Here is a 209,838-nt window from a genome sequence, read left to right on the forward strand (position 1 = left end):
TGTTGTTCTCAGGTACACTACATGAAATTGCTGGCCTGTGAATTTTAGGATCCCAGGAGTATGACTCTTAAAGAACTGGCTGAAAAACAAAAGTCCTCATCACCTCAATTCTCCTCTCAAAATGAACAAATCAACACAACGAACCAAAAAATTAAACTAAAAACTTTTAATAACAAATAATACTATATTAAAACTCTTCCGTTAGAGATATTTAAAAGTGAATCATCTGTGAGCAGTGGGGAAATACCCCTAATATATCTCCCTGGAAACCAGTCCTTGATGACAGGGTAAGTCTCCTGTCAATTTCTTTAACAGAAGCCCAGGCATCGACATGGTGTCATTCCTGCATTTTCAGCTATAGAGTTATCGTGATGCAACTTTCCAGAGTCCATGTCTTAAGCACAAAAATACATACAAGCCGCTGAAGATTCTGCAGAGGGGAGGTAAAGGCAGAATAATTCTGTAAATGTTTCCCTTCTCTCCAACCTTTTGGATCCCAGGAGGCCTCTCTTGGGGCCTGAGGTATGGAGAGCAGACTAGACCCTACTCTCAGAGCCCGCTTATGAAGGTCACACCAGATAAAGGCCCTCTCTACAAAGAGACACATCAGCTGGGTAAGGAGGTAAACAGAGCAGCCTGTGGCAAGCTCCAATGGGTGGTCTATGCATCTATGATAAAAATAAGAGAAGTCTTTAGGAATCAGAGTCGGACACGACTGAGCGAATTCACTTTCACTTCACTTTCACTTAGGAATCAGAGAGGAAAACATTTTTATAAAGAAATTTTATTGAATAATTTCCATATACAATAAACATAGGAAAATGGTTTTTAATGAAAATTTCATGTCATTTTTCAAAAGTTTTGAATTGCTTAGAGAAATATTATTACAAAGCTGTCTAAGGCAAAAGTAGTATTTGACTCTCAGAAAAAATGCTAATCCCTTTCATCATATTCTGTATTTTAAAGCAAGGCATATTCAATTCAATGAACATGGAGACTTTCAAATTGCTATGTCATTTGCATTTAGTTTAAATTTATCTATAAAGTGAAAAGTTTGAACACATAGAAATGTCCCCTAGTACAATATGAATTTTTGCCTTCTTCAGATCCATTCTACCTAAGTGTATGGACATAACTTTTTTGCACATCAGCAAAGAAACCTGCATCTCCTAATGGTATAGGGAGGGTCTGAGTGCAGAGAGGGAAAGTCCCATGCATTTCCTATGTTAAATGGTATAACTCCTGCAGATCACATACACCTCACCATATTGACTCAGTTCATTGCACTCCATATCCTGCAAAAATAAATCTAGTGCTCGACAGCTGACATTATTGCTCACTTACATTTTAGTAATATATTTCTTTAACATAAGACAGAAATATACTGAAATTCGATACCACTTAAACTCAAAAGCAACCTGAAATTAAACCACAGGCATACACCCCACTTTCTTTTTGCAATGGAGGTTGCATTTTTCTTAAAGTTGATGCTGGAAAATGTGGTAGAAGAAAACTGGCTTTTCTTGAAACAAAGACCAAGCATTAGAAGATGAGCTTTTTGAGGGGAATGTTAAGCCCTACAATAAAACTGGAGGAACAATGAAAATCCAGAGTCTCTGTGGAGAGGGAGAAGCCCCTCGTTTATCTTCCTTGTCTACCCCAACACTGTGGCTTGTGTCCAGCAGACCCCAGGGCAGGCCACCACATAAGGCAGGGAGCCAGTCAAGAAGTGCTGTGTGAGCCTCCAAAGGATGGACCACATGAGGGACAGACATCTCCTGGGAGACCTGTTTCTTTAGGGGTCCTTGGGTTGCTGGGAAATGCTGGGACTCTTCCTGTGAGGTCAGAAAAGACTTCTAGGATAGTCTAGACGCTGAGGCTTCAAGGGTTTTAAATTCAGTGTCTCAGGGGAGTGAAACCTGTGAACTCCAGAGTGACCCCAGGACCTGAGGTGCCACATCTGGGAGCCGAGGGAGGAAGAGCACGATGGGCCTGGAATGGCAAAGGTGTGGCCCGAGTGATAGTGAAGATCACAGGAGGTCAGGGCCTCACCAGGTGGCATGTGGAGACACAGAAGGATGTGGGCATGACCACACTGACACTTGGATTGATCACAACTTTTCATTTTAGTTTCTCTTCATTTCTTTAAGATTGTCACGTGTTTCTGTTTCTTATTTTTGGTCTTGGTGCTGATAAGGAAAGATGTCAGTTTTCATAAGCTTTCAAAAATTTACACAATATTATTTTTTAAAAGCTATACTTTGGGCTTAGCACTAAGGCTACAAACACAATATATATCAGTCATATACTGTACCTTCACACCTGGCGGCAATACCAGTGCATATCACCATTGCTCAGAGCCATAAAAACCTTACTGTGCTCAATGACATCCATCCCACCAGACTCAATGTTATACAGCAACCAAGCCGAGCCAAGCTTCTTAGAGTAAAACCAGCCATCTTGCTACAAAGAAAAATTTCTGGCTCTTGGCCCAACTGTTTCCATACCAATCAGCTAAGTCAACCCCCTCTCTGCTTCTTTCCATTTCAAATGCCTGGGCTTCGGCCTTTGAGGCAATTAGAACCAGATCAGTTTAATTTTACAACACTGATCTTAACTGTACAGCAATACAGTAATTTTCCCCTGAGAGTGTCAATTATTTTACAAATATTCTAAGTCCGCATTTATACATAAAGAATAGACATGGAGAGGCTGAACAAATAGCTTGTCCCTTGTCACACAGCAGATTAGTGTCAAGGGTGGGACGTGAGCTCCCGGCTGTTTCTGTTTTAAGCCCCAACATCCTCTAGGAGGTCACCTGGCCCTGTGCACAAGGTCCCCACCCCCGCCCCTGCCAGGCTCTGCTGGTGACCTGTGGTCAGCTCTTCTGCAGGGCTCTGGACATCTAGCCCCCAGGCTTCCTCCTCAGCCTTCTCTGCTTTCGCTCTTATTCTGTTGCCTTAATGAAGTGTGTTGTTCCCAATATTTTATTTTACATGGGGAATTCACCAAAATGCCCTTCCAGCTGCAGCTGGTATTAGGTGTGGAGGAACAGACTTACAAAAGGCAATGGCAGGCATTCTTCTTTTGTGAACTTTGGACAAAATGGGGCTCAACATTTTACAGTTATCTTACATTCTGATGTTTTCAAGGAAAAAATAAAAATAAAGGCCTAACCATGAGGTAATGTTTACTTCTCTGCCACAACACTCAGGGCGCCCCCTCAGATCTGGCAACAATTTAACATAAGGAAAGACTTTAGACCTTCACACCCTTTTAGTGAGAATAAACGACCTTAGCTCAAACTTTCCACAAAGCTGAAAAGTCTCCTAAGACATCACTCCATCCTTATCTTAGGTGGATCTGCACAAATGCCTCCAGGCCATGTGTCTCGCAGGTCTCAACATCCCCATCACCCCTCAGCCCTGGTCTCAGCTTTGCAGAGCAGACCTTGATTTTCTTGTCTGAAGACCGAGTACCTTCTGCCTCTTAAGCAAGAGGGAGGCGGAAATAAAAGAAAGCAAAGGAAGCTATGTGGGCGAAGAAAATAATGCCAAATGCTACCCAAGTGGCTTGTAAAGAAGGTTCACGAAGCTATCTCTGAGTTCACTCAAGATCTGCAGTTCCCCATCTAGTCAACAGCAAAATGCATGGATGGCCAGGGCCTCTGTTTAAGCAAGAAGAAAAATACCAATAGCATAAAACTGCCCTTCTAGTTTTGAAAAAATAGATCTGAGAGAAACGCTATGGGATTCGCTTTAATAAGCTGTGCATTAAGTACACTTGTTTCTTCTGTCGCCGCCTCCGGCTGCGTCTCTACAGCTCCGTCTTGTCACCGGGGGCCGGGCTGCCCCCCGCGCTGTCCCCCTGGGCGCCACTGCTCTCTGCAGGGCTGAAAGACAAGGATGCCGAGTTTATGCAGTATCTTTTGCCGGTTGGACGAGGTCCGTCGTCGAAAATGTGCCCAAGGTGAGCACCGCACTGCAACAGAAGAGCAAACTGTAGGTCAGCAGTGTGTACAACGCAGGCTTTGAGGGAACTCGCAGTCAGCGGTTTAAATGGATGACCGGCCTGTAGAGAAATGATGGAAACCATCGTGGATGATTTCTAATCTGCCTGTCAATAGCTACAAAGATGGTTTCTGGCAGGCTTTGCACCACATGCTGAGAATAAAAAACACTAGAATTGTGCATATCAGAAATCATTTAGGAGCCACTGTATTTTTTGATCTGTGAAGCTGCTCAGCCAGCTGAAAAATGACTGCAGTAATTTTATGAATTGAGTTGACCCTTGATCTTCCCTTGTAAGAAACATGGCAGAATAAAATCTCCACCCCCTCCCACCCACCCACTCCACCTGCCCCCCGCCCCCGGCATTGCTTTTGGCTTTGGATGGGTGGGTTTCAGGTATGCAGAAGTCCACTGTAAAAGATACTGTGTAACTGGCCATGACGGAGGTGTTGTTTGCTTTCATGGGCAGTAAAACTTAACATCAGAAAAGCATTGGATGTTCTTGGAACCCAGTAAAGCAATGGCAGGGCACAACAGATTTATGTTATGGTCGCCAGGACTGCAGAGTGGCGAATGGAAATGTCACTAGTCCTCGAAATCCTTTTTTCTGGCCTCGGATAGGTGGGTACCAGGCGGGTTGCTTTCCTGCACGAACTGGATCATGTGGAGAAGAAACAAGCTGTCGAGCTCAATCCATGCTACTGACTATCCCCAGAGGGGAAGGAGAAGAGGCGGAGAGTCCAGACAGAGGCAAAAGGAGGGATGGTTGGTTATGATGGCGCTTAGGAGAAATCCAGCCCAGAGAAAGTGTCTCCAAATAGGCTGGCTCACCAGTCTGCTGCTGAGTGCAGCTCCAGGAGACAAGTGCACAGGCCACACTAACTACCTCCCATCCTTCTCAGCAGGGACAGGGTAAAGGGTATGGAGATATTGGTGTTGCTGCTGCTAAGCTGCTTCAGTCGTGTCCGACTCTGTGTGACCCCATAGACGGCAGCCCACCAGGACGTTAGCACGCCACATTTAAAGAGGCTACAAAAACATATCGTTTGTCATGTAACAAAGAAATCAAAGCCTGGGGCAAGTGATCCCCATTTATTCATTCCACAAATATTTATGGAGCACCCACTCTATGTCAGGTACTGTCCCAGACTCCAGAGGTACAGGCAGTGGCCTCATGGAACTTACATTCCACTGGTAGAGACAGAAAACACAAAGGTAATAAGGAGCTGTAAGCATAGTAGGTGGAAATAAACACTAAGGAGCAAACAAACAGCAAACCAACCAACCCACAGAAACTAAGACAGAGAGAAAGTGATTCAGACTGTCAGACTGGGAGCTGGCGCTCCAGGTGAGGTGGTCAACGGCAGTTCTCCCAGGGCAACTCTGGGATAAGAACCTGGAGGAAGTGAAGAAGCAGATCTGGGGGAGAACATTTCCAGCAGATGGAGGAGTCAAGATTTAGGGAAGAATATGCGAGAAGAGGCATAGAGACGATTTATTAATTCTTTTCACTGTGCTCATTTGGTGTATAAAACACTTATAAACTGCAGGGAAAGAAAGAAGGGCTTGACAAGGGAATGGGGTTTTCTGTCCCTCCATACCAAATGGAGACGATGAGAGAGAAGTGAAGGACGGTGCTTATTACAACGGAAAGGACTAGAATCTCAGTTTCCCCACTGAAAGCACTAAGCTCCATTCTCGAGGGCTCGCTATTATTAATAAATAGCACAAATAGCAACTTCGACTCTATGGCACTTCCATGTTAAAAGTGCATTCTTATTTTACTGCCAACATACTGTGTCAGCTTATTAAAGAACTAAAAATGAACCCTGAACTGATTTGATCTATTGCCTGGAAAATATGAAACAGGCCTAAAAAACAAATCTTGCATTATTTTTCCACATTTTATGCAGGTTTAGGTAATATCAAGGCTGACAGCTCAGATTGCTTTTCCTTTCTATAAACAATTGAGGCCAAATTTTCAGGCATCAGCAGCTAAGATGCACCAGTGAAAATACATATGCTTACCCAATGGACACAGGAAAGCACCTATTTCTGCCTGCCAGAACAGTCAGCGTGCAGGCCAACAGGAACCGGTGCTCTCGGCGACCAGTATGTGTGCACAATTAGTGATCTCACGTGCAGCTCCAGCACTTTGATCACTTGGCATCTGAGAGGTGGAGTTTTCACATAAAAGCCTCAGATAGATTTTTTTTTTTTTAATGAGAGAATACAGTTATCTGGGCAAAAATAAATGATAGCACCTTTATTAATCATCTCAAGCATATTTAGCGAATGGTTCTATTTATCTTACTTCAAAAATAAAGCATAGCAACGGTATACTTAAAGCCATTTTGTAGTATTTAGTGCCCAGGTCATTCATTCCCCAAATTAGAGTAATTTAATCTATTGGATTTGAGTTCGTTATCAGCCTGCAGTTTCAGTTGCTAAATCTGACACTAGTCTTTTGGTTAAACAGTAAGAAAAATACAGATTCTAGATGTCCCTAATCCAGGCAAGAGAAAACGGGAGGGAGATGAGGAGGAGAAATTATAATTGGGAAAAGGCAACAAAAATCATTCGCAAACAACTGTATGGGTTGGCGATGGGATGGGGTAGGGAAATCCTCAGAAAAGATGTGGGTCCCCTAAAAACAAGAGTGATTGCTTCATCATGCTTGCACAAGATGTTCTGGAAGATTCACTCCAGGCTCACATAAGTGAGGGAGGAGCAGTACAGTGTGGTGTTAGTCGCTCAGTCGTGTCCAACTATTGGGAACCCATGGACTGTAGCCCACCAGGCTCCTCTAGCCATGGGATTCTCTAGGCAAGAATACTGGAGTGGGTCACCATTTTCTTCTCCAGAGGATCTTTCCAGCCCAGGGGTTGAACCCAGGTCTCCTGTACTCCAGGCAGATTTTTTACGGTTTGAGCCAGCTGGAGGGAAGAGCAAGGTGTTCATTTATATCTGTGCGACCACATACATGAGCCTTCCTGGTGGCTGAGTTTGTAAAGACTCTGCCTGCAATGCAGGAAACCTGGGTTAGATCCCTGGGTAGAGAAGATCCCCTGGAGAAGGAAATGGCAACCCACTCCAGTGTTCTTGCCTAGGAAAATCCCACAGACAGAGGAGCTTGGCGGGCTACAGTCCATGGGGTCATAAGAGTTGGACATGACTTAGAAACTGAACTACCACTGACCACACACGTGCCCATCTGGCTGCCTGTAAAGTTGTAAGACCACTTGTCTGGAAGAAGCCTAACCACACGGTACCATTTCTGCTTCCTCCCAGGAACACCCAGTCTCCCATAAACGTTCAGCTCAATTCAGTTGCTCAGTCGTGTCTGACTCTTTGTGACCCCATGGACTGCAGCATGCCAGGCCTCCCTGTCCATCACCTACTCCCGGAGCTTATTCAAACTCATGTCCATTGAGTCAGTGATGCCATCCAAACATCTTCATCCTCTGTCATCCCCTTTTCATTCTGCCTTCAATCTTTCCCAGCATCAGGGTTTTTTCCAATGAGTTGGATCTTCTCATCAGGTGGCCAAAGTATTGGCGCTTCAGCATCAGTCCTTCCAATGAATATTCAGGACTGATTTCCTTTAGGATTGATTGGTTTGATCTCCTTGCAGTCCAAAAGACTAGTACTCAATTTCTTTTAAAAGTGCACAAACCCTGAAGGCTCCTCCCTGAGGGGAACGCACATGGAGCCCATTCTTTCCACCTTCTACCCCTGGCGGAAGGCTGGGATGATGAATGAAAGTTGTCAGTGACGCACTGTTTCTTTAGCCGCCTGCGAGCTCTGCCTCCCCTGCCCCAGCCAACTGGCAATGTGTTGGGCTCTCTCAGCACACCTGGTTGTAACTGAAACAAACTGGTTGCCCGATGAAGAAATCTCTGAAACCTGCTGTTAATGATTTATTTCAGGGTAGAATCTTCGGCGTGCATTTTGAAAGTTGTTTTAAGGTAGTTATGTATTTCTTTCATTTATAGGTAAAATACAAACTATGACAGAATATTCTAGCTCTCATTCTGAGGAAGCATGAGATAAGCATTGTTCAAAAGAAAAATTTTAAATTCCCACAGGAATCCTTTATCACCTAAGCCTCTCACTCAGAAAAACTGGCAACTAAAGAACCTGCAGAGAACAAAAGGAAAGGACGCCCACCCCACCCCCCACATCCAAAAAAAGTGATTGGGCATCAAATTTAACATAATTCCTTAAAATCTGACTGCAATTCTCAATTGTGTGCATAAGAAACACAAATAGTACATTGAACCCAGTTACATATTTCTGCACTGATGTATTTCCAACTGTCTTAGAGGGTTTTCTCCCAGCTATTCCTAGGATGTTTTAGGCTTTATTGTTGTCATTTTCTCTTAAGTGTTTGATCTACAAGATGAAGTGGTTTCAAAGCCGGGCTTTTACACTTGGGTGCATGGGGCAGGATGGGAAGGAGAAAAGAGTTTTAAGAAGAAAAGCAATTGACTTTGCCAGTAGTATCCTGTTTTCTCCCACCGTTATTGAAGACACTTGTGCGTAAGTAGGGCTCTTTTCTTCTGTGCTTGTGATATTAATCTTTTGCCAAGGAAAGGATTGTGAAGTCACCAGTTTAGCATTATGATTTTACTGAAAGATCAAGAAAAAGAGAGGGGGCTGTGAGTCTGAAACCCTATTGTAACACATGGGTATCTTTAATCATCAGCAATATATGAGTTGTCATCTGCAAAAGTTTAATAAGGTTTGGAGTTTTACCCAAAACTGCTCAACTCTTGAAAAATACTTTGTGTTGGTGGATATTTACCTTTCTGTTGATTTGGCTGACTTAGAACAAATTAATAATGATCTAAAACAAACTAAGGGACTCTACTATAGATTCAAACAGTAATAGCTACAGTCATAAACAGAGTCCAGCTTGGGTAAACTCAGGGTTCTGGTGGTTTCCTCAAAGATTATTACAAAATGTTCAGTGATTTATTGGTCTCCCATTTGCTGCAGATGTAGAAATTCGATCTAAAGAAGGAAGAATTCCCCAAGTATTTCCAGGAGGGACTTATCTTGCTGAACTACAGTTTATATCATGCAAATCTTACCTCTTTCCACTGAATTTAAATTCCTGACAATGTTGCTAAACAGGCTGGGGTTGGAGGTTTAGGGAGAAGCTGTCAAGCAATTATTGATAGTCATCAGTGAAACTGGATTAGAAGCAACATTTTTATCACTAGCTAAAAATGTAAGTTATATAAAATTGAGGAAAATTCTTTATAACTGAGAATTGTTAGGAAATTGTTACAGCCAGGGGGGAGATACCTACCTATGCCCACCCCAAAGTGGGCAGATTTAAGATAAAGTTCCACTTTGGAAGAGATAAGTGGAGTATAATTCCTTAACTTAGAAGATAGAACGGTGAAACAGAACAGGTATAGTTGCAATGAACATCAGAATATAAAGGATAACCAGTTTCCTTCAGAAGCAGGAATCCTGATGAAGGAAATAAAGAAGCTCTACTACCCTTGCTTATTTTCTGTGTTGTTAACTTAAAGATCAGGTCCTTCTAAAAAATCACTGAGAAGCACAGAGATTCTTTTAGAAGGACCTGACTGTATTATTTCTCTGGAAAGTGGTTACTGTACTGAATAAATCTTAATTTTCTCAATAAAAATTTTACTAAAATATCACAACCTAAGATGTCACTGGACACATGGAAAAGCCACAATGTAGTATAAAGAGGCGGGAGGCATGGCTCCCAATGTGTCTGTCATTTCTACCCAAATAGGGGGCTTTAGGGGAGCCTGGTGGGCTGCCGTCTATGGGGTGGCACAGAGTTGGACATGACTGAAACGACTTAGCAGCAGCACCAGCAGCTGCTGGCTCAGACGGTAAAGAATCTACCTGTAATTCAGGAGACCCAGGTTCAATCCCTGGGTCAGGAAGACTCCCCTGGAGAAGGGCACAGCAACCCACTCTAGTTTTCTTGGTTGGAGAATCCCAAGGACAGAGGGACCTGGCGGGCTACAGTCTATAAGGTCGCCAAGAGTCAGACACTACTGAAGCAACTTAACATGCATGCATGCACCCAAATATGAGGCTTAACTGCATGGTGTGATTCATATAACAATGAAGAAGGGAGAGGGGAGGAAGAGTAAGGAGGATGGGGGAGGGGAGAAAAAGGAGAAGAGGAAGAAGAATTCTAAGTACTAAAGCAAGAATTAGAGACCCATAGACCAAAAAAATCACCATACTGCCTTGCAGGCAAGTTGAATCTACTGGTTTTATCCACAGAAGCTCAGTTTATTGGTGTTAAGTTGGCAGTAAAAGGGTCTTCTTGTTTAGATGCTCCATCTTTACCATAAAGAAAGAAGCATTCCACATAACATGTCCAACTGAAAATGTCTCTAAGCTACTGAAAACAACTAACAGATTTGTCATAACACAAACTCCTTTGATGCAATTCAGTCCAGAGAAATGACAAGCCATGTAAACTCAAAACACAAGAGTTTTATTAAGAGGAGAAGCAAATTAGATAAGTTACCATGTCAACATCCAAAAGTTAAAAAAAAAAAAAAATGGGATAAGTTGCAAGTAGAAGACTACATAAACTGAAAGAATAAAAGATAAAAGAAGATAAACCGATAGTGAAAAACAGTATTAAGGATGAGAAACCAGGAAGTAAAATACAAGCAGTTTCTCTAGTATGCTGCTGCTGCTGCTAAGTCGCTTCAGTCGTGTCCGACTTTGTGCGACCCCATAGACAGCAGCCCACCAGGCTCCGCCGTCCCTGGGATTCTCCAGGCAAGAACACTGGAGTAGGTTGCCATTTCCTTCTCCAATGCATGAAAGTGAAAAGTGAAAGTGAAGTCGCTCAGTCGTGTCCGACCCTTAGCGATCCCATGGACTGCAGCCTACCAGGCACCTCCGTCCATGGGAGTTTCCAGGCAAGAGTACTGGAGTGGGTTGCCATTGCCTTCTCCATTCTCTAGTATGGAAACCATTAAATCAGTTCCCCCCACCCCTCCCCACCATGTCAAGATAAAAAGGATGAATGAGAAAATAGAAAAGAGAAAACTAAAGAAAAATGTAAAACAAAAGAAAAATAAATTTATGTGTCAAGCACAAATTAAAAGACAAAGAAACTGAAAGGAAAGATACACACTTTTGGCTTAGTGAGCTATTAGCCCAAAGTGGGGCAGACAGGCCCACTCTGTCCACATGGGGAAGATTCCAGCAAACATGTTCTTTGGGGCTGGAACCTGATTATTTTCTATGTGGCACTTACTTCCCAAAGCATGCACTTTTGCACATGCATTAATGGAACAAATTTCCCTCCCTTTCTCTCCACATTTAAGAAAGAAACGGAACAAATATCCCTTGCTCTTTTCTGTAAATTTAAGACTTTTATTTAAGAAAGGGTCAAGCACTTTCTGGGCTTTCCAGGTGGCTCAGTGGTAAAGAATCCCCTTGCCAATGCAGGAAGCAAAAGAAACATGAGTTCGATCCCTGGGTCTGGAAGATCCCCAGGAGGAGGAAATAGTAACCCACTCCAGTATTCTTGCCTGGGACAATCCCATGGACAGAGGAGCCTGGCTACCATCTATGGGGTCATAAAGAGTTGGACACGACTGACCACACACACATCACGCATCGTCAGCAAGATGCACTTTCTTACGTGAGAAATAAAGGTGGTGGAAAAAGAGGCTGAAAAGGAGTATCAGTGCTTTACCCAACTGCACCCAAAGAACAGTAACAGTCACTAGGCCTTTAACCAAGGGCTGAGAGCTATGCCCGGGTTAGTGTGGTGTCTGTTATGAGTGTTGCCTAATTGGGGCACAGTTTGTGGTTTCATTCCTCTTTGGTCCCTGCAAGACACCTTCCTAAGGGTCTTATCTTGACTCCTACTGATGTCACCTCAGTGGCTGGCACAGAGAAATGAGGAAGTGTATTCCAACTGTGAATTTTAAGAATTAGTCACAAAGACTTCAGAGAGTAGGCCCTGAAGGAAAGTTACTATCTTATGCCCCACTTTTTCTGTCCCTTTTCATATAATTTTCATAGAACTCAATGTTTGAAAATAGGTTCTGAGTGAAAAGAAAAGGAGCAGTCATACAACAGCCTTTAAGGCAGCTTAAAAATCTAAAGGGAAAAAAAAAAAAACACCCACAACCATTAGCCTTAAGGGAGGTTTACTAAATACTATGTACCTAAGTTATAAATGACTATGTACCATCCCATCTCACTTTTTTGTCAAATGTTTTAGATTCCTGGGTAGATATTTGCAATTTGCTTTTGTGGAAGTTATGAAAATAAACATTCAATTGAATCCAGAACTGAATTGAACTAACTGCTGGGGGATCATCGGATTTGTTTTTTTCTTATTTCAACATGACTTTTTATGGTGCTTGTATCTATCTACTTATCTATCCATTTGAGCACCATAAAAAGCTCTGGAGCTAAATGCCCACACTCAAATCTCAGTTCAATCTATGAATATTTATACAAGTGTAACTGCACTTCTTGTACCTCAGTTTCCTCCACTGTAAGAGAGACAGAAACATTATCTACTCAGAAGGTTACTGTGAGCATTTACCTGGGGAGCTTTTAAGAAGGTTGATGTTCAGACCTCACCCAGATCAATTAAATTAGAAATCTCTGAGGGTGAGACCCAGAATCAAAAAGTACCACTTTCTCACTTACACTCAGATCTGAGAAATGAGGGTGAATTGAAAATGTGACTTAGATAAGATATAAAGCCTACTTTTTCAAGGGAGAGAGTGGTCCTCATACTTAGAATACAGTTCACTTGCCAGCTTTACTTAAAAAATAAAATAGAAATTCATCAGATGGTTAGGTTCAAACCAATCTTCCTCCCTACTTGGTAGTAAATATGCCACCTCCTCCCTAAACCTCCTGTGGCTGAAGAACAGGGTTAAAGGGCAGGTGGAAGAATGCTGAGGGAGGCTCACGTGGCAATCCCTCTGCCCTCACAGCTGCCTGACGGTGCCCCTCCACCTCTAATTTGTACAAGAGACAGCCCCCAGCAACGCACTCTAGCATCAGTGCGCTTCGGTACCACAGCACTCAGACTTTCCATTTCACTTATGTAAAGCAAAGTAGAGCAGGATGACCTACTCTGGACTAGAATGTGCAGTTGCTCTAGTTCTATGTACAAGAAGGTTCTGGCCATGTCTTTGGGTTTAAGTTCAAGTTTCTTGATGACAGATTAACTATATTTTTCCCTCCTCCTCAACACATGTTCATTTCCCCCTTAGATCCGGCACTGATTCAGTCAGAGGAGAGTGAAAGGAACATCCTTAGAAATGAGGATAGGAGACTTATAGAAGGAATTATTTTCTCGCACGTTCTCTCTCTGCCCTCGCACAGCCTGCCACTAAACTTCCTCTTCCTACTGCTGTTCTCCAACTTCCCTCCTCACATCCATCCAAGGAGAGACGTTTTTGGGGTCTTTGTTGACCATGTTCGGATCGTTACCATTAGAGGTATGATGACTGAACAATGAGCACACATAGAGAGAAAATGTCAGGTCACGAGAAGTCACGTAATGAAATCTTCATTCAATTCCCCACTGTATTGAGTCGATGAGAAGAATTTTTCCTACCAATGATTTTGTTTACTAGTGTTGAAGCCAATGACTGACATTTAATAGGACTTGCTAAACTCCTCAAGACTGAGATATCATTAGGACTTGATAGAGACCTCATTGTGCTTGTCTGTCGCTTTTGTGATGGGTCAATTGGCCTTAGTTACTACATTTAGCACAACCAGGAGTCTTGGCAGTGTTTGCAAAGCAGAATGAGCAACATTTGGGGTTTTTAGGTGGGGTACACTGACCTGAGAGCAGCTGGTCTCCACCCTGTGCATCCCATAGGAAAAGTCGTCTGTGAATGTGATCGCATCAGAATTGATCACGTCGTGGAATGAAGGCCAACCTGGGGCAGAGCACACACAAGAACCGAAACAGAGAGAGATACAACCATGGGTTAGAATGCCATTCTAAAAGGAATACTAAGCACAGAAAGGAAATCTTTAGTATATGAATCATGCTTAATTTTTTCAACCTGAGAAAAGAAAGGCCGAAGACTGAAGGTTAAAGTATTTTGCAAAAATGCAACTATTTTTTAAGAATAACCTTTTCCTCACATCCAGATTACAGTTGCATTGAGATTTATGTTTCGTGAGACTCTCTTAGAACACCCAGTAGTTTTGAGCACATCCCCAAACTTACAAAGCTCTCTTTCACCACTTCCACTTCTTGTTCTTTTCTTCAGAGTCACTGGGCATAGCTCGGAAGCACTATGAGTTTTACAGTGTGATTTTTTAAATTTTTTTTCCAAAACACAATCCAACTGGTCTGGCTGTTAACTTTAACTATTCCATATTTCTTTAGGAACCGTACTTTTTTAGTACTTAGTTTGGATAGTTAAGGGCTTCCGTGGTGACTCAGATGGTAAAGAATCTGCCTGCAATACAGGAGACCTAGATTTGATCCCTAGGTCAGGAAGATCCCCTGGAGAAGTGAATGACTTAACCACTCCAGTATTCTTGCCTGGAGAATTTCATGAACAGGAGTCTGGTGGGCTACAATCCATGGGGTCACAAAGAGTTGGACACAACTGAGCAACTAACACTTGGATAGTTAAAATATATGTTTTTTAAATTCTGTTGTTTCCATCTTAATATAATTTCTCAGGAGAAGACTCTTGAGAGTCCCTTGGACAGCAAGATGAAACCAGTCAATCCAAAAGGAAATCAACCCTGAATAATCACTGGAAGGACTGATGTTGAAGCTGAAGCTTTGAAGCCAATCCTTTGACTACCTGATTCGAAGAGCTAACTCATTGGAAAAGACCCTAATCCTGGGAAATACTGAGGGCAGTAGGAGAAGGGGGCGACAGAGGATGAGATGGTTGGATGGCATCACCAACTCAACGGACATGAGTTTCAGCAAATTCCAGGAGGATAGTGAAGGACAGGGAAGCCTGGCATCCTGCAGTCCATGGGTTCAAAAAGAGTCAGGCATGACTTAGCGACTGAATAACAGGAAGTAGTCTGGAAAGCACAGGTGCTATCTATTGATGGGCAAGAGGCATGCTCACTTCATAGGACAGTTACAGAGCAGTATTCCTCAGGAATCTCCAGGTAGCACCTTCTCTCAAACAGCATCTTGTTCCAATTTTCATTTATTCTAGTGATTTTTAAAATATGCACACAGCTTTAAAAAACTCAGTGGTAAGTAGACCTTAAGACTGTACACATGTTTATGGGTGTACCCAGGTTTTACGTTCAGTACTTATGGGCTTGTTTTTACATGTTTCCAGAAAATATGTCTGGAGTTACTGAGCTGAAGTCTGTATTCCTCAAATGATGAAAGAGGTGCAATGTTGCTGAATTGCTTGTGCAATTCTTTTCTAGAAGCGAAATTTTTCCTGTAGAAAGGAGGAAGCCCTTTGAAAGCAGAGTACTTTGTGTTAATACACCTATTTAAAGAAAACAGAATGCAAGTTTCAACAATATGATTTCCAGTCTCAAACAAAACAAATTAGCTCAGACCAGGTTTTTATACTAAATTCCCCCAAGCTCCCCACCCCGCACTCCCCTCATGCAACAGTACAGCTTTCATAGTGCTAGATTTAACACCTGGAGTTTAAACACTTTCCAATTCCTTGATTTTAATTCAAGATTGCTACAAATCACAAAGAAAACCTTAACTTAGTAGATACAGGCTAATAATCCATAAAACCTAATTATGCTAAGAAACATCAGTATCCTTAAGAAAACTCATTTCTCCCCATTTTCTAAATTCCAGAGAGACTCTCAACATATTCTGGGCTACACTATTTGGTTTTTAATGATTACTTGACGCATTTCAGTGCTCTTCTTTGTTTAACGACAGAAGCACCAATCAGTTCAGTTCAGTCGCTCAGTCATGACCGACTCTTTGCGACCCCATGTCTGCAGCACGCCAGGCTACCAATACTAAAGAGAAACTTAGTGGTAATGTTTTAAAGTGAAAGTGAAGTCGTGCCCAACTCTTTGCAACTCTATGGACTGTAGCCTGCCAGGCTCCTCCATCCATGGGATTTTCCAGGCAAGAATACTGGAGTGGCTTGCCATTTCCTTCTCCAGGGGATCTTCCCAACCCAGGGATTGAACTCGGGTCTCCTGCATTGCAGGCAGACTCAACCATCTTAACCACCAGGGAATCCCAAAGTTTTAAGACATTGAAAAATAATTTATCTATGAAAAGAAAGAGAACATTCTGGTTTTTGTTGAAAACCTTCCATGTCTTAACTTGTTTGATTCCAGTTTATAGCAAATAATATTATGAGGAGACATATTTGATTCAGCAGTAAACAGGTAAAGATTCAGGAGGTTTTGTTTTTTTTAAAGAATTTACCATAAAGCTACCACCCTCCCCCACTGCACACATTTTCCTATTTCTAGAATTTAAAATAGATCCAGGGAAATATACATGTATTTCCCACGCTTACCCCTGCGTTTTGTGTATCCTTATCTTGTTCTACTCATCACACTAGATTTGTGATTTGTTTTCATGCTTTCTCCCTGCTTAGGTGGTGAGCATCTTGAAGGTAATTGACTTCAGTATATTCAGAGCTTCCCATGATATACAGTACAGAGGTACAGGTGAGATGTATATTAAACTGATTTTCAATTTGGCTTATAGAAGAAAGTGGAATGAATATTAATAGAACATCATAGAGTCCACAAGAGGAGAGAACATAATCATACTCCTTTACAAAAGCAGATTAAGGAATATCAGTTCTAATTTCTCACTGGACTATCCAATTTGGCTCAATTTCTATAATTAAGCCTCTCCATCCAGGTGAAATATCCTTATTATTTATTTAAGGTGGTAAAAACACATAACGATCATCTAGGTTACTTACTTTACTGGGTTGTGCAGGGAGAGGGTTGGGGAGCAGAAGGAATAGTTATTTGCCAACCTTACTCAGGCAGGAAGTGGCAAAGCCAAAACTAGAATCTGTCTTAATCTACAGCTGATTTAGTCTAGGCGCTCTACTTAAGCTCCACTTTCTTCCTCAGTGAAGGGCTGAGAGGTCAATCATTTAAACACTCTAGCAGGAAGGAAGTTGTAGGTTTTAAGAATTATGTTTACTACCAGTCTGGATTAGTTGATAGATACACTGTTGCACTTAAGAGCTGCTAGGTGGAAGGGAATAGTGAATGGGTACCCTGCTGCTGCTGCTGCTAAGTCACTTCAGTGGTGTCCGACTCTGTGTGACCCCATAGACGGCAGCCCACAAGGCTCCCCCATCCCTGGGATTCTCCAGGCAAGAACACTGGAGTGGGTTGCCATTTCCTTCTCCAATGCATGAAAGGGAAAAGTGAAAGTGAAGTCGCTCAGTCCTGTCCGACTCTTATCGACCCCATGGACTGTGGCTCACCAGGCTCCTCCGTCCATGGGATTTTCCAGGCAAGAGTGCTGGAGTGGGGTGCCATTGCCTTCTCCGGGGTACCCTGCTAGACAATACCAATTCCCGCACCTTCTAAAGACCAAACTGTTTAAAGGGAAAGTCCAAGAGTAATGATGTAAATGATCTCATCTAGTTTGGGATATAGGTAAGATTTTTATTCATTTATCTAAAACAGCCAGGAAGACTTAAAAACTCACCTTTAGGCAATAATATGGAGAAAACGATATGCTTTATTTGGGGTTTATTCACTCCAATTTTTCTCTAATAATTGTGAATCACTGCCTACTAAAGATTTTGGGGAGGGGAGAGAACTGCTTTCAAATGAGCTATGAAACCATACAGCTATACATTTTGCTTTCATGAATTAAATATTTATAGAATTTTCCAAAAGACTATTTAAGAGTTGAGCAGGGTGATCTGGAGTGACATGGAGTACAGGTTCTCAAAAGACTTCAATGTTTCTGGGAACACTGTTGACACTTGAATAGTCTTTGTTATTTACCATGGTGCTTTCTAAACATTGGAAGAGACACTAGACATCCCCAAACTCACAGTGTCCCTTTGCACTGTAGAAGAAATATAGCTTTCAAACAGGAATACTGGACATGTCACCCACATCTTAATTGGTGGAGACTGACAAAGAGAGGCACGTTGAAGTCTGTAACTGTATATGATGGAACATATTTCAAAAGAGAATCACCGGTCAACTTCATCAGTAAGGTGAACAGAAGAGCACGTTGAGCCCTTTTGCTGCGTCTCTCAGAACAAGCAAGCTCTATAGAAAGAGAATCCATTAGAAAGGTAAGTCCTATTGACAATCAAACTAAGAAGGACCTTCACCCAAGAATAAATCGTCTTATGGCAGAGAAGCCACAGTGATGACAGCACTTTGAAAGCAGAATTCCCTCATCATGTGAAAGTATTTAAAGGAGGAACTCTTCACTGCTGTAAAAATCCTCAAAGGAAACCCTGCCCCCACTCCTAATAATAAGGAAAGTGCTTCAAAGGGTGATAGGCAAAGACTGAAGCAATCTGGGTCTTGTTGAGAAAATTATCTTGAGCAAAAGAGGGGGGGATGTGTTTTTGTCAGTTTTGACATTAAAGACAGATCATCCATCCTCCTTTCTCTAGGATTTCCCTTTTGGTCTTCTCATCTAACAAAACAGTATTTGTTTTGGATGCATTCCATATACTTTTTAAAAGAAAAGTCATGTGAAAACCTGTATAAACAGAGTTGACTCACCCTATCCCCAGTACATCCTTTTGTTTCTATTCAAAGCATTTGGATATGGGCTGATTATCATTTTATTTCCAAGACCATAAACTGTACCTTTTAGATATTAGCCTGTTAATATCAAGAACAACTTATATTCAATAAATAATGCTCCTTTCTAAGAATTCTCCTTTCTTAATAGCAAGTAACTACAAGTACTACACTTTATACCGACAAATTGGAATATGACAGTTCTGCTTCGATTTTACCCAAACATCAGGCCAAATTAATCTGCAGACATAACTTGGTGTCTATGGTATATGCTGGTATAATGTGATGCAAATCCAGGATATGTTCATTTACATCTCGAATGTAAGAGTAAGTGATCTAGTTTATTAACAGTAGGTCATTGGTGCTTGCTATCACCTACACTAGAGTGGATTTATTTTAGATTGCAGTAGGAAGAATAATTCCTGCTGACTCGTAATGTAACTTAACAAAGCTGCTTTAAGTCTACTTGAACCTGGAATTTTATAGTGATACAGCTCTCCAAAAGTAGTGTACTGTTCACAGATTTAAAATGTTTCATTCCAACTGCCCCCTGAGAAAAACTTCCTTAGCTCTCTCTTCCAACCTTTTCCTCCTTCCTCTCAAATATCTTCAAAACAAGTTGTTAAAACTAGCAACAGATTATAAACAAGCTGAAGCCAATTCCATCTGTACCATGTCTAGAAAAAGTGGCCCTCATTCCTTTACTCTTAATTTAACAAGGATAGCTATACAGCTTCCTCTTCCCCTACCCCCTCCCTCAACCCCCAGATAAGATTAGAAACCTCAGTAAATTAGCTACATGACCCATCAGTAGAACACAGCAGAAACTATCCATGACCAAGGATACATTGAATTGAAATGTAATGACAAGTATTTTGTTATCTTCAAATGCAAAAATAAGGCCACTTGGGCTTGAGTGATAGTTTAATAATGATGATATATATTTGAGCATGGTTTTGGTGAGACAAGTTGGAGATCTGGATATATAATTTTCTGTGGATAGCAATTCTCACAGCTCTATAATTGTAGGACCCGATTTCAAAACTTGTAGCTTTTAGTTTCTCTGAAACCAGAAACTATTAACCTCACTGACCAATATTTACCTTACTAGCTATCTCAAGCCAAATAATAAAACTCTCTATGGAGACCTCCTAATAACAAAAATTGTTTGAAGCTTAGAGCCCTGATTCTTGCCCAGTTATTCACTTCAGTTGATACTTCAGGTATAACCTGAATAACATTTTTAAAAGGATGATTCTCTATTCCCCCTCAAAGACCCAAAAGTTTAATCAACCAAATGCATGCATGTAGCAGAAGATCAAAAGTGCAAGATGACTCAGTGAAATGTTCCCTTTAAATTCTCCCCACCTTGTAGACAATCATGTTTAACAGGCTTTCTATTTATTTCTACAAAATATGCATATGCTATCTGATCCCTTCATTTTAAATCTGTGCTGTCCAATACAGTAGTAGCCAGGAACATGTCACAAGTCAAATTACAATTAATTAAAATTAAATAAAATTTAAATTTCAGTTTCTTTGTCACACTAACCACAGTTCAAGTTCTCAACAGTTACATGTAGTTAATGGTGATGACACTGGACAACATAGATACAGATATAGAATAGTTCCACCGTTATTTTCCACAAATAGAAAACATTTCACCATTGAACAGTGCTGTTTATGAACTATAAATGGATTTTCTTGTGAATTATGATTTAGTATTCATATTTACACTATCTCCCCTTCCTTCCCCCTTCTAATTTTTACAGTTACATTCCTTTTATTGATAATTCTTTTAAAACCTTGTTTGGTAACGTCTGCTTCTTGAACTAGAATGTAAATTGAATAAAGGCAGGGAGTTTGTTCACCTCTGTATTGCTAATTTGGAGAAGGCAGTGGCACCCCACTCCAGTACTCTTGCCTGGAAAATCCCATGGACGGAGGAGCCTGGTAGGCTGCAGTCCATGGGGTTGCTAAGAGTTGGACACAACTGAGCGACTTCCCTTTCACTTTTCCCTTTCATGCATTGGAGAAGGAAATGGCAACCCACTCCAGTGTTCTTGCCTGGAGAATCCCAGGGACGGGGGAGCCTGGTGGGCCGCCGTCTATGGGGTCACACAGAGTCGGACACGACTGAAGCGACTTAGCAGCAGCAGCAGTATTGCTAATTGGGCTTCCCAGCTGGCGCTAGTGGTAAAGAACCTGCCTGCCAGTGCAGGAGACACGGGTTTGATCCCTGTGTCGAGAAGATCCCCTGGAGAAGGGCACAGCAGCCTGCTTCTAGTATTCTTGCCTGGACAATCCCATGGATAGAGAAGCCTGGTGGGCTACAGTCCATAGGGTCCCAAAGAGTCGGACACGACTGAAGTGACTTAGCTGCCGCTGCTGCTGCTAAGTCACTTCAGTCGTGTCTGACTCTGTGCGACCGCATAGACAGCAGCCTACCAGGCTCCCCCGTCCCTGGGATTCTCCAGGCAAGAACACTGGAGTGGGTTGCCATTTCCTTCTCCAATGCATGAAAGTGAAAAGTGAAAGTGAAGTCGCTCTGTCGTGTCCGACCCTCAGGGACCCCATGGACTGCAGCCTTCCAGGCTCCTCCATCCATGGTATTTTCCAGGCAAGAGTACTGGAGTGGGGTACCATTGCCTTCTCCAAAGAGACTTAGCACGTATTGCCAATTACTTAAAATAGTGCCTTCAACATAAGAATGTTAAATAAAAGCTATGTAACAATTGAATGAATGCACGACTAGCCTATAACTTAATACTGTTTGGTTCTCCTTAGTGCTCTGATCCTCCCTCCACCTACTCTTTCCTGCCTTTCCAGTGCCTAATCTTAATTAAGTCTTCCATGTTTTTATAGATTAATCCTAAGAGTTGAAAATAAGCAAGCAGTCTGTATATTATTAAGACTATACATGTATTGCTTACTGCAGAGCTGAAGTGTTGTGGAATTATCTTTCCTTCTGGATGGTCCAATTGTCATAATCTCAGAATACTTAAAATCAAACATTTTCCTGTTTTTACATTGCATTTAACGTTTTACATGTTAAAAGGCATGTCACGTTTTCTTCTTTCTTTTAGACTGTGATTTTCATTATACAATTGTACAAAATTTTTCTGTAATTCAGCATTTCAATTTTTGAATTTTTAATTACAAATATTTAAAACACATGCAAAAGTTTACAGAATATAGTAGGCATCCACGATTTAACAGATATTATCCAGATTTGATAGATAATAATAATAAAAAAATTTGCTTCAATTTTCTCTTTTTCTAACAGAATGAAACGTTACAATTACAGCCAGATCTGCCTCCAACCTTCTTCCCTACTCCTATACATCTTGGTACCTGGAAAATACATGCCTGGAAAATTCCATGGACAGAGGGGCCTGGCAGGTACAGTCCAGGGGTTGCAAAGAGTCAGACACTACTGAGCCACTGAGCAGCCCCCCAACACATGTTCTGATTCATTTTCTGCAATGTAATATCCATAAACAATATACAACGTTCTAAATGTTTAATGATTTATATGCTGCTAAGTCACTTCAGTTGTGTCCGACTCTGTGCGACCCCATAGACGGCAGCCCACCAGGCTCCGCCGTCCCTGGGATTCTCCAGGCAAGAACACTGGAGTGGGTTGCCATTTCCTTCTCCAATGCATGAAAGTGAAAAGTGAAAGTGAAGTCTCTCAGTCGTGTCCAACTCTTAGCGACCCCATGGACTGCAGCCTACCAGGCTCCTCCACCCATGGGATTTTCCAGGCAAGAGTACTGGACTGGGGTGCCATTGCTTTCTCCGAATGATTTATATAAATGACATCAAATCATAGGTACCTTCTGGCAAATTATTTTTTCACATTTTCCTGGCCTCCAGTTATTTTGTTTGTTTTTACATTTTGTGTGTGTGTGTTTTTTTTTTAACAGCATCATCTTATTTTTATATATGAAGTATTTCAAATATCCCTGATAATATAAATTAGTGGGTTGTTTTATTTTAGCTTTTCTATTATTTTCTAAAATGTCTCTGCTTTCTCTAGGGTAATTGTTCTCTCTATCTTGGCTTTTGTCTTTCATGCTCTTGGTTTTCTTGGTATATTGATGGTGATCTTTGGCCGTTTCTCTGTGAGAATGGAGGTCTGGGTCAGTTATCTTCTGCAGCTATACTCTGCAAGGTCCTCTGCTTTTAGGTACACTACAGGTTTGTTTCCTTACTAGTCTTAACTCTGAATAGAAAAGCTGAGTGGGAGCTCTGTGAACATGGCTATCATTTGCTGATACCCAAGAATGTGTTAGTCCTAGGGTTCCCTTGAATAGCTGACTGAAGAATGATTCATTTTGGAGCACAACACCTCAACAACAGCACCAGTTCTCCCAGACAGGCTGTTTAATATCTGAAGAGAGGACTTTTCCAGGTTTTCTCTTTTTCCATGTGACTAACTGATAATCTGTCAGTCTAAATATGAAAGTGGGGAAGATGTGAAGCTGGTCTAGCTGTTCTTTAGACTTTCAGTTCAACATCTTGTTGTCAGTCCCGTTTGCCTCTTGATAATTCTGCCGGGCATCTCAAAACAACTCTAGCACATATTCTGGGTTGTATCTTTCTTTAATCAACCATACCCATTAATGCATTTCCTCCCATTTTTTTCCCCTTGGGAAAACTGGTTATAATTTCTTGTCTGCTCAAGATCCCGTTACTCCCCCACCCCCAATCTAACTCTCTTTGCAACAGGTTTCTTTTCCTATTTAACTTCTCCTCCCTCTTCTCCTCCTCCTCTTTCTTCTGTTTTTTAAAATTGTCACTTTAAAGAGGTTTCTTGGGAGACAGGAAAACAAACTTGTATGTTCAGTCTATCATCATGAACAAGAGGCTGAGATTCTTTTTAATAAACAAAATCACTGCAGATGGTGACTGGAGCCATGTAATTAAAAGATGCTTGCTCCTTGGAAGAAAAGCTATGACCAACCTAGACAGCATATTAAAAAGCAGAAACATCATTTTGCCAACAAAGGTCCATATAGTCAGAGCAATGGTTTTTCCAGTAGTCATGTACGAATGTGAGAGTTGGACCATAAAGAAGGCTGAGTGCCAAAGAACTGATGCTTTCAAACTGTGGTGCTGGAGAAGACTCTTGAGAGTCCCTTGGACAGCAAGGAGATCAAACCATTCAATCCTAAAGGAAATCAACCTTGAATATTCACTGGAAGGATTGAAGCTGAAGCTCCAATCCTTTGGCTACCTGATGTGAAGAGCTGACCCATTGGAAAAGGCCCTGATGCTGAGAAAGATTGAGGGTAGGAGGAGAAGTGGGTGACAGAGGATGAGATGGTTGGATGGCATTACTGACTCAATGGACATGAGTTTCAGCAAACTCTGAGAGATAGTGAAGGACAGGGAAACCTGGCATGCTACAGTCCAAGGGGTAGGAAAGAGTCAGACCTGACTTAGCGACTGAATAACAAATGCTCAGTCTATCATCAAGAAGCTGAGATTCTTTTTAATAGACTGCAGATTTTAGTGTCTTGATCTAATAGTTTATGGAAAGAAGCAACAGATTCCAGGCATTATAATTTTTTCCACTAATCACAATTATATTATTTTTTACCTTACTGATAAAAAAATACCAAAATTAATGTAAGGTTTAGCAGCTTTAACTGGTTCAGATTTGACTCTGGCTAAAATGTGATTATGGGCTAACTAGATGAGATTAGCACTTCCTTCATGACCTCTGCAGTGCCCTCTGGGTTTAGAATCAAGGCAGGCAGGATAGTCTCCTCCCTGACCAGTTCAGTGGAAAGAAATTTCTTAGACTACTTTTCAACTTTATATTTGCTTAATGTGGTTTGAGAATTTCTTGTGTTTTGGCCCTCCTGCCATAGCAAATTTAAGGACAAGCATCCCCCATATGCTGATGACATGATTTCATTATTGTAAACAAGCAATAGTCTCAAGAGGCAAACTCTCAAGTGGCAAACTCTCAAGTAAATGGTTTTAATAGTAAGTATGACAAAAATAAAACCATCGGTTTTGGCAAACATTTTCCCTATGCTTCATTCAGCTTTAATGAGTGGTACCTCAAGCAAAAATGATACTTAAAGCAAGGAGTTTAGAATATATATAAAATTAGAATCAATCTATAGATTCTAAAAATCAATGAAGATAATGATAAATGAAAGTGAAAATGTTAGTTGCTTAGTCGTGTCTGACTCATTGTGACCCCAGGGACTGTAGCCTGCCAGGCTCCTCTGTCCATGGGGTTCTCCAGGCAAGGACACTAGAGTGGGTAACCATTTCCTTCTCCAGGGGATCTTCCTAACCTAGGGATCAAACCCAGGTCTCTGGCATTGTTGGCAGATTCTTTACCGTGTGAGCCACCAGGGAAGCCCATGAATATAAATAATGCTAATAAAATGTAAACACAATGTACTATAGCTCAGCTGGTAAAGAACCAACCTGCTAATGCAGGAGACACAAGAGACATGAGTTTGATCCCTGGGTCAGGAAGATCCCCTGGAGAAGGAAATGGCAACCTACACCAGTATTCTTGCCTAGAAAATTCCATGGACAGAGGAGGCTGGCAGGCTATAGTCCATGGTGTCACAAAGAGTCAGACATGACTGAGTGTGCATGCACATATGCACACAAAGTACAGTTCAAACATGAATTTTATTTTTGTTACTAGTTACCTTGCTTTTCTGTCTTGTTGTCAAGTAACCCAATAGCTCTAAATGGCAGTGGCACTCTTGCTGGGACACTGAATGGCACGATGATGGGGAATCACATAAAGACTACATGATCAGATTTGTGTTTTAGGAAGATGGCTCTGAAAGCAGGCTGGATAAAAAGGAAGATGAAAGCAGGTCTCCCAGAAGAAGACTATGTACAGGAATAGAAGTTCTAAATGAAGACGATTGCAATGGGATTGGGGATCAGGAGAGCGATCATAGAGAGACTGAGAGAGCACAGTTCTGATTGTGGTGACTGGGGTACCTGTGGGGGAGTGAAGGAGAAGGGCAGGGTCAGATTATGATTAGATTTCCAGCTTGTATGACCAGTTGGACCATGCCCATCATGCATGTTTTCAGGGAAAATAACAAAATCAGTCTAGTGTGAAATTACCTAGGAGGCAGAGAAATATGTGGGCTCAGAAGTGAGACCCTGGCTAAAGATACAGATGTGAAAGTCTGCAGAGCACAGAAGACAGTGAGACTAGAATGAGGTTTGGAAGAAGGAGAATAGGGTAGCCGTGGAGAACCACACAGGTATTTAAACGGTGAGCTGAAGAATGAGTCGGCAAAGGAAAATAGAAGAGGGTGTTCCAGAAAACAGGAGGAGGACAAGGGCACCAAGACAAAGTTAGATAATAAAGCGAAAACTGTTCAAGGCTGGAGGGCAGACAGTAGTGACAGAATCTACAGAAAGGACCAGTCAAGTAAAATCTGAGAGGAGATTGCTGAACTCAATAATTAGGAGGTCTGAGGAACTTGAGGAAGAGACATTTCAATGTGATGATGACAGAAGCTGAACTCCGTTGGGCTGAACAGCATATGTGAAGTGGAGAAAGTGAACAGACTGCTCTTTACAAAGCCTGGCAGGGAAGGAAGGTAAGCCAGGTTGATGGCTAGAGGAGAGCATAATGACATTTGTGCTAAAATATTTGGGTTCTTGGGGTCCCTCCTACTGATTCCACCTTTTTGTTTTTCTAAGGTGTTTAATATCTTACACTATTACTTTTTTATGGAGTTTTTGCAATAAAATAAGTGATATGAAAAATATTTAGACATGCTAAAAAATCTTAAGCATTACTCAACTGCTCCTTAGCTTTCTGAACAGAAGTTGTATTTGAAGAAAGGCTAAAAGACTAAAATAGAATTCCATCCCCAGAATTGTTTTATCTTTATTTTTCAAGTTGTCTGTTGTTGTTTCGCTCCTAATATCTTTTGGTCTACCAAACTGAAAGTTATAAGTTTGAGTTTTAAATGACCATGGCAATCTGTCCTGCTTTTCTGGCACAGTAGTAGGTACTCACTAAATATGGATGAATAAATGAATCCAGAGCTTTAATTCTAGGTCAAGTTTCACTGTCAAAGATGTTCACCGCACCCAGTACTTTTTCTTCAAAGCATGTATCATGGTTTGTGACTATTTATTTTTGTGTGGGTAATTTTTGATTACTGTTTACTTCTTCTACTAAGCTCCATGTGAATATGACCGCTTTCTTTACTATTATATCCTCAACACATAGCTCATAGAAATATCTGTTGAATGAATTAATAAAGAAAATATCAGCACAAATTCATTATTTAACAACAAAATTGGACTGAATTAAAGGATTATTACTTAGTGTGGACCTGCCTATCACTATGCTGATCAGAAAAAAAAAAAGATGAAGAGTTTCTACTATTTTGTTTTAGGCAATTTTTTTACAAATATCAAACTTAATATGATAATTTTCCTGCCTATCAATAGTGCATTTCCTCAAACTGATTACTAATAATCTCATATGTAGAAGCCACATAGCCTTGTCACCTGTAAGGATTTCAGGCATTGGCATCTGTGAAAGGACAACATGACTAAAAATTGTCAAGAACACTGAGGTGTCCTTTGGGCAGCATGAACATCTGGTATCTATTCTCTTTGGAGATTAATAATGTAGCTGTACTGCAGCAGCCTTCACTAATTCCTTTGAGCCCCACACAGCATTTTTAAATGGTTCCAAACACACAAGATCTCTAATTGGTGTGGATTTCATCCACAGTTTCCTTACAGTCACAAAACATCTCAGAAACCCCTAAGCAGGAATTGACAGAGGAAGGCTTCCCTGTGCCCCTTTGTGAAGGCAGCTATTAATAATTTTTTTCAGGTTCAATAAAATTACTAAGCTCAAACCGTTTCAACCAAAAAACTGGGGAGAGGGACTTTTATTTTCCCTGGCCTGAACACTGTCTCTTGCTACTTTAAATCACAGTTAATGTTTTAAAAAATATATCTTACACATAAGTCAGTCGTAGACCTTTAGCATCAAAGGCTCTGAGCAACATGGCATGTAGCGGCCTGACCTTTAGCCATAATTTCTAAGTGCCATTAAAAAATGTCTCTCAAACTAGTTTTAAATTTAGTGTTGACCTAGTAACCTTGATCCCCAAACATTCAACTTTAGATGATTATTTTATTTTGTTTCAAAAGCTCTTCAGTCCAGTGAAGGCATCCATTAGGAAGCTTCACAAAGAGTTTCGAGTTTGCTTAGAATTTATTAGCTACATCGAACAGGAAGATGGTGATTTGGGTTGCTTGCTGAGTGAAGATTATTTACTGTGCTTAACTGACCTTAAGAATTCCAGGAGGGATACAGAATGGGGAAATTCAAAGAAATACAGATTCTATTCTCAGCGACAGGCAATCCAGACTAACAGTGAAATAATGTTCCATTCAACTGCGGTAGTGAATTGGGCCTATTCACTATATAGCATCTCTGGGGGCTGTCAGACTATCACTTACATTCTTCAGTTGGGTACCTATCCAAAATTTTAGACTATTCCCTCTAAATATATGTGCCTGATAAAAATGTAAGATTACTTCTAAGAGGAAGTTAGGTCTTGAACTTATTTTTCTTTTCTAACTTTTCTCCTGATGCTTTTCTCTAACTAAACTCTCTCTAAGCTTCTGAATAGGCTTTAGATCTTTATTCTATTATTACTTTTAGTAACAACAATATGAAATAAAATATTTCCTTGTTTTCATAAATCTATGATCCTTTGCTCCTCTATATCACCTTTTTATGACATGTCAAAACTCAGTTCACCTACTACAATTTAAATTTCTGACAACCCATCTTGAAAGAATATTTTGAAACAGAACAGATTGCTCAGAAAGGCTATTAAAGACAAATAATCCAGAACAAAATGATTACTTAGAGTTGTTTACATGACAAAAGATGTTTTTTCCTTTGTAGCAGACACATAGCAAAATTGAAACAATTTATCAAACACTGTATATTTCCTAACATATTAAAATTTTAAAATAAATAACATCAAAAAGACAGGAAGCAAAATACATCAAATCAAGACATACTCTGATAATTATTCATTCTTTTAAAAATTCTTTAAGGAAATCTTTTGCCAATACCAAATCCCCATTATCTAGCTTTTCCTTTTCTTATATTTAATCATGTTCCAAAAAACTATATAACTTACTCTTTATAATAAGTTTTGTTATGTTTTGTTTTTTTCTTGTCTGTATTCAGCCAGCTAGAATGTAAGCTCCCTATGTGTAAAGATAACTGTTTTGTTCCTAATGCATTCAAAGCTCCTAGAAGGATGCCTGAGATTTAATAAATTTTGGTTTAATGAACTTTCTATATATATTCTTGTTACTCTGAAAATCTTAGATTTAAAAATAATTCTTGCTTTGGTTTTAAAATACACAGCACCTGAAGTCTTTGTTATAGAATTAGTTATAGGGCTTCCCCAATAGCTCAGCAGGTGAAGAATCTGCCTGCAATGCAGGAGATACAGGTTCAATCCCTAGGTTGGGAAAATCCTCTAGAAGAGGAAATGGCTACCCACTCTTGCCTGAAAAATCCCACGGACAGGGGAACCTGGTGGGCTACAGTGCAAAGAGTCACAAAGAGTCAAACACTACTGAGTCCACACACAATACAAATACGTAGAATCTCTAGGTCACTTGATATGAGGCACAGTCAGCTCCTGGTCCTGTTTTTGCTGACTGTATAGAGCTTCTCCATCTTCGGCTGCAAAGAATATAATCAATCTGATTTCGGTATTGACTATCTGGTGATGTCCATGTGTAGAGTTGTCTCTTGTGTTGTTGGAAAAGGGTATTTGCTATGACCAGTGCGTTCTCTTGGCAAAACTCTTTTTAGCCTTTGCCCTGCTTCATTCTGTACTCCAAGGCCAAACTTGCCTGTTACTCCAGGTATCTCTTGACTTCCTACTTTTGCATTCCAGTCCCCTATAATGAAAAGGACATTTGTTTTTGGTGTTAGTTCTAGAAGGTCTTGTAAGTCATCATAAAACCGTTCAACTCCAGCTTCTTCAGCATTAGTGGTTGGGGCGTAGACTTGGATTATTGTGATACTGAATGGTTTGCCTTGGAAATGAACAGAGATCATTCTGTCATTTCTGAGATTGCACCCAAGTACCTCATTTTGGACTCTTTTGTTGACTATGAGGGCTACTCCATTTTCTTCTAAGGGATTCTTGCCCACAGTAGTAGATACCATGGTCATCTGAATTAAATTTGCCCATTCCAGTCCATTTTAGTTCGCTGATTCCTAAAATGTCGACGTTCATTCTTGCCATCTCCTGTTTGACCACTTTCAATTTACCTTGATTCAGGGACCTAACATTCCAGGTTCCTATGCAATACTATTCTTTACAGCATCGGACTTTACTTTCATCACCAGTCACATCCACAACTGGGCATTGTTTCACTTTGGCTCCTTCTCTTCATTCTTTCTGGAGTTACATCTCCACTCTTCTCCAGTAGCATATTGGGCACCTACTGACCTGAGGAGTTCATCTTTCAGTGTCATATCATTTTGCCTTTTCATACTGTTCATAGGGTTCTCAAGGTAAGAGTACTGAAGTAGTTTGCCATTCCCTTCTCCAGTGGACCACATTTTTTTTCAGAACTCTCCACTATGACCATCAGTCTTGGGTGGCCCTATATGCCATGGCTCATAATTTCATTGAGTTCATTCATTCTCCTTATTGCAAAATTCAGACTTACATTGAAGATAGTATGGAAAACCACCAGACCATTCAGGTATGACCTAAATCAATTCCTTTATGATTATACAGTGGAAGTGACTAATAGATTCAAGGCATTAGATCTGATAGACAGAGTGCCTGAATAACTATCAACAGAGGTTCCTGACATTGTACAGGAAGCAGAGATCAAGACCATCCCCAAGAAAAACAAAGGCAAAAAGGCAAAATGGTTGTCTGAGGAGGCCTTACAAATAGCTGTGAAAAGAAGAGAAGTGAAAGGCAAAGGAGAAAAGGAAAGATTTACCCATCTGAATGCAGAGTTCTGAAGAATAGCAAGGAGAGATAAGAAAGCCTTCCTCAGCAAAATAGAGGAAAATAAAAAATGGGAAAGACTAGAGATCTCTTCCAGAAAATTAGAGATACCAAGGGAAAAGTTCATGCAAAGAAGGGCACAATAAAGGACAGAAACAGTATTGACCTAACAGAAGTAGAAGATATTAAGAAGAGCCAAGAATACACAGAAGAACTATGCAAAAAATACCTTAATGACCCAGATCACACAATGGTGTGGTCACTCACCTAGAGCCAGACATCCTGGAATGTGAAGTCAAGTGGGCCTTAGGAAGCATCACTATGAACAAAGCTAGTGGAGGTGATGGAATTCCAGCTGAGCTATTTCAAATCCTAAAAGATGATGCTGTGAAAGTGCTGCATTCAATATGCCAGCAAATTTTGGAAAACTCGGCAGTGGCCACAGGACTGGAAAAGGTCCGTTTTCATTCCAGTCCCAAAGAAAGGCAGTGTTAAAGAATGCTCAAACTACTACACAGTTGCACTCATCTCATACGCTAGTAACGTAATGCTCAAAATTCTCCAAGCCAGGCTTCAGCAATACATGAACCGTGAACTTCCAGATGTTCAAGCTGGATTTAGAAAAGGCAGAGGAACCAGAGATCAAATTGCCAACATGCATTGGATCATAGAAAAATCAAGAGTTCCAGAAAAGGCTTTGGACTATGCCAAAGCCTTTGACTGCATGGATCACAGCAAACTGTGGAAAATTCTTGAAGAGATGTGAATATAGACTACCTAACCTGCCTCCTGAGAAATCTGTATGCAGGTCACAAAGCAACAGTTAGAATAAGACATTGAACAATGGACTGGTTCCAAATTAGGAAAGGAGTATGTCAAGGCTGTATATTTTCACCCTGCTTATTTAACTTATATGCAGAGTATATCATGCAAAATGCTGGGCTGGAAGAAGCACAAGCTGGAATCAAGAATGCTAGGAAAAATACAATAGCATCATATATGCAGATGATGCCATCCTTATGGCAGAAAGTGAAGAGGAACTGAAGAGCCTCTTGAATACAGTGAAAGAGGAGAGTGAAAAAGTTGGCTTAAAGCTCAACATTCAAAAAGTGAAGATCATGGCATCAAGTCCCGTCACTTCATACTGAATAGATGGGGAAACAATGGAAACAGTGAGAGACTTCATTTTCCTGGGCTCCAAAATCACTGCAGATGGTGACTACAGCCATGAAATTAAAAGATGCTTGCTTCTTGGAAGGAAGACTATGACCAATCTAGACAGCCTATTAAAAAGCAGAGACATTACTTTGCTGACAAGGGTCTGTCTAGTCAAAGCTATGGTTTTTCCAGTAGTCATGTATGGATGTTACAGTTGGACTATAAAGAAAGCTGAGGGCCAAAGAATTGATGCTTTTGAACTGTGATGTTGGAGCATACTCTTGAGAGTCCCTTGGACTTCAAGGAGAACCAACCAGTCCATCCTAAAGGAAATCAGTCCTGAATATTCATTGGAAGGACTGATGCTGAAGCTGAAGCTCCAAAACTTTGGCCACCTGATGTGAAGAACCAACTCACTGGAAAAGACCCTGATACTGGGAAAGATTGAAGGCAGGAGGTGAAGGGGACGACAGAGGATGAGATGGTTGAATGGCATCACTGACTTGATGGACATGAGTTTGAGCAAGCTCCTGGAGTTGGTGATGGAAGGGAAGCCTGGCATGCTGCAGTCCATAGGGTCACAGGGTTGGACATGACTGAGTGACTAAACTGAACCGCACTAGGTCACTTACCAATGTTTAGTGAAGATTTTGATAACTGGCTGACAGTTTTCTCTCCACTCCCAACTGCTACCTATATTCTAGGGACCTCTATGAAGGCAACCCACCTAATAGTCCTCATATTAACAGCACGTTAGTATCTCAGAAAGCCGAAACTCATCTAGTCCATGGAGCCAAGATCCTATATTCAGCAAGAGCCATGGGTACAAATTGAAAACCTTCAGTGGCTTTGATTCTGACCATTGACAGGTTAATGCATTAAAAAATTAGAAGTCATCACATGAAGAATATTGAACTTCAGATACATGAATTTGGCTAGAAAGGATTGTGGTACTGCACACATATTTTAATTTGGCACTGGATCATCCTAACAAAAAAATAAATGGGGAAAATTCCATAAAGATACAAGCACATCCATAGTATATTCCAAGGGCTATAGGTTGATACAGCATTCTGTCAGCTGTGTGTGCAGTAACATTTAAGCCCTTCCTCACTAAACCAGTTGTAAATGATGCAAAGTGCAGTTGCAAAAGTTGGCTACTTAGTATTGAACAAACATTACATAAATATTTGTTGAATAAGTGAACCAAATTGAAGATGAAGAAAGTATTAACAAAATTGTGAAAATGATATCACACTAAATCAATGTATATATTTATGACATTTTGATAAAGGTCATCTCTCACTTGTTTATTGTTGCTTATGTCCCTAAACCAGAATATAGCATTCCATGGATTACTATCTCGTGAGGGTATGTCATGGCAACCTATATAATTTCTTTCGATTTTTTTCTGTTGCTGCTGCTGCTAAGTCACTTCAGTCGTGTCTGACTCTGTATGACCCCATAGACGGCAGCCACCAGGCTCCCCCGTCCCTGGGATTCTCCAGGCAAGAACACTGGAGTGGGTTGCCATTTCCTTCTCCAGTGAATGAAAGTGAAAAGTGAAAGTGAAGTCGCCCAGTCATATCCGACTCTTAGCGACCCCATGGACTGTAGCCTACCAGGCTCCCCCATCCCTGGGATTCTTCAGGCAAGAACAGGGTTGCCATTTCCTTCTCCAATGCATGAAAGTGAAAAGTGAAAGTAAAGTCGCTTCAGTCGTGTCCGACTCTTTTCGATCCCATGGACTGCAGCCCACCAGGCTCTGCCATCCATGGGATTTTCCAGGCAAAGTACTGGAGTGGGGTGCCATTGCCTTCTCCGCTTGGGTAGCATAATATTTTAGAAGGTGTGGTCGGCATCCAAAGACATAAAGCACTCAACCATGTACTACTAAAGTCTCAACCATGTATTATTAAATAATTACCAAAATTATGGTCTTAAAGGCTATATAAAAATAAATTTTAATTGGATTTCCTATATTAGAAAACTCCCTTGGGAAATTTCGCCAAGGTCTGGTGCTATATAAAAGGTCTTTTAAAATCACCTCCTTTGATTTGAGGTTCAATCAAGAACCAGTATAATAGCTCTTTGACAATTAATAGTTTTTATTTTTGTGCTTTTTTATTTGTAATAGCTCTTCTACACAAATAATTTTTACCTCTCAATTTCAACTCTTTGCCTAATTCCAGGTATCGCCCTGGGTCTCTAGCCTCCAAGATATCTTAATGTTATTACTTTTTAATGCTTTGTTGCCTGGCTCCTATTACTTTTCTATTTTAATTTTTTTTGAAGTATAGTTGATTGACATGTTGTGTTAGTTTCAGGTGTACAGCAAAGTGAATCAGTTATACATACACACAGATCCACTCTTTTTTAGATTCTTTTACCACATAGGCCAGTACAGAGTTTTGAGCAGTGTCCCCTGTGCTATACAGTAGGTCCTTACTGCATATCTACTTTATACCTAGTAGCATGTCCTATTGGAGAAGGAAATGGCACCCTACTCCAGTGTTCTTGCCTGGAGAATCCCAGGGACGGGGAGCCTGGTGGGCTGCCGTCTATGGGGTCGAGCAGAGTCGGACACGACTGAAGTGACTCAGCAGCAGGAGCAGTGGCAGCAGTGTGTCCTACTGGGGCTTCTCGGGCGGTGCAGTGGTAAAGAATCACCTGCCAATGCAGGAGACGTAGGAGACACGGGTTTGATCCCTGGCTTGGGAAGATTCCCTGGAGTAGGAGAGTTCCATAGACAGAGGTGCCTAGAGGTGCCGGGGACCAGCCCCGGCTGATCCAGGGTATTCGAAGCGGGGACGGCGTCGGCGAGGATCAGGAAACAACTGCTTAATTAAACGTTAATTAAGGATATAAAGAGTAATAGAATGAGGATAGATCAGTGAGGAAATTCAGTGGAGAAAAGAGGCTGAATAATTCAGCCAGAAGGTAAGAGAAAGAACGACATGGTGAGACCAAGTTTCGGTGAACAAGGCCCGCACTTTATTTTTCAAAGTAGTTTTTATACCTTAAGTTATGCATAGAGGATAATGGGGGAAGGGGTAGAGTCTTGCAGCAAACCAGGCTTTCTTCCTGCAAACTTATCATATGCAAAAGCTTAGGTGATTTGCATCATCTTCTGGCCCGGAGGCCTGTTAACATTTTAAGACCTTTTCTTCAGAAAACTTATTTTTCTCTTAAGGTGATTGGTCAGGAGCCACCCTCCAAAAGCATTAGATAAAGTTGCATTCCTACAGCGCAAAGGTGTGGTGGGCTATAACAAGAAAAAGAATTAACTCAAGGGTCCCAGGTTACAAACATTAAAGCTACTACTTACACCAATTATATTAATCAATACACTGCCAGGGACACAGCAGGTAAGGCATATGGAGACTTAGCAGCAAACATTGGCCCAACAAGTGAAAATCCCTTCACCAATACAATTTCTAATCAATCTTTTAACTACTCAAAAGAATCTGTGTTTAGACAGTTTAGAACATCTCCTGCCTCTCACAGTTGGGAGGCTCTGAACAATCACATGTGGCCGGAAAAACCTATTCAGGCAGGCTAGAGGACTTCCAAGGGAGTTTGTAGGTTGAAACACTGTCACACCCAGGAATTATTAACTGGAGCTGTAAGCTAACTCTTTTTTCAGAGAGGTAGTGGGGGACAGCCCCCCGTAAAGTCAGAGGTGTAGGTGAAAGCACAAAGCAGAAAGTAGGCAGACTCTGGTTTTGGGGGTAGATTGCTCGAGAATTTCCAGGGAGACTCCTGAGGCTTGATCCCGCCTTTGCGTATGCCAAGCCTCCTTCCTCATGACCTTTGCCAGGGGCGGAGCTCGCTCCCCGAATAGAGGGCTACCATCTACAGGGTCGCAGAGTCAGACACGACTGAGGGACTGAGCATGCAGGTAGTGTGTCCTATTACTTTTTAAACATGTCATGCATACATTTATTAACCATATACAAATGCATAAATGTGAATATATCCTACATACTTTTAAGTGCAACCTTTTTCCCTCTATTTTCTTGGTCCCTTTCCTCATCCTGCAGGAAATCTATGTTAACAACCTAATAAGGATTGTGGCACAGTTTTGTCCATGTTCTTACAGCTTCACAAAATCATATCTACACACATAAACAGAAATGATCTAGTAGCTGCATCATATTCCACTTTGCAACCAGCCTGCAAATGACAAGAATGACTTTGCTTCCCACAAAGTCTACACCGAATTGTCTCTGAGGCAGCCTAGAGAGTTATCGAGTTGAGACAGTCTGTGACAGAATATAACTAGTGATGAAAAGAAATAAAATAGTAAGAAGCTACAAACATTTCCTGAAAGCCAAATAGTCCACGTTTTACCAGATGATTAATGATTTTTGTAAATGTTTTTTTCAATAAGAAATATTATATGTGTAAAACCCAGAGCTGCATGTTACATGTGCAATGCACTTAAAAAAAAATAAAAACTTTGGAAATGATGAAATGATAATGTAACACCCAAAGCAGGGATTCTTATGCTTTTTTTTTTTTTGGTCCCATGGGCTTTTTGGAAGTCTGGTGAAGCTATGGACCATTCAGGATAATGTTTTTAAATGCATGAGAAGGAATACATGGGATTACAGAAAAGAAACAACTTTTAAACAGAATTATCAAAATACCAGGAAAAAAAAACAAATTTCCGATTTAGTAATAAATGTATCTTTTCATTAATGAATAGAATTTTTTTCTTTCACTTGAAGTATAGTTGATTTATAATATTGTATTAGTTTCAGGTTGTACAGCAAAATGATAGAATCATTTTGACTAAGTAGGATGTATTAAGTAGAAAAAGCATGGAATTTGGTGTTTAATTTACACACACACACAAAATTGGGTTCAATCCTAGCTCTGCAATTAACTATCTGTGGAATCTCTGATAAGTAAATACAACCTCACTGAGCCTCATTTTCTTCTTCTGTAATTTGAAATAGGAATCTACTTCCTGAGATTTATTGGGGATTATTGAATAATGAATGAAATATCTGGATCCCCTCTAGAAAACGATTAATCTAAATGTACATACCAAAACTTCAGGATTTCACAGACCTTGAGTTACTAACCATGCTTTATCTTTTACTGCCACCTTGATAAATTGCTTTCTTATCAGAGACCTTTACCCTTTAGAGAAGGAATCTTGCCTGAAAGCCCATCAACACTTTCCTACAAACTTTCACAAATGTTACCAAAATCTTTCAAAGCACGTTGCAGGAAGCACAATGACCTGAACCTGGCTCATCATGTACTGTAACACTATACTTCTATGAATGGACTGGTGTAGCCATTCGAAGAAACTTGACGTACTATTCCTTATTCAAAATCGATATTGTTCAGGCTGTAACTATAATGAAGTAGTATGACCAAATCTGAATTTACCATCCAGAGAAAGATGTGGATAAATGAAAAAGATTCAGAAGATAGTCACAAATACAAAAAAGAGTTTTTAAAAATGGCCTGTACAAATGGTTAAAGAAACAAGTACCTGGATTATGTTGTCTGGCAAAGAGAAAGCTAAAGAGTAAACACAAAATAGTCATGAAATATGTAAAAACATTTTAAAATATAGATTTGGTCTTGACAGAAGGATAAAGAAAAAAGCAACAAAAATTTTAAACAGGAAAGTGCAAAGAGTCAGAAAGAGTTCCTTACCTTATTTTATAAAATGAAAGTAACTGTATTGAAACAACAAATCAGAGGCTTGACTTACACATACTTTCCTGCCTCTGATGATGGCATCACCATTGTTGTGCTCCCACATCTGCTAAGTCGCTTCAGTCGTGTCCGACTCTGTGCGACCCCATAGATGGCAGCCCACCAGGCTCCCCGGTCCCTGGGATTCTCCAGGCAAGAACACTGGAGTGGGTTGCCATTTCCTTCTCCAATGCATTAAAGTGAAAAGTGAAAGTGAAGTCGCTCAGGCGTATCCAACTCTTAGTGACCCCATGGACTGCAGCCCACCAGGCTCCTCCGTCCATGGGATTTTCCAGGCAAGAGTACTGGAGTGCGGTGCCATTGCCTTCTCCAGCTCCCACATCTACTTAGTCATTAATGACCATGATTATTACGATTTTTAATTTCCATTCCTTCTTCTCCACCCCTCATTCACCATCAAAATATCTATTTTCTATCTAGATAACATTTAATTGGACTACCAGACAGAAGACTCTCCCTGCCCAAATCACTTCCCAATTCAATTTGTTGTTACTCTATTTACTATCTCATTTATGGAAAAGATGAGGAATATTTTCATGGTTGCATCAATACACCCAAGCTCATTACCACTTTTTTCTTTCATTCATATGCTTTCACTTAACTGGAATTTTGCTATCTCTAAATCCCAACCATTTGCTAAAACCTTGTTGAAGTCCTGTATGTTCCCTGAAGGGTTCTATAATTATTCCCCACTATTTCTGAATGTCTACAGTATTAGACAACCTGAAACCTACTCAATGACACTTTAAATTACTGTCTGTTGTTTTATTATGTTTAGGCTTATCTTCCCAACCAGATATTAAGCTACTTGCAGGGTAGGCTTCCCTGGTGGCTCAGATGGTAAAGAATCTGCCTGCGATGTGGGAGACCCGGCCTTGATCCCCAGGTTGGGAAGATCCTCTGGAGAAGGGAATGGCAACCCACTCCAGGATTCTTGCCTGGAGAATTTCATGGACAGAGGAGCAGAGTTAGACACGACTGAGAAGCTAACACACACACACACACAGTAGACTACATTTTAAGTTTTCTGAATATTGGACAGAGGTTGTTCTAAAGAATACACTAGAATAGAGTCCAGAGGGCAGATCTAAGCCAAATCCGAGAGAAGATACCCAGAGTCAGGATAGAAAGATCACAGTAGGAATGCCAATTCCAAAGAAGCAGGATAGAAGTCAGAGGATAGAGCCAAGAGCTTGAAGTCAGATGTTGACATGGATGTATAGGTCCAGCTCCCAGGTGTACTAGACAATAAGGATCCATTTGTCCAATTTTCGAAAAAGAAGAGTGGACCCCACACACTGTAAATATGTAGCCTTTAAACCAAAGAAGGTTCCACATGACTGGGCTGCAAGGTTAATTTGACCATATGTAGAAAAGTTAACACCTTAAAGAGCAATGATTCTCCACTACTGAAGATTTTCAGAAGAATATGTCAGACTTTGAAAGGAATGTAGGGAAATGATCAAGTTTCTCCCTGCAGATAAAGTAACCCAGAAAGCCTGAGATGCGGCATCTAGCTAGGCACCAGGGCAACACAAGTCGAGTGGATCTGCTGTTGGGCTGCAGTGTATGGATCCACGAGAATATCTTATGGAGAAACAAAAGCAAAGGCCACAAAGTAGACTCTGGTCAAGGAAGCAGCGTAGAGGCAGAAGAAGATTTCCTTCTGTAGAAATCCCATGAAATAAGTTTATGAAAGAGCAAAGAGTATTTTTTCAGTCAGGAAAACTATCAGCATCATAGAACAACCTTTGAGAAGCATTATCAGTAAAGCAGCAGTGTGATAACATTCAGACATGCCTTCCAAAACACCCCAGAGACAGTGCCCAGGTCTACAGGCTGTGTGTGAGGGGTGGAAGTGTGCGGCCAGGATCTCGTTCAGCATACAATGGGTAAAGACAGGACCAACACCAGAACTACTGAAGTTTGACCTTAAAGACTTCTGCTGAGGGCAACTGCAACTCGGAGAACCATTCTATTACCAGGCCAGTAATCCAGCACGCTGAGGGAACAGGTGTTACAGGCTGTCCTCACTGGGGACATTTGACTCTGTATACCTTTCCCTGTGTTTGGCAAACGCCAAGGAATATCTTTTCCACATGTAATTTAATCTTTGGCCTGGCCTCCTTTCCAAGTATATGGTGGAACAATGTCTGGCGTCCATCTGGTTACTATCTACCACCTGGCCCTGCAAGGACAAATCCAAATCCTGACCTATCTTGTGTGATGATAACTGCCTTTAGACTTCTCCACTCAATTGCTTCTCAATATAAATAGTTTTTCCACAGTGGTGACAGGATTTCCAAAATGGAAAGCTCCCCAACTGTCCCCAGCACTAGCCTGGCCTCTAAGCTCCAGACTCTCCAATGTCTGAAGTATTGGGTTCTGACAGGATCACCCTAACTTACAACTATACCACTTTCTCATGAGGGAGAATGACAAATCTTCCCTTAACAGCATCCATAGTCACATCCTAATCTTCCTTATCTGGCAGTAATTCTCAGTGTTTAAAAAATTCTTTCACATTGCTTTGGTGATCTTAATTAGACTTTAGTAGAGTATAGGAGGAGCGGATGTCTTTTCTTCTTGCCACTGTACCTTAAAGTCTAATTTTCTCCTCTTTAATCTCTAGTTATGATGGTTTGAAGAAAATTCTTGTATAGGACTTTGTAAAATAACTACTATTAAATAAAAGTTATGGCAAATTACATTAGATAATATGTATTAATATACTGTGATATTGTGATTTATAACAGTATAAATAACAAACCCATGTCTCCTGTGTCTCCTTCATTGCCACTGAGCCATCATGGAAGCTTGAAGTGTTAGTTGCTCTGTTGTGTCTGACTCTTTGCAACCCTATGGACTGAAGCCCTTCAGGCTACTTTGTCCAAGGAATTCTCCAGGCAAGAATACTGGAGTGGGTAGACATTCCCTTTTGCAGGAGATCTTCCCAACCCAGAGATCAAATGCAGGTGTCCTGCATTGTAGGCAGATTCTTTACCATCTGAGCCACCAGGGAGGCCCTATTAATATTTATAATAATATAAATATATGAACCTATGTGGCCTTTCCCTGCAACACATTCACATATGCTGTAGTGGTAGATTAGATAATTATTAACTGCACAATGGGACTCTAGCAATGTGTCAGTACCTTTTGACTTTTATAATCGTTTTGCTGTAAGGGGTCAATACATGAAGTGGGGGCTAGACTGTGATATTGTGAATTATACTTGGTCTTTGTTCCCTTCCTGGCAAACCTAAAACCCTTGGAATTTCCTAAGTGATCAGAGCAACAAAGGTGTCTTTTGTCATTCCTAACAAGCCCCTTTCGACCAACCACCCCTGAGTTTATGTTAATACCGTGACTTTTTAAGGCTGTGGGTTGGTTGCCAAGGGAAATCAACCACATGATGAGAGGATTAGCCTCCTTCCCCAACCTCCTGGGGCTTCCCTGGTGGCTCAGATGGTAAAAGAATCTTCCTGCAAGGCAGGAGACACTGGTTCGAAACCTGGGTTGGGCAGATCCCCTGGAGTGGGCATGGCAACCTACTCCAGTATTCTTGCCTGGAGAATCCCATGGACAGAGGAGCCTGGCAGGCTACAGTCCAGAGGGTCGCAGAGTCAGACACAACTAAAGAACTTAGCATGCATGCACGCATGCACCCCAACCTCCTGGGTGAAAAGAGGGGCTGAAGATTGAGCTCCATAAAAAACCCAAAAGGATGGGATCAGAGAACTTACAAGTGATTAACAGGTAGAACTGCTAGGAGAGCGGTGCTTAAGGAGAAGGCATGGAAACCCTGTACCAACTTCCCACATAACTGCCATGTGCATCTCCTCCATCTAGCTGGACCTGAGTTATATCCTTTCACAGCAAACTGATAATCTACTCAGCAAATGGCTTTTCTGAACTGTGTGAGCTGCCCTAGCATATTAATCAAACCTGAGCGAGAAGTCTTGGGAACCTTTGATTTATAGTCATAGGTCAGTCATCAGTACAAATAACAACCCAGCCTTGCAACTGAAGTAGAAGGTGGATGCTTGTCTTGTGGGGCTGAGCCCTCAATGGGCCTGTGGGCTCTGACACTGTGTGTGTGTGTGTGTGTGTGTGTGTGTGTGTTAAGACATTTCAGTCGTGTCTGACTCTTTGCAACCCCATGAACTGTAGCCCACCAGGCTCCTCTGTCCATGGCATTCTTTAGGCAAGACTATTGGAGTGGGTTGCCATGTTCCCCTCCAGGGTATCTTCCCAACCCAGGGATCGAAACCATGCTTCTTATGTTTCCTGCATTGGCAGGCAGTTCTTTACCACTAGCGCCACCTGGAAAGCCCAATCTGACACTACCTCCTGGTAAACACTGTTAGAATTGAGTTAAACTGTAGGACACCCAGCTGGTGTTTCAGAATTGCTTGATGTGTGGAAAACCCACACGCCTGGTATCAGAATTGAAGTAGTGCTATAATAGAATATTAAGAGTAGAGGACACACACACAGGAGTGTGTTTTTCCTCTACATTTATTTTGTTGTTCAGTCACTCAGTCCTGTCTGACTCTTTGCAACCCCATGTGTTGCAGCATGCCAGACTTCCCTGTCCTTCACTATCTCCTGGAGTTTGCTCAAATTCATGTCCATTGAGTCAGTGATGCCATCCAACTGTCTCATCCTCTGCCACCCCCTTCTCCTCCTGCCCTCAGTCTTTCCCAACATCAAGGTCTTTTCCAGTGAGTCAGCTCTGTGCATCAGGGGGCCAAAGGATTGGAGTTTCAGCTTCAGCATCAGTCCTTCCAATGAATATTCAGGGTTGATCTCCTTTAGGACTGACTGGTTGGATCTCCTTGCTATCCAAGGGACTCTCAAGAGTCTTCTCCAGCACCACAGTTCCAAAGCATCAGTTCTTTGGTGCTCAGCCTTCTTCATGATCCAACTCTCACATCCATACATGACTACTGGAAAAACCATAGCTTTGACTATACAGACCTTTGTCGGCAATATGATGTCTCTGCTTTTTAATGTGCTGTCTAGATTTGTCATAGTTTTCCTTCCAAGGAGCAAGGGTCTTTTAATTTCATAGCTGCAGTGACCATGTGCAGAGATTTTGGAACCCAAGAAAATAATATTTTATATACATTTATATACACACAATTACTGAGATAAAATATACATAATATAAAATTTACCACTTTAATCATTTTTAGGTGTACAGTTCAGTGCCACTCAGTATATCCACATTGTTGAGCAATCATCACCACTGTCTGTCTCCCAGAACCTTTCCACTTCTCAGACTGAGACTCTGTACCATTTAAACAACTCCCCTCTCTCCCTGCTTGCCCGTCTGTTAATCACCATTCTTTCTCTCTCTGTGACTCTAGGTCTTTGTGAATTTGACTATTCTAGGTACCTCGTATATGTGTAACCATATGTTTGTTCTTTTGTGTCCCCATTCTAAAAGAGATCAGTCCTGGGTGTTCATTGGAAGGACTGATGCTGAGGCTGAAACTCCATACTTTGGCCACCTCATGCAAAGAGTTGACTCATTGGAAAAGACTCTGATGCTGGGAGGGATTGGGGGCAGGAGGAGAAGGGGACAACAGAGGATGAGATGGCTGGATGGCATCACCAACTCAATGGACATGATTTTGGGTGAACTCCGGGAGTTGGTGATGGACAGGGAGGCCTGGCGTGCTGCAGTTTATGGGGTCGCAAAGAGTCAGACATGACTGAGCGACTGAACTGAACTGATAATGTATTTAAGATTTATCCATATTGTCGCATGTATCAGATTTCATTCCTCTTTAAGACTAAGATTCCAATTTGGGTATATACCACGTATATCCATTCTCCCTTCAGTGGACTTTTGAGTTGTTTCCTCCTTTTGGCTATTGTGAATAGTGCTGCTATGAACGTGGATGTACAAACATCTGTTCAATTCTCTGTTTTCAGTGCTTTTGAGTATATGCCCAGAAGTGGAATTGCTATGTTTAATCTTTGAGGAACTTCCATACAGTTTTCTACACTGGGTGCACCATTTTACATTCTCATCAACAATGTTCAGGTGTTCTAACTTCTCCACATCTTCTCCAACACTTGCTATTTTCTATTTTTTTTTTTTTAATAATGGCCATCTTAATGCGCTCCAAATAGATTTTTTACTGAGTCATTCTCATATTCACCAATCTCCTTATCTCAGATTTATTTAAGAAAGGGTGAGGTGAGCAATAAATGTTTGGACAAAGCCCTTTTTCACGGTATGAAAATACCCACACTGGCCATCAAACATGTAGTCCTAGCATCGTTAGCAAAATACAACTGTTAAGCCAGCAAGCTCCAACCGAGGCATCACTGAGTGGCACAGATCTGCCTCTAACTGTTAGAGGAAACAGCTATTAAAGAGGCACAGATCTGCCTCTAACTGTTAGAGGAAACAGCTATTAAAGAAAGGCCACACAAGCGGGTGGGCAAGGGCTACAGTGCCAGACGTCTTTGTTCCTGTCCTTACCTGCTAAGAAAGGTGTGAGTCAGTTCAGTTACCTAAATCAGGGTCAGAAGAGCCAGAGGAAAATACAGATGAAGAAAGGAATTAACTGTTTTAAATGTCAGTTTGTGTTAACATACATCTCTAAAACCCCCATTTCAGTTCTCTTATTTTACTGTGGAAACATCAAGCTTTTAACCATTTTTTTTTTTTTGGAATCCATTCATCTTTCCTTACCACAAAACTGTCCTGTGCCAGAATCTGGTTCTTTTCTCATGGGTCTAACATTTCAGCTTGTTATAAACAGCATATGGATATAGATTATGCAATGGTAATGTGTGCTACATTCCAAGGACTTATATTTTCACATATAGTGAACAGAAAGTAATTACTGCATTGACTTTTTTCTCTGCTCTAAAAATAAGTAATATACTAATCAACCAAGTAAAACATTGATCTGATTTGTATATTCTTTTATCGTCTTTTATTGATTTAAAAATTTTGAAAGCCCTTTGCTGAAAAATGAGAAAGTAGCCATAAAGCAAATATTATATAAGATCCTAACTTTTTGGATAAAATTCTAAATTTGTTTTAACGACACCAAACATACTGATATCTAATAAAAGACTTCCTAGTAATCAACTACTGAATAATTTATTTGTTAGAGTCAATGTTCTACAAGCCCTCCACTTTGTTTGTCCGAGGCTAGATGAATCTTGCCAAATGGTATATCCAGATGGACTTCAGTCTCCTCCGTGCTTGTTCAGCTGCCATTTATTATCAGAATGCAGTTAGGCATTATCTTTTAAAACACACAAAGACATGCACATGCAGATGAAGCTCTTCACATAAGCAAAGTGTGTATTAGCAATAATCAGTAAGGCTTTCTAAAACTCACATGTCAAAAAGGATCATCTTCACTTCCCTGGACCTTTTAAATGGGAACACACAAGGATTCTGGCTTTCCACTATAACCTCACTTTCACCTTCTTCAAAAAGAGCTTAAAAAAAAAAAAAGAGGAGGAAAAGGGATATCCAAAGGCATTTCTCATCAATTGCTAAATGGTCCTATATATTTGTAACCCTATCTCCTTTTCCTTTACACCAAGTGAGTGATGAAAACCTGATGGGACAGGCCAGCAACGCACTAATATCCAGTCGCTGGAGGAAATTCACGGAAAGAAACAAAAACAGGCCTGCGTGGGCACAAAAGGCTGGGAACCGACTGCATAAGCAGCAAGTGAAAGTATCTCCATCGTGAAAGGAAGAGGTTAAAAAATGTAAGGAAATTTCTGAATAAAATCACCAGAACTAAGGCAGTGAAAGGGATTCATTTTTCAATTTTCTTGAAAAACAGGACTCAATCTGTGACCCGGCGTCCCAGGTATTACATACAGACCTCAAGAACACAGTCATTTAGGAAGTAACTGCTTCAAGGAGTCCCGCTACAACTACAAAGATGCGAAATTCCAGGCAGACACAGGAAATTCTTTGGGGAATAAAAGAATTTTATGACTCATAAGATTAAAATCTCCTGAATACTCACTGAAGTAATCTAATGATGTACTGTCACCAGGAAAGGAGTTTGATAAATTTATGTGTTGCGCATGGAAATCTTAAGCAAGACAGAAAAGTGAACAAATTTGAACCTATATTCATTTATAATTTTTCCTTTCAGGGTAAAACTACTAATAAGTTCAAGGATACCAGAATTTCTTATAGGGTCTAACATTTTATAGAATGCCACATTTTTAAGTACTGGGATTTTTAAGCAAAATTTTATATCCTTTAAAAAAAAAAAAATCTCTATCTTACTCAAGTCAGCCCAGAAATAGGCCCAGGATTCAAATGTGGGTCATTTGGAAGGTTCTTTGTCTTCAAATTTAATACAATTTGAAAGAAGTTGTAAGAGTTGAAGGTAAAGGCATGAGCCAGATGCCAGTGGGGAAGAAAGAAGGAGGTTGGGTTTTCCTGGGGAGATCAACAACTACAAAAACCAGACATGGCATTATTTCCCTGACTCTAGACAATCCTCAGGCACAGAAGAAAATCAGCCTCCAGGAGCCTATCCTTACCTTAAAACATTTTCCATTTTTTCCTAACTTTATTCTAACTCAAAATTTTGCCTGTTCTGTAGGAAATCCCCTTCTGGTAACAGGTTGTAAAAATAAAGCAAGCAATGAAAGCCCTCTGTTTAATCTTTCCCAGGGACAAACACAGTATAATGTACAATATGTAACTATGAGTTAGATTGCAAATTACTTTTATTTAATTTGGTCTCGTGTTTAGCTTCACCTCTGAAATATCAGTCTGCATCCTTCTATTTTGGTTTGATTCTATAGTCCACTTTAAGCAGTAAATGTTTACATTAAAAGGACAAGAGAATGTGTGATGTATTTTAACTGTCAAGAGTGTTGTGAACAGCGGCAGCTGGAAGAATGTGTAGTCCGCTTCACTACTATCCTGAAGCCTTTTAGAGACTTCAGATCAGCAGTTACTTCCTTCATTGCTCATTAATATGAGCAATTGTTTTAATAAAACAAAAACAATTCCATTGCCATCTCTGAAAAGTGTAGTAAGATTTCTAGAGTTCACGCGTGATCTCTGCACTGGCTTCTACACTAACTTTCTGCTAGGGTGGAGAGTGAACTGGTTACGGAGTTTTTCTTTCCTTTTCCATGTTGCTGGTTCAGATGAAGACAAAAGCCAGGAACAAATGCAAGGATCCCCATCCTTGGTATTACTTAGAAATCTCTGACCCGTGCTTGGTCCTGTTCCTCTGTAATCACTGTTAACATCATCCTGAATTCATTGTGATATGACTCCCATCAAAGGCCAGCTCAGAAGACGAAACATTGGAGCCAAGTTGATTCCTGTAATGTTTCCAGATCTGGTGAAATTCCATAAATAAAACCAAGGAGAGATATGTTTAACATGCTTATAGCAGTGATTTGGGGCCTGGTGGGAACAGTACTGGGGAGAAGTGCATCCTAAGGCTATGTCGGAAGATGAAGAAGACCAATACAGTTGTTGTCCAGTCACTAAGTCGTGTCCAACTCTTTGCAACCCCATGGACTGCAGCACTCCAGGCTTCCCTCTCCTCCACTATCTCCTGGAGTTTGCTCAAATTCAAGTCCATCAAGTCTGTTGATGCTATCTAACCATCTCATCCTCTGCCGCCCCCCTCTCCAATACAGTGCCTGTGCATAATTAGACCAGACCTGACACATTCAATTAGAGATATTTCAAGGTAGACAAAAGTGTACATTATCCAACTCCCACCCACCTCTCTCTTTTTTTTGGCTGCACCGCACAGCTTATAGGAAGGCATTGAAAGCCCAGATTCCTCACCACTATGCCACCGGGGAACTCCAAACACATCTTGAACCACTCTCCACATTGTGCTCCAACCACATTGGTCTTCTTTCAGTTTCCCTAACATATCAAATTCATTGCTTATTATATTTGCTTTCTCCTCTGCTTAGAACATTCCCTTAAACTCTTTGTTTGGACTCTCATACTTTAGACCTTAGCTCAAATATCTCCTCCTTAGTGAGGCTTTCCTAGAAATCCTATTTAAATTAGTGCCTCCTTCCCTACATCACCATTCCCTACCATGTGATCCTTCCCATTTCCTCTGCTCTTCTTATCAGATGTCATCATGTTTATTGGTTTACTGGTTTAGTGCCAGACACATATACACACTAGAATGTAAATGCCTGAAGATCAGGAGCCCTGCCACTGATTTACCACTCTTCCTCTTGTTGCTAAAGCAGTAAATATTTAGTGAATGGATGTGTTTACCACTCTACCAGAGGCTGAGGGTAAAATACCATGAAAAGACGTAGATTCATCCTCAAAAACCTTATAAAGAGCCTGGAGACTGGCAAGTAATCATAATAAAGTAAGATAATGCTTTTATAGAAGCACAAAAGTCTAGTAGAAATAGCCTTCCTTCATATGTCTATCTTACTGGGAAATAAAAAGTCTATTCCAAGGGAGTGCACTGGGTGTGCAAAGGCCCAGAAACAGCCATGTGCATGCGTGCGTGCTAAGTCCCTTCAGTTATGTCTAACTCTTTACAATCCCTGTGGACTGAAGCCTGCCAGGCTACTCTGTCCATATAGGATTCTCCAGACATGAATACTGCCTTCCTCCAGGGGATCTTCCTGACCCAGGGATCGAAACTGCGTCTGTTATACCTCCTGCAGTGGCAGGAGGGTTCCTTACCACTAGTGTCGCCTGGGAAGCCCAGAAACAGCCAAAACAGCACATAATTCCATTCTGTGAGAATCAGTTCAGGTTTTATAAGATAGAAATTGTTAGGGGTGAGAGTGGGGAGAGAAGAATGTCACCTTGGACAGAGAGGGATCCAGGCCATGTAAGACCTTCCTTGTATGCACGGGAGAGAGATTTCATTCTACAGCCAGTGGAAAGCCATTGAATACTCTGTGCAGAGGGGTGACATGGCAGATTTACATTTTAGAAAAAAAATCTGATAACAGATTTAGGTGATTTAGAAAATCAAATTATGGACAGATAGGAAAGGGATAGCCAACAGACTTCCACAATAAATAGGCATCAGAAATAGGAAGAGGGATTCAATGGCAGGAAAAGCTGAGACAAATCTTGCCGAATACTTAGCTTGTCTCTGAGTGGCTTTATAGGCTGTGACATTCATCCGCAGAGCAGCCCTCAATGCAGGTTCCGGATAATAGTGCGTATCTTAAGAAGGGTTATAGGGACTGAGCTGGACACTGGATAGGAAGCTCTTCTTTCATTTTCAGGTATTTAATGGTCCCAGACTTTCTCTCTCCTGAATACCAGCAGGATTTAGAGGCAGAATGCTGCTAACGAACAAGGAATTCTGTTTCACGGCTGTGTGGACATTCCTCATCTTTTAGACCCCAATTCTCTAGCTCCAGTGCCAGTGTATTCAGGTAGACTGCACAGCATCATGTATGCAGGGTCTAAATGTAGAGTCAAGAGGACTGAAGTATTGCAAGGCCAAGCACAGGAAGACGAGCGAAACACAGGGTATGGCAGTGGCTTCAGGTACTTGAGTTTGCAAAACCATAGGGGGTTAAACGGAGAAGGCACTGGCACCCCACTCCAGTACTCTTGCCTGGAAAATCCCATGGACAGAGGAGCCTGGTAGGCTGCAGTCCATGGGGTCGGTAAGAGTCGGACACGACTGAGCAACTTCACTTTGACTTTTCACTTTCATGCATTGGAGAAGGCAATGGCAACCCACTCCAGTACTCTTGCCTGGAAAATCCCATGGACGGAGGAGCCTGGTAGGCTGCAGTCCATGGGGTCGCTAGGAGTCGGACACGACTGAGTGACTTCACTTTCACTTTTCACTTTCATGCATTGGAGAAGGAAATGGCAACCCACTCCAGTGTTCTTGCCTGGAGAATCCCAGGGACGGGGGAGCCTGGTGGGCTGCCATCTATGGGGTCGCACAGAGTCGGACACAACTAAAGCAACTTAGCAGCAGCAACAGCAGGACCTTCACTGAGTCTCATTCTATTTCTTGGGAATATTCTCATTCAAGCCTTCCCCTCCCTTGCCTACATCTCTCCTACTCGTCCTCCAGGTTTCAGTTTAAAGCCAGAGACCTTCCTTGACCTGTTACTCTGAGCTTGCCTTAAATATGGACAGAAAGAGGGCCAGATCATGAAAGCCTTTCCATTTTATGCCAAGATGGAAAGAGATGTCACCTTGTAGCCAAAGGGAAGCCATTGAAAACCTCTGGGTAAAAGGATGATATAATCAGATTTGCTAGTTCCAAAAATCTCATATCTCCTCTTTGGAATCATATTTAAAGAACCCATCCAGTTAGGGCAGGGCCTGAGTCAACGTTCCACCATACATATTAAGTGCCCAATCCGTTAGAACATTTGATGTTTAAAAGAAAGAATTAATGTGTAAATAAAGCATGGTCTGATATTTGAACAAATGTGCCTAGTCTGGAAGGTAGGGAAAAGGGCATTTTAGAAATTTAAAGAGACATTTGTTATTGCTTCATCACTAAGTCATGTCCGACTCTTTGCAACCCCATGGACTGTAGCTTACCGGGTCCTCCGTTCATGAGATCTTCCAAAGCAAGACTATTGGACTGGGTTGTCATTTTCTTCTCCAAAAGAGACATCAATAGATGAGAAACTGTCAGGTGCTACTTAGCAGATACAGAGCACTAAATTCCTCAAAAGGAGTGGGTACCAGTATCAGTGTAATTAAACAGAGCTAGCTGTACTCTTAATAATGTCGCTTAATGAAAAGGCACAGTCATTGAAACATCATTTTCAATCCCATTAAGCCTATCCAGTTAATTAGGATGCTCTTGGGCTACCTGGGGGCTTCCCTTGTGGCTCAGCTGGTCAAGAATCCGTCTGCAATCCAGGAGACCCCGGTTTGATTCCTGGGTTGGGTAGATCTGCTGGAGAAGGGAAAGGCTACCCACTCCAGTATTCTTGCTTGGAGAATTCTATGAACTGTATAGTCCATGGGGTCACAAAAGTCAGACAGGACTGAGTGACTTTCACTTTCACTTTGGGCTACTTAGAAACCTTTGAACACGGCATACAATCTCAAAGCCCACAGTAAGGAGAACGAAGAACACAGGTAAAGGCAAAATCAAGTAACCACTTATTCTTCTACTGAGGCTGCAAGATGAAAAAACACATAACGTATTTTAGGTACGAGGGAGGCTATTGAACATTTTCAGTGAGAGGAAACTCGCTAATTTTTTTTTTTCTCATTAGCTTCAGTGATGTCTCATCGGCCTGCTCCTAAATTGATGACGCTTGTTTAAAGGAAATCTGCCAAATTACTGGATAGGAATAAATGGAAAGGGCTGAGCCTCTCTTTCTCTCTCTCTCTCTCACACACACACACACACACACACACACACACACACACTAACAATAGTGACTATGACATTCAAATTAAAAGGCTTTGGAATTGAATGAAAATATGACTACAGTAATGGTATCATGAACACAGCCCCGAATTCTAAACTAGGTTCTTCCACATGAGATCTTGGGGAATCCACGTGCTGCCTCTTTAAGTGTGTAACATTTTTAAATGAGTGTTGGATTACACCATCTTTAATGTTCCTTTTTCAGATGCTAACACTCTGTTCTTATAAAATCAAATCATGACAAATCACATCCTCTGTTTTATGTATATGTATATGCCCTGGTGGCTCAGATGATAAAGAATCCCACCTGCAATGTTGGAGACTTGGGTTCGATCCCTGGGTTGGGAAGATCCCCTGGAGAAGGGAAAGGCTACCCACTCCAGTATTCTTGCCTGGAGAATCCCCATGGACAGCGAAGCCTGACAGGCTACAGTCCATGGGGTCCCAAAGAGTCAGACACAACTGAGTGACTTTCACTCACTCATATGCATACATGTACTGTATATTACATATGTTATATATTTAGTGTATATTAAATATAAATGTGGGGCTTCCCAGGTGGCGCTAGTGGTAAAGAATCCACCTGTCAATGCAGGAGACACAAGAGACTCAGGTTCAATCCCTGGGTCAGGAAGTTCCCCTGGAGAAGGAAATGGCAACCCACTCCAGTATCCTTGCCTGGGAAATTCCATGGACACAGGAGCCTGGTAGGCTACAGACCAAGGGGCTGCAAAGAATCAGACACAACTGAGCAAGTGAACACACACAAATATAAATATACATGTAGACACAAAATATATATTATAAATAATCTAGTTTACAATGACATAAGCAATAGATTATGGTGTAGCAATAATTCTTTCTTCCCTTTCATTAATAATCATATACATATATTCTGTCTTTCTAAAAGGCATGTATGTTTGAATATTTGAAAACCAGAAATAGTTAAATATCTTTTAAGGGGAATTTTGTGAGAAGTTAAGCATTTGCTAATCTAATGATCAAAACAATATAGTGATCCTCACAAATTTTTCAAAGGTAAAAGAGTACAAAATTTGCACTCATTTGTGCATGTGGGATTTTAAGAAGGAGATCTGAGAATCACGGGTAGCATGTGTACAAAGGTTACACTGGTAACCATAGAGAGGACATATTTTATTTAACCACAGAATAGACAGTTACATAAAACTTATATTAAAAGAAACAATACAAGTAAGATTTCCCTGTGGAAAGCTCATGTTCCCATTCCTCCAAGCATTTGGGAGAGATTTTTTTAAAACATCACTAATAAAAAAGAATTAAAGCCTCCATGGCATATCCAGAGCTAGGAACACCCATTTGTTCACTAGATATATCTTTTACTTGTATAAATGCCATTATTAGGTAAGTAGGAAAAACAGACTTAAACGCAGTATACACTGTATCTGAAAATAGTACTCTGTGTGGCTGAACTGTATTTATTTGAAAAGCCCAGTTAATTGAAAACCTACACAATGAGTAACCAAAAAATTCCCAAGTTGCTGAAACAAAATGAGAATGAGGTCTGAATATCAAATATGCTACAAAAGGGAGGGGAGGTCCCAATGGCAGCAGTTCTAACAAACAGGACCCAAATGCCACAGTGTAAAAAGGTCTCCAGCAAGTTCACCTGTGGGAAACGTTAAAACCAGACAGGGCAGCAAATACAACTCCTACATTCATTCATTCCAAATTAATCTCTTTATCTCTACTTAGCTCATTTGTTTGAAAGGACACAAATAGTAACAGCTAGAAATGATCAGTGTTTAGTAAATTATGACAAGTATTAGCTAAGCTCTTTGGGTCATTTCCTGGCTTTCCTAGTGGCTCAGATGGTAAAGTGTCTGCCTGCAATGTGGGAGACCCAGGTTCAATCCCTGGATTGGGAAGATCCCCTGGAGAAGGAAACGGCAATCCACTCCAGTATTTTTGCCTGGGAAATCCCATAGATGGAGGAGCCTGGTAGGCTACAGTCATGGGGTCGCAAAGAGTCAGACTGAGTGACTTCACTTCATGTCTTAGTTTGAGCCACCAGGGAAGCCCCACCATAGTTTGGCCCCAGGTAAATAACAGGGAAAAGCAAAGGAGAAAAGGAAAGATATAAACATCTGAATGCAGAGTCCCAAAGAATAGCAAGAAGAGATAAGAAAGCCTTCTTCAGCGATCAATGCAAAGAAATAGAGGAAAACAACAGAATGGGAAAGATTAGAGATCTCTTCAAGAAAATCAGAGATACCAAAGGAACATTTCATGCAAAGATGGGCTTGATAAAGGACAGAAATGATATGGACCTAACAGAAACAGAAGATATTAAGAAGAGATGGCAAGAATACACAGAATAACTGTACAAAAAAGATCTTCACGACCAAGATAATCATGATGGTGTGATCACTGACCTAGAGCCAGACATCCTGGAATGTGAAGTCAAGTGGGCCTTAGAAAGCATCACTATGAACAAAGCTAGTGGAGGTGATGGAATTCCCGTTGAGCTATTCCAAATCCTGAAGGATGATGCTGTGAAAGTGCTGCATTTAATATGCCAGCAAATTTGGAAAACTCAGCAGTGGCCACAGGACTGGAAAAGGTCAGTTTTCATTCCAATCCCAAAGAAAGGCAATGCCAAAGAATGCTCAAACTACCGCACAATTGCACTCATCTCACACGCTAGTAAAGTAATGCTCAAAATTCTCCAAGCCAGGCTTCAGCAATACGTGAACCGTGAACTTCCTGATGTTCAAGCTGGTTTTAGAAAAGGCAGAGGAACCAGAGATCAAATTGCCAACATTGGCAAAAGGCAGAGGAACCAGAGATCAAATTGCCAACATTGGCTGGATCATGGAAAAAGCAAGAGAGTTCCAGAAAAACATCTATTTCTGCTTTATTGACTATGCCAAAGCCTTTGACTGTGTGGATCACAATAAACTGTGGACATTTCTGAAAGAGATGGGAATACCAGACCACCTGATCTGCCTCTTGAGAAATTTGTATGCAGGTCAGGAAGCAGCAGTTAGAACTGGACATGGAACAACTTCCAAATCGGGAAAGGAGTATGTCAAGGCTGTATATTGTCACCCTGCTTATTTAACTTATATGCAGAGTACATCATGAGACACGCTGGACTGGAAGAAACACAAGCTGGAATCAAGATTGCTGGGAGAAATATCAGTCACCTCAGATATGCAGATGATACCACCCTTATGGCAGAAAGTGAAGAGGAACTCAAAAGCCTCTTGATGAAAGTGAAAGTGGAGAGTGAAAAAGTTGGCTTAAAGCTCAACATTCAGAAAACGAAGAGCATGGCATCCGGTCCCATCACTTCATGGGAAATAGATGTGGAAACAGTGGAAACAGTGTCAGACTTTATTTTTCTGGGCTCCAAAATCACTGCAGATGGTGACTGCAGCCATGAAATTAAAAGACACTTACTCCTTGGAAGGAAAGTTATGACCAACCTAGATAGCATATTGAAAAACAGAGACATTACTTTGCCAACAAAGGTTCGTCTAGTCAAGGTTATGGTTTTTCCTGTGGTCATGTATGGATGTGAGAGTTGGACTGTGAAGAAAGCTGAGCGCCGAAGAATTGATGCTTTTGAACTGTGGTGTTGGAGAAGACTCTTGAGAGTCCCTTGGACTGCAAGGAGATCCAACCAGTCCATTCTGAAGGAGATCAGCCCTGGGATTTCTTTGGAAGGAATGATGCTAAAGCTGAAACTCCAGTACTTTGGCCACCTCATGCGAAGAGTTGACTCATTGGAAAAGACTCTGATGCTGGGAGGGATTGGGGGCAAGAGGAGAAGGGGATGACAGAGGATGAGATGGCTGGATGGCATCACTGACTCGATGGACGTGAGTCTCAGTGAACTCTGGGAGTTGGTGATGGACAGGGAGGCCTGGTGTGCTGCGATTCGTGGGGTTGCAAAGACTGAGTGACTGATCTAATCTGATCTGATCTGAAATAACAGGGAGGGAACACAGCTCCACCCATCAACAGAAAATTGGATTAAAGAGTTACTGAGCATGGCCCCATCAATCAGGACAAGACACAGTTTCCCCCTCAGTCAGTCTCTCAGGAAGCTTCCGTAAGCCTCTTATCCTTATCCCTCAGAGGGCAGACAGACTGGAAACCACAATCACAGAAAACTAACCAATCTGATCACATGGACCACAGCCTTGTCTAACTCAATGAAACTATAACCCATGCTGTGTAGGGTCACCCAAGATGGATGGGTCATGGTGGAGAGTTCTGAAAAAATGTGGTCCACTGGAGAAGGGAATGGCAAACCATTTCAGTATTCTATCCTGGAGAACCCCATGAACAGTATGAAAAGGCAAAAAGATAGGACACTGAAAGATGAACTCCCCAGGTTGGTAGGTGCCCAACATGCTACTGGAGATCAGGGGAGAAATAACTCCATAAAGAATGAAGAGACGGAGCCAAAGCAAAAATAACACCCAGTTGTGGATGTGACTGGTGATAGAAGCAAATTCCGATGCAGTAAAGAGCAATATTGCTCTTTAGGTCCATGAATCAAGGCAAATTGAAAGTGGCCAAACAGGAGATGGCAAGAGGGAACATCGACATTTTAGGAATCAGCGAACTAAAATGGACTGGAATGCGTGAATTTAACTCAGATGACCATGATATCTACTACTGTGGGCAAGAATCCCTTAGAAGAAATGGAGTAGCCATCATAGTCGACAAGAGTCCAAAATGCAGTACTTGGGTGCAATCTTAAAAATGACATAATGATCTCTGTTTGTTTCCAAGGCAACCCATTCAATATCAGAGCAATCCAAGTCTATGCGCAGACCAGTAATGCTGAAGAAGCTGAAGTTGAACAGTCTATGAAGACCTACAAGACCTTCTAGAACTAACACACAAAAAAGATGTCCTTTTCATTATAGGGGACTGGAATGCAAAAGTAGGAAGTCAGGAAACACCTGGAGTAACAGGCAAATTTGGCCTTGGAGTACAGAAAGAAGCAGGGCAAAGGCTAATAAAGTTTTACACTGGTCATAGAAAAAACCCTCTTCCAACAACACAAGAGAAGACTCTACACATGGACATCACAGATGGTCAATACCAAAATCAGACTGATTATATTCTTTGCAGCCAAAGATGGAGAAGCTCTATACAGTTAGCAAAAATAAGACTGGGAGCTGGCTATGGCTCAGATTATGAACTCCTTATTGTCAAATTCAGACTTAAATTGAAGAAAGTAGAGAAAACCACTAGACCATTCAGGTATGACCTAAATCAAATCCCTTACGATTATACAGTGGAACTGAGAAATAGATTCAAGTGATTAGATCTGATAAAGTGCCTGATGAACTGTGGACAGAAGTTTGTGGCATTGTATAAGAGGTAGGGATCAAGACCATGCCCAAGAAAAAGAAATGCAAAAAAGCAAAATGGTTGTCTCAGGAGGCCTTACAAATAGCTGTGAAAAGAAGAGATGTGAAAGGCAAAGGAAAAAAAGGAAAAATACACCCACTTGAATGCAGAGTTCCAAAGAATAGCAAGGAGAGATAAGAAAGCCTTCCTCAGTGATCAGTGCAAAGAACTAGAGGAAAACAATAGAAAGGGAAAGACTAGAGATCTCTTCCAGAAAATTAGAGATACCAAGGGAACATTTCATAAACAGATGGGCACAATAAAGGACAGAAATGGTAGGGACCTAACAGAAGCAGAAGATATTAAGAAGCAGCATATTGGCAAGAATACACAGAAGAACTATACAAAAACGATCTTCACGACCCAGATAATCACGATGGTATGATCACTAACCTAGAGCCAGACATCCTGGAATGTGAAGTCAAGTGGGCCTTAGGAAGTATCACTATGAACAAAGCTAGTGGAGGTGATGGAATTCCAGCTGAGCTATTTCAAATCCTAAAAGATGATGCTGTGAAAGTGCTGCACTCAATGTGTCAGCAAATTTGGAAAACTCAGCAGTGGCCATGGTACTGGAAAAGGTGCGTTTTCATTCCAATCCCAAAGAAAGGCAATGCCAAAGGATGTTCAAACTACCACATAATTGCCCTTGTCTCACATGCTAGTAACGTAACACTCAAAATTCTCTAAGCCAGGCTTCAACAATATGTGAACCATGAACTTCCAGATGTTCAAGCTGGTTTTAGAAAAGGTAGAGGAACCAGAGATCAAATTGCCAACATCGGCTGGATCATCAAAAAAGCAAGAGTTCCAGAAAAACGTCTATTTCTGCTTTACTGACTATACCAAAGGCTTTGACTGTGTGGATCACAATAAACTGTGGAAAATTCTGAAGGAGATGGGAATACCAGACCAGCTGACCTGCCTCTTGAGAAATCTGTATGCAGGTCAGGAAGCAACAGTTAGAACTGGACATGGAACAACAGACTGGTTCCAAATCGGGAAAGGAGTATGTCAAGGCTGAATATTGTCATCCTGATTATTTAACTTATATGCAGAGTACATCATGAGAAATGCTGGGCTGGATGAAGCACAAGCTGCAATCAAGATTGCCGGGAGAAATATCAATACCTTCAGATATGCCGATGACACCACCCTTATGGCAGAAATTGAAGAAGAACTAAAGAGCCTCTTGATGAAAGTGAAAGAGGGGAGTGAAAAAGTTGGCTTAAAACTCAACATTCAGAAAACGAAGATCATGGTATCTGGTCTCATCACTTCATGGCAAATAGATGGGGAAACAGTGACAGACTTTATTTGGGGGGGGGGTGCTCCAAAATCACTGCAGATGGTGATTGCAACCATGAAATTAAAAGGTGCTTGCTCCTTGGAAGAAAAGTTATGACCAACCAAGACAGCATATTAAAAAGCAGAGACATTATTTTGCCAACAAAGTTCCGTCTGGTCAAAGCATGTATGGATGTGAGAGTTGGACTATAAAGAAAGCTGAGCACCGAAGAATTTATGCTTTTGAACTGTGGTGTTGGAGCATACTCTTGAAAGTTCCTTGGACTGCAAGGAGGTCCAACCAGTCCATCCTAAAGGTGATCAGTCCTGAGTGTTCATTCGAAGGACTGATGTTGAAGCTGAAACTCCAATACTTTGGCCACCTGACGCGAAGAACTGACTCATTTGAAAAGACTCTGATACTGGGAAAGATTGAAGGCAGGAGGAGAAGGGGACGACAGAGGATGAGATGGTTAGATGGCATCACCGACTCAATGGACATGAGTTTGAATAAACTCCGGGAGCTGGTGATGGACAGCGAGGCCTGGCGTGCTACAGTCCATGGGATCACAAAGAGTCAGACACAATGAGTGACTGAATTGAACTGAACTGTGCGTTCTAAGTCACTGAATAAGATGGCAAACCTCAAAAGAGTTCTTAACATGAGAAAGAAAAACTGAGGCTTTGAAGAAGGTAATGAGGATTGTTACCTTCTGACATTGTTACAACTGACATTGCCTTGAGGGGTGGAGGAAAAATTGCAGTTGCAAGAAGAACCTTGGGACAGAGCCAAATCTCAAAGCAAGAAAATGAAGGAGACATTTTCTGAAGAGACTTGAAGATAAATTAGAATGTATTCATAATGGAATGAGAGTTCCAAAGAGCAAAGTAAAAATGGTTACAAGGTTAGCAAGAAAGAATCATGAATAATAGGCTACAGAAGAATACAGAAGTAAGAGAGGAGCACCGTGGATGATTAAGCATAGTGAGAGGGTGAAACTTCTGCAAAGCACATTTTGCTGGAGACGCAACATCATACCTATCAATTTTCCCATAACAAGAAAAACATTCAAAAAGACATGGCCTCAGATGGGTCATTAACAACACTATTTACTGGGAGGAAGGAATCAACCCTTAAGAACACACTGAATTAATAATCAGGGTAGAAGAATAGAGGGCTGTATGCTTTGTGCTACTGCTCTCTTATTTTTTGCCCACAATATTCAAATAAAAAGGTTTTTCTTGTTTTTATAAAAGGTTACTCCATCCACTTAAATTATGCAAGTGGTTTTAGATAAATCAGTCATTAATTCCTCAAAATTAATCTGATTTCATTAATCTGAGCCATTTTATGATAACATGGAAATGGGCCATCAGATAACGTGGTAAAATCCAGGCAGTGCAAAAGGAATCTGGTGGAAGAGTCATGTGGAAACTCCAGCTCATACTTCCCTCTCTCCCAAGCCTGTGTACTCACACTGACCCGGAAAAGTCACTCAGCTACAGTGAAGTAGAGGGTAGAGAAAGGGGCTTTATCTAATTCATTGACCTAAGGACAGCACCATTTTCTAATGGACGCAAAGGTATTGTATAAAGTAAATATACAAATAATCCAAAAGATAAAAACTAATAATAATTTGTTAAATATTGAATTAATGTTTTCTGAATTTTTTCAACCAGAGTAAAAGTTAACATTTTCCCAAAGAAATGAAAAATCATATTATCAGTCTACCTTCTTAGTCTGAGTCACTAAAATTAATTATTCAATTTATAGCTCAGTCACATTCAAAAATACTTCCATTATATTTTTATAGGATAGGGTGTGAAGAACAATTTTCTTAACATAATCCCAAAGTAAACATTATAAAAGAAAAGACTGACATGCTACTAATAAAATTTTTTAAATTTCTGTAGAGAAAAAAAATCTTAAACATCAAGCAATCAATTGGGAGAAATATTAAATGCATTACCCTTTTAATAATCAGCAATAGCATCACTAATGTGTACCTAACACTTGATGAGGGATTTAACTATATATTATTTTATTTAGTCTTCATAACATTGACATAGGTATTATAAGTATTCTTGTTTTACAAATGAAGAAACTAGGCTGAGAGAGATTATATTACTTGCCCCAAAATACACAAAGCTTAAAAGGCAAAGCCGGGATATAAATGATGGTCTGTCTGACTCAAGCCCTGCTCTTACTTCCAGCCATACACACAGACACACAGATACACACACACACACACAGTTAATAAACAATTCAGAAGAGAATTATAAATGATAAATAATACATAAGAAGAAGAATGTTCACTCTCTCTAGACATTAGAAATGTAAATTAAAACAATGAGATCCTACTTTTCACCTATCGGATTAGTAAAGAAAATAGGAAGATGGTAATACTCAAGAGTTGGCCAATGTAACCAGAAAAAGATAATACTTTATACAACTGGTGAGACTATAAACTGGTACAGTTTTTCTGGAAGGCTAGTTTCTGGGAAAACTAAGTCTTTAAAATGTGCAGACTATTCAGCCTTTATTTTCATGTATTTTATTTTTATTTATTCACACTGCCACATTTCTCCTCTACCTCCCTTTGTTCTTTGCCCTTCATTTTCAAACTATATTCTTTGTTGTGTCAAACTAACTCCCTGAATGCTTTTAAAATGAGATACCAATGTTGTACTATAATCCTGTCATCCATTAGCTCTGCAGTAGTCTTACACAAATAAACCCAAAAGTAGAAACAATGAAATAAGACTGAAAAATATCAGAAAATACAGTCTACATTAAAATCACATGTATCTGCAAAATAGATAGTTCCTTCACTTCCAACAAAACTGACGTGAAAGTTCTTTGCCACGTTAATCTTTGTGAAGTAAAAAAAGCAAAGTGAAACCCTCTCGTCTCTTGAATTGCTGTAACATGTTGTTAACTTAGCTAAGTACTCAAAAATAGATAATGGTATTTTAAAAGTTGTACAACTTGTGTTCCAATCTGATTAAAGATGATAATAACAGATCTTTAAATTTTACTTTACATATATTTAATTTTAAAATATTCTTAAAACAAAACTCCAGAGTTATAAAGGCAAATTTAAACTATAACATGAACAAATGCATATTTTAATACATTTTACCAAGTATTGTATGTAGTATGTTCCACATGGAACATCCTGGGTATTTGTTGGAAACATACTGGGTATCAATACTGCGTATTTGTTGCATAGAAAAGATGCTTATTAACTATTTATTGAAGTACATATTTTTAACTGTATGATATGTAACAAGTCCTTTTTTCCTCCAAGAGAAAAATTCTTAGCAAATAAGTTATAATTAATTTTAAATCACACCTTTAAAAACATTCAGCATAAAAAAGAAAAATAAAAAGTCTACTCTTAATGGAAGCACACGCAAAGATCTTAGAACCACGTACGTTCTCCTCATCAACTTCCTAACTTGAAAAACTGCACAATGCAGTCTCTGCCTTGAATCCTTTCTGATATCAGATGTGTGAATAAATAATCAACATATAAAGTACCTCACTTAATTTGCTATCTAGAACCATTTCTGAAAGAATACCTAAAGGAGTTCTATAGCAAAACGAAAACAGATATAAGAAAGATCAGGACCCAAGAAACAGTAATGAGTAAAATAAACAGGTAAAATTAAACAGTTAATTCTAAATAGCAGTTCACAACATGGCTGTAACACTTAATAAAATTCTTCAGAAATGGTTTTTAAGAAAGTAAAGACATAATGAAAAATATTACAAAAATTCCAGATTGAAGGCAGCTTAAGGACACAGGTGTGTGTGTGTTTGTGTGTTAGTTGCTTAGTCATGTCCAGTTCTTTGTGATCCCGTAAGTCGGTAGCCATTCCCTTCTCCAGAGGATCTTCCTGAACCAGGGATGAACCTGGGTTTCCCACATTGTAGGCAGATTCTTTACCATCTGAGCCACCAGGAAAGCTCCTAAGGGCACGGAGGTCAGAGACAAATCAAAAGTACTAAAGTACCTACATTGGGAGGACCAGATGGAGGTTTTAGAATTTAACACACTCCCTATATTAACAAAGAACACAAAGTCAAATAGGCTTCTTAAAGTTAACTGGTAGACAGATAAATATAAACTTACGTCTAACTTTTAACGAGAAGTTTTTTAAAAGGAGTAAAAATGTAGTTAATCCAACCAAAGAGGGAAAGGAGAGAAAAGGACAAGGACAATGGTGTAATAAAAAGAAGACAAGATGTCAGCAACAATACCAAATATATTGGTTTGCATAATAGATGTGGTCAGCCAAATATAAGCCACTAAAGACTAATCATTTGGCATTAGTTTAGTAGACATTTATTCAGTCATCACTTGTGACCTATTTGTGCTTTGTGCCGGGGATAAATATAACAGAAGAATTAAACAGGGGCTCTAACCCCAAAGACTCTATAGGATAGGAAGTTAAAGTTATTATAGTCCATTTTGTGGAATTTCAAATTAGAAATAATTAAAACAAATTACCATATTTTTTCCTATATGGGATTATAAATTCATATACATGGTTTTAAAAAAAATTGTACTATGATATCGGATTAAAAATTAGCTTCAGATTTGATCAGAAATCAATGTATGTTTTTATAAAAATGGTATACCAGTGGTGACAGAAATTAAGAAACACAGAAACAGTGTAGGGATGGGGGTGACATGATTGCCTTAAGTAGACACAATCAGAAAAATTTATCCAGTTTTTAAGAGGACTTAATACTGGTTCATATAGCTTGCAACATATTTTTGCTTTGGTCTTATCCATCCTCCTCCTTTTCCCACCAAACACAACTTCTATCACTATGCTTTCAAAAGACAGACTGATGTGTTTGTTTAAGATGTATGGTATCTTTAGACCAAACAGACGTTTTTCCATTTGCCATTTTATGTAGTATTTACACATAACCTCAGTGAAGGAGCAAAATGAGGGATTAAAAAGACTTCCTCTAGGTAAATATGACAGAGGCTGAATACACATCATTATCTCTGGATAAAAAAGACAGAACAACTACAATCAATGGGCAAAACTCCAAAATTAATAGTTATATTTGCCACCTATTTATATACATAGAAAACATTTATAGTTAAACCCTCTAAAATAACTTATTTGCAAATGATGAAGGTCTGCCTAGTTGTAAAAGTAAACGCAAAAATTACATATTGACTGAAATGCTACCCTGCCTAACTGAAAACAAAAATCCTAGTTCTTTTATGCTGAACTTAACCTAATAAATATTAACACTTCAAAGGATGTATTCAAGAGTAGCACAAAAGCTATATTTTAGTTGAAATTTCTTTTTAATTTATGCTGTTTTGGCTAAAAAGCAAGTACAATTTGATAAGGTAAAACACAACTTCCAGTGGATTATATTATGAATGATATATTTTTCCTGTAATATTTTACTGGTTATAAATTTTAGAGTAAAAGCTTAAGATAGTGGTCATTAAAAACAGAATGTGAAAATATTTTAATCATATTCAGTCATTAATCATGTCATTTTTACCAGATTTCCCTGCTAAGTTATTTGAAACAGATTAAAACATTTGCTAAACCATAGCTTTCCTGTTTCTGAACATCCCATATACAACCATTCTATTAACTCAGTGAGAAATGCAGGTAACAGATAAATGTAGATGCTTTCATTTTTTGGTTACGTAGACCCATGACTTGTTTGGTGACACAACATATATATCAAAATTCATATGAATTGGGAAAATATCTTCTTGAAAAATCATGTCAAAAAAGAAAGATTATTAAATCTAGCAGTAAGAAGAATAAATCATAAGAGAAAGTTACCATCAATCATTTGATAAAAGTAAGACATGGTATCTTTCAGATTTCTAATAGATAAATCTGAAGTATTTTGAAAGAACAGAAAAAAGTTACTTTTTAATAAACTGGTTATAAGATAAAGATGAGAATTAGTTTAACTGCTTTTCAAACTGGGGAATTTCTAAAAGGTAATTAAAAAAAATAATAGCTAAGACAGGATTTCTACAAAACAAATTAGTCTTTTGAAAAACCATAAAAATATTTCCTTTAAAATTGGTTATAAAATAGAGAGTAGAATTAACCATGTGAAAATACGCATGGTTGTCTTTAAATGTTGTCTTTAAACGTTTTCCTCAAATCTAGTGTCATGCCTATTAAGTAATAAAATATTAAGCTGCATATCTTTAAATTTAAAATAATCCTACTAACAAAGCATCTTTGTTCATTTCTATAATTTCCTACTTCAGGAAAACACATACATTTATCATTACTTTGTTGTCACCCTTACCACTGAGAAGTTTACAAATACTAAAACATTGTGATCAGTAACTAGCTGTTGAATTAATAGTTAAATCAGTCGCATAATTAAACTGACACTGGGATCTGTGATTTTTTTTTCCTCAGGTATGTGCAGGCGCACAAACAAAATAATCAAAAGCCTCTCCCCCTTGGCCTTGTTAACTATAAAACAAACAGGTAGCAGAGAGAGGTGACTGTTGCCTGTTTATCATAGTCATGTAAGAATATCCTAACAGTAGTTTATAGTTAATTTCTACACTGAAAGTTGTTTCTGTTAGACACTAAATTATCTTGAAATAATTTACAAATAGCTTGGTTAAGGCAACATGAAAGCTTTATCTGAGTATAATCAACAATTTTGGAATTGAGTGTGGTTACATTAAACTTCCAAGGGAGGCTTCCCAGGTGGCGCTAGTGGTCAAGAATCCGCCTGCCAATGCAGGAGATACAAGACAGGCGTTAGATTCCTGGGTCAGAGAACCCCTGGAGGAGGGCATGGCAACCCACTCCAGAGAATCCCCGTGGACAGAGGAGTCTGGCAGGCTACAGTTCAGAGGGTCACAAAGAGTCAGACACGACTGAAGCAACTTAGCACGCATGCACATTAAACTTCCAAACTGACAAAATGGTATTCACTTGACACTAATATTTTCCCTTTCATTCATTCATTCATTTACAAAAAAATATGAATCATTTTAACAAAACATTTATGAAATTTCTGTATTTTGACATGACTGTATTCTCATAAAATTTTATAAAATCCTCAGGTTACATAAAATGCATGCTAATTACCCAGAAAATTTGGGAAGGGGGAATTGTATTTCATCATGGATGAATTTCACATAATTTTAAAACTAGATTTGCGGGGAAATTTTAAATTCTTGTATATATAAACACACATACTTGAAACTAAAGGCAATTTTAAGTTGTAGTATGCAGTATTCTTCTACAATCTTAAAAAACATAAAATCATACAGCTAGAAAAATAAATATATTAGTACAATACTTAGAATTTAAAAACCAACAAATGTCTAAATGAATAAATCAGCAAAAGACACGTATCTAGACAATATTTTAAGAAGTACTGCTAACTAAGAAACAAGGCATGATAAAAAAATAAATTGAGTACATTTTCATATAGTATAATTTAAAAGGCAAAAATATAGATAAAAATTAACATAAAGCAAGCCACAAAATGTGACAAATTTGAAGAAATTCCTACGAAGTCAACTCTAATGTATCACATTTGAATGAGTTTCAATGCCCCTTTCATTTGTATAGTAAAAGTATCTTTTACTTTAGTATGCAGCAACCCAGGGGGAAATTGACTTCATTTTGATAAAATATTGTAGCATAGAAATGAATTTAAATCCAATATGTTATCAGGATAATATCTCAAACTCTATTTTTCATTGATTGGGGAGCCTGGGGCTTACTAATTTGATAAACTCTAAAACTTAAGTCTTTGCATTGCTGTTTTGTGTTGCTATGTTCTGTTGTAAAATATATTAGTTGCTAGCAAATTTTCTTGTTATTTACATCTCTCACCATCTATATAATGGCCTTCCATCAATATCATGAATGATTTGGATGCAAGGTAGTTTATAGGTACATTTTTTGAAGAAAAATATGATTTTTACAAGTGGTAAATATTCTGCATTATCTTGTAAGTGACAAAAATACTTCCCTTTGCAAAACTCAACATTATTCCATTTATCATTCATTCATTCATCACTTATTCAACAAATCTTACCCCGTACTACTGTGTAAAAACATACTGTTGAATAAGTATATCTTTAGTGTATATCAATTAAATATCTTTAATTTCAACAAAGGGCCTCTCTGGTGGTTCAGATGGCAAAGATTCAGCCTGCAATGCGGGAGACCTGGGTTTGATATCTGGGTTGGTAAGATCCCCTGGAGGAGGGCATGGCAACCCACTCCAGTATTGTTGCCTGGAGAATCCCCATGGACAGAGGAGCCTGGCAGGTTACAGTCCATGGGGTCGCCAAAAGTCAGACACGACTAAGCAACTAAGCACAGCACAGCACAATTTCAGCAAAAACAAAAAAGCAGTACAACTAAACTGGTAGGTTACTAATTTGCAGTATTTGAATACCAAATAGGCCATCTGACCACTTAAGTGATACATGTATTTGAATCTCCAAAATATATATATTGAAAATGCACTAAAATCCACTAAAAGTGGTCATCAAGCAAAAATTTACTTTTAATTTGTTCTTCTTTGATTTCTATCCAGGAAAATTAATTCAAAAATCAAAATAACCTCTTGGAAAATGTTCTTTCCTATAGTATAGTTCTATAATACAAAAGACAAGACCAAACATTTTTTGAGACATAAAAAGAACTAAAAAGTCATTGTCATTTTAAATTATTTTAATATCAATTTTGATATAATAAGCAAGTGATTTCTAGCTTGCTTATTACTACATTTGTACTTATTCCTTAAAATATTTCATACTGTAAAATATCCAATCTTTTGAACCTTAGTCTACTCATTTATAAAATGGAAATAATTATTAGAATTCTTATAGATTAAATAAGTTAGTAAATATAGAGCACTAAGTACAATGTGTCACACAGCAATATAAAAGCAGAGTTAGCAATTGTTACTATTATTATTATCCACATAATTCGGTCCAAATTCTTTAATCTAATAGACTCTCAAGTATACCATTAGCACTCAACAAAAGTCCTCCAGTTCTGGCAAGTTGGTTTACTTACTGTTCCTCAAATATATTTTGTACCTTCACTTCTGTGTCTGCCTTCAACTGACTTATTATTTAAAATGATCTCCCTCTTTATTTCATGGCAAATAGATGGGGAAACAGTGGAAACAGTGGCTGACTTTATTTTGGGGGGCTCCAAAATCACTGCAGATGGTGATTGTAGCCATGAAATTAAAAGACATTTACTCCTTGGAAGGAAAGTTATGACCAACCTAGATAGCATATTAAAAAGCAGAGATATTACTTTGCCAACAAAGGTCCATCTAGTCAAGGCTATGGTTTTTCCAGTGGTCATGTATGGATGTGAGAGTTGGACTGTGAAGAAAGCTGAGCACCGAAGAGTTGATGCTTTTGAACTGTGGTGTTGGAGAAGACTCTTGAGAGTCCCTTGGACTGCAAGAAGATCCAACCAGTCCATTCTGAAGGAGATCAGTCCTGGGTGTTCTTTGGAAGGAATGATGCTGAAGCTGAAACTCCAATACTTTGGCCACCTGATGCGAAGAGCTGACTCATTGGAAAAGACCCTGATGCTGGGAGGAATTGAGGGCAGGAGAAGAAGGGGACGACAGAGGATGAGATGGCTGGATGGTGATTCGATGGACATGAGTTTGGGTAAGCTCTGGGAGCTGGTGATGGACAAGGAAGCCTGGAATACTGCACCCATGGGGTTACAATGTGTTGGACACAACTGAGCAGCTGAATTGAGAGCTTTGAGGGAGAACCATTCCCTCTGGGCAAGGCCTGAAAACAGAAATGGCAGGTCTGTGATCCGAGACCAAGAGGGCACCATGGGCCTGGCTGCCCAGACATGCGCGGGGCATGCAGCAGTCCAGCAACACTGATGATGAACGAGGCCCACTGCCCCACTATCTGCCCCTGCAGGTCACTTCCCATCCCACCTCTTGAATTGCACATCTGAAAAATGTGGATACTCTTTCTTCGCAAGGGCTCTTAGGAGCCACCATCTATGTAAACATTACTATGAAAACATCTATGTAAACATTACATGTGGAGAGCTGACTCATTTGAGAAGACCCTGATGTTGGGAAAGATTGAGGGCAGGAAGAGAAGGGGATGACAGAGGATGAGCTGGTTGGATGGCATCACAGACTCAATGGACATGGGTTTGGGTAGACTCCGGCAGTTAGTGATGGACAGGGAAGCCTGATGTGCTGCGGTTCTTGGGGTCAAAAAGAGTCAGACACTACTGAGCGACTGAACTGACTGACTGGCTTTATTTCTATCTAAACTCTAGCCTTAAAGACCCAAGTCTTGCCTTCAACATGGAACCTCCCTGATCAATCACCATAACCTAAAGTAATCCGCCTTCTTCTAAATTCTACTATGACTCTATTACTGGAACCACTCATGTTGTCCTACACCTACAGATACCTTAGTGTGTGTGTATATGTATCTTATCTCTCCAGTTAGATTATAAGCTCCATGAGGGCAGGAACTGTCATACTCATATATCCGCCACCATGTCTTAGGTATAGTAAGTGCTCTACATGCACATATGATTTGACTGATCATGCAGAATCAATGCAAAAGCGTCTACATACTGGCTCAATGCATTAACAACAGTAATCTAGACCTGAGAATGTTTAGAAACAAGAGACTACACACAGCCAACACAACTGCATGAATGGTAGCCATAATTGGGCCAAAATAAGCTTCCCAACTTATACTACTTGGTAATAGCTCCTGGTACTTAGAAATAACATGTAGGCATACATGCTCAGTGACTTAGACATGTCCGACTCTTTGCAACCCCACGGACTGCCAGGCTTCTCTGTCCATGGGATTTTCCCAGCAAGAATACTGGAGTGGGTTGCCATTTCCTTCTCCAGGGGATCTTCCCAACCCAGGGATCGAACCCATGTCTCCTGCGTCTCCTGCATTAGCAGGTGGATTCTTTACCACTGAGCCATATGGGAAGCCCATAGAAATAACATGGGTAAATCTCAAAAACATAGTATAGAGAAAAGATATCAATGGGCTTCCAAAGTGGTGCTAGTGGTAAAGAGCCCACCTGCTAAGCAGAAACATAAGAGATGAGGGTTCAGTTGCAAACAGTTGGACGTGACTGAAGCGACTTAGCACACATGCATGCATCACATGCAAGACTACGCACTGTATGATTCCATTTTATATGAAGCTAGAGAATAGACATCTAATCAATGATAACTGAAGTCAGAATAGTGGTTCCCTCTGGGGAGTAGTTACTGACTGAAGGAAAACATGAGGGAACATTCTAGGGTAAAGGAAATGGCCTCTATCTTGGCCTATATATTGACGTTGGTCTATATCTTTATTTTAGTATGCTGAAGTGGTGAGTTAAACCATTAAAATTTTAATATACGCTTCAATAGCTAAAAAACATTTAAATTGTAAATTTTAAGTTCTAAAGCTACTACCCATGGTCTCCTGCTCCAAGAACTTGGAAACAAAGTCTTAAGTAGCAGATTTGTAGTATGTTTGCCAAGTCTAATGGCAAAACTATCTTCTGTATGGATGCATGAGCAGATGGATGGATGAAGTTGAAGCCAATGAGAGCCAAATAAAGTCTCAATGGCCAGGACCATTCCTATTTTGAGACAGATAATTCATGGTACCTTTAACTCATAAAGCTAAACATTCAATTTGTCTGTTTTCAAACTTTGTTCTTGTCAACCACAAATTGGCACTTGCCATGAGTGCTTGCCACCTGCCTCCACAGGGATTAAATCATGTGCTGCTGCAGCTGCTGACGTTCAACACCCTTTGAAGGAGTTCAGGGTAAGAGCAGAAATGAGGCACTCTGTGCTCAGAGAAAAACTGGTAGGACAGGTCTTCAGAAAGTTAGATATTCTCAGGAGCTGATTTTATGAGCCCAATTCTTCATATCTAGAAAAGCACTAAGATCCTTCATGGTGACGACTATTTCTCGTGACTAGCAAAAGCTTCACAGGACCAGCAGAAACTTTCTACAAAACAAACAAACAAAAAGTGCTTGATTGCATGTATTTCCCCTTTACCAAAATCATAATATATATGTCCTTTCCGCCTAGGTCCTGGGAACAGTCTCTCAGAGTTATCTGAGCTATCTGTCTCCTGGGCTGCAGTCCTCATAGTGCCCCAAATAAAGCTTAACTCGCAACTCTTAGGTTGTGCATTGTTTTTAAGTTGACATTCTTCTGTGTGCAACAGGGTAACTTTCTGGACATGATCTGACTCCCTATGTAGGTCTGCCTTTAGGGCGATAATATATAATAGTAAGGAAATTTCAGGCCCAACATGAATGATTTATTTTGACAAATTGATAAAGTGAGTTCATATGGTAATTTTGCGAGTTATAGAGCTTGACTAGAGAAAAAAGACAATGATCGTGCAGATGTAAGTATTCTGAGCTATGTGAAAATTAGACTTCTCATTGTAAACAAATATATCTGAATTTTAGTTTCATTCATCCATCTTTGGGGTTTGTCCACATGAGTCCATCCCTGGGAGCTATGGAAATATCTACGTTTCTGAGTCTAAAATTTTAAGACTAGATACTGGAAAACAGAAAATTCACCAAGGCAATTGATACTAATATTTCAGGCCTCTTGGGAAACTGCCAGGAACATTTTCAGTGGCCTACTAATGGCCACATTGTAATCATTTATAAATCTGTACTATACTTGGTATTTTTAAGGTGTGTTTATAAACATATTATGTTTAATTTGAAAAAAGATTAAATTTGATAATATATAATAGTATACATAGTAATTATATAAAACAAAAAGCTAATAATAGAAAACTTTAAAACAAAAGGTGCTCATTAAAATAACTATCTTATGATCTAACAAAAAGGACACAGTCCTTGCAACTTGAAGACCTGAAGTTCAGTCCTAGATTAGCCAATTACCACTTATGTGGACTTAAGCAACTCAATAAACCTTACTGTATCTCAGAAAGGTAAAAATATCCCTTTGTATCTTACAAAGATTTTTGTGAGTCTCAAACGATAAGATTAATTAGATGCTTTTCAAATGGTAAAGCATTATGTAATATAAATATTTCTATCATCATATATCCATTAATATCACATCTGAAGTTAGGTTACCAAATGATGCAACTACATAGAAGGAATTAGATTCACTTAAAAATATAATCACGCTAACTCTATAAAATATTTTTACTAAATAACTGATATGCAGATGACACCACCCTTATGGCAGAAAGTGAAGAGGAACTCAAAAGTCTCTTGATGAAAGTGAAAGAGGAGAGTGAAAAAGTTGGCTTAAAGCTCAACATTCAGAAAACGAAGATCATGGCATCTGGTCCCATCACTTCATGGGAAATAGATGGGGAAACAGAGGAAACAGTGTCAGACTTTATTTTGGGGGGCTCCAAAATCACTGCAGATGGTGACTGCAGCCATGAAATTAAAAGACACTTACTCCTTGGAAGGAAAGTTATGACCAACCTAGATAGCATATTCAAAAGCAGAGACATTACTTTGCCAACAAAGGTCCATCTAGTCAAGGCTATGGTTTTTCCTGTGGTCATGTATGGGTGTGAGAGTTGGACAGTGAAGAAGGCTGAGTGCCAAAGAATTGATGCTTTTGAACTGTGGTGTTGGAGAAGACTCTTGAGAGTCCCTTGGACTGCAAGGAGATCCAACCAGTCCATTCTGAAGGAGATCAGCCCTGGGATTTCTTTGGAAGGAATGATGCTAAAGCTGAAACTCCAGTACTTTGGCCACCTCATGCGAAGAGTTGACTCATTGGAAAAGACTCTGATGCTGGGAGGGATTGGGGGCGGGAGGATAAGGGGACGACAGAGGATGAGATGGCTGGATGGCATCACTGACTTGATGGACATGAGTCTGAGTGAACTCCAGGAGTTGGTGATGGACAGGGAGGCCTGGCGTGCTGTGATTCATGGGGTCGCAAAGAGTCGGACACGACTGAGCGACTGAACTGAACTGAACTGAAGGACATAAAGTTCTCCTGTGATAGATTCAATTTGGGGCCTCTATTATTCTTCCCTTCCTATCTCTACAGCCTTCACCGTGTGATTTGACAGTTCTGCCCACTAGAGGGGCAGAATACTTAACACCACATGACAAGTGAGAAGAACATGCTCTTTCCATTTCTTTCCTTTTGGCTTGAACATCCTCGTGCTTGGTCAATGGGATACTACCAGATCTGCTGCAGAGACTTGAAATGTGCTTGACCAGTGGGGCTTGCCTTCTCTTTTACCATTAATGATAAGACTTGTGAAGCAGACCTGAACCTAACCTGTGACTAGTTTATGTCAACCAACTCCCACCCAAGCCGTAGATGTGTGAGCACAAATAAACTACTGTTGCTTTAAGTCACTGCTTCTTATGGTGTCCTTTCACACTTTGTTACTGTGACGATCACTAACTGACGGGCCCAGTGATCACACAGACCATAGTATACTATATTTGTAAGATCATTAGTTTAAAGGATCATCTTTAGGTTACTGGTGGCTCAGAGGTTAAAGCATCTGCCTCCAATGTGGGAGACCTGGGTTCAATCCCTGGGTCAGGAGGATCCCCTAGAGAAGAAAATGGTAACCCACTCCAGTATCCTTGCCTGGAGAATCCCATGGACAGACAAGCCTGGTAGGCTACAGTCCACGGGGTTGCAAAGAGTCAGACACAACTGAGCGACTTCACTTTCTTTCTTTCTTTAGGTTATTTATAGATAATGTAATCCATAGCCATTAATTTTATCATTTAATCAGAAGTAATCAGTGACTACTAACTATTTACCAGGGAATATTCTAGGCACTGGGCTATTCAGGGTATGGAACATTAGCTTCCCTAATAAACAATGGCAAAATCTTAGTGGCCTATTACAGTAAAAGTTTATTTCCCTCTACATAAAGGCCAATGAAGATGTTCCTGGATGAAGAGCTCTCCTGAGTGGATCTCTTCCAAGTATGACTCAGGAACCAAGACTCTTTCCATACTGTGATGCCATCATGTTCAACATATACCCCTGATGTCACCTCAGAAGGGGAAGTGAGATGTGGGAAAGCTTATTGGATACTTAATCCACTTAGCCCAGAAATGACATATACTCCACTGGGAGAATTAGTCATATGTCCCCACACAGATGCAAAGGGGCTGGAAACTGTAATCTCTGGCTGAGGAGCCACTTCCCAGCAACAACTCTACACCATGAAAGGGGAGGATAAATCTTCGGTCGTTAGTTAAGCATTTCGATCACAGCTGGAAAACAGAACAAAGACTCCCAATCTCTTAACTAATTATCTCACACCAGATACCAAAATTATAAAGGTGAATAAGACATGATTCTTGCCTTCAAAAAAAGTCATAGACTTGGAGAGAAAGAGGGATCCACACAAATAATTATAGCAGATAATAAATGCTATAGTAAATGTAAATACAAGATCCAGTGTTTGTACAGTGGAAGGGATGATGAATTTCTGGGGAGGTGTTAAGGAAGACTATATTTAATTGAGGGAGTGATGCCTGAGCTGAGCCTTAAAAGGCAAATAGAATCTTGCCAGACAGATGGAGAAGTAGGGGAGGATGCTAAGTGGAGAAAACAAAGGTTTGCATCATATAATGGGGCAGAGCCTTTTTCCTGATAAAGTTATGGTATCAAGGGCAAGAGGGAAGAGGAAAACACTTGTATTTACAATGGTAAAACAGCTTCTTGCTTCACATACAAATTTGGAATAACATAAGTTTCTTAATTGGGCTTCCTTGGTGGCTCAGCAGTAAAGAATCTGCCTGCCATTGCAGGAGATATAAGAGATGCAGGTTCAATCCCTAGATTGTGAAGATCCTCTGGAGATGGAAATAGCAGCCCACTCCAGTATTCTTGCCTGGAGAATCCCATTGACAGAGGGGCCTAGTGGGCTTCGGTCCATTGAGTTGCAAAGAGTCAGACACGACTTAGCAGCTGAACAACAACAAGAAGTTTACTAATTAGAGCAGCTTTCATTTCAATGAGCACTGCTCTGGAATAATGTTCTCTACAGAAGGACAAGTGCAATCTGTGACCTGAGCAAGATGGCAAGTGCCAGAATATATAGAGTACCTAGAGCAGACAACACAGAGATGGTGATACTTAAGGAGGCAGAATTCAGGAGAAAAAACACTGAATGACAAATTATCTCTCCTCTCAAAGTCTTTGTCAGGTAGAATAAAACAAACAAATAATGGTAAAAATGATGAATTGGGTTGATCTAATAACTATGTATCACACTCCTTATGTTGCAGAGAATATACTTTTCAAATCACCCACAGAAGAGTTATAAAAATTAAACACCAACTAGGCCCCAAGATAAAAATCTAGTAAGTACAGAACGATAAACTTAGTAAAAAAGTAATAAGGTCACATTCTTTGACCACCAAAGCAATGAAACTGAAAATTACTAAACAAAAGTAGCAAGTAGAAAGTTTGGAAGTTCAAAAAAACACTTTCCTAAATAATCAGTGTGTCCAAAAGAAAATCAAAACGGCAGCTACTTAAAATATGATTTAAAAAAATCTCGGAGTCAGTTAAAGCTTTGATGAAGGAAATTTATGGTTTTAAATGCTTTAATTGCAAATTAGAAGGAATGAAAGCACAAAATTTAAGTCTATGACATAATGATTATACATGAAATCCAAGAAAACCAATTGAAAATTATTAGAAGTAAAGAGAGATAAATCTTCACTCAGATTTATCTGCTCCAGCACCTCAGTACTTTGCCACCAGGCCCCACTGCTTCCTGGTCTCTAGTCTGTAAAAGGTAAATGAAGGGCTATGTCCCCTCTAAGTGATTCCACACAATCCCATGAGATTGTTACAGAGGAGGTTGCCTGATTTTCCAGGCCAACCTCGAATATGATCCAGTAAAAGAATGAATTAAAAAATAAATAAAAGTGAAGAGAATGGTATTCACAAACATTTGTCATTGTTCTCTTCTAAGTTAATCTCTCTTAATGATAATCAAATGTGAAATGTCACTCCTTATTAAAAGCTATAGAAAAACTAAACACTAGCCATTAGCATTATTAGGTTGTTCTCTTAAAAGTGTTTTCTTTAAGGTAGAAAGCAGTGAGATGCTTTGAACAAAGTAAAGAAAGGTGAATTTAACAAAATTTAAAATATATTAGCTTATATCTAAATATCAAGAGTTCTTTAGCACACCATCTGGATCTAAATTTAACCTCGGTAGCCCTTCTCAGCTAAATATGCAAAGAAATTCATGTGAATTTGTATAACAGACCAACCAGCTAAGAGTCTATGAGAGAAGGAATTGTATCCCCTCTGCTCAGAGGTAGAGTATCAGCATCTGGCATGTAGTATGCCTAATAAATATATGTTGAATGATGCCCAAAGACAGACTTCAATATTCTTACAGAGATTTATATTTCCTGGCTCTTCACTGTTAAGAGAACCTCAAAAATAAGAAATCTAAAATAACAAATAGATTTGTAGGAGTAAAATGATATTGTCAACATATTCTCATATTTATAAGATCTGAAAATGCTTTCCTTATTAATATTTCTTGAGAAAGGCTTACTATGTTCGGCAGATTGTCCCATTTGCTAATAAACTTTCAAAATTCTAGTTCTATATTCAAATTCCCTATTTTCCTTAATTTAGTGACCACTGTTAACAGCCCACTCTATTTTTCACCACCCATATGTTTTTGCCTCAAGCTTTAACTGATTATATTCTTTGATTTCCTTTCCCTGGTGTAGACTCCTTTTCAACTACAGATCTTAAAAGCGACACTAGCTGCTTTTTGTTCCTTGGAGCTTTTGAGGGTTTTTTTTTTTTTTCCTCTCTCTCTCTTTCAGGATAATTATATTCTGTTGTGCCTTTTATTATCGTGTCTTTTAGGATCTCCTAACCTTGTACACTCTTGGACTTTATTTAATAGTGAGCTCTCTCCTCCACTCTCCACACTAAACCATGCTCATTAGGTTTCTTAATCCTCCATAATTTGCTTTCATGAAATCTTATACCTTTGAGTTGCTGTGTTCTATGAGCCCATTTCCTTAGTACTGCTATTCCAAGCAGTCCAGAATCAACAACCACTAAACATAAGCTTATTCACTTTCTCAGCCAACATGACTCTACAGGAAAAAAAAAAAATCTTTGTTTTGAATGTTTATGGACCATGAAACTATACCATTTAACTTGGTATTTCATTTTCTCACCCAAACACTGCCTGAGAAGGTGAGGACCACAAAATGTAAGACTCTGGGAAGTCCTTACCATACAGTTTTTAACTTATAGGTTTCATGTTCTTCTTGGTCAAAAAACTATTTTAATAGAACAGAAATAACAATATCCTGATGTTATGTAGTAGCTAGTAAATTCTAACTATATCTTTTCCTCATACCCAGAATTCAGGAGATGAGAAAAAACATCTTTTTCCAGTTATTCTGCAAGAGCTCTGCTTTTCCAAACGGGTTGTTTTTTAAAAGACACGCTCACGTCACTGAAATTTGACTACACAGCCAACTTTGATCTTTTCAGCAATGCATTCTTTGCTTTGTCTTCGGTTCTGCTCATCACTGGCACCTTTGCTGATAGGTATGTACGGAAAGGCCAAGAGAGCATACAGTCTGGGTTTTGTTTTAACTTCCTAAGGACTTGGGTTAAATTTTTAAAAAACAACAACAACACACAAGACAAAACCCAACCAAACTTGGTAGTGAATTGAAAGAGTTAATGAAGTTTCCAAAGGTGCCTAGCTTATTCAAGCAAAGTTTACACTTCAGCCCTGTGCATGTTAACTTGTGATTCTCCCCATCCAGATGATAGAAAGCAAAGCCAGTAAGGTCTTTATTTAATTGGTTTGCATCCACACACTGACCTCCAGGGCTCTGTTGACATAGCCTATCACGCAATATGCTCCACAGTTCTCTGCCTCTTTCAAAAGCATGTTTCTCCTGAGGTTTGATATATGGCTTTCATGTTTAATCACTACACGAAACTCAGTGTTCTGCTTCCTCCAGCATCAACTAACTTCCCTTCTTGGGAGGTGGGGAAAAGAGCACTGCCTCTTGCTACTTCTGAACATAAAAGGAAGTCTGTTTTACTCTATTAGTAAAATCACCAACTACTCAGGATCATAGACAAGCAACATTAGTACATTAACTAGGAAACAGTATTAAAATGGAACCCTTAAAACTCCTTTAGAAACAAGGTAGGCTGATTGTTCTCAATTGGCAAAGCTCACCTTTAGGTCACTGGGTTATAAACAGAAATGGGGGTTAAACAGGATACAACTCGGTACATAGAGGACACAGCTAGACGGTAGCTAAAGTTTGCATCAAATTAGTCTTGAGAACAGAACAATTCTGGGGTTCTCAGATTAGAATTAATTCAGCACCTTCTGATTTTTTCTTAACCTTCACCACATGAATAGAACTTCCAAAATCTCCAACTGAATGTGGACACGGTAATGTCAAGATCCTTTCCATAAGAATTCGTATGTGACTCAAATTTCTGAGATAAATGAAAACCTCAGAAAAATAACTGACTTATTTCAATAAGTCAACACAATTTATAATTTTCAGGTTTTAAAAATCACATGAAATGTATTTCACTTTAAGATAATTCAAGCAAAAACAGAAAACTGAAACAAAAGGCAAAGTATTGATAACAGTAAAAGCTAGATGATGAATGCGTATGTGCTTACTATACTATACCCTCTACTTTTATATACAGTTGAAACTTTTTCATTTAAAAATTTTTTAAACTTTAAATGTGCAAAATTGTTTGTGAATCTGCTTTCGTAGAAAAAATCTATACAACTTTGATAAGAAAAAATTAAAACACTTCCTAGGCTGATCATTTAAAAAGTGACATTTTATATATATATTTAAAAAGTGACATTTTTCACCATGTTCTGACAATGAAAACTTTCCTTCCTTCCTTCTGAATCTCACTCTACAGCCTGAAACTCATTTATACAAACTGCAAATATGCAGTAAGCTGCATAAGTTGGGTGCTTTACTTGAAGGACCCAAATAAACTGTACACACACACGCACACACACACACATATATATATATATATTTTTTACTTTGAAATTCTTTCCTTTATGGCTAGTCATTGACCACACTATTTATTTTTTTAAGAGCTTTTCTTTTTCTTAGTAAGATCAGCATCTTCCTTCATTTAAAAATCTTACTTTGTCAGGAACACTGTTACAGTTGTATACAACACTAAACAGAGCTAGTTTACTTTCTGTATTTGATGAACAATAGAGAACCTGAACCTATTAAAGTCATATATTTAATTGTTCCAACATGCTACCTTATTCTAACCAAGGTTCGCATGCTATAGAATGCCAAAGAATACATTTCTAGCTTTCTTTGTCATGATCCCTTCTTTTGATATTAAGCTAAAAGAATTTATAAGAAAAAAAAGAATTACCTGATTCTTAACTTGAAACCATCTGAATTCTTTCCATGACATATTTAGATTCAAAATTAAAAGAAAAAATAAACATTTAATCATATTCCCTGTAAGATTTTTCAGAGCACAAAACTTTGGAGCTTTCAGAGACAGGCAGATGTTGTGCATGAAACATGTTTAAAAAAAATTAAGACTTAGAAAAAATAAGAATCATGAACAAAATCTTTGGTCACAAGAGTGAAAGATGTGTGCCTGTACAGATGTTATAACTATTTTCATGATAAATACTAACCTTCACTACAGGAATTTAGCAGCACACTTTAATTTGGATTTGAAAATTTAACATAAATTTTCTAACTTTGACAATAGCTGCCTAATATTTCAGTTTTATACACTATTTCCAGGTTTTGCCTTCAAAATGAACCTAGTGGACTTTTTCATTTTTAAAAGTTATATTCCAGATCCTGTAGGCTAAGCCCAGTTTTTGACTTGATTTTTAAGGGATTTGACCATAATCAACGGGATTTTTAGTAAGTATTTGATGGCTGATTGGCAATGATAAAAAGGCAGTTTTATGTAAAAATTAATCCTCACTTTTTTCCATTTCTCTTTTATTATATTTGAATATTTAAACTGTTTAAAAATGACAAAGACTTTTTACCCTATTTTGAATATTTTACCCTATTTTACTCCTATGAATCAATTAAAAAAAAAAAGTCAAAAGAATGGATACCATGCCATCATGCCTTTAGTCTCCACATCATCAACACTGTAAACCAGAAATGTTTACCTTCTATTATCACTGTCACATGTGACTCAGAAGCTCAAGAGCACACAGAATGGAAAGATTTCTGGTATCACAGTTCTTAAATTGGGTGAAGTTGTTAACGCACACGTACAGATGTCATATTTAAAGGGTCTCACGCCAAGTTGAACAAATTCATTAAGCCATACAATAAAAGATACAGTTTTTGAAGAAGAAAAACATATCAGCTCCTTAACATCACCATCAAAAAGTACAGTCCTTGGTTCCTTTGTGAACATAACAAACAAAAGCTTTTTTTAAAGTTAAAACATACTGGACTCAAACCAGAGTAAGAATGTTACTTTTAAATTCAATGAGTTATATATTTTTCTGCAAATTATTTTCTTCTGGAATTGAAAATTAATGTTTATCTATTAATACTTCGATAAAAGGCATAATTCCTTTGTACTGAACATGAGGTAATTTTGGTCCTTTAATCGTAAACACCGTCAGAAACTCTGGAGCGCGGAAATCTCAGCTAGTGACATGAGGACACAGTCAAGTGTAAGGATTATATAGCTATATTCATGCTTAATGAGAAGAAAACACCCAGTGAGGCTGACATGCCACTGTTTGTGAGAATGTAAACTTTGTCTTGACAGAGCCAAAACAATGACTTAAGGTGACCTTCGCTTCCCATCACCCACATCCCTGGCAAAACAAATTTTAACAAATGAATAAGTCATAGACAAATCTCTATTTCTACTGGCTAAAACCCTTCACAGTTTGCTGGATTAAATGTATCTATTACCCATATGTGATGACAAGTCACTTGCAGAGAACCTTCAAATTATTCAGGATTTTTGTCCACTGAGAGAATAACATTCTGTTTTTAGCAATGAGTATCTATGACCTTCACCTTTGCTTTTAAAATGAAACTCTGCAGATACAGAGCCTTTAGTACTTATTTCAGAACCATCGAGAATCCCAAAGTGAACATCTTAATAACTTATGATTCCAAACAGTCAATAGTCCTGCTTTGAGGTGGGGTTCATGTTTTGAAAAGAGACTGCCTAGTCTGTTTAAAATCAAAATGGTTCTTGATCTGATGAATTACTCCTCAGAGAATAATGTAAATAAAATATACTCAGAATAACATTATTAATATAAACATACCTGAACCGGAGTCAAATTTGGTTTCTGACCTGCAAAGGGAAAGAAATTTTTTACAATATAAAACTTGCTTATTAAACAGTAACTTAAGAAGGGGGAAAGATATAATAGTTACAGATTTCAGTACATTGGTCAACAAGTAAGATAGCTTTTTAAAATGTAAATACATATTTATTTTAACCATTTTAAGTGCATGTATAACCTTAGGTCCTCTAAACATGTATATATCCATAGAGATGGCACAGTATGGAAAAGATATTAACTTTTCAGCATTTTTTTGAGAGAGAAAGAGAATAAATTTTGTAAAACACACAAAAAAAGGCAGCTAACCTTTACAGATTAACTTTTCAGTAATATATAAAGCAAGTTAAAAAACTCTCAAATTTTAAATTATCCTTTTTACTTATTATTAAAGATTTTCAATTATTCAAAATCAAGTAATTTTTCACTAAGTTCTTCACAGAGTAAATGAACCTAGTAACCCCATACATTTAATAAGAAGGAGAAAAAAAAAATCTGAGCCCTTGTGGGAACATGATGTTTCAGATATAGGTTAATACTGGTTGTAAATTCAGAAGCCTTTGAAGCTCTCAGTCTGGCTGTGGGAAAACTTCTGTTGGGTAATTACTCTCAAGATGCTGCTGATGTGCTGTCAAGCAGAATTAACCCTGTGACTAGGCCTATCTACACAAGCTACTATAAGACAGCATTGTCTATATCTAGCTCTCAAACCAATTAGTGGGCATGCTCCAGTTGGATTTATATCACACATTAACAATCAATAGTATATATGTTCACAGCTGCCACAGCAAGATACAAGAACCGACCAGCAGGAGTCCTGTTAAAGGATGTTACATTGACAGAGAAGTTTTTTTTTTTTTCCTGAGGAAATGTAGTTAACTAAGTGGGAAAGGAGATTTCTTTGAAATTACGCCAGGGTACCAAAGCACTTTTGGAAGTGGTGGCTTTCTTTACCTAAATTAGCTTCAAGAAAAGTCATCAAAGGAGGAAAGGGGAAAGGATAAGCAAGAAGCAGGTTCCTTTGACATAAAAATTCGTTTTCTCAAGTATTCCCAAATAAAGTTTCAGCTGAGGCTTCAACAAAGTCAATAATCATAAACACAAAAAAAGGATTATTACAACCATGGTTATCAACAGCCACCACTGTAATCCAGGCTCGTATCTGTCTCAAACCCTGGCCCCACTGTCGTCCTCAGCTCGATCCTTTTCTCAGGTGCCCCTGATTCCTGTTTCAGGTGCAAACCTTCTTTTACCTTTTGTCCTCTCCTCTTCTGGAAAGTCTGGCGTCATGCCCACTTTGTTTCCCACATCTCTGGGCATAACTCTAAACGGCAACACTCACCACACGTTGTCCTGCTGGTCTCCTTGCCTGTCTTCTCCACTAGACTATGCCTTACTAGAGTGCTCGGCCACAGCATCGGCCTACTGCCTGGTGCATATGCCTATAACGGGAAATGTCTGTATGTCAACAAATGTCTATAAAGGGAAATCCCTGCCTCCCCATGCATCCTGTGTAAGAGGTGCTCCTCCTGCTAACATTACCTACACTCATGTCCGAAAGGGCACTCTGTCATCTCCCCTGAAACCAGGCTACAGCAATTGCTCCTTCTTCCTGTTAAATCTTCAATATCTGAGTCTCCCCAGGTTCCTCCTCCCTTATGTATAGAAGAGCTCCAGAATTAACTTAAAACCCTCCTTCAAACCTGTGTCATATTCTTGTTATCCCTTTTTCTTCCTGGCTTTACAAGTGAGTATACTGAGAGGATAGACTCTAACCTTTACTGCACATCTTCCTTTCCTCACCTCCCAACATAGTTACTCTGTGAACCACGAGGATCTGTCCTTGCTAAGTTTTCTCAATGGCTTCCTAATACCCAACAGCCCTGTTACAGTCCCCACTTTACTAAGCCTCTCTCCCACTAAAATCCTGCCTGAACATTGTGCTGTGACCTCAAATGCCACACATACTAAACTGAATTCATTTTCTTTTCCCACAAATATAATTCTCCTGCTCTATTTCCTATCCTTTTGAGCCAGAAATGATGATGCTATTCTAGTTTTCTTCTGTACCCCCAATATCTAACTAGTCACCCAAACCTGTTGATTGTACTACCTTCCCCCTCCTCTCTATCCTCATTCTTACCACCTTTAGGCCTATCTAGGGCTTCCCTGGTGGCTCAGAAGGTAAAGAATCTACCTGCCATGTGGGAGACCAGAGTTTGATCCCTGGGTCAGGAAGATCCCCTGGAGAAGAGAAAAGCAACCCACTCCAGTATTCTTGCCTGAAGAATTCCATTGGCAGAGGAGTTTTGCCAGCTATAGTCCATCGGGTTGCAAACAGTCGGACACGACTGAGCAACTAACACTTTGGCTCAACCATCTCATAACCAGTATCCCGCCTCTCTTCCAACCCATCATCTAATCAGCTGCCAGGTGTTTTCCAAACATTAATCTGATCACATTATCACCACCACCCAACAACTGTGCAGAGTTTTTCCAAACTTAAATCACAAGTTGACCCATGAGTGGATTATACAATTAATTTAGTGGATTATGATTAGTATTTTTTTTAATGAAGTAGAACAGAGATAGATGCATCCCATATTGAGAGCATGTGCAGTTTTGTATAACTTTTAGGTAGAAGTGCATGCATTTGTGTGTGTGTGTGTGTGTGTTTTCACGCATATGCATACTAGCCAGTTACTAGCCTTACAAACAGAGAGGGCAATGGCACCCCACTCCAGTACTCTTGCCTGGAAAATCTCATGGATGGAGGAGCCTGGTAGGCTGCAGTCCATGGGGCCACTAAGTCGGACACAACTGAGCGACTTCACTTTCACTTTTCACTTTCATGCACTGGAGAAGGAAATGGCAACCCGCTCCAGTGTTCTTGTCTGGAGAATCCCAGGGACGGTGGAGCCTGATGGGCTGCCGTCATGGGGTCTCGCAGAGTCGGACACGACTGAAGCGACTTGGCAGTAGCAGTAGCAGCCTTACAAATGAGCAAAGAACATCTGCTCTGGCCTTCCTCTGGCTGCACTCTCCTCTCCACCAGGCAAGGAGTCTCTTATTCCCCTGGAAGCTCCAAGTACCAAAGTCCTCAGCATTTTTGGCCCAAATCGCCCTGAGCTGACTTCCTCAGCCTTTGTGGATCTTTTACAATCTACTAGTGCTACTACTGTGTGTGTGTCTCCAGCTCAAGCAGAGGCCAAAGGCTGCTCCTTGAAGGATGGAGTTTGAACCTGAGGGCAGAAGGAAGGGGAAACAAAGAGGGCAGAGCAAAATGCTTTTCCTATTCTTCCACATTCCTGCTCAGAGAATTCTTCATTCAAACCCTCCTGTGAGAGTGGACAGCTGGGAGGATCAAGAAGCCAGGGGTTGCCCCTTAGGCCAGACTGTCACGGTCTTGATGGCCTTGGAACTGGGGGCCTGGCTGGTGGGAATGGAGAGTGGGGAGGAGTATAGACCCTGTGGCAGAAAAAAAAGAGTCTCTCCCTCAATGAAGAAGAAAAGAAAGGTTTTTCTCTTACGGATTGCATAACCATTGGAAGAGAAGGTTGAGGGAAGCTTCTCCTCCCCTCCCACTCGGCCTGGTTACCATTACCTCTGCATTTTCCCAGGCTGAATAACAGTCTTTTGGTGGAAGACAAGTTTATTTAAAATCTCCTCTATCCTAGGGCTTCCCTGCCAGTCCAGTGGTTAAAAACCGGCACTTCCATTGCTGAGGCACAGGTTCAATCCCTGGTCAGGGAACTAAGATCCTGCATGCCCCATAGCTATAAAATAAATAAATAAAAATAAACTTAGTAAAATAAAATTTTCACTTTGATTACTTGATATCAGTGATTCTATACACCGTTTTCACTGTTTTTGTTACAAGGTTTATCTGTCAAGGTAGGTTAGCAAACTTTTCTAACAGTTTATTTCCTTGACTTATAACTTTTAAATAATTAGCTGTATTTTATCCCCACTTGTTCTCCTGCCCAGGCCCTGCATATGTTGGGGCCAGGCCTAGTAATGAGCCATCATGTAGAAAAGTATGTCTTACAATGGGTCACAGACAAAAACATTGAAAAACGACTGACCTAAGGACACCAAGTTCACCCTCCTCTGCATGGGGTATAAGGGGCCCACCATGACCTGGTTCTCCTGTCCCACCTGTAATCTTGCCTCAAATCCACCTCTAAACTGTAGCCTTCACTCTCACCGAATCCAACAATTGCCGTATTATTTCACAGCCTTCATCCAGTATCCTCAGTTTAGAACACCTTTCCTCCAGCTCATCACTGACAAATGTTTACTCCACAGACTCGCCTCAGTCCCGGCAGCAGCCTGCCTGCCTCTGTCTCCTCCCAGAGGTTCTTGCTTACCTTAGTAACTCCATGGTTTGGGTCCTGGCATAGCAAACTGCGTGCCCCACCCCCCGCCCCCCCTGCTATGTGGCACTGACACCAAGCCCAGAAGGGTCTCTTCATGTTCCCAGCACTGAGCACAGTATCTGGTATTTAACAGTCATTAAATAGGTGTAGCAGGGGACTTCTCCGGTGGTCCAGTGGTTAGGACTCCATACTTCCACTGCAGGGACACTGGTTTGATCCCTGGTCAGGGAACTAAGGTCTGCTATGCCAAAAAAAAAAAATTCTTGAACTGAATAAAAATGAAAATACAACATATCAACTTTAAAATTATATGGGAAAAGTGACAATTTTTTAAATGTGTAGCAGGAATTAACACTTGAACAAATGAATCTGTAAATTAACAGAGGGCCAAAAACAAGATATAGTAACCAAAAACTCTATAAAATGCCTCATTTGCAATATGAAAAATCATGTCAGAAACTGTTATCTCCAGACCATTTTATCTCCTTCAGAGAAAGCTGGTCAACATGCAAAAAATACACATAATGTACAGAAACATTTTCACAAACTAATTAATGACTTTAAGTATCAGCTTAAAAAAATACTTGCAGAATTCTCAGGCACAGTACTGCACCTTCAAAAAGCCACAACTGGGACTTCCCTGGTGGTTCAATGGCTAAGACTTGAACTCCCAATGCAGTGGGCCTGGGTTCAATCCCTGGTCAGGGAACTAGATCCCACATTCCAAAACTTGAGATTCCGAGTTCTATAACTAAGACCTGACACAGCCAAATAAATAAATAAAAATAAATATTTTTAAAAATCCACAACTATTCTAATAATAATTAAAATATGATAATAAAAGTGACCACTATCAGTTTTGGGGTTAGAGAAAACTGGTTAATTTAATTTCTATTGAATTTTACATATACACATACATACACAGAGAAACAAAGCACTCCTCTATCATACTATGGACTCTGATCACCTCTACTCATAAATCCTCTTTAAGAAAGTAAATAAAATATAAACTGTGACATTGTACAGGAGACAGGGATCAAGACCATCCCCAAGAAAAAGAAATGCAAAAAAGCAAAATGGCTGTCTGAGGAGGCCTTACAAAGAGCTACGAAAAGAAGAGAAGCAAAAGGCAAAGGAAAAAAGGAAAGATACACCCATTTGAATGCAGAGTTCCAAAGAATAGCAAGGAAAGATAAGCCTTCCTCAGTGCTCAGTGCAAAGAAACAGAGGAAAACAAAAGAATGGGAAAGACTAGAGATCTCTTCATGAAAATTAGAGATATCAAGGGAACATTTCATGCAAAGATGGGCTTGATAAAGGACAGAAATGGTATGGACCTAACAGAAGCAGAAGATATTAAGAAGAGGTGGCAAGAATACACAGAACTATACAAAAAAGATCTTTACGACCCAGATAATCACGATGGTGTGATCACTTACCTAGAGCCAGACATCCTGGAATGTGAAGTCAAGCGGGCCTCAGGAAATATCACTATGAACAAAGCTAGTCGAGGTGATGGAATTCCAGTTGAGCTATTTAAGATGATGCTGTGAAAGTGCTGCACTCAATATGTCAACAAATATGGAAAACTCAGCAGTGGCCACAGGACTGGAAAAGGTCCATTTTCATTTCAATCCCAAAGAAAGGCAATGCCAAAGAATGCTCCAGTTACCACAGAATTGCACTCATCTCACACGCTAGTAAAGTAATGCTCAAAATCCCCCAAGCCAGGCTTCAACAGTACGTGAACCGTGAACTTTCAGATGTTCAAGCTGGTTTTAGAAAAGGTAGAGGAACCAGAGATCAAATTGCCAACATCCGCTGGATCATCAAAAAAGCAAGAGAGTTCCAGAAAAACATCTATTTCTGCTTTATTGACTATGCTAAAGGCTTTGACTGTGTGGATCACAACAAACTGTGGAAAATTCTTCAAGAGATGGGAATACCAGACCACCTGACCTGCCTCTTAAGAAATTTGTATGCAGGTCAGGAAGCAACAGTTAGAACTGGACATGGAACAACAGACTGGTTCCAAATAGGAAAAGGAGTATGTCAAGGCTATATATTATCACCCTGCTTATTTAACTTATATGCAGAGTACTTCATGAGAAACACTGGACTGGATGAAGCACAAGCTGGAATCAAAACTGCTGGGAGAAATATCAATAACCTCAGATAGATGACACCACCGTTATGGCAGAAAGCAAAGAACTAAAGAGCTTCTTAATAAAAGTGAAAGAAGAGAGTGAAAATGTTGGCTTAAAACACAACATTCAGAAAACTAACATCATGGCATCTGGTCTCATCATTTCACGGCAAATAGATGGGGCAACAGTGGAAACAGTGACAGACTTTATTTTCTTGGGCTCCAAAATGACTGCAGCCATGAAATTAAAAAAGATGCTTACTCCTTGGAAGGAAAGTTATGACCAACCTAGACAGCATATTCAAAAGCAGAGACATTATTTTGCCAACAAAGGTCTGTCTAGTCAAAGCTATGTTTTTTCCAGTAGTCATGTACAGATGTAAGAGTTGGACTATAAAGAAAGCTGAGTGCCGAAGAATTGATGCTTTTGAACTGTGGTGTTGGAGAAGACTCTTGAGAGTCCCTTGGACTGCAAGGAGAGCCAACCAGTCCATCCTAAAGGAGCCCAGTCCTGAATATTTATTGGAAGGACAGATGCTGAAGCTGAAACTCCAATACTTTGGCCACCTGATGCAAACAACTGACTCATTTAAAAAGACCCTGATGCTGGGAAAGATTGAAGGTGGGAGGAGAAGGGTACAAATGAGATGGTTGGATGGCATCACCAACTCAATGACATGAATTTGAGTAACTCCAAGAGTTGGTGATGGACAGGGAGGCCTGGAGTGCTGTGATTCATGGGGTCGCAAAGAGTCAGACACGACTGAGTGTCTGAACTGACTGACTGACTGAAAATATAGATAGGAACAAAGAAGTGGCAAGTGTGAAAAAAGAACTCACATAAATACATATAATACAGGAAAGACAAAGAGGGGTGTTCATTCATTCATTCCAAACACATTCATTATGTGCTTATTTTCATTCATATACTATCCTGCATGGTAGGAATACAAAGATGTATAAAGTAAGGTTGTATGAGGTATAAGATACATGAATATAATCGTGTTTCCACAGAGACACATTTCACTCCTTGATACTCCTAAGTATCCTTAGATACTTTTATCTAAGCTTAAAGCTATTCAACCAGTTCTTTTGGCAACTGCAGAAAGACGGTGAATATAGCCCCAACGCTGCTATCATCCAGTATCCATTCTCCACTTTATTATTTTGGAAATAGAATCTCTGAGTTTTAGATGGGCACATGGCTACTGAGGTAAGACAATTTTTCTACACTATTTCCCACTTCTCTTATAGCTAGTTTTGACCATGGAGCTAAGTTCGTGTCAAAAGATGCAAGGAGAAGAATTATGAGTTATGCCATTGAAGCGAAATTCTGCACCTCTTCCCACTGGCAGAAGCATTGACTGTTTCCTGGAGCTAAAGCAGCCATTCCTAGATCATGAGAGAAGCGGATAGTGGCGCACCAGCCTTTGGCTGATGGTACACACACTGGCAGCACCATATCAATCCCAAACGATTACCGTGTTTAAGCCATTATTATTTTGGAGTCTTGTCAGAGCAGTTGTAATAGTATCACACTAAAAAAAAACAAAAAAAAAAGCCTTAAACTAAAACTTTTGAATTTTTAAACCTAAAATGTTTTTATGAATTTTAAAACCATAAAAGGCAGATGCTAGGAAAATTTAAGTATCATTATTGTTTTTTAAATAATTAAAATAAATAACATATGCATTCTTTTGATAATAAAGTTGTAGATTTTCAAAAGAAGGCAGTTTTAGTCATAGATTAGAGCTCTATAGTCCTGAACAAGTTTATAAAACGACTGTTCTCTATTTACAGGAAATAACCCAGTATCTGGGCTTCCCTGGTGGCTCATTGTTAAAAAATTTGCCTGTAACGCAGGAGATGCAGGAGATGCCAGTTTGATCCCTGGGTCAGGAAGATCCCCTGGAGGAAGGCATGGTAACCCACTTCAAGACAATATACTCTTGCCTGGAGAATCCCAAGGACAGAGGAACCTGGCAGGCCAAGGTCCATAGGGTTGCAAAGAGTTGGGCATGACTGAGTGACTGAGCACACACAACCCGGTATCTATGAAAGCTCTATGTGTATTGAAGTCAAGTTATTTTATTATTTAAAAATTTTTACTGTCTCTTATGAGGAATCCATGAAAGTCTCCACTGCTCTTTGCTTACTTTCAATTGTATTGAAAAAATTTAAATGGGACTCATGTAAGTATGAACTACAAGTTAATGAAGTCAATGTATCAAAAGGTTTCAGACATGTAGAATGAGGATGCTGTTCATATTATTTTTAATGGGTGTCAACTAAAGATTGTAGCTGCAAAAAGTTATTAGAGGGAAGGAATAGGAGGGGCACACTGATTTTTGCCTGGGTATTTTACACGGCAACTCCATACCAAGGATTTTCCAGGACAATCGAAGTCTAATAACCCATCCTGTTGTCCCTCATAAAATACAGACATCAGAAATTCCAATATTTCAGGATCCTACTTATAAGTCTAAGAATTTCTTACCCCTACAAGTAATTCAAAGGCTTTCCTCAGACCAGAGGCTAGTAATAGTGGCAGTGAATATTTATGCTCCTCTTTCAGTTACATAAACACAGTATGCTTCCTCTCCTTGGAAAGCTCTCTCTTCCTCCCCCTCATCCACTCCAGTATCTCTTAACCCCTCCGCCTACTTAACTCCTAAAACTTTCTCCATTATTAGCTTAATTATCAGTTCTTTGAAGACAAGTGGCCAGACTAGATTAAATCCCTAGAGTTTCTATTTTTACAGCACCAGTCACTCCTTTGCACTCATCAGAGTTGTAATTCATTCTACCTTTGTTCATGGAGTTATTTGATCACACTAAAAGAGTTCGATAATTGTGGCAGACACAACCGGTTATGTATGTAATTGGCAGTCGCCCTCTTCTCTGATAACAGAGTTGAAGTTTTTGAAGGGTGCTAAAAATGTGACCACCTCAGGACCGAATCATTATTAGGTTTAGCCAACTGTGGCAATTCTAAACTCCTTCTGTCAGGGACTGGTTCAAGGACAGGTGTGGAGGCCAGCTGTGAGCAGTGACAGGTGCAGCGAAGCCTGCACAGGATACTTCTTGGTTAGGTTTTCCCTCATGAGAAGGACTGGGGTGATTTAGGGAGAGAGCCCCTTTCCTACACTCTCCCTGCTTCCTGCCTTTGAAGTTATTATGTGAGGATATGACACTTAGAATTGCTGTAGCAACCCTGTAACCAGGAGGAAAAGACGAAGAAAATTGTAGAAATGCCAAGCCAGAACTCTGATGTCACTCCGATTTCAAAACAGTCTTTCTCTAGAGTTCCTGCTGAGTTAGAAAGCCAAGTTGGGCATTGTGAGGCCATTTTTGTGTGGGTATTTCTGTTACTTTTAACCCAACATATTCTAACTGATATTGCTACCATAGCAGTACTAGGTCATGAACTATCTACTTACTGTGTTTAAAGCTTAGGCCTCTATGTTATATTTTGATATATTTTTTTATATTTTGATAACAATGATGCTATAAAACACAAAAGACAGATAATATGCAGAAAGAAAACAAAATGAACTTAAATGTTTAAAGACATGTTAGCTACCACAAAAACAAAGAGATAAAAATAAAAGGTACCCACTAACTACATGCCTAATTTTTTCAACTAAAAAAAATATAAATTAAGAAACCAGAAATTTAGAAATTAAACTGGTAATCATGAGCAGAAGGGTAAGATAGTTCCTCCTACCTTGTTGTTAGAAGATCTCTGACATGAGCCTGTTACTGAGAATGCTCAGGCTGAGTGCAGCTACAATTCTTCTTCATTTATCACTCTCACTGAGCACTGTAATTACTGCAGACAACACAGCTGTATAAATTCCTACTCCCCATGATACAGTTCTGCTTCCACTGGTACTGTTTTTGTCTCTCATCTTAACCAGATCTTAGCATTTTCACTGGGATCACTGCCTCCTTGGTAACCTGGAGACTTTACACAGCAGTAATATAGTCTATGAAGTGCTTAATACTGAGGTAACAATAATGGGAAAGGTAGCCAATGGAGACAGACAGATCAGAGCCCAGTTCCAGGTCTTCCACTTTCTATCATATGTGATTTTCAAGAAGTTCATCACACTCTACATCTTGCTTTCACTAACTACAGAATGGCAGCAATGTATCTACACTTTAAAAAGTTTTGTATAGGTTAGATGGGGCTACCCTGGTGGCTCAGACAGTAAATAATCTGCCTGCAGATTCTGGAGGCAGGATACCTGGGTTTGATCCCTGGGTCTGGAAGATCCCTGGAGAAGGGAATGGCTACCCACTCCAGTATTCTTGCCTGCAGAATTCCATGGACAGAGGAGCCTGGTGGGCTACAGTCCATGGGGTCACAAAGAGTTGGACATGACTGAGCAACTAACACATACATAGGTTAAATGACAGGATACTATAAAATGCCTAGGTCAGGTCCTAGGCATGTATGAAAATCTGAAAAAAGGTAGCAATAAGGGGCCTTTCCTGATGGTACAGTGGATAAGAATCTGCCTGCCAGTGTAGGCAGATCGAACACAAGTTCGATCCCTGGACCAGGAAGATCCCACGTGCTTTGGAGCAACTAAGCCCGTGAGCCACAACTACTGAGCCTGCACTCGAGCCTGTGTGCTGCAACTACTGAAGTCTGTGCACTCAGAGCCCATGCTCGCAACAAGAGAAGCCACCACAGTGAGACCAGGCACCACAACAAAGAGCAGCCCCACCACAGAGAAAGCCCATGCCCAGAAACAAAGACCCAGCGGAGCAAAAATAGAGTAAATAAAATTTTTAAAAAAGAAGTCTAAATTTAAAACTTAAAAAATGGTAGCAATAGTATTAAAGCTAGTGGCTACAAGTACAAATAGTATTTTAACAAGTAAAAACAAAATACTATACTATAAAAAGAAAGAATGCATTATGCTGATAGATGGGCTTCCCTGGTGGCTCAGCAGTAAAGAATCTGCCTGCAATGCAATAGCCACAGGAGACAAGGGTTCGATCCCTGGGTTGGGAAGATCCCTTGGAGAAGGGATAGGCTCCCCATTCCAATATTCATGGGTTTCCCTAGTGGCTCAGACAGTAAAGAATCTGCCTGCAATGCAGGAGACCGGTGTTTGATCCCTGGGTTGGGAAGACCCCCTGGAGGAGGGCATGGCAACCCACTCCAGTATTCTTGCCTGCAGAATCCCATGAACAGAAGAGCCTAGTGGGCTAAAGTCCATAGGGTTGCAAAGAGTCGGACACAACTAAAGCGACATAGTAGCACACACGTACTCTGATAGATATCTTACTTGGGATTTTAATATGAGTGCCAACACCATGTAGAAAAAAATGAGAAAACAGCAATAAAAATAACTGAAGAAACTGGAAATATTTAAGAGGAAAGACTAATAGAAAATAATATAAATGACTTAATTACACAATATAGAAAGTGTGTGTGTGTGTGTGTGTGTGTGTGTGTGTGTGTTCGCTCAGTCACTCAATCATGTTAACTCTTTGCAGTCCCATGGAGACTACAGCCTGCCAGGCTCCTCTGTCCATGGAATTTTCCATTAGCTGGAAATAAAGATGGGTTGCCATTTCCTACTCCAAGTGATCTTCCAGACCCAGGGATCAAACCCGCGTCTCTTGTATCTCCTTCACTGGCAGATGGGTTCTTTACCACTAGCACCACCTAGGAAGCCCTACAGAAATCTCGCATGCATGCATGCTAAGTCGCTTCAGTCGTGTCCGACTCTTGGCGATCTTATGGACCATAGCCTGCCAGGCTCCTCTGTCCATGGGATCTTCCAGGCAAGAATACTGGAATGGGTTGCCATGCCCTTCTCCAGGAGATCTTCCCGACCCAGCAATTGAACCTAAAATAGAACCTAAAATTGAATCTTCTGCGTTTCCTGCACTAGCAGGTGGGTTCTTTACCACTAGCACCACCTGGGAAACCCTGTAGAAATCTTATTTGTCCTTAAAACACAAATACACCATTCTCTAACTAAAAGAGCTGCACAGTGCACTTGAGAGCATACTGGAATACGAATCAGTATTGGATGCTAGTTGGATGCTAGTTCAGCAACCAAGAGGTCATTTAACTTATGAGCTGTATTTTTTTTCATTAGTAAAACAAGACATTTGAAATGAATCAATGCTGCTCCACACAAACTACCCCATGGAGAGGTAAGCTATCTAAATTTTCCTGCAGTTTCCAAGAATGAAAAAGAAAAGAAAAGGAGAGAAGAGAGGGTGGAGGAAAAGTGAGTATGAGGTGATAAAAATTTACCTCTTAGAACTTGAACCTGCAGATGAATAAGACTGAAAAAAACAATTGTTAAGGTCATTTTGGCTCCCCAGGTTCTATAATTTTCTCTAGGCCATATTGATAACTGCCTTATTTGAATTTCAATATCATTTCCTGTCTGTATGATTTCTAGTACTTAATCATTTAAAATAATCTGTTTCTTGTGTATATTTATATCTGTAGAGAGAACATTGGAGAAGGAAATGGCAACCCACTCCAGTGTTCTTGCCTGGAGAATCCCAGGGATGGGGGGTGCCTGGTGGGCTGCCGTCTATGGGGTCGCACAGAGTTGGACACGGCTGATGCGACTTAGCAACAGCAGCAGAGAGAACAAAGCTTTTAAAGTAAAGATCCTTTAGCTATTAAGAATAAATTCAAAACACTTAAAGTAATAATCAGGGTTAAGGAGAACAGAATATACTTTCACATTAGAAGCAGAATTGTGTCCTCCCAAATTTCATCTGTTGAAGTTTTAAATCCTAGTAATTCAGAATGTGAGTAAATTTGGAAAGAGGGCTTTTAAAGAAGTAATTGAGTTAAAATGAAGTCATTCAAGTGGGCCCTAATCCAGTATGACTGGTGCTCTTATGAGAAAAGGAAATTAGGGCACAGGCACACACACAGGGAAGACCACGTGAAGACAGCCACCCACAAGTCAAAGAGAGGAACTGCAAGGGCACCAGCCCTTCTGACACCTGGATCGCAGACTTCTGGCCTCCAGGACAGTGAAACAATACATTTCTGTTGTTCAAACCTCCATCTGCGGTACTTTGTTATGGCAACACTAGCCAACTTCTACATCTCATTTCTTCTTCTGTCAGCCATTTAGCAACCCGAGACTTCCAATAAAAGCCCCAAACCCAGAAATCAGCTGGAAATAAAAGTGTCTACGGATTTTATACACTTTAACCCATTTCAGGTACAAAATATATTTGATTTACATATTCTTCCTTAGTATTTTTAACCGTATTCTGCCAAAGTGTTTTACTGCATTGTGACCATTGGGCAGCTGCTTCTTCACATGAGCAGAGACCACCAGTAAGAACAGCAGAAGATGATAATCAATGGGCTCTTTGTCTTTTTATGTCACTGTGGAAGGATGATTCCAATGGTTCTGCTTGGTCCTTTGACACTGATGCTGTATACGTACTTGTTATATGCTCTCTGGAGCATGAGGTAGACTTGGGGGGTGGGTAGTAAAGTTTATTGCTCTACCTCAGTTTTACATATAATATTTGTTTTCTTATTTTCCCTGGAAATTTTCTTTTCTATCCTAGGTTGTAATGAGAAAAAGAATGATAGAATTTTGTGGCTAGCAGATTAGTGACAGACACAATAACTGATAGATCCTAAAACTTTAGAGAGACAACAAAAGACACTCAAATAAGAGCAATCCACGGTTGACTTGTATAGAGGCAAAGACTCTAGACATATCAATGGCCTCTGAGAAGATCAACTGTAGATGGATGAAAAGACAAAAGGGGATCAACCTCTACACTTTACAAAATTCTATAGGAGTTCTTTATAGGCCAAGCTATATAGTTCATTAGAACCTAACTGCATTGTTGTCTTATAACAGCTTTAGTTATTAAAAATATTTTAAAATTTGAGTAATACTAAGTGATAGCTACAAGTCATAAAATAATCATTTAAATTTCTGTTTAGTAAGACATGTGAGTATGTTATTTCATAGAATTATATCTTAAAAATCACTAGTTAATAATCTCAGGTTTAAAATAGATGTTTTAGTTGTCTAAGCAATAAGTTAATCCAAAGCCCTTCATTTCTTAGATATCACTGTACACAAACAGAAGAAGCAACACAAAATTGGAAGAGAAAAACCTAAATTAAGAATAAAGAGATCATGGAGAAAAAGATCTGATTTCCAATCTTAAGTTTACTCCCTGTTTCTACAAAATTCTGAAATAAGTCATTAGAATTTAAAAAGTCAGTTATGTTTTCCATTTGTAAAGACAGTATCTGCTACTCAACTATTGGGTGTGAGATCAGCTACAAGGATGTATTGTACAACACAAGGAATATAACCAATATGTTGTATTAACTGTAAATGAAATGTAACCTTTAAAAATTGCATAATTTTATAAAGTAATAATACCTGCTACTCCATACAGTTCTTTGGAACCAAATTAATAATGTATGAAGCACAGGAAAATATTATAGGAATGAATTTTCCTTGAGAATTTTAGGATTACACAATTCAGTAACTAAACTGAGCATAGGAACTAATTTTCATTAAGAATCTTAAATTCATCCATCATTTCACTTTAAAAAAATTAGCATTTCTAGTTGGAGAAATTAAAACTCAAGGAAAACTTTCAAGGGAAAAATGGATGATAAAACCATTGATTCTTTTTTCCATTCATTCACTAAACGTATTTATTGAGCACTGACCATGTACAGGTATTGGTCTAGGCTCTGGGATATAGCAGAGATTAAGAGAGACAAAGTTCTTGCTCTCATGGAGCTCATATTCTGGTAAACAGAGTCAGATAGCAAACAACTACACAAGTTAGATGATTTTTCATACAGGCTGAAATAAAGTGTCTTCTGTAGTAAAATCTAGTGGGTGTGGGGTAGAGTTTAGGGGTGAGGTTGGGGGAACTATTTTAAATAAAGTGGTCAGACCTAGAGATTGTCATACTGAGGGAAATAAGTCAGACAGAGAAGAAATTTCAAATGACATTCCTTATATGTGGAATCTAAAAAGAAATGATACAGGTGAACTTACTTACAAAGCAGAAAGAGACTCATGGACTTAGAGAACAAACGTGGTTGCCAGGGATGGGGAAAGACAAGGGGAAGGGATAGATAGGGAGTTTGGGATGGACATGAACACACTGCTGTATTTAAAATGGATAACCAGCAAGGTCCTACTCTATAATACAAGGAACTCTGCTTAGTATTATGCGGCAGCCTGGATGGGAGAGGAGTTTAGGGGAGAATGGATACATGTATATGTATGGCTGAATTCCTTTGCTGTTCACCTAAAACTATCACAACATTGTTAATAGGCTATACCCCAATACAAAATCAAAAGCTTTTTAAAAACGAAAATGAAGTAATAAATAAAGTGGTCATAGATACGCTTTAGAAGGATAGGACATTTCTGCTGACACCTAAAGAACGACAAAGAGCCCACACACAATGGAGATGCAAAATGGAATCTTTAGTAGAGATTCCAAAGGAAAGGGCCAATGCAAAAACCAAGCTTGGCATGAAGAAGGAGAAGGAGAAGGAGGGGGAGAGAAAGAGGAATGGGAGGAGACTGTATCTAGAAAGAAGTGAATAAAAGAGAGAACAGCAAGAGAGGAAAGCAGAGTAGATGAGAGCCAGGTCACGACTTTAAAAGCCATTATAAGAAACTGATTTTTGAAGATACAATGATAAATCTTCTGCATTTTAAAAGAACAAATTAAAATCTGATTTAAATTATTTAAATCCTCACCCTGCTATGTGAGGACTTCCCTGGTAGCTCAGCTGGTAAAGAATCCGCCTGCAATGCAGGAGACCCCAGTTCAATTCCTGGGTCAGGAAAATACCCTGGAGAAGGGATAGGCTACCCACTCCAGTATTCTTGGGCTTCTCTGGTGGCTCAGATGGTGAAGAATCCTCCTTTACCTCCTTTACGAACCCGGGAGACCTGGGTTCAATCCTGGCTTGGGAAGATCCCCTGGAGGAGGGCATGGCAACCCATTCCAGTATTCTTGCCTGGAGAATCCCATGGACAGAGGAGCCTGGCAGGCTACAGTCCATGGGGTGGCAAAGAGTTGGACACCACTGAGTGACTAAGCACACCTACATGAAGAATTAACGACAATGGAAAAACAACCAAAGCAGAGAATCCACCTAGCACCGAGATCTTGGTTTTTAATACCATTCTCTAATAAAAGGAACTAGGACCCCTTGGAGAAATGGCTGATTCTAGGACTGGGGCAGAAAATGTATAAGATAAGCCAGGAACATCAAGTAGTGCCAGAGAGGAAGGAAGGGCTCGAAAATAAACAAGCAAAGAAACAAAAAGCCCTACATTAATGGAGATATGTAAAAGGGATATAGAAGCCATCTCAAAGGCTCCCAATAGCCAAAATTGGAACAAAAATGAGCAACAAAATAACCCAAAGTATAAAATAAATATCCATGAGTCTATATTGATATAAACAAATGATTAAATAAAAAATTAGGGAAAAAGGTGCAAATCTCACTTGCAGGAGAATTCCAAATAATTTACCCATCAAGATGGGAAGCATAACTCTTTACTCTTTAACTGTGAGCTGTGCATAATGTCTTCCTTCCAAAGGGGACAATATGAGAAGGGGGAAACAAAGAGTAACTTCACATGGGGTGAAACCCCATAAATACTCCTCAGCCAAGAGACCAAGTTCAGTATAAAAAAAACAGTGTCATGTTGATAGTATGCACCCTTGAAATGAGGTAATGAAACTCTCTCTTCACTTCTGTGGTCCTTCCCTAAACCCATAACCTCCATATAATCATTAGAAATGGAGATAGGAATGGCAACCTACTCCAGTATTCTTGCCTGGAGAACTCCATGGACAGAGGAGTCTGGTGGGCTACAGTTCATGGGATCGCAAAGAGTTGGACATGACTGAGTAACTAACACAACAACACAATCATTAGGAAAACATAAGAAAAACAAATCCCAACAGACAGGCAGCCTACAAAAGACCTGACCAACAGTCCTTAAAATTATAAAAGTCACCATATGACCCAGCAATCCCACTACTGGGCATAAACCCTGAGAAAACCACAATTCTAAAAGACACATGTACTCCAATGTTCATTGCAGCACTATTTACAACAGCTAGGACATGGAAGCAACCTAGATGTTCATTAAAAGATGAATGGATAAAGAAGATGTGGCATAACTATACAATAGAATATTATTCAGCCATAAAAAGGTATACATTTGAGTTAGTTGTAGTGAGGTGGATGAACCTAGAGCCTGAATATACAGAGTGAAGTCAGAAAAAGAAAAACAAATATCAGGTATTAATGCATATATATATGGAATCTAGAAAAATAGTACTGATGAATCTATTTGCAGGGAAGGAATGGAGGTACCCCGTGGAGGAAGGAGAGAGTAGAACAAATTGAGAAAATAGCATTGACATACGTACACTATCGTATAAAATAGGTAGCTAGTGGGAAGCTGCTATACAACAGACAGCCCAGCTTGGCACTCTGTGATGATCTAGACGGCTGGGAAGAAGTCGGAGAGGGAGGCTCAAGAGGAAGGAGATGTATATAATTACAACTGACTCACATTGTTGTATGGCAGAAACCAACATAACAATGTAAAACAATTATCTTCAATGTAAAAAAGTACAAATCCTGCAAAAAATGAATAAATAACAATAAAATTTTGAAGGTCATCAAAAATAAGGAAAGTCTGAGAAACTATCAGAGTAAAAGGAAGCCTAAGGAGACCTGATAACTAAGTGTTATGTAGTACCTTAATAGGATCCTGAAACAGACAAAGAACATAAGGGGTAAAATAAAGAAATCTGAATAAAATTAGCTAATAAAAATATATCAATATTAGTTCATGTATTATAACAAGCATACTAAACAAATGTAAGATATCCATAGGGGAAACTGAATAAGGGAGTACATGGGAACTCCATACAATCGCCTCAATTTTTCTGCAAATCTAAAACTGTTCAAATTTGGCAAAACTAATACAATTATGTAAAGTTTAAAAATTAAATAAAATTTAAAAAAAAAGTCTATTTAGGAAAAAAAAAGCAAAGAGACCATCACATTAATTTAGGTCAAAGATTATAAAGATGATGATGAAGCAGTGGATATGGTGAGGGGTCAGATTCAGAACACATTTTGAAAGTGCACAGCACAAAATACGTCGATAGATTAGATATGGGGGTGAGGAAAAGGAATCAGGAATGACTCTTGGGTTTTTTGCTCAAGTATGTATGGATGTGAGAGTTGGACTATAAAGAAAGCTGAGCGCCAGAAAATTGATGCTTTTGAATGGTGGTGTTGGAGAAGACTCTTGAGAGTCCCTTGGACTGCAAGGAGATCCAACCAGTCCATCCTTAAGAAAATCAGTCCTTAGTGTTCATTAGAAGGACTGATGTTGAAGCTGAAACTCCAATACTTTGGCCACCTGATGCGAAGAACTGACTCATTTGAAAAGACTCTGATGCTGGGAAAGATTGAGGGCAGGAGGAGACAGGGACGGCAGAGAATGAGATGGTTGGATGGCATCACCAACTCAATGGACATGAGTTTGGGTTAACTCCGGGAGTTGGTTAGGGACAGGGAGGCCTGGCGTGCTGCGGTTCAGGGGGTCTCAAAGAATCAGACACGACTGAGCGACTGAACTGAACTGATCTGGATAATGAATAGTACCTTTACTTAGCATATGGGGGGAAATGAAAGAAAAATAGATTGTGCTGCTTCTGAGTCATTTTGCTACCTCAATTTTTTGCTAATTAATTCCCGATTTATTCTTGTGAGGTGGTTGAATCAATAAGAAAATTTCAAGCTGTATGGTCCTACATGGGATCCCAGATTAGTATAATTTTTTAATATTTTTTAATCTCAAAGATACTACAAGAATGCTTTATAATAGAAAAGTATATAACTGCCTTAAAAAGAGATGATGCAAAATATTTCTTGACCTTATTTGGAGACAAAAATTCATATTAAATCACCAGTTCCCAAAGTCCACAGCGATGAATCTGGAAAATGTATGATTATATCAAGCTTTTAAATAGCACAGGTTAATCTGGAAATCTATACTCTCATATTCTCCAGATGATTGTGACAACCACTGACCTGGATGGCATAAAATAAAGAAAAAGTTTTCCTATTTAAAATAACAAAGCATCCCAAGTTCCTAATTATGTAGAATTGTGTCTATTAGTAATTTCCAAAAAAAGTTTTTGCCCAATAAGGAAGTAAAAAAAATCCCCATCACATTGTGTAAACTCCCACCTTCCACCTTCCAGATTGTTGTGCATCACTTTATAAAGTTATCTGTGAAGCACTGAAGTAAGTGCCAAACAAGTAAAAGATCTGTCAGAAAAGATCTAATCCCACAGCAAAAAATGACACATTAACCACTTTCTTGGTGAACTTCTTAAAAACATTTGATGTCAAAGCTATTGTTTCTGGCCAGATGAATCAAATGATAAAACTTTCGGTTGTATGGTTTACTCAGACTAGCCTAGCAAATCATCTAGAAAGATTAAACACTAAAAAGATGTGTCTTGTGTGGTCAGTAAGTTTACATTCCATTAAACCCCCCAAGCAAAAATAATACGAAAGACAAAGATTCAATACCAAGAAGCTTTCCTTTGAGTCCGGAAACCATGAACTGAAGTTTACTAGAAGATCTGAATTTTCATTCAGTCATAGTCAAGAGTATTTATGGAGTGCTCACTATGTGCAAAGCACTCTATTTGAAGGAAGAGGTCTCGTTTAAAGTAGCCATAATTCAGCCCATAAAGCCCTTTATAGCTAAAGATCAACAGTTGGAACCTCAAGCAGGAGCAAGTGCGTAGCTGGTTCATACTGAAGGATGCAAATGTAATTTGGTCAGTGCTGCTCAGTTTAAGTTGAATGGGCCTTTGCAGTTTGTGTAAATTCCACTTTCTGGGTGGTCTTCCAGAGCAATCTCAAAGAGGGCACACCACAGAGGTACTGGAGTTAATTTATGCTTATGTAGACTATGAGTCATGCAACAGCCATTAACACTATATACTTAAGTGAGTACATAGAAGTAAAATGTGCAAATCTCCAGCAACATAAGGCCGACTTTCCTTAGGGCAAAAAAATAATTGCAACTGGAATGACCACTAAAAAACAAATCTAGACACAAACGAACAAAAGTATAGTTTGTTCCAAGTACAATACGAGATAATAAAGACAGAAATAGCAGAAGGAATCTTAGGTTACAGCCAGCTAATCCATGATCATGAAATAAAGGAATAATAAGTCAACGTCTGTTTTGATGTTGACTCTCCCTTCCTTTGTCCACTCACTGGTGGTGGCGCAATGCAGTAAGTGTTCAAAGAGTGGAAACAACAGCAACAGTAATAAGAACTGCCATGAGTGGAGCTCTGACTCCACGGCAAGCATGGTTAACACTTACACACAAGCAAAGAACCCAGCTACTCCCCAAAATTAAACACTAAAAACTTATCTCATAGATGGATATTAATCTAAAATTTTTTATTTTACTTCTTGCCCAGAAATAGAAGGGGAAAAGTTAATCTTTTCTAAAGTTTATTCTACCTGTTCTTTAAATCTTTTTCCCTTGTTTCTAATACCTTAAATAGATCCCACTTTACAACTTTATGCAATTTATAAAAAAAAAAAAAATTTCCCTTCAGTTTGTTTTCCATCCAGTCACAAGAGATTGGCCTCAAATTCCTATTTTAACTATAATGACACAGCTATGATGACTGTGTTTTGGGGGATTATTCCAACTTCAAAAATTTTGCTGTATCTCCACGTCAGCTTGTGGTTTGAAAACACCAGATTGCATCCTAAAATCTTCACAATCTTCTTTTCATTACCAGGTCTACCAAACTTGTTTTCTAATACCACCAAACCCCAAGGGAACTCTCCTCAATACTCTGTAATGGCCTACATGGGACAAGAATCTTTAAAAAGTAGAGTGGACATTGGTGTGTGTGTGTATATATGTACATACATACATATATATACATATATGATTCACTTTGCCGTACACCTGAAACTAACACACCAAGAATTTTTTTTTTTTAATTGCCAAACCCAATGACTAATTCGTATTCTTCTGAGTCTCAGCACTACTTCACAGTCTAGTTCATGTCTCCTATAATATCTATATATCCAACTTTGGCCTGCATACTAAACTTAAACATCTTCTTATCTACTTTGGCATTTCCCTGTGTGTGTTATCAGTAATGTTGGCCTCACTGTAAGTTTCTCAATTAAGAAAAGATTTCGTGGTCAGAAGTTTTCAAAAAATACTACATACAACATTCTACTCCTAAAGCTCTACAATGAACACGAGTGAATTGAGCACTCCTTGATTTTTATAGTAAAGCAACCATTTGACTCATTTTCACTCAGTGTTTTCCAATAAGCAATCTTGTTTCACTCATCAAAAGAACTCTTTTAAAAATTTTTTTCATTGAACACATTAACATATCGTGGAGCTCCTATAATGTAGGAATAGTATTCTGATTAAACAGATACTCTGTAGAACATACTTTGGGGAATACTGATGCACCTGAAATTATAGATTAAAACCTGAAATCCATCATGCTTCCAAAACTGCATTCATCATCTTTCTTCCCAAGCCAGGTGTTAAACATCAAATTAATCTTTCAGTTCAGTTCAGTTCAGTTGCTCAGTCCTGTCCGACTCTGCGACCCCATGAATCGCGGCACACCAGGCCTCCCTGTCCATCATCAACTCCCGGAGTTCACTCAGACTCACGTCCATCAAGTCAGTGATGCCATCCAGCCATCTCATCTTCTGTCGTCCCCTTCTCCTCCTGCCCCCAATCCCTCCCAGCATCAGAGTCTTTTCCAATGAGTCAACTCTTCGCATGAGGTGGCCAAAGTACTGGAGTTTCAGCTTTAGCATCATTCCTTCCAAGGAAATCCCAGGGCTGATCTCCTTCAGAATGGACTGGTTGGATCTCCTTGCAGTCCAAGGGTCTCTCAAGAGTCTTCTCCAACACCACAGTTCAAAAGCATCAATTCTTCGGCGCTCAGCTTTCTTCACAGTCCAACTCTCACATCCATACATGACCACTGGAAAAACCATAGCCTTGACTAGATGACCTTTGTTGGCAAAGTAATGTCTCTGCTTTTCAATATGCTATCTAGGTTGGTTATAACTTTTCTTCCAAGGAGTAAGCGTCTTTTAATTTCATGGCTGCAATCACCATCTGCAGTGATTTTGGAGCCCCAAAAAATAAAGTCTGACACTGTTTCCACTGTTTCCCCATCTATTTCCCATGAAGTGATGGGACTGGATGCCATGCTCTTCGTTTTCTGAATGTTGAGCTTTAAGCCAACTTTTTCACTCTCCACTTTCACTTTCATCAAGAGGCTTTTGAGTTCCTCTTCACTTTCTGCCATAAGGGTGGTATCATCTGCATATCTGAGGTGATTGATATTTCTCCTGGCAATCTTGATTCCAGCTTGTGTTTCTTCCAGTGCAGCATTTCTCATGATGTACTCTGCATATAAGTTAAATAAGCAGGGTGACAATATACAGCCTTGACGTACTCCTTTTCCTATTTGGAACCAGTTTGTTGTTCCATGTCCAGTTCTAACTGTTGCTTCCTGACCTGCATACAGGTTTCTCAAGAGGCAGATCAGGTGGTCTGGTATTCCCATCTCTTTCAGAATTGTCCACAGTTTATTGTGATCCACACAGTCAAAGGCTTTGGCATAGTCAATAAAGTAGAAATAGATGTTTTTCTGGAACTCTCTTGCTTTTTTGATGATCCAGTGGATGTTAGCAATTTGATCTCTGGTTCCTCTGCCTTTTCTAAAACCAGCTTGAACATCTGGAAGTTCACGGTTCACATATTGCTGAAGCCTGGCTTGGAGAATTTTGAGCATTACTTTACTAGTGTGTGAGATGAGTGCAATTGTGCGGTAGTTTAACAGCTAAAGACTTTCACCAATCTCACAATTCAGACAGTTGATAAATCTTTTCAGCTCTTACTGTCTGTTGTCTGTAGTGTTTTTTCCCTCCCTTACATCATCCTATTGATGTCACCCTAAGGGAAATCTTTTACCAAGCGTAAGAATAAGAGGAGAGCTTTAAAAAAAATAATCCAGGCTCCATCGCAAACTTGTTAAATCAGAATTTTGAGGAGAGAGGCTTGGAATCTGTGCTTTTAATGGACAGCCAGATTTGCAAATTGCTAAATTAGACCATGGGTTTCCCTGTTAGCTCAGCTGGTAAAGAATTTGCCTGCAATGCAGGAGACCTGGGTTCCATTTCCATCCCTGGGTTGGGAAGATCTCCAGGAGAAGGGAATGGCAACCCACTCCAGTATTCTTGCCTGGAAAATTCCATGGACAGAGGAACGTGGAGGGCTATTGACAGAGGAACCTGGTGGACTATCGTCCATGGGGTTGCAAAGAGTCAGACATGACTGAGCAACTTAACAAACACACACACAAAGTAGACCATGGGCTTCCCAGATAGCACTAGCGGTAAAGAATCTGCCTGCCAATGCAGGAGACATAAGAGACATGGGTTCGATCCCTAGGTTGGGAATATCCCCTGGAGGAGGGCAAGGCAACCCACTCCAGTATTCTTGCCTGGAGGACCCCATGGACAGAGGAGCCTGGTGGGCTACAGTCCATAGGGTCACAAAGAGTAAGACATGACTAAAGTGACTTAGCATGCACATGCATGCAAAGTAGACCAATAACTTTCCATGACTCTTACCCTCTGCCTAAACTAAGCATTTTTCAGTTCTCTCCCCTCATCTCTTCAAGTGACATGATTTGAGTCTTGTAACCATCAATAATCTCAGATATGCAGATGACACCACCCTTATAGCAGAAAGTAAAGAGAAACTAAAGACTCTCTTGTTGAAAGTGAAAGAGGAGAGTGAAAAAGTTGGCTTAAAACTCAACATTCTGAAAACTAAGATCATGGCATCTGGTCCCATCACTTCATGGGAAATAGATGGGGAAACAATGGAAACAGTGACAAGGCTTTATTTTGGGGGGCTCCAAAATCATTGAAGATGCTAACTGCAAGCCATGAAATTAAAAGACGCTTACTCCTTGGAAGAAAAGTTATGACCAACGTAGACAGCATATTAAAAAGCAGAGATATTACTTTGCCAACAAAGGTCCATCTAATCAAAGCTATGGTTTTTCTAGTGGTCATGTATGGATGTGAGAGTTGGACTACAACAAAAGGTGAATGCCGAAGAATTGATGCTTTTGTGGTGTTGAAGAAGACTCTTGAGAGTCCCTTGGACTGCAAGGAGATCCAACCAGTCCATCCTAAAGGAAATCAGTCCTGAATATCCACTGGAAGGACTGATGCTGAAGCTGAAACTCCAATACTTTGGCCACCTGATGTGAAGAACTGACTCATTGGAAAAGAGCCTGATGCCAGAAAAGATTGAAGGCAGGAGGAGAAGGGGATGACAGAGGATGAGATGGTTGGATGGCATCACCGACTCAATGGACATGGGTTTGGGTAAACCCTGGGAGTTGGTGATGGACAGGGAAGCCTGGCGTGCTGCAGTCCCTGGGGTCGCAAAGAGTTGGACATGACTGAGCGACTAAACTGAACTGAACCACCAGTTGCTCTTCTCTGAATGTGGTCCATTTTGTCTATAAACCTTTTAAAGCAAGAGTTTTATACTGAACCACAGAGTATAGTCTGGCCAACTTGTGAGATAATGGGACTCAGTTCAGTTCAGTTGTTCAGTCGTGTTTGGCTCTTTGCAACCCCATGAATCACAGCACGCCAGGCCTCCCTGTCCATCACCAACTCCCGGAGTTCACTCAGACTCACGTCCATCGAGTCAGTGATGCCATCCAGCCATCTCATCCTCTGTCATCCCCTTCTCCTCCCACCCCCAATCCCTCCCAGCATCAGAGTCTTTTCCAATGAGTCAACTCTTCGCATGAGGTGGCCAAAGTACTGGAGTTTCAGCTTTAGCATCATTCCTTCCAAGGAAATCCCAGGGCTGATCTCCTTCAGAATGGACTGGTTGGATCTCCTGCAGTCCAAGGGACTTTCAAGAGTCTTCTCCAACATCACAGTTCAAAAGCATCAATTCTTCGGCGCTCAGCTTTCTTCACAGTCCAACTCTCCCATCCATACATGACTACTGGAAAAACCATAGCCTTGACTAGACGGACCTTTGTTGGCAAAGTAACGTCTCTGCTTTTCAATATGCTATCTAGGTTGGTCATATCTTTTCTTCCAAGGAGTAAGCGTCTTTTAATTTCATGGCTGCAATCACCATCTGCAGTGATTTTGGAGCCCCCAAAAATAAAGTCTGACACTGTTTCCCCATCTATTTCCCATGAAGTGATGGGACTAGACGCCATGATCTTTGTTTTCTGAATGTTGAGCTTTAAGCCAACTTTTTCACTCTCCACTTTAATGGGACTATCAATTATCTATTGTCTCCTGCATTTCTCTAGATCTGCCTTTATGCTGGACAAGTACAATCATCTCCATGCTCTGCAGCAAATTGCTACTTGTTAGAATCAACTCTGATCTGTAATAACTACCAGAATATGAATCACCCAGCAAACAGATATAACTTTGGAGAATTTTAAAGCATGACTTACCTAAAAACCTTCTGATCTCTGTTCTAAATTAAGTGGCATGCCTCCGTTTCTCTACTGAACTTTAGGTCTGAAAGCCACAATTTATGTCAATCCTTATAATATTTTCAAATCAGTGCTCCACATTTACAGACTGTTTTTTCCACTTATAAAACATTTCAACATTATTTACTTAATCCCCTCAAAAGTTCTTGTGACATGGGTCTTATCCTCATCTTACAAATGAGGAAATTAAGGCTCAAAGAGGTTAAGTAGCTTATTCAAAATCACACACAGTAAGTGAGGAAAGTTGTGACTTTAACCTCGTGTCTTGCACTTTAATCATACCTTTCTCCACTTTAAAATCCAAGTATAGTCACTTGGTCATCACCAGAAAATTAGCACCAATTAACACCAGAGTGTGATAGCTACCAGATGGAAGCAAAAAGAGCCATCACCTAGAATCTGGGGAGGCATTATAACATAATACAGGAGCTAAGGAGTGGTCTCTTTGGGGTAAGGCAGCCCTGAACTGGGGTCCTAGCTCCATCTCTGACTGCTAGTGTTACCTTGAGTAAATTACATGTCCTTTGTGAGCTTTAATTTTCTGTTTCAGTTACAAAGAATAAAGGGGATAATTTTCTTTAAAGGGCTTACTGTAATGTTGGCAGGTGGTAAGACTTCATTCTTTTTTTTTTTAATTTTTAAAACCCTAAATCAAACACAATAAACAGTTTACTGAAATAAATCTGTTCAGGAATAAATACAAACCTTCTGACTTTGGTGTTCCATCCTTCATCAGTTACCTCCAGATGTCTAGAAATAGGGCTATGTGAAGACGATGGGAAGATGGAAGACAGTCACAAGGAGGGAGAGAGTTTGAAATGATGCTTGAAGTGGAAGCCCAGAGAAGGTATGCAAATAAAGGTTAGAGCTAAGTGTAAGCTCTCAGTGACTGCCTCCCCTTGGTTATCATCACCACCAATCACTTAGGGATAGAAGAGAGAGAAAAAAGAAGCAACAACTTACAAAAGAAGGCCGTAAGTCAATATCCACTTGAGATGGGAATAAATTATTAAATGGACATACTTTATATTAAACTTATAATTTAATCACATTCATACAGAATGTGAAATGACATTCCACTTCATTCTTTCAAATTATCACTGGAAAAAGGTAAACTTGGAAATAAAAAGATAACTAGTAAGGACCTACTGTATACCACAGGGAACTCTACTCAATACTCAGTAATGGCCTAGGTGGGAAAAGACTCTAAAAAGAAAGTGGGTATATGTATATGTATAACTGATGCACTTCGCTGTACAGCAAAAACTAACACAATATTGGCAATCAACTATACTCCAATAAAAGCTTTCTAAAGGATAAAGGTTAAAAAAAGAAAAATCATCAAACCTATGTTCAACAGACATAAATAAATAAATAAATTGGTGTTTGTAACATTGAGTAAAGGTAATATTAAAATAATATTTTTCTTATTGCTCCCCCCAAAATATGTATCTTTTTAAAAGAATTAAAAGAGTAGATAAGCACACAAAAAAGTCACCTACAATCCAACCACACAGATAACTACTGTTAACATTTAGTATATAGCCTTCTAAACTATTTTCATATATATGGAAATATATGTATTTTACAAACATGGGGTCATATATAATTATTGATTGTAAACTTCTAAGTTTGTTTAAACTTCTTTCCAGATCACCAAATATTGTTTTGCAATACTAGTTGAAATGCCATACACATTTTCCCAGATACTTCATTTAGTTAGCCCCCTATTTTAGATATTTTAAGTATTTCTTTTTTTACTACCACAAAAAGAGTGATTAAAAGCATTCTTGTAGCTATATCATTGTGCATAAACATGACTGTCCAGCATTAATTCCTAGAAGTGTATTTGCTAGATTAATGGCATGCAGACTACAAAGACTTTTGACATAACTTATTAAACTGTCCAGAAAGTTACTAGCAGTGCTAATTTCCCAGACCTTGACCATCACTGGATTTGATGATACTTGAAATGTTCACTAATTTTATATATAAAAAACTATTCCTCCTTTTATTCCTTTTTAAAAATTACTAACAAGTGAATAATTTTTGCCTATACTTATTACCTATATTTCTTATTTTGAAAAATATCTGTTTATATCTTCTGCCCATCTTTTCAATGTTTGTCTTTCTTAATTGATTTGAATATTAATTTTCTATTTGTCACATGGATTGTCTATATAATTTTTTCCAGTTTGTTTACCAGTTTTTAAAGTATTATTTTGATTTATAGAAATGTAAAATATTTAGGTAATCTAACTTAATATTATATACTTTTTCTTTTTGATTTCTGCTTTGGGAATCTTGTTTAGAAAAGCTTACTTCACCCAAATGTTATACCAATTTCCTACTTACAGTTTCCCCTAGAACTTGTATGGTCTTACTACTAATATTTAAAGTTTTTATTCATCATAGACTTCATTGGATAAGATATATTTATAAGATACTGGGTTGTAAGATATTGAGGGTGGGAGTCTAAATTTAGTTTTTAAATACTTTGTTGGTTGCCCCAACACTATTTATATATGTATTTCATTGATTCTATTTGGCACTTTTTATTCCATACATGTTAACATCTCTGAAACCTGAATGTGTCTGTAATAAACATTTCACAACCTACTTGGCAAGTTTTTTCTTTTCTTAGTGCTACTTGAAATAATAATAAATCCTTTAATTAAGGGCTTCTTAGATTTGACAATCATAGTATTTCCTTCTAATATTTCACTAAGTGTTTCTTTTTTAATTAAAGAATGCACTTGGAATTTTATAAAAATCTCTCCTGGGAATATACTAAAAATTTCCATAAGCTATTCTGGTACTGAACTATTCATACATTCCTAAGCTAAGCCCTACTTTACCATGGCATATTACTCACTCAACACAGTGTTGGTCCTTATATCTACTTTCATAAATAAGATCAGTCTATAGTTTTCCTTTGTAATGTCTCTGTCACATCTTGGTTTTAGAGGTATGTTCAGTTCAGTTCAGTTGCTCAGTCGTGTCCGACTCTTTGAGACCCCATGAATCGCAGCACGCCAGGCCTCCCTGTCCATCACCAACTCCCGGAGTTCACCCAAACTCATGTGCATCGAGTCGGTGATGCCATCCAGCCATCTCATCCTCCACCATCCCCTTCTCCTCCTGCCCCCAATCCCAGAGGTATGTTACCTTTGTCAAAGAAGTTGATAAGCTTTCTTCTATTTTCTGTGATTGACACAGTTTATACTAGCATAGGGATAATTTTTTTTTCTGTAAAAGTCTAAGCTGGTTTGTGATAACTCTTGATTGGTTATAGAGTTACTGGTCAATTCATTTATAATTCTTCTTTAGTCAAATTTTTTATTTTTAGAAAACTATGCTGAGATTTTAAATTCATGAGAATAGGGTTTTACATAGTATTCTCTTACATTTTCTGTATCTGATTTTATCCCATTTTCATTCCTAGTGTTTTGACATTCCTATGTTCCTTTCTTGTTTCTTTTCTATTTGGCTTGATAGAAATAGTTCTCTTCATTGGTCTTTTCAAAGATCAACTTTTTGGATTTACTTAATTCTAATATTTTATTTTTCAAGTTAATTTATCTAAGTGCTTTTAATATCTTCTGTTTGCCTCTGATTTTCCACCTGATTGCCTATGATGTGCCTAGATGTGGCTTTCTTTAAATTCATCCTGCTTCAGTTTTGTAGCATTGTTTGAATCTGTGACCTGAGTTTTTTCCTCAGTTTGAGAAAATTCTTGACTATCATGTCCTTCAAATGTTGCTTCTTTCCCATTATCTTTTTCTTCCCTTTCTGTGGTTCTAATATATTTGGAAAAGACTCTGATGCTGGGAGGGATTGGGGGCAGGAGGAGAAGGGGACGACAGAGGATGAGATGGTTGGATGGCATCACTGACTCCATGGACAAGAGTTTGGGTGAACTCCGGGAGTTGGTGACGGACAGGGAGGCCTGGCGTGCTGAATTCATGGGGTCGCAAAGAGTCGGAAACGACTGAGCAACTGAACTGAACTGAACTGAATATATTAAACCTGAAACTGTGTATCTTATATTACCTTACCAATACCTTTTCATATTTCTAGCTCTCTTGGCTTGTCTGAATCTATCTACTTACCTGTTTTCTGTTCATTAGCCCTGCATTCTTCTATGTCTCATACGATATTAAATTCATCTCATGTGTTTCTATTTCAGTTATTGCATTTTCAGACCTAGAACTATTTTATTCTTAACAACAGATTTCTGTTCTCTGGTGAAATTCTCCATCTTGCAATCTATTTTCATAAATATATTAATCACAGTTATTTTAAATCTGTGCCTGATGACTTGACTATCTGGATATCTGAGCCATTTACAGACCTGTTTCTTCTGTCAGTTTATTTCCCTTGGTCCTTTACTTTGGTATGCCTGGCAATTTTTGATGAATGCCAGACATTGTGTATGAAAAATTGGACTCTGAATGATGATGATGTAATCTTCTACAGAGGGTTTATCCTATTCTCTGATAGGCAGCTGGAATGGGGTGGGGAAGGGGGAAAGATTAACTTAATCTAATCAGGGACTGAACTCAGTTGGGGTTGGGTTGCAGTTTTTGATAAATTTGGTCTACCTTTGATTTGTCCCCATTATACTGGTGTGCTAAAGCTCAAAAAAGACTATTGTTATAATTTTTAAAACTTTGGGATATAGTTGCTGAACATAAACAATATTAAAAACCAATTATATAAATTTAGAATTAAATTATAAACAAAGATAATACATATTCAAAATTCACCTCTTCTAAATTTTCAACTAAATTTAACTATTGTTCTATGCTATTTACATCTGTGTATTTGTATTATAAAAATACTGTATAATGATGTTACTACACATCTCTTGTCAACTCCACATTCAGTAATATGAGAGTTGTAACTTGAAATAGCCTAAGGTGGAAGTATCTGCACCACAAGAATCAGCAAGCCCTACCAATCAGGGTTTATCATTTTGTAGATTGTTTGGACCAGCTGTTCTCAACTGTTGGTAATTTTGGCTGCCCACCCCCACCCCAGGGTATTTGACAATTCTTGGGATTATATTTGTCATGATGGTGGGGAGGGGGTGGGAGAAAAAGAGGGACAAGAGCTACAGCTATCTGGTGGGTAGAGAATAAGGATGGCCTAAACATCCAAAAATGTATAGGGCAGCCCCCTATGACCAGATATTATCCAGCCCAAACATCAATAGTACTAAGGCTAAGAAATCCTAGTCTCCTGGCATTTCTGCTTCTAAACATCTGGAATCTTTACCTTTCTCCCATTGCCTAGAACTGGCAAACGCCTTTGAGGAAAGAAGTGAGCATTTTATCCCAGTTTATTTTGTTGTTCCTACTGTAATTTTTCTAGTGTTTTGCGTCACTATTTAGTTCAGTTGTTTTTAATCCTTCTTATATTTAGTAAACATGTTTGACTACATTTGATATCACTTTTGGTAGCTGACCTGGTCTATTTTCACTTTCTGCTCTTTTCAGTGTTCCTTGTAAAAGGTCCCAGCCATGTCCATCTCTGCCTTAGTTGGAATAGGTGCATCTTTGCAGTTGCAAGCAGTGCTACTGTTGAAAGAAGCATCCACTAAAATTAAGTTCCCTGAGAGGTCTCTAGATGTTAGCTTGAAAAGTGCGGCAGGGGGTAACAATTTAGAGACTCCACGTTTTTATTTATACTTCTACCATTCCAGTATCAACTTGAATCATTTAACTCTGCTGTTACTCTTGATTTACTGGAACTAAAGCCATTTATTTAATAAATAATTTAAGTAGCCAGGCTATGTAGCATCTTAGCTCAGTTGGTAAAGAATCCACCTGCAGTGCAGGAGACCTGGAGTCAATCCCTGGGTTGAGAAGATCTCTGGAGAAGGGAAAGGCTACCCATTCCAGTATTCTGGCCTGGAGAATTTAATGGACTGTATAGTCCATGGGGTTGAAAAGAGTCAGACACTACTGAGCGACTTTCACTTTCATACCCCTGCACAGGGTGCAGATGTTAGCTGCAAAAGTCCTACATCATGACCTCTTCTCTCTAGAGGTTTCTAGATTTGTTAGGGACAGACTTGTAAGTAACTAATGTATTAAAACTCTCAGTTACTTCATCTAAGTTCCATTATTTGGGGAATTTAGAATCCACATTAAATTATTGGATAGAAACTGACTTAATTTTAGATTTGTATGCTACTTATATTTTACCATGTAAAATTTTAAAGCTGCAGTCTTCACAAACCTTATTTATATGTATATCTTTATATCTTTTTAAAGTATCTAAAAATTGAAAAAAAAAAAACCTTTTGACCTCGCTGCACAGCATGTGGGATCTTAGTTCCCCAAGCAGGAATTGAATCTGCACACGCTGCATTGGCAGCATGGGGAGTCCTAACCACTGGACCACCAGCGAAGTCCCTTAACTATTTTCTAAATTGAAGTATAGTTATTTTACAATGTTGTGTTAGTTTCAGATATATGGCAAAGTGTATCAGTTATACATATATGTACATATGTTTGTTCTTCAGAATCTTTTTCATTATAGGTTATTAGGACTATAGTTCCTCATGGGTCCTTACGGTTTATCTAGTTTATATATAATAGTATGTATATGTTAATCCCAAACTCCTAATTTACCTCTCCCCATCACTATCCCCTTTGGTAAACATGAATTTCTTTGCTTTCTGGGTCTGTGAGTCTATTTCTGCTTTGTAAATAAGTTCATTTGTATCTTTTTCTTAGATTCTACATGTAAGTGATATCATATGATATTCATCTTTCTCTGACTTATTTCACTTAATAATCTCTAGGTCCTCCATGTTGCTGCATATGGCATGTCATTCTTTTTATGGCTAACTAATATTCCATTGTATATATGTGCCACATCTTTATCTGTTCATCTGTCTATGGACATTTAGGTTGTTTCTATGTCTTGGCTATTGTAAACAGTGCTGTTATGAACACTGGGGTTCATGCATCTTTTCTAATTATAGTTTTGTCTGGATATATGCCCAGGAGCAGGATTGCAGGATCATATGGTAACTATTTTTAGTTTTTTGGGGAACCTCCATACTGTTTCCCACAGTGCCTTCACCAGCAGTGTAGGAGGGTGCCCTTTTCTCCACACCCTCTCCAGCATTTATTATTTGTAGACTTTGATGATGGCCAGTCTGACAGGTATGAGGTGATACCTCATTGCAGTTTTGATTTGCATTTCTCTACTGACTGCTGATATTGAGCATCTTTTCAAGTGCCTGTTGGTCATCTGTATATCTTATTTGGAAAAATGTCTATTCTTTTATCAGGTTGTTTGCCTTTTTGCAAGCCGGATGAGTTGTTCTTTATATCTTTTATAGCATGTTTATGTGTTTATTTCATTTGGTACAGAAGTACTCTCAGTTAGAAAGGGCTAATGTTATTCTTACCATTTTACAGATGAGAAAAATGAGGTGGAATGTTTAAGTAACTTGCTCACGGTTATGCAGTTAAGTCCATGCTGGAACTTCATAAAACTTTATTTCCGCTTGGTACTCTGGATAGCTTCTGCACTTTTCTTTGATAATATTATGTGGTGGGTCACTTATCCATGTATAAGACACACTGAAGACATGTATCTGAGTGAAAATTTATGCAATTCTCATTGAACTGATGACCATGTTTTGAAAAAAGTATTATTCATTTATAAGAAGAGCAGCTTTGTGGACTGCCTCAGAAGTACTGGCTAAAACTTGTACATTATAAACTGTCTTCAAATAATTTCAAAGTCTGTGAATGGGAATAACAGATGTTCATTAATTTTCTGATGTATTTTCATATAATTAGGATACATTTACATGAATTATAGTTTTAAAAGTTTTGCCTATTATGTTTCCCAATTTATTATGCATTCTAATTCACTAAGAAAAAACTAATCTATTTCTGTCTACATTGGAAAAATTAAACAACTAGGATTTAGTTAAGGAAATAGAAGGCAAGATTACCTTTCCCCATTTTTCCCCATTCCAAGATACACAGACAGTGCTGTACCCAATGTCAACTATCCAAAGATTTTATGTGTAATTATCACTTCAATTTTTCTACATGTGTCTATGTAGTTTTTAATTAGAGAAATGCAGTTACAATTATCTTTGCATATTGTCAGACTTTGAATCATGCCTTACTCTAGTTTTCAAGTTTCTCAAACTGGAGTTGTTCTTTATGTTATGCTATGCTTTTATGATTTTACTATTTATGCTTTTCTTTTGATGGTTTAATGAATCAGGTTTAATTAGTCAGAAAAACTAACAATATTTTTCTCTCCCTATCTTTGCCAGTAATTCCATGAAGTACTTTTCTTTCATTCTAGCTGTGGTCTTGCCCTGAGCTTTCAGGTGATTTGAAGACAGAACAGTAATTCTCTACATTACAGATGCTTTCCCTGTATATCATTGTATGTATGGACAAGACAGAAAGGATCAATGGGATGAGAGAAGTCAATTTGGTATTCTCTTCAAAATAATATATGAGTTATTTAGATATAACAAAAGTTTAAGTCACTACTCAGAAATCTAGTTCATTTCATAATGGTTTCACCATACTGGAGAGCTTACTTTGTTAAAGGATTTAGAATGAGGTGAAGGGCAATTCAGGTCTTTTAAATTCAAGTTAAATGTACTTTGTTAAAGGTTAAGAAACATTTGCTAGAATTATGAACAATTTCCAGCTAGAGTTCCATAAAAAGAAAGCTTGAAGTTAAATTCATGCTACTCTTCCTGGTAGAATTCCATAGTGACTGGAATGGTTTATGAGTAGATATCATATGGATAGGAAAAGAATTGGAAGAATGGAATTTGAATAGAAAGTAAGGATGAAAAACTCCTTCATTCTTCCCCTATCTCCTCCCCCTCTGTGCTCCCAACACACACACACACACACACACACACACACACCACTCTATCAGAAGAGGGAAAACTTATGTTGAAAGTCTCCTTTAGTAATAATAAATGGAATAGAATAGTTGAATAAATTGTGTGTGGTACTGAACTGGAATTTCTTCAGTGAAATGGCTTATGTTCTTAGAGAGCTGAAAAAAGGCTTAAATCTTCTAGTAGCCTGGAATAAGATTGCACAGGAGGCGCATGTGAAATGCAGCATGTGTGAACAGTTTTGCCGCAGAGTCCCATCTGAAACAGCAACATAGCTGGAGCAGTGACTCACCACACTAACATCTACTGTTAACAGACAGACGCTCTCTAGTAAAGCCTGCACTTTCTCATGTTAGAAGGAGCTTCTTAGACTGTTGTGATGGTATGATATGTTCCTCAAACTCGGTCAGGCCACTTGAATTTAACATTGTTGAATACTTGCCATATACTTGGCATTTTTCTTACACCTGTTTGGTTTTATTTTCCCCACTTTATAGGTGATGAATTTGAGGTCACACATCTGGCTTGGTATTCAATTCAACCCATCAATTGATTTCAGCCCGTGCTTGTTCTGATTGTCTGATAAAAATGAAGATATAAAGAAATTTCAAGATAGAAGGAAAGACATTTAAAAGAGCTCATGTCAGGTGGCCTCAATTTTCTCAGAAATATAGGGACAGAATTTAAAACAGAAAAGTGATAAAAAAAATTTGGAACACAGTTCCTTGAGAAACTGTAACGGGGGGTTAGTAGTGAAAATAAAATGACTTTCCAGTTTTAATAACTAGAATCCAGCCCAGAAATCCAACTGCTGCCCTACTTCTCAGATGGTAAATGGCCCGATGGCTTCCTAAACACTGGCTACATCTTCCTGCTCAGACTCCAAGGGACTTCCCTGAGGATAGCCGCCAGCCTGAAGCTGAGTTCTTCTTAATGGCCTGCCATGATGCATCTGCTTATTTTGATTCAGCCCTCCCTGATGCCGGAAAAGATTGAGGGCAGGAGGAGAACAGGACGACAGAGGGTGAGTTGGCATCATAGACTGAATGGATGTGAGCTTGGGCAAACTCCAGGAGATGGTGAAGGACAGGAAAGCCTGGCGTGCTGCAGTCCACGTAGCAGCAAAGAGTTGGACACGACTGAGCGACTGAACAAGACAACAGCCCTCCCCAGATTGGAAGAGTCTTCAATTTTCAACTTAAATACTATGACAAAGGCAGATTTTTCAAGGAATTGAGGTGTGTGTGTATGTATGTGTGTTGCATTTGTTCAAGCATGCCGAGTAAACTAATCAGATATGAGTGATCAAAATAAAATTTTAAAATTCATTTTCCTATAATTAACTTTGTTCTTTCCTAAAAGTTTGAGTATTACTGTTTTGAATCCATGTACACCATCTGTATGTTCTTCACAAGATACTTATCCTCTCAGTTTCTTCATTTATAAAATGTTTTGCTGTGAAGACTGAGTTAAATACAAAGCACTTAGAACCATAATAAGCAAGAAGTAAGTGCTATGTACTCTTGATTATTATTTACTATTATTATTATCCTCATCATTAGTGAACCTGTGTAAAATGAGCTATTAATTCAGTGCAAGGCCTTATTAGTAAACATGTAGAAAATAAAAACTGTCTTATGTGGCTCCTGAAAACCTTAAAATTATTAGGAGCTGATTAATATGGTTAACATTGAGGTTTATTAGCTGACAAGGAAAAACGTTCCCACTGAAGCTACTAAACCCCTGTTTTCTTTTCTTTTCAGCTCCAGAAATCTATCTTGTGAACTGTTCTGGCTTAATTCCCATTTTCATCATGCGTTTGTCTTATTCAAAGTCTTTCCACAGTCTATCTCACAAACTTCAGACATGCCTCTGATCAACAAACAAATATTTGGTGGCTATTTTATGCCAGAGGCTAGAGATATAAATAGATATAAATAGCGCTTCCCTTGTAGTTCAGTTGGTAAAGATCTGTCTGCAACACAGGAGACCCAGGTTTAATCCCTGGGTTGGGAAGATCCTCTGGGAAAGGAAATGGCAACCTCCTCCAGTATTCTTGCCTGGAGAATCCCATGGACAGAGAAGCCTGGCGGGCTACAGTCCACAGGGTCGCAAGAGTCAGACACAACTTAGCGACTAAACCACCAGAGATATAAATACGACTAAGGCATGGCCTTGCAACTGTGGAGTTTACTTACTAGTGAGCAGACAGGCACATAAACAGATAATTACAAAACAAAGTGGGACTTCCCAGGTGGCGCTAGTGGTAGAGAACCCGCCTGCCAATGCAAGAGACCTGAGACACAGATTCAATCCCTGGGTCAGGAAGATCCCCCGGAGGAGGGCATGGCAACCCACACCAGGATTCTTGCCTTGGAGAATCCCACGGACAGTGGAGCCTGGAGGACTTCAGTCCACGGGGTTGCAAAGAGTCGGACACGACTGAACAACTTAGCATGCACTCACGCACAGAACAAAGCAGAAAGTGCAATGAAGGAAATGCATGCATACAAGGTGCTATGGGAGCAGAGATGAAGAACACCAGAGTTCACCCTGGAAGGCTCAGATTTGGCTTCTGGAGGAAAGGATGCCAAGGCTTAAAGAATTTCAAGCAGAAACTTAAAAGGCTTCGCTGGGATCCCAAGGCTTCCTTATTTGCTCCTTTTAACCCTCTAGACATTTCACCATTACTCCCAACATAACTCACCTCCCAACTCCTTCTGCACCAGTCTCAGAACTGTTTCCTTGAAAAACCCAGTTTTGATCCTATCTCTAATTCCTTACCTCGTATGGCATTCTCTATCAGATGTTCTCTGCCTGGTGGTGTGTTCTCATCTCCTGCATGAAAACAGACCCTACTGGAATACAGTCACATACTCTCCTATTACTCACGAAAGCACTTCAAACAGGTATGTGCAGATTAATGTTGTTTCTCCACAGTTTGTCATTATTTATTGTTTATCATATCACACCAACAAAACTATAAATACATTAAGGAAAAAAAGTGTTCACAAATTTATTTTGTTTCACAATACCTGGCAAAGTGTGAGCAAAATCCAAGATGTCAAAAATACTTTCTGAATTAAATTATTTCACCAATGCCTTTTATGGTTTATCTGATGTGCAATAAATTCATTTTATGAAAATTTAGAAGTTCAAATAGCCAGAGAAGAGAACATTCTTACTTCTGTCAGTTAATTTACTAACTGAAAGTCAGTAGTACTATATGAGAAATAAACTTAGCTTGGTAGAATTTGTGAATGTGAAGAAAACGTGAACCATGGAATAAATTACGCAGTTGGTTTATAAAGCAGCCTGTGAATAACGTTCTTGTACTTGGTAAGCAGTAAAAAAGCAGTATATTGTTGAGAGGGAATGTACTTAGGGGAGAGTACAAGTTTTGAATGGCCTTTTATGTAAGGAAGTATTTTATATATACATATATATATCAGTCAAGTAAATGAAGAGAATTATACATATATGTGAATGTGGGCACATACACACACAAAATGAGTGTGAGTAAGGTAACAGAAATGGCAGTTGGAAAAACAACCTTTTCATACTGCTAATGATTTTAAACTCAGCACTTCCTTCTTATTACTTTTATTTATCTGTTTTCCTCCCACTGTTTTTTGTCCTATTGTTCCTCTATTTAGTCTTTTCTGCCGAATTTTCTCTCCTCACTCCCTCCTAACAAACAAAACCTCCACACACTTTCTCATTCACACTCATACTAACCCAAGTTAATTGTTCCCACACTTTGTGTTCAAAGTATGAAACCAGCTATATCAAGAGGGGGTCTGACAGTGAAGCCATTAATTCACTAGACTACTGAGTGGCTTTCAAACTTTTGCTCACGAATCCCTAAAAGAATTTTGAATAAAACAGAGACTCTGTGCCAGTTATCAATACATTGCCTCTCACCTCTAAATGTATCTTCCTCACCTGCTTTGCTAAAATGGAGCTGGGACCTTTAAATATTTTTTTTTATTTGTCAGCCAACACAATATTAAACTTTGTCAGTAGAGGACACAGGAGAAGGATACAGGAGAAGGAGGTTTTTCCTTCTTGGTTTCAGTATGCTTTCCAAACAGGCTCCTGCAGAGCCCGCTGCCTCCCTGGCATGTGGCTCACGTGGTGCATGGAGTGTCCCGTATTTGCAGGCCCTAGCAATGGGGACAGCTTCCCCAGCACCCAACTCCCTGGTATACACAGCCTCTCTGGTTGCCGACACTTTGAGCCACGCTGCTTCTCTGGCGATGGCTCCTGTGACTCCAGTATCTCCTCTGCAGCAAGGTGCTGGTTTCAGGGCACGGGGATGAGCAGCGCCTGGTGGCCAGCAGCCTGCCCTGGCACCTCCCTCAGGTAGTTTTGGAGTGGAGGGCCCCCAGTGAGACACTTCCCTGCAAAGAGCTTTCCCCAGCACCCCAGAAAGGAGGTATCCAGTAAATTCCAGGAGGCAGATTCCCAGAAAGTTGCACCATCGTAGCCCCATAGTGACTCCTGGGCCATTAGCCCCTGGAAACAGGGGCAGTTTGCAGGGGAAGCTTTCCCTTGAGGTCTGTCTCAGCCCTAGGGGTCATGGTCACTTCCTGTATTTGCTGTCTCTACATTCTTCAGAATTTCTATTTGCTTCTTACCTACCAATCCCTCATCACCACCATTCTCTGTCACATGTAGTCATTCTCTGTATTAGACTTTCCTGTTCAAATTATTGTGTGGCTTCTGTATCCAGATTGGGTGCTGACTGATACACACTTCCTCATACATTTTAATGTGATAGCTAAAATTTCTTACCAAGAAGTTAAATAATTGAAAAAAGATAAATTATCTGGTGTTCTGAATATAGATATTCTTAAAATATATTTTTGTCAAAACCGTAGAGTGATGTATCTAGATCAGTTAATGAATGGAGAAGACTACTGTATAACCTGATTGCAAACTGTCTCAAGTAAATCGGATTTATTTCCTGTACACACATATATACACAAAGACTTTCATCTAAAAATTTTGAACAAATATGTCCGTACATGTTTTCATGACACACATCTCACTTATGACTGGTAGAACATGGATAGACAGACAGACAGATGGAGCGATAGATAACAGACAGCTGGCAGGCAGACTGAGTATCTCCAAGATGAAATACTGTTTCAATACTTTTTTTTTTTTAACCAGTTCAATACTTCTCAATGTTTTATTTTTGGTTTTTTTTTTTTTTTTGGTTTTTTGGCCTTGCTTTCAAGGGTCTTTCCAGAAGTAATGCATTCCTGAACTGTCGTTTTGCTCAATGCCTTAGAGATTTTTACCCTGTGATGATAAATCATAGTAAGCATTGGGATGGGTGGAAGCTATGCCATCCTTTGTGAAGTGGGAGAAGGGGAACCATGACAGAGGAGATTGGAAGGACGAGGTGGCAGACTACAGACTCCCTCAGTAACAGACAGCAGTTTCAAGAAAATGCTTGCATAGGGCTGAGGATCAGAAAATTGCTTCCCTCAAAGCTGTTCATGCCCTGTGGACACCCAGGGTACAAGTTTTCCAGTATGAAGAAAGCAGCGCCAGACCAAAGAACTACTGCATTCTATACTGAAGGCCAAAGAGAGATATTGTTCCCCCTAAAACTGACAAGAAACCAAGTGGGACAAGTTCAGCATTTTTTTTTTTCATGTAATGCAGACTAAAAATATTAAATTATATTCCATAAAAATTTAGAAACTAAAAGCTTTCCTTACAAGAATGCTAAAGTTTCCTTTAGAGTCAGTATCACATCAAATATGAAACTCCTGAACCCCACCAGTACCTATGGTTGAATAAAGGTCTTGCTTTTACTATTTGTGACTCAAGATGTCACATGGCTTAAATCCTTCATTTACAGTGGCTCTGTTTCTTATTTAAAACAGTGAGTTTTCCTTAGATCCACTACTTCACTGCATCATATAATAAGGAAAGAAATGAAGAATCTTAAACAAAAGCAAAGGAGATGTGGCCAATTTTTACCATTTGGGATATTAACAAGTTTAACATGTCTCGGCAACTATCTTAAGTGTTATATCAACTATTATGACACAAACTAAAGGTGTTGAAATATAAAGACGTGTGTTTTCTGAGAGGAAATGGGTGACAATTTGAAGGGCTGGTTTTTTTTAACAGAATGAATAAATACATAAGAATTCAGAACAGATTCTCAACCAATACTAATGTGCAATAAGGTTTATGCAAGTTAAGAAAGATTTTAAACTCAAAAAAATTTTTTTTAAGGAAACTACTGTTTCCTGTTATTTCTGGAAAATCTGTAAATGCTAGTGTTTTCAAAAGGAAACATTTGCGAGGAGATATTAAGTATGTTTTACAAGCTACACATATCAGATTCTTGTTTGTGCATTTCCCCTAAGAAATTTGTAATTCTGTTTTAAATAAATGACACTTACTCGCAGTTAAAGTTTCTTTTTATTCCCTAAATCAGCATCTCCATGGGGAGTATGGGGCTCCTAGGATTTTTTTCTTCCTAAATAAATACATTTTTAATAAAGAGTTTTCTTTCTTGGATAACATCCATAATCTCTAGAATACAATGTCTGACTTAACTATTCCATTAAAAAAAAAAAATCTATGTACTGCCTGTTTTATAGTAATCTATTGGGATCTTTAAAATAAAAGATTTTCGATCAATGCAAAACTTTAAACTCAGAGTATGTAATTTACTTACATATGTATAAATATTTGTTATAATTCCCACTTGACTGTCAATAAAGGTATTGCCCTTTACTGCAGAAGTGTGAATAATCCAGTTGGTGGATAATATTCAATCTGAAGGATGCATGTAAAGAACTTCCAATACGGTCCAATAAATAAATTTAGGGCCATCACTTGGTGATAGAAAAATAAATAAATATAGACATTTTTATGTTCACCAAAATCTCTTTCATAGCTCTGCTAAGCACCTTGGTTACTGAGATGAACAGGTTAATGCTAGGTATTTTAAAAGATTCGAGTAACAAGAAATCAGCCAAACTGATTTCTACCAAACTGGTAATTTATTATGAAAGCCAATAATTACTTTGTTTTGTGGTGGGGGGGCAGGGAGTAGAAAAATTAGAAATAAGAAAATTTAGGAATGGGAAGATCGAATGTGAACAGGCAAAATCAAGCTCGTTACCATCTGTGATTTGCTCACATCCTTAGGTTTTTAATATACTTACTTAAACAACGGAGTTCCACAAACAACACATTTGTATATTCCAGGATCTTTGTGATGTGTATATTCTCCTTCGAAGGCACTGATACACAATAAACAGAGAATAAAAAAAATTAAACAAAGTTAGCATTATTTCTTATAGAACGTATTTGCTTAAAATATATTTCTCTAATAAATCTTTCAAGGGCTTTTTGTTTTAAAATGAGAACAGACCAAACATATGGAAATCTGAACATTACTAATATATTTCAAATCTGTATAATAAAATGTGCATATAACTACTGCAAACTAATACAGGTTAAATTTAAAAAAAAATCAAGCTGTCTAGTTATGTAATGCTTAGAAACTTTTTTTCCTACTAAAAAAAAAAGCTTGTAGTTCAGATTCACAGAGAAAAACATTATTACATGAGATTTCTGCTCCTCTACAGTGTCCAAGAATGTATACCAGAAAATACAGAAGGGTTCAACACTTCAAGTGGAAGGAGTCTTGTTTTCTGGTTTGAAAAGGAATATTGCAGCTTTAAGGGAATATTTTTCTAAGTTAACAATCTTAAAGGCTAGGAGGTCATTCAGCTAATACAAATCAGCTGTGCTAGCCCAACAAAAAGTCTATGTGCTCTGCAGCTTGTTTTTATTATCCTTTCACCCTCTTTATGAGGTCCAATTTTTTATAAACAGAATTTTTAAGAATGACCTAATCTCTAGTTGTTTGTGTGCATTAAATCATTTTGCTAGTCATGTACACAACAGGACGAGTGGACGTCTCGGGCGAGACCCGAGTCCATCTCTAGCTCCTTGCGGGGTGAGGGTGGACTTTGTCAGAGATTCAACATTTGGTCAAGTCAGTAAACAGTATATACTGTGACAGGAAGAGAGTGTTGCCTATTAACAAAGACCCCATGTGTGGTAAAGAGCTCTTTCAGTTCATGAATGAAAACAAGAAGTTACATCATTAATAAATTTGGATCAGAGGTAAGTTACGGCCTTATGCCAAGCTCCATGGTATAAATTAGACAACAGAATGGTCAGACTCTGGCAAGTTACCTTTGAGCTGGAATCAGCTGAGAGAGACTTTATTCACCAAAAACAGTCTTGGAAGTGAACAAACTCTTTTTTCAGGACTTAGGGCGAACTTCCAAGGACCAAAGCCATGTGAGGGCAGTTATTGAAAATTTTTGACATTCCAACCACAAATGAGCCAATAAATACTTTCTCCACATGTGCTTCAAAAAGAAATTGGAGTGGGGTAGAAAGGAACTAAATTATGCTACCTTCTTTTTGCAGCCAAAACATCTATACTTACAATGGCCACCTTCAAATTTTCAGCATCCTGGCAAAGTGCCATTCCCTCATGGTTTTGCTTACTGTGATGTCTTCCCAAAAAATGTACCTAAATCGCTATTACTTCCACACATTTTGTAGTAAACTAAAAACAGGCCCTTAACAAAAGCCTTGTGACTTTACAAAAGATAGAGTGTTCATTAAATGGGGGAAAGAATAAATAAAACTTAGTCTTAATCTAAACAATACCATTTTCAACCTTTTCAAGGATACTAATTTGTAGACTTTAGCAAATAAGTGCAGAATCCTTTGAATTAAATGGCAAGGGAGAGGATTCAAAGGTTGGAGCAGGGGTACAGACGATGAAGAAAACTAGCTCTTGCCTAATGACATGCTCGTAAGCTTGCCTTACCTTTCGGTCCCTTTCTCCTGAGTGACATGGTATTGCAGGGGTGTTAGCCGCTTCCTCAGTTCCTGCTGGGAAAAGACCACCTTACAGTTCTTTTTATCCCTACATGACCCTGGAAAAAGAGAGGATATGGGAGAAGGAGGACTTTTAGCTTCAATCCTAAATAATTGCTTTGGCTGACCGCCACAACACAGCTTCTGCTGTCACTTGTCAATGACCAGAGCAGTCCCTAACACACTCGACAAACTTACCTGAACTGCAGTTACTTCTCTCAATTTAGAAAGAAAGGTACTCAAGATTCAAGAGATTCCACTGGTGCACTAATGATGTGCTACAGCCAAAGCTGCTAGCACGAGACAGTAAAAACCCATTGAACATTCACAAAATGGGAATACATCCTTTATGTCTTCCAACACCTTGAATTTTTTTTACAAACAAATTCAAAAAGCATAACTATTTATAAGCATTTCTGCTGTATGTATAAGATGATGGGCATATTATGTTAAACAGTAACTCTCCATTCAATTAGTAGAAGAGCTTGAAACCGTCCTCCTTCAATTTCCATCCTGGGTGATTTAAATACTATCCTAGTTATTTACGGAACCTGAGAGATGCATTTTTCCACAACTAGGAATTGCGATTCTTTGTGATTCTGTTGGGGCTTCCCCAGTGGCTCAGCTGGTAAAGAATCTGCTGGAATGCAGGAGACAGAGGAGACGGGAGTTCGATCCCTGAGTTGGGAATATCCCCTGGAGAAGGGAAGGGCTACCCACTCCAGTATTCTTCCTGAAAAATTCCATGAACAGAGAAGCTTGGAGGGCTACAGTCCATAGGGTTGCAGAGTCGGAAAAACTGAAGCAAATGAGCACAGCACAGTCGTTCTGTCAGAGGCCTCACCGGGTTCTGAAGAGTCCTTTAAAATAAATATCTCTTGCAAGACTGTATCTTACCGTGTTTAAATGGGCAAGAAACTTGTAACAGACTCCAGAAGAAGGCATGTATACTAATATAGTTTCAAGAAGTTCCAAAAAAAGAGTGAGAAAAATAAGGAAGGTGGGAAAGACAAAGAAAAGAAAATTGGATTTTATTTACGGACCTATATTTTCCTTTTGTAAAGTATACCTAGGAAGACTTCACTGATTAAATGCATTTCAATGGTAAAATAATTTTAATGTGATTCTAATAACAATGTTAGCTTTTATTTCAACTTATATAGTCTGCAGTAAAATGTCCAGACAACACCTGCTTATATGTGTTATTCTGTCTTACCTGAACAAATGACTGAAGAGAAATACAGTCAGTCCTCTGTATCCGTGGGTTTCACAACTACAAACTCAACCAAACACGATGGAAAATATTCACCAGCCCCCTAAAATTCCAGAAAGTTCCAAAATGCAAACCTTGAGTTTGCCATGCTAAAGCAACTATTAATACAGCATTTACATTGTATTAGGTATTATTACAAGCAATCTAAAGATGATTTAAAGTATAAAGGAAGATGTGCATAGGTTATATGTAAATACTATGCCAATTTACATAAGGAACCTGAGAATCCTCAGATTTTGGTAACTGCAATCCCCCATGAATACTGAGGGATACCTTTAACTACAGACATGGCAACCCTTACTCAACGCAGTAAAGTTGCTTTTCTTTGCTTTTGCATCACAGGGTGAAAGAGGCATGCAGATGGCCCTACGTGCAAAAAATTTCTTACCATGTTTTGAAGTTACTAAGAGAAAGCTTGCTTAAGTTTCCAGAATAGTAAAAACTTCTTTGGAAACCTAAAAAAAAATATGATTGAGGAGTAAAAATGCTTCCTACTCCTTTTACTTTAAGGCACCTAGTGTCATAGTATATGAGATCACTGGAATTATAACAAGAGACAATTAACTAACCACTGACCCTGACTCCTCAGAAGAAGGATATCAGCTTCCAGAATCAGGGCCACCAGGACAGAGTGACTGATTCTCTATGAGAAAATATGGAGGCAGGAAAAGAGCAAACCAGAGGCAAACGGAAAAGCACACCTCGGAGCAGGCCTGTGGGTTGTCAAACAGCACCTCTTCCGACCTTCCACAGAGCATGGTTGGTGCTGCTCTGGCCTGAAAAGAGCCATAGGAATGAATAGCCGCCATGTCACTCACCTCACTGGACCCCCTATTACACCAGGCTTTATCCAAATACCTACTACTTACACTTTTTATATCTTCTAAGAGACAGACAGAAATGTTTCCTGAGAAATGTCTGTCCGATCAGAACAAGCCTCTCCACAGCTTGAAAGCAGAACTGGCTGTGAGAGGTGTCTCCACTCAATTCGCTACAGACATCTTAAAAGGTGTTTTTTGTTTCTGTTTCTTTATATGTTGGAAGGGTTGTATCTTTGTTGATTTCGTCCAGAAAAATTCATTAATTGCAAACCTAATATGACAAAAATATCTTGGTTAAAATTATTCTTTGCAGTGGCACAGATAATTAAACTCTGTACAGTTAAACAATTCTGAAACAATTCTGTCCAAAATATTTTTGTTAATATATGTTCATTCATACAAAAAGACCAATTGTGTTCCCAAAGTTGAGAGAACTAAGCTACCCATCTGTATGTCATTTAGTACAAGAGAAGCAACTGCAGGTTTAAATTACATGGTATTGGATTGCAATTTCCTAACATTGGATGCTTTTCTGCTTTTTTACCTTGAGTCATTTACTAAGGAGTGTTCATAAAAAGTAGCTTAAAGCACAGATGCTTGCAAATCGTTTAGGCAAAGATGTTTCTCTCTTTTTCATTCTCCTTCTCTCCAAAAATCTCTCTTTTCTGAAGAAAAAGAATAAAACTGTTGGTCAGTATTGACGAACCATGTCAAGTATTTGTACAAGGAGAGAAGGTAAAATTGAAAACATCTGATTGAAGTAAATAATACAAACATAAAAGCTTTGCTGGTGAATGAAGGGTATTGAAAAGACTTTATTTCATAGATTAGAAATTACTTTTGATCTAAACATTCTTAAAAGCAGATTGTTTTCCACTATGAACCATCTCATTAGTCGTGCTACAGAGACCTCATTTTAATGGCAAGCTTTGAAAGCGTGCTGCTGTACTCTTTTGTTAGGCTCCGTCTTATTTTGAGGGGTGGGGGGCGGGGGTAAAGATTTCATTCCAGCTTTCTTTGTTTGTCTTTCAAGAACCACTAAAGCAGTATTCACACAAATTTTGTAGGAATGTGCCCTATGTCATAGCCTACAAATTATTTGGTTTTGGTGCACTTAAAGGTCATCTTCCAAATTAACAAAATTTTCCTACATCCTGGCTTTTCAACCTTAAATATAAATATTGTTTCCTAACTGTAAGTGAGGTTTGTTCTTTAAGAAATGCTAGTGTTTATTTAAAGTTGTCAAACTTGGTACATTTTTATTCTTTGGTCATACTATGTTCTCAAAATAATTAGGCTTTTAAAGTGTGCCTAATAGCAAAAGGAAGTGTGTGTGGACTAGAAACAACTATTGTGATTTAATACGAAACCATGAGAAGTTAGTCAAATTTTAATAAATTTCTTGCCACATAGTTTAATAATAATATGCTTTCCTGGACAGTTGAAAGCTATACTCTTACATTAGCCCTCCTCGCATCATAACCAAAACCTGGCATATATAAACACAGAAAGGCTTCACTTTTGTCTCTAATTTTCCTTCTCCCTATCAGACTCACTTTTCTAAAGTCATGTGGTGCCACTGTTAATTTCGAAGAAATCATTTCATTTTGAAATTCTAGAATAATTCATTGGATGGTTTCCCTTTACTATCTTCACTTAGGTACTGTAATTTTCTTATTACACAGGGTAATTTAACATTAGCATTATATGACATCTGTTCAATGACCCCTAAATTGACTTAGAAGTATGTTAGGAAAAGATTTTTCTCTTTATTTAAATGCTTAATAGAGTACTTTGAAGCCACGAGTGTGTGTATCTATATACAAGCAACACAAAGCATACCTGCCAGGGCGATATTGCTACCTTGGTATTTGATCAAAATGTCATTCCTTACGGAGGAAGTTTGGTATATATCAGATCCACCTTGAACCCAATCCAAGGGCATTTATTTGCTAAAATATGCCCAAAGTCTCTTTTTATATCAAAGCTTGTTCCATATGGTTGCCTTGAATCCAGTATTGACTTGAATCAGAGTTCACTTCCTGCCTCTGCTTCCTCGTCATGGGACCTTAGACAAATGGGTCTCTCTCTACGTACTACTACCCTCAGAAGTCTGCTATGAGAATCACAACAACTAGCAGTTAACAAACACTGTCTAAACAAATACAGTATTAAATTATCATTTTGATTACAGTGAATTCTGAAGTTAAAACTGTACTTTAGAAGATAACCAGATCAGGCATTTCAGTGTGCTAAAATATTTTATTGATAATTATTTTTCTAAAACGATTCTCTTGAGATAGTATTTTCCTCACAAGTTCTCTTTTAAAATGATTCGAACAAGAATTGGAAGAAGAAAAGAAAATTAAAATTTGAGTAACTACTCTGTGCCAGTCATATTTCCAGGCACTTTCTCATAACTACATTTAATCCTCTCAATAATGCTAGGAGGTAGATGTCAAGTCCATTTTACAGATACAGAAACTGAGGCTCAGAGAGGTTATAACATAACTTACTAAGGACAAACAGCAAAAAGATATACTGACTCAAATCTCAGGCTGTCAGAGTACAAAACCCATGGAAAAATTAAGCTACAAATTTCTTCTTTCTTCCTAAATTATATGATAACTTTCAACTTGAAAACTATCACTAACAACTAAAAATAACGAGAGGAAAGTAATGATCCCTGTAATACATCCAGAAAGTAAAAACATTTACCTATTAGCCAATGTCTGTTTTACCTGGGTTCACTCCTTCAGCAGAGGGTCAGTGACAAGGTTCAAATGGGATTCTCACAATGTCTATAAAATGTTGAAAGGCTTTTAAAATTCTTGTTAAGAAGTAAATCAAATCTGTAACCTAAATCTTAGGGCACTTTTAAGACATAAATCTTATATTTCAGTGTGAAAAATCAAAACAAAACAAAATCTAAAGATTCTATAATTTTAATTTTGGTCCTAGGATCAGAAAAAAATAAAACTATTATTTTCCCAATATAGTAAGTGAATTAGAGATGATAAGACTATCTTATTTTCCTTTGAGAAAAGCTTATGTTGAAATATCTTGCCACTGTATTTAAAAATGGTATATTTCAATATTCACTATAAATTATAATTTTTAGTCGGTTATTAGTCTGTCATTTTGGAAAGTTCAAGAAACTTTTATTCCAGATGTAGTAGTGTTAGGAATTTCTAAATAAGTGTGCATTTATAAAAGCCAAGTCTAGCCCATTTTTACAATAGAATATAAAATTATACACCATGAACCACTTTTCCTTGTGTTTTGTTTTGCATTCTAGTAATTTAATAAAGGTTTTTTAAAAAATGCATAACACAAGAAAGAAAAGCTCCATGCTTGTAAAAGCATGCTCAATTCTTTTGATTTTTTTTCTTTCAGCATGGACCTATAAAGGAAAAACGTTCCTGAGAAGAACATACCATCTAAAACATCATGACACTGGCTTCAGATCTGGGGTTTCCATGAAACCAGGGCTGCAGGGCTTACTTTGAGGACCACCGATACGACGTTTTTCTTACTGGTTTTTTAAGTCATCAAAATTGTTAAGCGTTTACAGAGTACTCGGCTAAGTAAAATACTTATTCATTCAACAATTACTTACTGAGCACCTACTCATGTGCACTCAGTCATATCTGACTCTTTGCCACTCTGTGGACTGTAGCTCGCCAGATACCTCTGTCCATGGGATTCTCTAGGCAACAATATTGGAGTGGGTTGCCATTTCCTTCTCCAAGGGATCTTCCTGACTTAGGGATCGACACTTGGCAGGTAGATTCTTTACCACTGCCCTACCTGGGAAGCCCTGCTGCTGCTGCTGCTGCTGCTGCTGCTGCTGCTAAGTTGCTTCAGTAGTGTCTGACTTTGTGCAACCCCATAGACGGCAGCCCACCAGGCTCCCCCGTCCCTGGGATTCTCCAGTCAAGAACACTGGAGTGGGTTGCCATTTCCTTCTCCAGGGAAGCCCTGAGCACCTACTATATTCTGGCATTATTCTAGGCACTTAAGATATATCTGTGAGCAAAATCAAGATCCTTTCATGGAGCTGCCATCCCAGCAGGGGTAGAAAACAGATAAAATACAATGAAAATAAATAAGAAAATTATATAGCCTCTCAGAAGGTGATAAGTATACAGGATGGGGAACAAAAGGTAAAACTGAGCAGAGCAAAGAAGACTGGGAGTGCTAGAAGTAAGAGCTATAACCTTAAATAGAATGGTCAAGGTAAGCCTCACAGAGGTAACATTTGAGCCCAGCCCTGAAGGAGGAGAAGTTGTCTGTGCTACTATCTGAAGGAAGAGCTTCCTGAACACCTGGGGAAAACAGCCAATGTGAGAGACTGTTGTTGTTGTTCACTCAGTCATGTCCAGCTCTTTGTGACTCCATGGACTGGAGCATGCCAGGCCTCCCTGTCCCTCACTATCTGTAAGATATGTAAGAGATGAATACACTAAAAAGTTCTAGTCCAGTGGTAGAGATGGAGACAAGTAACTACAAAGCAAATACTAAAACTTGAATATGAATAGTGTAGATAGTTCAGTCGCTCAGTAGTGTCCAACTCTTTGTGACCCCATGTACTGCAGCATGCCAGGCTTCCCTGTCTATCACTAACTCCCAGAGTTTACTCAAACTCATGTCCATTGAGCCGGTGATGTCATCCAACCACCTCACCCTCTGTCATCCCCTTCTCCTCCCGCCTTCAATCTTTCCCAGCATCAGGGTCTTTTCAAATGAGATATTTCTTCGCATCAGGTGGCCAAAATGTAGATAAGCAACAACAACAAAAAGAATATACTTTTTATCTGGAAATTTACAATTGCAATATTTTAGAACAGATGTTGTCTGACATGACCTTTCTTTCTTCCTTTTAGCGAAGTGAAATCCTTTTAGCCAAACGCTATACTCAAAATAGCTCTCAGAGAGTATTTGGTTGAACGCTGAGCACAGAATCAAGAGTGCAGTCTCTGCTAGTTTGCTCTGTGTATTTAATGTCATCCCTTTCAGACTATCGATCATCACTCCCAACCTGGAGTCATGTGCAAGATACTCAGTAGATGTTCTTTGGTGATGAATTTTTGACAGGCCTAGAGAACAAAATCCTTTGGCCAAACATTTACCCCTAGGAAACATTTCAATAAATCTCCCCTTCAAAGTAATCTTATAGGTGGTAGCAGGAAACATCTATAACTAAAGAAAGTATAAAATTAGTACCTTGACTTAGTTTTCATTTTTTTAAAACATCCTTAATTTTTACACTCAGGTTCAGTTTAATTTTGTCAGTCTGCCACATCCTAAATATAACACAAAGAAAACCAAAAAACCCTCTAGGTCACAGGAATCACAAGGTAAAGAGCTTTTTCTTTTCTATACGTGAGAAAAGGCATATCTTTATTTCTCATAGTAATAATCGCATTTCATGCCTTCTTGCTGTTTTTCTATTATACTTCACATAAGACAGTTCTACAGATCAGTTTCAGCTCTGTTCTACTGACGCGTGCACAGAGTTCTAATTAACATCAATGGACATTATAAGCATGCCAAGGCAACACAGCATTTTAAACTTCTTGAATTAAACAAGACCATATGTTTTAGTGGTGCATAGTTGAATGATAAAATTGGTCTTCTGGTTTCTATACTGAAGGTTTGAATAGATAAACTAAGAAAATATTTTCAAGGAAGTTTTCCTTCCAAGTCTACATATCCCTATAAATTCATCCCTACTCTGATCTTTCATCTGAATATCCTCAGTACTAGTGTATTTACTCTGCAGGGTACTATTTACATGAGCTAATATAATATTTTGCAATTATTCTCAAATATCTTCAGTTGTTTCTGCTTTATTTTCCCAGATTATAAATTCTTTGAACACATAAACTGTTGAGCCTAATATTAATTCATACTTTCTGAAACTATTTATTAAACATCTACAGTGAAGTAAGAACTGTGATGAGCACTGGAAAATTAAAAATGAGTAAGTCAAGGTTACTGCCCCTAGGGGAACACATATTGTAGCAGTAAAGATAAGAAAAACAATCAATACAATGTGCAGTCTTATAGGAAAAATACATGTAAAGTTTTGTGTCAAGAGAGTTAACAAAGAAGACATTAATACTGTTAAACTTTGCCCACCAACATTGACTATGTCCGATTATAACTGGGATATAGAAAATTCACATTATTTGTAGAAACAGCATCTACAGGGTCAGCGGACCAAAGGAGATTCAAATAGGGAAGAGAATGCTATGTAAACAAGCTGATAGATGTAGTGTGATCAAATACACACAATGTCAAGATGGTAATCAGAGTCTTTCATGTCAGTGGGATTAGCTAATTTAACAAAGTAAAATAGCCAGAATAAAATGTATATTCTGATCTGGAAGAGGAAAAATTGGGCAGCAGAGAAATAAGGCAGTTTTAAAATTAAAAGGGAAATATGTCAATGTTTTCTCACTGCAAGTCAATAGGAGTAAATGTACCTCCCACAACATCGAAAGTCTATTAACATGATTTCAAATTCTAGCCTTTAATAGTAAATAATCTGTAAGACTGCATGATTTTCCTGAGAGGAGACAATGGAGAGCTTTACTACTACATTTATCCGATGATAAATTAACCTGAATGAACTCTGTAAAACACAAACCACATTTTACATTTCTATCCTTTATTTTCAGGTTACAAAGTTTTAATTGTTGAATTCATGTGTAGTAATCATTTTATCACTGTTCTCTAAGTGTATTAAAACGAACTAAAGAGTACTTATCAATTCTTCCAAATGTAATGCCAATACCAAGAGCAATGACTTTTGTATTAATGTGGACCGTGAAGACTAGAGTTCAGGGAAATATTTCAAACATGTGTTGATCCAGAAAGCACTTTCTTACTTGCAAAGTATCTGAGTAAAAAGAGAATTTTGAAAGGCACGGCCATCCTCAAGTGACAATAGTGGAAGAGAAAGTTACTTAACTTCAAGTCTAACTGATTGCAAGTGAAACGTCTGACAAAGTTAGCGTTCCCTGGTTTTAATATTTGTTTCCAGTATGGGTCTTCAGTAGAACATCATAGCTGGTATAGAAAAAAAAATTAAAAACAGACAGGCTCATTTCCATTCTACATTTCACATGCAATCAAAAAGACTTGCAAAAAATCGTTTTCTCTCCCATCCTCCCTCATCATCTTGGGAGCACAGATTGAGAGGGGAAGATGAGAGTAACCAGCCACAAAAAGGATGGAGAGGAGCCCTCTCTTAGACTACCATGCAGAATTTTATTTCCATATAACATCAAGTATACTTTTTTTACAAAGAAACTAAAATCTACATTGTCTAAGAGCTCAGCTTTGTAAACGTCTAAAATTACATTATCGCCCAAATCAAATTTAAAATCTAGATTAATTAAGTTCAATGGACAGATAAGTCTGCAATTGTCACTCGATGAACAGCTAAATCTGAGTCTAGCTCTACATGTATACAGTCCAGAAAAATCTAAGAGATTCTGGAGAAAAAAAAGAGTCAAAAAATTTACAGTTTTCTTCATCAGCCAGATAACTAAAGTAAAGGCATAAGACTTCTTCTGAATTATTCAATATCTCCTTAAGGAACAGGGGGATAATTTCAATAATCTTTGCATCCCCAGAACCTTACACTGTGCCCAGAGAAGAGTAAGTACTAAATAAGTACATGTTGTATTTAAATATTTATTCAACTTTCCATTTTAATTATTGCTATTTAAATTTCCTTCCTAAAGATGTTTTCTAAATGACAGCTCTGGCTGTTTCTTAGAACTTAGTTTAAAATCTGAAATAATATTTGCTCAATAAACCAATGAAATTTTTTAAAAAATAAATAATGGACTAAATTTTTTCTTAATTACTACTCTGAATCTCTTATTACCTCTGTAGAGTTCCACTCTCAAGTCTTTTATTATGACTAATATTCCATTAATTCTCTGGATTTAAGACTCTGAGATTACTTAATCCAGCATTCCGCAAAACATACCATGTGAAACACTGGCTCTGGAAAAAAAAAAAATGCTTACAGGTAGTTCCTGTTGTGGGGTGAGAGAAGTTTCCACAGTCAAACCAGATTAGGAAAATCTAGGTTACATGGGCTTTAAAGAAGAGTTCGTCCAGACTTTCTTATGCCAACGTCCATTATTGAATATGTGGTATTTTGACACACCACTATTTTACGCTCCACTAGAAAGGTAGAAAAGAGTTGTCAATCAAACCAGAGCAATACTTCCTTATTGAAATGATCTGCATGCTGCATCCTCATTACCAAGATGGTGAAATGTGAAAACAGGTCATCTTAGATGTGGCAGCATGCAGTTTCTCCATATGATGATGGAATCAGTTATATAGGCTATTAGTAGAACAAGTGTTCATAATTCAGGAATTTATAAACTTCTAGTCCAAAGCCCTCATGAGGAAGAAAACTAAGGCCCAAAGATGTTGCATGACCTGGTCACACACCTGGCTAATGAGAGCAAGCTCCTGTCTGCAGCTTTCCTCCTCTAATTTATTCATTCATTATATTCCTCTCTTGAACCAGAGCTCTGTTGTACACATGCCCATCTCTCACTAACCGATGTGCCCACAGTCTGTTCCCACTCTCCATGCCGCCACCCTCTCCTCGTACAATCTCCTGCTAATTATAACTCCATCTGCTGCATTCCTTCAATATCCCCCAAAAGAACTGCCACTGCTTCAAATCCTAATCTAAGAAGTTCGTCAGCCATTCTGGGCAGAAAGATGCACAATGCTTTTCTTATTTCTTCTACTCTTTCCTTCAGTAGTAAAGCAAAGGAGGAAATGTTTATATATAATCATAAAAACATGAAATATATAACTCCCTTTATTCTATAGATAACAAAATTTGGGCCCAAAGTAGCCATCTTTCCAAGAATGTATATTCCTTAAAAACAGAGCTCACATTACTTACTATATGGCATTATTTTGATACATAAGATGATGTTACTTATTCATCACCATTCATTCATTCAACAAATATTTACTGAGTACCTATTCAATTAGTGACAGATGACTGAAGTCTAGTTGCTAAGATGCCATAGTGAACTAAACACACAAAAAAATCTCTACCTTGCCAGAGCTTACTATGCAGGAACTATGGGTTTTCCTGTAATAGAAATAGATTTTGATGATCAAACCTATCAACTTTCCCAGACTTATTTGATGTCCCACCCCTGCCTTTTTATATTTTTCCAGTTTATTCTCCCTTATGGCCAGGGATTAAAGTTGCACAGAATGAATTTCTGGGAAATGTCAAGTAATGTTAACACTTGAAGGTAATATCTAATTGTGAACAATTTGACAAGAATGTATTTCGTTCTAAGTTTACAGATGAGGAATAGGAATAAAAGGTACAAAACAGATTCTGGGGCCAGAAGGCAAGTTGGTGGTAAAAACAAACTAGTAAATGCAGATAGGGCTTCCCTGGTGGCTCAGCTGGTAAATGCAGATTATGCCTCCAAACTCATTCTTCATCAATACCAAAAACAGGATAGCAAACTCAGAAACTTGCTGTGATGTTATCTAAAATTTGCATAAGAAATATTGATCAAAATGGAATATACTATGAACAGCTGTGCCATTCTGTGAGCCACTATGCATTTCTGTAACAAAACTAAATCTTAAAAACTATAGCTATAAAATTTGGGGTTTTATTTGCTTGCTTAAAATTTAAGTAATCTAGCAAGTTAGATTAGCAGTACATTCTTAATTTGCAATTATGTGGTTGACTACAATAAACATATCTACTGTTGAAGGAAATGCTTACCATAGTAGTAACCAAGTAAATTTAAATTCTATAAATGCATATCTCTTAAAAGTCACCTAAATAACTGATATCTTTGTCATTTCATGGTAATTTTTATAACATGCATTCTAAAGTGACTAATACAATTGCAAATATACTAAATGTAAAAGAGAGAGAAAAACCAAGAGAATTAAAATAAACGGGGATTTTAAATTTTCAAAGGGTTGATTTCAAATGCAAAGGCACAAAAATTGAGATAATTTGCCACTGCATCTCAATAAAATCTATTCAAAGCATTTTAAGTTAAAATATATCTAGCAGAAGCAGCCATTAGAGATTCAATCTCTAAATAAAATGTTTAGGATGAAGCTATAAACTAGAAAAGACTGACGATGAAAATTCATCAAGTATCTAGCCATGTATTAGTAACTCCTTGTGAACTGTCATTCACATCCCATTCTTCATTAAACACGTATTTGCTGAAAGCAAAAGATGGCTTGTTTTAATAAATCTTTCTATGACCTGTTAGGTAAATTTTTGTGAACATGTTTAGATAAACATCTAATAATTCTACCTATATGATTCCCAAAAGTCTGTGCTGTCTCAATAAACTAGTAAAATTATCATTTGTTTTCAGAACTTAAAATATTTCATATTCAGTGGTCATTGTTAAACAATTTCTCAAAATTAAAACTCTTTTTTACTCTTTTTTATGGATTTTGTTACATATTTTATAATTATTAATGTAGGTGAATAATTTATTCTATATTTTAAAAAAATTAACAAATTCCACATTTAACAAACCATATGCCCAACACCTTATTCATACATATGCATTTATTGTTCTATAGCAATTTAGCCTCATGCACAAACGATTTTTAAAACTCATCTAGTAATTAGATGCTGTACAGCAATTTTTCAACATTAACTAATACTTTATTATATCACGGAGTTATTAAAACACTTTGTTTTAGTAAAGAATATAGCTGTATTCGAGTACTCATCAACATTTTAAATATAATTTTTCTTAGCTTCCAAAAATATTTTCATTCATGCAAGAAAGGACTCATGCTTAACAGTCAACATGTTAAATTAATAACATTTTCAAGATTCTATAAAAATTCAAAACATAGCAAAACAAAATGTGAAATTTTCTTTAATTCTTGGGTGGTCTGCTGAAGAAAATTTAGCTATATATAAAACCATAAATTACTGTTAAATCAGCTATTTGGATACAAGATAAGTTAATTTATGAAAACGTGTTTTAGTTTATAGAAAGTCTACACATGAAAGACAATTTCGATGAGATGTCCAAGCACAAGGGAGTTGGAAGCCTGTTGAAAATGGAAAAAGGTTTTGCACTCTACAAATATTGTTTGAACATAATATAAGCAGAAAAAATTTGTGGTTTGTAAATCCATGTGTTCTTAACTGAATATTTTTGACATACTTTTGTTTAAGTTTTCACAATGCACCTATGTGCTAATGATATCAATAGCCTTTCAAGCTGTGAAAGAATGTAAGCCTAGTGCCATCTACTGGGAAGAGTGGATGCCATTCAATCAATTAATTGCAAATTTTGTGAATTAAGGGAGCTGAAATCTGAATGTCTTTTTTTTTTTTTAAGAACTCTTTGTTCCTTTAAAAAAAAAAAATAGCCCTCCACAAGGCACTTTCAATTTAATCGAATTAAATTAGGTAAGATGAACATGTAAGAATGTGAAGCCAGAGAATAGAGAGCATTAAACTGAACTCGTGGGAGAAAATTTCATTGGTGACATCAATACAGAAATTAGAAATAATGCGTTCTGATTAGAGTTTTTGTATTGGTTTCAAGTGTATCTTTTAGAAGACAGGTTCTGAATCTGTGGTCAAAGAGCCCTCAATTACAAGTATCAGAGTATCCAATAAAAAAAAATCTTGAAACTATATGAAAACTTGCATAGGTGCACATATGTTTCTTCTAGGTGAACATATGTTTCTTTTCTTCTGGAGAAGAAAAGTCATAACTTTAATTTAAAAAAAAAAATTTTTAGATTAAACATGGTTCACGTTTTCAAGATCCAAAATGGTTAAAAAATAAAAATAATACAGAAAGCCAATCTATTCGGTAGGTGAGTAGCACACCACTGAGTTCAATTATTTCTTTACAGTAAATACAAAGATAACATCAGATGCTATTAATGAAATATTGCCAGCTCAGACTTGAATAATAGTACTTTTTACTTATGGACATTGCTTTGGTGCATATATGTAGTACTTTCTCTTTACAAATGCAGAACTTAAAGCCCAACAGACAATATTAATTTGTTCCACAGAAAAGCGACCAAAAGAACCAGAGTTCTTACTTCTCATGGTAAGTATTTGCTGTTGTTTATTTGCAAACTCGTGTCCGACACTTTTGCAACCCCATGGACTGTAGGTTATAATATGTACTTATTATATTATGGGTTATAATATGTACTTATTCATAATATGTATAATTTGTACTTATCATATGTACTTATTCCCTTCCTCAAACAGTTTATCACCAAAACTCAAATTGCTGGAGAGAAAAAGTAAAAGAAATTTTGGATAATATACTTTGAATCTGTGTTACCATTTTTTATTGTCATTTGTTTGGCTACAATGTGATTTATACCTAAGAAATCTACCTATTGTATTAACGCATACAGTGAGAAAAGAGAAATTGGTTTTTTTATAATATTTTCAAAAGGCACTCAAACTATGAACTTTAATTTAACCTTCCCATTAGATTTATTTGAGGCCAAAATAGTCTCAGATAAATTTGTCCTCTCTGTTATAGCTATCACTTCACCTACATGTAAACTTTCCAAATGTTTATTCATTCATTTAACAAATATTTATTAAGTGCCAGGCACTGTGCTAAGCTCTGGAGCCACAGGCCCCTGATTCTTGGAGAGCCCTACTTAACCAAATGATAGTCCTACTTACAAACACCATTTGCAAAGTATCTGTCTTTAAGACTTCTAATTTCTACATTAGAATATTATGACATAACACCTTTACAAACTGCCATGTGGCTGTTCAATTCATGGACTGTTAAACACGCCAGTAAAGTCTATAAGAGTAACAACCACATATTACATGTATGATGTTGGAGAAAAGCATAATTTATCACTGCAATTAGTACTACTTAGACAAATACTCTCATTTGGCTGAAAACTACCATGATATCTAGTCTAAGTTACAATTTGACTTAATTTTTATCAAGCACTGAAACTATATGTAAAACTGTGCTTCCTAACCCTTGCTAAGATAACCCCTTCCATCCTGATTTAGAGGCAAGGAATTCTTATGTTCAAACATGGAAAATATTTCTGTCTTCCCACCACAACCAAGCAGATTTTTCTGTAAATTCCCAGCCATTAATTAGTACCGACTCTTAAGATCTGATTAACCCAAAGCCAAGTAAAAACAATGACAGTTCATCAAATCACAGAATTTCAAAACTGAAAAGATTTTCTAATTTAAATTTCTCATTTTAAAAATAAAGACTAAGATCTGAAGAGGTTTACTGGTATGTTCAAGGTCACACAAGTTAATGATAGAGCTGTGGTTAGTTCTCTGACTCCTATTCCAGTGCTCTTTTTCAATACATAAAAGAAACTGTTATAGGAAATTAAGAAGAGCTCTGAGAGAAAAAAAAATTACCTTTAATTACAAACATGAGCAAACCATAACTCAGATGCACTTAATAAGCTCTAAATTGAAATTATGCCTATTTAAAAATAAGAAGAAAAGGAAGTCAAAGCTGAAAAATGATAGATCAGCCTTCTGGGATATGGCCTTCATACAGGTCAATCCAGTTATAATCAACTTTAAGAGCCTGCTCCAATTATTTTTCAGTTCTGGAATTATTTCGTATTGAATAATACCTAAAATTAGTAGGGTACTGGCTAGGGAGCAGAAGTCTTTTTGATTTACAGAGATTTTTATTGTAATGGGTTTTGACCAGGGAACAGTAAATTAAAGCAAGACGTCAAACTTTTACCTTAATTTCCTATATCTCCAAATTTGGCCTCTTCCCTCTCTACTTGAATAAAGTAATGAAGGCTAGAATTCCCATTTCAATTTCATTTTCCTTTTTCAAAATTTAAATTGTTTGTTTCACATTATTGTTGAACTTAGCAGTGTCTTCAACATATCTACTTTTCTAAGAGTAAAATTCTGTGAATTTGAGCAGACTCTGCGAGATAGTGAAGGACAGGGAAGGCTGGCATGCTGCCGTCCATGGGGTCGCAAAGAGTCGGACATGACTGAACAACAACAAGAGTAAAATTCTGTTAGAGAAATGGACGGTAACAAAGATTTTGCTGACACTGAAGTTATAAAATACGTGCGCACTGGAAATTTCATAACACTTTAAAAAGTACAAGGTCCTTGAATGGCTGAGCAATTATGGAATACCACTCTACCAAATCATTTATCAAAGTAAAATAGGTTTACAAGCCCTAAGAAAAAAAGACCGAGTCCCTCTGAGCATCCTTTAGTACTAGACGGCACCCCACTCCAGTACTCTTGCCTGGAAAATCCCATGGATGGAGGAGCCTGGTAGGCTGCAGTCCATGGGGTCTCGAAGAGTCGAACACAACTGGCGACTTCACTTTCACTTTTCACTTTCATGCATTGGAGAAGGAAATGGCAACCCACTCCAGTATTCTTGCCTGGAGAATCTCAGGGATGGGGGAGCCTGGTGGGCTGTCGTCTATGGGGTTGCACAGAGTCGGACACGACTGAAGCGACGTAGCAGCAGCAGCAGCAGCAAGAATAAAAGAAATGTGTTGTATGTTTACAGTACTTGAATTCTGGTTCAGTGGGATGTATGAGTAAAATAAAGAGATCAAAACAACAAACATCTGAATAAACATGGTTATTTCTCAAATATAAAGTGCATTTGTGGCTCCGATCAAAGTAAAAAGAGTTAAGTGCAATATGGGATGTATTGAAATATTTTTTAAAGTCTATTTTACTAGAAAAACAGAAAAAATATATATCTATATTGATACAGATGTCTACAGTGACCTAGTGAACATTATACACAATGCTTACTATATGTCAGCCACTGTTGAAAGCATTTTTCACATCCTAAGCTATTTTGTTCTCACAGCAACCCTTTCAGGTGAGTACTATTATTATTCCCATTTTACAAACAAGGAAGTCAAGGCACGCAGCCAGTTAAGTGGCAAAGCTAGAATTTAGATGTGTGGAATTCCAGAATTTGTGTGCTTAAGCATTGTGCTATAATGGTTACTTCTTAAAAATTATCATCTTTGTTGAATTTATCTTTGAATCATGTGGATATCAAAATTTAAAGACACATGTTTTGATTAAACAGTTTCATTATGAAACCTCTTAACTCTATAACTGTCATATCTCAAGTGATACCATGTTAATTAATAAGTTTCCATAAATACTTAGCCTCCTTGGTGTATGACAAACTAATGTTACAAGAACTGTGCTAGTGCTTTCCTACCTGGGGTTTTTTCCCAGTGGAAAACATGGTTACATATTAAATAACTTGCATACTCCAATTATTATGTGCATGTGTGCTCAGCTGCTCAGTTGAGTCTGACTCTTGTGACCCCCATGGACTGTAGCCCACCAGAGGTCTGTCCATGGGATTCCCCAGGCAAGAATGCTGGAGCAGGTGGCCGTTTCCTCCTCCAGGGGATCTTCCCGACCCAGGAATTATTCTATGTAGTTCATAGTCATGGAAAAGTTTCACATAGCACAGAAACTACACTGGTTGATGCTCTCCCTCCAGCTTACATACAATAAAAGAAATACAACTTGTCAGTTCTATAACTTGAATTTTTCTCTTATCCATCCCCCTTCTTTGCACACATACTGTAACAATCATTGTTAAGCTTCTCTATGCTCCATGAGTCCCTCCAGCCTCAAGCTCTTCCAACATGCTGAGTGGCAGCAGTACAGGAACATGGCAGGTTGGGAAGCAAAGGTGTCAGGAAGAGTGGTTATGGACTCCAAGCATTAAACTTTATTGACCTCTCAACACTCACAGACATAAAAGCTATTTTTTGAAATGGACAGTGTTTACTATTCAACTATAGCTTCAAGACAAAAGCCTTATCCTCATTTCTAATTAAGCTGCCATCTCAATCTTCTCTTAGAAATATCTGGAACCAGCACTGACCGTCCATCATACTAAATCAATAAATCTTATATGCAAATCAAGTCATTTTACTCTCCCTTCATCCCTTCCCTAAGATTTAAAATTTTAAAAACATCATATAGGGCACTTTACGATTTGTCTACCTTTCTTTCTTATCTCTTCTAACTTGCCCTCACCCACCCAAGCAAGCCACATTAAATAACTTGTATTTCTTTGAACATACTTTGCCTTTTCAGGTCTTCATGTATTTCCCACACTACTTCATATGTCAGAAACGTCCTTCCCCCTACTTGGACATCTGGCTAACTCTTGCTCACAGTCTGAGATTCAACTTAAGCATATCCTACATGAAGCCTTCCTTAAACTTCAGAGACTTCCCTCCCTTCCAAAAATCTCTTCCCCTAAGCAAAGAGCTAGGACCATCGTCTGCATTCCCCTAACATCCAAGGCATAAATACTTTAGTCTTATCACCATATGGTTCAATGGTCTTTACACAGTTTCAGCTCCATCTTGTGCTTGTTAAAGAAACTGGCTTGATCTTATTTATCATTGTATCCTCACTGCTTCACACAATGCCTGGCACTCATAGCTAATATTCAATGAATATTTAATGAGTTAGAATGAAATTCTCTATATAATACAGTAATAGAGAAAACTAAAAGAAAAGTAATATTGATAATAACGTTCACAGAAAATATCTGGCCATTGTGATTTTCATAACAAAATTATAATGTTAAACACAGGCAAATAGTAAAATTTTGGACTTTTATGTCTCTCTTAAATGCTTAAAATCACATTTTTAAAAAGACTGGTTGGTGGTTCTAATTTAAGAACCAGTTAATACATGCTATAGTAATTCTCTCTATTTGGTCCTTGTTAAATAGAACATCTTTTCTTTGCAAGTACAATAACTAACTTTATTACACTAAAGTTGTTCATGTTAATTTTCTTTCTTTCCTAAAGGAATGACCACATGTGGAATGAAAAGCATTTTTATTATCCTTTAACAAGATGAATGTCCTATTTTGTGTGATTCGGGGTGGTTTCTTATCAAGACTGCCAGCCTCTTATGAACATTATGATTTTCAGATGTGTAGTGTGCATTAAAAAATAAGAAGATATCATGAAATATTAGTGACAATTATATACTAAGCAAGGAAACTGGACAATGTTTCCAAGGGTTGTAAGGATTGTGGAAATGAATGTTACTCTAAGTAGAGTGGTGATTTATAACCAATTTCCGTCTTCAAATTAGGGCCCAAGTAAAAGAAAACGAAATTTAGCAAAGCATTGTGGTGTATCATTTCCTGCAGCAGAAACACCCCACCCCGGCCCAGTGCCCTCACTTAGAACAGCACAAGGAGCAGCAACCTGAGGGAAGCCCACAGGCTCGCAGGGCAACTGGCTGGCTCTTTGTCACCAAATGCAGCAGGTTGAATGCAGACATCACTGTGATATCTTCACCAACAAAACGAGAGGCAAAGAACAGGGGCAAGAGCTGAGTAGGAGAAAAAAAGAAAACAAAAACAAATTAAAACATCACAAATGTTAAACACGTCCACTGCACAATTGATGTTACGGTTTTATCCGGAACTGAACACACACAGTGCTAATACATTGCAAATGCCTATTTTTCAGATGGTGAGCTTACTTTCAACCCAGGCTTATTTATATCTTATGAATAAAATACACACTATATAATAGTGTAATGTGTGAACACGTTTTGCAAGAGGTTGGAAAAAGAGACAAAGTTTAAAACAGTTGAAAGGAATTAACATTTACTGACTTCATACCAAGTGACAGGAACTGTCTGGGGCCAAATACACATACATTGTGTCATTTAATTCTTAGAATATACCTAGGAGGTAGGTTTTATCACCCAATGTATATGTGAGGAAGCCAAGGCTCAAAGGTCCACGGGCACAAAGCAAACAGCCAGTGGGGGGGAAATAAAATTAAAAAGCCTTGTTCTATCCAACTACAAAGTCCCCCTCTCTCCTCACACCACTTTGCCTTCTTCCAGCAATTATTTGCGAATCTGGAGAAGACTGCAAAATCCTGTAAGATTAACAGATTTCTTTTGTTAGAGTTTCATACTTTTAAAAAATAGAGAGCCAAATAACCTAAGGACAACTAGGAGGCTTCACTGTAGAAACAGCGTTACGTTTGAAGACGACATATCAACTACGAATTTTCATTTGATTCTATGATCTATGATTTCTAGATCAATTCTGTAACCAATGTTCACAACCTAGCCTTAAAGGAGGTAAAAATAATTTTTAAAGTTTTCGGAAATGAATCATGTGGAACTGTGTGAATGTTAAACTTTAAAGAAAAGTTGTTAGGATTTTCTTTAAAGTTTTAGACAATCTTTCAGTTGGTAAAGATTAACTTCAAATGAAGGTGGAAATACTGGATGAATAGAAACTTCCCATATTTTATTTAAAATTAACATTACAAGTGCCCTTAACCACTAAATGTCCAAAAATGGATATAAAATTAATGTCTCGTTCATTTCCTGACCCTCTCACCCCCCACTTTTTCTCCCCCCAAATAAAAGTCTGTTCCTGGTCTCTCCTGACCTCCTCAAAGAACAAACACATAATAAACAGTAATATATTTGACCAAATCACTCTGGAGTATATCTGACAGAAATCTGCTTGTATTAACATGCCTGAACTCTGACTTCTCCAAACTAAACTCACTACAAAACCAAAACATTTTTGTGTTACTAACTGGAGACAAAAAGGAGGAAGAGGGAAGGTAAGTATCACAATGCACAGCCTGAAAGAACCATTAAACATAAATAAACATGTCATTTGCACGAGTGACTGCAGAGCAGGGGAAAGAGAGCATTCCTTTGGAGCAGACTACTGACTAATAAAAGATCAAAGGTCTATACCTCACAACACTATAAATAAAAATGTATTTTTTCCCTGTGACCTTCGCTGTGAGGAGTAAAGTGTGCACGGTGAATGTAATTACTTAGCAAAGCTGCAGCCTCATTGTGCTCCTGCAGTTGACCATAAAACGTCTTCCTATTCTGTTTCATCAACTGCTGTACCAGGCGGCCTGCGCGCCTACCGATGGCCACAGCCATCTGGCTTGTGTCAAAGCCAGCGCACAGGAAGAAAGGGAGTGATGTCACTCTGCAGGTCAGGCAAAGAACAAAGATGCATTCTATAATTAAAAGCTAAGGGCCTCAAATACCGGGGGCCCTTCAGCATGATATGACGGCGTGATTTAATGTTCTGACGCTTGCCTTTATTTCTACCCAAAAAGCCAGGGCTCCATCTAGTGGCAAATTAGTTTTGCCCAGTTTTCTTTAAAAGGGAACCCATCTGAGTTAGCATCCAACAAAACAGAGCAACAAAGTGACTACTTTCCGAGCAATCTAGCCTTTTTAACAAAAAGTACAGTTTGTCACAGTGCCCTCTGTCCTCAAGTCCTACAAAGCATGCCCTTTCACAGCTTAGGATTGTGAGGATAACAGCCAAAGCAGCTAATTTTGCAAAAATGCACCATGTACTACAGTCTACCCTGAAAAAAATGTAGCTGAGATGGAAAGTGAGAAACGCTTCTAGAGAACGGATACATGCCTCTGGATGCCTTGGTGAAATCAAACTCATAATGTTGTACTCCAGGAAACAAAAGTATCCTAGTTAATACGGCTCTAAATGTGACACCAGGAGCAACTCACCTATAGAACAGAAAATGGAATATTTTTATGGTGAAACAATGTAACAAATTTAGTTTAAACTAATGTTTTCCACTTAGTTTCTCTTAGTTTATGCTTGCAATACATGAAGTAAAATACGTTGACAAACCAGTCTAAACTGCAGAATACACTGAATGAAAGACGTGATATCATAATGGATGGGTAGGATCTATGAGATCAGACTGCCTGGGTTTGAAGCCTGGTCCTGCCCCTAAGGAGTGGTGTCACCTTGGCAAAGTGGCTTACCCTCTCAATGCCTCCGTTTCCTCAACTCTAAAATAACAATTAAATCAGTTAATTGGTTAGAACCACTTGGAACAACTCCTGGCACATAGTTTATGCTCACAAACATTAGCTCTTACTAGTGTTTATCTATTTATTTATTTTTTAATATTTATTTATTTGGCTGCATTGGGTCTTAGTTGTAGCACACAGGATCTTCAGTCTTCACAGCAGCATGTGAGACCTTTTTAGTTGCAGCATGTGGGATCTAGTTCCCTGACCAGGAATCGAACCCCAGGCCCCCTGCATTGGGAGCTCAAAGTGTTAGCCACTGGACCACAGGGAAGTCCCATCTTACTACTAGCATTTAAATGTACAAATATTTGTTTTTATTTTAAAATTATATGAATTAGAAATTTCTAACAGTCCATTTATATCCAATCCTATTGAGCCTTAGTAGGCCATTCTCCAAACATTGATTCTGATTTAGGCCAGAAAACTTACTACTCTTGGATTGATTTCCATGGTAGGATAAAGATATTCTAAGCTTGGCAGCTGAGGAAACCCTTGCCATATGACAGGCAGTATTCTAAGCACTTCGCATTTATTAGCTCTTTTAATCCTCAGGACATTAAAAGGTACATATTATCATTTTCCCACTTTTAGATATAGAGATTGAGGCATAAGGAGGTTAAGGAATTTACCTAAGATCTCCTGGCTGGTAAGAAGCAGAGCCCTTAAGTCACTGGACTGAATGATTTAACAGATTTGAATCCAAGCCATCTAGTTCAAAGCCAGTGCTCTTGACCACTATAATTGGCAATGGAAAGTTTAAGGTTGTTACCAATTCACTCTACATACTCTGACTCTATGTTCTCCTAATAGACAATGTGGCTGATAATAAATACTTAATAAAGATTCATTTAATTCAAAAAGAGGAACTAAATGATTTAGTTCCAGCGAAGAGGAACTAAAGAGCCTCTTGAAAGTAAAAGAGAGAGAAAAAGCTGGCTTAAAACTCAACATTCAAAAAAGTAAGATCACGGCATCCAGTCCTATCACTTCACGGCAAATAGATGGGGAAACAGAGGAAACAGTGACAGACTTTATTTTCTTGGGCTCCAAAATCACTGCAGATGGTGACTGCAGCCATGATATTAAAAGACATTTGCTCCTTGGAAGAAAAGCTATGACAAACCTAGACAGCATATTAAAAGCAGAGACATTACTTTGCCAGCAAAGGCCCGTCTAGTCAAAGCTATGGTTTTCCAAGTAGTCATGTATGGATGTGAGAGTTGGACCATAAAGAAAGCTGATCTTGAAAGAATTGATGCTTTTGAACTGTGGTGTTGGAGAAGACTCTTGAGAGTCCCTTGGATTTCAAGGAGATCCAACCCGTCCATCCTAAGGGAGACCAGTCCTGGGTATTTGTTGGAAGGACTGATGTTGAAGCTGAAACTCCAATACTTTGGCCACCTGATGTGAAGAGCTGACTGATTTGAAAAGACCCTGATGCTGGGAAAGATTGAAGGCAAAAGGAGAAGGGGACAACAGAGGATAATATGGTTTGATGGTATCACCGACTTGATGGACGTGAGTTTGAGCAAGCTCCAGGAGTTGGTGATAGATAGGCTTCCCTGTCTTAGCAACTGAACTGAATTCAAGAAGATTATTTGAAGACTCTATTGACTTTGAGTGAAAAAAGTACAGAGTTAAGGAAGTAAAAAGCCTGAGACATACTCAGACATCTAGATTTAATTTTTCTGTCCCACCACATGTAACTTCTCTTTCCCCTTCATCTTCAAATTTTTTCTTTACACTCTTTTGATATACCTTTAGGATATATAGCGTAGAGAAGCTCAGGATTGAGTCCACTTGCATCTACTAAACCTTCAATATGTTGATGATACGGTACTTCTGACAAACCAACACTTACTCTCCACACTGCTGCTGCTGCTGCTAAGTCGCTTCAGTCGTGTCTGACTCTGTGCGACCCCATAGACGGCAGCCCACCAGGCTCCCCCGTCCCTGGGATTCTCCAGGCAAGAACACTGGAGTGGGTTGCCATTTCCTTCTCCAATGCGTGAAAGTGAAAAGTGAAAGTGAAGTCCCTCAGTCGTATCCAACCCTCAGCGACCCCATGGACTGCAGCCTTCCAGGCTCTTCCATCCATGGGATTTTTCTAGGCAAGAGTACTGGAGTGGGGTGCCATTGCCTTCTCCACTCTCCACACTATCTCCCTCCCAAATACTCACGTTTCAATTAGCCTGCCTTTTCCCATTGTGCCCCTTAAGCTGCCTGGACGAAGACCCTAGCCAGAAACAATCCTAGTCCAAAAAGAGGCAAAAGAAACACATTCTTTGAGTGATGACAATATTTGGGAAAAGAATTAGCATTAAACACCCCTTACACTGCCCGGTGGTCCAGTGGGTACAATTTCATGCTCCCAATATGAGGGGCCCAGGTTAGATCCCTGACTGGAGAACTAGGTCCCACATGCTGCAACTAAGAGTTTGTGTGCTGCACCTAAAAAGATTCTTCATGCTGCAACTAAGACTCAGCACAGCTAAATAAATAAATAACATTCCCTGGAAATCAATACTGAGCAAAGACTGATCTCAACTGGCCTTGGCCTACAGTAGCTTGGAGCAGGGCTGGAGTTCCCAGCCAGAGGGTCTGGGTCACAGTGGTGAAAGCACCAGATCCTAGCCACTAGGCCAGTGGTCAATGACGAGGGCCCTGGCCTTTGGCTTTGCAGAAAAGAATTTCCACAAAGATAGAAAGTAGTGAAGCAAGTAAATTATTTATTAAGAGGTAAAAAAAAAAAGAATATAGTACATGTGGATAGACACAGGGGCGGACTGAGAGAGAGAGAGCCGCTGAGTTGCCCCCTTGAGGCAGTTTGAATTACTTTTATGGGGCACGTCTGTGTCTCTTTTGACCAATCATGTTGATGTGCCTGGGTCACAGTCAATACCTGGTATATCTCAGGATCCTCACACGTGTACTCCTAACCAAGACGGATTCTACCGAAGAGGCCTGTGGGTAGCCTGGCATTAGTTAGCATCATTTCCCTTTGATCTCCAAGGACATTTTCTGTGCATGTGTAGTCAGGGAGGTCTCCTGATTTCAAGAATGAGAAACATGTGGTCTGCACAGGGCCCAGGCTCCTCCCTTAATTATCCTCCTATTCTCATCTTGGAGTTTCAGTCCATAGGGAATGAATCTCCAATCGCTTTACTCTGGGGGGTGGTGCCGTGGGCGGGGCAGCAGTGGCATCTATCTCCTGCCTCAAGACCACCCAGAAAATCTACAGCTCCTCAAGTTTATCCTCAACTTCCTCACTTTTATATTGCTTTTTGTTTGTCTTTTACGTATTTTGAATTGGAGGATAATTGCTTCACAATGTCTTATTGGTTTCTGCAGTACAGCCATGTGAATCAGCCATATTGTACTGTTTTTGTCTCAAATAATTTCACAGGTGAATAACATTTATAGATAACCAACATGTTCTTTTTAAATGCTAGACACAATGTACACATCTTTCTAATCTCTCATAATATCTAGTACATCACTTTGGAGTTATTTAGTGTGTAAAAATAGGGGTTGAACGATACCTAATGAGCAGTGTGACCCTGTGTGTTGAGAACAGAATTAGATTGCACAATTGTCTGTAATTTTCTGCTTGAAACTTTTTAATGGTTCCTTTCTGCATGTTGCAGGGTTTCCCAAACCCTGTTCTGAGAACAAGCGTTACCCCTTCAGACAAAATTAGTAGTGGAAATGCTACCTAATAGGAAGGGCCTGAGAGGTTTCACAATAAATACACCTGTCTCAGCTGATGCCTTTAAATGGTTTTGACCTTACAAAACCCCTTTCTTTCCTATCACCAGCCCACAGAACACATTCTGGTAAATCCTTTGGATCATGTCCAAATTACTGAACAAAGCATCCAAAGTTCTACATCTAGCTGCTGCCTAACCTTCAGCCTTTTCTCTTGCCATACTCCACATCCCACCCCACCCCACGTTCCTGCCATACCAATATACTCATTTGTTGTTTAGTCGCTAAATTGTTTCCGACTCTTTGCAACCCCACGGACTGCAGCACGCCAGGCTTCCCTGTCGTCCACTATCTCCTGGACTTTGCTCAAACTCATGTCTATTGAGTCGGTGATGCTATCTTACCAGCACATCCTCTGCCGCCCTCTCCTCCTTTTGCCTTCATTCTTTTCCAGCATCAGGGTCTTTTCCAATGAGTCAGCTCTTTGCATCAGGTGGCCAACAATAACTTTCCGCAAACAGGTTTGCTCTTTCCTACTTCCACTTCCAAATCTTTCTTCATTCCATATTCTTCTCTCCTTTCCCCACTCTCAACTCCCACCCCTTCTAACTTCTCCTATTTGAGTCCCCAGCGAAGCACTAAGCATTCTGTCACATCCCTTACTAACAATTTTTAGGGCACTGATTTGCTCACACCCCGCTCTTCTAGATTATAAACCTCTTAAGCGTAGAGACAGTTTCTTTTTCATCTTTGTATCCCTAGTACCTGGCACCTAACAGCCATTCATGTGTTGAGTGGAAGAATGATTATATAAATAACTGACTATGGAAATGGTTGTTCAGGATCATCACTTCCCACCCTGCTATCTCTGCCATCTCAACTGTTTAATGGTGCTTAAAGGTAAGAATCTGAACTAAGATCAATTGATTCCTCCATGGCAATTAGAAGTATCTGTGAAGAGGTAGGAAGTTGAAAGTGCCATCTGACTTGAGATCTGAAGATAATTCAAATGCCCTATTTTGGTCAAAAATGTTTACTTCTCCATCTTTTATTATCCCTAGAACTCCAACATCCAAAAATTTGACAAACATTAGTTTGTTAGTTTTTTGGTTTGGGTTTATTTTTATTTCCTTTTACTTTTTTTCTTGCAATTGAACAATCATTTGCCAAAGAGAGATGATATAAACGGGAAAGCAGGGAACTCACACAGTTGATAATTAACTCCAAAATAAATGAGCTGATTGTGCTAGTGGATTTAAAAAGTCAAACCTAAAGGTCAAATCTCTTCCAATAAATGCCAAAAGAATGTCTACAGCAGTGGTTTTCCATGAGTTAGTAAAATGTTCCCCCCAAAACTTCAAGAGCCAACAGAAAGTTGACAAATTTTAATTTTGTCAAGAAAGAACAAAAAGCCCCGAACTCTAATCTCACCATAATTTCAGAAAAGAAAGATTATATGGACACCAAGAACTCAGAAAGCAACCTCAAGATAAAGAATGTTCTTTTGAATAATATAGTTAAGTTTTGAGGAAAAACATTTCATTGTTGCTATTATTCTCATTTCTTAGGAAAAGAAGAAACTTCATCATGGGCCAGCATGTGGAAACCACTAATCTAAATGTCTACAATAAAGTTCTATACTTGGCACCATGGCATCACCGACTCAATGGACATGGTTTGGGTGGACTCCGGGTGTTGGTGATAGACAGGGAGGCCTGGCGTGCTGCCTGTTCATGGGGTTGCAAAGAGTTGGACACGACTGAGCGACTGAACTGAACTGAGTATTTGCTGAATGAATTGATCAACCAATCGTTTACTTCTCAAAATTAACATGCCTAATTAGCTAGAATCTAGAATCAGGCATTTCTTTTGTTAAGCAGAGATCTTTTTGTATTTGTTATAAGAAACAATAGAAGCCCAGCTATCAGAATCCTCAACCTTCCAAACCATTTAGAGATAACACTTTTAAGATACCAAGTTTTAGTCAGCTCACCTGTATAAATTCCTACCACATGGAAAACAATGTATTAACAGTTGATGAATACACAAAGATACATGCTGTCAAAAAAACATATTAGCCTAGATGGAACCAAAAGATATGTACTCAATGCCTTTACTGAGGCAGAAATAAAGTACATGGAATTTCAGAGGAAGGACAATTTCTTCCAGCTTAGGGGGCTTACCCTGGTGGATCAGAGGGTAAAGTATCTGCCTGAAATGCGGGAGACCCGGGTTCAATCCCTGAATTGGAAAGATCCCTGGAGAAGGAAACAGCAACCCACCCTAGTACTCTTGCCTGGAAAATCCCACAGACGGAGAAGCCTGGTAGGCTACAGTCCATGCGGTTGTAAAGAGTCAGACATGACTGAGCGACTTCACTTTTACTTTCACTTTAGGGGGAGGGAGTGGCAGGGTTATGAGGGGTTGGGAACGAAAGAAAAGTTACATAAAGAAGAATATTTTATTTAATATCTCCAGGATTAGCCATTTTTTAATTTTTTGATCTTAGCGTCCCTTTACACTCCTATGTAAAAAGGACCGCAAATGCCTTTTGTTTCTGTAGTTACACCCATCAATATTTACTACATTAGAATTAAAACAGCCACTTAAAAGTATTTGTTTATTCCATTTAGAATAACAAAAATAAAAATAACAACACTACACATTACCAACTGACATTTTCAGTGAAAAATAACTAGATTAGCCAAAACAAACAAATAAATATTTAAAGGGAAAAGCTTTACATTTTTCTCAAGTCAATCTGTCTAATGTCTGGCTTAACAGAAAATAGCTGGATTCTCATCTCTGCTTCTGCATTTAATCCATTGTGATATGTTGTTTTGGTTGAAGTATAAGTAAGCGTTAGTCATGCCCGACTCTTTGGGACCCCATTGATTGCAGCCCACCAGGCTCCTCTTTTCCAGGAAAGGATTCTGGAGTGGGTTGCCATTTCCTTCTCCAGGGGATTTTCCCAACCCAGGGATCGAATGCAGGTTTCCTGCACTGCAGGCAGATTCTTTACTGACTGAGCTACAAGGTTGAAGTATATGTATGAATAAAATCTCACCTCACTCAGATAAGCAGTTGGAAAATAGAGGAATATTTCAGATAACTACAGATATGCTTCTTTGGTATTAACACCAAAATTCAACAATGACAGTCTGAAACTACGTATTATCAGTGAACTTTTCATACTATTACATTAAAATTCATTGGTCTATTTTGCATTTTTACTGGATCTTTTAACTGTGTATGATTTTGTAACATCGCACACTGTTAATTTAGAAAACAGTGGTTCATTTGGGTTATGCATATCTTTCACATGTTGACACATTTTGCTTTTAGTATCAAAAATCATAATCGTTAATAGTCACCACTGATTTTGTCAGGTACATCTTTAAATGTTGAGAAGCTGTCAAGCTCACAGTGGCAGATACATGTTTTCCAGAATTCTATTTTTTAACTTGAAAGCTCAGCTTTTATCATTGCCAACAAATACAGTTAGTTGTTTTCCTTAAAGTGACAGAATCACTTTGTTCATTTTTGAGAAAATATCTGCCAAATATCCAATTTATCTAGTTTTTTTTTTATTTATTTGGCTGCACTGAGTCTTAGTTGAGGCAGGCTGAATCTTTAGCTGTGACATGAGAACTCTTAGTTCTGGCACGGGGGATCTAGTTCCCCGACCATGGAAACCAGGTCCCCTACATTGGGAGCGCAGAGAATTAGTCACTGGACCACCAGGGAAATCCCCAAATATCCAACTTTAAATAACCATAGGCTTCAGTAGTTCAGAGGGTCAAGAATCCACCTGCCAATGCAGGAGACATAAGAAACGCAGGTTTGATCCCTGAGTCGGGAAGATCCCCTGGAGAAAGGAATAGCAACCCACTCCAGTATTATTGCCTAGAGTATCCTATGGACAGAGGAGCCTGGCGGGCTACAGTCCATGGGGTCGCAGAATTGGACATGACTGAGCAACTAACTCACACACACAATTCATCTTTTGGTCATTCTGTCAAGTGAAATGGTGTTTCAAACAATCACACCCCAGTACTCTTCCTGGAGACAACTTTGCATTGTGGAAGCACTTTATAAAAATGTATTTTTTGTTTTTTCACACAAAATATTAAAAAGATATGCACTCAAGATCTAGATTTAATAAAAGTTATATAAATTTTACTAGTTCATCAAAAACATTCTTAAGTGAAAATGGCCTTTTCTCCTATGTGCATGTTAGTGAAGAATGGAATGACTACTAATAATATTTGTTTCCACTGCCTCACTGGCAGTTTCTACTGCTCTTGCAACATCAACCCAAATGTCAACACAGTGAAAAAAGAAAATAACGTCAGCATTAGTATGAAAATAGTTTTGACTTCATGAATCCTTTGAAAGGCTCTCAGATTCCAGGGATCCTTAGTCCACACCTTGAGAGGTGCTGGTCTAACCCTCTGGTTGACACATAGAAAGCCCAGAAAATGTTTCATGAGCGTTTGGGTTATTTTATGTTTTATTTTTATTATTTATTTGGCTGTGGTGGGCCTTAGTTGCAGCATGTGGGATCTAGTTCCCTGATCAGGGATTGAACCCAGGTCCCCTGCACTGGGAGCATAGAGTCTTAGCCACTGGATCACTAGGGACGTCCCTATAAGCACTTGTTGAATAAGTGAACAGGGAACAGAGAACTACATTTATAATGTAACCCATGTTGTTTAGAAAAAACAAGTGGTTAGAAAATAATGCCAGTAGTATTTAGACCTCTTGCTACTTCTAAGGTAATTAGTTCATTTCCCACTTCATCTAGTCTATGGACAAAATGCAAATATAAAATTTTGAATTATTTTATCAAATTGAGGAGGACAGTTATGACAGATTTCTGAAAGTAACAATCAGAACACTACAGCCCAATTTCCTCAGCACCACTCCTTGCAATATAAAAGTATACGTCCTGCTAAGGGATAAGAAAACAAACTGTGAATTACTGCTATGTCCAGAAAAAGGAAAATTAATTTGTTGATAAGCTCCAGTCAATACTTTAGCCACCTGATACGAAGAGCCAACTCATTGGAAAAGACCCTGATGCTGGGAAAGACTGAAGGCAGGAGAAGAAGGAGGCAACAGAAGATGAGATGGTTGGATGGCATCACTGACTCAATGGACATGAGTTTGAGCAGACTCCAGGAGATAGTCGAGGACAGGGAAGGCTGGCGTGGTGCAGTCCATGGGGTACCAAAGAGCCGGACATGACTGAGCAACTGAGCAACAGCAACAGTATTTATTGAACCTGTATCATGTACATGGCACTATTAATTCATGTACTGCTAGTAGAATAATCAAGGAATTAGAACTTTCAGAAATACTTGAGAATAACAGAATTGTTATCATTAAGTAAGTTTAGAACTAGGAAAATTCTTGATGAACACCTAATGCAGAGATTTTTGAACATGAAATGACCACTCAACACAGGTAAAATAATTAGTTGAAAGGCGTATCACAACAAATTTGTTTAAAAATTGTCTTTAGATGCTGAAGTGTGAGGATAAGGGTTTTTTGTTGTGTTGATGTTGTTGTTTTAAGGATAAGGTTTTTAAGAAAACAACTAGGGATGCACAGGCATAGAGAAAAGCCCACTTGAGGACCCAGCAAGAAGGTGGCCGACTTTCTTGTCCAAAGAGAGAAGCCTCAGGAGAAATCAAACCTGTCCACATCTTGATCTTGGACTTCCAGCCTCCAAAACCATAAGAAAATAAGTTCTTGTTGTTTAAGTCATCCAGCCAGTGGTATTTTATGGCAGCTTAAACCAGTATTCCTTGTTTCCCTCCACTCATCTCCTTAGTTACTCATGCTGTTGCAGCCTTGTTAGCCTTCTTGCTGTTTCTCAAATATGCCAAGCTGGCTTTCACCTCAGTGAAACACCTCAGTGAAATGTAAAACACTGAAAGCTTGGAAAGCTCTTCCTCCCACATATCTCTGCTGCTGCTACTGCTGCTGAGTCACTTCAGTCATGTCTGACTCTGTGCGACCCCATAGACGGCAGCCCACCAGGCTCCCCCGTCCCTGGGATTCTCCAGGCAAGAACACTGGAGTGGGTTGCCATTTCCTTCTCCAATGCATGAAAGTGAAAAGTGAAAGTGAAGTTGTTCAGTCGTGTCCAACCCTCAGCGATGCCATGGACTGCAGCCTACCAGGATCCTCCATCCATGGGATTTTCCAGGCAGGAGTACTGGAGTGGGATGCCATTGCCTTCTCCGAAATATCTCTGCAGCTTATGCTTAATTCCCACACTTCAGTCAGGTTTCTGCTCACATGTTGCCTTCTTAATGATGCCATCCTATTTAAATTTTAGCCTTTGTCACCTCTTGGTTCCCTATGTCCTGATTTCTATGTTTGTTTTTCCTCATACCACTTATCACCATCTGACATACTACATACTTACTTTATTGTCTGTCCCTCCCATTAAGGCTGGAGATGCCATGAGAGCAGGAGTTAGTGTTGCTTTCTGGTTTGCCACTGATACTTTGGTACCCAGAGGGCTCCTGGCACAGAGTAGGCCCTCGAGTAATATTTATTGGATCAGTTGGTGGATGAACAAATGGCACTGGCCCATAGGTAAGCAAAAAGATTGATAGGATAGACTAGAAAAAAACAACAAAAAAAAAAAAGAAAAAAAAAAAGAAAACAACTAGGATATATTTAGAGTTATCTCTTTAATAATGTCACTTTCCTTCACTTGTTTTCTGAAGTGTTTTCTTCAGAAACTAGAACTAGCACCAGGAATGTGCAGCTTGGACCATCTGCTCCTCAGTCCATAAGTATCATCTGTATATGACTACATGAGGATGTTGCTCATGAAATATCATCCATCATGGGGATCTCATTGGAAGAAAAGTGGGAAAAACAATGAGTTGATCCAAAGCTCTTATTTTGTCAACAGCAAAACAGAGATAAACAGACCTAGCACAGGTCAGAAAGTCATTTGGGAAAACATTAAGCTAAAACTCCTTTTATGCACACGTTGTGACATCTACAGTTTCCTTTTTAATCAGTTCACACAAAAAGTAAGAAAAGGACATAAAGAATTGTACCTAATACTGACAACACAAGGGTTACTCTGTGTCCATTAAGAAGGTATACCAATGGTATAATTAAAATAGAATTATGTATATAAGTCCATCTTCTGATGTTACTTTTAACTCTACTAAATGCTATCTTTTTACAAGGATTCCTGTTTTGTAGTCCATGGAATTCTCCAGGGCAGAATACTGGAGTGGGTTGCCATATTCTCCTCCAGGGAATCTTTCCAACCCCGTGATCGAACCCAGATCTCCTGCACTGCAGGCAGATTCTTTACCGTCTGAGCCACCAGCGAAGCCCAAGAATACTGGAGTGGGTAACCTATCCCTTCTTCAGTGGATCTTCCCAACCCAGGAATTGAACCAGGGTCTCCTGCATCGCACGTGAATTCTTTACCAGATGAGCTACCAGGGAAGCCCAGATATAAGTCCATCTTCTGATGTTACTTTTAACTCTACTAAATGCTATCTTTTTTCCCAGGATTCCTCTTTTGTAGTCATCTAGTCAAATGCAGGCGTTTATTCATTCTCACATTAATCTATTCTTAATATTTATTTAATTTGGCTGCACTAGGGACCTTCGTTGCATCATGTGGGATCTTTCGCTGTGGCGCACCAATTCTCTAGTTGAGGCACACGGATCAGTCGTTGCACCACAGAGGCTCAGTTGCATCATGCAGACTTAGTTGCCCTGCTGCATGTGGGGTCTTAGTTCCCCAACCAGGGATCAAACTCAGGTCCCCTGCATTGCAAGGCAGATTCTTAACCACTGGGTCATCAGGGAAGTCCCTCACATTAATCTTTTAAAACTTCTATCACCAATACCTTTTTCTTCTAAATTATACATTGATTTCACAGTCCACAGCATCTACATTACATGTGTTTCACCTAAAAAGCTTTTCTTCATATTTAAAAAGTGCCAACAGAAAAGCAAAACCCACATAAACAAATCACTTTTGATTACTGTTAAAAAATACCTTCAGAATTTTTCAGTCTTTTTGACTGTTTCATTTTGTTGTGTTTATGTAATAGTTTTGCTTTTCTAGTACTTGAGTTCAAATTTAAACCTTCTCACCAACTAGCTAGGTTTCATTTGACAAGGTTTACTCTGAGCTATGAAAGTCTCATTTGTAAGTCTGGAATTTATAATAGTTTCCTCGCAAAACTGCTACTAGAGAAGCGCCTGGCACACACAAGTTCATGTCCATGTCTGTATCTAATATCATTTAATCTTCACATCAACCCTGAGGTAGGCATTCCTATATGTGGTAGTCATTAGTGCTATTTCCACAACACTCTGAATCTCCATTTTCCAGGTACCTTCTAGGCCCCTGTGGTTGCATGAGATTGTGTCACTAGTCCTGGGGAGGAAGTTGTGAACAGAAATGATACCATGTGCCACTTCTAAGACAGATCACTTAATTGCTGGCGTGAAGCTCTCCAGAACTCTCTTTCTCTCCAACAGTGATCAGCAATGTTCTATAATTAGATGATGGCTGCTCCATTAACCACAATCCTGGAGTAGGAGTCGTGGAGCAGAGTTCCCATCTGACAGACAATGAACAGGCAATACAAGCAAGAAATAAAACTACAGTGGCTGAAGCCACTGGGATCTGGGGATTATGTGTTCCAGCAGAAACTAAGGTTCAGAAAATAACCTGCTTGAGGTCATATGGTCAGTACTGAAGACAGAATTTGAGCTGAAGTCTATTTTAATCTTTTGTAGTACATTAAACATTCCTCAAGGGCAGGGACTCTTATTTCCCAGATAGCTGTCCTTGTTTAGAAAAACAACAGGGTCTGAAGGCTGGGAAGTCCAATGCCAAAGACAATGAGACCACTCTGAAAAGACCAAGGTCTTCCTCTCATCAGTCACCCCTTCTATTTCTAAATACCCCAAAGAGAGTCAGAAGATATGGCTCTCTTCTCATATTCAGACATAAAGAATAGGAGAAAGCTACTTCACTTTGGATCTTCTGGAGCTAACAAATAAGTCCCAACCCTTCAAGAACTAGAGGTTTTCCTCACAATTTTTGCCATATCCTCATAACCCCTCTGCCTTATTATTTTACTTAATATTTTATGTAAGTTGAGTTTAGCTTTTTCCTATGTGGTAATATATGTGGAATCCCAAGTCTGATGTGTAAGCTGTATTTTAACTAATATCTATTAAAATAAATATACTGCTATTGGAAAAAAAGAATTAAAAATTTCACTCATGTGTAAACTGACTGAGTAGCTCCTGATCACAGCAAAATGACTGCTTATGAAGATTTTATTTTCTGGAGTGACTGAAAGCTCCCTGGCCACTAACCAGGTCTGCTGAAGCTTCTTACTCATTTAACAAGTCAGTGCCCAGACACAGACCTTAGAAATATAGTGTCCTGATCACAAGAGAAGACTCTACACATGGACATCACCAGATGGTCAACACTGAAATCAGACTGATTATATTCTTTGCAGCCAAAGATGAAGAAGCTCTATACAGTCAGCAAAAACAAGACCAGGAGCTGACTGTGGCTCAGATCATGAACTCCTTATTGCCAAATTCAGACTTAAATTGAAGAAAGTAGGGAAAACCACTAGACCATTTAGGTATGATCTAAATCAAATCCCTTACAATTACACAGTGGAAGTGAGAAATAGATTTAAGGGAATACATCTGACAGACAGAGTGCCTGATGAACTATGGACAGAGGTTTGTGACATTGTACAGGAGACAGGGATCAAGACCATCCCCATGGAAAAGAAATGCAAAAAAGCAAAATGGTTGTCTGAGGAGCCCTTACAAATAGCTGTGAAAAGAAGAGAAGCGAAAGCAAAGGAGAAAAGGAAAGATATTTCCATTTGAATGCAGAGTTCCAAAGAATAGCAAGGAGAAATAAGAAAGCCTTCCTCAGTGATCAATGCAAAGAAATAGAGGAAAACAACTAGAGATCTCTTCGAGAAAATTAGAGATACCAAGGGAACATTTCATGCAAAGATGGGCTTGAAAAAGGACAGAAAAGGTATGGACCTAACAGAAGCAGAAGATATTAAGAAGAGGTGGCAAGATTACACAGAAGAACTGTACAAAAAAATCTTCACGACCCAGATAATCACAATGGTGTGATCACTCACCTAGAGCTAGACATCCTGGAATGTGAAGTGGGCCTTAGAAAGCATCACTACGAACAAAGCTAGTGGAGGTGATGGAATTCCAGTTGAGCTATTTCAAATCCTGAAAGATGATGCTGTGAAAATGCTGCACTCAATATGCCAGCAAATTTGGAAAACTCAGCAGTGGCCACAGGACTGGAAAAGGTCCATTTTCATTCCAATCCCAAAGAAAGGCAATTCCAAAGAATGTTCAAACTACCGCACAATTGCACTCATCTCACACGCCAGTAAAGTAATGCTAAAAAATTCTCCAAGCCAGGCTTCAGCAATACGTGAATGGTGAACTTCCAGATGTTCAAGCTGGATTTAGAAAAGGCAGAGGAACCAGAGATCAAATTGCCAACATCTGCTGGATCATCAAAAAAGCAAGAGAGTTCCAGAAAAACATCTACTTCTGCTTTATTGACTATGCCACAGCCTTTGACTGTGTGGATCACAATAAACTGTGGAAAATTCTGAAAGAGATGGAAATACCAGACCATTTGACCTGTCTCCTGAGAAAGCTGTATGCAGGTCAGGAAGCAACAGTTAGAACTGGACATGGAACAACAGACTGGTTCCAAATCAGGAAAGGAGTATGTCAAGGCTGTATATTGTCACCCTGCTTATTTAACGTATATGCAGAGTACATCATGAGAAACGCTGGGCTGGAAGAAGCACAAGCTGGAATCAAGATTGCCGGGAGAAATATCAATAACCTCAGATATGCAGATGACACCACCCTTTTGGCAGAAAGTGAAGAGGAACTAAAAAGCCTCTTGATGAAAGTGAAAGTGGAAAGTGAAAAAGTTGGCTTAAAGCTCAACATTCAGAAAACGAAGATCATGGCATCTGGTCCCATCACTTCATGGGAAATAGACGGGGAAACAGTGTCAGACTTTATTTTTTGGGGCTCCAAAATCACAGCAGATGGTGACTGCAGCCATGAAATTAAAAGACGCTTACTCCTTGAAAGGAAAGTTATGACCAACCTAGATAGAATATTAAAAAGCAGAGACATTACTTTGCCACCAAAGGTCCGTGTAGTCAAGGCTATGGTTTTTCCAATGGTCATCTATGGATGTGAGAGTTGGACTGTGAAGAAGGCTGAGCACCGAAGAATTGATGCTTTTGAACTGTGGTGTTGGAGAAGACTCTTAAGAGTCCCTTGGACTGCAAGGAGATCCAACCAGTCCATTCTGAAGGAGATCAGCCCTGGGACTTCTTTGGAAGGAATGATGCTAAAGCTGAAACTCCAGTACTTTGGCCACCTCATGCAAAGAGTTGACTCATTGGAAAAGACTCTGATGCTGGGAGGGATTGGGGGCAGGAGGAGAAGGGGACGACAGAGGATGAGATGGCTGGATGGCATCACTGACTCGATGGACGTGAGTTTGAGTGAACTCCGGGAGCTGGTGTTGGACAGGGAGGCCTGGCGTGCTGCGATTCATGGGGTCGCAAAGAGTCGGACACGACTGAGCGACTGAACTGAACTCAACTGAACTAGGACTCTCATCTTATGAAGCAGAAAATTCAGAGATACTAACTAGACTGCAAAATACTAACTGGTCCCTTAGAATCCATCCTCCCTTCTTCCCATGAGTAACAAAAACTTCTGAAATTTTATATTTCTCTGCCTCCTCTGTAGCTAATTGTGAATATGATACTAAGCTCTAGCCAATGCAATTATGTGTGATCTTTCAAGTCACCTCCTTTAAAGACAAAGTCACTTGCTTTAGACTTCTTCTTCCTCTTGTTGTTGTTCAGTCGTTACGTTGTGCCTGACTCTTTTGGACCCCATGGACTTCTTCCTCCCCTGGGAAAAGGCAAAAACTGCGGCAGCACACTTGAACCCTGGGATGGAAGCTACTTAATGAGAAAGGCAGACTTAACAGGCCATGAAGCAAAGCTACCTACTCACCAACTCAGCCTTGGGCTACTAGCTACCTTAGGCTATCATTGGGGAGAAAGAGAAACTTCTACTTATGTCTGTCACTCTGCCTGGAATCGCTTTGTCACAACAGCTTGTCATGTGGCTACATCAAAAGTTGATGAGCAAACATATTATTTAATGTTACAAAAGTGAACAATAGTGGTTCCCTTGTGGCTCAGTTGGTAAAGAATTTGCCTGCAATGCAGGAGACCTGGGTTTGATTTCTGGGTCGGGAAGTTCCCCTGGAGAAGGAAATGGCAACCCACTCCAGTATTCTTGCCTGGAGAATTCCATGGACAGAGGAGCCTGGCGGGCTATAGTTCATGGGATCGTAAGAGTCAGACATGACTTAGCGACTAATGAACCACCACCACCACCAAATGAACAATAAGGGAATTTTAAAAATCAACAAAACAATAAACAATGGTAGACATAAGGGAGAAGAAAGAGCATATAAATACTTGTTTTTTATAACTGTATATTATCTGAAATTGATGAATCAGAAATAGTGCTCTAACTTTACTGACCAAAACTAGGAGATTGACAGAAGAATGATTTTAGAACATTGCTTCAAAAGAGTGAAGCAAAGATGAGAAGAGATAGAATTGGAGGCTGTTGCTTTTCACCTGAAGTTCCCTCTCATCAAGAACCATGTGCAAAGACAAAAATAAAACAAACTTAGGCATGTAAAAAAGATGCAGTGCCTCAGTGGACCATTTCATCTAAAGAAAAACTTGCTATTACAGGCTGACCAAATCCTGCCCTACCCTTGTGACTCCAAACTACAGTTATTATCTATTGCTGTCATGTCCGACTCTATGATGTCATGGACTGCAGCACACCAGGCTCCTCTGTGCTCCACTATCCCCTGAAGTTTGCTCAGTTTCATGTCCATTGAGTTGGTGATGCTATCCAACCAATTCATCCTCTGCTGCCCCTGTCTCCTTTGCCTTCAATCTTTCCCAGCATCAGTGTCTTTTCCAATGACTCAAGTCTTTACATCAAGCTGCCAGAGTATTGGAGGTTCAGCTTCACCATCGGTCCTTCCAAGGAATATTCAGGGTTGGTTTCCTTTAGGATTGACTGGTTTGCTCTCCTTGCAGTCTAAGGGACTCGCAAGAGTCTTCTCCAACACCACAGTTCAAGAGCATCAATTCTTCAGCAATCAGCCTTCTTTATGGTCCAACTCTCACATGACTACTTGAAAAACTATAGCTTTGACTATACAGTTATCTGTATCTATCACTAAAAGACTGTTTTTAATGAGTTTAATATAAGTCCTAAAAATATGTAAATCATGCTTCAAATATTTAAATTAGAACTTTTCCACCATTCCTGGAATAGAAAGTTTTAGCACTGGAAACTGCCAATGTTTGCTCTTGTATCAGAATTTTAGCATCCCTCCCCTCTAAGTTTACTTTCTGTTGCAGAAAGTAAGAATTTGCTCATGATAGTATGCCTTGTGCCTTGTATCTGATAAAGCAGATAAAGGACAAGTTTTATGAAAATGTAGTCCTATTCCACTGAAAGATAAATCTTAATGCCTTCATCAACTATCTTTTAACACTATGCTGAACTTGGGAGAAAGGTGAAGCCCTAAATGAGACCATAAAGTGAAAGACATTAAATATTTTGCATTATGTTGTTTCTACTTTGTCCTCAATGGTTTTTCTTCATTAATTTTAGATGATTAAATCATATTTTAAAAAGAATTTAGGTATTTCATGTGCACCTTAAACTATTTATCATCTCCAAAACTCAATTTGTTTCCTTCTTCACCAATTTATTATTTTTTCTGTATTCCTGATTCTGTTAAAAAGTACTCCCATTCCATACAACCACTAAACTCCAAACTTGAGAGTCATCCTCAGTCATTTTCTACTTTAATTTTTTTATACTTAATCAACACCAAGTACCGCCAACTTTATTTCCAAGATATTGCTCAAATATATTCTTTCCATCTTTCATCTAGAATATGGTCTTCCTGCCTCTACCCTGACTCCTGGTCACAGCCATCCTCCATTCTGCTGCAGGCATAATGTAAACTCACTCTGACCACGTCAGAACTCCGCTTCATGTGCTTCCACAGTTATCAACAACCATGAGGAAAACACAACCAACCTATTCTGGCATTCAAGACCTATCAGATTCATTTCTCTTCCTATCTTAACTTCAGACCCCAGCACTCACTGGACATTATACAATCCATTAACTCTTTTATCCCTTACTTTATCTCTAGTCCTCACCAGTGTCTAACCTTTAATAAGCACTCAAAAAGCATTTGTTGAGTGAATGAATGAATAAAGATTCTCTTTTGATAATAGTCAACCATTTATTGTTTCCTACAAACTCTTCCATCCTCACTATACCACTTATATTTTCCATACCATATAAAGAATGAACTTTTCTTTTTTAACCTTCAAGACCAGTTTAGATATCATCTGCCCTAGGAAACATTTTTTCACAGCTATTCCTCTCACCTTTCTCCCCAACCATGCCATTAGAAAGTGAATCAATTCTGCTTCTAATACTTCCTACCTCAGTACCTCTATTATTGCAAGTTAGAATTTTAGACATGTACACACTCCACTTAAAAATTCCTTAAGAGTAGTCAGCAGGATTCACATCTGTAAAATAAAGACTCAATAAACATTTTCACAGAACTGAACTCAAATATCACTTCCTCTGTTTCCCCCCATCTCTGTTCATAACCCAAACTCTAACCCTAACCCATTCCCTAATAGGGAATGTCCCAATTCCCCCAGGATAGAGTCCTATACTATACCCAGGCAGTGCAGTATACAGGAAAGGGTCAGAACTGGAGTTAACTTCTGACTCTCTCTCTTAACCAGCTGATAAATCTTGAGCAAATTAGTTACCTGTCTCTGATTCCTAACCTGTGTAACATAGATCATATCACTTATTTCACTAAATTTCAGAAGGATTAAGTGAGATAATATTTTTGAAAATAACTAGAAGACTGCTCAGTGAATTTTACTTCCCTTACTGAGAAGGAAAAGCAAGAAGAAGTCTGAGATACCATGTAGAGACACAGAATGAGAGAGAGTGCGTGTGTGAATGAGTATGACTGTGTTCATGTGTATGCCTGCGTCTGTGTGTCTGTGTTGGAGGGTTTAATTAGTTCAATTTTGGACAGGGGAAGAGTAAGGTGATTGTTTAATATACAACTTAGATAAGATTAATTTAAGATTAATTTTTCTACTTCAGTAATTATAGTTTAATGATTGTCAAAAAATCATTATCTCTGACCAAAAGGAAAAACCTCGTTTTGCAATCAACTGTTTCAGTCGATTACATAGAGTGATATAACTTTATCCATGCATGAGGCAAATGTAATAATAAAACAGGAATTTGACAAAGTAAACTTTATTATTGTTCAGTCGCTCAATTGTGTCTGACTCTTTGTGACCCCATGGACTGCAGCACGCCAGGCTTTGGTCAACTCTAATTTGAACATAGCAGTTATAAAATATTGCTGGAATTCAATTAAAACTGCCATTCTTACTCAGAGATAAAACTATTCTAGGACTTATAACTAATTTTGCATCATGACCCTGAAAAGTATCTACAACATCAGAGGTATTGAATTCCCAGTAGTAATCTTGTGACTGATATTGGTTTGTCATCTGGGAGGTGAGAATTCTACCACTGAAGCACCAAAGCCTTTGACTTGTTACCTGAATGCCAATAAATTCCATTGTTCCCAGGTTTTTCTTCCATAGGGAATGCTAGCAGTATTTTATGTTCCATAATTGCAGTACTAATTGCATTCAGATTATTCTATGAGCAACTTCCAGCCTTCTAATTATGCTTTTTTTGGTTTCAATTAAATGCTGTTTTGCAAGGGAAGGTTAACACATTATATACAACAGTCTGTATTTCCCTCAGGTAATAAGAGAGCTCAGGAAACATGCATGCATATATTTTTCCCTACCGAAAAGAGAAAAAAAAAGACATCAACTCATGGATAGACTCTAGCCAAATGGCACATGAATCAAAATATCCTTAAGAATGACGAGTTAAGGGATAAATGGTCATAATCACTGAAGGCAGTAGATGTTATTATATAATTAAATGAAAAAGATTAAAATAAAAATCCTTAAGAGATCATATAATATAAAAATAATAGCAACAATCATGTAGATCTATAGGTACCACTTTAGTTAACAAAAGCAGAGAAGCAAAAAAATAAAAGATTCCAAAATTCTTCCTGTATAAAAGAGCCAAATGTTACCGAATCTTACTTTTTTTAATTTAATGATTAGATTAGTTCAGGTTCAATAATGTTTTTAAACACTTGTTCAAGGTTGTGGAACCTAAAATATGATGTCACTCTTTCAAATCCCTATGAAAGATAAAAGCAAATAAAACACAGAAACCATATGCCAAAGACTGAAAATCAAGGGGAAAAGTTCATAAAAAAGGTATAAAACAGTAAGACAAGGAATGTCATCAGATACATCCACGATAACAAAATATAAATGATTTAAATGCACCTGCTAAAAAGTGACTCTCAAGTAGAGTTACAAAGCAAAGAAACGATATAATGCAAACGAAAAAGAAAAGAAGCAGAGAGAAAAAAGAGAGATTGCACATATGCACACATACATGTGCAAAAGTGAGTCCACATGTACACAAAGGCAAAGGTGGCAACATAAAAAATATCTTTCAAAAAAGAACTCACTCATCTTCTTCCTCAATCAGATTCCAACCACTTCCCACTGAAATGGTAAGCAGAATACAAAAATAGAGCAAAATCTATACCAGCCCTGGAAACTAAAATACGATAAATTTGTATAAGATAAAGTACAGAGGATGTTTTTTAAAAAAAGGCCAACTCCTAACTCATCTATGTGCAAACATTGTTCCTGCAAGTTAGTGAAGGAGAATCCAGGAGTCTAAGAAGGAGGAGCCAAGGCCAGAGAACAGGTAGGTGGGAGGCAATGAGAGCTTGATATTGGGCACAGGGTCTGCCCAGACCCAACAGGTCACCTCGGCAAGCACTTTTGACACTGAAAGCCACACTCACAGGGGCTCTGTGGCGATGCTCAAGTCTAGCATTCCAAGGATTTGGGAAGCACTGTCAAGGCTGACTTTTGAAAGAGACAGTGAAGCCTGAGAAATATTCAGAGCACTGCCTGAAAATTCTGATGTCACTTTAATCCTAGAAAAGAAACTAACCCTAAGGCAACACTTCTCGCTACGGCCACCTCCGGTTCTGATGTTGCTTCCTTACTCGCTAGCTGACATCCCTGGAGTCTGAAAGTTAAACTGCTGTACACTAAACTTTTGTCTTCTTCCCTTTTATCACCTCGAAAGATTTAAGAAAAACACACCAAACTCGGACAGAAGCCTCTCTCACTCACTAGCAAGCCCACACTGTATTCATGTTACTCTATTTAACAAACAGATGCTGGGAACAAAGTGAGGAATGAGAGACCATGGTCCCTGCCACCAAGAAGCTTACATATTTGTGAGAAAGATACTATTAGCAAGTGCAATAAAGATCATGGAAAGGCAAAAGGGGAATAAAGATCCTATATAACAGAAGGAAGAAGTCTAGTTTGAGAGGCATAAGAAAGCCAACCTGCAGGTAGTGATATTTAAACTAAGAATAAAGGATAAGGCTGGGTTGCCCAAATTAAGAATGAGGAAAGAAGTGTACCAGACAAAGAAAAAGATGAGCAGGAACCCTGAGGTTAAAGTGAGTGTAGCTCACTGAAGGTTATGAAAGAAAAGCAGTGTGGCTAGAAGGTGTAAGTGAGGAACAGATGGATGAGATGATGAGGCTGATGAGGTAAGCAGAAGAAATCTTGAAGCTATTATAACAATTTGGAACTTTATCCTAAAAAGAAAAAGAAGTAACTGAAGGAGAGTAACATGATCAGATCTTCAAATTTAAAAGAATGCCATGGCTAAAAGGCGGGAAATGGATGGGAGTGGCATCAGAACAGAGGTAGTGAGCCTAATTGCGAAGCTATTGTAGAAAAATCCACACAAACCATTGACAGGGTATGAGACAAGAAATAAATTTAATAAGACTCCAGTTCTGGCTTAAGCAACTGGGCACATGGTAATACCATCTACTAAGGTAAGGGACAAGGTGGGAGATGTAACCTTGGGAGACGTACCTGTAATAATAAATGTTTAACCTATTAAAGGTACACACAACCAACCAAAAGGAGATGAGATAGAAACAAGTGGATATACAGGACTATAGCTTAGATGCAGCGGAGAAGGCAATGGCACCCCACTCCAGTACTCTTGCCTGGAAAATCCCAGGGACCGGGGAGCCTGGTGGGCTGCAGTCCATGGGGTCGCTAAGAGTCGGACACGACTGAGCGACTTCACTTCCACTTTTCACTTTCATGCATTGGAGAAGGAAATGGCAACCCACTCCAGTGTTCTTGCCTGGAGAATCCCAGGGACGGGGGAGCCTGGTGGGCTGCTGTCTATGGGGTCGCACAGAGTCGGACACGACTGAAGCGACTTAGCAGCAGCAGCATAGATGCAGAGCTAGGTTGTCGGTAAACTTAGGGGGAACTGACTCATCAGATGGAACTGAAGCCATGGAGTAAATAAGATTGCCTAAGAAAATGTGTAAAATGAGAAAACAAAATATCAGAGCCCTGAGGAACTTCAACATCCAGAGGTGAGCTGGAAGAGAAAGAACTAGCAAAGAAGACCAAGAAAGAGCAGTGGCCAAAGAAGGCAGAGGTCAAGGAGAGTATTGTTCCAGAACGACAGCGGTGATGATGAGATTAGGATGGTGATGAGGTTGCTAGCTAACATTTACTGTGAACTAAGTCTGTGGAAGACTCTGCACTAAGTAACTCATATATGCTATCTCATCTAATAATTTCAATAGTCCATGTGGTAGGAATACTTCTATCCTCAATCTACAAGAGAAGAAACTGAGGCACAGATCATTTAATTAATTTGCCTAAGATCATATGGGCTTCCTTGGTCGCTCAGACAGTAAAGAATCTGCCTGCAATGCAGGAGGCCTGGGTTCAATCCCTAGGTCAGGAAGATCCCCTGGAGAAGGGAATGGCTACCCACACCAGTATTCTTGCCTAGAGAATTCCATGGACAGAGGAGCTTGGTGAGCTACTGTCAATGGGGTCGCAAAGAGTCAAATACAACTAAGCATCTAACACTCTCATTTTTTTCAAATCATACATCTAACAATAACAGTGTTAGAAGCTAAGAGAAAAGACTATTTCTAGGAGTGTTGTTGTGCAGTCGCTCAGTTCTGTCTGACTCTTTGCAACCCCATGGACTGTAGCACACCAGGCCTCCCTGTCCTTCACCATCTCCCAGAGCTTGCTCAAACTCGTCCATTGAGTCAGTGATACCTTACAACCATCTCTTCCTCTTTTGTTCCCTTATCCTCCTACCTTCAGTCTTTCCCAGCATCAAGGTCTTTTCCAATGAGTCAGCTCTTCCCATCAGATGGCCACAGTATTGGAGCTTCCGCTTTAGCATTAGTCCTTCCAATGAATATTCAGGACTGATTTCCTTTAGGATGAACTAGTTTGACCTCCTTGCAGTCCAAGGAACTCTCAAGAGTCTTCTCCAACACCACAGTTCAAAAGCATCAATTCTTCGGCACTCAGCTTTCTTTATAGTCCAACTCTCACATCCATATGTGACTACTAGAAAAACCAAAGCTTTGACTAGATGGACCTTTGTTGGCAAAGTAATGTCTCTGCTTTTTCATATGCTATCTAGGTTTGTCATAGCGTTTCTAGGAATGAGTGGTCAGTATACCAAATTCATTGAAGGAAGATAGGGAGACCACTGGATTTAGTGGTATGGACACCATTAGTGGCTTCAATCAAAGCAGTTTCAATGGAATAGCTTGGATGTTTCTTCATTTTCTTAGACTCTGTAGCCAATCCATCAGCAACCTATCACTTCCACCACCAGCACCCTGGTCCAAACCGTTATCAACTCCTCTCTGAACCACTGAACTAGCCCTAATGGTTGACCTGCTTCCACACTTGGTCCCTGCAAATCATTCTCCACATAGCAGCCAGAATGACTACTTTAAAGTACATATTAGATATGGTCACTGCCTGCCCAAAAGCCCTTAATGGCTTCAATCACAAAGAACAGTGTCTCAACTCCTCACAATGGTGTAAAAGCCCCATGTGATCTGGCCCTCCCCCTTTGCCCTTAAAAAAAAGATGTCCTTTTCATTACAGGGGACTGGAATGCAAAAGTAGGAAGTCAAGAAATACATGAAGTAACAGGCAAATTTGGCCTTGGAGTACAGAATGAAGCAGGGCAAAGGATAATAGAGTTTTCCCAAGAGAATACACTGGTCATAGCAAACACCCTCTTCCAACAACACAAGAGAAGACTTTACACATGGATATCACCAGATGGTCAATACCAAAATCAGACTGATTACATTCTTTGCAGCCAAAGATGGAGAAACTCTATACAGTCAGCAAAAACACGACTGGGAGCTGACTGTGGCTCAGATCATGAACTCCTTATTGTCAAATTCAGACTTAAATTGAAGAAAGTAGGGAAAGCCTCTAGACCATTCAGATATGACCTAAATCAAATCCCTTATGATTATAAAGTAGAAGTAAGAAATAAATTCAAGGAATTAGATCTGATTGACAGAGTGCCTGAAGAACTATTGTTGGAGGTTCATGGCATTGTACAGGAGACAGTGATCAAGACCATCCCCAAGAAAAAGAAATGGCAAAAAAGCAAAATGGTTGTCTGAGGAGGCCTTACAAATAGCTGTGAAAAGAAGAAAAGCAAAAGGAAAAGGAGAAAAGGAAAGATATACCCATTTGAATGCAGAGTTTCAAAGAATAGCAATGAGAGATAAGAAAGCCTTCCTCAGTGATCAATGCAAAGAAATAGAGGAAAACAAAAGAATGGGACAGACCAGAGATCTCTTCAAGAAAATGAGAGATACCAAGGGAACATTTCATGCAAAGATGGGCTTGAAAAAGGACAGAAATGGTATGGGCCTAACAGAAGCAGAAGATATTAAGAAGAGGTGGCAAGAATACACAGAAGCACTGTACAAAAAAGATCTTCATGACCCAGATAATCACGATGGTGTGATCACTCACCTAGAGCCAGACATCCTAGTATGTGAAGTCAAGTGGGCCTTAGGAAGCATCACTACAAACAAAGCTAGTGAAGGTGATGGAATTCCAGTTGAGCTATTTCAAATCCTAAAAGATGATGCTGTGCAAGTGCTGTGCTCAATATGCCAGCAAATTTGGAAAACTCAGCAGTGGCCACAGGACTGGAAAAGGTCTGTTTTCATTTCAATCCCAAAGAAAGGCAATGCCAAAGAATGCTCAAACTACCACACAATTGCACTCATCTCACACGCTAGTAAAGTAATGCTCAAAAATCTCCAAGCCAGGCTTCAAAAGTACGTGGACCAAGAACTGCCAGATGTTCAAGCTGGATTTAGAAAAGGCAGAGGAACCAGAGATCAAATTGCCAACATCTGTTGGATCATCGAAAAAACAAGAGAGTTCCAGAAAAACATCTATTTCTGCTTTATTGACTATGCCACAGCCTTTGACTGTGTGGATCACAACAAACTGTGGAAAATTCTTTAAGAGATGGGAATGTCAGATCACATGACCTGCCTTCTGAGAAATTTGTATGCAGGTCAAGAAGCAACAGTTAGAACTGGACAACAGACTGGTTCCAAATCGGGAAAGGAGTATGTCAAGGCTGTATATTGTCACCCTGCTTATTTAACTGATATGCAGAGTACATCATGAGAAACGCTGGACTGGATGAAGCACAAGCTGGAATAAAGATTGCCAGGAGGAATATCAATAACCTCAGATACGCCGATGACACCACACTTATGGTAGAAAGCAAAGAAGAACTAAAGAGCCTCTTGATGAAAGTGAAAGAGGAGAGTGGAAAAGTTGGCTTAAAACTCCACATTCAGAAAACTAAGTCATGGCATCTGGTCCCATCACTTCATGGCAAATAGATGGGGAAACAGTGACAGACTTTATTTTGGGGGCTCCAAAATCACAGCAGATGGTGACTGCAGCCATGAAATTAAAAGACACTTGCTTCTTGGAAGAAAAGTTATGACCAACCTAGTCATCATATTAAAAAGCAGAGACATTACATTGCCAACAAAGGTCTGTCTAGTCAAAGCTTTGGTTTTTCCAGTAGTCACATGTGGATATGAGAATTGGACTATAAAGAAAGCTGAGCGCCGAAGAATTGATGCTTTTGTACTATGGTGTTGGAGAAGACTCTTGAGAGTTCCTTGGACTGCAAGGAGATCCAACCAGTCCATCCTAAAGGAATCAGTCCTGAATATTCATTGGAAGGACTGATGCTGAAGCTGAAACTCCAGTACTTTGGCCACCTGATGCAAAGAACTGACTCATTTGAAAAGACCCTGATGCTGGGAAAGATTGAAGGCGGTAAAAGGGGACAACAGAGGATGAGATGGTTAGATGGCATACCAGCTCATTGGAGATGAGTTTGAGTAAACTCCAGGAGTTGGTGATGGACAGGGAGGCCTGGTGTGCTGCAGTCCATGGGGTTGCAAAGAGTCGGATTCGACTGAGTGATTGAACCGAACTGAACTTTGCCTGTAACTCTAACCATTCTCCCTCTTGCATCTACCATAAAATGGTCTTCTTTCTGTTACAGGCCATCCTGGTTCCAAACTAAAAATGAAAGTCCCTAGTCTCTCTGGTTCATCCTACATCCTCAGATACTAGGTTAGTTAGTGCCTGACATGTAACATGTATCCAGTCATATTTTTGGATAGATGGCAGAGAAATAGTGACAGCAAGCATATAAATACCTTGTAAAACTACTTGGTCTCAGAGGATGACAAGTTGAGTACGCTTTTTTTTTTTTTTTTTTTAAGATGAGAGAAATTTGAGCATGTGAGAGATGCAGTTCGATCCCTGGGTTAAGAAGATCCTCTAGAGGCGGGCACAGCAACCCACTCCAGTATTCTTGCCTGGACAATCCCATGGACAGAAGACCCTTGCAGGCTACAGTCCATAGGGTCACATAGAGTCGGACACAACTGAAGCGACTTAGCACACACACAAATAAGAGATATTAGATTATCCAAGAGCTTCCAGGTGGTGCGAGGGGTAAACAATCTGCCTACAATGCAGGAGATGGAAGAGATGTGGGTTCAACACCTGGGTGGGGAAGATCTCCTGGAGGACGAAATGGCAACTCACTCCAGTATTATTACCTGGAAAATTCCATGGACAGAGGAACTGGCAGCACTACAGTCCATGGGGTTGCAAAGAATGGGACACAACTGAGCAAGCACACCATCCAAAGGAGTCATAAAATCACAGAATATAAGAGAAAATTAATTAATTTAGGAAAAAATTACAACTATACCTAAAAAGTAATCATTCAAAGGGATTTTATCTCTCTATGCCAAAGTTTTTTGGTCTATAATTTAAGGGGTTGGGAACAATCAGCAATTTCCAATCACTATCTAGAACTTCCCTTCAATTATTTTCCCTCATGATCCCTCTTGGTTATTTCACACTTGGTTATACCACAGACACAGGAAGTTCTGATTAGCAATTATATATGTCTGATTACTAAAATTATCATACTTAACATAACAGCTTAGTTGGGAAATCGAAAGCTCAGGAAATTTGAGTGATTCATATAAGGTCACTCATATTTTTTAAAAGCAGATGCCATTGTCTTAATATGAAGAAACTGGCCCAAATTAGCACAGGGAATCAATGGTATCAATTCCAAACCACATACAGAAAGTGCAGAACTGAAAGATTTTTGAAGAATATGAAGAAGGCATAGTTTTTTCCTTCTAGTTAGAAAAAAAGAGCAATAATAAATCCCAGGAAATTGGAGGGAAAAAAGCACACCTGTGTAACAAAGTCACAGTATAGGGACTTCCCTGGTGGTCCAGTGGCTAAGACTCTGCACTCCCTGAATGCAGGGGCCTGAGCTCAGTTCCACACGCCGCAGCTAGGACACGGCGCAGCCAAATAAATAAATACAAGTCACGGTCTAACCATGAAGCAGATTAAATTGGCATGACTTTAAGCAACTGGACTGTACAGGAGAACCAATCTGACGTCTCACTATGGCGATTCTTTTCTGAATGTCACAGAAATGCTGTAATACCCTAAAAAGTTAAATGAGAAAAAATGTAAGTAAAAGAAAAGCCTACAGGAGGAGTGAGTCAGAACAGTATACGATGAAGAGGATGGACTCTGGAGCCAGACTGCCTGAATTCAAAGGATTTAATGTCTCTGTGCTTCAGACCCTAATCTTAACATATGAACTATCGTAATATTTTATCTCCTTGATAAAGTTACCATGAGCATTAAATGAGTTAATATATGTAAATAGCACATAGTGAAACTAGTGCCTGGCACACAGTAACATTTGTATGTATTTGCTATTATTATTATCATTACTATTATTTAATATATGGAGGATGAAACATAAAAGCAACGGGACAAAATACAAAGATTTGATTCACAGGAAAACACAAGAGCCCTAATGGATAAAAGTTCAAGGAGTGGAAATAAATGAAACAAAGAAAAACATATAGATAATGAAAGAAAAGGTAATCTCTAAAAATGAGTTATATACACCAATATGGATAACACAAATATAATGTCACAATACCACTTATGTAGGGTTCCAATATGTGCAAAACTGAACAATAAAATATGTAGGGAAATATCTACAGTAAAGCTATAAAGAGATCAAGAGTTTATTAGTTATTTGTGTTAAGTGATAACCACAAAATACATGACTGTGAGCAATTCTAGGCTAAGGGAAGATGGGCCTGGTGAAGGTCACACAGGCAACTTCAACACTCCATTCCTGAAGCTGAGTAGGGTACCCAAACTTTTAAAAATTATTCTTTCTGTCTTGTATAGATGTTATTTGTGTGTGTGTGAAATATTTTACAATAAAAAGAGCAAACATTTAGTAACACATTTTAAACGCAGGAGAAGATACTTTTTTTTAACCTCTCAAATTAGTTGTTTCTTTTTCTTTAAAAAGCTCAATGGAAGAGATTTTCTTCTTTAATGATAAGATCAAACTAACTAAATTAAACAGTTAAATATATTTCTAGGATGGTCAAAGGTAAATTCCACTAGCAGTGTACCCTGATAAAAGAGGACTCTTCCTAACTGAGATACATCTCCAAGCCTAAACAAACAATTCTTAGCTGTACATTTAGAAAAACCAATGTAATTTCTCATGTTTAATGCCATTACTTTAGATGGGACTGTTATTAATATGATGTTTCTAATACATTGTAACCTATCCTCTAAATAAATACTAAATCTTTAAAAAGGTTATGTAATTTTGCTATGGATCAAATTACTGGGCACAGTAGTTTACAAGGTTCAAATAGGATCTTAGTCTCAGAATAACCTTTATATTTAGTTCCACAAAATAGCTTGAACCAAGTACAACAAGACAATACATAATTTTGTGTAATTTATTAATCATGTCACTTCTGTTAAAAAGTATGAAAGCTACTTGAAGACTTTTAGACAAGCCATAGATTACAGAATCTTAATGCAAAAGCAATATCAGGTATTATCCATCCAAAATTTGTTCATTTTACAGGTATGAAAACTGAGGCATAGGAAGCTAAAATGCCTTAGATAAGAACAGGACCAGGAAACCCAGCCTTTCTAGTTGCTATCCAGTGACTATGCTGACTCCCTCGGGACATGAGCATACACACAAGAATGCAGATATGTCAATGAGTCTGCAATGTTTCAACTGATCCTGCACAAAGGTCAACACCCTCTGCCTTCAACCCATCTTTCCAGCCCTTCTGACTAGAAGGCATGTTCACACACCAAGAAACCAGGAACAGGGCCGACAGTGCGTGAACTCCTTCACGCTCAGTCATGTGAGCCCAGAGCCCCAGAACCTTACCTGTGGTCCCTTACCCACATCAGTTCTTTTGGACTGTGCACCTTTCCTTATTTCACTCCACTAATCTAAGACAAAAGAAATACCTACCTACAATAGTCACTAGGGATCTCTCCCAACCCCAACCAAGCTTGGATGCTCTGTGAACCAAACACAAGGGAAGCAAAAGAAACGAAATAATAATGGTAAATTCAGGGTTCTTGGATTTATATAAGGGCTGTCCTGATATTTGTTAAGGGCTCTAACATGTAGCATGGGTTTATTTTCAATGTTGCCTTAACATATGTACTGAAGGATTGATTTTGTTTTGTTTGGATTTTCATTTTTGCTTTAAATAAAATAACTAACCCAATAACTATAAAATTTCACAGTGTAATTTATAGTAATAGAAGACAGTCATGCCATGGCCATGACAGACTGCAGAAAAGTACTTCATACAAATCATATACTAATTTTTATCTCTATAGTAACAGATCATAGCCCTAAAAATGATGCTCATATACCGGAAAATTTAATTTTTAAAAAAGTGTTCATGTACTAATCCCTGAGACTATTTAATAGCCCAGCTTTAGCATAAGGTACATTGCCTAGCATAAAGCAGGCAACTACAGTTGAAAGAAGATGTTGAGAAGGAGTTTTCCTTTCATTGAAAAGTTTGGCTATGGCTCACATTTTCAAGCAGAAGTCTCCCCCACATTCTGAAGTGAGACGACAATGAGTTGCTGAAAGCTGAGACCAGAGCCTCCTTGAGAGTATCCATAAAGCAGGAAATAGTGTTGTCTATAGACTTGTGAGTCATAATTTCCACATATGTGTACTTTCCAAACATACGATACTGCATCTATATTTTAAAATATTCAAAATTTTACAGTGGCTGTTTGTTAGTATATATTTTCTCAGTCAATACTACTAAAACTACACTGCTAGCATTTCTGAAATGAGTTAGAAATTACTCTTAGTACTTGGACATAAACATGTCACTTTAGACAAGCATTATGAGCAATGTACTATTTTTAGAAACAGAACCAGGACAGACAGTTGGTCAGGAACTAGGCCTTGAGAACACACTTCCTGAACCAGCACTGTTTCTCTACTTCCCCTGCAGTCATCTCCATACTCTACAAACCTCTCTACCTACAGTCAGTGCACATAAGTCTTCTCAATGAAGTAAATTCCCTCCACTTTCCTTAAAGAAGTCGAGTATCAAGAAACTGTCTCACAGTTTACAAACCAGCACACATCTGGGCAACCTGAGTACACAAATGCCAGGTCACACCTCTGCTCCAGGCTCCCCCAGCCAAGCATCAGAGTCAGGGTATAGTGGCCAGGGAAGTCAACTCAAGTGTTCAAGAACCTTGTAGGTGACACTTGAAAAGAGAAGCAAAGTATTCTGTAAGAAAGCAGGAGGGATGTGATTTATTATAAATTATTTTCCTAGAGATTGGGAAAAGAGTACATCAAAGCTGTATATTGTCACCCTGCTTATGTAACATATATGTAGAGTACATCATTCGAAATGCTGGGCTGGATGACTCACAAGCTAGAATCAAGACTGCCAGCAGAAATATCAACAACTTCAGATATGCAGATGATACCACTTTAATGGCAGATAGTGAAGAGGAACTAAAGAGCCTCTTGATGAAAGTGAAAGAGGAGAGTGAAAAAGCTGGCTTAAAATTCAACATTCAAAAAACAAAAGTCATGGCATCTGGTCACATCACTACATGGCAAATAGATGGGGAAAAAGTGGAAACAGTGTCAGATTTCATTTTCTTGGGCTCCAAAATCACTGTGGATGGTGACTGCAGCCACAAAATTAAAAGATGCTTGTTCCTTGAAAGAAAAGCTATGGCAAACCTAAACAGTGTATTAAAAAGCAGAGATATCACTTTGCTGACAAAGGTCCATATAGTCAAAGCTATGGTTTCTCCAGTAGTCACGTACGGATGTGAGAGTTGGACCATAAAGAAGGCTGAGCACTGAAGAACTGATGCTTTTGAATTGTGGTGCTGGAGAAGACTCTTGAGAGTCCCTTGGACAACAAGGAGCTCCAATTAGTCAATCCTAAAGGAAATCAATCCTGAATATTCATTGGAAGGACTGATGCTGAAGCTGCAACACTTGGGCCACCTGATGAGAAGCGCAGATTCACTGGAAAAGACCCTGATGGTGGGAATGATAGAGGGCAAGAGGAGAAGGGAGTAACAGAGGATGAGATGGTTGGATGGCATCATACACTGAATGGACAAGACTTTGAGCAAACTCAGGGAGACAGTGAGGACAGGGAAGCCTGTCGTGCTGCAGTTCACGGTGCGGCAAAGAGTCGGACACCATTTAGCGACTGAACAACAACAAGGAAATTGTCAATAATTATTGTATAAATAAAAATCTAAGCATGGCAATAAAAAATGCCCATAAAGAGACTTACCTGGTGGTCCAGTGGTTAAGAAACCACCTTGCCAATGCAAGGGACAGTGGTTTGATCCATGGTCTGGGAAGACCCCATATGCTGCTGGGCAACTAAGTCCATGTACCACAACTAATGAAGCAATTATTGAAGCCCACACACCCTAGAGCCCATGCTCCACAGTAAGAAAAGCCATCGCAGTGAGAAGCCTGCAACTGCAATGAAGACTAGCCCCCACTCTCTGCAACTAGGGAAAGCTCGTGCACAGCAACGAGGACCCAGCACAGCCATAAACAAACAGGAAAAATCATTTTTTAATTGCCCATAAAGAACAACAACAAACCAAGAGTCCTCCATCTGGTGGGAATCACATCTGCTTCATATTCTTGGGAAAGGTGAAGGGAGGAACTGGGAGGAGACTTAGCAGAACCTGTGTTCAAGGCCAACTGAACAACTTGGAAGAAGCTCAAAGTCCAGAGGAACAAGGCTTGGTGATGATGAAGACTTTTAAGGAGTTAGTTTCCTAGCTTAAAAAAAGATAAGAAGCCACTGAAGGAAATTAAGCAAAGATGTAGCAGCAACAATTTTGCAGTTTAGGAAGGTCATCCTAGCTGCGGTATCCTTTCCTCAATGTTTCCCAGGCACTGTTTGTGGAGGGAGAAGATGTCACGTACCCTAAACAAGGAATGCTCATAAACAGGATGCCATATGCTGATGAGGCATTTTCAGTCGGATCAAACTGTATCTTCTTTACAGTGCTTTTCCTGTGCCCTTGTTCTTGCTCCAGTCAACAAACGTTTCTTCTCCCCTTTATTTTTAACCTTCCTTACTCACACATGTTTTATCTACAGTTCTGGTCTCTTCAAGCTTCAGTCTCACATTTCTAATTCTACCACACACTTCCACATGAATAGTCCACCAGCGCCTCAAATGCAATAGATCTAAAACACAACTTATTTTTTTACCCCCACCTACCAACCTGCCCCAAGTTCACTCCTCCTAATCGCCCAGGCTTCACATTTTACCATCGTCTTTTATTCATCCCTCTCTTTTCCCCTCTGTTTATTCCCACATCCAACTAATTGTTTCTTTCTGTCTAATTCACTTCAGCCACGCTTCTCCAATCCTATTGGCACTCCTGGCTTATGTCTTCATTCTCTAACAAAAACTCTTGTAACCTTCCCTTATTAGTCCAGTGGTTTCCTTCCCAATTCAATTCATCCTCTGGATAATTAGATGATAATATATCCTACAATTCAACTCTGATTACGACATTTCCAGGACCAAAAATAACTTAAACCTCATAGCCTACTAACTAAGTTCAAATTTCCTAGACTAGCATTAAAGCCTTCCGTGTTCTAGGCCAAACCTAATTTTCCATCTTTGTGCTTTATTTTCTCTCTATGCCCCCTCATATATGCTCCAGTTGTGTCCTACTCCTGGTCAATCTGATCTGGGAAATATTGGGTACTCAACAAAAGCTGATTTCCTTCCATAAAAGTCTCCTTCCCCATGCCGTCTCAATTTATAGGAAAACATTCCATCATTCTGAATAATTGATTCTCACACAGAAAATTAACATATTCATGGAAAATCCTGTAAAACCTAGAAAACAGACAGGAACCTTGCCAAAGACAAGCAGTATGACTGAGCTGCAATGTCAAAAGAAAAAGGTAGTGACAAGCAGGATGCCATAGAAGTTTCAGAACATTTGAAAAGTTAGAAGCATTACATGTGGGACAATGGATGCTAACAGTCTACCAGAGTCCTTCAAGATGATTCATTGGTCTCATAGAACTTATAATCCCCCGAAGAAGATTCATACATGCGGACTTCATAATGCCAGGTAGTAAAATCTTGCTCCAGCCAAGGTACAAAATGTCTTAGAAGCATTTAAAAAAAGGAGAAATTCTAAGAGATTAAGAAAGCTTCATAAAATACCACGCAACAGAGGCTGTAAGGACTTCAACAAATCTTGAGAAAAAGGTATTCCAGGCAGCAGAAATGGTCTAAAGGAAAGGTAGAGGTGGAAAATGCTACAAGTGTGAGAAATAGGAAACCAACTGATGAACCCTGGGCCCCTAAACTATTACTATTTTGAATGTCTCTAATGACCACTTACACAGTTTTAATGAATTAGGAGTGTATGAGCTATTTGAGCTCAGGGTTTTACTTCAATGAATTCCTGAAAACAGGCAGATGATTATCTGCAAGATGGATTAGTCGTTATTAAACAGGATTTTCACAGCTCTGTTGGATCCTAAGCTGCGTCATAATCCCTGAGTGTGGTGTTGCACTCAGTTTACTCCCAGAGGCTGGCTCTTCGGCATTCCTGCAGTAGTATGAATGAAAAGCTCGAACATCTTGGAATCCCATTGAAGGTGACACGCTTCTACACACACATTGCAATCAAGGAAAAATTATACATACATTTTAAGGACTAGTAACCTTGTAATATAAAGTTTAAAAATGCAAAGTCAAACCATGTAAATGCTTGCATAGTACAAAGAAGTCTACAATTAGAAGAGACTGTAGAGAAAATCTAGATTAACCATGTGACCCAAACTACGTCTATATAGTTATTCCAGGAATTTGGAATCAGGGCTCATTGATTCAGTGTCTCCCTGTGCTTGGCACTGAGGGACACCTACATATCCAGAAACCACTGAGCACCCACATATGACTGTGAACACAGCGGGGGAAAGATCTCGCACAGAGATATCAATGAAGCTAAGAAAGGCAAAGACTAGAGACAGAGGAAGTTTCAGGTTTTCCATTCCTAGTCCCTAATAAGGTCTGTGTGCATTTGACTTCCATCACATTCCAGTCTTTCTTGTTCCTAAAACTAGTTCAAGTTCACCACTGTTACTTGGAACAGAAGCTTAAATGAGGCAATAACCAAAATCCTTCATAAGGTCAATTGGCTGATTTATTACTGAGCTACCTTTTCTATACTTTCTTCTCATTTGTATTTCCTTTAAAAGCCATAACTACGACTTTGGTATATTATAGAGACAAATATGTGAACAGGGATCCAGGACTGTGTTGAGTATTTTTAAAAAGAAAATCCATTATCTCCAGGAAGGAGAAAATGTAGGAATCTTCAAGGTAAAGCCTTGAGGTATCTGCATAGCAATCAGGGATGCTAACAACTGGTAAATTTTTTTAAAACTTTTTATCTTGTATTGGGGTATAGCCCATTAACAATGTGATCATTTCAGTTGAACAGTGAAGGGATTCAGTCATACATATACATGTATCCATTCTCCCCCAAACTCCCCTCTCATCCAAGCTACCACATAACACTGAGCAGAGTTCCCTGTGCTACACAGTAGGTCCTTGTTGATTATCAATTTAAAATATAGCAGTGTGTACATGTCCATCCCGAACTCCCTAACTAGTCCCTTCCCTCAATCTTTCCCCCGGCAACCATAAGTTCGTTCTCTAAATCTGTGAGTAACAACTGATAATGTAAAGAATTATCTGATTACTCTCCTACCCAAAGCCAATATAATTCTGAATAAACCAGATGAGTAGATCCCATTCAGTCTCCTCTGAGGCATGAGAAAAAGGTCATAACTGAGCACAGGGCATTTCATCTGGAATGCCCCGAGTGACTAGCCACAGTTCTCCCAACCATGCAAAGAGGTCTGGGTGCTCTCCAGTGATATCCCTGACCCAGACCAAATTTCAACACTGAGTACCAAAACATCTTAGGGCCTGCTTGAACTACTGACCCTATGACGTAACCAGCACTTTCTACTATCAGATAAGGGGAAGAAAGTAACAGAAGGTTAATAACATGGCACTCTTTTCAGGTGTATACGTCTGTGTGATGGGGCAAGTATCAAGATTTTCCTGAGACAGATCCCGTCTCCCCAAAGCTGGATCCACACCCAACAGATTTGACTACAAGGAGACCAGTTAAACATGTAGAGCAAGTCAGAGTTGACAGTCAGAAGCCTGGACCAATCTAGTGGGTGGCTCTGCAGGTTTATATAAACAAAAACAATCCTGGAGGATCCTGGAGTTGGAAGGGACATAGAGACTTATGCACAAATTCATCATTTTACAGAGAAGGAAGCTAAACATTGAAACCAAATTCATCAAACAAATCCCTAAATACAGTAATACAGGTGAGATGAAAATCCAAGGGACTGTGACCAGATTGTGACAGAACCAAAAACGATTATTTCCTAAAGTTTCTCTAATGGTTGAAAATTTATTTTTAATTATAAAAGAAATACTGTATTAGAAAAATCTATGAAAACTACTGTTGGGATATTTTTTTGGATATTCTTATTACTTAAGTTTAGCAAAACGGTTTCTGACCAAATGGGTTAACATTTCAGTTAAGGTATTAGACCAAGCACCTTTAAAAGTCAAAAAACTGTGTGTTGATTCAAAAACCTATCTGATGTTGTATATTTGCAGCCTTGGCAGATAGGCAGTTTAGGCACTGTGACAAAACTCTAAATGGCAGAGAGTTGCTTATTTTAATACATATTAAAAAAAAAATCCAGACATTCACGTAGGGCCCTAATAAAAGTCACCAGAAATTAGACTTATATGTCAGCTGGGACCAAAATTAAAAGAATAAATGTTTAAATGGTCCAAATATAAACTTGGTTTTCAAAATTACTGGCAAGGGGCCATAGTACTCCGGATTTCAGTCTTCAAGGGCTGCTTGACCACAAGTATTAAGTCAACACATAACTGAGGGAAAAAAAAACAACATATACTGTCTGGAAGTACAATCTACCCTTTATCTGCAGCACAGTATATTTTAGAAGACCGCCGATAAAATGTGAAGATAGAACCTGTTGTGTCCCCCAAGAAGTGCTAGTAAAGTTACTTTTAAAGTGTAAATTTGTTAAAAATAGGTCTTTTTAAAAAAAATAATATTAATCAGAAGCAAACATGAAATTGATATTATTTAAATTAACACCAATAATCTGCACACACTAAATATTTTTAAAATCGCCTATCCATTTTATAAATTACATGAATCCTAAAGATTATTTTATAGACAAAAGTAACTTAAAAATCTACTTTGCCACCACCACTGCAAATGGAAATAGGAAGCAAAAGACCAGAGGGTGTTGAATATAATCTATACTTAGTAGAGTCAGTTTTCAACTAATTTATAAGTCTTAGGTGTTAGCCATATCTTATTTTGACAGTTTAGATTATTGGTGGCAAAAACAAAAGCAAACTAAAATTTCCGAAGAAATCTCAACTCTGAGAAGTTATATTTTCTGTTCTTCCATTCCAGATAACATTAGGCATCGAGAAGTTTTGATGACTATATACTCATCACAAATATAAAGGTTCCTGCAATTTGACATTTACCTTAAACTCTACATTTGTACTTTCAAATAATTACTTTTTATAATAATCTTATTCCACATTATTTAGAGAAAGTATCTTTAAAAATCGTCCTGTTAAGACTGCAAAATTACCTCGCTTGATAGCTTGTAGTCCTAAACCAAGTAAGGCAGGAATGGCACCTTTCGATCTTTTATAGCTGTAAACAGCCCAGGGTGAAACTTACAAACCAGACTCCGATGCCCTTTTTTTCCGCTCAAAACAAAACAAAACTGGTACCTGGAAAACTCGGGATTTTGTTCAGTTTTGGCCTATTAGACACCAGCCGGGCCCGCGGGAGCCTGACCCCGCGGCGAGGGCGGCGGTGCGCTTCTGGGTGCGCCGCTTGTCGCCACGCGCCCGCCGCTCCTGGCGCTGTCCCCCTACTCGCCAGGCTCCCCGGCGCCCCTCCCGGACGCGCGGCGGGAGGCACGGGCCTGGATGGCCGTTCCCACGCGCCCGGGCCCGTTATCTCAGCGGCTGCTGCGCAGGAGTACCCCCCGGCCCCCGACACACACACACCTCCGCGCGGGGCAGGGGACTCCGAGGTGGTCCCCGCCGCGGACCCGCGCCCTCCGAAGCCTGAGGCGGCGTCCCTTCCCCAGCCGCCCTGCCAAGCCCCTCCCTCGGGGGCCCACGTCGGTCCAGAGCCTCCCTCCGGCTCAGGTTCGCTCCCGGGACGGGATAAGGTGTCAGCGACGCTGCCAGACGCCTCCCGTCGGCGGGGGCGAAGCCAGCCCTGACCTCCTTCTATCCGCCTCTCACCACCCGCGCCCCTCTTGGGCTCAGGAGAGGGGGGCTCCCGGCAGGAGGCTGAAGGGGGCGCTGCCGGCGCTCGCAGGGGAGCGGAGGTCGGGGTCACATCTGAACTCGGCGGGGTCCGGGCGTGAGGGCAGACAAGGGGTGGGGGAGCGAGCCCCAACTCACCGGACTGCACTGCTCCCCGGGCCGCAGCCGCGGCCAGGCAGAGGCTGAGGCAGAGGCAGAGCAAAAAGGGGCGCGGGAGGGTCCGCCGCGGGCTCATGGAAGTGCCAGGGAGCCGCCGCCGCCGCCGCCGCCGCCGGCGCCGCTGTCCGAGCCTCCCTCCCTTCCTCCCCGGCTCCGGGCGACGGACGGGGCGGCGGGAGGCATGACGGGAAATTCCTGGGCACGGGCAGCCGAGTCCAAATATGAGCAAAGGAGACGAGCGAGGGAGGACCGCGGAGCTCGCCCGCCGCGGACGGTGCCCGCTGCCCGGGCCTCGGCAGCGGCCAGCTCCCTCCCTTCTCTGAATCCTCCTCCTCCACGGCTGCCGCCCCAAGGCCGCCGGCCGCCGGCCGCCGAGCGCGACCGGAGGTGCCCTCTGCCAGAAGTCATCCCTTTCCAGTGTTGGGGCCCAAGAGCAGAGCGGGGCACGGGTCCCGCCTAAGACCCCTGAATTAAAAGAAAGAAGAACCATCACGAGGAGACCCGACAGCTAGCCAGGGACCCGCGGGAAGGCGTCTAAGGAGTTTAAGGAGACTCCTGCGATGCGCCCCAATCAATTGCGAGCTCTGGGAGTAAAGGGATAAAAATATTTGGCAAGTGCTTCTCTTGAGTGTGGGGGGAGGCTAGAGCATAGCTGTCAGTTATGCACACACTCAGGCGCGCCATCCTACACAGAACGAACAAGCATTATTGATCTAACACACAAAACCAGCCCTCTGCATCCCAGATGAGTGGGACCTTTACACCAGGGTGTGTGTATGGGTGTGTGTGTGCCTCGCCCTTCAGTTCAGTTCAGTTCAGTCGCTCAGTCGTGTCAGACTCTGCGACCCCATGAATCGCAGCACGCCAGGCCTCCCTGTCCATCACCAACTCCCGGAATTCACTCAGACTCACGTCCATCGAGTCAGTGATGCCGTCCAGCCATCTCATCCTCTGTCGTCCCCTTCTCTTGCCCCCAGTCCCTCCCAGCATCAGAGTCTTTTCTAATGAGTCAACTCTTCGCATGAGGTGGCCAAAGTACTGGAGTCTCAGCTTTAGCATCATTCCTTCCAAAGAAATCCCAGGGCTGATCTTCTTCAGAATGGACTGGTTGGATCTCCTTGCAGTCCAAGGGACTCTCAAGAGTCTTAGCGAGAGTCAAAAACGGGCTCTTCCCAAACTTATATTTGAATACCATATATGGTCTTCAACCTCTTTACACTAGTTTTGTATTTCTTTCAACTTATCTGAAGGGTAGTGTTGAAATTTATTCAAAAGGTACTACCTTTATTCAAAAGTGTCAAGCCCAATGTTTAATAATAGGCCTAAGCCAATAGTGGCTTGACTTTTCTTTGGCACTGATAACTGCCAGCAATCAAGGCCAAATGACCTTAGCTTTACAAGAGGACATAATGATGTCTAATTACTTCTTTTTTTTTTTTTTACACTGGCACTAATGGGACAGGCCCTGAAGATGTAGGATTATGTAATTATTTATAACCATTGTGATATGCTACAGAAATGATTAACTGATGGAAAATACTTAAGGGGTAAAAGTCAAACAGATTTAGAGGGTGGATTACTCTAACATGACCTAAAGTACAGTAATTTGTACATCACACTATTTGTTTGAAAATGCTATATTTGAAAATTAGAAACTTTATTTCAAAACAAATTCAGTTCTGGCATAGTATTAAGGCCCTGTATGCCAAAAACCAATCCATTGGCAAGTGGTTCCCCTTAAATCATCTGGTACTGAGAAACACCACATCCCATGAATTATTCCTGGAAAATGGGCAGATTTCATCCTTAATGTACTAGCAGTGATAATGAGATGAAGGTCAGATAACCTAAGTAAACTAACAGTAAATAAACTGTAAAACAGTATATTAGGGATTTAAAGGACACATGGTAGTATTCAATTTAAGTATCTAGAAGTGGGGTATCCGAAGGGGAATATTCAGGAAACTCTTTAAGTTTCCCTCCCTTTCCTCTTTTTTATATATTTTGTATTATATAAGCACTTCTCGTTTCATATTCACTTTTTATTTCCCCCACAGCCTGTTAGTGCAGGAGATACAAGAGACATGGGTTTGATCCCTGGATTGGGAATATCGCCTGGAGAAGGGAATAGCAACCCTCTCCAGTATTCTTACCGAGAAAATCCCATGGGCAGATGAGCCTGGCAGCTACAGTCCATAGGGTCACAAAGTCAGATACAACTGAAGTGACTTAGCACACACCCCCCACAACATGTAGTATAATTCTTTGCCCATAGTTTAAATGTTTGTTTAAAAACAAAAGTAAAATGAGCACATTTTGTAGACTGATGTACAGGAGCTCCCTAAGTGTAGAGAAAAGCTTGTTTCAAGGGATTGTAATAATTTTGTCTATATTTAAAATATTTTAGTTGACCTTAAGCACAAAATTACATAAAATTACAAACAATGCAGTATAACACTGCCTGTTACTGTAAGTGGAGGGTTGATTAATTCTGTCAACTGCTGACTTGACAGAGATATTAGCAGCTGTTCTAAAAGCTTGAATAAATACATTAAAGAGGAAAGGAAAGAACAGAAGTTCCTGAGTACATAGTAAGTGCCTGTCACTGTGCTAGTTGTTTTACACACAGCATTTTATTTAAATCTTCCAAATATCTTTGAGTTTTTTATTTTTTGTCCCTATTTTACAGATAAGAAGAGGCATAGATAAGTAAATTATGCTATCAGGAAGGGATAAAGTAGTATTGGAATTCAAATCTCATTCCAAAGGCTGCATATACTCTTTCTACTCTTCTAATCTGCCCCATTTTCTCTACATTAGGGGGAAAAAAAAATGAGGTTTTCAAAAACTGTATTCATTGAGTTCTTGTGGTTTTAAGTAACTAGTGTGCACTCAGGTTACCTCAAGTAACAAGGGTAAAGAAAACATGTGGAAATAAGGCCAGAGACTTAACCGGCTTGTCAGGTCATCCTTTGTGAGCCTGGGGTGGGGGCCTGTGCCTTTGATGGGTACCAGAAACAGGAAAGTTACCGCCCTCTGGCCACACTCCTATGAGTTTTGTAGTTTAAATCATCTATTTCCCAACAGTTTCTCTGTTACTATAATCTTAATGACAATCACGTTTATATATGACTTTAAACTATGTTTGCTTTTGATATGTGCAGGGCCCTGTGGGGGCTCCTGGGCACAGGCCTTTGTGTCCAGTGTTTCTTTGATTATAGGAAACAGCCTTCATTCACCCTCTGTGACCTTCCCTGAGTTCCAATGGGCATACCCAAGCAGTTTTTAACTAGGGAAGGGAGAGGATAGTTGACCAAGGAGAAACAAACTGTCAAGAGCAGCCTTGGAGCAAGGTCCTGGGTCCCCATCAATACACACAACAATATCTCTGAGCTGTTTTGCAGATACGGAAACCCCCTCCAGGTGGGAAAAGTTGAGGATTAACAATGGTATATTGCCCACAAGCATGTAGACCCCAGACCAGTTGGACCTGAAGGTTGACAATGTGGACTCTACTTAACTCACCATCAACCCATCAGAAGAAGGTCTACGAGCTGATCACACCCTCTTTGCACAATTACTATAAAAACTTACCACAGTCTTCCTCAAATTGGGACACTTGGTTTGAGGGCATAGGCCTGCTGTGTCCCCCTTCACCTGGCAAAGAAATCTGCTTAGTCACTCAGTTGTGTCCGACTCTTTTGTGAGCCCATGGACCGTAGCCCACCAGGCTCCTCTGTCCATTGGATTTTCCAGACAAGAGTACTGGGGTGGGTTGCCCTTTCCTTCTCCAGATTTTCCCGACCCAGGGCTCAAACGTGCATCTCCTGCATGTGTCTCCTACACCGCAGGCAGATTCTTTACCACTGTGCACTCTAGATACTCTTTGTAACCCTCTCCCCAAACTCTGTTTTCGAGATTTGATTCCACACTATGTACAGAGAAGCTGAGCTTTCGGCATCACTTTTAAGACAAAACTCTCAGAGGAGGTAACTGCTTCCTCTATTTATTATGTATATATTACAGGGGTGCCTCACGCACCCCAGTGGTGTGCTAGTAAATATTTAACAACCAGATCTGGAGGAAGGAAGCCTGAATTGTGCAAAAGCCAATTTATGTGGATGTCAATACTCCCAGCAATCTGAGTCTCTGGAGTCAAAGCTGAGAAGAGATGTGCTCAACCAGCTCTTCGCCCGCATGAGCCAGCCCATCTCGCCACTCCCCAACTCCTTGTTAATGTCTTCCAAACACAGCAAAATTCAAGTTATACAATCACAGATCCTTCTGCTCCTGCTCCCACTGTTAGTTGCTCAGTCGTGTCCAACTCTCTGCCACCCCATGGATTGTAGCTGGCCAGGCTCCTCTGTCCATGGCATTCTCCAGGCAAGAATATTGGAGTGGGTTGCCATTCCCTTCTCCAGGGGATCTTCCCAACCCAGCGACTGAACCCAGGTCTCCCACGTTGCCGGCAGATTCTTTACCATCTGAGTCACCAGGGAAGCCCACTACCAGCTGCCAGTTCTCTAGAGCTCATAATCAAATGCCCTGGAGGGGAGAGTTTGATTCTATCACTACTGTCTCTCTTGGGGAAAGCTCTTGTATGAGGTTATCTCATAAGCCACTAAGTACCTCTGAGCCAGGTGCCCCTCCTACTTCTTCAGCTGTCGCTAAGATGGAAGGCTCAGAGGGGACATGGCATGGTCACCTGTTCTGAAGAAACAGACTGGCGACTTCCCTGGTGATCCATGGTTAAGAATCCACCTTCCAATACAGGGAGTGCAGGTTTAGTCCTCGGTCAGGGAACTAAGATCCCACATGCTGAGGGGCAACTAAGCCTGTGGGCTCTTGAGCCCACATGACATAACTAGAGAAAAGCCCAAGCACCACAGCTGAGACCCAACATGGCCAAAAGGAAGAAGGAAGCAGACTGTGTTGCTGCCTTTTTAGGGGGTTGAATCTGGGGCAGCCTCTTGAAAAGGAGTCTGTAAGCACGGCAGGCATTCAAGCTACAATCTCTCTGACGTACTGTTCTCACCTCTTTAATGAAATGCCCTCAGCCATTCTGCAAAGCTTTGAGACAGCCCCCACATCATATACCCAAAAGAACATCTTGGGTAGACGCAAACAGAAAATGGACACATTCAACCTAATATTATTCAAAAGTCCCAGGCAGGGTGAGAAACCTAGTTAGCTCAATTCAATGAGCATTTATCAAATATATTATTTATCAAGTATATTATCCATATAGTCAAAGTTATGGTTTTTCCAGTAGTCACGTACAGATGTGAGAGTTGGACCATAAAGAAAGGCTGAATGCTGAAGAATTGAAGCTTTCAAACTGTGGTGCTGGAGAAGACTCTTGAGAGTCCCTTGGACACCGAGGAGAGGAAACCAGCCCATCCTAAAGGAAATCAACCCTGAATATTTATTGAAAGGACTGATGCTGAAGCTGAAGCTCCAGCACTTTGGCCACCTGATGGGAAGAACTGACTCATTAGAAAAGACCTTGATGCTGGGAAAAATTGAGGGCAGGAGGAGAAGGGGCTGACAGAGGATGAGATGGTTGGATGACATCACTGACTCAATGGACATGAATTTGAGCAAACTCCGGAAGATAGTGATGGACAGGGAAGCATGGCCTACTGCAGTCCATGGGGTCGCAGAGTTGGATACAACTTAGACTGAACAGCAACAGTTGTTCTAAACCACTAACGATCAATTGGAAAGTAAGGAAATTACTTCATAGGAGGGTGTAACAGACTCCCCAGAAGAAACTTCACTCAATCCAAACTCGCAAAATTCTGCTTTCTTATCTTGCAAAGTAGAATGCTGTCACTCTCAGCCTTGCTGAGAAGTTTTACACTCTTAGCCCTGCTGAGAAGTTTTACATGGAAGTATGCCCCCATGCCTCAAGATGTTGCAGTGGGAAAAGAGTTGAGAACTCTTCTCAGCAATGTGAAGGACACAGACTCAATGCTGACTGGCTAAGGGAGACACCAAACATTTTCTTAGATTCTGAGGAAGGATTCCCACTTCCACGACACCCTCCCAGCCCCCAGTCATCAAAGGCACTAAAACGACAAGAACTCTTAGACAGAAGACTGAGTTAAAGTGGGTATTTTCCTTCTTCTCTTGGTAAAATGGTTTGCCTGCATCTGAAACGGTATTTGTAAATTGTTCCCATTGAGGCCATCCCTTTCTCTGATTAATTCTGAAGAGATCTGAAGAATGCATTCCCATGATTAATGTGCTGCCCGAATCTATCAGCTTTGGCTGTGGATACGCTACAACAAGTAATAAATATTTAACAACAAGACTTTCAATATTGTAGAGAATTAAGCAATCCTCTCTAGACGAGCAAAGCGTCTTGGCTTTTGGCAAGATTGTATCACATAAAGCAGCATATGCAAAGTCAACTACACACACAGAATAAGGAGGCCGGAAGAGAGGGACAAACTTTTTAGTTGGTACAGGAAAATTCTGACAGGAGACTTGCTCCTGCTTTTTCACTCAGCCTGTTCCTGAGTGCTTCTGGTATCCAAGGCACCTCACCCCATGGGTGTGTGTCCAGTGTTCAAAGGTGTGGTGTTTTCCACACAACTTACCCCTAACCAGCACTTTGATGTGTTGTTCATCCAAAGTGGCTCCAACAGAAGGTAGAGGAAACCCTGACTATGTTGGGCTTCCTGGGAAATGGTATTTTGCCCTCCAAAACGGTGCTACATTCCAGGGTTTTCTGCAGTAGTTTTACCTTTGCCATTAAAGCTTCTGGGACAGTGGGTAAGTTACTTAATTACTCTAAGCCTTGATATTCTTTTTTCTCTGTGTAATGGAAAAATAAAGATACCTACCACATGATGTTTAGCCCTTAGCCTCATGCTAGCAAATGGTAAACCCTTAATAAATATCAATGTAGTACTAATGTTATTAACTTCTGTAGTTGCTCACTAACTTTCAGTTACCACAAAGCCACTCTGCCTTTAAGCCTTATCTAATATGATTTCCTCTGAAATGACTCATAGTTTCTCTTCCCAGCTGAGAGTCCTACATTTGTATCCATAATCACCTCTTAAGGAAGTCTGTTCAGATTTAGTAATCCTGTCAACACATATTTTCTTCAAATTTACATTTTATATTCATACCCAAGGTTACTAATAATAACTATGTTTTCAAATATATTTTTAACTTTCTCAATAAGATTAGAAGGCTACACAGGATTCCTCAAACTGTTTTGTGAAAACCAGTTTTAGAATTGCCATCAAAAAATATAATACATTTTTAAAAATAGCTTCAACACAGGAAAATCATCTTTGCATTCATTCATTCATTCAACAAACGTTTATTGAATGCTTTTTATATGCTCGATAGACAATAAACAAGATAAACCAGTAAAATATTTAGTATGCTAGTGATAAACTGCCAATAAGAGAAATAAGGCAGGAAAGGTTGCTGAAAGTGTTGGCATTGTAACATTAAAGACATGGAAGAAAAAGGAAGCCGTGTGTGTGGTGTCTGGGAGAGGGGAAATGGCATGTGCGAAGGCCATGTCCACAGCAGAGTCAGGCCTGCCTCATAGGAGGACCATCCAGGAGAAAAGGCTGCCAAGGAGTGTAGGGGGAAAGTTAGAAAACGTGGCCTGAGAGGGAACTATGTAGGATCTTTTGAGTCCTTGCAAGGACTTTGGCTTTTATTGTGAGTGAGAAGGGAAGCTACTGTAGGGTTTTGAGTTTTGAAATGATCTGACGTCCTTTGGCTGTCCTGTTAAGGAGTGCAGAGACAGAAAGGGGAGCAGTTAGGAGGGTCCTGATAATAATCCAGGCAAGAGGTGATGGTGATTTGGGAGTAGGGAGGAAGCAGTGGAAGTGGTGAAGAGTGATCTGGTCTTGGAGAAATCTGGATAGAGGGGGCCACAAGATTTGCTGACAGACCGAGTGTAGATTGTGAAAGAAAGAGCAGTTGAGAATGCCTCTATACTTTTTTCCATTTTTGGCTGAGCGTTGTGGAATTACCATTTCCTAAACTATGGATGACCTAGAAGGAGGTGGTGGGGTGGTATATTAGCTCGGTTTTGGGCATGTTAAGTTGGAAATGCCTGTTAGACACAGAAGACTATGTTCATCTAGAGCAGTAAATATGAAAATTGCATTTATAGGAGAATGTCTGGGCTGCAGGTAGCATAGAGAACAACCATGAGAGATCATGAGAAGTCCCCAGACTGATTTTTTTTTTAAGCCAGCAGAACCACTAAGAAGGTGAGGCTTCGGACATCCCTGGAAGTCCAGTGGTTAAGACTCCAACCTCCCTATTTAGGGGGGCATGGGTTCGATTCCTGGTCAGGGAACTATGATCCCACAAGCTGCACTCCTGGCCAAAAGAGAGAAAAGAAAAAAGTAAGTGAGGCTGCTAAAGAGGTAGCAGAAAAATAAATACCATAAAGAGACCTAGGAGGCAACAGAAGCTTTTCTTTTTTTTTTCTCTTTCTTCAATTTATATGCTTAGAATATATTATTTGTGGAAAAGGACAAAAATTTAGAACCAAAATAGATGAATCACCATATAAAGTTATATTCTTTTTATGCTTGAGTAAACTGAAGCGACTTAGCAGCAGCAGCAGCAGCAAACATAAAATCTTAAAGATGATTTTATTTTGTGACTTATAAATCGACTCTGAAACCTACCCTAAAAAATAGTCTCTAGATTTCTGAGGAATCGCAGCTCTGGAATACAAGTACTGCTGTGACCACACTGAAAAGTTAGTGCTATAGGCCAAATGGCCAACCCCCCCATCTTTGTGACGTGTGAAGGACAGCTAAATGATAAGCCTACCACACAGCTCGGGGAATAACGACATCTCTTTAGAGACGGAGAGGAAGTTTTGTGAGGCTCAACAATATACAAAGTGGCTTTAAAACTGTTGTTTAAAATATTGTACAAATGTTTTTATAGTTTTTAAAGCTGTACTACTCTACTTAGTCACTCAGTCATGTACGATTCTGCGACCCTTTGGACTGTAGCCCATCAGAGTCCTCTGTCCATGGGCTTTTCCAGCCAAGAATGCTGGAGTGGGTTGCCATTTTCCTCCTCCAGGGGATCTTCCTGTCCCAGGGCTTCGAACCCTGTGCCTCCTGCATTGCAGGTGGATTCTTTACCCATTGAACCATCTGGGAAGCCATTTTTAAAGCTGGTGATCTAAAAGTGGAAAGAGAAACAAACTTGCAGTTGGCAGATTTCTCCTCAAACCCTGGCTGTGCCACATGACAGTTGTGCAGGACTTTACAGTTCACATCTCTGGGATTTGGTTACTTTATCTTTAAAATGAAGTAATCCCTGCTCTGCCTATTCTGCAAAATGCTGGTGGAAGTCGAATGATTTAACAAGGGAGATTTTAACACGCTGATGTCTAAAGCAAAAGTCATGACTGAGGCAAGGTGCATTTTTCTAAATTTATCCACTTTTGCTTCTTTGTATAAGCCACAGTTCTCTACCTAGCTTGAAGATACCACATTCAGATCCCAATTGAAAAAATAAAAGATCCTCTAAGGAAAATGCATATACCCACAAACCCACATAGTTTGGTATGCGATTAATTGTACACTGACTGAAAATCAGGGTTTTTTTAAAAATCTTTTTAGTTTTTATTGGAGTTTAGCCAATTAACAATTGTTGTGATACTTTCAGGTGAACAGCAAAGGGATTCAGCCATACATATACATGTTTCCATTCTCCCCCAACCCCAACTCCCCTTCATCCAGGCTGCCACATACCACTGGGCAGAGCTCCATGTGCTCTACAGTAGGTCCTTGTTGGTTATCCATTTTAAATATAGCAGTGGATACAAGTCCATCCAAAACTCCCTAACTATCCCTTCTCCTCATCCTTCTCCCTGGCAAACATAAGTTCATTCTCTGTGAGTCTATTTCTTTTTATTATCATTTCTTTTAGAAAATCACTTTGGAAAGAAACAGGAGTCATTGTGATTTCTTATGTGGAAGAGAAACCTAATGAAAGTAGCATCTAAAAAACTTTTAGTGTGTAGCAGGCTATGGGATAGATCAGTAGAGGAGAGCAGTGTTGGGAAGGCAACCCAGGCAGATGCAGAAACCCAAGCTTGAGGTAATGAGAGCCCCTAGTCTAAGACGGTAGCTGTGAGACGAGAGATGAACAAGGAGATATGATAAGAAAAGAACTGCCAGATAAAAAAAACACAGGATGCCCAGATTTTTGAATTCTAGATAAACACCAAATAATTGTTTAGTATATCCTAAATATTGCATGGCACATACTTACACTAAAACATTATTCATGGTTTATCTGAAATTCCATTTTAACTATGCATCCTTTATTTTTATTTGCTATGTCTGGCAATCTTAGAGAGAAACTGGTGAACTTATTGCTACCCTAATCCCCATGTTTCTGAGGCATATTCTGAAACAACAACAAAAACTTGGGCAGCGTGACCACTATGAAATGAAGAGAGTCATATAGAGCTAGTTCCAGCTGCTCTACAGATCCTAAAGAGATCAAGAAATATATGAAACGGTTCGTTACAGACCTATTTGTTTTCCAGACAGGAGGGTTCGGGATGGGGAACACATGTATACCTGTGGCGGATTCATTTTGATATTTGGCAAAACTAATACAATTATGTAAAGTTTAAAAATAAAATAAAATTGGAAGAATAAAAAAAAAAAAAAAAAAGAAACGTGAATTGGAGAACCGACAGTACATCCATCATTTCCTGAACCCACAGTCCATCCATCATCTCCTACACACACACACACAAACATACACACACACACAAACACACACCCATGTGCACATGAGAAACACACACACACACCCATGTGCACATGAGACTGGGCCAGGGAGTTTTTCCCTATGCAGCCCAAACCCCTGGTCTGTCTTGACTGGACAGTGTGTGGTATGAGTGGGAAGGAAGAAGTTTAGACAACAAGGTCCCTTTCAAGTAAAAGTAGGAACAGTTGAAAGATTCAAAGCAGGAAATCTATTTGAAGTGGTGTTACAAACCCAAAGCCAGGAGCATTCAAGGTGACTTTCTCCATCTAAAAGCTTAAGACCTTAAGGTTTTCTCTCCTGGGTAATGCAGGTGAAAATCCAAAACAGAGCTGCCGAAGTTGAACCCTTCTCTCTCCTACTTTGTAATTTTGTCCTGAAATTATCTTTACTAGGTCCTAGTGTCTCACTCTGTGGAGGCTGAAAAGTCATGATAGCAAGGAGAAAGAGGTCTGGTTTCAATCCACTTTTGCAGATATGGGGCAGACTAGGATTCACAACTGATGATCAACAGTACCCAAGAACGGCTCCCCGTGAAACTGGAGACCACAAAAAGCCCACAGCCCATACCTCTGGAGAGCGTTTTGGAGAAGACAGGTGGAGGCGAATAAGGCCAAACCTCATGACTGGTCCATGACTGCCCCTGAGCCAAAGTGAGTCTTGCAAATTTGGGAGTAAGAGAGGCAGGATTTGGATATCGACTGAACTCTTATCAGTGATAGAGAACTTAGAAAAGGAGCCTAGATTCTTCTTTTGTGATCCCCCATGGTGTGATGAATGCTCAGTAAATGTTGTTGACTGATTCTTTTTAAACTGGGCCTGGGAGGAGGAGTTTGAGGTTTGAAGGGGAAGATTGGAGACAGTTAAGGAAGAATTCATGTACATTCAACTCCTATAGAAAAAACAAAAAGCAGCCTTTCCAGGTTGCTCAGTGGTAAAAGAATCTGCCTGCCAATGCAGGAGACGTGGGTTCAATCCCTGGGTCGGGACAATCCCCTGGAGTAGGAAATGGCAACCCAATCCAGTATTCTTGCCTGGATATTCCATGGACAGAGGAGCCTGGTGGATCCATAGGGTTGCAAAGAGTGGGACACAACTGAACACAGCACAGCAGCAGTGGGGGGTGGGGGGCTGGGGGAGCAAACGAAAGGTTTAGAAGGGGAAGTTGGGGGATGATTAAGGAAGAATTATGTGTGTTCAACTCTCACAAAGAAAACAAACTGACCAAATGAAAACTATTAGCCACTTAACTTTACACAGTTGTGTAAAAAGAAAAATAAAAAAATTTAGTTCCTTCTAAGGCAATGGCAACCCATTCCAGTACTCTTGCCTGGAAAATCCCATGGACGGAGGAGCCTGGTGGGCTGCAGTCTGTGGGGTCACTAGGAGTCAGACACGACTGAGTGACTTCACTTTCACTTTTCACTTTCATGCATTGGAGAAGGAAATGGCAACCCACTCCAGTGTTCTTGTCTGGAGAATCCCAGGGACAGGGGAGCCTGGTGGGCTGCCATCTATGGGGTCGCACAGAGTTGGACATGACTGAAGCAACTTAGCATGCATGCATGCATGCACTGGAGAAGGAAATGGCAACCCACTCCAGTATTCTTGCCCGGAGAATCCCAGGGACAGAGGAGCCTGGTGGACTGCCGTCTATGGGGTCGCACAGAGTTGGACACGACTGAAGTGACTTAGCAGTAGCAAAAACCATTATACGTATGTGTGTGTGTGTGTATGGATATATTGCTGCCTCATCTTGGTTGCGTTTGCAGTGTCCTTTACTGCAGTGGGCACAGGGACTATCTAGTTGGGCCTTGAAGCTCTGGAGCCAGGCTCAGGAGTTGCGGTGTGTGGGCTTAGTTGCTTTGTAGCATGTGGGGTCTTAGTTCCCCAGAGACTGCACCTATGTTCCCTGCATTGCAAGGCAGATACTTAACCACTGGATCACCAGGGAAGTCCCATAAAAACCATTTTATTCAGTTCCCACTGGTAACAATTATAACTGGGATTACAAGTAAAAATGGCTAGCATTAATGAAAACATATATCACAACCGTAGCTCTGAAAACTCAAGATATTTAGTGGAAAGAACTCCTAAAGATACATCTGAGTGTTTAAAGTAAAAGCAAAACATGAACAAAAACATTTTCCAAAGGAATCAAATGAGGCTCAGCTAATTTCATGTCACTTAACATCAATAAGGAAAAATACATTGAAAAATCTACACATTATGTAAGCAATGATGTTATTAGTATAACAAAGAATGAAATAGCTCTTAACTATTTTCAACTTTGCCTCTAAAATTCCTTTCATCTGATGGCAGAACATATTATTTCCTGTTCTTATTATACTCTGTGGGAAGTAGCACACCCATTTTAATGTCACTTTTCCCCTGTATCAACATTTATGGGAGGAATTATTTTTGTGCTCTCAAGGTTGATATCTCAGATCCAGAAGTCATGTGGCAATGGATCTCAAACTTAAATATGAGAATACCTGGAGAACTTGTTACTATCCTGAGAGCTCTCCTACATACAGTGATTCAGGTCTGGTGAGGGATTCAGAAATCTGCATTTCTAACAAGCATCCCAAATGATTCTAAGACAGGTCTTCCATAGATCTTGCCCTGATTTAAGCAACCAGAGTAATTTTCGTGTCTACTTTCCAACTGCAGAGGATAAGTTTTAAACTCTTATTTTCTATATGCCCTTAAGAGGTGGAAAGATTACAGGAAAATACATGAGTATAAATAACACATCTTTCATGACCTTTACAGGGAACTCAAATAACTAATTTTTGATTTACAATAAGTTTTGAAATGAGGCACTTCAAGATTCTGAGTTGCTTCATGAGTCATCAGTGATTAATCTTTCCATAGTTTTAACCCTGTGAATTTTTTTTTTTGAAAACTGGTTATTTTTGAATCAGGTTCTAGCTCCTAGGTGAGTGGAATATTAAAATTTTCAAGGCATATCTTTAAAAATTACTCCAGGTAAATAGTAATTTTCTTACCAATTTCTCGAATATTAGAATATGATATACTTTATGATGTACAGTTCACCCGTGAATAACACAGGTTGTGGGTGGTGATCCTCTGTGCAGTCAAAAATACAAGTATAACTTATAATCAACCCTACCTATATTTGATTCCTCAGTATCTGTGGTTTTGCATTGGCCAATTTAACCTGTCATGAATCAGGTAGTACTGTAGTTCTTACTATTGAAAAAAATCTGAGCATAAGTGGACCCATGCAGTTCAAATCCATATGAAAGTTCAACTGAACTTTATTTTTTTCTACATACAATGAAAATAGCATACTTCTACAAACATGTAAATTTCATAGGGTAATATTTATTCCACTTATCTTCATATATAAGGTTCTGTTTTATAACCCAGTAATATATTTTTTTAATTATTTATTTATTTCTGGGTGTGCTGGGTCTTCGTTACTGCTCACAGAACTTCTCTAGTTGCAGTGCACAGGCTCCTCACTGTGGTGGCTTTTCTTGAATCAGGGCACAGGCACTGGGGGCACGAACTTCAGTAATTGCAGCACGTGGTCTCAGTTGTGGCCCAGACTTAGTTGCTCCACAGCATGTGGAATTCCCCTGGACCAGGGATAAAACCTGTGATCCCTGCATTGGCAGGTAGATTCCTATCCACTGGGCCACCAGGGAAGTCCCTAAATAGTGTTTTAAGTATATTCAGCTGCCTTTGGGGAAAACCAAGGAAAGTGATTTTGATTTTTCCATGTTATTAAAGCATGGTGGGAGGCTTCCCAGATGGCTCAGTGGTGAAGAATTTGCCTGCCAATGCAGGAGACACAGGTTCGATCCTTGGGTCGGGAAGATCCCTTGAAGGGGGAAATGGTAATCCACTCCTGTATTCTTGCTTGGAGAATCCAATGGACAGAGGAACCTGGCAGGCTACAGTCCATGGGGTCACAAGAGTCAGACATGACTTAGCAACTAAACAACCACCAGTGGTTAGAACTCCATGTATACACTGCTGAAGGGCACAGGTTCAATCCCTGGTTGAGGAAATGAGGTCCCACAAGCTGGACAGTGTAGCCAAAAAAAAAAAAGAGAAAACAACCCTTTCTCAAACATTCTTTCCTGCTTCATAGTACCTTCTGTGTTAATGTCTGTGTTTGCCACTGTCTTACAGATTGTCATTCAAAAATACAATGCAAGTGCAATGAAAATTGACTATGAAGAGAACTTGCAAGTCTCACAAAATATGTAGCATTTCATGAAATTGATATAGATGATGGGAAACTGTTTAAGCCATGAGCAGAGCCATAGACTGTGTCAATCAGTCCAACTAGCTATTAAAGTTGACAAGAACAAAAGGTCAAAGATACAAGATTTGACTAGAAGATACTCTTACAAAAATGGATGAAATCTGGGATGTTTTGTAAAATGATTCAATTATGGAACAGCCAACATGAAGTGAAGATTATCATTCCATGTTTCTAATGGTTTTGTCAAAAAACATTTCTAAGAGTTAAAATATTTTATAAGTTAACTATAAGAAAGTAAGGTTTTTTTGTAGTCTTAGCAAAAAATTTCAAGTTAAAAGTTCTAGTGAAACTACTTATGAAAATTTGGTCCCCCTTAAATACATTTACGGAGAAGGCAATGGCACCCCACTCAAGTACTCTTGCCTGGAAAATTCCATGGATGAAGGAGCCTGGTAGGCTGTAGTCCATGGGGTCCCTAAGAGTCAGATACGACTGAGCAACTTCACTTTCACTTTTCACTTTCATGCATTGGAGAAGGAAATGGCAACCTACTCCAGTGTTCTTGCCTGGAGAATCCCAGGGGTGGGAGAGCCTGGTGGGCTGACATCTATGGGGTCACACAGAGTCGGACACGACTGAAGTGACTTAGCAGCAGCAGCAGCAGCAGCAAATAGATTTAAGTGACCTTCTAGTAACAGTTATGCACTGATAAGTACCTGTTTCAAAGCATTAGTTGTCTGACTATATAACTGTGTAACAATGTTAACACAGATTTAATTTTAACATCTGATGCCAATCTCTCCTTATTAACCATATTTTAATTCAATAATTTAATATCTTTGTTATTCCTTCCAGCTGATTTTCTATAAATTCATTTACAATCCCAAGACATTAATTTACTAGTAAAGTAATTGTGGTTTTGGACCATGAATTTTAAATCATTATAACTAGGCTCAAACACATCTTTATTAATCAAAATGGGAAGCATTACAATCAACATATTTTTGCTAATGAGAAATAAGTTTATTTCTGTGCATAAAAATCTGTGCTTCGGGATTCAACGAACCCTTGGAAAGCATTTTCTGCTTCCTGCTGGTTGTGGATGGAGAAGGCAATGGCACCCCACTCCAGTACTCTTGCCTGGAAAATCCCATGGACAGAGGAGCCTGGTAGGCTGCAGTCCATGGGGTCGCTAAGGGTTGGACACGACTGAGTGACTTCACTTTCACTTTTCACTTTCATGCATTGGAGAAGGAAATGGCAACCCACTCCAGTGTTCTTGCCTGGAGAAACCCAGGGACGGGGAAGCCTGGTGGGCTGCCGTCTATGGGGTCGCACAGAGTCAGACACGACTGAAGCAACTTAGCAACAGCAGCAGCAGCAGCTGGTTGTGGAAGCATTTTCCCTCCAAAAAGTTGTTGAGATGCTTGAAGAAGTGGTAGTCAGTTGGTGAGAGGTCAGGTCTACGGTGAATGAGGCAGAACTTTGTAGCCCAATTAGTTCAACTTTTGAAGCACTGGTTGTATGATGTGTGGTAGGGTGCTGTTGCTGTTGTGGAGAAGAATTGGGTCCTTTTTGTTGACCAATGCTGGCTGCAAGTGTTGCAGTTTTGGTGTATCTCACTGATTTGCTGAGCATACTTCTCAGAGGTAATGGTTTTGCCAGGATTCAGAAAGCCGTAGTGGATCAGACAGTCTGCAGACCACCAGTGACCATAACCTTTTTATGGTGCAAGTTTGGCTTTGGGAAGTGCTTTGGAGCTTCTTCTTGGTCCAATCACTGAGTGGTTTGGCATTGGTTGTTGTATAAAATCCACTTTCTGTCCCATGTCACAATCAGATCAAGAAATGGTTCATTGCTGTTGCACAGAATAAGAGTAGGTAACACTTCAAAACAACAATTTTTTTGATTTTTGGTCAGCTCACACAGCACCCACTTACTGAGCTTTTTCAACTTTCCAATTTGCATCAAATGCTGAATGACTGTAGAATACTCGATGTTGAGTTCTTTGTTAACTTCTCTCTCTCAATTGGTCATTGTCAACTTCCAATGGACAGCCACTGTACTCCTTGTCTTCAAGGCTCTTGTCTCCTTTGCTAAACTTGAACCACACTGCATTGTATGTTCGTTAGCAGTTCCTGGGCCAAATGTATTGTTTATGTTGTGAGTTATCTCCGGTGCTTTATGACACATTTTGAACTCAAATAAGAAAATCGCTCAAATTCGCTTTTTGTCTTTTGCTTTTAGACATCATTTCCCTAGTCTAAAACAAATATAAAATAAACAGCAATAAGTCATTAGCAAAAAAAAATGAAGCAAGAAATGTGCAATAAAATGATGTATAAAATAACCACATTTAAGAATGTATCCGAATACATTCTTAAATGGCACTGTTGAACAGCAAAGTTCAACAATGCAAAACCACAATTACTTTTGCACCAACCCAATAAATCTATGGAAACCTTTACTGGAATTGCATTAAACTTTTTCACTACTTTAGGAAGAATTAGGGAGCCTATTTGCTATATTCAGTCTTTCTATCAAGGAAAGATGATTATCTCCATTTATTTTCTTTGATCTGTTTTAGAAAAGTTTTCCTCACATGTCTCATACATTATTTGTTGAATTAAACTGTGGAAAAGTCTTAGAGATGGGAATACCAGACCACCTGACCTGCCTCCTGAGAAATCTGTATGCAGGTCAAGAAGCAACAGTTAGAACTGGACATGGAACAACAGAATGGTTCCAAGTATGTCAAGGCTGTATATTGTCACCCTGATTATTTAACTTATATGCAGAGTACATCATGAGAAATGCTGAACTGGATGAAGCACAAACTGGAATCAAGATTGCCAGTAGAAATAACAATAACCTCAGATATGCAGATGACACCACACTTATACCAGAAAGTGAAGAAGAACTAAAGAGCCTCTTGATGAAAGTGAAAGAGGAGAGTGAAAAAGTTGGCTTAAAACTCCACATTCAGAAAACTAAGATCACGGCATTGGTCCCATCACTTCATGGTAAATAGATGGGGAAACAATGCAAACAGTGACAGACTTTACTTCTTTGGGCTCCAAAATCACTGCAGATGGTGACCACAGCCATGAAATTAAAAGACGCTTGCTCCTTGAAAGAAAAGTTATGATAAACCTAGACAGCATATTAAAAAGTAGACATTACTTTGAGAACAAAGGTCTGTCTAGTCAAAGCTATGGTTTTTCCAGTAGTCATGTACTGATGTGAGAGTTGGACTATAAAGAAAGCTGAGTGCCAAAGAATTAATGCTTCTGAACTGTGATGTTGAAGACTCCTGAAATTCCCTTCGACAGCAAGGAGATCCAACCAGTCCATCGTAAAGGAAATCAGTCCTGAATATTCATTGGAAGGACTGATGCTGAAGCTGAAACTCTAATACTTTGACACCTGATGCAAAGAACTGACTCATTGGAAAAGACCCTGATACTGGGGAAGACTGAAGGCAGAAGAGGATGAAAGAGGATGAGATGGTTGGATGGCATCACCGACTCAATGGACACGAGTTTGAGTAAACTCCAGGAGTTGGTGATGGACAGGGAGGCCTGGCGTGCTGCAGTCCACGGGGTTGAAAGAGTTGGATATTACTGAGAGACTGAACTGAACTAAATCACCTGAAGTGGTATCTGTTGCACTTACATACTCATTAACATAAATGGCTGAACAAATTCATTTTAATGGATATTCAATCCACTAAAAAAACTCAATATCCCACATAGGTAGTCACTTCAACATAGCCTCATGTCAACTCCCACACCAAAAGAGTACTTTATTTTGTAAATTTTGACCCATTGTCACTTCCATGTTATGGTCTTTTCAGCTGTCAAGTGTGCAAGGTGAAGAAAAAATTTAGTTATACAGGGATTGCACCTGGAAAATAAATTTCTTAAACTCCATATGTACTTTGTAAAACTGCTGGGTTCCAAGCCCATCTATGAACTCCCTGGCTACCAGTATCATGTGCAGCATACTAAAGCTACACTATCTCAATAGCTTATTGATTCTGTATAGATCCAGCAATCAATATGTCAACTTGTAACAGACTGCATACTTTTAACTGAACATGGCAAAATATTTACTGTCTTGAACTTTACATCATTTGATGTCAAACAATGAGGCAAATCCCAAAAGTACATACAAAAAACAGCCTTGTACTTACAAAAGATTGTTTCCCATACTGATTAATCCAGGCAGCTAACTCATTCGTTTACGTAATTTTATTGAAGAAAAATAAATCAGTTTCTAGCAGAGCTAATAGCTGGTCACTCCTCCATTGACAACTTGCATCATTTATTCTCTGCTATATTAAACAGTATACTGGAAGATAGATTAACTAGTAACTCCAAGCCTCCTAACAATTTAAATGAAAATAACAAAATGTTTTGAGACCTTATTTTGGAATACAAAGGGTGTTTGACTTCTAATTTCCATTCTCTGTAGAACCAGAACTGGTCATTCCTTTATTGACATACATAAAATACATCACATTTTCTGTTCTGCTGATACTATAAATTCAATACCAATTCTGTAGCCACATCAGTTATGAGCATAAAGTATACCATGTAACCTCAAATCTCTAACAGTGGAAGGCTTAAACAAGAATGGATGCTGCTAAATAATGCTGCTTCCTTTGATGTGACAACTCAGCATCCATCTTCCTCCCTCTTAGATGATTCTTCAGCATGTAAGAGCAGTGAGGAATGGTTTTAGTCTCATAACCAAGTTAGAGTGAAGACATTGGCCACATAATACACATGCTCCATTTTTTAAAAAATTCTGAATCTTGGGCAACTGTTTTCTTGTAACTACTTTACAGTTTCTAAAAGCAGTTATTGTTCAAAGCTGGAAGAACTTAAGTCTTCTCAGATGACCATGTGAATGAATGAAGGGAGGTAAATAAAAAATAAAATTAAAAAAGATGAGGTCTGATAGGGGAGCAGCCAAATAAGAAAATCAAAAAAGGAATAGTAATTTAAAGTTTACTCCAGTTATAATGCAGGTTATTCTGACTTTAAGGTAGCATCACACAGCATACTTCTGAGTCCATTCCTGAGATATTCTGTTGTACTTATCTCTGTCTGTTTTATAGATCCATGCAATCTCTGGCACTAGGGAGTCATATGGGTTTGGATCCCATAGCAGTGAACAAATGGATAAAAGAACTTTAGAAATAGTTAAAGCAGGAGACCACTGTGATCTTAGAATATCAAGACAAATGCTGTCATTACTATTAATATTTGGATGATAAATTCTTATTGTAAATGCAACCTTAGGTGGTTTGAAGGGGTAGTCTGAAGGAAAATGAATACACCACCTTGACATGGGCTGTCATTAGGTCCCATAATTATGGCTTGCCTATGAACATATCATCCTCAACTGGACCTGCAGAACATTGTGCTGGAGGGTCACGGGCCAAATTACTAAGTTTCTTATTAATCTGTTTCAGCACCATAGTCTGTGCTTTTTGTCTGGCTCCTATCTCGGTGTGTGCTTGAAGGTCCGGCCAAAACTCTTGATGATCCCAGTGGCTGGGAAGGATTGTCTCTTCATCTCACACCGGCTCTGCCAGACATAGGCGCAGAGGGGCCAGGGACTCCCTCACACTGTGGACTCGGCCTCCGCCCCGTGGGGCAGCTGGTGCCTCCCTGGCTCTATGGGGGTCTAAACACTCACTTTTACTGTCAACTAATTTTCAGCACGAGTGACAAGATAATTCAAGAGGAGCAAAGAACAGTCTTTTCAACAAATGTTGCCAGGACATCCAAAACAGATATTCACATATATAACAATGAAGCTGGACCCCTACCCTCTCATTGTATGTAAAACGTAGCTCAAAATGGATCAGTGACCTAAACATGACAGGAAAAATAAAAAAACTCTTAGAAGAAAACAAATTATCATGATCTAGGATTATACAAAGGCTTAGGCAACAAAACACAAGCAACAACAATGACAAAATAGTAAATTGGACTTCATCAAACATAAAGATCTAGGCCCGGGAACAGAATTCCAGACAAAACAAGTATGAAGGCCCGAAGGTAAGCTGTGTATCAGAGGGGGAGAAAGTAAACCAGAATGAGTGGAGAAAGCTGAGGCATGATAGGAGAAATAGTTGAAAAGATGGGCATAGTCCAGTATATAGAGGGCCTTGAAGGCCATGATAAAATAAATGGATTTTATTTGAAATGCAGTGGGAATCATTGCAAGATTTTGTTTTAGGGAATGTCGTGTTCTGATATATGTTTCTGAAGACAACTTTGATTCCTGCATGTCACATTAACTGTTGCTGGGCAGGGAACAAGGAAACCAGCTTAGGAAGCTTTTATAGCCATCCAGGCAAGACATAAATGATGGCATCAAGAGAATGGATAGACAGGAGATTAGATAGATATGGAAGAGCTGAAAAGACTAACTGAATGTGGTAATTGAGGAAGAAAAGAGGAAATAAAGGATAACTCTTAGGTTTTCAGTTTAAGATGTATGTAATTTATGGAGAAAGGAAAGACTAGAATAATAAGTTTGGAGGCAGTTAGGCATGGAAATCAGTGTTTTGTTTTGGTATGTAAAAGGTGAAAAACCTTTAGTCATCCAAATGGAGATATCAAGTACTGAGCTGAAAAAACAAGTCTAGACCTAGGGGAGGAGTCAAGGCTGCAGATAAAAATTCGTGTCATTTATTAGGCCCATGTAGGACTATCTTGGAGAAGGAAATGGCAACCCACTCCAATATTCTTGCCAGGAGAATCCCATGGACAGAGGAGCCTGGTAGGCTACAGTCCATGGGGTTGTAAGAGTCGGACACGTATTAGCAACTAAACCATAAAACAGGACTATTTAGAGCAAGTATCTAGATAGAGAATAGCAGAAGAGCTTACACTATGGCCCAGGGCACTGTAATATTAAAAGACTGAGTAAAGGGGATGGAGCTGGCAGAGGAGACTGAAAAAGAGTAACCAGTTAAGTAGGAGAAAAAAAACAGTAACAGAATTGTGGTGTGTGAAAGGATACTCAGAAATAATTAATTAGTTACTTATATGCAGATTTAGTCACATGAGGTAGATAATCAAAAACTTATCAAAGCATAAAAAAAGACAAAAAAATGTGCAAAATGTGGGGAAAGGGAGGGAACAAATTGCAGACAGTTTAGAAACAGTTAAGTCTGGTTTATACAGTTTTTTAATAAACTGATTAATTGGCAGCTAGACTGTCTTTGAGCAGGCTGACTATCATAAAAGAAAACTGTTTCAGTTTATGGCTTTGCCAGAGCCTTGAGAGCGTCACTGTAGAACACACTGATGGGCTTTGTGATTTTTCAGTCTAGTCCCTTAGTTGTAAATCATTTCCTCATCAGTTGTAAATCATTTCCTCATCAGGAGTACTCAAGTGTCATGGAAAAAAAATATTAAAAAGTATTTCAAAAAGAATATGGAAGCCAAAAATCATAATCAGAAGGTACAAATTAATCTCACAAAGGGTACCTTTAGATCAATGGTTCTCAAACTTCAGTATGCCACCAGCATCATCTGGAGGATTTATTAAAACAGAGTGAGTAAAAGTCACTCAGTCGTGTTCAACTCTTTGTGACCCAAATTCTCCAGGCCAGAATACTGAAGTGGGTAGCCTTTCCCTTCTCCAGGGGATCTTCTTAAACCAGGGATCAAATCCAGGTCTCCTTCATTGCAGGCAGATTCTTTAACACCTGAGCCACAAGGGAAGCCCTTAAAACAGAGTACCAGGCCCCAACTCAAAATTTCTGATTCAGTGTCTAGAGTGGGGCCCCAAATCTGCTTGGACTAACACAAGTAATGTTTATACTGCTAATTGAAGAACCATATTTCTTGAGTTTCAATGACCTAGGAGACTTGAATGCATGCAGCTGGAAACATGTCCAAGAAGAAATGTTCATAACTACCTTGATTATAATAATAAAAAAACTAAAAATAATCTAAATGTCCATAGTTGAATGGATAAATCATGGTATGCATTTTGTAATAGAATGCTATACAGCCATGACGATGAGTGATAGCTACATGCATCTATACAGATGAATCTCAAAAACGAAGTTGAGCAAAAACAGTCACTAAAGTATACATATAATTTGATTCTATTCACAGAAAAGCCAAAAGCAGGAAATACTGTACTTATAGAGACACATAAACATGTGGTAAAATTATAATGAAAAATAAAAGATTTATTGATACAAAATTCAGACAGTTGTCATCCGGAAGTTAGGAAAGATAGAGAAGTATTAAAGATACTGCTGCTGCTCCTGCTGCTGCTAAGTCGCTCAGTCGTGTCCAGCTCTTCACGACCCCATGGACTGCAGCCTACCAGGCTCCTCCATCTATGGGATTTTCCAGGCAAGAGTACTGGAGTGGGTTGCCATTGCCTTCTCCTAGACACTGAGGCACTTCAAAGTTAATGTTCTACTTTTTAAATGATGTTGTACTTCAAAATGTAAGTAAAATATACACTTCCTAAGTGAAAGTCAAAGTGTTAAGTCGCTTGGTCATGTCTGACTCTTTGCGACCCCATGGACTGTAGCTTGCCAGCTGTCCATGAGGATTCTCCAGGCAAGAATACAAGAGTGGGTAGCTATTTCCTTCTCCAGGGGACCTTCCCAACCCAGGGATCGAATCCACATCTCCTGCATTGCAGAGCCACCAGGGAAGCCTTCATATATATTCTAGTGTGTGTGAATTGCTTCATAATAAAAATTTTTAAGTAAAATCGGAGGTAATGATCAGCTGTATTAGTTAGTGCTGAGTTCAAGAAAGGTGAGGACACAGAAATGACTCTAGAATTTGGTAAAAGGAAGTTTGTGGTGATCCCTAAAGAGTGATTTCAGAGGGGTAATAAGGACAGAATCCAAACTACAACAGATTAATGAATATTAGAACACAAGACAGAAACTGCCAAAGCCACAAGACAAGTGAAATCAAATACTTCAGGAATGCAAAGGATAGAAATTAGTTCCAACCCAAGGGCAAACAATAACACTTCCTGGAAGAGGAGCAACATTTGAGTATATAGAAGGAAATGAAGCATGTTTCAGGCAAAAAGAATAGCACCAATGCCAGTAAAGTCAGCATCAAGCAAAAGTTAAGCACGAAGGGGAAGGGCAAGCAGTGCAGTTTAGCTGTAGCACAGTGGCTGGCTGAGTACTAGGATTTAGCTAGGAACGTACAGGTTGTCTAAACTGGCACTGTCTACATGGTAATCACTGGCTACATGTAGCTACTGAGCACTTAGGATGTGGCTGGGACAACTGAAGAACTGAAGTTTTTAATTTGAATTAATGTAAATTTAACAACTGATACCTGATTTAGTTATAGGAACATTTTTAAGTCTCTTTGGAAGAAACTGGGTATATGAATAAACTTTTCAAACAGCAGATTTTATGAAACCTAAATATAGATCAAACGTTTTCAGTGAAAATGTAGCATCTGAAAGATGGGCTATAAATAAGGTGACCATCTGTACAAGTTTTAGTACTGTAAGTTATACAACACAGGGTCACCCTAGCTGTAGACATAATCTATATTCTAGATGTCAAAGCATGTAAAAAATAATTAATAAAAACTTTTATTACATATTGAGATCATAATATCCTGGATATATAAGGTTAAATAAAATGTATTAAGATTAATCTCACCTGTTTTTTTACTTTCTACAATGTGGCCATCAGAAATTTTAAAATTATACATGGTTGACATTCTATTAAGTATCATACAGCACTGGTCTAGAGAAAGACAGGCCAACTTGAGCTTTAGCTATTACTCAGTAGTAAATAAAGTCAATGAAATCTCAAAATACCCACATTAATTTTTTTTTAAGTAAAAGGAAGTATTGTAGCACTTGGAACTATTAAACTAA

General features: G+C 39.3%; 1 protein-coding gene, 3 long non-coding RNA genes and 1 pseudogene across 20 annotated transcripts; 2 read left to right on the top strand and 3 right to left on the bottom strand.

The window, feature by feature from the left end:
• Positions 1 to 768: 768 nt before the first annotated feature.
• MSRB3 (methionine sulfoxide reductase B3) lies at positions 769 to 185,051 on the bottom strand. Of its 16 annotated transcripts, none has more exons than XM_086400149.1 (8): positions 184,869 to 185,051; positions 145,932 to 146,032; positions 143,704 to 143,830; positions 124,244 to 124,352; positions 122,553 to 122,630; positions 80,202 to 80,230; positions 13,860 to 13,957; positions 769 to 3,981 (listed from the first exon to the last, which is right to left on the bottom strand). In XM_086400149.1, exons 2-8 carry the CDS (start codon positions 145,959 to 145,961, stop codon positions 3,817 to 3,819), a joined length of 636 nt encoding a protein of 211 aa, XP_086256275.1. In that variant the 5' UTR covers positions 145,962 to 146,032; positions 184,869 to 185,051; the 3' UTR covers positions 769 to 3,816. The 16 variants fall into 16 exon arrangements, 15 of the variants coding, with proteins under 15 accessions (XP_086256275.1, XP_086256276.1, XP_086256277.1 ...); XM_086400150.1 differs by lacking the exon at positions 184,869 to 185,051 and adding an exon at positions 184,464 to 184,645; XM_086400151.1 differs by lacking the exon at positions 184,869 to 185,051 and adding an exon at positions 184,182 to 184,384.
• Positions 125,509 to 129,190, bottom strand: LOC147371906 (uncharacterized). Its single transcript, XR_015163832.1, has 6 exons — positions 129,106 to 129,190; positions 126,932 to 127,052; positions 126,436 to 126,658; positions 126,143 to 126,342; positions 125,955 to 126,021; positions 125,509 to 125,609 (listed from the first exon to the last, which is right to left on the bottom strand). It is a non-coding gene; the product is annotated as an uncharacterized LOC147371906 (long non-coding RNA).
• Positions 150,353 to 151,792, top strand: LOC147371907 (uncharacterized). Its single transcript, XR_015163833.1, has 3 exons — positions 150,353 to 150,576; positions 150,818 to 150,955; positions 151,624 to 151,792. It is a non-coding gene; the product is annotated as an uncharacterized LOC147371907 (long non-coding RNA).
• A 7-nt stretch (positions 185,052 to 185,058) lies between the features above and the next one.
• LOC147371908 (uncharacterized) lies at positions 185,059 to 185,497 on the top strand. The gene has a single exon (XR_015163831.1). It is a non-coding gene; the product is annotated as an uncharacterized LOC147371908 (long non-coding RNA).
• Positions 185,498 to 204,164: 18,667 nt separating this feature from the next.
• On the bottom strand, positions 204,165 to 205,557 carry LOC147371909 (ubiquitin-conjugating enzyme E2 D3 pseudogene; annotated as a pseudogene). Its single transcript, XR_015163834.1, has one exon. The product of XR_015163834.1 is annotated as a ubiquitin-conjugating enzyme E2 D3 pseudogene (transcript).
• Between the last annotated feature and the right edge of the window lie 4,281 nt (positions 205,558 to 209,838).

This window comes from Bos grunniens, chromosome 5 (genome assembly GCF_055505025.1).
Source record: "Bos grunniens cultivar Pamir isolate PY7600 chromosome 5, Bosgru_T2T1.0, whole genome shotgun sequence".
Taxonomy (NCBI): domain Eukaryota; kingdom Metazoa; phylum Chordata; class Mammalia; order Artiodactyla; family Bovidae; genus Bos; species Bos grunniens.

Coding starts and splice junctions, on each gene's coding strand:
- MSRB3 (XM_086400149.1), bottom strand. CDS start 145,961: ATGAGTTTGATTTCACCAAGGCATCCAGAG. Junction 13,958..80,201: donor CAAATTTGACTCCGGTTCAG/GTATGTTTATAT, acceptor GCTCTGCCCCAG/GTTGGCCTTCATTCCACGAC. Junction 3,982..13,859: donor TGGAGACCAGCTGCTCTCAG/GTCAGTGTACCC, acceptor CTTCTGTTGCAG/TGCGGTGCTCACCTTGGGCA.